Source organism: Scyliorhinus torazame, chromosome 6 (assembly GCF_047496885.1).
Source record: "Scyliorhinus torazame isolate Kashiwa2021f chromosome 6, sScyTor2.1, whole genome shotgun sequence".
NCBI lineage: Eukaryota > Metazoa > Chordata > Chondrichthyes > Carcharhiniformes > Scyliorhinidae > Scyliorhinus > Scyliorhinus torazame.
In genome coordinates this window covers 248,548,364-248,836,721 of record NC_092712.1, presented here as the reverse complement: position 1 = coordinate 248,836,721, position 288,358 = coordinate 248,548,364, and the positions used below count along the sequence as shown (strand labels likewise).

Below are 288,358 nucleotides of genomic sequence, written 5' to 3'. Positions count from 1 at the left end.
ACGCTCGGGTACCACATACGGCATTGATCACCGTCCTACCCGGGGATTCCACCCATTTCTTACCCGCCGCGGCCCATTTTGGCTCGTTACGTTCAAAATTCTTTTGTTTGGTTTAGGCAACCCTTAGGCTGCTTCCCTATGCTATTTACATCCTCAAACATTGGGATGGTAAATCACACAGCATGCAAGACGGCTCGCAGCACGGCAGTATTTTCTTAGATGTCTTGTCCAAATATTCGGTTAAATTTTTAAAAATGAGGGAGTCACAGATGGTGACCAATTATAAAGGGAAATTGGCAGTAAAGGACAGACAGACATATGAGATCTTAAGCAAGATAAGAACAGAAATTATGCTTGTGTTCACAGAACTCCAGAAACCCAGGAACCCCAGAGGAAGACAAAGAAGAAGTCCGACAAAGATGAAGACAGCCTTCGTGTTCACATGGATCTTAGCGGGATGCCTTCAGTTGCGCGTGGATGCTTACCCCCCTGACCCCTACCACACGAACCGTAAATGACTCCCACCCCTGTAATACACGGAACCCCGAGCTAACTAGCCCAGCGATAGCTAGCAATACCCCGACCTGGTGTGATAAGTTTATCACCTGGTACTCGCTCTTATATGTAGTCGAAGCACTCTTAGTGCTGGTGATACTTTGCAGTGTCGTGCAAACGTTTAGAGTCAGGAAATGGCGAAACAGAACATATCGCTCTCGCACCCGGGTATACAGATTTAGGTCCCCCATTTTCGGATTTCACCAGACCCCCGAACCCATTGGGACGGATTAAAGAGCATCCATTTTGTTTAATGTATTCTATGGAATAAAGAGATGTAAACCTCTGTGTCTGAATGGCAGGCCAGAGAAATTTGTGTGCTGCTATTTTGTACAGTTTAAGATGTATAGATTATTTTTGGATTGTTTCTATTTTTGGATTGTTTGAATGAGGATAGCTTATTGAGAATAGTTAGAGGTTCCAGTTTTTTTATTTTTCTGTAATGCATGTATTAATGTCATAGCGCCCCGTAGAATTTTATGATAACGAATGTATTTAAAATGGTTTATGTAAAATTGTGTTGCATAGGATAGGACAGTGTAGAGCCTAAGCATGGGTGCCCCGGGGATCAGAGGATGAAGATGCCATGGTAATGTTATCCTTCATGCTTCGTGTTGAGGATCACAAGGAGGTAGTGTAGCCATCTGGGATGGCCACGTCCCGATTACAAAATGGACACTTGCAAAGACTGCAGGGAAAATTGGACAATGCTAAGAAACAAGCAGGTGCAAACGCTGTCTGTTTATTAGAACCTTAAACGCTCAGACTGGACAGAAACTACCAAACGATTTACATACTAATGAGCCTTCTCCGGGGACAAAAGGGAAACATTTAGATACACAATGTTAGGACAGACTCCCCGGCGCCAGAAGAAGCTAAGACAAAGCTGACTGATAGTCACCAGGACTCGCCCAGCGATCAGGGAACCACCCCTCAATTGGAGGTAAACCGATACCGATGATTGGGAAAGACCCAATTAGTTGAGGCCAAGTTCAAGGCCCGCCCAAAAGAGCGCGAAGCCCTTTGCAGTATAAGAGGTATCACCCATGGGAGAATCATTCTCCTTTGGCTTTGGCTCTCAGCGAAGAGAGAGACCAGCCTAACAGCTACAGCAGACCAAGTAAGTTCCAAGTCAACGCACGCTACGAGATAGACGCTCCTATTTGCTACCCTGTAAACAGCTCAACACAGCAGCCTCAGAACCGAGCAACAGCCATTGTTCCTCTGACTGAGTGGGCGCCCGAAGCTAAGTATAGGTCTTAGTAATAGTGGTAGATTAGTTTGTAGAGTTTATGCATGAGTAGATTTGACTGTGTGAAAATAAATGAGCATTGCTTTTGAACTTACTAACTGGTGTATCGAGTCATTGATCAGTATTCGGTTCTGAGCCTTGTGGCGGTGTCGAAAGATACCTGGCAACCCTTGAGCAAACGTGATTAAATAGAGCCAAATTAAGAGCCAACCAAAAGTTAGCAACACTACTCACTGTGCTACTGTGCCGCCCTATCACCAGTATCTGTGCAATTTCCACTCCCCTTCCTCAGTACCCTTGAATGCATCCCATCCAGTCTTGGCATATTGTCAATTTTAAGAAAAGATAGATTTACCAACACCTTCTCAATTGTAAATTCCTTGAGTGTGCAAGTTACCTCCTCTCTCACTCGGCCTTTGTAAGGACACATGCAAAGTACGCATATAATACCTCTGCTATTTCTCCTGGCTCCAGATGCAAGTCTCCTTTTTTGAATTCCTAATCGGTCCTACTCTCTTTTCATAGAATCATAGAATCATAGAACTTACAGTGCAGAAGGAGGCCATTCGGCCCATCGAGTCTGCGCTGGCCCTTGGAAAGAGCACCCTACTTAAACCCACACCTCCACCCTATCCCCGCAATCCAGTAACCCTACCTAACCGTCTTGGACACTAAGGGCAATTTAGCATGGCCAATCCACCTAACCTGCACATCTTTGGACTGTGGGAGGAAATGCACAAGGAGGAAACCCATGTAGATATGGGGAGAATGTGCAGATTCCGCACAGATAGTGACCCAAGCCGAGAATCGAACCTGGGACCCTGGAGCTGTGAAGCAACAGTGCTAACCCACTGTGTTAATGTGCCCCTCTTTTATTATTTTACCAACCTTTTATTATTTACATGCTAATAGAAGACCTTGGGATTCCCTTTTAGTCTCTTTTCATGCTCCCTCTTTGCTTTTTTTATTAGTTTTTTTCACTTTCTCTCTGGTCCACAGAAGCCTTACAGTGCAGAAGGAGGCCACTGACCCTCCGAAAGAAGATTCCACCTTACCTATCCATCCCCATAACCCCGCGCATTGATAGTGGCAATCCACCCAATTTGCACTTCTTTGGACTGTGGGAGGAAACCGGAGCACCCAGAGGAAACCTGCACAGACAGGGGGGAACTCCATACAGATATCCAAGACTGGAATCAAACCCAGGTCCCTGGCACTGTGAGACAGCAGTGGTAACCACTGTGCCACACTTCTATACTCAATCTGATTCTCCATTGCATTTTCTACCTGACATCTGTCATACATGTACTTCTTGCTTTTTATTTTCACCTCTAATTCTCTCGCCATTCAGGGTACTCTAGATTTATTTGCCCTACCTTTCCCTTTGACATTGCCTTCAATACTATCCCTTTGAAGGTACCACATTTTTCAGCCACCACCTTTTCTGGCAACTTTTTATTCCAACTCACTCGACTCGGATGCATTCTCATCATATCAAAGTTGTCTTTCCCCCAATTACTTATGCCTGCTCTTGATTGTTCCTTGTCCTTTTCCATGACCAACATAAACCTTACGATACACTGATTACTGTCCGCTAAATGCTCTTCCACTGATGTTTGATCCACTTGGGCCAACTCATCTCCCAGAACCAGGTCTCTCTTGTTGGGCCGGAAGCATACTGCTAAACACTCCAGGAACTCTCACCCTATAATTCTTGGACCCGTCTGTAATTTCTTCGCAAATTTGATCCTCGACATCTCTTCCACTAGCTGCTGATCTATATACTACAATGATCAGTGTTATTGCACCGCTTTCATTACTTATCTCTAACCAGGAGATGCTGTCCTTGAGTGCTCGTGAACATCCTCTCTCTACCGTAATACCATCATTGATCAATACTGTTACTTATCCCCATCCCCCCATGACACCTCGCACCCCTGACTCCTGACGAGCCCTCTTCCCCAGATTCCTGACCACCCCTTCTCGAAATTGGCTTAGTTTTTATACTGATCAAATCTTTTACATTACAGTTAATTTATAATAAATGAAACGCCTACCCAGTGTACTCTCCCCAAATGACTCATCATGTGATGTCACTTATGATTACTTTTCTTTTTACTCCTCTCAGTTCAGACTCACAGATCACAGCACAATCTTCTCTAGACTTGCTTCATATCACTCCGAGTCTTTTTCTGCATCACAATTATCCTGGTTTATGTCACACCACTTTCTGGTTGGCTTTCCTTTTATTCATTCATGACATGTGTGTGTTGCTGGCTAGGCCAGCATTTATTACCCATCAACAATCGTCCTCGAGTAATGGGTGGTCAGCTTCCGCAGTGAACTGACACGCCCACAGGACTACTAGGGAGGGAGGGAGTTCCAGGATCTTGATTCAGTGACACTGAAGGAACAAAGATACGTTTCCAAGTCAGGATGGTGAGTGACTTGGGAGGGAAACTCCCAGGTGTTGGTGTTCCATTGTCTGCTGCCCTTGTCCAACAAGGTTTCCCTTTCACAAAATCATGTTTACTACACCGAATTATATTTTGATTTTCCAAATACATCCTTAATAATAGATTCCAGCATTTTCCCTAACAGGTCAAAATGCCCTCTTTTCTGTCTCTCCTCTTTTTTGATTAATGATGTTATATTTACCATTTCCCAATCGTACCTTTGCAAATTCTAGGGAATTTTGGAAGATTACAACCAACACATCAGCTATCTCTGTAACCACCTCTTTTAGGACCTGTGGATGCAGGCTAACAGGTCCAGGGGACCCTTCAGCCTTTAGCCCCACTAGTTTTCCTCAAGTCCTTTTTCTCCAGTAATTGAGATTGTTAAGCTCCTCCCTTCTTTTTGCCTCTTGATTTTCTATTATTCTTGGAATGCTTATGTCCTCCACTTTGAAGATAGATGTTATATACTTGCTCAAAGTCTCTGCCATTTCTTGGTTTCCCTTTGTTAATTCTCCAGTCTCACCCTCTAAAGGAACCAATGTTCACTTTAGCTAACCTTTTCATTTTTATAGACTTTTTTTTTTAAGAACATAGAACATACAGTGCAGAAGGAGGCCATTCGGCCCTTCGAGTCCGCACTGACCCACTTAAGCCCTATCCCCGTAACCCAATAACCCCTCCTAACCTTTTTTGGTCACTAAGGGCAATTTATCATGGCCAATTCACCTAGCCTGCACGTCTTTGGACTGTGGGAGGAAACCGGAGCACCCGGAGGAAACTCACGCAGACACGGGGAGAACGTGCAGACTCCGCACAGACAGTGACCCAGCAGGGAATCGAACCTGGGACCCTGGCGCTGTGAAGCCACAGTGCTAATCACCTGTGCTACCGTGCTGCCCACACTTGTGCTACCGTGCTGCCCGTGTTGTCAAGCTTTTACTCCGTTTCTGTATTTCTTGCTAATTTTCTCTCAGACTCAATTAAGTTATCCTCTGTTGGTTTGCAAAGTTTTTCCAATCTGATGGGCTTCCACTAATCTTTGCAGCATTGTTCGTCTTTTCTTTCAATTTGATATCATCCTTAATCTCCTTAGTAGCCACAGATAGTGAATCTTTCTTGTAGAGTCTTCTTTCACAATGGAATATATTTTTGTTGAGAGTTATGAATATCTCTTTAAATATCTGTCACTGCTTCTTGTTGCTAACTTTTGGTTGGCTCTTAAATGTTGCCCGTTGTATCTTTACTTAATTTGCTCTGTTTCTATAACCTTTGCTCGAGAGTCGCCAGGTATCTTTATGATACCGCCACGAGGTTCAAGTTCAAGTATTGATCAATAACTCGACACACCAATTAGTAACATTCAAATCCAAACTAATTTATTATACACAGTCAATCACTACTCATGCATAAAACTCTACTTACTAGGCTATCTCTATCACTAAAAGGCCTATACTTAGCTTGGAACTGGCCCACCAGGTCAGGGGAACAAATGGCCTTTCATTCGATTCTGAGCCTGCAGGATTCAAAAGCTGGTATGGACTGGTAGCTAGGAGCGTCTAACTCAGCATGCATTGACTGGAGACTTACTTGGTTGATGCGGCAGCTTAGGCAGTTCACTGTCAAGGGTTGGTTCGCTGCTGAGTGACCCTGCCAAGAAGGACGATTTGAACTTGGGGACTCTACTTTATAGTCCCCAGGGGCTTCACGCCCTTTTGGGCAGACCCCGTATCTGGTTCCAAGTGGTTGGACTGCATTCCGATCACTTGGATCGATTTCTCCAATGCTGGAGCCGTTCCCTGATCGCTGGGCAGTCCCTAGGTGTCCGTTGGTCTTTCTTTGTCTTGGCTCCTGCTGGCGCCAAGGAGTCTGGCTTGGCCTTATTCACCTTAAATGTTTTGATTGTTCCCGGGGATCGCTTATTAGTATGCAGATGGCTGTGAGTTTCAGTGCTGTCTGGGCTTTTGCAAGTTCTAATACACAGGATTTTTGCACTTGCTAGTTTTTGCCTGTGTTGGCTGAATTTCCCTGTAGTCTTTGCGGATCTCCATTTTAAGTCTGGAAGTGGCCAACCCAGGTGGCTACATTCTCTACTGTCTTACCTTTTAACTTATTTTTGAGTTCAATTTAGCCAACTCTGTCATCATACCCTTGTTATTGCCTTCGTTTAAGTTTAAGGCGCTAATTTCCAGAACCACATTTTTCACCCTCAAACGAGCGTCCAGATAACATTTCCCCTCATTGATGCATCGCAATATCCAAAGCTCGGATTCCAGCTCACCAACTCTGAGTCGAAGTTCCTCAAGCTGCAGACACTTGATGCAGATGAGGTTGCCGTGGATCACAGATTTCCAGCAACTCCCACATACTATGGCTGCAATTCATCACCTACCCTGCCATCTCTGTTTGTGGTTGATTTAATTGCTTAACTTCCTAGTTTAAAAATATCAATGATTATCCATACTATTAACAAATTATGCTCTATATTTATTACAATTCTTAGACTAGAATTGGTGAACACAGTTTAAAAATAAGGGTTTTTAGACGGAGATTAAGATAATTTTATCTCTCTCCGAGGGTTGCTAATCCATGGAATTCTCCACAATACCGGTTTAAACTATTGACCAGGATTTTACGGCCCTGTCACAGCGTGTCTCCCACCAGTGAACGCGATGGGTCATTTACTTAGGCATCATTATAATATCCTGCCGGGCAACGGTGGACTTACACTTTTGTGGGCCCCACACTCTCCCTCTTTGCAGGGGCTCCACGTCACACCCCTCCCCTTTGTGACATGGTGGCCTCTCCCAACCGCGTTGAGCCCTGGTCCCAATGACGACAAGCCACCCCCCCAAGGCATTGAGCTCCATCCACAAGGCAAGGCAAACCAGGTATCATAAAAGACACCGCAATCGATCAGTTAGAGAAATTACAGGAAATTGAACATGCAAAAACGACAAGAAGAAGATATGAGTTGCTGCCCAGCCCTTTCACACTCAACCCTACCTGGCTGGCCTCTGGCTCTGGTCGAGTCGCTCTGCTGCCGCTGGCCGTTGTTCCCCAATTCCCCAAGACACGACGCCGGCGCTTGCTTGGCCTTCTTCACACCTCCCATTTGCTGCTCTGCTCACCTCTCAGCTCTCGTTCAGGTGGCCGGGTCTCGAGCTGCAAGCCCCGAGAACCGTGTGTACTTCTGGCTAGCTGTTGCTGCTGACTCTCTAGCTTGGTGGCCTCTGTTATTTTTGGTTGATTGCCCATCCGCCATCCTCAGCCCTAGTCTGGAGGTCGAGAGTTGACCCGCTACCCCCCTTGACAGCTGTTGGTCAGCCACTCCTCACCTCGCTGAAGGTTTCACAGGCTTGCAACCCGATGTTAGTTCGGTGACTTTACTTTTGCCTCAAGCTGTCCACCAGACCGAATGCCTGAAATCTGGCTGCTACTTTGCAACTTTACTCAATGGAAGTTCAGAAACTTTCCACCAATTCAGGAGATCCGTGTCTGAACTTCTCTAAGTCTCCACCACCTCTCAACTCTTTTCCCACTCTAAAGGGGAGTCCACCAATCAGAGCCTGATGTTGGTCTGCACTGCTTGCTGATAGGCTCTGCAGATTTAGTAACATTTACGCCACGCAAGTGGCAGGCAATAAGAGAGAATCAAACCATGGTCCCTTGACATTCAATGGCATTACCATCACTGAATCCCCCACTGTCTACATCCTGGAGGTTGCCATTGACCAGAAACTGAATTGGACGAGCCATATAAAGACTGTAGGCACAAGAGCAGGTCAGAGATTAGGATTTCTGGGGCGAGTTACTCACCTCCTCACTCCCCAAAGCCTGTCCACCACTTACAAAACACAAGTCAGGGGTGTGATGTAATACTCCCCACTCGCCTGGATGAGTGCAGCTCCAACACACTCAAGAAGCTCAATACCATCCAGAACAAAGCACACTGCTTTATCGGCACCCCTCCCACAAACATTCACCACTGATACACAGTAGCAGCAGTGTGTGATGTACTGCAGGAACTCACCAAGTCTCTTTCGGCAGAACATAGAACATAGAACAGTACAGCACAGTACAGGCCCTTCGGCCCATGATGTTATGCCGACCATTTAGCCTAATCTAAGGTCAACCTAATCTACACCCCTTCGATTTACTGCTGCCCATGTGCCTGTCCAAGAGTCGCTTAAATGTCCCTAATGACTCAGATTCCAACACATCCGCTGGCAGTGCATTCCACGCACCCACCACTCTGTGTAAAGAACCTACCTCTGACATCTCCCCTATACCTTCCTCCAATCACCATAAAATGATGTCCCCCTCATGACAGCCATTTCCACCCTGGGGAAAAGTCTCTGGCTATCCACTCTATCCATGCCTCTCATCACCTTGTACACCTCTATCAAGTGACCTCCCTTCCTTCTTTGCTCCAGTGAGAAAAGCCCTAGCTCACCCAATCATTCTTCATAAGACATGCCCTCCATTCTGGGCAGCATCCTGGTAAATCGCCTCTGTACCCTCTCCAAAGCATCCACATCCTTTCTATAATGAGGCAACCAGAACTGGACACAATATTCCAAGTGTGGTCTAACTAGGGTTTTATAAAGCTGCAGCAAAACCTATTGGCTCTTAAACTCAATCCCCCTGTTAATGAAAGCCAACACACCATCCGCCTTCTTAACAACCCAATCTACCTGTGTGGCAACTTTGAGGGATCTATGTACATGGACCCCAAGATCCCTCTGTTCCTCCACACTTCCAAGAATCCTGCCGTTAACCCTGTATTCAGCATTCATTTTCGACCTTCCAAAATGAATCACTTCACATTTATCTTGGTTGAACTCCATCTGCCACTTCTCAGCCCAGCTCTGCATCCTGTCAATGTCCTGTTGTAACCTGCAACAGCACTCAACACTATCTACAACTCCCCCAACCATTGTTTCATCGGCAAACTTACTAAACCATCCTTCCACTTCCTCATCCAAGTCATTTATAAAACCACACAGAGCAGAGGTCCCAGAACAGATCCCTGTGGGACACCACTGGTCATCGACCTCCAGGCAGAATACTTTCCATCCACTACTACTCGCTGTCTTCTTTTGGCCAGCCAATTCTGTATCCAGACAGCCAAATTTCCCTGTATCCCATGCCCCCTAACTTTCTGAATGAGCCTACCATGGGGAACCTTATCAAATGCCTTACTGAAATCCATATACACCACTTCCACTGCCCAACCTTCATAAATGTGTCTCGTCGCATCCTCAAAGAATTTAATGAGGCTTGTGAAGCATGACCTGCCCTCACAAAGCCATGCTGACGATCTTTAATCAAACTATGTTTTTCTAAATAATCATAAATCGTATCTCTCAGAATTGTTTCCAATATTTTTCTTACCACAGACGTTAGACTGATGAGTCTGTAATTCCCAGGGATTTCCCTATTCCCTTTCTTGAACAGGGGAACAACACTCGCCTCCCTCCAATCATCTGGTACTACTCCAGTGGAGAGTGAGGACACAAAGATCATCGCCAACGGTGCAGCAATCTCCTCTCTCGCTTCCCGTAGTAACCTTGGGTATATCCCATCAGGCCCAGGGGACTTATCTATCCTGATGCTTTTCAAAATTTCCAGCACATCCTCCTTCTTAATATCAACCTGTTTGAGTCTATTAACCTGGTTCACACTATTCTCATGAGCAACAAGGTCCCTCTCTCTAGTGAATACTGAAGCAAAATATTCATTTAGGGCCTCACCCATCTCTTCAGACTCTGGGCACAAGTTCCCTCCACTGTCCCTGATCAGCCCTACTCTCACTCTGATCATCCTCTTATTTCTCACATAAGTGTAGAATGGCTTGGGGTTTTCCCTAATACTTCCCGCCAGGGCTTTTCATGTCCCCTTCTAGCTCTCCTGAGTCCATTTTTGAGTTCCTTCCTGTCTACCTGTTAACCGTCTGGAATCGTGCCAGATCCTTGCTTCCTCAACCTTACGCAAGCTTCCTTCTTCCTCTTGACTAGAAGCTCCACTTCTCTTATCATCCAAGACTCCTTCACATTACCATTCCTTCCTCGTCTCAGTGGGACAAAACTATCCAGCACTCGCAGCAAGTGCTCCTTAAACAACCCCCACATTACTGTTGTGCATTTCCCCAAGAACAATTGTTCCCACTTTATGCTCCTCAGCTCCTGTCTAATAGCAGCATAATTTCCCCTCCCCCAATTAAATACCTTTCCATACAGTCTGTTCCTATCCGCCTCCATGTCTATGGTAAAGGGCAAGGAATGTGGTCACTGTCACCAAAATGCTCTCCCACCTCGACATCTGACACCTGGCCTGGTTCGCTGCCGAGCATCAAGTCCAATATGGCCTCCCCCTAGTCGGCCTATCTACATCTTGAGTCAGGAATCCTTCCTGTACACACCTGACAAAACCTGCACCATTCAAACCATTTGCAGTTAGGAGGTTACAGTCAATATTAGGGAAGTTGAAGTCACCCATGACAACAACTCTGTTTTCTGCACCTTTCCAAGATCTGCCGCCCAATCTGTTCCTTCATCTCTCTGCTGCTATTGGGAGGTCTATAGAAACCCCCCAATAAAGTGACTGCTCCTTTCTTGTTTCTGACTTCCACCCATACTGACTGTTGCGCGTTTTAGCCTTAGTTTACTTTATTCTTATTCTGTCATCTTTGCTCATGAGTCGCCAGGTATCTTTCTGATACCGCCACGTGGTTCAAGTCCAAGTAATGATTAATAATGCAACACACCGCTTAGTAAGAGTTAAATCAACGCTCATTTATTATATACAGCAATTAATACTTATACAATAATTCTACTTCTAGTCTACGACCTACCACTAAAGGCCAATACTTAACTTTGGAAATGGCCCACCAGGTCAGGGAAACAAATGGTCTTTCAAATTGGTTCTGAGCCTGCGGTATTCAAAAGCTGGTACAAGTCGATAGTCAGGAGCGCCTATCTGGTAGCGATCGCTGGAGTAAATCTTACAGTTTCTTGTAGAAGGGTCTTGAAGGTTGCGAGCAGGAAGAGAAGGGTCGATTTGAACTTGGCCCCTATTCTTATAGTCCCCGGGGCTTCCCGCCTCTTGGGGCGGACCTTGTACCTGGTTCCAAGTGATTGGACTTGGTCCCAATCACTTGGTTCGATATGCTCCAATACTGGAGCGATTCCTTGATCGAGGGGTGGTCGTTTACCTTTCTTTGTGTCAGCCCCTGCTGGCGCCGAAAGGTCTGGGTCGGCTTTGAGTTGCTAATTTGTAGCAATTGTTCCCGGGGATGGCTGCTTAATATGCAGATGGCTGGGTTGTTGTGATGTTGATGGCTGCAGGTATCGGTCTGGACTGACTTCCCCAGAGGCGAACACTGTTTTACCTGCAGCTGTCCGTTTGAGTCCTGTTGGCTGATTTTTCCCATCAGCCTCTTCCGTTCGCCATTTTAAATCGGGGTTTGACCATTCTAATCGGGAGTCAGCCATTTTACATGGCTACATGACTGAGTAGACAAACCCTCCTCAACTACCTCCTTTTCTGTAGCTGTGATGCACTCCCTAATTAACAGTGCCATTCCCCCCTCCTCTTTTCCCTCCCTCCTTATTCTTCTGACAACATCTAAACCCTGGAACATCTAACAACCATTCCAGCCCCTGTGAAATCCATGTCTCCGTAATGGCCACAACATCGTAGTTCCAAGTACTGATCCATGCTCTAAGTTCATCTCCCTCATTCTTGACACTCCTTGCATTGAAACAGACAGTTTAACCCATTCCACTGAGTGCAACTTTGCCCTATCAACTGTCTATCTTCCCTCACAGACTCGCTGCAATCTATTTCTACCTGTTCAACAGCTGCTCTGTCCTCTGCTCCATAGCTCTGGTTCCCATCCCCCTGCCAAACTTGTTTAAACCCTCCCAAAGAGCTCTAGCAAGCCTCCCACCCAGGATAATGGTGCCCCTCCAGTTTAGGTGAAATCCGTCCTTCATGTACAGGTCCCCAGAAGATATCCCAGTGATCTACATATCTGAAGCCTTCCCTCCTGCACCAGCCCTGTAGCCACATGTTCAGCTGCACTCGCTCTCTGTTCCTTGCCTCACTTGCACGTGGCACCGGTAGCAATCCTGAGATCACTACTCTGCTTGTCCTCTTTAGCTTCCAACCTAATTCCCTAAAATCACTTTATAGATCCTCATCCCTTTTCTTAGCTATGTCGTTGGTGCCTATGTGCACCACAGCTTCTGGTTGCTCTCCCTCCCCCTTAAGAATCCTGTAGACCCGATGCGAGACATCCCTGGTCCTGGCACCCGGGAGGCAACATACCTTCCGGGAGTCTCGTTCGCGACCACAGAATCTCCGATCTGTTCCCGTAACCATTGAGTCTCCTATCACTATTGCTTTTCTATTCTCCCCCTTCCCTTCTGAGCCACAGAGCCAGGCTCAGTGCCAGAGACCTGGCCGCTAGGGCCTTCTCCCGGTGGGTCATCCCTCCCAACAGCATCCAAAGCGGTATACTTGTTTTGAAGGGGAACAGCCACAAGGGATCCCTGCACTGTCTGCCCATTCCTTTTCCTTCCCCTGACTGTAACCCAGCTACTCTTGTCCTGCACCTTGGGTGTGGCTACCTCCTGTAACTCTTCTCTATCAACCCCTCTGCCTCCCGGATGATCCGAAGTTCATCCAGCTCCAGCTCCAGTTCCCCAACGCAGTCTCCGAGGAGCTGGAGTTGGGTGCACTTCCCGCAGGTGTATTCAGCGGGGACACCGGTGGTGTCCCTCACCACCCACATCCTACAGGAGGATCATGCAACTGCCCTAGCCTCCATCCCCTCTGATCAGAACTCCCGAAGAGATTTAAAAGGGTAAAAAAAAGAAACACTCGTTCGGCCGTTAAAAATATATATACTGCTACTACTCTCCCAAGTGAACCTTCTAAAATTGGTGATTCTGCTAAATGATACAAAGATAGCTTGCTGCCCCCAAAAAACAAAGCAAATACTAAAATAATTTTTAAAAAACAACAAAAAAAAACTTTTGCCTTCCAGAAAGTAGCTGCCCTGTGAACCAACTGGAACTCCGCCCTCCGACTCTACTCCCAGTCAGTTGCACTCTCTGTAAACTCCCGGCTCCCTTCACACTCTTTGAGGAAATGTAGGAAATGAAATGAAAGGAGCAGCTTGCTCCCTACTCACCTAACTCCCTCAGTCACCAAACTCTCACTTTAACACTCTAATGCACACAAATTCAGCTCTAAAGTGCAAATCTTCCAAACCTATGACCATTAACATCTCGAAGGACAAGGGTAGCAGATACATGGGAACACCGCCACCTGGAAGAAGTTCCCCTTCAAGTCACTCACCATCCTGACTTGGAAATATATCGCCGTTCCTTCACTGTCGCTGTGTCAAAACCTTGGAAGTTCAGAGACAGAGCAAAAACTTGAAGATTACCAACAAACATAATACTCATCAACTTAAAATTCACCGACCTTACACCCTTTCTTGAACCAAGGTGTCACATTTGTTACTCTCCAAATCTCTGGAACTGTCCCCCTTTTACGGAAGATTGCAAGAATATTGCAAGCCTCCATTCACTATCTCCACTCCCAATTCCTTTAGCAACTTGGGATGCAAGCCATCCGTCCAGGTGATCTATCTGCTCTCAACATAGCCAGCCTTTCTAGTATATCCTGCCTATCAATTTATATTTAATCCATGAGCTCTGTCATACTTTGTCAGCCTCCTCTTGCTAAGTAAATACTGATACAATGTATACAGAAGTATATCACCCTTTTTGTCCCTAATGTGTCCTACCTGCCCCTTGCTATACATTTATTATTCATTCATGTAGAAAATGTTTGGGTTCCATTTTATGTTAACACATAACTGTTCAACATATTCTCTCTTTTTGAATCTTACTTTCCCTCTTCACTGCACCTCTCAACTTATTTTATGTTGCCCAGTTCTTGCTTGAGAAGACATTTGACATGAACCATACTCATTTTGTTTCATCATATATTCTACCTCCATTGTCATGCAAGGAGTTGTGGTTTTGATTACCCTACCTTTCGCCCTTGTTGGAATCTACCTAGCTTGTACTGGAAGCATCCCTTCCTCAAGGATCATCTCTTGTTCTGTTACAGTTATCCAGTCTTAGATTCCATTTTATCCTGGCCAGATCTTGACTCATCCCACTGACATTAGTCTATTATTCAATTTAGAAGTTCTACTTTGAATTGCGTCTTGCTCTCCTCTGTTACTATTTTAAACCTTATAATATAATGACTATTCTTACCAGATTGCCCCACCACCCCATTCCTAAATCCAGCTACTCCTCCTTCCTAGTTGGTCTGAGAACACACTGGTCAAGGACGTTTTCTTGAACACGTTAAAGAAATTTCTCCCCGGCTTCCGGTGGTGGCTATGGAGTAAGTCACACATTTGGTGGCTCTCGCTCCAGTCGGACTTTTGGACCTTTTCCCCCGACTTTTTGGTTCTTTTGAGCGCTGGACCTGAAGGCATAGGCACTCAGGCACTGACTCCAGATATAGGTGTATGGAATTAAGAAGCAGAAAGAATCGTAAACAGTTGAAGAAGTGGGCAAACAAGGGCAGTTTAGAAGCTGCTGCTGAGGACAATATGGCCGATGCCCGGACCCCGGTGATGACAGCCCAGCCAACAACGGAGCATCTGCTGAAGGTCATCCTAGAGGGCTTCACCGCGTTGAAACGGGATAGTTTAGACCCGATCAAGAAATCAATCGAACGCCTGGAGCACAGGCTGGATGCCCAGGATCGGACGATCCAGAAGCTGGAGAAGGCACTGGAGGAGTAGGAGGATCACCAAATGGTGGTGGAGGTTGAGATGGGGAGGCTGAAAGACCAACAAAAAAGGCCTCTGAAAAAGGTGGAGGACCTCGAAAATAGGTCCCATCAGCAGAATTTGAGAATCGTTGGTCTCCCGGAGACGGCTGAGGGAGAGGATGCCGTGGCGTATGTGGCAGACATGTTCCAGAAGCTGTTAGGGGAATGATGTCTTCCCTCGCCCGTTGGAGGTGGACAGGGCGCACAGAGCGCTGGCGAGGCACCCGCGAGTGCCCCCCCCCCTCCCCCCTGCGAGCGATGGTGGTCAGGTTCCACAGGTTCCTGGGCAAGGAGCGGGTGCTACAGTGGGCCAAGCGCACGCAGAGTTGTAATTGGAACTATCGTGTCTTGTGCATCTACCAGGACCTGAGCGTGGAGGTGGCCAGAAGAAGGGCAGGCTACAGGCAAGTCAAAGAGATTTTGTTTAAGAAGCAGGTGAAGTTTGGGCTGCTATACCCGGCATGCCTCTGGGTCATGCATGAGGGATGGCACCATTACTTTGAGGAGCCCGAGGACGCGATGGACTTCGCCAAGAGAGAAGGGCTGGTGCCGAACTGAGGACCTTTGGACTGAAGTTAAAAAGTTACTAAGCGATGTTTACATGTTTTTCTTGTGTCTTGTTTTTTTCCTTCTGTATTCGAGTTTTCATTGGAAAAGAGGGCAGTTAAGGTATATGGTGCTGGGGGCTTTTTGTGTTCTGATCGGGGTGGTTGGATGTGCCTATTACGTATTTTGTATTACTTGATTTGCACTCATGTCGGGGTTTTCTTTGTTCCTTGTTTTTTTTTTCAGAGCAATTGCTCGAGGATGGCTGGTTTGGGGAAGTGGTGTCGATGGGTGGGGGGGATGGGTCAAGGGAACAATAGGTGGGAGACTTGTTGGCGCCGGAGTCAAGAGTCACCAGGCTAGCTGGGTGAGCTGGTCTACGGAAGCCAGGTGGGGGGGTGTGTACATAGCCACTTTATGGCAGGGGTTAGGTTACAGGGTGGTGTTGCGAGGGGGAGGGGGGAGGGGTGTAGTTGATCTGCTGACGAGGGAGGGACTTAGGTTTAGTAACATGGAGGAGGTCGGAGGTGGGGGCTGCCAGGAGGCGACACAGGGGCTAGGGGCGACCCCAAGAAAGGAGATGGCTGATCGACGAGGGGGGGGCATGGTGCCCCCCAACCAGGCTGATCACCTGGAACGTTAAGAGGGTTAAACGGGCCGGTAGAGAGGGCACGTGTGTTCGCGCATCTAAGGGCGCTGAACGCGGACATAATAATGCTTCAGGAGACTCATCTGAAAGTAGCTGACCAGGTCAGATTAAGGAAGGGCTGGATTAGCCAGGTCTTGCACTCGGGGCTGGACACTAAAACCAGGGGGGTCGCGATTTTGGTTAATAAACGGGTGCAATTCGAGGTGGGTTGCACAATTTCAGATGGGGGAGGCAGATTTGTCATGGTGAGTGGCAAGCTCGAGGGGATGAGGGTAGTTTTGGTCAATGTATATGCCCCAAATTGGGTGATGTGGATTTTGTTAAGAGGCTGCTGGGGAAGATACATGACCTGGACTCGCACAGGCTGATTATGGGAGGTGATTTTAACACAGTCCTTGACTCCGGCCTGGACATGTGGTGTTCAAAAACGGGTAAGGTGCAGGCAATGGCAAAGGAACTGAGGGGGTTCATGGGGCAAATGAGGGGGGGGGGGGCTGCCCCATGAAGGGCTAGTCGGCCGACGGGGAAGGAGTTTTCGTTCTATTCACATGTTCATAAGATGTATTCCCAAGTTGATTTTTTCATCATGAGCAGGGATTTGCTGGTGGGGGTGACAGACATAGAATATTCGGCGATCGCTATTTCGGACCATGCTCCACATTGGGTTGATCTGCAGGTCTGTAAGGAAAGCTTTCAGCGCCCTCAATGGAGGCTAGATGTCTGTCTGTTGGCGGATGAGGCGGTGTGTGAGAGGGTGAGGAAATGTATGCAAAACTACCTGCAGATCAATGACACAGGGGAAGTCTCAGTGCGGTGCTCTGGGAGGTGCTGAAGGCAGTGGTGAGAGGGGAGCTGATCTCGATTAGAGCGCATAGGTACAGGACAGACAGGGCAGAAACAGACCGACTGGTGAAGGAGATTATACAGACAGATAGGAAATATGCGGAGACCTCGAGGGTAGAGCTTTTAAGGGAATGATGAAGGCGACAGACTGAGTTCGAGGTGTTGTCCACAGGTAAGGCTGTGGAGCAGCTTAGGAAGGCGAGGGGCGCAATTTATGAGCATGGGGAGAAGGACAGTAGAATGCTGGCACAGCAACTGAGGAAGAGGGAGGTGATCAGGAAAATAGGGACGGTAATCGACGGGAGGGAAAACTTGGTAGGAGAACTGGCAGGGCTGAACAAGGTGCTCAGGGAGTTCGATAGTAAGCTTTACACCTCGGAACCCCCTCCGGGGCCCGAGGGGATGAGGCGCTTTCTGGATGGACTGACCTTCCCAAAAGTGGGTAGGGGGTTGGTAGACGGGCTGGGGGCCCCGATTAGGACCAAAGAAATATTGGTGGGCTTGAGGGTCATGCAATTGGGTAAAGCCCCAGGGCTGGATGGGTATCCGGTGGAGTTCTATAGAAAGTTCTCTGAGATAGTGGGGCCGGGGCTGGTTAGGGTTTTTAATGAGGCAAGAGACAGAGGGGTTCTACCCCCGACGATGTCACAGGCATGTGAGTCCTATAGGCCGATCTCTCTGCTCAATGTCGATGCAAAAATACTGGCCAAGCTCTTGGCTGCTGGGACTGAGGACTGTGTGCCGGACGTTATTATGGAAGAACAAAACCAGGTCCGTCAAGGGCACGCAGTTGGTGGCCAACGTAAGAAGGCTGCTGAATGTGATCATGATGTCCCTGGAGAGTAGGGAGATAGAGGTAGTTGTGGCAATGTATGCATGGAAGGCTTTCGACCGGGTTGAGTGGGACTGTCGATGGGAGGTGCTGGGACGATTTGGGTTCGGGGAGGGCTTTATCGACTGGGTCAGGCTGTTGTACCAGGCTCCGGAGGCTAGTGTAAGGACGAATAGGACGACGTCTGACTATTTTAAACTGTACCAAGGGACAAGGCAGGGGTGCCCCCTCTCCCCACTGCTGTTTGCGCTAGCAATAGACCTGCTGCCAATTGCCCTGAGAGCTTGTAGGGGTTGGAAGGGGCTGGTACGGGGGGGGGGAGGAGGGTGAAACACAGTTTTCTTGTATGCCGACGACCTGCTCTTATACATCACGGACTGGGATGGATGAAATCATGGGAATCCTGAGGGAATTCGGCTGGTTCTAGGGTATAAACTGAACATGGCAAAAAGTGAGTTGCTTGCAGTCCAGACGAGGGGCCAGGAGGGTCGGCTGAGGGGGCTGCCGTTTAGGTTAGTAGGGGACAATTTTAGATACTTTGAGATACAGGTGGCACGGGACTGGGGCCGGTTGCACAAGTTGAACTTATCTCAGTTGGTGGAGCAAATGAGGATCGAGTTCCGGAGGTGGGATGTGCTCCCACTGACACTAGCGGGGAGAGTGATGGTTAAAATGACGATCCTCCCGAGATTCCTGTTCGTATTCCAGTGTCTCCCCATTTTCATTCTGCGGTCCTTTTTTAAGAAGGTCAATAAAATGATTATGGGATTTGTGTGGGCGGAAAGGGTGAGGAGATTGATGCTTGAGAGGAACTGAGGGGAAGGGGGACTGGCGCTGCCAAACTTTGGTAACTACTACTGGGCGGCCAACATAGCTATGATAAGGAAATGGATGGAGTCGGTTTGGGGGCGGTTGGAGGCCGCTTCGTGCAGGGGCACTAGTCTGGCGACCCTGGTTAACCTGCCGCTCCCGCTGGCATGGTACTCCACCAGCCCTATAGTGGTGGCGACCTTGCGGATTTGGGGCCAATGGAGAAGGCATGTCGGGGATGTGAGAGCATCAGTTTGGTCCCCAATTTGCAACAATCATAGATTTGCCCCGGGGAATATGGACGGGGGTTCCGAACATGACGGAGGGCTGGGATTGAGAGGATGGGGGAGCTTCCCGAGCATGAGGGCGTTAGAGGAGAAATTTGGGCTGGCGAGAGGGAATGATTTCAGGTACTTGCAGGTACCTACGCAGTTTCCATCCTTCCCACGCCTGCCACTTAGGGGGATCCAGGACAGGGTAGTGTCCAGTGGATGGGTGGGGGAGAGGAGGGTCTCAGATATATACAAAGAACTCAAGAGGAGACGCAGACCAAGGAGCTGAAGCTTAAGTGGGAAGAGGAGCTCGGAGGCGAGATAGAAGAGAGCTTATGGGTGGAGGCATTGAGTCAGGTAAACGCGACCACAACATGCGCTAGGCCCAGCCTGATTCAATTCAATCTCGTCCACATGACAGTGGCCCGGATGAGTAAATTTTTTGGATTGGAGGACAGGTGCGCCAGATGTGCGGGTGGACCAGCGAACCATGTTCACATGTTCTGGGCATGTTCAAAACTCAGGGGGTACTGGCAGGGATTTGCGGACGTTATGTCCCGGGTACTGAAAACAAGGATGGTGATGAGTCCAGAGGTGGCAATTTTTGGGGTTTCGTGGGACCCGGGAGTCCAGGAGGAGAGAGAGGCTGGCATTTTGGCCTTTGCTTCCCTGGTAGCCCGGCGACGAATTCTGCTGGCATGGAACGACTCAAAGCCCCCGAAGACGTAGGCCTGGCTATCGGATATGGCGAGCTTTCTCGGTCTGGAGAAAATTAAATCCGCTCTGTCAGTGTTCGCCCTGAGCTGGCAACCATTTATCGACTTCTTCGCGGAAAATTAATTGTCAGCTGGGGGAGGGGGGGTAGGGCAACGTAGATTATGGGGTTAGTTAGGCGGGTCCTTGTAGGAGGGGAGCTGGTTTTTGCACTGTTGATTGTTCTTTGCACACTGTTTTGTATTGTTGTTGTTTACCAAGCCAAAATGCCTCAATAAAATTGTTTATCAAAAAAGAAATTTCTCCCCCCTTACTCTTTAATCTAATGATATCCCAATCAATATTTGAGAAATTAAAAGCCTCCAATATAGTTCTTGAACATCTCTGTAATTTTCCTGCACCTTTACTCCTCTTTCTTTCAACTATTTGGACTCTCTAGCTAGGGGAAACAACCCCTTAGATTATTTTAAGTTTCAATGAGATCACCTTGAAACTTCAATGAATATAGGCCCATTCTACTCAACCTTACAATTCAGGCCAATGATTTCTGGGTTGAACCTTCGCTGTACCATCCCCAGGACAAGAATATCTTTCCTGATATATGATGATCAAAGCAGTCCACGATTGTAACAAAACTTCTTCACTCTTGTATTCAAGCCCCTTGCAATAAAAGCCAATATGCCATTTGCCTTCCTGCTTGTTGTTCCAGCATGCTTACTTTGTGTGTTCCTTGTACCTCGACACCAAAGTCTCTTAAAGACTTGACTATTTCAATGCACCCCGCCAGCCTAACTGAAGCCTAACTTTGCAAAACTGAAGTCATCCAATATTCTGCTGCCCATGTCCTTAATCAGTTCAAGGTCCATATTGGCTGACCTGAGCTGGCTCCCTGTCAAGCAGTACCTTGATTTTAAAATTCTCATCCTTGTTCTCCAGTCCTTTCATGGCCTCATCATCCCCATCTCTACATTTTGATTTGATTTGATTTATTATTGTCACATGTATTAGTATACAGTAAAAAGTATTGTTTCTTGCATGCTATACAAACAATGCATACCGTACATAGGGAAGGAAGGAGAGACTGCAAGATATGTTACAGTTATAGCAAGGTGTAGAGAAAAGATCAACTTAATACGAGGTGGGTCCATTCAAAAGTTTGATGGCAGTAGGGAAGAAGCTGGTCTTGAGTTGGTACGTGACCTCAAACTTCGGTATTTTTTCCTGACGGAAGAAAGTGGAAGAGTGTATGTCCGGGGTGCGTGGGGTCCTTAATTATGCTGGCTGCCTTTCTGAGACAGCGGGAATTATAGACAGAGTCAATGGATGGGAGGCTGGTTTGAGTGATGGACTGTGCTACATTCACGACCTTTTGTAGTTTCCTGCGGTCTTGGAAAGAGCAGGCTCCATACCAAGCTGTGATACAACCAGAAAGAATGCTTTCTACGGTGCAGCTGTAGAAGTTGGTGAGGGTCGTAGCTGACATGCCAAATTTCCTTAGTCTTCTGAGAAAGTAGAGTCGTTGGTGGGCTTTCTTAACTATAGTGCCGGCATGGGGGGACCAGGACAGGCTGTTGGTGATCTGTACATCTAAAAACTTGAAGCTCTCGACCCTTTCTACTTCGTTCCCATTGATGTAGACAGGGGCATGTTCTCCACTACGCTTCCTTAAGTCGATGACAATCTCCTTCATTTTGTTGACATTGAGGGAGAGATTATTGTCGTCGCACCAGTTCACCAGATTCTCTAACTCATTCCTGTACTCTGTCTCGTCATTGTTTGAAATACGACCCACTACGGTGGTGTCATCAGCAAATTTGAAAATCAAGTTGGAGGAGAATTTGGCCACACATTCATAGGTGTATAAGGAATATAGGGGGGCTGAGGACACAGCCTTGTGGTGCACCGGTGTTGAGGATGATCATGGAGGAGGTGTTGTTGCCTATCTTTACTGATTGTGGCCTGACAGTTCTCTCCAGCCCCTCAATCCTCTGAGATATTTGTGTTTCACTAATTGTGGTCTCTCAACAGTTCCTGATTTTAACTTGTGGCAATGTCTTCACATGTCCAGGCTCTATAAATCCCTTCCCTGTGACTCTGTTTAGTATGTTGTATTATATATTGGGTTGTTAATGTGATGTTAATTCTGCACTGTAAATTCTATGTTAATCTATGTTAATTGTTGAATATGCTAATATGTACTGTGTACATCATTCAAGTCATACAAGATTGCATGGTTTGGATCTCTCATACCCCATCATGAAAGGTGTAAGCCACTGCAGATGTTTTCCAATAAAGCTCCTGTTTAATTTTTCTCTGCAGCCTAAGTATTTTGGTATTAGTCTGACACTACCAAGGATGGAGTCGTCTTCACCTCACTTTCCTCCTTGAGGATATCCTTTGGCCAAACCTTATGTTGGTTGGTGTCAAATTTTGCTTCATACCATTCCTCTGATGTTCTCTGGAATGTTTTAATGTGTGAAACGCAAGTAGTTGGCTGAATGGAACCAGGAGAGTGCAGTGCTCCCAGCTCGACAAAAATAAAGACATTAAAGGAGGATGCCATGCTGAACGATTTGAAATGCTGAAGGTAAGTCAAGAAAAGGCTAATTATGCATTTGGCATAATACAAGATATAAGAAACATACGAGATCCTGACGGGACTTGACAGGAAGTTTATCTTAATGGAAGACCAGAACTAGGGGACACAGTTTAAAAGTAGGGGTTTTTAGACAGAGATTAAAATATTTTTTAATGAGGGTTGTTAACCTGTGGAATGTTCCTCTCCAGAGAGCACTGGAGGGGGGATCATTGGATATTTTTCAGGCAGAGTTACATCAATTCTTGATCGACAAGTGAGTCATAGGATCTGGGGGGAGACAGGAAAGTAGACTTGAGGTGATAATCAGATGAGACATCATCAACTTTGTGGAAGTTGATTCTTGGGTAGGGTGTATGGACAGTCTGGATCATGTTAACATCGAAAAGGAGGAGGTATTGATCTTTTAAAAGATATTAAGGTAGATATGTCTCCTGAGCCGGATGGGATTTATTCCAGAATACTGAGGAAAGCAAGGGAGGAATTTGCTGGGGCCTTGACTGACATCTTTGTATGCTCATTAGCTACAGGTGAGATCCCAGAGGACTGGAGAATAGCTAATGTGGTATCGCTGTTTAAGAAAGGTAGCAGGGATAATCTTGGAAACTATAGGCCGGTGAGCCTCATGTCCGTAGTAGGTAAATTATTGGAGAGAATTCTCAGGGACAGGATTTATACCATTTGGAAACAAATGGACTCATAAGCGATAGACAGCATGATTTTGTGAAGGGGAGGTCGTGCCTCACTAACTTGATCAAGTTTTTTGAGGAGGTGACAAAGATGATTGATGAGGAGAGGGCAGTGGATGTTATTTACGTGGACTTCAGTAAAGCCTTTGACAAGGTGCCTCATGGCAGACTGGTACAAAAGGTGAAGTCACAGGGATCAGAGGTGAGGTGGTAAGATGGATACAGAACAGGCTCGGACACTGAAGGCAAAGGGTAGCAGTAGAAGGCTGTTTTTCTGAATGGAAGGTTGTGACTAGTGGTGTTCCACAGGGATCGATGCTTGGGCCTATGTTGATGTGGTGTACATAAACGATTTGGAGGAAAATGTAGCCCGTCTGATTAGTATGTTCGTTGATGACACTAACGTTGTTGGAGTGGCAGATAGTGGCGAGAATTGTCAGAAGATACAGCAGGACATAGATAGGTTGGAGACTTGGGCAGAGAAATGGCAAATGGAATTTAATCCAGACAAGTGTGAGGTAATGCATTTTGGTAGGTCTAACATAGAGGGGAAATATACCGTAAATGGTAAAACTCTGAGGAATATAGAAAGTCAGAGAGATCTGGGCGTGCAGGTCCACAGATCTTTGAAGGTGGCAACACAAGTGGACAAGGTAGTCAAGAAAGCATACGGAATACTTGCCCTCATTGGACAGGGCACAGAGTATTAAAAACTGGCAAGTCATGCTGCAGTTGTATGGAACCTTGGTAAGGTCGCACTTGGAATATTGCGCACAATTCTGGTCACCACACTACCAGAAGTATGTGGCAGCTTTGGAGAGGGTGCAAAGGAGGTTTACCAAGATGTTGCCTGGTCTGCAGGGTGTTAGCTATGTGGAGAGGCTGAATAGACTCGGACTGTTTTCATTAGAAAGACGGAGGTTGAGGGGTGACCTGATAGAGGTCGACAAGGTTATGAGGGGCATGGATAGAGTGGATGAGCAGGCACTCTTTCCCAGGGCGGAGGGGTCAGTCACCAGGGGGCATAGGTTTAAGGTCCGTGGGGCAAAGTGTAGAGGAGATGTGCGAGGCAGGTTTTTTTTACGCAGAGGGTGGTGAGTGCCTGGAACACGTTGTCAGGGGAGGTTGTGGAAGCAGATACATTAACGGCATTCAAAAGGCATCTTTTGGATGGGTATAGAGGGGATACGACACAAGGAAGTGCTGAGGGTTTTGGCCAAGGTTAGTATCATGACCGGTACAGGCTTGGAGGCCGAAGGGCCTGTTCCTGTGCTGTATTGTTCTTTATAATGTAATCAAATGGAGAAGCAGGCTGGAGGGGCTGAATGTCCTACTCCGGCTCCTATTCCTATGTATGTATGTATGTATTGACGCAGTCACATTTGCAACTTTGCGAGAGTAGTTTAAGTGTTGTGGCAAGAGAGGGACCTGGTTGGAAGGATACAAACATTATCCATTATTTAAATCTATTCAGACTTTAAATGGTATAAATTAGTAGACCAAGTTTGACTTTTCCAATTTTTTTCCAAAATGCTCATCAATGTATTAACACAATGTCATGATCACAGTGACTGGTCCTTGTAGTAACATACTTTGTGCAAGCCATTCAACACCTCTGATAGAGCTATAGCCGTGTTCTTTGTCTTTCTCAATGGTACAACTCTTTTTACCGCACAACACTGCACTGTCATAAATACACCGAAAAATGAAATGATCCAACATTTTCCTTAAACGTACCAACTGAATAAGACTTTTGCTGTTGCTCTGTTATTAGTCTTCATCATTAGGTTCTTGTCAGTTTGACTTTAGAAGAGAATTGTCCTTGCTGCGACAGGAAGTGCTCATTTGCATTCTGTTGCAATACAAGTCTCCCAGACCAACATCTCATCTTTTGCAGGTTTATACCTTGTCACTGTACTAGCCTAAATCGGGCTAGCAAACAGCTGGCACTCAAATACATCATCCTTTGAGGACAGACAGCCAAATCTCCTTATTGTGTCTGTCTTTAAACAAGCCGGAGCTATTTTGAAACCTTCCCCTGGAGAGTTCCACTGCGGACAAGATTTTGGCGATTGGTCACTGCTGTCACGTGACATGGCTCGGCAACATGTTTGCCTGCTGCAGAATAACCCGGAGTTGCACCGGTTGTCGGATAATGCTTTCTTTTGGAGCAGATTGTGCACCTGCAGTGAGGTACGCCTTTCAATTTTTCCATTCAGCAGCATCTAACAGTTATTAGACATTTCTCATTTTAAATTCGATTCCACAACTGATGGATTAATGTCCGCCAAATCATTTATTCCTAAAAGATGCAATCTTTACGCCGTCTGTCATTTTTTAAAAATCGACGTTGGTCCTTTACGGTTTTACAATACTCCACAAAACAAGGAAATATTCAAAGAAATAATTAACTTTTAGGGAGATTAATTATACGGTGTGGAATCATCCCTCTACCAGTTCATTCTGAGTAGCGCATCTCCAGACCTCTGAATCTGCCATCTGTTTGAAAGATTTGCCATTTTTCTTCGCCGGCAATGTGCGTTTGTAAAGCCATTTAGTGTTTGTGGTGGTGGAAAAACATGGTACGCTGTGTGATGAGTCATTCTCTGTGTCTGAAGTCGCATCCATCACAGTAAATGGGAAGAAAGAAAATATGTTGAGGTGAAAGCTGGTGACCTGTAAGGATGCAGGTACGTTTCAGGGATTATGTGCATCCCACATCAAGGTAAGATTTAGTTCTCTAGTCTATTAATTTACATGGTTACCAGTTATTGTTTCAGATGCAAAGAGAATAATAAATGATATGGAGGAGGGAGGAGAGGGGGGGGGGGGGTGCTTCTTTGAAGATCTGCACATTCAATATTAATAGAATTTGACTTTGTTCTGCTTGTGACTGTGCAGTTGGAACACTACAGTGGTATTTAGGGCACTGATAAAATAACAAGTAGGTTACATATTTCAGTGCATTGAATGAAGCAGGCCTGAAATAATTCACTTATCTCTACAATCAATAGTCTGAAGTGATATCTAATTTTATTTCCAAGTAAATAGAAATATCTATTAAATATACTGCATGTTGAATTTAATGTGATTATTTTGATTGTAAATTCAAAAGCTAATCAGGTGTGTTGAGTTATCCAGCTGTTTCCCCCCCTACCAAGAAACCCCACCTGTGTTTCAGAAATGGTGTCAGGATTCAAACATTTTGCCTATTTATTTCACATAGCCTCAAGGGGAAGAATCCTTTGGTCACTATGGGAAAACGATGGAGGGGCTGAATGTCCTACTCCGGCTCCTATTCCTATGTATGTATGTATGTATTGATACCTGCATGCCCAGATCTAACTGTGTCTCTCTATACTCCTGATGGTTCTGCCATTTACTTTATAGCTCCCACCTGAATTGGATCTATCAATCAGCCTCTGACTATTTCCACTAGCAGTTTACACTGGTAGAGTTATGTACGCTAACATAATGAGTAAAGGAAACCTTCTCAAACTCCCTTATAAGGTTCCCATTCATTGGTATAAACTTCATCATTGCCACTCAGTTTTTACAGGACAGGGGACTTTTACATAGGATCCACAGACTAGCGACACTGAATGAACTGATGAAGGAATGGGAATTGCCGACAGGACAGGAAATGAGAACACCTGCAAATAAAACACTTCCTCCGCAAAGAGACAGTCGGGTACACCTGGGCTCGGAGACCACACTTAGACGACCTGATGAACACGGACAGTAAAGGAGGGGGATTCTGTGGGGAAAATATATGGATAGCTGCTGGACTGAGCCCAAACACCACTGGATGAGACCAGATGGAAATGAGAGGACGAACTAGAGACAGAAGTGGGGTGGGGACTCTGGAGCCAAGCACTGAGCAGGGCCAACTCTACCTCCTCCTGCGCAAGGCTCCGCCTCATGCAGTTCAAAGTGGTGCACAGAGCACACCTGACCAGAACCCGAATGAGCAGGTTCTTCCTGGAGGTAGAAGACAAATGTGAATGGTACCAGAGGAGTCCGGCCAACCACACCCACATGTTCTGGGCATGATCCAAACTTGCATGGTTCTGGACAGCCTTTTCCAAGGCAACTCCCAAGGTTCTGGGGGTGAGGGTGAAGCCATGCCCAAATGTGGCCATCTTTGGGGTATCAGATGAGCTACACATGAGGAAGAGGGCCGACTCCTTAGCTTTCGCTTCCCTAATCGCACGCCGGAGAATCCTGCTCGGTTGGCGATCAGCAGCACCACCCACCACTGCAGACGGCTAGCTGACCTTTCGGAATTTCTCCACCTGGAGAAGATCAAATACGCCATCGAGGGTTGGAGGAAGGCTTCCTTACTGCATGGGGCAATTTGTCAGTCTGTTCCAAAACCTGTTTGAGGCCAACAACAGCCAATAGAGAGAGAAACTGGAAGGATTAGAAAAGGAAAAGAAAAGAAGACAAGGAGTAATGTCAGGGACGCACAACCCAGGGGTGGAGGGGGGTGGAGAAGAAGACTGAGAGCATGAGAGGGACAAAGAGCAACCCCCCCCCCCTCCAAACGGCAATGTACTTAACTTTGAAAATGGAAATTAAAAGATTTTTTAAAAATCATTACCACTCCGAATACAAAATGTTGCATGGCCAAATCACATTTAGAAAAAAAAACTCATGCTCAGGATGTGTGTTACTAGCAAGGCCAGCATTTACTGTTTATCCAGAGATTCCCTTGAGCAGGTGCTGGTGGGCCTTCTTGAACACTACTATCAGTACGTAGTAAATAGTGCACCAGTTGTGGAGACAATGGGCGTTTAAGGTTTCTGATGGGGTGCTGATGAAGTTAGTGGCTTATTGTGGATAATTCCAGTTTCATAGTATTGTTACAGCAATATCCATCCAGACAAACAGGTCACTGACATCACACTATTGACTTACATTTGTAGTTGGTGGAAACATTAAAGGGAGTAATGAGGTGAACCACCCATCATAGAACACCCAGAGCGGGATCCACCGATAGTATGGCAAAGTGTTGACGCCGGCGTAAACGCCGCAGCGTTTCACGCCGGCATCAACAGACCCCATAGCACAGCTATTCTGCAGCCCACAAGGGGCCAGCATGTATACAGCCCCAGACCGGCGTTGTATACATGCCGCGGAGCAATTAAATAACGCGACCCCCACACACAACCAACACTGGGAAGATGGTCACCTGTCGCGCAGCACCAAGGATCCGGGATGCCGACCTCGACACACTCCTGGACGCCGTGGAGCAGAGGAGGGGTCTCTGTACCCCGGACCTGCCCGCAGGATCCCACGCAACATCATTCTACGTATGTGGACGGAGGTGAGCGAGGCCGTGAGCGCCGTCGGGGCGACACCCAGAGCAGTGCTGTAAGAAGCTGAACGACCTACTCCGGGCAGCCAGGGTGAGTACCCAGCACTGTGCCCCTGGCACCAACCCCCCTACCCCCCACGGATGTGACGCGCCCCTCCCCAACAGATGTGACGTGCACCCCCCCCCAAGGGGGACGGTACAACCCCTGCCCTGACCCACATGGCCGCACCCACCCATGCCAGCCACATTGGCTCGGTGCTTTATGCACCTATGCCATCAAGGAACCAACCGATGGGTTGCATGCATCGGACCGCCTAACACTGATGGTGTTTGTGTGCCCCCCCCAGGATAAGAATAGTTATTCTATTTTATTTTTTATATTATATTTTATTATTGCTTTTTTTTCTGGTATGTTTGGGTGTGCCCTCCTCTTCTATATATCTATGTATGTATGATTTCTTATACTGTGTACATAACGGTAAATATACTTAGTTAAAAAATCCAAAAAAAAAAAAATTATTAAAAAAAAGAACGCCCATAACCGCAGGGAGCGGGAGAAAACCGCTAATTTTTAAAAAATTGAGTCAATTTCGGCGGGAGAAGAGTCGATTTTGGCGGGAGAACAGCTGGTGAGTCAGTTTCAGCAGGAGCAGTGCGGAAGTGGCTGCTGGCAGGTAAGTCTGTCCTTTAAAAGCACTTGTCTTTGCAGGGGCAGGCCAGTCGATTTCGGCGGGAGAATCAGCTGGTGAGTCAGTTTCAGCGGGAGCAGTGCGGAAGTGGTTGCTGGGAGGTAAGTCTGTCCTTTAAAAGCACTTGTCTTTGCAGGGGCAGGCCAGTCGATTTCGGCGGGAGAATCAGCTGGTGAGTCAGTTTCAGCGGGAGCAGTGCGGAAGTGGCTGCTGGGAGGTAAGTCTGTCCTTTAAAAGCACTTGTCTTTGCAGGGGCAGGCCAGTCGATTTCGGCGGGAGAATCAGCTGGTGAGTCAGTTTCAGCGGGAGCAGTGCGGAAGTGGTTGCTGGGAGGTAAGTCTGTCCTTTAAAAGCACTTGTCTTTGCAGGGGCAGGCCAGTCGATTTCGGCGGGAGAATCAGCTGGTGAGTCAGTTTCAGCGGGAGCAGTGCGGAAGTGGTTGCTGGGAGGTAAGTCTGTCCTTTAAAAGCACTTGTCTTTGCAGGGGCAGGCCAAGTCGATTTCGGCGGGAGAATCAGCTGGTGAGTCAGTTTCAGCGGGAGCAGTGCGGAAGTGGCTGCTGGGAGGTAAGTCTGTCCTTTAAAAGCACTTGTCTTTGCAGGGGCCGGCCAAGTCGATTTCGGCGGGAGAATCAGCTGGTGAGTCAGTTTCAGCGGGAGCAGTGCGGAAGTGGCTGCTGGGAGGTAAGTCTGTCCTTTAAAAGCACTTGTCTTTGCAGGGGCAGGCCAGTCGATTTTGGCGGGAGAATCAGCTGGTGAGTCAGTTTCAGCGGGAGCAGTGCGGAAGTGGCTGCCGGGAGGTAAGTCTGTCCTTTAAAAGCACTTGTCTTTGCAGGGGCAGGCCAGTCGATTTCGGCGGGAGAATCAGCTGGTGAGTCAGTTTCAGCGGGAGCAGTGCAGAAGTGGCTGCTGGGAGGTAAGTCTGTCCTTTAAAAGCACTTGTCTTTGCAGGGACAGGCCAGTCGATTTCGGCAGGAGTGGAGCTGGCTGGTTAGTCAATTTCAGCAGGAGCTGAGAATTTTTTTTGTTTAATTAGTGTTTTAGGCAGGAACAGGAAGTTGACCCGCGGACATCTGGGAAGACCCTCACCAATAAATTCTGGTGGAGAGGAAACCCGAGACACTACACGTGTAGTGTCTCCCACCCGCCCTCCTCCTCTAACCTAATAATAAAACCCATTGGTGTGAGGTAAGTGCCATATTATATTATATTATTATTATTTTTTATAAAAAATTTAATTTAGTTGTTAGCCAGATCTTGGTAGAAAGTTAGAGGAATGGCAGGGAAGGGAGTGCAATGTTCCTCCTGCAGGATGTTTGAGGTGAGGGATGCAGTTAGTGTCCCTGCTGATTTTACCTGCAGGAAGTGCTGCCATCTCCAGCTCCTCCAAGACTGAGTTAGGGAACTGGAGCTGGAGTTGGAAGAACTTCGGATCATTCGGGAGGCAGAAGGGGTCAAAGATAGCAGCTTCAGGGAATTAGTTACACCAAAGATTGGAGATAGGTGGGTAACTGTAAGAGGGACTGGGAAAAAGCAGTCAGTGCAGGGATCCCCTGCGGCCGTTCCCCTGAGAAACAAGTATACCGCTTTGGATACTTGTGGGGGGGGGACTTACCAGGGGTAAGCCATGGGGTACGGGCCTCTGGCACGGAGTCTGTCCCTGTTGCTCAGAAGGGAAGGGGGGAGAGGAGCAGAGCATTAGTAATTGGGGACTCTATAGTCAGGGGCACAGATAGGAGATTTTGTGGGAGCGTGAGAGACTCACGTTTGGTATGTTGCCTCCCAGGTGCAAGGGTACGTGATGTCTCGGATCGTGTTTTCTGGGTCCTTAAGGGAAGGGGGAGCAGCCCCAAGTCGTGGTCCACATTGGCACTAACGACATAGGTAGGAAAGGGGACAAGGATGTCAGGCAGGCTTTCAGGGAGCTAGGATGGAAGCTCAGAACTAGAACAAACAGAGTTGTTATCTCTGGGTTGTTGCCTGTGCCACGTGATAGTGAGATGAGGAATAGGGAGAGAGAGCATTTAAACACGTGGCTACAGGGATGGTGCAGGCGGGAGGGATTCAGATTTCTGGATAACTGGGGCTCTTTCTGGGGAAGGTGGGACCTCTACAGACAGGATGGTCTACATCTGAACCTGAGGGGCACAAATATCCTGGGGGGGAGATTTGTTAGTGCTCTTTGGGGGGGTTTAAACTAATGCAGCAGGGGCATGGGAACCTGGATTGTAGTTTTAGGGTAAGGGAGAATGAGAGTAGAGAGGTCAGGAGCACAGATTTGACGTCGCAGGAGGGGGCCAGTGTTCAGGTAGGTGGTTTGAAGTGTGTCTACTTCAATGCCAGGAGTATACGAAACAAGGTAGGGGAACTGGCAGCATGGGTTGGTACCTGGGACTTCGATGTTGTGGCCATTTCGGAGACATGGATAGAGCAGGGACAGGAATGGATGTTGCCGGTTCCGGGGTTTAGGTGTTTCAGTAAGCTCAGAGGAGGCAAAAGAGGGGGAGGTGTGGCGCTGCTAGTCAAGAGCAGTATTACGGTGGCGGAGAGGATGCTAGATGGGGACTCTTCTTCCGAGGTAGTATGGGCTGCAGTTAGAAACAGGAAAGGAGAGGTCACCCTGTTGGGAGTTTTTTATAGGCCTCCTAATAGTTCGAGGGATGTAGAGGAAAGGATGGCGAAGATGATTCTGGATAAGAGCGAAAGTAACAGGGTAGTTATTATGGGAGACTTTAACTTTCCAAATATTGACTGGAAAAGATATAGTTCGAGTACAATAGATGGGTCGTTTTTTGTACAGTGTGTGCAGGAGGGTTTCCTGACACAATATGTTGACAGGCCAACAAGAGGCGAGGCCACGTTGGATTTGGTTTTGGGTAATGAACCAGGCCAGGTGTTGGATTTGGAGGTAGGAGAGCACTTTGGGGACAGTGACCACAATTCGGTGACGTTTACGTGAATGATGGAAAGGGATAAGTATACACCGCAGGGCAAGAGTTATAGCTGGGGGAAGGGCAATTATGATGCCATTAGACGTGACTTGGGGGGGATAAGGTGGAGAGGTAGGCTGCAAGTGCTGGGCACACTGGAGAAGTGCGGCTTGTTCAAGATCAGCTACTGCGTGTTCTTGATAAGTATGTACCGGTCAGGCAGGGAGGAAGGCGTCGAGCGAGGGAACCGTGGTTTACCAAGGAAGTGGAATCTCTTGTTAAGAGGAAGAAGGAGGCCTATGTGAAGATGAGGTGTGAAGTTTCAGTTGGGGCGATGGATAGTTACAAGGTAGCGAGGAAGGATCTAAAGAGAGAGCTAAGACGAGCAAGGAGGGGACATGAGAAGTATTTGGCAGGAAGGATCAAGGAAAACCCAAAAGCTTTCTATAGGTATGTCAGGAATAAGCGAATGACTAGGGAAAGAGTAGGACCAGTCAAGGACAGGGATGGGAAATTGTGTGTGGAGTCTGAAGAGATAGGCGAGATACTAAATGAATATTTTTCGTCAGTATTCACTCAGGAAAAAGATAATGTTGTGGAGGAGAATGCTGAGCCGCAGGCTAATAGAATAGATGGCATTGAGGTACGTAGGGAAGAGGTGTTGGCAATTCTGGACAGGCTGAAAATAGATAAGTCCCCGGGACCTGATGGGATTTATCCTAGGATTCTCTGGGAGGCCAGGGAAGAGATTGCTGGACCTTTGGCTTTGATTTTTATGTCATCATTGGCTACAGGAATAGTGCCAGAGGACTGGAGGACAGCAAATGTGGTCCCTTTGTTCAAAAAGGGGAGCAGAGACAACCCCGGCAACTATAGACCGGTGAGCCTCACGTCTGTAGTGGGTAAAGTCTTGGAGGGGATTATAAGAGACAAGATTTATAATCATCTAGATAGGAATAATATGATCAGGGATAGTCAGCATGGCTTTGTGAAGGGTAGGTCATGCCTCACAAACCTTATTGTGTTCTTTGAGAAGGTGACTGAACAGGTAGATGAGGGTAGAGCAGTTGATGTGGTGTATATGGATTTCGGCAAAGCGTTTGATAAGGTTCCCCACGGTAGGCTATTGCAGAAAATACGGAGGCTAGGGATTGAGGGTGATTTAGAGATGTGGATCAGAAATTGGCTAGCTGAAAGAAGACAGAGGGTGGTGGTTGATGGGAAATGTTCAGAATGGAGTACAGTCACAAGTGGAGTACCACAAGGATCTGTTCTGGGGCCGTTGCTGTTTGTCATTTTTATCAATGACCTGGAGGAAGGCGCAGAAGGGTGGGTGAGTAAATTTGCAGACGATACTATAGTCGGTGGTGTTGTCGATAGTGTGGAAGGATGTAGCAGGTTACAGAGGGATATAGATAAGCTGCAGAGCTGGGCTGAGAGGTGGCAAATGGAGTTTAATGTAGAGAAGTGTGAGGTGATTCACTTTGGAAGGAATAACAGGAATGCGGAATATTTGGCTAATGGTAAAGTTCTTGGAAGTGTGGATGAGCAGAGGGATCTAGGTGTCCATGTACATAGATCCCTGAAAGTTGCCACCCAGGTTGATAGGGTTGTGAAGAAGGCCTATGGAGTGTTGGCCTTTATTGGTAGAGGGATTGAGTTCCGGAGTCGGGAGGTCATGTTGCAGCTGTACAGAACTCTGGTTCGGCCGCATTTGGAGTATTGCGTACAGTTCTGGTCACCGCATTATAGGAAGGACGTGGAGGCTTTGGAGCGGGTGCAGAGGAGATTTACCAGGATGTTGCCTGGTATGGAGGGAAAATCTTATGAGGAAAGGCTGATGGACTTGAGGTTGTTTTCGTTGGAGAGAAGAAGGTTAAGAGGAGACTTAATAGAGGCATACAAAATGATCAGAGGGTTAGATAGGGTGGACAGTGAGAGCCTTCTCCCGCGGATGGAAATGGCTGGCACGTGGGGACATAGCTTTAAACTGAGGGGTAATAGATATAGGACAGAGGTCAGAGGCAGGTTCTTTACGCAAAGAGTAGTGAGGCCGTGGAATGCCCTACCTGCTACAGTAGTGAACTCGCCAACATTGAGGGCATTTAAAAGTTTATTGGATAAACATATGGATGATGATGGCATAGTGCAGGTTAGATGGCTTTTGTTTCGGTGCAACATCGTGGGGGGCCGAAGGGCCTGTACTGCGCTGTATTGTTCTATGTTCTATGTTCTATGTTCTAAAACCAGAGGGGGTATTGCACCCCCTCATCATTCATGAGCAGATGGCACTGGACCTCACTGGCGGACCTGAGGACCGGGAGGTTGCCAATGCAGAGATCGGGGGCGCAGCAGCAAGTGAGACCACCCCTGCCTGGCGCCAGCCCCTTAACCCACCTCTTCACTATACCCCTGTCTGCATCTCTAACCATACATGCTGTCTTGTGACTTACAGGACCACCCGGCGGTGGTGCCGGCCCATCTAGCGCACCTCACCCCCAGCCAGTGCCAGGGCTGGCGTCCCCCAGGGACGCAGGCAACGGCGGGGAGTGCAGCTGTCAGAGCAGTCCTGCGCCCACCACGTAGTCCCAGGGCACAGGACCGCAGTTGACCGACACCCAGATATATAGAAGAGGAGGGCACACCCAAACATACCAGAAAAAAGAGCAATAATAAAATATAATATAAAAACTAAAATAGAATAACTATTCTTATCCTGGGGGGGGCACACAAACACCCAGGCAGACCACCTGGGCAGCAATCAGCTGCTGCCCAGACAGGTTCCAGGTTCCTGGAATTCTCACACCCACCTAGTGACCCGATGCACCCAGAGACCCAGGGACGAGAGAAGGGGATGACGGCCTGTTTCCAGGACCTGCAGATGCAGGTGGAGGAGTGCATCCGCGTGCAGGAGCAGGGAATGGTGCCGGTCATGAATGCCACCCAGGCCGACACGGCACGGATGGCGTCCGCGCTGGAGACAATGGGGGCGACGGTGTCGGACATGGTTCGGAGTATGCAAGGCATGGGGCTTTCTGTGCACGCGGCTTCCGTGGTCAAGGACAGAGCTGCCCTCTCACAGGCAGCCATGAGCCAGAGCCAGCTGCAGATCGGAGCGGCGCTCCTCAATGTGGCCCAGTCTCAGCCGGCCATTGCTGAGGGAATCTGCACCATTACCCAGGCACTGGCTGGCGTCGCACAGACTCCCTGAGCCCCATGGCTGCCAACTTACAGACCTGGTCGATACCAGATTGGGCCTCCAGGACGTCCACGCAATCCCGCCTCCAACTAAATGAACCATGCGATGCAGTGTCCAGCCCGCATACAGGGATCAACCAGGTGTAGGGTGTTAGTGTGGCCATGCGTCCGACATTGTCTAACGATGTGAAGCTCATAGCTCATCGCAGAGCAGGCTGTCATCATCTTCCATGCCATGGACCAGACCCGCTTTCACTGGAAACCGTGTGGGCACAGCTCGTTGTGCCGCAGGTGGATGTATACTGGAGGGGTGGTGTGCATGCGGGTTATGTGGTGCTATGGGAGGTACGGACGGGCGGCGGTGAGGGTGGTGGGTGCTGGTGGTGGAGGCGGGTCTCATGGGTGTTGTCGGAGGTGAGGGCGGTGGGTGGTGATGTGGTGCCGTACTGTGATGCCCATGCCCCTGGCCAGCCAAACCCCCCTTTCTCCTAGTTGGTGAAACGTGCGGCTATTAACTCAGTCCGTGCTCGCTGGCCCAGCTGGTGGCATTGGGCAGCCTCCCGTTCAGGTCCAGCCCCCATGTCCCGTACATTGCCCCCCCCCTCCCCATAGTCCTCATCTGGAGAGGCATGCCCTTCATCGTGATCCTCTCCTCCCCCTCCTCCGCCAGCACCTCGCCCCCTGCTGGGCTATATTGTGAAGGACGCAGCATACCACAACGATGCGGCTGACCCTTTCCGATGGGTACTGGAGGGCCCCTCCAGAGCGGTCAAGGGACCTGAAGCGTGCCTTCCACCACACCCCTGGTCGCACAATAGGCCTCATTGTAGCGGTGCTCTGCATCGGTCTGTGGCCTCAATATAGACATCATCAGCCACGACCGCAACGTGTAACCCCTGTCGCACAGCAACCAGCCCTACAGCCGGGCTGAGCGATTGGGATGAACGAGTCATGCACACTGCCCGGCTATCGGGCGCAGATGCGCAGGATCTTCATCTGTTGGTCACAGACCACCTGAACATTCATGGGGTAGGACCCCTTCCTGTTCATGAACATCTGCCTGTTATGCGATGGTGGTCATATGGCGATGTGTACCCCATCTGAACCATGGGTGTCCTGGCGATGGGTGTTGCAGGCCGTTTCAGCGTCAATGCCTATTCTTCGAGCCGGCGCGGGCTTGGAGAATCCCGTCCCCAGTTTCTGATCTGCTTTAGTAACCATGCCATTTATGGGATTAATCAGTTTTTGGTCAATGTTGACCCATCGGATGTTGATTTGTTGATTTTGAGTCATGGAGGGTATCAAGGGACAGAAGAGAGTCCATGACATTTCTCACTCCACCCTATCTTTGATGCATGGAGGGATGATCATGATTATATGGAATGTACAGCATAGAAACAGACCATTCAATTTAACTAGTTCATGTATATACACTATTTGAGTTGCTAACCTCCCTCCCTCATCTAGCTCTCATCATTATAACTCCCTTCTCCTTTCTTATATGATTTATTTATTTACCATACCTTTAAATCAGTGGTGGGTAACCTGCGGCCCATGGATTCTGAATTTATATCAGGGCTCTGAGTGCGGTCCACAAGACATTTTGTTGAGGTGTTGCCCACAGGCAGGGTTGTCAGATTCTACTGGTTCCTGTCCGTAATTTGGACATTCTGAATTCTCCCTCTGTATATCCGAACATGTGCCGGATGTGGCAACTAGGTGCTTTCCACAGTAACTTCATTGCAGTGTTAATGTAAGCGTACTTGTGACAATAAAGATTATTATTATTATGTGTAGTTTTTATCCTACCGGTATAACTCAAGTGCTAAGTAAATAAAACAAGGGCACAGTAAGTGAGGTGTGTGCTGATTGCACACAATGACTGTTAGAACTGTGCACTCCTATAGAACAGAATTTACAGTGCAGAAGGAGGCCCATCGAGTCCACACCGGCCCCTGAAAGAGCACCCTACCGAAGCCCACATCTCCACCCTATCCCGGCAACCCCACATAACCTTTGGACACTACGAGGCAATTTAGCATGACCGATCCACCTAACCTGCACATCTTTGGTCTGTGGGAAGAAACCGGAGCACCCGGAGGAAACTCACACAGATACTGGGAAAACATGCAGACCCCGCACAGACAGTGACCCAAGCCAGGAATCGAACCCGGGTCCCTGGCGCTGTGAAGCGACAGTGCTAACAACTGTGCTACGTGCCGCCCTCTGCTTCCAAAGCACTGCTACAGTTGAATCAGCACACCCTGCAAATTCTAGGTACACAAGCATAGTGAGCAGAATTACCCTTTCCTGGGAGACCCCTTGGTTATGATGCCGATGAATGTTGGAGGTTGAAGCCTTCCCTACTGCACCAGTTTTTAGCCATATATTCAACTGCACTATATCCCTGTTGCTAGCCTCGCTAGTACGTGTCATGGGGAGTCATCCTGAGATTACTACCCTAGAGGTCCTGCTTTTTAATCTTCTACCTAACTGCCCACGGGAAGTTGAAGAACAGATATGCAAGCAGATTCTGGATAGATATAGAAATAATAGGGTTGTTGCAGTGGAAAACTTTAATTTTCCTTATATTGACTGGAAATCCCTTCGGGCTAGGGGTCTGGCTGGTGAGGAATTTGTTAAGAGTTTCCAAGAAGGTGTTTTGGAATAATATGTGGATAGTCTGACTAGAGAGAGGGCTATACTGGACCTAGCACCAGGGAACGAGCCTGGCAAGGTCATTAAAGTTGCAGTAGGAGAATATGTGGCGAACAGTGACCACAATTCCGTAAGCTTTCGGATACTCATGGAAAAGGACGAGTGTTGTTGTAGGGTTAAGGTGCTATATTGGGGGGGAAGGCTAACACAGCCAGATTAGGCAGGATTTGGAGGCGGTTATTTGGGAGAGGCTGTTTGAGGGTAAATCCACATTTGGCATGTGGGAAGCTTTGAAGGAGCAGTTAATGGGAGTGCAGGACAGGCATGTGCCGGTAAAAAGGAAGGACAGGAAAGGAAGGATTCAGGAACCTGGATGACCAGGGAAATTGAAAATCTTGTCAAAAAAAAAAGATGCATGCGTGAGGTACAGGCAACTAAAAACAGATAATGTACTTGAGGAGTACAAGGAAAGTAGAAAAGAGCTCAAGCAGGGAGTTAGGAGGGCAAAAAGGGGTCACGAGGTGTCATTAGCAGACAGGATTAAGGAGAATCCCAAGGCATTTTATACGTACATTAGGAACAAGAGAATAGCCAGAGAAAGAGTCGGTACACTCAAGGACAAAGGAGGGCAATTATGTGTAAATCCAAAGGAAGTAGTGAGATCTTTAATGAGTATTTTGCATCGGCATTCACAAAGGAGAGGGACACATTGATTGGTGTCTCAGAGAGATGTGTAAACACTTTAGAACAGGTCATTATTACGAGGGAAGAAGTGTGTTAAAAAGCATTACGGTAGACAAATTCCTAGGGCCAGATGGAATCTTTCCCATATTATTGAGGGAGACAAGAGATGAAATCGCTGGGCCTCTATAACGGAAATCTTTGTGTCCTCGTTGGCCGTAGGTAAGATCCCAGAGGATTGGAGGTTAACCACTGTTGTACTATTAGTTAAAAAGGGTGGCAAGGATAACCGGGGTAACTATACGCCAGTGAGCTTGATGTCAGTGATAGTGAAATTGTTGGAAAAGATTTTCAGAGATAGGATCTATGCACATTTGGAAGTGAATGGTCTTATTAGCAACAAGCAGCATGGTTTTGTACGAAGGAGGTCATGTCTCACTAATTTAATTGAGTCTTTTGAGGAGGTGACAAAAATGATTGATGAGGGAAGGGCTGTGGATGTTGTCTACATGGACTTTAGTAAAGCATTTGCAAAGGTCCCTTATGGCAGGCTGGTGCAAAAGATTCAATCACATGGGGTCAGGGGTGAACTAGCTGGAGGGATTCAGAACTGACTTCGCCAGAGAAGACAGAGAGTAGCAATGGAAGGGTGTTTTTTCCGAATGGAGGTCTGTAACTAGTGGGGTTTCGCAGTGATCCGTACAGGGACCTCTGCTCTTTGCAATATATATATAAATGACTTGGAAGAAAAGGCAGTGGGTCTGATTGGCAAGTTTGCAGATGATACTAAGATTGCTGGAGTTGTGGATAGTGATGAAGATTGTCAGAGAATACAACAGGATATAGATAGGCTGCAACATTGGGCAGAGAAATGTCAGATGGAATTTAACCGGCCAAATGCGAAGTGAGGCATTTTGGTCGATCCAATTCAGGTGGGAGCTATAAAATAAATGGCAGAGCCATTAGGAGAATAGAGACACCGTGAGATCTGGGCATGCAGGTCCACAGATCTTTAAAAGTGGCAGCACAGGTGGAAATGGTGGTAAAGAAAGCACATGGCATGCTTGCCTTCATAGGATAGGGTATCGAGTATAAAAGCTCGAACATTCTGTTGCAGCTACATAGAACGTTGGTGTTTGGGCCAGGGTTTAGAGAACCCCAAAGTGTATCATGGAGTTCACCTGACCCACAACTTTTAATAGATTGTGGTATGGGGAGTGATCTCTATATGTGCATGTACACAAGGGGTTAATGTGTAATCAGTAGCACCACATGATCACTGGAGGCCGGACCAACACGGGTACAAAAGGCAACCACATTGGGTCTCTCTCTCTCTCTTGGGTGCACTGTGACCTAGGCAATAGCAGACTAGTTCAGATGGCTAGTGGAGTTACGTATAGTTACCGTAGTTAGACCTTGTTAACCTTATCACTAGTATCAAAGTTAAAGTAAAGAACTCATGCAATTATTGTTATAGTTACTCAGTAAACATTTTGTTACTACTGGACGAGTTCGAGTCTTCTTCATCGAGATTCAGAAGACCTCATCACTAACCAAGATTTGAGTAGCACATGTTACCTACCACACAGGTAACAAAACATGGTACCAAGCGTGCCACCCTGGAATAAGCAGCCTGCACCACCCAAAGTGAAGAGCACAATGACAAATCCAAAACCCAAGAAGATGATTTGTTCATTGAACATGAAGAGAACGATAACAATTCTGAAACAAAAAGAGATGATTTGTCTACCAAACAATACACACAATACTACTCATACATGGCTGAGTTATTCGGATATGCTGATCACAGCATCAGCAATATAATTGCAAAGCTCAATACGTAGATGATTCCAATACCATGGTAGATGATTCCAATACCATGACGCCATGGCAGATCGTCGATATGTTGGATGACTGCAACTTGTCAAATACCCAAGAAGAAGACGATGCCACACAGAGAGCACAGACCGACTCTACAGCGAGAACACTGCACGACTCCACAGAGAGAGCGATGACAGACTCCACAGAGAGAGCGATGACAGACTCCACAGAGAGAGCGATGACAGACTCCACAGAGAGAACGACGCAAGCCTCCACAGAGAGAGCGACGCAAGCCTCCACAGACAGCTCGGTGACAGACTCAAAAATGGAAGCAAGCAAACACTCCATAGCGAACGCCATGCATGAACAAGACTATGAAGGTCTATCCACCTTATCTGCGCAACCAGCAGCAGACTATGAAAGTCTGCCCAGCTTATTTGAGCCACTAGAAGAAGACTATGAAAGTCAACCAGCTCATTTAACCAACAAGAAGACACTGAATGTCTACCCGCTGTATGTGAGAATAGTGACAATGGGATCACAATTGACATACAGGATGTGCAGGATCACAGCGAGACTGACAGATCTCAGCTTGTCTATACAGAAGCACTCAACAATCAGAGGAGGGCTACTCATGAGTCCAGAAAGACCACGTCAATAGAAATCCTGAAGATTTTGACTCCAGAAGAGGAGCACCAAGAGTCCAGAGAGACCACGTCAATTGAAATCTTGGAAATTATGACTCCAGAAGAGAAGCACCAAGAGTCCAGAGAGACCACGTCAATAGAAATCTTGAAAATTTTGACTCCAGAAGAGGAGCACCAAGAAACCAAAGAAGATTCAAATGAACCTGAAATGACTCCAAAAGGAGCACCAAGAAATCAATGATGCTTCAAGTGAACCAGAAATGACTCTAAATGAGGAGTACCAAGGAAGCAAAGAAGAGGAATCAAATCCACCACAAATGACTGATGTCACCAACATCAATGCAACATCAGATCATTCTCACAATTCTCAAGAAGAAACGCTCAATGTAACAGATACCACAAAGGACACTGACACCAATAACTGTGACAATGACTCAAATCATCCACACGGAACACTCATTGAGCGCAACAAGAACAACCAAAAACCGGAAGAAGCACAGCAGAAACAAGAACAACAACAGCAACAACAAAAACAGCATGCAGCGCAACAAGAACAGAAACAACAAGCATGACAAGAAAAACAACAAGAACAACAGCGAAAACACCAAAAGCAGAAACAACAAGCACGACAAAAAGAACGAAGACGACCAAGACAGAAACGACAACAATGAAACAACGACCTGTACAACATGGTACAGCTCTGCACATGAAGGACAATGCCACAGCACACTGAAAAACAATGGCAAGAGTACAAACATGCCATGGCATGGCAACAAATCTCACAAATTCACATTTGCTCCACAACAAACAAGCAAACCAGCTTTCAAGAAAGGTGACATGCAGAATCAATACCACAAACACAAGAAAAAGTCCAGGTCAGACAACAAAGATGACATACAGAACCAATACCACAAACACAGAAAAAAATCCAGGTCAGCCAACAAAGATTTAAAAAAATATATTTTATTAAAGTTTTCAAACACAATTTTTTCCCTTACAAATCAACAAAAATGGTAACATGATAACTGCGATATAACATTGTTTAACTAACATAGTAAACTAACCAAATAACGCAAAGTAATGCTCCCCCCACCCCCTCTCCCCCTCCAAAAACACAAACAATTTATCCCCCCCCCCCCCCGGGTTGCTGCTGCTGGCCATCTATCTTCCCCCTAACGTTCCACTAGGTAGTCGAGGAACGGTTGCCACCGTCTGGTGAACCCTTGAGCCGATCCTCTCAGCGGAAACTTCATCCGCTCTAGTTTTATGAACCCCGCCATATCGTTTATCCAGGCCTCCAGTCCGGGGGGTTTCGCTTCCTTCCACATGAGTAAAATCCTACGTCGGGCTACTAGGGGTGCAAAGGCCACAACATCGGCATCTTTCGCCTCCTGCACTCACGGCTCATCCGCTACTCCAAATATAGCTAACCCCAGCCTGGCTTGACCCGGACCTTCACCACCTTCGAGATCATAGAATCATAGAATCATAGAAGTTTACAGCATGGAAACAGGCCCTTCGGCCCAACCAGTCCATGCCGCCCAGTTTTTTACCATTCAGCTAGTCCCAGTTGCCCGCACTTGGCCCATAACCCTCTATACCCATCTTACCCATGTAACCATCTAAATGCTTTTTGAAAGACACAATTGTACCCGCTTCTACTACTACCTCTGGCAGCCGATTCCAGACACTCACTACCCTCTGAGTGAAGAAATTGCCCCTCTGGGCCCTTCTGAATCTCTCCCCTCTCACCTTAAACCTATGCCCTCTAGTTTTAGACTCCCCTACCTTTGGGAAAAGATGTTGACTATCTACCTTATCTATGCCCCTCATTATTTTATAGACCTCTATAAGATCACCCCTAAGCCTCCTACGCTCCAGGGAAAAAAGTCCCAGTCTATCCAGCCTCTCCTTATAACTCAAACCATCAAGTCCCGGCAACATCCTAGTAAATCTTTTCTGCACTCTTTCTAGTTTAATAATATCCTTTCTACAATAGGGTGACCAGAACTGCACACAGTATTCCAAGTGTGGCCGTACCAATGTCTTGTACAACTTCAACAAGACGTCCCAACTCCTATATTCAATGTTCTGACCAATGAAACCAAGCATGCCGAATGCCTTCTTCACCACCCTGTCCACCTGCGACTCCACCTTCAAGGAGCTATGAACCTGTACTCCTAGATCTCTTTGTTCTATAACTCTCCCCAACGCCATACCATTAACTGAGTAGGTCCTGGCCTGATTCGATCTGCCAAAATGCATCACCTCACATTTATCTAAATTAAACTCCATCTGCCATTCGTCGGCCCACTGGCCTAATTGATCAAGATCCCGTTGCAATCCTAGATAACCTTCTTCACTATCCACTATGCCACCAATCTTGGTGTCATCTGCAAACTTACTAACCATGCCTCCTAAATTCTCATCCAAATCATTAATATAAATCACAAATAACAGTGGACCCAGCACCGATCCCTGAGGCACACCACTGGTCACAGGCCTCCAGTTTGAAAAACAACCCTCTACAACCACCCTCTGCCTTCTGTCGTCCAGCCAATTTTGAATCCAATTGGCAACCTCACCCTGGATCCCGTGAGCTTTAACCTTCTGCAACAACCTACCATGCGGTACCTTGTCAAAGGCTTTGCTAAAGTCCATGTAGACAACGTCTACTGCACTACCCTCATCTACCTTCTTGGTCACTCCCTCAAAAAACTCAATCAAATTTGTGAGACATGATTTTCCACGCACAAAGCCATGCTGACTGCCCCGAATCAGTCCTTGCCTCTCTAAATGCTTGTAGATCCTGTCTCTCAGAATACCTTCTAGCAACTTACCTACTACAGACGTTAGGCTCACCGGTCTGTAGTTCCCAGGCTTTTCCCTGCTGCCCTTCTTAAACAAGGGCACAACATTCGCCACTCTCCAATCTTCAGGCACCTCACCTGTGGCTGCCGATGATTCAAATATCTTGGTTAGGGGACCCGCAATTTCCTCCCTAGCCTCCCACAACATCCTGGGATACATTTCATCAGGTCCCGGGGATTTATCGACCTTGATGCGCTTTAAGACTTCCAGCACCTCCTCCTCTGTAATATGCACACTTCTCAAGACATCACTATTTATTTCCCTTAGTTTCCTAACATCCATGCCTTTCTCCACCGTGAATACCGATGAGAAATATTCATTCAGGATCTCACCCAACTCTTGTGGCTCTGCACATAAATGCCCTTGTTGATCCTTAAGAGGCCCTACTCTGTCCCTAGTTACTCTTTTCCCCTTTATGTATCTGTAGAATCTCTTTGGATTCTCCCTTGCATTATTTGCCAAAGCAATTTCATGTCCCCTTTTTGCCCTCCTGATTTCCCTCTTAACTCTATTTCGACAATCTCTATACTCTTCAAGGGATCTACTTGATCCCAGTTGCTTATGTACGTCATATGCCTCCTTCTTCTTTTTGACCAGAGTCTCAATATCTCGAGTCATCCAGGGTTCCCTACTTCTACCAGCCTTGCCCTTCACTCTAAAGGGAATGTGCTTACCCTGCACCCTGGTTAACACATTTTTAAAAGCCTCCCATTTACCAGCCGTCCCTTTGTCTGCCAATAGTCTCCCCCAATCTACCTCTGCAAGTTCCTGTCTGATACCATCAAAATTGGCCTTGCCCCAATTAAGAATTTTAACTCTTGGGCCAGACCTATCATTCTCCATAGCTATCTTAAAACTAATGGAATTATGGTCACTTGTCCCAAAGTGATCCCTCACTAGCACTTCTATCACTTGCCCTTCCTTATTTCCCAAGACGAGGTCAAGTTTTGCCCCCTCTCTAGTCGGTCCATCCACATACTGAATGAGAAATTCCTCCTGAATACACTCAACAAATTTCCCTCCATCCAAGCCCCTAATGCTATGACTGTCCCAGTCAATGTTGGGAAAGTTAAAGTCCCCTACTACTACCACCCTATTATTCTTGCAGCTATCTGTAATCTCCTTACATATTTGCTCCTCAATTTCCCGCTGACTATTTGGGGGCCTGTAGTACAGTCCTACCAAGGTGATCTCTCCCTTCTTATTTTTCAGTTCCACCCATATAGACTCAGTGGGCGAACCCTCGGATATATCCCCTCTAAGTACTGCCGTGATGTTCTCCCTAATCAAAAACGCCACTCCCCCTCCTCTCTTACCTCCTGTTCTATCCTTTCTATAGCATCTGTAGCCCGGAATATTGAGCTGCCAGTCCTGCCCCTCCCTTAGCCATGTTTCAGTCATAGCTATAATATCCCAGTCCCATGTGCCCGTCCATGCCCTGAGTTCATCCGCTTTGCCCGTCAGGCCCCTTGCATTGAAATAAATGCAGTTTAATGTAGACCTTCCTTGCTCTCTGCCCTGCTTTCTTTGGTCATGCTTTACACACTCTCCCTTCCTGCCTTTTGTTACTGTCCCCACTGACTTCCTACATCGGTTCCCATCCCCCTGGCACATTAGTTTAAACCCTCCCCAACTGCACTAGCAAACACCCCCCCGAGAACATTGGTTCCGGTCCCACCCAGATGCAGACCGTCCGATCACTCCCGTCACTCCCCTTCAATACCCCTCCAGTGCCGGACACAACCAAAACATATGTGTGTGGTTCGCCGGGCTTCCCCCGCACCTCCCACACTTGTCCTCCACTCCGAAGAACCTGCTCAACCTTGCTCCCATTATGTGTGCTCTATGCAGCACCTTAAATTGGATCAGGCTAAGCCTGGCACACGAGGAAGAGGAATTTACCCTGCTTAGGGCGTCAGCCCACAAACCCTCCTCAATCTCCTCCCCGAGCTCTTCTTCCCATTTTTCCTTCAGTTCGCCCACCAGCTCCTCCCCCTCTTCTCTCATCTCCCGGTATATCTCTGACACTTTGCCCTCCCCGATCCACACCCCCGAAAGCACCCTGTCCTGGATCCCTTGTGTCGGGAGCAGCGGAAATTCCCTCACCAGTTGTCTCGTGAACGCTCTCACCTGCATATATCTAAAGAAATTTCCCCGGGGCAGCTCATACTTTTCCTCAAGCGCTCCCAAGCTCGCAAACGTCCCATCTATAAATAAATCTCCCACTCTCCTGATTCCTGCCCGGTGCCAGCTCTGGAATCCTCCGTCCAGCCTCCCTGGGGCAAACCTATGGTTGTTCCTGATCGGGGACCACACCGAGGCTCCCAGCACACCCCTCTGTCGCCTCCATTGCCTCCAGATACTTAATGTTGCCGCCACCACTGGGTTCGTGGTAAAATTTTTGGGCGAGAGCGGTAACGGCGCCGTCACCAGCGCTTTTAAGCTCGTTCCTTTGCTGGACGCCATCTCCAGCCTTTTCCACGCCGCTCCCTCTCCCTCCATCATCCACCTACGAATCATCGCCACGTTGGCGGCCCAATAGTAATCGCCCAAATTCGGCAACGCCAGTCCCCCTCTGACTCTGCTACGTTGTAGGAACCCCCTCCTTACCCTAGGGGCCTTCCCTGCCCACACAAAGCTCGTGATGTTTCTATCTATTTTTTTTTAAAAAGGCCTTAGTGATCAGTATAGGAAGACACTGGAACACGAATAGGAACCTCGGGAGGACCATCATCTTAATCGCCTGCACTCTGCCCGCCAGCGGCTGCATGTCCCACCTTTTGAAATCCTCTTCCATTTGTTCCACCAGTCGAGTCAGATTGAGTCTGTGCAAGGTTCCCCAACTCCTGGCTATCTGAATCCCCAGGTATCGGAAGTTTCTTTCCACTCTCCTTAGCGGTAGGCCGTCTATCCCTCTACTCTGGTCCCCAGGGTGTATCACAAAAAGCTCACTCTTTCCCATGTTAAGCCTATATCCCGAGAAATCTCCAAACTCCCTCAATATCTGCATGACCTGTCATCCCCCCCACTGGGTCCGTCACATACAGCAGTAGGTCATCCGCGTAGAGTGACACTCGGTGTTCCTCTCCCCCTCTAATCACCCCTCTCCATTTTCAGGAGTCTCTCAGCGCTATGGCCAGTGGTTCAATTGCCAGCGCGAACAGTAATGGGGACAACGGGCATCCCTTCCTTGTTCCCCTGTGTAGTCGAAATTACGATTTGTGACCACACTTGCCGTTGGGGCCCCATATAGGAGTTTAACCCAGCTGATAAACCCCTCCCCGAACCTCCTCAGCACCTCCCATAGATACTCCCACTCCGCCCTATCAAATGCCTTCTCTGCATCCATTGCCGCCACTATCTCTGCCTCTCCCTCTGCTGGGGGCATCATTATCACCCCTAATAGCCGTTGCACGTTGACATTTAATTGTCTCCCCTTTACGAACCCTGTCTGGTCTTCGTGCACCACCCCCGGGACACAATCCTCTATCCTCGTTGCCAGCACCTTTGCCAGCAACTTGGCGTCCACATTTAGCAGTGAGATAGGCCTATAGGACCCGCACTGCAGTGGATCTTTATCTCGCTTCAAGATTAGCGATATCGTCGCCTCCGACATTGTCAGGGGTAGGGTCCCCCCTTCTCTGGCCTCGTTAAAGGTCCTTACCAGCAGCGGGGCCAACAAGTCCACATATTTTCTATAGAATTCCACCGGGAACCCATCTGGTCCCGGGGCCTTCCCTGCCTGCATGTTCCCCAGCCCCTTGGTAACCTCGTCCACCCCAATCGGCGTCCCCAGGCCTTTCCACCTCCTGCTCCTCCACCCTCGGGAACCTTAATTGGTCCAAAAACTGCTGCATCCCCTCTTTTCCCTCCGGGGGTTGGGACCTATACAGCCTCTCTTAAAAGGTCTTAAACACCTCGTTTATCTTCCCTGCTCTCCGCACCGTGGCTCCCATTTCATCCCTAATTCCCCCTATCTCCCTCGCCGCTGTCCGCTTCGCAGCTGGTGGGCCAACAGGCGACTCGCCTTTTCCCCAAATTCATAAATCATCCCCTGTGCCTTCCTCCACTGTGCCTCTGCCCTCCCTGTGGTCAACAGGTCAAACTCCGTCTGGAGTCGTCGCTTCTCCCTGTATAGTCCTTCATCCGGGGCCTCCGCATATTTTTTATGTACCCTCAAAATCTCCCCCAGTAGTCTTTCCCTTTCCTTGGCCTCTGTTTTCCCCTTGTGGGCCCTGATGGAGATCAGCTCTCCTCTGACCACTGCCTTTAGTGCTTCCCATACTACTCCCACTCGGACCTCCCCGTCGTCATTGGCCTCCAGGTACCTTCGATACATCCCCGCACCCTTCCGCAGACTCCCTCATCCGCCAATAATCCCACATCCAGTCGCCAGAGTAGACGCTGCTCCCTCTCCTCTCCTAATTCCAGGTCCACCCAGTGTGGGGCATGATCTGAAACAGCTGAATACTCAGTTGCTTCCGCCCTCAAAATCAGTGACCTCCCCAAAACAAAGAAATCTATCCGGGAGTACACCTTGTGGACATGGGAGAAGAAGGAGAACTCTTTGGCCATCGGCCTAACAAATCGCCACGGATCCACTCCCCCCATTTGGTCCATAAACCCCCTAAGCAACTTGGCCGCTGCCGGCCTTCTTCCGGTCCTAGATCTAGATCTATCTAACCCTGGGTCCAACACGGCGTTTATGTCCCCCCCCCCCATTATCAGGTTTCCTAGCTCCAGGTCCGGGATACGTCCCAGCATCCGCTTCATAAATCCCGCATCATCCCAATTCGGGGCATATACATTAACCAACACGACCTCCATTCCCTGCAGTCTGCCACTCACCATCACATATCTGCCTCCGCTGTCTGCTACAATGTTCCTAGCCTCGAATGACACCCGTTTCCCCACCAGTATGGCCACCCCTCTGTTCTTTGCATCCAGCCCTGAGTGGAACACCTGTCCCACCCATCCTTTCCTTAACCTAACTTGGTCCGCCACCTTCAGGTGCGTCTCCTGAAGCATGGCCACGTCTGACCTCAGTCCTTTCAAGTGTGCTAACACTCGGGCCCTCTTAATCGGCCTATTTAGGCCTCTCACGTTCCACGTGATCAGCCGAACTGGGGGGCTGTCTGCCCCCCCTCCCCTGTCGACTAGCCATCACCCTCTCTGGGCCAGTCCCACGTCCCGGTTCCGCGCACCCACCCGTTCCCCAGGCGGCGCATTCCCGCCCCGACCACCTTTTCTTTTACCAGTTCCTTTTCGATCTCTGCAGCAGCAACCCAGTTATCCCCCCCCCCCCCACCCCGCTAGATCCCCATCTAGCATGGTTACTCCCCCCATATTGCTTCCGAAAGTCAGCTGACTTCAATTGACCCCGGCTTCTCCCGCTCTCTCCTTGACCCTGATGGAGATCAGCTCTCCTCAGCGGTGGGGAACTCCCATCCGCCTTGCGCCTATCTTCCAGCCATCATCTTTCTGGCGCGGGAACAAGAAAACTAAGCCCCGTGTTCTCTAGAGCCGTCCCGCCCCTCGTGGCGCAGCTCCCTCTGCCGCCCCACTCCCATTCCCCATCCCCCGCCTATGTCTCTTCTTCCCCACCACCGGCGCCCACATTTCTCAGTGTCCCCCCCTCCCCAATTTACATCTTTATATACATCAGCATTGTCGTTTCCCCTCCAACATCAGTCCCTCAGTTCTGATCCAGTTTCTCGTTTTTAATGGAGGTCCATGCTTTTTCCGCCGTTTCGAAGTAGTGATGCCTCTCCTGGTGCGTGACCCACAGTCGCGCCGGCTGCAACATCCTGAACTTCACCTTCTTGTGTAGCATCTCCTTGGCTCGATTAAAACTCGCCCTCCTTCTCGCCACCTCCGCTCTCCAATCCTGGTACACTCGTACCACCGCATTCTACATTTTTGGCCTATCTCAGAACTACCTCTCTGTCATTGAAGCGGTGAAATCGCACGATCATCGCCCTTGGTGGTTCTCCCGCCTTTGGTCTCCTCGCAGGGACCCGATGGGCCCCTTCCATTTCCAAGGGGCCCGAGGGGGCCTCAGCTCCCATTAGCGAGCGTAGCATCGTGCTCACGTAAGCCCCGCCGTCCGCTCCTTCCACTCCCTCGGGGAGACCCAGGATCCGGAGGTTCTTTCTCCGTGATCTGTTTTCTCGGACTTCAATCCTTTCAATGCACTTTTTGTGGAGCGCCTCATGCGCCTGCATTTTGACCGCCAGGCCCAGGATCTCGTCCTCGTTGTCCGTCACCTTCTGCTCCACCACACGAAGCTCCATCTCCTGGGTCTTTTGTGTCTCCTTAAGCCCCTCAATTGCTTGTAGCATCGGGGCCAGCACCTTCTTTATAAGCAGCTCCACACACCATCTTAAAAATTCGTCTTGGTCCGGCCCCCATGTCGCCTGGGCTCCCTCCGTCGCCATCTTGCTCATTTTTTCCTTCTGCCCCTGTCCTTGAGGATTCTTCGCGATCTGGCCGCCGCCGCCGATATTTTTCTTTTTCGCTGGGGGGGGGGGGGGGGGGGGGGGGGGGGGGGGACTCCCTGTTGTCTCACCCCACACCGGGTTTCGTCCCAAAACAATTCCCCGTTGGGGCTCTTAAAAGAGCCCGAAGGTCCGTTCGAGCTGGAGCCGCCGAAACCTGCGGCTTAGCTGGTCATCGCCGCAACCGGAAGTCCCGTCAGACAACAAAGATGACATACAGAATCAATACCACAAACACAGGAAAAAGTCCAGGTCAGACAACAAAGATGTAACACAGAATCGCTACCGCAAGCATAGAAAAAAAAAGCATAAATCAGACAACAAAGTGACAACATTCACAAAGAAATAACAACATCAACATCACCACTTCAACGACAGAAGAAGAAAACAACTTGACCGAACAAACTCGCAAAGAATTTTTTTTTATTATTAAGATTGGACTCATAAATTTAAATTGGCTTTGTATCATCATCAAGATCTTCACAACTTGTACATAACATCATTTGTCTCCCTATTTCACACAAGACAAAAAACCTAAGAGGCTAAATATATTAATATTTGAGGGACTAACTCATTGATTTTATGTAATGCATTTGCAAACTGCATCCATTATGTTTGTTCAATTTTCTTTACAACATACAGAAAATATGTAACATGAAAAAAAGGGGGTGTAGTGATCTCTATATGTGCATGTACACAAGGGGTTAATGTGTAATCAGTAGCACCACATGATCACTGGAGGGCCGGACCAACAGGGGTATAAAAGGCAACCACATTGGGTCTCTCTCTCCTGGGTGCACTGTGACCAAGGCAATAGCAGACTAGTTCAGATGGCTAGTGGAGTTACGTATAGTTACCGTAGTTAGATCTTGTTAACCTTGTCACTAGTATCAAAGTTAAAGTAAAGAACTCATGCAATTATTGTTATAGCTACTCAATAAACCTTTTGTTACTACTGGACGAGTACGAGTCTTCTTCATTGAGATTCAGAAGACGTCATCACTAACCAGGGTTTGAGCAGCACATGTTACCTACCACACAGATAACAAAACAGGGAGCACACGGCACACTCTACAGGTGTGGTATAGCAGAAATGGAAAAGTATTTTTTAAAGCAAAACAATGTTTATTCTATGAACTCAAGTTCACCTTTTTAAAACATACAGTGAACATCTTAGCAATCATTAATTCAAATACAACCCCCAAAGAATACAACATTAAGTAATTCTTTAAGCTTTCCTTTTAACATCCATAAGACTTAAAACACCTTTTACCAGAAGCACTTCAGGTTAAAGTCACTACTGTTATTAGTTTTAAATCACCAGGATCGATTTACAGTCTTTAAGTTACAGAGAGAGATGCTCATACACCTTCTGGCTGTGACTGCAGCTATCCAGCTCTGAAAACGAAACTAAAACACACCCTGCAGCAAACAGCCTAAAGCGAAAGTAAAAGGCTGACAGACAGCCATGCTCCAGCCACTCTCTGACATCACTGCAGTAATACACACCCATTCTAGTAATTTAAGTAACTCCTCCACAATCTTTTTAGCTGTAATATTGCATACTGGATTGGCCTCTGAAAACCTAGTAGACACATCCATTATAGTCAAAAGATATTGATTCCCACTTCTTGTTTTAGGAAGCGGTCCTATGCAATCAATTAGGACCCTTGCAAAAGATTCCTCAAATACTGGAATGGGTATTAAGGGCGCTGGTTTTATCACTGCTTGAGGTTTCCCTATCACTTGATATATGTGACATGATTGACAAAATTTAACTGCATCTTTCATAGATTATCATAGAATTTACAGTGCAGAAGGAGGCCATTCGGCCCTTCGAGTCTGCACCGGCTCTTGGAAAGAGCACCCTACCCAAGGTCAACACCTCCACCCTATCTCCATACCCCAGTAACCCCACCCAACACGAAGGGCAATTTTGGACACTAAGGGCAATTTATCATGGCCAATCCACCTAACCGGCACATCTTTGGACTGTGGGAGGAAACCGGAGCACCCGGAGGAAACTCACGCACACACGGGGAGGATGTGCAGACTCCGCACAGACAGTGACCCAAGCCGGAATCGAACCTGGGACCCTGGAGCTGCTATCCACAATGCTACCGTGCTGCCCATGTAGTCCAGGCCAATCAAAATGTTTTAGATTTTAGCTTGAGTTTTCCTTATTCCCAAATGACCTCCCACTGGTACCTCATGTGCAACTCGTAACACCTCTTTTCTGTACCCTACCGGCAATACGACTTGATGAACTTCTGCCCACTTTTCATCTGCCTGCATATGTAAAGGTTTCCATTTTCTCATCAAGACATCACTTTTACGGTAAAAACACTCTGGGATACACTCAGGTTCCTCTTCCGTGTATGCTTTCTGATACATCCGTTTTATTTCTACATCTTTCTGTTGTAACTTCGCCAATTTTCCTGAACTAAAAATATCCACCTCATCCTCCACCTGTTCTTGTTCTTTTTTAACCATCTGTTCAAAAATCGTTTCTGATAAGTGCACTTCAACTTCATCTTCACTCTTTGATTTCTCCTCTTGTCTTAACCTGTGACTTTACAACCTTGTTACGACACAATCCGGAAAAATCCTAGGATATTCGTCCTTCAACACTTAAGTTGTCTGCTTCATACTTTTGGCCTATTTTCAAAGCCCTTATCCACCTATCAAAATTATTCTGTTTGAGCCTTTCAAACGCCATGTATGTTTGACCAAATTATTTCCTTAAATTTCTAAACCTTTGTCTGGAAGCTTCAGGCACTAGTTCATATGCACCTAAGATGGATTTTTTCACCTCCGCATACGTCCCAGATACCTCCTCCGGTAGTAATGCAAACACTTCACTAGCCCTACCTACCAGCTTTGTTTGAATCAATAATACCCACATGTCCTGTGGCCATTTCATTTATTTAGCCACCTTCTCAAATGAAATGAAAAAGGCTTCCACCACATTCTCGTCAATCCTTGGCAATGCTTGGACATATTTAAATAGATCCCCACCAAGCCTTCGACTATGACACACTTTCTCACTATTGTCATTACAAACTGGGCGGCATGGACTGGTTGGGCCGAAGGGCCTGTTTCCATGCTGTAAACTTCTATGATTCTATGATTCTATCAACCAACTGTCCGTTTCCCTTCACATCTGCCAATTTTAACTGACTGTCATGTTTCATGGCCATTTAGTTCAAACTCTCTCTCTTTTTATTTCTGTTTTCCTTTCTTCTCTCTCTTTTTCCTCTCTCTTTCTCTTTCTTTTTCCTCTCTCTCTCTTTCGTATTCAAGCTGCTTTAATTCTTTCTCATGCTCCATTTGTTTAATTTGTAACTGAATTTTTGCCATTTCCAATGAGTCAAACTGTATCTCAGGCAACTTTAAATGCTTAGCCACCGCCATAATGACCTCATCTTTTTGCATTTTGTCAGGTAATGTTAACTGCAATGTTTTTTTCCAAATTTAACAGTCTGCTTTTAGTCTCTGTCCGGAAGGTACTGCGTGTGACCGTCTCCACCCCAAAAACTTCAGAGCCTCTGAAAGAGCCATTGTCTACAACACACTCTCTACTTAAATATAATACCACACCTGAAAAGCACCCACAATATGCTCACTCCTCCTCACTGTCTTTAAGTTCACAAAGCCAATCCAATAGATAGACTTTTATCCCCCTCGAGCCCCCAATTTGTTATGGGCCAGGGTTTAGAGAACCCCAAAGTGCAGCATGGAGTTCACCTGACCCACAACTTTTAATAGATTGTGGCATGGGGAGCACACGGCCCACTCTCTAGGTGTGATACAGCAGAAATCGAAAAGTATTGTTTAAAGCAAAACAACGTTTATTCTATGAACTCAACTTAACCTTTTTAAAACATAAAGTAAACATCTTAGCAACCATTAATTAAAATACAACCCCAAAGAATACATCACTAAGTAATCCTTTAAGCTCTCCTTTTAACATCCATAAGACTTAAAACACCTTTTACCAGAAGCACATCAGGTTAAAGTCGCTACTGTTATTAGTTTTAAATCACCAGGATTGATTTACAGTCTTTAGGTTACAGAAGGGATTCTAATACACTTTATGGCTGTGACTGCAGCTATCCAGCTCCGAAAACGAAACAAAAATACACCCTGCAGCAAACAGTCTAAAACGTAAGTAAAAAGCTGACAGCCCAGCTCCACCCATTCTCCGACATCACTGCAGTAATAAACACCCATTTCTTAAAGGTACTCTCACTACAGATACTCCTATACACACCCATTTATAAACACCCATTTCTTAAAGGTACTCTTACATGACAGTTGGTTAGGCCACATTTGGAATATTGCGTCCAATTCTGGTCACCGCACTACCAGAAGGACGTGGAGGCTTTGGAGAGAGTACAGAAAAGGATACAGGCGGTTGGTCTAGATAGGACACGTGATCGACGCAGGCTCGGAGGGTCTGTTCCTGTGTTGCGCTTTTTAATGTTACTTTTGTACTATCAGGTAAGCATAACTATTTATTTTATCATTTGAAATTAATAGTCCAATAATGATTAAGCATTTTCTATAACTCATTCTGAAATATTCGACAAACTAGTCATAGAATTCCTACAGTGCAGAAGGAGGTCATTAGACCCATCAAGTCTGCACTCTCAAAGGGCACCCTACCTAGGGTCAGGCTCTCACCCTATCGTCATAACCCCACCTAACCTTTTGGACACTCAGGGGTAATTTAGCATGGCCAATCCAAAGCAGGAACTCACAGTGCAGACTTTGGAGTTGTCGAGTTGTTGCTGTCATGAAGAGTGGCTGTTGCTCTCTCTGTTGTTGCTGCTGCTCATCTGTTTGATTCCTGTTCCCAGTGCTTGTTTACTGCTGACCCGAAAGGAAGAAGAGAAGGAAAAGTGGGAGATTTTCAAGACCAGGATAGGAGCGGAAACCTCCGGACAGCTTATTTGCTGCGCCTCTCCCAGGTTGAGGGCCCTACCTGGCCTGGTCCTCCCACCCATCAACAACTGCCTTCCAGTGAGGACAAAGCCTTTTTTTTCTTATTCTATCAGGTGTGCTTGTCCCAGGCGATCTGGTAGACTGTCTGTTTGCTGAGCCCCTTCCAGGCTGAAGACCTCGCACACCAGCAACTTCTTTCAGCTGGGAGGACCCCTGCTCTCCATTTGTGTGGTCATCCTCGGGTGAAAGTGCCGACTCTGTATTTGCTGGGCCCCTTCCAGGCTGAAGACCTACTTTCGCTCCCCTATCCTCCCACCCACCAGCTGCAGTTGAGTCTCCTGTCACAGGCACCAGGCCATCTACGGTGCCCACCCTCCTGTGCTGCCATTCTCTTCCTCCTCCCATTGTGGCCCTTGCTCTCTCTCCCCTTACTTCCCTCGCCCCTCCGCTTACCTTTCTGGGGAGAGAGTACGTTATACCACCTCACTCTTTCTCCCCACCTTCCTGTCTATTTACAATTGCTGACACGACAGAGCCCACCTCGGGGTGGGTGTGCCCTAATGGCCTCTCCATCTATGCCGGCGGCGGGGTCAACAAAAGTCACATATGCGGGAGTGGTGGCATCCTTGGTCTCCACTGCTCCCACAGCCCTGCCACCATTCCGGTTGCTAACCCAGAAGCTGGGGGTCAAGTGTTATGCTCACCTCACCGTGATCATAGAGGCATCCATTCGCGCAATGGCCAGGGTCGTCGCCCCTCGGACAATGTGGCCGCCTCGTGCATGTTTTTACTGAGGGCCGAGCGGGTGTCCCACATCGCCTTTGAAAAGGGACTCGTGGTGGGCGGGACCTATATGGCGATGGACCCTCTTGAGGCCAACAACCTTCGATGCCGGGCATCCCAAACTCCATTCAGGAGCTTTGCCGAGAATTGTTATCAGATCTGTCCAGGGGCCCGGTGTCGCAGAAGGAGCAGGGGGTCTGAGCTGCTGCCTACCTCTGACCCGATAGCCCGCGAGGAACCCATCTGTTGACGATTTGAGGGGTAGGTTCGAGGCAGACTAGGGCTAGTTGGTGAGTCCATGCTGTCCGCCACACTCTGACACGGTCCCAGACATCTACTTGGTGGGGGGCAAGGGGGATGATTTTGAGTCTATCAGTGGCGGGACAGTGGACCCCTACGTGCGCAACGTCAAATTGCCCCTCATCTCCCCCTGCCCTCCCTGGTCCCCCCACCCCCCAAGGTGGTCTCCGGAAATTCCACGTGTAAACCCCGGTCACCAAGACCGAGTGCAGCCGGTCCTCGACCAGTGGTTGGATTGCTCATTAAGTCTTCCTACCCTAAAGAGGTGGGAGGCGCAGATGCAACTGAGCAGCACCGGGTTAACCTATTCCTCACCACACCCCAGAGGAGCATACGCTCCTCTGCTCCCTCCGAGCACTAAAAAGGTGACGGTGAAGATGGCACTTTACTGCTGACATGGAAGTGACCATAGCCAGCCTCAAAATCAACGGCAGCAGGGAATCACTCCGCAGGTTCCAGAACTTCTCAGTCCTCTGGGACAAGATGTATGCAGCATGCTTCCTGCAAGAAACCCACACCGCTCTGAGAGATGAAGCTCCTGGATTTGCCAGGGGGCAGAGGGGTTCTACGTGAGCCACCTGAAATGAAATGAAAATTGCTTATTGTCACAAGTAGGCTTCAATGAAGTTACTGTGAAAAGCCCCTAGTCGCCACATTCTGGCGCTTGTTCGGGGAGGCTGGTACGGGAATAGAACCGTGCTGCTGGCCTGCTTTGTACCTCTATCTCACGCTCGCTGTTGGGAGGTCTGTAGTACAGCGATTTAGCCCAGTGTGCTAAACCAGCCCCTGACTCATGTTTAGGCGGGGTGGCTATGTTTTTGGACCCATGTTTACAGCTGGAGATTTTGGGGGTCAAGGAACCAGTCCCAGGTCATTTGCTGCACCGTGACGGTCCGCAAGGCGCGGGGAGGGTGGGTGGGGGGGGGAGTACTTCACTTTGTGAATGCCTATGCTCCCCAAGCTGGCCAGCAGTCGACGACTTTCTTTGAGTAAGTGTCCACTCATCTTCGCACCATCGCCATGGACGAGTGCATCATCTTGGGAGGGGATTTTAATTGCACCCTCGGGACAAAGGACCTCCTAAATACCCAGTGCGACTCTCGTGCAGTGGTGAAGTTAAGGAAGTTGGCTGGGTTCTTCGACTTGCTGGATGTCTGGCCGACTCTCCGTCCTGACTCCAGCCTCACCTTTGTGAAGCCTGGGGTCGGAGTGTCCAGAATTGAACGCCTTTACGTTTCACGGGCGTACCTGCACAGTGTCCCGACGGCCCCTGTACAGCAGGTGGCATGCACGAACCACTGGTAGGCGGGGCTCGCCCTGTCTCGTGCTCAGTCGTGGTTCACATACTGGCACTTTAACAACCTGCTGCTGGAGGACGAGCAGTTCCTGGGCTTGTTTTTGACCAGTTGGAGAAGGAAACAATGAGACTTCCCGCCCTTGAGGCTATGGTGGGAGGTGAGCAAGACTCGCATGCATGCCTTCTGTCAGGAGTATGAGTGTGGGTCGACCAAAGAGGCGGAAATCCAGGGTCGAGAAGTTGGAGAAGCAGGTGCTTGATTTGGAGTCACATCACTGGTGTACAGAGAGAAGAAGGGTGCGCTACGGGACCTGCAACTTGTCGGGTCCCACAGCGCGTATGTGAGGTCGCAGATCCAGATCCTCACGGACACGGACCGTGCCCTTCTTCTACTCGCTGGAAAAAAGGCGCAGGGTTCACCAACAACTTGTGCTGCTGGGCGACGATGGGTCCCTCGTCTTGGGTGCAGTGGACATTGGGGCCCAAACTTGAAGCTTCTACAGCACCCTCTTCTCCCCGCATCCGTTTAGCGAGGATGTTTGCAGAGTTTTGTGGGAGGACCTACCACTGGTCATTCCGGAGGGCACCCGTGAACTCAAAGCCCCTATAAGCTTGGAGGAGCTGACCACCGCCGTTGATGGCCTTCCCAGGGACAAAACCCCAGGACTAGATGGGCTGACCATAGAGTTCCTAAGGGTGTTCTGGGACTTCCTGGGGAGCGACTACGCTGGGGTCATGGGGGAAAGTATTACGGCTGGGAAATGCCCCTCTCATAGTGCAGGGCCACCCATTACCCTACTGCCAAAGAGGGGAGTTCTCCGCCACCTTAACTGCAAATGGTCTCCCTCCTCAGCATGGACTACAAGATCTTTACCAAGGCAATATGTTAGCACCTTGGCACCGTGCTGGACCACATAACCACCCTGACCAGTCCTACACAGTTCTCAGGCCGCACAATCTGCAACAACGTCCATCTGGTGGATGGGAACCAAATGAGGAGGTTAGTGGACAGTAAGGAGGTAGTAACTAAAGCCTGTAAGGAACTAGATCATGAAGTCAGCATGACTAAGGGGAAGAGTAGGCAGGGAGCAGATGATGAACGCAAAGGGACTGTGGTCTGAGGTGCATTTGTTTTAATGCAACAAGAGTAGTAGGTAAGGCAGATGAACTATAAGGTACTCCCATTGGATTAGTGCCTGGGAGTATGATGTCATTGCTATTACTGAGACTTGGTTGAGGGAAAGGCATGATTGGCAACTAAATATCCCAGGAGATCGATGCTTCAGGCAGGCTAGAGAGGGAGGTAAAAGCGGTGGAGGAGTTGCATTACTGGTCAGAGAGGATATCACAGCTGTGCCGAAGGAGGGCACTATGGAGGAATGGAGCAGTGAGGCGATATGGGCAGAGCTCAGAAATAGGAAGGGTGCGGTAACAATGTTGAGGCTGTACTACAGACCTCCCAACAGCGAGCGTGAGATAGAGGTACAAATATGAAAACAGATTATGGAAAGATGTAGGAGCAACAGGGTAGTGGTGATAGGAGATTTTAATTTTCCCAACATTGACTTGGATACACTTAGTGTCAGAGGTCTAGATGGAGCAGAATTTGTAAGGAGCATCCAGGAGGGTTTTCTAGAGCAGTATGTAAATAGTCCAACTCGGGAAGGGGCCATACTGGACCTGCTGTTGGGGAATGAGCCCGGCCAGGTGGTTGAAGTTTCAGTTGGGGATTACTTCGGGAATAGTGATCACAATTCTGTAAGTTTTAGAATACTCAGACTTCCGGTTAGCACATTTCGGCAGCTCCCGCTATAACGGACTTTTGGGCTCTCCGGAGGAGCCCCAATGGAAATTTTTTGATTGAATCCCGTGTGGGAAGGTTACGTCGCATGGCGGGGATTAGCGGTGGAGCGACGGAGAAAGAGGCTTTGGAGCAGCGGCAAAAACGAGGGGGAAAAATCAAGATGGCGGAGGACGGAGATCAAGCAGCATGGGGGCCGCACCAGCAGGAGTTCCTCAGGCGCTGCGTGGAGGAGCTTAAAAAGGAGGTGCTGGCACCAATGCTGTTGGCGATCGAGGGGCTGAAGGAGACCCAGAAGGCCCAGGCGGTGGAGCTCCGTGAGGTGAGGGATAAAACTAATGAGAACGAGGACGAGATCCTGGGCCTGGCGGTAAAGATGGAAGCGCACGAGGCGGTGCACAAGAGGTGGGCCGAGAGACTCGAGGTCCTGGAGAACAGGTCGAGGAGGAAGAATCTCCAGATTCTGGGTCTCCCCGAAGGAGTGGAGGGGGCTGATGCCGGGGCATATGTGAGCACGATGCTCCATTCGCTGATGGGTGCGGAGGTTTCCCCGAGCCCCCTGGAGCTAGAAGGGGCTCACCGGGTCCTGGCGAGGAGACCCAAGGCTGTTGAGTCGCCAAGGACGATAATGGTGAGGTTCCATCGCTTCGCGGACAAAGAGAGTGTCCTGAGATGGGCCAAGAAGGTGCGGAGCAGTAGATGGGAGACTGGAGTGCGGAGGTGGCAAAGAGGAGAGCGGGCTTCAACCGGGCCAAGGCGGTGCTGCATAAAAAAAGATTGAGATTCGGAATGCTGCAACCTTCGCGACTGTGGGCCACTTATCAGGACCGACACCACTATTTCGAAACGCCAGAAGAGGCTTGGACCTTTATCCAAACCGAAAAATTGGACTTGAACTGAGGGGCTGTGGTTGTGGGGGAGATGTTGACTGTATACAGGGTTGTAAATATGGGTAAAGAATGTTTCACGGGTGGGATGATGGATGGGGATGGGGGAAGAGTTCTTTTTTCTTTTGATGAGATAGTGGGGAATGTGGGCGTCGGTGCTGGAGGGAGGTGAGACTCGGGGATGGGGGAACTGGGATAAGGCCGCAACAGGAGCTGCGCCACAGGGGGCGGGGCTGGCTTTTTCCCACGCTAGGGAGGGGGGGGATGGAGGAACGTAAGGAGGAGATTCCCACACGGGGGAGATCAACTGGAAGGCGGGGGAAGCCGGGGTCAGCAGAAGTCAACTGACTCACGGAAGTAGTATGGGGGGAGCAAAAGAGCTAGATGCGGATCTAGCGGGGAGGGAAGGGGAGAGAGGGGGGGACAATAGGGTTGCTGCTGCACTGGCCGAGGGGGAACTGAAAATGGAAGAGGTGGTCGGGGCGGGGGTTCCCCGTCTGGGGGACTGGAGGGTGCGGGAGACGCGGGCACGGGACTGGCCTAAGATAGGAGATGGCTAGTCGGCGGGGGTGGGGGGGGGGGGTGTTGTGGAGGGGGGGAGGGGGGTGGGGTGGGTGGGGTGGGGGGGAGGGTGGGGGGTAGCCCCCCAATCCGGCTGATCACGTGGAATGCGAGAGGCCTAAATGGGCCGGTTAAGAGGGCCCGAGTGTTCGTGCACTTAAAGGGACTGAAGGCAGACGTGGTCATGCTTCAGGACACACATCTGAAGGTGGCAGATCAGGTCAGGTTAAGGAAGGGATGGGAGGACAGGTGTTCCATTCGGGGCTGGATGCGAAGAATAGAGGGGTGGCAATACTGGTGGGGAAGCGGGTGTCGTTTGAGGCCAAGAACATAGTAGCGGACAATGGAGGCCGATGCGTGATGGTGAGCGGTAGGTTGCAGGGGACGGAGGTAGTATTGGTAAATGTATACGCCCCGAACTGGGACGATGCTGGATTCATGAAACGGATGTTGGGGCGCATTCCGGACTTGGAGGTAGGGAGCTTGAGAATGGGTGGGGATTTCAACACTGTGTTGGACCCAGCATTAGATCGTTCCAGATCTAGGACGTGGAAGAGGCCAGCTGCGGCAAAGGTGCTCAGGGGGTTTATGGATCAGGTGGGGGGAGTAGATCCATGGAGATTTGCCAGGCCCTTGGCCAGAGAATTTTCTTTTTTCTCCCATGTACATGAGGCCTATTCCCGGATAGATTTTTTTGTTCTGGGCAGGGCATTGATCCTGAAAGTGGAGGGAACGGAGTATTCGGCCATAGCTATTTCAGACAACGCCCCGCATTGGGTGGAGCTAGAGCTGGAGGAGGAGAGGGACCAACGCCCGTTGTGGCGGTTGGATGTGGGACTGCTGGCAGACGAGGAAGTGTGTGGGAGGGTGCGGGGGTGCATCGAAAGGTATATGGAGGCCAATGACAACGGGGAGGTGCAGGTGGGAGTAGTATGGGAGGCGCTGAAGGCGGTGGTCAGGGGAGAGTTAATCTCCATCAGGGCTCATAGGGAGAAGAGAGAGGGCAGGGAAAGGGAGAGGTTAGTGGGGGAGATTTTAAGGATGGACAGGAGATATGCAGAGGCCCCTGATGAGGGACTACTCGGGGAGAGACGAAGTCTCCAGACGGAGTTCGACCTGTTGACCACGGGGAAGGCAGAGGCACAGTGGAGAAAGGCACAGGGGGCGATGTATGAATATGATGCTGGCACATCAGCTCCGTAAGAGGATGGCAGCGAGGGAAATAGGTAGAGTCAAGGATGGCAGGGGAACTACGGTGCGGAGTGCGGTGAAAGTGAATGATACATTCAAGGCCTTTTACGAGGAGCTGTATAGGTCCCAGCCCCCAGGGGGAAAAGAGGGGATGCGACGATTCTTGGACCAACTGAGGTTCCCAAGGGTGGAGGAGCGGGAGGTGGCTGGTTTGGGGGCACCAATTGGGGTGGAGGAGCTGGTTAAAGGACTGGGGAGCATGCAGGCAGGGAAGGCCCCGGGGCCGGATGGGTTCCCGGTGGAGTTCTATAGGAAATATGTAGACCTGTTAGCCCCGCTGCTGGTAAGGACCTTCAATGAAGCAAGGGAGGGGGGGGACCCTGCCCCCGACAGTGTCGGAGGCGACGATCTCTTTGATCCTGAAGCGGGATAAGGACCCACTGCAATGCGGGTCGTATCGACCGATCTCGCTCCTCAACGTAGATGCTAAGTTGCTGGCAAAAATGTTGGCTACGAGGATTGAGGACTGTGTCCCGGGGGTGATTCACGAGGACCAGACGGGATTCGTAAAGGGTAGGCAGCTAAATACCAATGTGCGAAGGCTCCTAAATGTGATAATGATGCCATCGGTGGATGGAGAGGCGGAGATAGTGGCAGCTATGGACGCGGAGAAGGCCTTTGACCGAGTAGAGTGGAAATATCTATGGGAAGTGTTGCGGAGGTTTGGGTTTGGAGAGGGGTTTATCAGTTGGGTTAAACTCCAATATAGAGCCCCGGTGGCGAGTGTGGTCACGAATCGGCGGAGGTCCGACTATTTTCGGCTGTATCGAGGGACGAGGCAGGGGTGTCCCCTGTCCCCCTTGTTGTTTGCACTAGCAATTGAACCTTTGGCCATGGCATTAGGGGAGTCTGCAAAATGGAGGGGGGTGGTCCGAGGGGGAGAGGAGCATCGAGTGTCGCTGTATGCAGATGACCTGTTGCTGTATGTGGCGGACCCAGTGGAGGGGATGGTGGAGGTCATGCAGATCCTAAGGGAGTTTGGGGACTTCTCGGGCTATAAGCTCAATGTAGGGAAGAGCGAGCTCTTTGTGGTGCATCCGGGGGATCAGGGAAGAGGGATAGACGACCTACCGCTGAGGAGGGCGGATAGGAGCTTTCGATACTTGGGGATCCAGGTAGCTAGGAGCTGGGGGGCCCTGCACAAACTTAACTTGACGAGGCTGGTGGAGCAGATGGAGGAGGACTTTAAACGATGGGACATGTTGCTGCTCTCGCTGGCGGGCAGAGTATAGTCGATTAAAATGGTGGTCCTTCCGAGGTTTCTTTTTGTATTTCAATGCCTTCCAATTGTGATCACCAAGGGCTTTTTTAAGAGGGTAGGCATGAGCATTATGGGCTTTGTGTGAGCGAGTAAGACCCCGAGGGTAAGGAGGGGGTTCCTGGAGCAAAATAGGGGTAGAGGAGGGCTGGCGTTGCCGAATCTGGGTGGCTACTATTGGGCAGCCAACGTGGCGATGATCCGTAAGTGGGTGATGGAGGGAGAGGGGGCGGCTTGGAAGAGGTTGGAGATGGCGTCCTGCAAAGGAACGAACCTGGGGGCGCTGGTGACGGCACCACTGCCACTCTCGCCGACAAGGTACACCACGAGCCCGGTGGTGGCGGCAGCGCTAAAGATCTGGGGGCAGTGGAGACGGCACAGGGGTGCGATGGGAGCCTCGGTGTGGTCCCCAATTAGAGACAGCCATCGGTTTGTCCCGGGAAGGATGGACGGGGGGTTTCAGAGCTGGCATAGGGCAGGGATTAAAAGAATGGGGGACCTGTTCATTGATGGGACGTTTGCGAGCTTAGGGGCGCTGGAGGAGAAGTTTGGGCTACCCCCGGGAAACGCTTTCAGGTACATGCAAGTAAGGGCGTTTGTGAGGCGGCAGGTGAGGGAATTCCCGCTGCTCCCGGCACAGGGGATTCAAGACAGGGTGATTTTGGGCGTATGGGTCGGAGAGGGCAAGGTGTTGGCGATATATCAGGAGATGAAAGAAGAGGGGGAGGCTTTCGTAGAGGAGCTGAAGGGTAAATGGGAAGAGGAGCTGGGGGAGGAGATTGAGGAGGGGCTGTGGACTGATGCCCTAAGTAGGGTTAATTCCTCTTCCTCGTGTGCCAGGTTCAGCCTGATACAGTTTAAGGTAGTTCACAGAGCGCACATGACGGGGGCGAGGCTGAGTAGGTTCTTTGGGGTGGAGGACAGATGTGGGAAGTGCTCAGGAAGCCCGGCGAACCATGTCCATATGTTTTGGTCATGCACGGCACTGGACGGGTTCTGGAGGGGAGTTGCGAGAATAGTATCTAAGGTGGTGAACGTCCGGGTCAAGCCAAGCTGGGGGCTAGCACTATTTGGAGTAGCGGACGAGCCAGGAGTGCAGGAGGCGAAAGAGGCCGGTATTCTGGCCTTTGCGTCCCTAGTAGCCCGGCGAAGGATCATGTTAATGTGGAAAGGCAAAAGCCCCCCAGCGTGGAAGCCTGGATAAATGATATGGCTGGGCTTATCAAATTGGAGAGGATAAAGTTTGCCTTGAGAGGGTCTGCGCAGGGGTTCTACAGGCGGTGGCAACCGTTCCTAGACTATCTCGGATGAAGGTTGGACAGCAGCAGCAGCAACCCAGGGGGGGAGGAGGGGGGATATCTTTCCTGCCGGGGGGGTGGGGGGGGAGGAGGGAGGGAGGGGGAAGTTTTTTTTTCTGGGGGACATTTGAGCAAGAAAATACATGAATGATCCGGAAAACTGAAATGTACGGGAGGAATCCAATGTACAAAGTTCTGCGTCATATTGACTTGCCATGTTCATGTCTTGCTATGCGAGCTTTCTTTCTTTTGTGTTACGGGAAGGGGGGGGGGGGGCTTGTTTGTAAGGTTGAAAATTTTGTTTAAAAATTCTTAAGAAACATATTTTTAAAAAAAGTTTTAGAATACTCATGGACAAAGACGAGAGTGGTCCTAAAGGAAGAGTGCTAAATTGCGGGAAGGCCAACTCTACCAAAATTCGAAAAAGGAGCTGGGAAATGTGGATTGGGAACAGCTGTTTGAAGGTAAATCCACATTTGATATGTGGGAGGCTTTTAAAGAGAGGTTGATTAGAGTGCAGGACAGACATGTCACTGTGAAAATGAGGGATAGAAATGGCAAGATTAGGGAACCATTGATGACAGGTGAAATTGTGAGACTAGCTAAGAGGAAAAAGGAAGCAGACATAAGGTTTGGCGACTGAAGACAGACGAAGCTTTGGAAGAATATCGGGAATGTAGGACCAATCGGGAATGTAGGACCAATCTGAAATGAGGAATCGAGGGCTAAAAGGGGTCATGAAATAGCTTTAGCAAACAGGGTTAAGGAAATCCCAAAGCCTTTTATTCATATATAAGGAGCAAGAGGGTAACTAGAGAAAGGGTTGGCCCACTCAAGGACAAAGGAGGAAAGGTATGCGTGGAGTCAGAGAAAATGGGTGAGTACTTTGCATCGGTATTCACCGAGGAGAGGGACATGACGGATGTTGAGGTTAGGGATAGATGTTTAATTACTCTAGGTCAAGTCGGCATAAGGAGGGAGGATGTGTAGGGTATTCTAAAAGGCATTAAGGTAGACAAGTCCCCGGGTCTGGATGGGATCTATCCCAGGTTACTGAGGGAAGTGAGAGAGGAGATAGCTGGGGCCTTAACAGATATCTTTGCAGCATCCCTGAACACGGATGAGGTACCGGAGGACTGTTGAATTGCTAATGTTGTCCCCTTGTTTAAGAAGGGTAGCAGGGATAATCCAGGTAATTATAGACCGGTGAGCCTGACGTCAGTGGTAGGGAAGCTGCTGGAGAAGATACTGAAGGATAGGATCTATTCCCATTTGGAAGAAAATGGGCTTATCAGTGATAGGCAACACGGTTTTGTGCAGGGGAGGTCATGTCTTACCAACTTAATAGAATTCTTTGAGGAAGTGACAATGTTGATTAATGAGGGAAGAGCTGTGGATGTCAGATACATGGACTTCAGTGAGGCATTTGATAACGTTGCCCATGGTAGGCTGATGGAGAAAGTGAAGTCTCATGGGGTCCAGGGTGTACTAGCTAGATGGATAAAGAACTGGCTGGGCAACAGGAGACAGGGAGTAGTAGTGGAAGGGAGTTTCTCAAAAGGGAGAACTGTGACCAGTGGTGTTCCACAGGGATCCGTGCTGGGACCACTGTTGTTTGTGATATACATAAATCATCTGGAGGAAGGTATTAGCAAGTTTGCAGATTCCACTAAGATTGGTGGAGTAGCAGACAGTGAAGGGGACTGTCAATGAATACAGCAGAATATAGATAGATTGGAGAGTTGGGCGAAGAAATGGCAGATGGTGTTCAATCCAGGCAAATGCGAGGTGATGCATTTTGGAAGATCCAATTCAAGAGCGAACTATGTGGTAAATGAAAAAGCCCTGGGGAAAATTGATGTACAGAGAGATCTGGGTGTTCAGGTCCATTGTACCCTGAAGGTGGCTGCGCAGGTCGATAGAGTGGTAAAGAAGGCATATGGCATGCTTTCCTTCATCGGAAGGGGTATTGAGTACAAGAGTTGGCAGGTCATGTTACAGTTGTGTAAGACTTTGGTTTGGCCACATGTGGAATACTGCGTACAGTTCTGGTCGCCGCATTACCAAAAGGATGTGGATGCTTTGGAGAAGGTGCAGAGGAGGTACACCAGGATGTTTCCTGGTATGAAGGGTGCTAGCTATGAAGAGAGGTTGAGTAGATTAGGATTATTTTCATTAGAAAGACAGAGGTTGAGGGGGGACCTCATTGAGATCTACAAAATCATGAGAGGTAGAGACAGAGTGGATAGCAAGAAGCTTTTTCCCAGAGTGGGGGACTCAATTACTAGGGGTCACGAGTTCAAGGTGAGGGGAAAAGTTTCAACGGAAATACGCGTGGAAAGTTCTTTACGCAGAGGGTGGTGGGTGCCTGGAACGCATTGCCGGCGGAGGTGGTAGAGGCAGGCACGATAGCGTCATTTACGATGTATCTAGACAGATACATGAATGGCCAGGGAGCAGAGGGATACAGATCCTTAGAAAATAGGCAACAGTTTTAGATAGAGGATCTGGATTGGCGCAGGCTTAGAGGGCCGAAGGGCCTGTTCCTGTGCTGTAATTTTTCTTTGTTCTTTGGTCTGGGACCTGATCCACCATTCCCACAGAGCTTGTCTGTCGAGTGCCTTCTGTCCCTTGATCAGGAGAGAAGGTGTTTTGACAGGGTGGATCCCGAATATTTATTCCGGACTCTTCAAGAATTCGGGACGCATTTAATCGCTCAGATCCGACTTCTGTACACTGCCGCAGAGTGTCTCGTTAAGGTTAACGGGTCCCTGACGGCGCCCCTTCGCTTTGGGAGAGGAGTGTGTCAGGTCTGTCCCTTGTCTGGCCAACTCTACTCCATTTAATAATAATAATATTTATTGTCAAAAATAGGCTTACATTAACACTGCAATGAAGTTACTGTGAAAAGCCGCTAGTCGCCACCCTCCGGCGCCTGTTCGGGTACACGGAGGGAGATTTAGAATGTCAATTCACCTAACAAGAACGTGTTTCAGGACATGTGGGAGGAAACCGGACTATCCGGAGGAAACCCGTGCAGTCAAGGGGAGAACGTGCAGACTCTGCATGACAGTGACCCAAGCGGGAATCGAACCAAGGACCCTGGTACTGTGAAGCAACAGTGCGAGCCACCATGCTACAGTGCTACCACTGTGCATGGAGCCTTTCCTGCGCCTCCTGTGGAGGAGGTTGCCAGGACTGATTCTGCATGGGCCGGGCATTGGGGTGGTCCTCTCGGCTTATGCTGATACATAGAAGATAGGAGCAGGAAGAGGCGTTTTGGCCCTTCGAACCTGCTCCGCCATTCATCACGATCATCGCTGATCATCCAACTCAATAGCCTAAACCTGCTTTCTCCCCATAGCCTTTGATCCGCTTCTCCCCAAGTGCTATCTCTAGCCGCCTCTTGAATATATTCAAAGTTTTAGCATCAACTACTTCCTGTGGTAATAAACCCCACAGGCTCACTCTTTCTGTGAACAAATGCCTTTTCTCTGTCTGAAATGGTTTCCCTTGCATCCTCAGACTGTGACCCCTGGTTCTGTACACACCCATCATTGGTAACATCTTCCCTGCATCTACCTTGTCTAGTCCCGTTAACATTTTATAAGTCTCAATGAGATCCCCCCTTATTCTTCTGAACTCCAGCAAGAACAATCCCAATCTAGTCAATCTCTCCTCATATGACAGTCCCGCCATAAGACCATAGACCATAAGACCATAAGACATAGGAGTGGAAGTAAGGCCATTCGGCCCATCGAGTCCACTCCACCATTCAATCATGGCTGATTTCAACTCCATTTACCCGCTCTCTCTCCATAGCCCTTAATTCCTCGAGAAATCAAGAATTTATCAACTTCTGTCTTAAAGACACTCAACGTCCCGGCCTCCACCGCCCTCTGTGGCAATGAATCCCACCACTCTCTGGTATTCCTTGGAATCAGTCTGGTAAATCTTCGCTGCACTCCCTCGAGAGCAAGAACATCCTTCCTCAGAGAAGGAGACCAAAACTGCAGACAATAATCCAGGTGTGGCCTCACCAAGGCCTGTATAATTGCAGCAACACATCCCTGCTGCTATACTCTAAGCCTGTCGCAATGAAGGCCAACATGCCATTAGCCTTCTTTACCGCCTGCTGCACCTGCATGCTTACCTTCAACGACTGGTGCACAAGGACACCCAGGCTGCACACTCCCCTCTCCCAATTTATAACCATTCAGGTAGTAATCTGCCTTCCTGTTTTTGCTTCCAAAGTGAATAGCCACACACTTATCCAAATTATACTGCATCTGCCATTGATTTGCTTACTCGCCCAACCTGTCCAGATCATGCTGTAGGATCCCTGCATCCTCGTCACAATTCACTCTCCCACCTAACTTGGTATCATCTGCAAACTTTGATTTGTTACATTTTGTTCCCTCATCCAAATCATTAATATATATAGCTGGGGTCCCAGCACTGACCCCTGTGATACCCCACTAGTTACTGCCTGCCAATTTGAAAAGGACCCATTAATCCCTACTCTTTATTTCCTCTCTGCCACCTCAATACATTTCTCCCAATCCCATGCGCTTTAATTTTGCACAATAATCTCTGATGCGGGACTTTGTCAAAAGCCTTCTGAAGTCAAAATATACCACATCGACTGGCTCATCCTTGTCAACTGCACTGGTTACACCTTCAAAGAATTCCAACAGATTTGTAAAGCATGATTTTCCCTTCATAAATCCTTGCTGACTCTGATTGGTCCTGCTACTGCTTTCTAAATGTTCCCCACTACCGATGTTAGGCACACTGGTCTATAATTCCCTGCTTTCACTCTCCCTCCCTTTTTGAATATCGGAGAGACGTGAGCCACCCTCCAATCTGCAGGGACAGTTCCACAGTCCATAGAATCCCGGAAGATGACCAGCAATGCATCCACTATTTCCAGAGGCACCTCCTTAAGCACTCTGGGATGCAGATTCTCAGGCCCTGGGGATTTATCCGCCTTCAAACAAAGAACAAAGAAATGTACAGCACAGGAACAGGCCCTTCGGCCCTCCAAGCCCGTGCCGACCATGCTGCCCGACTAAACTACAATCTTCTACACTTCCTGGGTCCGTATCCCTCTATTCCCATCCTACTCATGTATTTGTCAAGATGCCCCTTAAATGTCACTATCGTCCCTGCTTCCACCACCTCCTCCGGTAGTGAGTTCCAGGCACCCACTACCCTCTGCGTAAAAAACTTGCCTCGTACATCTACTCTAAACCTTGCCCCTCTCACCTTAAACCTATGCCCCCTAGTAATTGACCCCTCTACCCCGGGGAAAAGCCTCTGACTATCCACTCTGTCTATGCCCCTCATAATTTTGTAGACCTCTATCAGGTCGCCCCTCAACCTCCTTCGTTCCAGTGAGAACAAACCAAGTTTATTCAACTGCTCCTCATAGCTAATGCCCTCCATACCAGGCAACATTCTGGTAAATCTCTTCTGCACCCTCTCTCAAGCCTCCACATCCTTCTGGTAGTGTGGCGACCAGAATTGAACACTACACTCCAAGTGTGGCCTCACCAAGGTTCTATACAGCTGCAACATGACTTGCCAATTCTTATACTCAATGCCCCGGCCAATGAAGGCAAGCATGCCGTATGCCTTCTTGACTACCTTCTCCACCTGTGTTGCCCCTTTCAGTGACCTGTGGACCTGTACTCCTAGATCTCTTGACTTTCAATACTCTTGAGGGTTCTACCATTCACTGTATATTCCCTACCTGCATTAGACCTTCCAAAATGCATTACCTCACATCAATCCCATCAATTTTCCCAGCACCATTTCTCTACTAATGTTGATCTCCCTCAGTTCTTCCCTTTCACTAAACCTTTCATTTCCCAGCATTTCTGGTATCTTCTTTGTGTCCTCTTTTGTGAAGTAAAACCAAAGTATGTATTCAATTGCTCAGCCAATTCTTTGTCCCTTGTTATGCATTCCCCTGTTTCTGTCTGTCGGGGGCCTACGTTTCTCTTTACCAATCTCTCTCTTTGCATTTCTATAGAAACTCTTGGTGTCAGTCTTGGATTGTCCGCACCTCACATCGAAATCGTGGCCGGTGTGGGGGCGGAGAATCCATGTTCCCCAAGGGCAGCATGGTAGCACAGAAGGGCAGCTCGGTAGCACAGTGGTTAGCACTGTTGCTTCACAGCTCCACGGTGCCAGGTTCAATATCCGGCTTGGGTCACTGTCTGTGCGGAGTCTGCACGTTCTCCCCGTGTCAGCGTGAGTTTCCTCCCACAGTCGAAAGATGTGCAGGTTAGGTGGATTGGACATGCTAAATTGCCCTTCGTGTCCAAAAAGTTTAGGTGTGGTTCCTGGGTTATGGGGATAGGTTGGAAGTGTGCGCTTAAATGGGGTGCTCTTTCCAAGGCCCGGTGCGGACTCGATGGGCCGAATGGCCTCCTGCACTGTAAATTCTTTGATTCTATCAAATCAGGACTGGCGGTTCCCCGCTTCTGCGGGCTTCGAAAAGTGGCGTACTCTGGGATTTGCGCTACCTGGGGCAATTGCGCTACCTGGGGCAATTGCCAGAGGCTCGCTCCGCCCTAGACCGGCCGAAGTCCCCGCGGCGTGGAACTAATGTGCTGCAGCCGGTCGGGATACTCGTGTGGGGGTTGCGGACTCAGCCCGCGGCCACCCTCGTCGGGGGTGGGCCAATCGGAGGGCGGGGGGGCCCTATAGGTTGCCGGTAAATGCGGGAGTTAAGGGTCGAGCGCCAGGCCGATCGGGGGATTCTGTTTTGGGTCCAGCTCCGCTGTCCGAGTCCGCCATGGAGCACGGCGCAGCCGCTGGATGTGCGGAGGCCCATATCTGCAGCAAAAGCTGCGAGATCTACTCCTGGTTCCTGCTAGTCCCCTGCAGGGCTAGGAATTTGTGCCCCTTTGTTGCCAGTTTTTCTGGCGTAAAGCTCTACCGTTTTGACGCTGACATAATGGAGAATCCAGACATGGAAAGAACATTGAAAACATCTGAGGGAGTTATTCAATCGACTTCAGGAGGCGGGTTTGGTGATAAACCTTGCCAAAAGTGAATTTGGAATAGCCCAAGTCACTTTCCTTGGCCATCCAATCGGACAGGGTCGACTGGTCCCACGGGATGTGAAAACGAAAGTTATTGGGGAGTTTCCGATACCCTCGACACGACGGGAAATAATGCGATTTCTTGGTTTGAGTGGATTTTACCGGAAATTTGGACCACATTTTAGCAGTGTGGTCGCTCCACTGACGGACTTGCTGAAGAAGCGTAACAAATTCCAGTGGACAGCGGAGTGTCAACAGGCATTTGACGGCCTGAAGGCTGTGTTAGTGCTCCTGTTAGTCATCCCAAATTATACCAAACCCTTCAAAGTGGCTGTTGATGCGAGCGATGTGGGCGTAGGTGCGGTGCTTCTACAAGACAACGACGAAGGGCTAGAGCGGCCTGTTGGTTATTTTTCAAAGAAATTGAATTCTCACCAGAAAAAGTATTCGACGATTGAGAAGACTTTGAGTTTGGTGCTGGCTTTGCAACATTTTCACATTTATGTGACCAGCAATCCATCTGACACCATTATATATACTGATCATAATCCTTTGACGTTTTTGGAGCGATTCCGGAATAACAATGCGCGGCTGTTTTGCTGGAGTTTATTGTTCCAGCCGTTTCATTTTAAAATAGTACATGTAGCAGGACGGGAAAATGTGATAGCCGGTGCTTTGTCACGAATGTGATCAATTGAGAAGGCTTTCAGTTGGAGGAAGTAGAATGAAGAAAAATGGACTATATTATTATACCTGTTTGAGTGTGTTGTTTTCTTTAAATGAAAATGTATATTTACTGTGTACATTTCTTAGTGGATGGTGCAAAAGTGAAAAATGAAACCATGTTGAAGTTGATGGTTTATTTTTTTTTCTTGGGGGGTGCTGTCATGTGAGAGTACCTTTAAGACATGGATGTTTACGCATTGTACCTTTAAGAAAATGCAGTGATGTCAGAGTGTGGGTGGAGCTGGGCTTTAGAACAGCCATTTTGCAGTTTTTAGTTGCAGTTTGGAGGAAAAGAGCTTGGGGAGTGTCTGTGTTTTGCAGTGAGCTGGATTTGCTGTGATCTCTGCCATGAAAGACTATCTCTGGATCATTTGGGTGATTTAAACTCATAATAGTAAAGCCTTTAACCTGATGTGATTCTGTTTAAAGGTGTTAAATCTCTTGGAAGTTTGAAGGAACATTTTGAGGAATTATTTACTGTTGTAATATTTTTGGAGTTATCTTTGAAGTAAGGGGTGTTAAGAGATCCAATGTTTATTGAAGACGTTAAGTTGAGTTCATGGAATAAACATTGTTTTGTGTTTAAAAACCCACGTATCCATAATTGTAATCCCACGCCCAGGGAACAAGACGTGTGCTTGGAAAAGCAACAAATACATTAAAGGGGGAGGTTGGTTGAACTCCATGATACATTTTGGGGTTCAGAAAACGCCTCGCCCATAACAGCCTTTTTGCACTGCGCGGAGGGGTCTCCTATACGGGCTGCTGCTGCACACGCCTTCACTTTTTTAAATATAAATTTAGAATACCCAATTCATTTTTTTTTCCAATTAAGGGGCAATTATGCATGGCCAATCCACCTACCCTGTGCATCGTTTTCGGTTGTGGGGGTGAGACCCACGCAGACATGGGAGAATGTATAAACTCCACATGGACAGTGACCAAGGGCCAGGATCGAAACTGAGTCCTCAGTGCCGTGAGGCAGCAGTACTAACGACTGCGCCACAGTTTTGCCCATCCTTCACCTCCTTAACGTCACCCGGACACCCCAAGACTTTTTGACCTCAGGCGGCAGAGGTCCACCGTGGAGGTCACTCTATGGAGGAGTCCTCCCCCCCTCAATATTGGGGACCTGTGTGGAGGGTGTCACATGCAACAGTGTTGTACAACCACCGATTCACGGACTCCCAAGAAGCCTGCCATGTTTGTGGCCTTGTGGGGTTCGTGGACCACATCTGTGTTATGTGTTAAAGGCTGCACTCCCTAGTTTTCTGACAAATCTTTTGTTGACGTTTTGTTTGCACTTCTTTTTTTTTAATAAATATTTTATTGACCATTTTTGGTCAACCAACACAGTACATTGTGCATCCTTTACACAATATTATAACAACACAAATAACAATGACCTATTTTATAAACAAAAAATGAATAAATAATAAACAACAAAAATGAAAACTAACCCTAATTGGCAACTGCCTTATCACAAGTAACACTCTCCAAAAATATAATTTAACAGTCCAATATATAATTATCTGTCGCAACGACCTATACATATTATACAGTATATATTAACAACCCTGAGAGTCCTTCTGGTTCCTCCTCCCTCCCCCCCCCCCCTCCCCCCACCCCCGATCCTGGGCTGCTGCTGCTGCCTTCTTTTTTCCATTCCATCTATCTTTCTGCGAGGTATTCGACGAACGGTTGCCACCGCCTGGTGAACCCTTGAGCCGACCCCCTTAGAACGAACTTAATCCGCTCTAGCTTTATAAACCCTGCCATGTCATTTATCCAGGTCTCCACCCCCGGGGGCTTGGCTTCTTTCCACATTAACAATATCCTGCGCCGGGCTACTAGGGACGCAAAGGCCAAAACATCGGCCTCTCTCGCCTCCTGCACTCCCGGCTCTTGTGCAACCCCAAATATAGCCAACCGCCAGCTTGGTTCGACCCGGACCCCCACTACTTTTGAAAGCACCTTTGTCACCCCCATCCAAAACCCCTGTAGTGCCGGGCATGACCAAAACATATGGGTATGATTCGCTGGGCTTCTCGAGCACCTCGCACACCTATCCTCCACCCCAAAAAATTTACTGAGCCGTGCTCCAGTCATATGCGCCCTGTGTAATACCTTAAACTGAATCAGGCTTAGCCTGGCACACGAGGACGACGGGTTTACCCTGCTCAGGGCATCTGCCCACAGCCCCTCCTCGATCTCCTCCCCCAGCTCTTCTTCCCATTTCCCTTTTAGTTCATCTACCATAGTCTCCCCTTCGTCCCTCATTTCCCTATATATATCTGACACCTTACCATCCCCCACCCATGTCTTTGAGATCACTCTGTCCTGCACCTCTTGTGTCGGGAGCTGCGGGAATTCCCTCACCTGTTGCCTCGCAAAAGCCCTCAGTTGCATATACCTGAATGCATTCCCTTGGGGCAACCCATATTTCTCGGTCAGTGCTCCCAGACTCGCGAACTTCCCATTCACAAACAGATCTTTCAGTTGCGTTATTCCTGCTCTTTGCCACATTCCATATCCCCCATCCATTCCCCCCGGGGCAAACCTATGGTTGTTTCTTATCGGGGACCCCCCAAGGCTCCAGTCTTTCCCCTATGCCGTCTCCACTGTCCCCAAATCTTCAGTGTAGCCACCACCACCGGGCTTGTGGTGTAGTTCCTCGGTGAGAACGGCAATGGGGCTGTCACCATAGCCTGTAGGCTAGTCCCCCTACAGGACGCCCTCTCTAATCTATTCCACTCTATCAAATGCTTTCTCGGCATCCATCGCCACTACTATCTCCGTTTCCCCCTCTGGTGGGGCCATCATCATTACCCCTAACAGCCTCCGTATATTCGTGTTCAGCTGTCTCCCCTTCACAAACCCAGTTTGGTCCTCGTGGACCACCCCCGGGACACATTCCTCTATTCTCATTGCCATTACCTTGGCCAGGATCTTGGCATCTACATTTAGGAGGGATATAGGTCTATAGGACCCGCATTGTAGCGGGTCCTTTTCCTTCTTTAAGAGAAGCGATATCGTTGCTTCAGACATAGTCGGGGGCAGTTGTCCCCTTTCCTTTGCCTCATTAAAGGTCCTCGTCAATACCGGGGCGAGCAAGTCCATATATTTTCTATAGAATTCGACTGGGAATCCATCCGGTCCCGGGGCCTTTCCCGCCTGCATGCTCCTAATTCCTTTCACCACTTCTTCTACCTCGATCTGTGCTCCCAGTCCCACCCTTTCCTGCTCTTCCACCTTGGGAAATTCCAGCCGATCCAAGAAGCCCATCATTCTCTCCCTCCCATCCGGGGGTTGAGCTTCATATAATTTTTTATAAAATGTCTTGAACACTCCATTCACTCTCTCTGCTCCCTGCTCCATCTCTCCTTCCTCATCCCTCACTCCCCCTATTTCCCTCGCTGCTCCCCTTTTCCTCAATTGGTGTGCCAGCAACCTGCTCGCCTTCTCCCCATATTCGTACTGTACACCCTGTGCCTTCCTCCATTGTGCCTCTGCAGTGCCCGTAGTCAGCAAGTCAAATTCTACATGCAGCCTTTGCCTTTCCCTGTACAGTCCCCCCTCCGGTGCTTCCGCATATTGTCTGTCCACCCTCAAAAGTTCTTGCAGCAACTGCTCCCGTTCCTTACTCTCCTGCTTCCCTTTATGTGCCCTTATTGATATCAGCTCCCCTCTAACCACCGCCTTCAATGCCTCCCAGACCACTCCCACCTAGACCTCCCCATTATCATTGAGTTCCAAGTACTTTTCAATGCACCCCCTCACCCTTAGACACCCCCCCTCATCTGCCATTAGTCCCATGTCCATTCTCCAGGGTGGGCGCCCTCCTGTTTCCTCCCCTATCTCCAAGTCTACCAAGTGTGGAGCGTGATCCGAAATGGCTATAGCCGTATACTCCGTTCCCCTCACCTTCGGGATCAACGCCCTTCCCAGCACAAAAAAGTCTATTCGCGAGTAGACTTTATGGACATCGGAGAAAAACGAGAACTCCTTACTCCTAGGTCTGCTAAATCTCCACGGGTCTACACCTCCCATCTGCTCCATAAAATCTTTAAGTACCTTGGCTGCTGCCGGCCTCCTTCTAGTCCTGGACTTCGACCTATCCAGCCCTGGTTCCAACACCGTATTAAAATCTCCCCCCATTATCAGCTTTCCCATCTCTTGGTCCGGAATGCGTCCTAGCATCCGCCTCATAAAATTGGCATCATCCCAGTTCGGGGCATATACGTTTACCAAAACCACCGTCTCCCCCTGTAGTTTGCCACTCACCATCACGTATCTGCCCCCGTTATCCGCCACTATTGTCTTTGCCTCGAACATTACCCGCTTCCCCACTAATATAGCCACCCCCCTGTTTTTCGCATCTAGCCCCGAATGGAACACCTGCCCCACCCATCCTTTGCGTAGCCTAACCTGGTCTATCAGTTTCAGGTGCGTTTCCTGTAACATAACCACATCTGCCTTAAGTTTCTTAAGGTGTGCGAGTACCCGTGCCCTCTTTATCGGCCCGTTCAGCCCTCTCACGTTCCACGTGATCAGCCGGGTTGGGGGGCTTCCTACCCCCCCCCCCCCCTTGTCGATTAGCCATCCCCTTTTTCCAGCTCCTCACCCGGTTCCCACGCAGCTGTATCTCCCCCAGGCGGTGCCCCCCCGCCCATCCCCTCCCATACCAGCTCCTCCCTCTCCCCAGCAGCAGCAACCCAGTAATTCCCCCCTCCCACCCCCCCCGCTAGATCCCCCGCTAGCGTAATTACTCCCCCCATGTTGCTCCCAGAAGTCAGCAAACTCTGGCCGACCTCGGCTTCCCCCCGTGACCTCGGCTCTCACCGTGCGACGCCCCCTCCTTCCTGCTTCTCTATTCCCGCCATGATTATCATAGCGCGGGAACCAAGCCCGCGCTTCTCCCTTGGCCCCGCCCCCAATGGCCAACGCCCCATCTCCTCCACCTCCCCTCCTCCCCCCATCACCACCTGTGGAAGAGAGATAAGTTACCACATCGCAGGATTAGTACATAAAACTCCTCTTTCCCCCTTTTTAATCCCCCTCTTCGCCCCCCCCACATTCGCCCCACCACTTTGTTCAAACGTTCTTTTTAATAACCCGCTCATTCCAGTTTTTCTTCCACAATAAAAGTCCACGCTTCATCCGCCGTCTCAAAGTAGTGGTGCCTCCCTCGATATGTGACCCACAGTCTTGCCGGTTGCAGCATTCCAAATTTTATCTTCTTTTTATGAAGCACCGCCTTGGCCCGATTAAAGCTCGCCCTCCTTCTCGCCACTTCCGCACTCCAGTCTTGATAAACGCGGATCACCGCGTTCTCCCATTTACTGCTCCGAGTTTTCTTTGCCCATCTAAGGACCATTTCTCTATCCTTAAAACGGAGGAATCTCACCACTATGGCTCTGGGAATTTCTCCTGCTCTCGGTCCTCGCGCCATCACTCGGTATGTTCCCTCCACCTCCAACGGACCCGCCGGTGCCTCCGCTCCCATTAACGAGTGCAGCATCGTGCTCACATATGCCCCGACGTCCGCTCCCTCCGCACCTTCAGGAAGACCAAGAATCCTCAGGTTGTTCCTCCTTGCGTTGTTCTCCAGTGCCTCCAACCTTTCCACACATCGTTTCTGATGTGCCTCATGCGTCTCCGTCTTCACCACCAGGCCCTGTATGTCGTCCTCATTCTTGGCTGCCTTTGCCTTCACGACCCGAAGCTCCCGCTCCTGGGTCTTTTGTTCCTCCTTTAGCCCTTCGATCGCCTGTTGTATCGGGGCCAACAGCTCTTTCTTCATTTCCTTTTTGAGCTCTTCCACACAGCATTTCAAGAACTCTTGTTGTTCAGGGCCCCATGTTAAACTGCCACCTTCCGACGCCATCTTGGTTTTTGCTTGCCTTCCTTGCCGCTGTTCTCCAGGATCCACTGCAATCCGGCCACTTTCCCCTTTTTTCATCCGTATCCAGGGGGGATTCCCTTCTGGTTTACCGCACAGTGTTTTTAGCCGTCAAAATTGCCGTTGGGGCTCCTATCAAGAGCCCAAAAGTCCGTTTCACCGGGAGCTGCCGAAACGTGCGACTCAGCTGGTCATCGCCGCACCCGGAAGTCTTGTTTGCACTTATAATAATAATCTTTATTATTGTCACAAATAGGCTTACATTAACACTGCAATTAAGTTACTGTGAAAATCTCCTCGTCACCACACTCTGGCGCCTGTTCGGAGACACAGAGGGAGAATTCAGAATGTCCAATTCACCGAACAAGCGCGTCTTTCGGAACTTGTGGGAGGAAACTGGAGCACCCGGAGGAAACCCACACAGACATAGAGTCATAGAATTTACAGTGCAGAAGGAGGCCATTCGGCCCATCGAGTCTGCACAAGCTCTTGGAAAGAGCACCCTACCCAAGGTCAACACCTCCACCCTATCCCCATAACCCAGTATCCCCACCCAACACTAAGGGCAATTTTGGACACTATGGGCAATTTAGCATGGCCAATCCACCTAACCTGCACATCTTTGGGCTGTGGGAGGAAACCGGAGCACCCGGAGGAAACCCACGCACACACTGGGAGGATGTGCAGACTCCGCACAGACAGTGACCCAAGCCGGAATCGAACCTGGGACCCTGGAGCTGTGAAGCATTTGTGCTATCCACAATGTTACCGTGCTGCCCATCTTGCACATAACCTGCACATCTTTCAACTGTGGGAGGAAACCGTGGCACCTGAAGGAAATCCACGCAGACACGGGGAGAAAGTGCAAGCTCCACAAGACAGTCACCCAAGGCCGGTATTGAACCCTGGACCTCGGTGCTGTGAGGGAGCAGTGCTAACCACTGTGCCATCGTGCTGACATGTATTTAATCCTATCCATGGAGTCATTGTTAGTGCAAATTCCTGATTTCAATTTTGTGACCCCCAGACATAGGAGGGCCATTAATGCTTACACTCATTGATGTTGCCTCTCACTGCTATGCTGTTTTCCTCAACTATTCTCTGTGGTAGCGTGTTCAACATTCTAGCTTCTCTGGCTAAAGAGATTTCTGAATTTCATTGTTGACTCCTTGGTGACTAAATTTTTGGGCTTTATTTTTGTTCTTATTTCTTACTCACAGTGGAAACACTCCATCATGGCCATTAATGCAGCAGTTGAGTATAGTTGCGGAGTGATTGATTTTAGTGGAAAAACAGCAGGCTGACTGCCATGCCTAGTTTCTGCTGCCATCACATGAAGCTTTTATTCATTCTCAGCCTCTCTTAAATTAGGATCTGATTTATGAAATGAAGTACTGTGGTGATCTCCCACCATTATGGAGTGAAAATGAACAGGTACACCAGGGCAGCAAAGGAGGAAATGAGGAGAAAAACTGATTCTGTGGATTTCTTAGAAGAATGCAAATATTCTATTTGTAGCAGAGCAGGATAGTAGTGGTTTATGTAAAATAGTTGGAGTGTATTTTGCCTGCGGAACTGTATTGGGTTCTTAGATAGATGGTATTCGCGGATTTTAAAATGTCATCGGAAGGTGTCAAATACGTCAGTGAGAAATGTTTGGTTTGGTGCAAGTTTGATTACAGGTGTAATAAAATTTGAGAATATTAAAGCAAAGAAATGTCATTTTTAACTTGGATTTACATTTATGCTGATTTCTACATGGACCATCTAGTTGGTTCTCATTTTCCTCCTCTCTCCTTAATGGACTTCAAGAATTGTTTTCAGAGGAAAATTCTACTTTTTTGTGTGCTTTGCTGACTGGGCCACCATTTATTGCCCATCCCTAATTGGTCTTGCGAAAGTGGTGGTGAGCTATCTTCTTGAACCGCTGCAGTATCTTTGGTGTAAATACACTCTGCTGTTAAGGAGGGAGTTCCAGGATTTTGACCCAGCATCAGTGAAGCATCAGCGCTATATATTATCAGGTCAGGATGGTGAGTGGCTTGGAGGGAATTTCCAGATGATGCTATTCCCATGCACCTGCTGCTCTCTACCATCTACCATCTAGATGGTAGTGGCTGTGGGTTTGGAAGGTGCTGTCTCAGGAAACTTGGTGAGTTTCTGCAGTGCGTCTTGTAGATGGTACACATGGCTGTCGCTATTCGGCGGTAGAGGATGCGAATGTTGGTTGAATGGGTTGCCAATGAAATAAGTTGCTTTGTCCTGGATCATGTCAAGCTTTTCGAGTGTTGGAGCTGCACTCATCCAGGCAAGGGGAGTGTATACCATCACCATTGTAGATAGTGGACAGACATTGGGGTGTCAGGAGGTGAGATACTTGCTGCAGGATTGCTAGCCTGTGACCTGCTCTTGTATCCACAGTATTTATATGGCTAGTCCAATTCAGTTTCTAGTTAATGGTATCCCCCAGGATACTGATAGTGGGGGATTCAGCGATGGTAATGCTATTGAATGTCAAGTGCAATGGCTAGATTCTCTTGTTGGAAATGGTCATTTCCTGGCACTTGTATGGTGCGATTGTTACGTGCCACTTGTCAGCCCAAAACTGCATACTGTCCAAATCCTGCTGCATTTGGACATGGGCTGCTTCAATATCTGAGGAGTTGCAAATGGTGCTGAGCATTGTGCAGTCATCAGCGAATATCCCCACTTCTGACCCTATAATAGAGGGAAGACCATTGTGAGCAGTTGAAGATGGTTGAGCCTAAGACCCTACCCTGAGGAACTCCTGCAGTGATGTCTTGGAGTATGATTCCAACTAGCGGAGAGTTTCCCCCACCCTGATTAACATTGACTCAGTTTTGCTCGAGCTCCTGTCATGTGAGAGTACATTTAAGAAATGGATGTTAAAGCAATGTACCTTTACGAAATGGAGCTGATCATATTACTGAAGTGATGTCAGAGGGTGGGGGGAGCTGAGCTCACTTCTGGGGCAAAACTCTCCGTTATCGGCGCAAAGTCCGCCGATCGGCGCAAAAAACGGCGCAAATCTGACTTGCGTCACGCCGGAAAAATGGTTCAAAAGTCTCCGGCCCGAAATGGGCTAGCAGCGACATGACGGGATCCGCGCTTGCGCACGTGGTTCACGCCGTGCAGCGTCATACACGCCGCACGGCGTGATGGCTCATAAGGCCGCGCTGCTCCCCCCCCCACCCGACCGGAACACCCGACCGGAACACCCGACTGGATGGCTGGCCGCCGCTCAGCCACGAGGTTCCAGTCACGGGATGTGGAGGCACTCCTGGACGCAGAGGAGGGACGCCCTGTATCCCGGGCACGGCCACAGAGCTGCCCCACGCCACAGCCGGCGTCTGTGGAGGGAGGTGGCAGAGGCCATCACCGCTGCGGCCCTGACACCACGGACAGGCACCCAGTGCCACAAGAAGGTGAACAACCTCGTCAGAGCAGGCAGGGTGAGCCTACCCCATATCCCCCCTCCCCCATATCCCCCCTCCCCATATCCCCCCTCCCCATATCCCCCCTCCCCCATATCCCCCCTCCCCCATATCCCCCCTCCCCCATATCCCCCCTCCCCCATATCCCCCCTCCCCATATCCCCCTCCCCCATATCCCCCCTCCCCCATATCCCCCATATCCCCCATATCCCCCCTCCCCCATATCACCCCTCCCCCATATCCCCCCCTCCCCCATATTCCCCCTCCCCCATATCCCCCCTCCCCCATATCCCCCCTCCCCCATATCCCCCCTCCCCCATATCCCCCCTCCCCCATATCCCCCCTCCCCCATATCCCCCCTCCCCCATATCCCCCCTCCCCCATATCCCCCCTCCCCCATATCCCCCTCCCCATATCCCCCCTCCCCCATAATCCCACCCTCCCCCATATCCCCCTCCCCATATCCCCCCCTCTACCATATCCCCCCTCCCCATATCCCCCCCTCCCCCATATCCCCCCTCCCCCATACCCCCCTCCCCCATATCCCCCCTCCCCCATATCCCCCCTCCCCCATATCCCCCCTCCCCATATCCCCCCTCCCCCATACCCCCCTCCCCATATCCCCCCTCCCCCATATCCCCCCTCCCCCATATCCCCCATATCTCCAAGTGAATCCAGCCCTAACCTTAACCTCTGCAATGCACGCGCAACCGATGGCGTGCATTCATATACCTGCCTAACACTGTTGCCTTTTACCCCTGCCACTACCCCCACCCACCCCCCCGCCACAGGAGAAGTGCGCACACAACAATAGGGAGCATGTGAGGACTGGATGAGGCCCCGCTGATGAGAGGCCACTGACCGAATACGAGGAAAGGGCCCTGGAACTGGCTGGCGGACCTGACGACCGGGTGGTTGCTGATGCAGAGGTCGGGGGCATACTAGCAAGTGAGCCACCGACAGCCCGTCCCCATATCCCCCCTCCCCCATATCCCCCCCTCCCCCATATCCCCCCTCCCCCATATCACCTGATCACTGCCTGCGTGTCTAACCATGCATGCTTCATTGTGTATCGCAGGAGCAAACGTCGAGGCACCCATCCCCGCAGGTGCAGACCGCCTGCAGGATGCCCCTCGGAGGCCACGGGAGACGGAGAGACCCGGACCCTCCAGCATGCGACGCCCGCAGGATGCTCCTCTCACACCACGGGAGACGGAGAGACCCGGACCCTCCGGCATGCGACGCCCGCAGGATGCCCCTCGCACACCACGGGAGACGGAGAGACCTGGAGCAACAGGGAGACGACACCCCCCGTCACGTGCGGGAGCGACGACGCAGGCGTGTGCCACCCAGCGACGAGGGCGGCAGCCACAGGCCCCCGTCACATCCGAGCCAGGACACCACTACTCAGGTCACCACTACTCAGGTCACCACTACCCAGGACACCACTACCCAGGACACCACTACCCAGGACACCACTACCCAGGACACCACTACCCAGGACACCCCTACCCGGGACAGCACTACCCAGGACACCCCTACCCGGGACAGCACTACCCAGGAAGACGAAATACCGGACAGTGACACAGAGTGGATGGGTGGAGACGAACCCCCACCCCAAAGTGCCACGGACTCAGAGTGGGACGAAGAGCACGACACAACGCCACTGCTGTCACCAACACCCTCCACCATCGCAGAAACACTCACCTCGGTTGGGCACTTTAGTGATGAGGCATCTGGTACACTCACTGGTGCGCACAACACAGCCGGTGGAGGTAGGAGCAGCAGAGGGGCCGGGCGGGCGGAGGGCAGCCCAGCCCAAGCGAACATCTGCCGCCCAGATGGATCCCGGGTTCCTGGAGTTTCCACACCCACATATAGATCCGATGCAACCACCGACCCGGAGACGAGCGAAGAGGGTGACGGCCGGCTTGCGGCGGCTGCAGTCGCAGGTGGAGGAGTCCACCTGCGTCCAGGAGCTGGAAGTGGTGCCGGTCATGCGTGTCACCCAGGCCGACACCACACGGGTGGCGTCCGCGGTGGAGGCAATGGGTGCGACGGTGTCAGACATGGGGAACGGCTTGCGAGGCCTGGGGCTTTGCGTGCAGGCGGCGTCTGTGGCCCAGGACATGGTTGCCCTCTCACAGGAAGCCATGAGCCAGTGCCAGCGCCAGATGGCAGAGACGCTCAACATCATAGCCCAGTCTCAGCAGGCCATGGCCCAGTTTCAGCAGGCCATAGCCCAGTCTCAGCAGGCCATAGCCCAGTCTCAGCAGGCCATGGCCCAGTCTCTGCAGGCCATCGCTGAGGGCATCGGCGCCAGTGGCCATGTGCGAGCCGGCGTCGCACTGTCACAGACAGGGTTTGCCAACCCCCTGGGCTCCATGGCTGCAAACCTGCAGACCCCTGTCGATACCAGCACGGGCCTCCAGGACTGGCAGCGCCAGATGCTGGGGGGGCGTCGGATGGCCAGTCCGTTCGCATCCCCCACCCATGTAGAGGCCTGGGGGCCATCGGGCACCCCGAGGGAGGAGGAGGTGGTGTGGTCCGTCCCGGGTCCCCCTGTAGGGGAGGTCCGGGAACACCGCGACACCTCGGACTTCTCCCCCCCCCTCCCCCTTCCGTCCCAGGTGCATCGGGTGGGCAACGGGCAGGACAGGCTGGCAGCTCGCCATCCCAGTCGCCCGGGCCGCAGCCTGGCCCATCTAGGCCAGGACGCCCAGGAAAGGGATCCAGTGTCAGAGGGCAGGAATCACAGGAGTCCACCTCCAGTTCTGCTGTACCGTCTGGGGAACCACGTAGACGTAGTCAAAGGGCCAGTAAGGCCAAACAATTAGACACTGAGTAAGTTGGCACGGGTGCAGGGCACAGATGAGTTTTAGGGGCTAGGGCACGTGCATGAACTCGTTTGGTTATTAAAGTCAATGTTACACCTACAGAGCTGCCTTTGTGCTCTGTCCAAAGCGTGCGGGGGTGTCATGTACGTTGAGCGCAAGTGTGTGTGTGAGGGGTGGTCTTCCCTCAGCCCCAAGTGAGTCTGCCCCCTTCCCCCTGGGCCGCCATCAACATCCCCCCGGGCAGAGGACGGGACCGTGCGCTGCAGTGTCACAGCCGCATGCAGGGATGGTCCGGGTGGATGGTGGTACTGTGGTCATGGGTCAGACATAGTCCAACGATGTGGAGCCAGAAGCTCACCGCAGGGCGGGTTGTCATCATCCTCCATGGCCTGCAATAGACACGCGTCCACCCGCAACTGTGTGAGCCCGGCCGTTGTGCCGCAGGTGGATCGGCAATGGGGGGGTGGTGTGCATGCGGGTGGGTGGGGTTGGGGAGGGGGGTGAGGGTGAGGGTGCTGGGTGGTTGGATGGGTGGGGGGTGTGGGTGGTCGGCTGTTGCCATGGCGTGCGGCCTGTGGCCATACTACCCGATTCCCACGCCCATCTAGTCAGTGAAGCGGGCGGCTATCAGTCTGTCCTGTGCCCGCTGGGCCAGCCGGTAACGGTGGGCAGCCACCCGCCTGTGTCTAGCCCGTCTGCCCTGACCATTGCCCCCATCCCCCTCATCTGGGGAGGACTGCGCCTCTTCCTGCTGCTCCTCCACTCCGCCCTCCTCTGCCTGCGGCACATCGCCCCTCTGTTGGGCTATGTTGTGCAGGACGCAGCACACAATGATGCGGCCGACCCTATCTGACCGATACTGGAGGGCGCCCCCAGAGAGGTCCAGGCACCTGAAACGCATCTTCAGCACGCCAAAGCACCTCTCTATCACTCCCCTTGTCGCTACATGGGCATCATTGTAGCGGTTCTCCGCCTCATTGCGTGGCCTCCGTACAGGCGTCATCAGCCACGATCGCAATGTGTAGCCCCTGTCGCCCAGCAACCAGCCCCTCAGCCGGGGATGGCGTCCCTCGTGCATGCCGGGGATGGATGACCGCGACAACACTCATGAGTCGTGTACACTGCCTGGGTAACGGGCGCAGACGTGCAGGATCATCATGCGGTCGCAGATGGTCGCAGACCACCTGTATGTTCATCGAATAGGTCCCCTTCCTATTGGTGAACACGGCCCTGTTATCTGCAGGTGGCCGCACGGCGACATGCATCCCATCGATCGCGCCCTGGACCATGGGGAACCCGGCCACGGCAGAGAAGCCCACGGCCCGGGTATCTTGGCTGGCCCGGTCCACAGGGAAGCGGATGTCGCGGTGCGCCATGGCATATAGGGCATCTGTCACTGCCCGGATGCACCGATGCACGCGATATGCTGGACAGGTCCCCACTAGGTGCCTGGAATGACCCCGTTGCATAAAGGTTCAGGGCCACCGTAACCTTGATGGACACGGGGAGAGGGTGTCCCCCGCCAGTGCCACGCGGTGACAGGTGTGCCAGCAGGTGGCAGATGTGTGCCACGGTTTCCCACCTCATCCGGAGTCTCCTCCTGCATTCCCGGTCTGTGAGGTCCTGGTATGACTGCCGGGGCCGGTACACACGGGGCGCCCTCGGGTGCCTCCGTTGCCGTGGGGCCGCGACGTCCTCCTCCCCCTCCTCGTCCTGTCGGTCAGGTGTCCCTCCAGCCTGGGCGGCTGCCGCCTGCCCCTCTGCGGCAGCCTGCGCCGCCTCTCTGGCACGCTCCTCCTCCTCATCCAGGGCAACATGGACATTAGCGGCTGCCGCCACGGCGGCCAACATCGCTGGATGATCGGAAAACATGACGGCCTGGTGGGGGGGTGGGGGGGGGGGGAAACGACGACATGTCATCATTGACCATATCCCCTCCTTCCCCCCCCAGCCAGGTGGCATGGACCGCATGGGTCCAACTGTTGGAGGCTGGCACCTGGCCAGGTGGACCAACTCACTTGCCCTCCCATCCCCCTCCCCGGCACGGACCCCCTATCCCCCTCCCCGGCACGGACCCCCCCATCCCCCTCCCCGGCACGGACCCCCCCCCCCCCCATCCCCCTCCCCGGCACGGGCCCCCCCCCCCATCATCCTCCCCGGCACGGACCCCCCCCATCCTCCCCGGCACCGACCTCCCCATCTTCCTCCCCGGCACGGACCCCAACCTCATCCCCGGCACGGACCCCCCATCCCCCTCCCCGGCACGGACCCCCCCATCCTCCTCCCCGGCACGGACCCCAACCTCCTCCCTGGCACGGACCCCCACCCCCCCATCCCCCTCCCCGGCACGGACCCCCCCCCCATCCTCCTCCGCGGCACGGACCCCCCATCCCCCTCCCTGGCACGGACCCGCCATCCCCCTCCCCGGCACGGACCACAACCTCCTCCCCGGCACGGACCCCCCATCCTCCTCCCCGGCACGGACCCCCCTCCCGGCACTCCCCCGGAGCCCAGCCCACTCTAACCACCCCCCCCCCCCCCGCCGCACACACACACACAACCCGAGACACACCTCTCCCCACACATTCAGACTGCGGCCACGCCATCGCCTGCCCAGCGGCCAACCCCCCAGGTCGTCACTCACCTCCACGCTGGTCGGCGTGAACCTGGAGCACAGGTTCACGCCGATGAAAAGGAGGTTTGATTTACGTCGACGTGAACGGTCATCACGTCGACGGGACTTCGGCCCATCCGGAAGGGAGAATATCGGCAGGGTCAAAATCGGCTGCCTTGCGCAGACCCGTGCCATTCTCCGACGTCAGCGGCGCCATTAACGCCCTGCCGACTTTTCTCCCTTCGGAGACTTCGGCAACCGGCGGGGGCGGGATTCACGGCGGCCAACGGGCATTCTCCGACCCTCTGGGGGGTCGGAGAATGACGCCCCTGCTTTTTGAGTTTCAGTTTGAGAAGGCAGCTGGGAGTGTCTGTGTGTTTTGCTGTGAGCCGCATGAAGAAACACAGAGATGGTCTGCTGATTTCTGCAATCCAAAGACTATAAATATATTGAATGTAACCTTATGTGCTCCTACGTTTGAAGGTTTGAAGTCTTTTGGATGTTTTTTAAAAATATATATTTTATTAAAGTTTTTCGATCAAACAAAAATTTCCCATTTTACAACTTTGTAATAATATATACATTCATCATTTTTTAAATAAATAATATGCTGACTAACGGCAACTGCCAATAACAAAATAAGAAACAACAGAAATAATAACTAAAATAGCAACTTTGTGAAATCAAATATAAATAACTAATATATAAACACACACACAGAACCCCTGAAGACCCAAATGAGCCCTCCCTCCCCCTGGGCTGCTGCTGCTGCCTGTCCTATTTTCCCTTATCGCTCTGCGAGATAGTCGAGGAACGGTTGCCACCGCCCGGTGAACCCCTGAGCCGAACCTCTTAATGCATATTTTATCCGCTCCAGTTTTATAAACCCTGCCGTGTCGTTGATCCAGGCCTCCACACCCGGGGGCTTAGCTTCTTTCCACATAAGTAGAATCCTTCGCCGGGCTACTAGGGACGCAACGGCCAACACATCGGCCTCTCTCGCCTCCTGCACTCCCGGCTCATCTGCAACCCCAAATATAGCCAACCCCCAGCTTGGTTTGACCCGGACCCCCACCACCTTCGAGATCACTTTTGCCACACCCACCCAGAACCCATGCAATACCGACATGACCAAAACATGTGGGTGTGGTTCGCCGGGCTTCCCGCGCATCTTCCGCACCTATCTTCCACTCCAAAAAACCTACTCAGCCTTGCTCCCGTCATATGCGCCCTGTGTAGAACCTTGAATTGGATCAGGCTGAGCCTGGCACACGAGGACGAAGAGTTTACCCTATTTAGGGCATCTGCCCACAGCCCCTCCTCAATCTCTTCCCCCAGCTCCTCCTCCCATTTTCCTGCAATTTCGCAATTCCTGCTCGCTGCCAAGATTTAAATCCCCCATCTATCCTTCCTGGGACGAACCTATGGTTGTTCCTTATCGGGGGCCACACTGAGGCACCCGTCACTCCCTTATGTCGTCTCCGCTGCCCCCAGATTTTCAGAGTTGCCACCACCACTGGGTTTGTGGTGTATTTTTTCTGGGAGAATGGCAACGGCGCCGTCGCCAGTGCTTTTAAGCTAGTTCCCCTACAGGATGCCATCTCCAATCTTTTCCACGCCGCTCCCTCCCCTTCCCTCATCCACTTACATATCAGTGGCACGTTGGCGGCCCAATAATAATCACTTAGACTCGGCAGTGCCAGTCCCCCCCTGTCCCTACTGCGCTGCAGGAACCCCCTCTTTACTCTTGGGGTCTTTCCAGCCCACACAAAGCTCATGATACTCTTGTCCACCTTCTTAAAAAAGGCCTTTGTAATCAGTACAGGGAGGCACTGGAACACAAAAAGAAACCTCGGAAGGACCACCATTTTAACCGCCTGCACCCTGCCCGCCAATGACAGGGGCGCCATGTCCCACCTCCTAAAGTCCTCTTCCATCTGCTCTACCAGTCGTGCCAAGTTAAGCTTATGCAAGGTTCCCCAGTTCCTGGCCACCTGGATCCCTAAATACTGGAAATCTCTTCTTACCCTCCTCAACGGTAAATCGTCCATTCCCCTGCACTGTTCCCCCGGGTGCATCACAAACAGTTCACTCTTCCCCATATTCAATTTATATCCTGAAAATTCTCCAAACTCCCTGAGTGTCTGCATTATCTCAGGCATCCCCTCCACTGGGTCCGCGACATATAACAACAAATCATCCGCGTATAATGACATCCGATGCTCTTCTCCTCCTCTAAGTACCCCCCTCCACTTCCTAGAGCCCCTCAGCGCTATGGCCAATGGCTCAATTGGCAACGCAAACAGTAACGGGGACAGGGGACATCCCTGTCTTGTACCCCTATATAGTCAGAAGTGGTCAGATCGTTGCCTATTTGTAATCACACTTGCCACCGGGGTCCTGTACAGGAGCTGAACCCATCTAATGAACCCCCCTCCAAATCCAAATCTCCTCAGTACTTCCCACAGGTAGTCCCACTCCACTCTATCAAATGCTTTCTCTGCATCCATCGCCACCACTATCTCCGCCCCCCTCTCCGGTGGGGGCATCATCATCGCCCCCAACAGCCTTCGTATGTTAGCATTCAATTGCCTCCCTTTAACAAACCCCGTTTGATCATCATGCACCACCCCAGGGACACAGTCCTCTATCCTCGTCGCCATCACCTTGGCCAAAAGCTTGGCATCTACGTTCAAGAGGGAAATAGGCCTGTATGACCCGCACTGCAGCGGGTCTTTGTCTCTTTTCAGGATCAGCGATATCGTCGCCTCCGACATCGTCGGGGGTAGTGTCCCCCTTTCCCTTGCCTCATTAAAGGTTCTCGTCAGAAGTGGGGCCAGCAGGTCCACGTATTTCCTATAGAACTCCACCGGGAACCCATCCGGTCCTGGGGCCTTCCCTGCCTGCATGTTTCCAATTCCTTTTACCACCTCCTCCACCTCAATCTGCGCTCCCAGTCCAGTCATCTCCTGTTCCTCAACCTTCGGGAACTCCAGCTGGTCTAGGAAACGCATCATTCCCTCTTTCCCTTCCGGGGGTTGAGCCTTATATAGCCTCTCGTAAAATGCCGAAAACACCCCATTCACCCTGTCCGCTCCCCGTTCCATCTTTCCCTCCTCGTCTCTAACCCCTCCGATCTCTCTCGCCGCCCCCTCTTCCTAAGTTGTTGGGCCAGCAGCCGGCTCGCCTTCTCTCCATATTCATACTGCACTCCCTGTGCCTTCCTCCATTGTGCCTCCGCTTTACCCGTGGTCAACATGTCAAAGTCCGTGTGCAATCTCCGTCTTTCCCTGTATAGCCCTTCATCTGGAGCCTCCGCATATTGCCTATCCACCCTCAAAATCTCCCCTAACAATCTCTCCCTTTCTTTACCCTCTTGTTTCTCCTTATGTGCCCTGATGGAGATCAGCTCCCCTCTAACCACCGCCTTCAGCGCCTCCCAGACCACTCCCACCTGGACCTCTCCGTCATCATTGATCTCTAGGTACCTTTCAATACAACCCCTCACCCTTACACATACCCCCTCGTCCGTCAACAGTCCCATATCTAATCTCCAGAGTGGGCGCTGCTCCTTTTCCTCTCCTACTTCCAGATCTACCCAATGTGGGGCATGATCTGAAATGGCTATAGCCGAATACTCCGTTCCAGCCACCTTTGGGATCAGCGCCCTTCCCAGGACAAAGAAGTCTATCCGGGAGTACACTTTGTGGACATGGGAGAAGAAGGAAAACTCTTTACTCCTTGGTCTAGTAAATCTCCAGGGATCCACTCCTCCCAACTGCTCCATAAAGCCCTTAAGCACCTTGGCCGCTGCCGGCCTCCTCCCGGTCCTAGATCTGGACCGGTCCAGCCCTGGCTCCAGCAGCGTGCTGAAGTTCCCCCCCCATTACCAACTTTCCCATCTCCAGGTCCGGGATGCGCCCCAACATACGCTTCATAAAGTTCGCATTACCCCAGTTCGCGGCATATACGTTCACCAGCACCACCGCCTCACCTTGCAATCTGCCACTCACCATCACGTATCTACCCCCACTGTTGTCTTCGCCTCAAACAATACCCGTTTCCCCACCAGTATTGCCACCCCTCTATTTTTCGCATCCAAGCCCGAGTGGAATACCTGTCCCACCCATCCTTTTCTTAATCTGACCTGATCCGCCAGTTTCAGGTGCGTCTCCTGAAGCATGACCACATCTGCCTTTAGGTGTGCAAATACCCTTGCCCTCTTAATCGGCCCATTCAACCCTCTCACGTTCCACGTGATCAACCGGGTTGGGGGGCTCTTTACCCCCCCCCCCCTCGTCGACTAGCCATCCCCTTTTTTAGACCAGCTCCTGACCCGGTTCCCACGCACCCGCTTATTCCCCGGACGGTGCCCTCCCATCCTGACCATCCCATCCCGTAACAGCTCCCCCTTCCCCTTAGCAGCAGCATCCCAGTTACCCCCCCCCCCCCCGCTAGATCCCTCTCTAGCTTAGTTGCTCCCCCCATATTGCTCCCGGAAGTCAGCAAACCCCGGCTGACCTCGGCTTCCCCCGTTTATCCTTAGCCTCCCATTATGTGAGGCCCCCTCCTTCCTGCGCCCTCTTTTCCCGCCACAATTTGCATAGCGCGGGAACAAAGCCCGCGCTTCCCTCTCGGCCCCGCCCCTGATGGCGCAGCTCCCTCTCTCCTTCCCCCTCCCCTTCCCCACCGGCGCCCACATTTCTTCGTGTCCCCCCCCCCTTCGAGGGGAAAGGAAATTTTCCCCCATCTGATTCACAGTCCCTTGCCACCACCTCGCTACTTCATTTCAAACACTCTTTCTCAAATCTAGTCCAACTTCTCCTCTTCAATAAATGTCCACGCCTCCTCTGCCGTCTCGAAGTAGTGGTGTTTACCCTGGTGTGTAACCCACAGTCTTGCCGGCTGTAACATTCCGAATTTCACTTTTCTCTTGTGGAGCACCGCCTTGGCCCGATTGAAACTCGCCCTCCTCTCGCCACCTCCGCACTCCAATCCTGATACACGCGGATCACCGCGTTCTCCCACCTGCTGCTCCGTGTCTTTTTCGCCCATCTCAGGACCATCTCCCTGTCCTTGTAGCGGTGGAACCTCACTACTATTGCTCGAGGTATTTCTCCTGCCTTTGCTCTTCTCACGAGGACTCAGTACACTCCCTCCACTTCCAGGGGTCCCGTCGGGGCCTCAGCTCCCATTAAGGTATGGAGCATCGTGCTCACATACGCCCCAACGTCCGCTCCCTCTGCCCCTTCGGGAAGACCCACGATTTGTAAGTTCTTCCTCCTCGTGCTATTTTCCAGGGCTTCCAGTCTCTCCATACACCTCTTATGCAGTGCCTCGTGCGTCTCCGTCTTCGCCACCAAGCCCTGTATCTCGTCCTCATTTTTGGCAGCTTTTGCCTTCACTCCACGGAGCTCCATCTCTTGGGTCTTCTGCGCCTCCTTTAACCCCTCAATCGCCTGCAGCATCGGCGCCAGCACCTCCTTCTTGAGCTCCTCCACACATCGCCGGAGGAACTCCTGTTGTTCCAGGCCCCATACCAACTGGCCTCCCTTCGCCGCCATCTTGCTTCTCACTTCCCTTCTTTGCCGCTGCTCCAGAGGATCCTCCACAATCTGGCCACTATTATCTCTTCTATCCATTCACATCCGGGGGGACTCCCTTCTATGTCGTCTCACAGTGGGTTTAGCCTTCGAAAATTGCCGTTGGGGCTCCCCATAAGAGCCCAAAAGTCCGTTAAAACGGGAGGTGCCGAAACGTGCGACTTAGCTGGCCATCGCCGCACCCGGAAGTCCGTCTTTTGGATGTTTAAAGGATTATTTAGTGTTGTAGTCTTTTGGGGTTTCTTTGAAGTAATGGGTGTTAAGATATTCAATGTTTGTTTTAAAAGGGTTAACTTGAGTTCATAGAATAAACATTGTTTTGTTTTAAAAAACACTTGTCCATTTCTGCAGTATCACACCTGGAGAGTACGCCGTGAGCTTCCCACACCACAATCTATTAAAAGTTGTGGGTCGGTTGAACTCCATGAAACATTTTGAGGTTCTGTAAACCCGGACCTATAACACTCCTTAAAGCTGCACTGGGTCAAATGTGGCCTTGCTGTCAAGGGCAGCACTCTCACCTCACCTCCGAAGTTCAACTCCTTTTTTTTCCATGTTTAAACCAAGGCTGTAATGAGGTCAGGAGCTGAGTGACCCTGATGGAATGAAAACTGAACATTAGTGAACCGATTATTGATAATCAAATGCCGCTTGATCACATTGTTGATGAACCATTCCATCACTTAACTGATGATAGAGATTTAATTGATGGGGCAATAATTGAGTTGGATTTGTCCTGCTTTTTGTGTAAAGGACATTGCTGGGTAAATGCCAGTGTTATAGCTGTACTTGAAAAGCTTGGCTAGGGACATACTAAGTTCTGGAGCACGAGTCTTCAGTACTATTGCCAGAATATTATCCAGGCCCAGAGTCTTTGCAGTATCCAATGCCTTCAGCCATTTTTGATATCACATGAGCGAATCAAATTGGCTGCACCATCTGTGATGTTGAGGACCTCTGGAGGAGGCCGAGATGGATAATCCACTCAACACCTCTAGCTGAAGATTGTTGCAAATGCCTCAACCTTGCTTTTGAGATGATGTGCTGGGCTCCCCCATCATCTAGGATGGGCCCCAACACCAAGTCCACAAAGTGTAGAGCATGATCGGAAATAGCTATTGCCTCATCCCAGAAAGGAGAGACCTACCCACCACAAAGAAAGTCAATTTGAGAGTAGACCTGATGGACGTGAGAGATAAAAGAAACGTCCTTCTCACTCAGATGTAAAAATCTCCACGGTTTTGGGCCTTAAGTTTTTATCTTGTTTGCTAGTAAGGAATTTTCCCAGGAATCCTGGAGAGTTATTGGACAGTAAAACTGATAAGATTTTTCTGTAATGTTTCTTGAATATTTCTTTATCGGATATGAAACAATTAAAAATAGAAGAAAAATGGTTGTGTGGATGACAGTTGAGCATTATCCAATTGTAATAAGTTTTTTTGCTTTCCAATTGACATAGGAAGCAGTATTGTTGTGTTGACTGATGAATCTCTGCAGGGTCATGAATTATAGAATTTACAGTGCAGAAGGATGCCATTCAGCCCATCGAGTCTGCACCGGCCCTTGGAAAGAGCACCCTGCCCAAGCCTACACCTCCATTCTATCCCTGTAACCCAGGAAACTCACCCAACCTTTTTTATTGGACACAAAGGGCAATTTGGCATGAGCACTCCACCTGACCTGCGCATCTTTGGACTGTGTGAGGAAACCCTCGCAGACACAGAGGAACATGCAGACTCTGCACAGACAGTGACCCAAGCCGGGAATCGAACCCGGGTCCCTGGAGCTGTGAAGCAACAGTGCTAACCACTGTGCTAACGTGTGGGCAAGCATGTGAAAAGGCTCCAGGAATACACAAACACCTTGCGTTTATGTGGGGCCTTGAGTGAGGAGAGAGAGAGAGGTAGCAAGGCTTAAGAGGTTTAAAAAGGAAATTGAAAATCTTAGAGCCTAGGCAACTGAAAGCATGGCCACTGACCTTGCTGGGGCAATGGAAATCAAGGGTGCATTCGAGACCAGAATTGGAGAACAGTGGGAATTTAGAAAAGATGTTGGGATGAAGCGATAGGAAAGAGGATGACCATGGGAGAATTTTAACACAAGAATGCGAATTAGCTTGCTAGATTCTTTGTACAGAATTCAGTAAGTTTCCTTTCAGACTTTATAATATTCTCCAAATTGTAAACCCTAGGATCTGAAATGTTACTATGTTCATGGTAGAGATTTTCAATGTGTCATAGAATTTGGTTACATAATTTCTATATACTGTTTAACACAAGTGTTTTATTTTAATTTCTAGAGTGCATCATGAATAAAGTGGAGGGCAAGCTTGAGCAGATGATACCATGAAGAAAAGCTCACAGGTCCTCTATCACCAACTATCGAGTAAGAATTATGTACATTATTGACTTTGCATGAAGCACAGGAATTGTTTGCAATGTAGATGACTTATATACCAAATCAAAATTTTGGTTATTAGATGTAGAAACAAGTTAACAGGATAAAAAGAAATTGAAAAAGAATTTGCTTTTAAAAAAAAGCAAGAAGGTAAGAGCCCATGGGATTCAGGACAATTTGGCAAATTAAATCCAAAAGTGGCTCAATAACGGGAGGCAGAGGGTGATGGTTGAAGGTTGGTTTTGTGACTAGAAGCTTGTGCCCAATAATGTCTTGCATGGAATGGTGCTGGGTCCCTTTCTGTTTGTGGTGTACATTAATGATCTAGACTTGAATGTAGGGGCTATGATCAATAGGTTTGCAGATAACATGAAAATTGGTGATGTAGTAAATAGTGAGGAGGAAAGCCTTAGATTACAGGGCAATATAGTCGAGCTGGTCAGAGAGGCAAAACAGTGGTAAATGGAAGTTAGTGTGAGGTATTGCATTTTGGGATGACTAACCAAAGCAGGGGGGTTATGATGGGGTTGTATAAAGCACTTGTTAGGCCATAGTTCAAGTACTGTGCAGTTCTGGTCGTCGCACTACAGAAAGAATGTAATTGCAGTTGAGAGGATGCAGAGGAGATATCGTCTGGGTTGGAGCGTTTCGGCTATGAAGAGAGTCTGGTTCGGCTGAGGTTGTTTTCCTTCGAGCGGACTTGAGTGAGGTGTACAAAATTGAGGGACATAGATAGGGTAGATGGGAAGAAACCTTTCCCTTTAGTAGAGGTGTCAACAACCAGACAGCATAGATTTAAGGTAAGGGGCAAGAGACTTGGACGGGAAAAAAAACTTTTTGACCCAGAGGGTGGTGGGAATCTGGAACTCTCTACCTTAAAGGGTGGTAGAGGTGGAACACTCACAACGTTTAAGAAGCATTTAGATAAGCATTTGAAATGCCATAGCATGCAAGCCTATGGACCACGTGCTGGAAAATGCAATTAGAATAGATAGGTGCTTGATGACTTGCTTGATAACCGTAAGACATAGGGGCAGAATTAGGCCACTCGGCCCATCGAGTCTGCTCCACCATTCAATCCTGGCTGATATTTATCTCATTCCATTCTCATGCCTTCTCCCCATAACCCCTGATCCTCTTAATAATCAAGAACCTATCTACCTCTGTCCGAAAGACTCTCAGTGATTTGGCCTCCACAGACCTCTGCGGCAAAGTGTTTCACAGATTCACCACCTCTGGCTGAAGAAATTCCTCCTCAACTCTGTTTTAAAGGATTGTCCCTTTAGTCTGAAATTGTGTCCTCTGCTTCTAGTTTTTCCTACAAGTGGAAACATTCTCTCCACGTCCACTCTATCCAGGCTCGCAGTATCTTCCAAATCATTAATGTATATTGTGAAAAGTTGTGGTCCCAGCACCGACCCTTGAGGCACACTACTAGTCACTTGCTGCCATCCTGAAAAAGACCCCTTTATCCCCACTCTCTGTCCTCTGCCAGCCAGCCAATCCTCTATCCATGCTGGGATCTTACCCTTAACACCATGGGCTCTTAACTTATTTAACAGTCTTCTATGCGGCACCTTGTCAAAAGCCTTCTGGAAATCTAAATAAATCACGTCCACTGGTTCTCCTGTCTAACGTCCTTGTTACTTCCTCAAAGAACTATAACAGATTTGTCAGACATGACCTCCCTTTGACAAAGCCGTGCTGACTCAGTCCTATTTTAACATGCACTTCCAAGTACTCTGCGATTTCATCTTTAATAATGGACTCTAAAATCTTACCAATGACTGAAGTCAGGCTAACTGGCCTATAATTTCCCTTCTTCTGCCTTGCTCCCTTCTTAACTCGCAGTGTTACATTTGCCACTTTCCAGTCCTCTGGGCCCTTCCTACCTCCACTGATTCCTGAAAGATCACCACCAATGCCTCCACAATCTCCTCAACGTATCTCTTTTAGAACCCTGCGGTGTAGTTCATCCGGTCCAGATGATCTATCTACCTGCAGGCCTTTCAGTTTCCCCAGAACCTTCTCCTTAGTGATGGTCACTGCACTCACCTCTGCCCCCCTGATTCTCCTGGTGCTCTGGCATCCCACTGGTGTCTTCCACCGTGACGATTGACGTAAAGTAACTATTCCAGTTCCTCTGCTATTTCTTTGTTACCTATTGTTACTTCTCCAATCACATTGTCCAGTGGTCCAATGTCTATTTTTGCCTCTCTCTTCCTTTTATACATTGAAAAAAATGCTTCCTATCTTCCTTTATATTATTAGCTAGCTTGTACTCCTATTTCATTTTCTCCCCCTTGTTGCTTTTTTAGTTGTCCTCTGATCGCTTTAAAAGACTTCCCAATTCTCTAGCTTCCCAATAATTCTCGCCACTTTGTATGCTTTTTCTTTTGCTTTTATGCTGTCCTTGATTTCCTTCATCAGCCATAGATACCTTGTCCTGCCCTTAGCATGTTTCCGCCTCCTTGGGGTGAATTTCTGCTGTGCCTCCCAACCCCCAAAAATTCCTGCCATTGCTATTCCACTGTCTTCCCTGCTAGGCTCCTTTTCCAATCAACTCTGGCAAGCTCCTCCCTCATGTCTTTGTAGTTAGCCAAATTTAAATGTAATACCGTTACACCTGATTGCAACTTCTCCCTCTAAAATTGCAAGGTAAATTCTATCATATTGTGGTCACTGCTCCCGAAGGGTTCCTTCACCTTAAGCTCCCTAATCAAGTCTGCCTCATTACACATCACCAAATCCTGAATTGCCTGTTCCCTAGTAAGCTCTGTCTCAAGCTGCTCCAAAAAAAATCTTGGACATTCCACAAATTATTTTTCTTGGGATCCACGACCAACCTGATTTTCCCAGTCCACCTGCATAGTGAAGTCCCCCATGATTATTGTAATATTGCCTTTTTTACATGCCTTTCGATCTTCTGATTTATTTTCTGCCCCACATCCTGACTACTGCTAGGGAGCCTGTACATAACTCCCATCAGGGTCTTTTTACCTTTGTGATTCCTCAACTCTACCCACAGAGATTCAATGTCTTCTGATCATTTCTCGCTCCTTGCTATCAATTTAACTAGATTCCTTACTAACAATGCAACCCCGCCCCCTTTGCTCATCTGCCTGTCCTTTTGATAGGACACATATCCTTGAATAGTTAGATCCCAGCCGTTATCCACTTGCAGCCACGTCTCTGTGACGTCCACAACATTGTACCGGCCAATTTCAATGTGCGCAACAAGCTCATTTACCTTGTTCCGTATACTGCGCGCATTTAGGTACAACACCCTCAATCCTGCATTGATCCTTCTCACACTTGTCACCTTTTTTGCTCTGCCTGAGGGTGATGTTGTTTTATTTTGGTTCTATATTTCTCCTTCAAGTTATTACACCTTCTGAGCGAACATTCTGGTTCCCACCCTCCTGCCATACTAGTTTAAATCCTCCCGAGTGACTAGCAAACCTCCAAGCCAGGATACCGGTGCCCCTCCAGTTTAGATGCAACCCGTCCTTCTTGTACAGGTCCCACTTGTCCCGGAAGAGATCCCAATGGTCCAAAAATCTGAAACCCTTCCTCCTACACCACCATTTAGCCACGTGTTTAGCTGCTCTATTCTCCTATTTCTAGCCTCACTGGCACATGGCACAGGGAGTAATCCTGAGATTAAAACCCTCGAGGCCCTGCTTTTTAGCTTACTGCCTAACTCCCTGAACTCCTTCTGCAGAAGGATCTCATGACTCTTCCTACCTATGTCGTTAGCACCTATGTGTACTACGACCTCTGGCTGTTCACCCTCCCCCTTCATAGAACATAGAACATTACAGCGCAGTATAGGCCGAAGGGCCCTCGATGTTGCGCCGACCTGTGAAACCACTCTAAAGCCCATCAACACTATTCCCTTATCGTCCATATGTCTATCCAATGACCATTTGAATACCCTTAGTGTTGGCGAGTCCACTACTGTTGCAGGCAGGGCATTCCACACCCTTACTACTCTCTCAGTAAAGAACCTACCTCTGACCTCTGTCTTATATCTATCTCCCCTCAATTTAAAGCTATTTCCCCTCGTGCTAGACATCACCATCCGAGGAAAAAGGCTCTCACTGTCCACCCTATCCAATCCTCTGATCATCTTGTACGCCTCAATTAAGTCACCTCTTAACCTTCTTCTCTCTAATGAAAACAGCCTCAAGTCCCTCAGCCTTTCCTCATAAGATCTTCCCTCCATACCAGGCAACATTCTGGTAAATCTCCTCTGCACCCTTTCCAATGCTTCCACATCCTTCCTATAATGCGGTGACCAGAATTGCACGCAATACTCCAAATGCGGCCGCACTAGAGTTTTGTACAGCTGCAACATGACCTCATGGCTCCGAAACTCAATCCCTCTACCAATAAAAGCTAACACACCGTACGCCTTCTTAACAACCCTCTCAACCTGAGTGGCAACTTTCAGGGATCTATGTACGTGGACACCGAGATCTCTCTGCTCATCCACATTGCCAAGAATCTTACCATTAGCCCAGTACTCTGTCTTCCTGTTATTCCTTCCAAAATGAATCACCTCACACTTTTCTGCATTCAACTCCATTTGCCACCTCTCAGCCCAGCACTGCAGCTTATCTCTGTCCCTCTGTAACTTGTAACATCCTTACGCACTGTCCACAACTCCACCGACTTTAGTGTCATCTGCAAATTTACTCACCCATCCTTCTACGCCCTCCTCCAGGTCATTTATAAAAATGACAAACAGCAGTGGCCCCAAAACAGATCCTTGTGGTACACCACTAGTAACTGGACTCCAGTCTGAACACTTCCCATCAATCACCACCTTTTGTCTTCTTCCAGCTAGCCAATTTCTGATCCAAACTGCTAAATCTCCCTGAATCCCATGCTTCCGTATTTTCTGCAGTAGCCTACCATGGGGAACCTTATCAAACGCTTTACTGAAATCCATATACACCACATCAACTGCTTTACCCTCATCCACCTGTTCGGTCACCTTCTCAAAGAACTCAATAAGGTTTGTGAGGCACGACCTACCCTTCACGAAACCGTGTTGACTATGTCTAATCAAATTATTCCTTTCCAGATGATTATACACCCTTTCTCTTATAAACCTTTCCAAGATTTTTCCCACAACAGAAGTAAGGCTCACTGGTCTATAGTTACCGGGGTTGTCTCTACTCCCCTTCTTGAACAAGGGGACAACATTTGTTATCCTCCAGTCTTCTGGCACTATTCCTGTTAACAAAGATGACTTAAAGATCAAAGCCAAAGGCTCAGCAATCTCCTCCCTAGCTTCCCAAAGAATCCTAGGATAAATCCCATCCGGCCCAGGGGACTTTTCTATTTTCACCCTTTCCAGAATTGTTAACACCTCCTCCTTATGAACCTCAAGCCCTTCTAGTCTAGTAGCGTGAATCTCAGTATTCTCCTCGACAACATTGTCTTTTTCCTGTGTGAATACTGACGAAAAATATTCATTTAGCACCTCTCCTATCTCCTCGGACTCCAAGCACAACTTCCCACTACTGTCCTTGACTGGCCCTACTCTTATCCGAGTCATTCTTTTATTCCTGACATATCTATAGAAAGCTTTCGGGTTATCCTTGATCCTACCTGCCAAAGACTTCTCATGTCCCCTCCTGGCTCTTCTTAGCTCTCTCTTAAGGTCCTTCCTAGCTAACTTGTAACTCTCGAGCGCCCTTACTGAACCTTCATGTCTCATCTTTACATACGCCTCCTTCTTCCTCTTGACAAGTGTTTCAACTGCCTTAGTAAACCACGGTTCCCTTGCTCGACCACTTCCTCCCTGCCTGACAGGCACATACTTATCAAGGACACGCAGTAGCTGTTCCTTGAACAAGCTCCACATTTCCATTGTGCCCATCCCCTGCAGTTTTCCTCTCCATCTGATGCATCCTAAGTCTTGCCTTATCGCATCATAATTGCCTTTCCACCAGATATAATTCTTGCCCTGCGGTATATACCTATCCCTTTCCATCACTAAAGTAAACGTAATCGAATTGTGGTCACTATCACCAAAGTGCTCACCTACCTCCAAATTTAACACCTGTCCTGGCTCATTACCCAGTACCAAATCCAATATGGCCTCGCCTCTTGCTGGCCTCGATCAGAGACTTCCTTTTTATATAAATGTTTTTTATTGGGTTTTTGAACATATTTGCCATTATGTACACAGGATATGATATATATATATATATATTTAGAAGAAGAGAAGGGCACACCCACACAAATCACAAAGGGAAAGAAAGAAAAAGAAAAAAAGGAAACAACACGAGAGAAATACAAAATCAATTATTTACACACTTAAGTAGGCATCTGTTTGTGGAGGGAAGGGGTGCGGAGACTGGAGGGGGGGGGCCAGATATACATTTGGGTGCCGGAGAGACAATTACAGAGGGCAATACTCGAATGGGTCTGGTGCTGGTGTTGTCCCTTGCTTCTCCCGGACGGCTTTCGCTGCCGTTGTCGTCTCGTGCTCACTTCCGCTTATATTCTCCTTTTTCTCTGTTCCTGTGGATGCCAAGTTTGTTAACGTTTCCCTGCCTCTCGCCCCCCCCCCCCCACCTCCCTGGCTCTCCTCTAGTGTTCCCTCTCTCTTCCCTCCCCCCCCCCCCCCCCCCCTGGTCTATCTCTCCCTCTCAAGCTTTGGCTACTGTCCCCTGTTTCTTGGCTACCTGGCTATTCTTCTGCTTGTTTGTTGGCCACAAACAGGTCCCGGAACAATTGCGTGAACCCTCCCACGTTCTGTGGAAGCCATCGTCTGACCCTCGGATGGCGAATTTGATTTTCTCCATTTGTGAGATTCCGAGAGATCGGACAGCCAGTCTGCAGCTTTGGTTGGTGCTACTGACCGCCAGCCAAACAGGATTATACAGCGGGCGATCAGGGAGGCAATGGCAAGGGCGTCTGCCCTCCTCCCAGGAATAGATCTGGCTGGTCCGAAACCCCAAAGACCGCCACCTTCGGGCATGACTCCACCCTCACCCCCACCACTTTGGACATTGCCTTGAAGAAGGCTGTCCAGCACTCCACAAGTCTGGGGCAAGACCAGAAAATGTGGGCGTGGTTGTCCGGGCTTCCTTGGCACTGTTCACATCTATCCTCCACCTCTGGGAAGAACCTACTCATATGGGTTCTTGTTAATTGGGCTCTATATACCACTTTCAGTTGCGTCAGGCTGAGCCTTGCACACGTGGAGGTGGAGTTGACTCTATGCAGTGCTTCGCTCCAGAGTCCCCACCCTATTTCGATCCCAAGGTCCTCCTCCCATTTCATTCTTGTTATGTCCCGTACGGTGTTGCCCCCTTCTACCAGTCGGTCATACATGTCGCTACAGTTTCCTTTCTCTAGAATGCTTGCGTCCAGTAACTCTTCCAGTAATGTCTGTCGTGGCGGTTGTGGGTATGTCCTTGTCTCCTTTCGTATGAAGTTTTTGAGTTGCAGGTACGTTAGCTCGTTCCCTCTGGCTAGCTGGAGTTTCTCTGTCAGTTCATCCATTGTTGCGATCCTGCCGTCCGTGTATAAGTCCCTGACTGTCAGTGTCCCTCCGTCCTGTCCCCATCTTTTGAAGGTGACGTCAGTCAGCGCTGGTGTAAACCTATGGTTGTTGCAGATGGGAGCTTTGTCCCACATTTTGGTCAGGCCAAATTGCTGCCGTAGTTGGTTCCAGGACTGGAGGGTGGCTATCACCACTGGGCGTGATTTTTGGGTGGGGATGTTAGTGCCACCGTGGTGAGGGCCCGAAAGGAGGTCCCCCTGCAGGAGGCCTCCTCCGCGCGCACCCATTCGGCGGGAACTGAAGAACATAGATTGGGGGCGGATGTTTGAGGGCAAATCAACATCTGACATGTGGGAGGCTTTCAAGTGTCAGTTGAAAGGAATACAGGACAGGCATGTTCCTGTGAGGAAGAAAGATAAATACGGCAATTTTCGGGAACCTTGGATGACGAGTGATATTGTAGGCCTCGTCAAAAAGAAAAAGGAGGCATTTGTCAGGGCTAAAAGGCTGGGAACAGACGAAGCCTGTGTGGCATATAAGGAAAGTAGGAAGGAACTTAAGCAAGGAGTCAGGAGGGCTAGAAGGGGTCATGAAAAGTCATTGGCAAATAGGGTTAAGGAAAATCCCAAGGCTTTTTACACGTAGAGGGTAGCCAGGGAAAGGGTTGGCCCACTGAAGGATAGGCAAGGGAATCTATGTGTGGAGCCAGAGGAAATGGGCGAGGTACTAAATGAATACTTTGCATCAGTATTCACCAAAGAGAAGGAATTGGTAGATGTTGAGTCTGGAGAAGGGGGTGTAGATAGCCTGGGTCACATTGTGATCCAAAAAGACGAGGTGTTGGGTGTCTTAAAAAATATTAAGGTAGATAAGTCCCCAGGGCCGGATGGGATCTACCCCAGAATACTGAAGGAGGCTGGAGAGGAAATTGCTGAGGCCTTGACAGAAATCTTTGGATCCTCGCTGTCTTCAGGGGATGTCCCGGAGGACTGGAGAATAGCCAATGTTGTTCCTCTGTTTAAGAAGGGTGGCAGGGATAATCCCGGGAACTACAGGCCGGTGAGCCTTACTTCAGTGGTAGGGAAATTACTGGAGAGAATTCTTCGAGACAGGATCTACTCCCATTTGGAAGCAAATGGACGTATTAGTGAGAGGCAGCACGGTTTTGTGAAGGGGAGGTCGTGTCTCACTAACTTGATAGAGTTTTTCGAGGAGGTCACTAAGATGATTGATGCAGGTAGGGCAGTAGATGTTGTCTATATGGACTTCAGTAAGGCCTTCGACAAGGTCCCTCATGGTAGACTAGTACAAAAGGTGAAGTCACACGGGATCAGGGGTGAACTGGCAAGGTGGATACAGAACTGGCTAGGCCATAGAAGGCAGAGGGTAGCAATGGAGGGATGCTTTTCTAATTGGAGGGCTGTGACCAGTGGTGTTCCACAGGGATCAGTGCTGGGACCTTTGCTCTTTGTAGTATATATAAATGATTTGGAGGAAAATGTAACTGGTCTGATTAGTAAGTTTGCAGACGACACAAAGGTTGGTGGAATTGCGGATAGCGATGAGGACTGTCTGAGGATACATAGGATTTAGATTGTCTGGAGACTTGGGCGGAGAGATGGCAGATGGAGTTTAACCTGGACAAATGTGAGGTAATGCATTTTGGAAGGGCTAATGCAGGTAGGGAATATACAGTGAATGGTAGAACCCTCAAGAGTATTGAAAGTCAAAGAGATCTAGGAGTACAGGTCCACAGATCACTGAAAGGGGCTACACAGGTGGAGAAGGTAGTCAAGAAGGCATACGGCATGCTTGCCTTCATTGGCCGGGGCATTGAGTATAAGAATTGGCAAGTCATGTTGCAGCTGTATAGAACCTTAGTTAGGCCACACTTGGAGTATAGTGTTCAATTCTGGTCGCCACACTACCAGAAGGATGTGGAGGCTTTAGAGAGGGTGCAGAAGAGATTTACCAGAATGTTGCCTGGTATGGAGGGCATAAGCTATGAGGAGCGATTGAATAAACTCGGTTTGTTCTCACTGGAACGAAGGAGGTTGAGGGGCGACCTGATAGAGGTATACAAAATTATGAGGGGCATAGACAGAGTGGATAGTCAGAGGCTTTTCCCCAGGGTAGAGGGGTCAATTACTAGGGGGCATAGGTTTAAGGTGAGAGGGGCAAAGTTTAGAGTAGATGTACGAGGCAAGTTTTTTACGCAGAGGGTAGTGGGTGCCTGGAACTCACTACCGGAGGAGGTAGTGGAAGCAGGGACGATAGGGACATTTAAGGGGCATCTTGACAAATATATGAATAGGATGGGAATAGAAGGATACGGACCCAGGAAGTGTAGAAGATTGTAGTTTAGTCGGGCAGTATGGTCGGCACGGGCTTGGAGGGCCGAAGGGCCTGTTCCTGTGCTGTACATTTCTTTGTTCTTTGTTCTGGCTCCTTGATCCATCCCCTGATTCGCTCGGCCGTCACCACCCAGTGATAGAGTTGTAGGTTTGGGAGGGCTAGCCCCCCCCCCCTGGATTTTGTTTTTTGTAAGACCTTCTTTGGGATCCGAGCATTCCTCCCCCCCCCCCCCCTTTTTTTTTTTTTACTTCCTCTGTCAGACTGGCGAGGTTCCATTTGTGAATCCCTTTCCAGTCATGGGCTAATTGGATCCCCAGATAGTGGAATTTGTGTTGGGCTTGTTTAAACGGCAGTCCCGTTAGTGCTGCCCCACCTACTTGTGGGTGTACCAGGTAGATCTCGCTTTTGCTCATGTTGAGTTTGTAGCTCGAGAAGGCGCCAAATTATTTCAGGAGCGCGATGATTCCGTCCATGTTGCTTTGTGGGTCTGAAATGTAGAGGAGCATATCTGCATAGAGTGAGACTTTGTGCTCTCTGCCGTCCCTTTGGATCCCCCTCCAGCTTTTTGCTGCTCTGAGCGCAATTGCTAGTGGCTCAATTGCGAGAGCGAACAGCAGTCGGGACAGTGAGCATGCTTGTCTGGTGCCCCTGTGCAGCTGGAAGTATCGGGAGTTGGTGTTGTTGGTCCGTACGCTCACCATGGGAGCATTGTATAGGAGTTTTACCCAGGAGGTGAACCCTGTTCCAAGCCCGAACCGCCAGTACCTCGATGAGGTATTTCCATTCGACTCTGTCGGCGGCCTTTTCTGCGTCTAGAGAGACGATCACCTCTGGTGTTCTCTCCCCGGATGGGGTCATTATCACATTCAGCAGGCGCCTAATGTTCAAAGTAAGCTATCTACCTTTGACAAAGCCCACCTGGTCCTCTGCGACCACCTCTGGTACACAGTCTTCTAGCCTTTTGGCTCGAATCTTGGCCAGATTTTGGCATCTGCGTTCAGCAGTGAGATGGGTCTGTATGACCCACATTCCGTTGGGTCTTTATCTTTCTTGGGTATCAGCGAGACTGAGGCCTGTGCTTACGTGGGTGGCAGTGTGCCCTTAGCCAGCGAGTCTGTGAACATCTCCCGCAGGTGCGGGGCCAGTGCTGCCACACATTTTTTGTACAAGTCCGCCGGGAACCCATCTGGTCCCGACGCCTTTCCCGCCTGCAGTGAGCTAATGCTGCCCATGATCTCTCCCAGTGCTAGTGGTGCTTCCAGGCCCCGTTTTCTGCCCTCCCCCACGACTGGTATGTCCAGTCCATCAAGGAACCATTTCATCCTGGCCTCCCCCATTGGGGGCTGTGAGGTGTACAGCCCGTGGTAAAAGGCCCTAAAGGCTTTGTTGATCTTTTCTGGTTCTGTTTCTAATGTGCCTCTACTATCCCTGACTTGTGCAATTTCTTTGTGTGGTAAACCACGTTATTGTATTACATGCATTGTACTGTATCATACATGCCTGGGCTTGTCCAGGCTGGCTCCGCCTGTGGCTCCTCCCTCGGGCTTCTGTATAAAAGTGGCAAGTCTCCGCCTCCGGAACCAGTTCCGGTCCAGAGGCAGGAGGCTTGCTGTTTAGTGTATTCAAGCCTCAGTTACGTTTATCAACTCGTCGTGTAATATTGAGGGTGTATTAATTCAATGCACTAAACTTCTAAAGATGGACTCTTCACTCAAGATGAACTCCTCACTCAAGCCTGATCGTTTGGAACTGGACCCACAAGCAGTCGACGCGACCGATACATTTGAACACTGGCTAAGCTGCTTCGAGGCAATGAAGACTTCACAGACCTCCAGAAGAAGCAGGTCCTACACGCACGGGTGAACTCAAGAGTCTTTGACCTCATCAGGGACGCCCCCTCGTATGTGGAGGCAATAACGCTGCTAAAAATCCGTCAACCAGGTATATGCGAGGCAACTCCTCGCCACGAGACGGCAACGCCCGGGGGAATCGCTCGCAGATTTCCTGCATGCCTTGCGCATCGTCTGTCGGAACTGTGACTGCCGGGCGATATTGGCTACCCAGCACGCGGAGCTGCTGATCAGGGACACCTATGTCGCGGGCATGCACTCTAACTATATCCGCCAGCGACTATTAGAAGGGGGGACACTCGGCCTCCCAGAGAAAGTACAACTCTCCAACTCACTGGAGGTGGCCTCCCAGAACATGGGGGCCTACACCTCCGACCGCGCGGCACCCTCGTGAGCCTCGTGGGCTCAGCCCTCAACCGACGCGGGTGTGACGCAAGCCTGTGCCGCGCAGTGGCCCGCCAACGCCGGAGGCCCGAAGTGCTACTTCTGTGGCCAGAATAATCACCCCCGACTGCATTGCCCGGCACGGAACTCAACCTGTAACGGCTGTGGGAAGAAGGGCCACTTCGCGAAAGCCTGCCAGGCTCGACCCCCCCCCCAAAAAATCTTCTAGGCCCATCAGCGCTGCCTGCTGCCTGTTGGGGCCACCCCCAGCTGCCGCGCCACCCGCCACGTGCGACTCATGGGGGCCGCCACCTTGGGACCGCCCCGCTGCCTCCCGGGAGCCCTGCTCACCCGACCGCACGCTGGCCGCCGCTACCTCTGACCAGCCCACCGACCGCCTTCCGACAATCGCCTCCGTCACACTCGACCTGTCCCGGCCTCAGCACCTCGCAAAGTCCACGATGACCGTCAATGGGCAAGAGACGGCGTGCCTTTTCGACTCCGGGAGCACAGACAGCTTCATACACCCAGACACGGTAAGGCGCTGCCCCCTCCCCATCCTACCCGCGACCCAGAAAATCTACCTGGCCTCCGGATCCCACACAGTAGAAATCCAGGGGTACTGTGTCGCGACCCTCACTGTGCAATCCGTAGAGTACACCAACTTTAGGCTCTACATCCTACCCCATCTCTGCGCTGCCCTATTACTGGGGCTTGACATCCAGTGCCATCTCCAGAGCCTTACCCTAAAGTTCAACGGACCCTACCCCGCCTCACCATCTGTAGCCTCGCGACCCTTAAGGTCGCCCCACCCTCCCAATTCGCAAACCTCACGCCCGTTGCTACCAGAAGCAGACGCTACAGTGCCCAGGACAGGGCCTTCATCAGGTCGGAGGTCCAGCGACTCCTGCGAGAGGGGATCATTGAGGCGTACCCCCCTCCCCCGCACATCTGACATAGTCAATCAGATTGCGCAGTATCGAGTCTTCTCTCCAGTCGACTTGACTTCCATCCTGGCTGACAGTCCCATGGCCCGTCCTTCTCCGGCAGCATGCGAGCAGCCATAAAACCGACTCCCTCGTCGAGAAGGTCCTGCTGCTCCATGCAAACCACCAATATGCCTACGTGGCTGTGGTGAATGTATTACTGCTACCATTCACCATTGTATTACATTACATTACATTGTATTATGTTGGTGCCCTTGTGGGCTCCGCCTATGGCTCTACCCCCTCGGGGGAGGTATATAGATCTGCATCCTGTAGGCGGCACTCGGTATAGAGCAGTCGCAGGTAGGCACAGTTCTAGCTGATTAAAACCACTGTTCACTTCAACTCTCCGTCTCGTGTGAATTGATGGTCGCATCAATTTAATCAGCTACAATATCGCGATGGAAGCAGCCCTCAAACCTGATCGACTGGAACTCGACTCTCAGGCAGCAGAAGCCAAAGGAATTTTTTCACACTGGCTCCGCTGTTTTGAGGCCTACCTCGCCGCCTCATCCTCGCCCGCCGTCACCAAGGGACAGAAACTGAGTCTCCTCCACGCCCGGGTGAGCCACAGAATCTCAATGCAGATCGAGGAAGCGACCACGTACGCAGATGTGGTCGCGATCCTGAAAAGACAGTACGTGAGGCCGGTGAATGAAGTGTTCGCGCGCCATCTCCTCACCACTCGTCAACACCCTGGGGAATTGCTGGAGGAATACCAACGCGACCTGAAGGTACTCGCTCGAAACTTCAATTATAAGGACGTCACGGAGCATATGGAACTTGCCATCCGGGACACCTTTGTGGCTGGAGTCCGGTCCAACTATGTCAGACAGCGCTTGCTTGAAAAGGGCGCCCTCGACCTAGAAGAGATGGTAAAACTATCCACCTCCTTAGAAGTAGCGTTTCAGAGCCTCAATGCTTTCCCCTCCGACCACGCGATCCCCTCGTGGACACCCGACCAGAGGGTGCCTCAGGCCTGCGCCGCGCCCAACCCGGGGGGCTGCCCTGCTATTTCTGCGGCCAGAACCAGCACATCAAGCAGGTTGCACGGCTCGGAAGGCGACCTGTAGCGACTGCGGCACGAAAGGACACTTTGCCAAAGTCTGCCTGGCCTGTTCCAAATCTTCTAAATCACAGGCCCGACTTTCAGACTCACAGGCCCGCAGATCCCGCAGCGTGGCGGCGTGCCTGCTGGTACCGCCCCCTTCGGACGCGTCATCAGCCTCGTGCTGTCTGTGGGGGCAGCCATCTTTAACCCTACCCAACACGTACGACTCATGGGGGCCGCCATCTTCAACGCCGCCCAACACGTGCGACCGACATCTTGGCCGCCATCTCCAAAGCTGCCCGACACGTGTGACCGACGGGGGTAGCTATCTTGGGACCACCCCATCACCTCCGACCACGCCAGCTACCCGCAGCTCAGCGCTGTCACCCTCGACCAGTCACGACTCAAGCATCTCAGGAACGCGACGATGACCGTCTGGGTCAATGGGCATGAAACGCCCTGCCTGTTTGACTCTGAGAGGACCGAGAGATTTGTCCATCCAGACAAGGTAAGGCGCTGTTCTCTCCAAATTTCCACCCCATTCCAAACAATCTCCCTCAATTCTGGTTCACACTTGGTGCAGATTCGGGGGTACTGTGTCGCGAACCTCGCGATACAGGGCGCCAAGCACACCAATTTCAAACTATATGCCCTCCCCGACCTCTGGCTCCTCTCCTGTTAGGACTGGACTTCCAGTGCAACCTCAGGAGGCTGACCCTGAAGTTCGGTGGGCCCCACCTCCTCTCACCATATGTAGCCTCGCGACTCTTAAGGTCGCTCCTACCCCGCTCTTCGCGAACATCACTGCCGACTGTAAACCCGTTGCCACCAGGAGCAGGCGGTACAGTGCCCAGGACAGGACTTTTATCAAGTCAGAGGTCCAACGGCTCTTGAGGGAGGGGGTTATCGAAGCCAGTAATAGCCCCTGGAGAGCCCAAGTGGTGGTCGTCAGGACCGGGGAAAAGAACCGGATGGTTGTAGACTACAGCCAAACCATGAACCGGTACACCAAATTCGATGCATACCCCTTTCCCCGGATAGCGGACATGATGAATCAGATTGCACACTACCGGGTGTTCTCCACAGTAGATCTGAAGTCCGCATACCACCAGCTCCCAATCCGCCCGGAAGATCGCCACTACATGGCCTTTGAGGCAGACGGCCGCCTCTTCCACTTCCTCCGGGTCCCCTTCGGCGTCACCAACGGGGTCTCGGTCTTCCAAAGAATGGTGGACTGAATGGTGGACCAGTATGGGCTGCGGGCAACATTTCCGTACTTGGACAACGTCACCATCTGCAGCCATGATCAGCAGGACCACGACGCCAACCTTCAGAAGTTTCTCCAAACCGCCCAAGCCCTCAATCTCACCTATAACAAGGAGAAATACATTACATTGTATTATGTTGGTGCCCTTGTGGCCTCCGCATATGGCTCCGCCCCCTCGGGGGAGGTATATAGATCTGCAGCCTGTAGGTGGCACTCAGTACAGAACAGTCGCAGGCAGGCACAGTTCTAGCTGAATAAATCCACTGTTCACTTCAACTATCCGTCTCGTGTGAATTGATGGTCGCATCAGTGGCACGCCAGAACGGGTGGCAAGACACGGTCTCCCTTCGGGATTTGGCTCCTGCAGGGTCCCCGGAGACCACCACCACTACCCCCCATCCTACACCGTCTTCCCCCACCCCTGCCCACCTCCCTCATGAACTGACACCCGCAGGCCCGCCGGCGACAAGCACCACCACCTCCGCCCGTACACCGCCCCCCCCCCTTTGCCGACTCAACATCTGGGTGAAGAGGCAGATGACAACACGCTCCCGGACGCGCAGGTCTCGTCGCCGGCGCCCACATCACAGCCGGGACTGAGGCAATCACAGCGGAAGGTCAAGGCACCTGACAGACTTTACCTTTAAGACCACTTCACCCCCCCCACCGGACTCTTTTTTTTAAACAGGGGGTGAATGTGGTAACCCACGTTATTGTGTTATATGCATTGTACTGTAACATACATGCCTGGGCTTGTCCAGGCTGGCTAAGTCTGCTTTCTCAGCTGGTGTGCCAGCAGGCAGCTGGCTTTGTCTCCGTGTTTGTATAGGGTACCATGTGTCTGGCGGAGTTGATGGAGAGCAGATCAAAGTTCCTTTGTAACTCTTTCCCCTCCGCCAGGAGCTCTACGGTCGGGGCCTCGGAGTATTTACGGTCTACCTCCAATATGGAGTCGACCAGCTGCTGCCTAGCCACCCTTTCCTCCCTATCTCTTTGCGCTTTGAAAGCGATGATTTCCCCTCTTAGCACGGCTTTTAGCGCTTCCCAGAACGTGGAGGGTGAGACCTCCCCGTCCTGGTTGTTCTCCTTGTACTCTGCTATGGCCCGCAATATCTTTTCGTTGAAGGCCTTGTCAGCTAGTATGGTAACGTCCAACCTCCATGTGGGGCATTGGGCCCTGCCCGTCTCCAGCCTCATGTCCATGTAGTGTGGAGCGTGGTCTGATATCACAATTGCGGAGTATTCCACTTTGTCTATCCCCGGAAGCACCGTTTTCCCCACCACAAAGAAGTCAATTCAGGTGTATATGTTGTGTACTGGGGAGAAGAAGGAAAACACCTTCTTCCCTGGGTGGGTGAGCCTCCAGGGGTCCACCGCTCCCATCTGTTCCATAAAGTGACCGAGTTCTCTTGCCATGCTTGAGGTTTTCCCCGTTTTGGGGTTTGATCTGTCTGTCGTTGGATCCTGTACACAGTTGAAGTCTCCCCCCCCACCCCATGATTAGCTGGTGCGTCACTATGTCAGGGATTTCTGCCATGGTCTTCTTGATGAAGCTCGTTTCGTCCTAGATGGGCGCGTACACGTTAACTAGTACTACCGGTGCCCCATCCAGGGAGGGCCCCGCTGACCATGACGTACTGCCCCCCTGGGTCCGTAACCGTCTTTGTCGCCCTAAACATCATCCTCTTGCTGATCAATATCGCCACCCCCCTGGCCCTCGTCCACTAACAGGAATGGTAGGTCTGTCCCACCCAGCCCTTTCTTACCCGCACAGTCGATCCTGCTCTCTCAGGTGCGTCTCTTGGAGGAAGATTATGTCTATCTTCATGTTTCTTAGGTGGGTAAGGACTCCTTCTGCACTGTAAACTCTATGATAATCCCTCCTTTGTCCCTCTTTCCCCTGTTCCTATCCCCGTTTGCTCTCCCGCCTCTGTTAAGTGGTTCCCCCCCCCCCCGGCTGCCTGGCACCTTCCCCCCTGTTGGGGGTGCGCTGCGGCCCTGCTTTGTTGCATGACCCCGGTGCTAGCATTCTTGCTGGTGCAGTGACCCCCCTCTCGGGAGTTACTGTCTCGCTTCTCCCTTGCCCAGCCTCTGCGTTTTTCTGCCCGCTCTTCCCCCATCCTATCCTGCGCTCCCCTCACTTGCTCTCCCTTCTCCGGTGCACTAGTTCCCTCGTGCTGGGGCCTGGTCTCCCACCTGTGGCAGTCCCTCGGGTAGTGGTTTACTTTTTGTTCAGGGTGCACGCGCCATGGTGGGGGTGGGGGCGGGGGGGCCTGTCGTTGCCTCACCCCTCCCCACTCCTCCGTCGGCGTGTTGTTGCCCCTCACCAGGGGCCCCGTATTTCTACCCTCGCTGTTGGTTTTCCAGCCCGTGTTCCTCTATAAACTTGTTTGTTTTGGCGGGGACTGTGAAGAAATACTCTCTTCCTTGGTATGTGACCCAGAGTTTCGCTGGGTGCAGCATACCAAAACACACATTGTTCTTGTGAAGAGCTGCTTTCGCTCTATTGAATTTGGCCGGTCTCCTGGCGAGGTCTGCCCCAATGTCCTCGTAAACTCTAATGAGGTGTCCTTCCCATTTGCAAGTTCTGTTTTGCCTGGCCCAGTGCAGGATTGTCTCCTTGTCTTGGTACCGGTACAGTTTAGCTATAACTGCCCTCGGGTGGTCCCCTGCCCTGGGCTTCGGGCGCAGCGACCGGCATGCTCTGTCCATTTCTGGTGGGTTGGGGAAAGTTTCCCTCCCCATTAAGTTGCCCAGCATCTCGGCCATGTAGGCCATGGGGTTTCAACCCTCGATCCCCTCTGGTAGGTCCACTATCCTGACATTTTGTCTTCTTGAGTGATTTTCCTGATCGTCCACCCTGCCATTCAGTCTCCCCTGCGTTGTGCTCAGTCTCGCCACCTCTTTCTCTAGGGCCGTGATCCTGTCGCTCATGTCAGTCGCGGCTTTTTACAGCTCCTTAATGGTCGCCCCTTGGGTTTCCAGTTTCTCCTCTTGGGCTTCCAGTTTCTTCTCTGCTCTGTCCAAGGCGAGCTGCACCTCCGCCAGGGCCTTGGCCATTGCTGCCTGTACTGCGGCCTCTATGTCTGCTCTGGTCCCTGCCTTGTTTTCCTGCTGATGTTCCCTCAGCACCTCGGCAAAGGCTGCCTTGCAGTTCCAGTTCCACTCTGGCCTGGGGGGGAAATACTCCTGTCTGACCAGTTCTTTTTATTGCGGCAAGGCTCCTGTTCCCCAGCTTCGTGTGCCGATTAGCTCGTCTGAACGGGCTCGCGTATTGCCCAGTTTGCTTTTGGTGCCCTTTCTCCCTCTGCTTTGGCTCCCTTCTGGCAATTTTCCCCCCCCTTTTCTTTTCGTCCCCCCCCCCTTCTAAAAAGACCCTTTACAGGTAAGTGTTTTTTTTTTTCAAAAAGTGGAAAAAAACAACGAAATTTTCTCTCCCTTTAAAAGTTTTCTTTTCAAAGTTTTTTTTTTTTTGGAAACAGGGGAAGTTCTTCTTTTCTTTTTCTCCTCCTCACTCACCCAGGGTCCAGAGAGGGAGAGAGAGAGGCTTCTGGTCGGGCCGGGAGTCCCCCTTTGTTCCGCCGCCTGTCTCGTGGTGGTTTCCGCCGGGGGGAGGAGGGTGTGTGTTTGCAGGTCGTTCCTGCTGGCTCGGTCCCCGCTTCTCCTTGGCCGCCCACGTTCTGCTGTGTGGGAGAGGGGGGGTGGCTCGGTCGGGCCGGCTCAGTGGCTCGGTCGGGCCGGCTCGCAGTGGCTCAGTCCCCGCTTCGTGCCGCCTCTCCCCAGCCGTCCATGTTCTGCTGTGCGGGGGTGGGGGGTGGCTCAGTCGGGCCGGCTCGTGGGCCCGCGCTCTGATGCGCTTGCTCCGTGCTCTGATGCGCTAGCTCCGTGCTCCGATGCGCTAGCTCCGCGCTCCGATGCGCTAGCTCCGTGCTCCAATGCACTAGCTCCGCACTCCGATGCGCTAGCTCCGCACTCCGATGCGCTCGCTCCGATGCGCTAGCTCCATGCTCCGATGCGCGAGCTCCGTTCGGGGGGGGGGGGGGGGCGCGGCTCTCCCGGCCGCTTCCAAGTCTCCGGCTCCTTTCGCACACCTTTCCCTCCTTTCCTCCCACGGGGCACAGCTTACCGGTCCGGTCCCTCGCGGCCTCTTCTCTTTTTTTCCCCCCCTGCTCGTACCTCCGGGTGAGCGTTGCATGGGTCCTTTCTTTTCTTGTCTCCTCTCTGTTTTTAAAAAAAAAACAGGATTAAGAAGAGGGAAAAAACCCCGGACAAAACAAGCAAAAAGGACAGAAAGAAGAAAAGCAAGAGAAAAAAAACCCTGAGAACCTAGTTCTTTAACGGGAGCTGCCCCGTGCACGTCTTCCCCCTACAGAGCCCTCTGAATGCTGTTCCGGGCCATTTTTCGACTGGCGGTGATTTCATTCAGAGACATCCTTGACCGTGGCACCAGGGAGACCATCCTAGAGTCTTTCACGTCTACAGAAGAGCCTATCTATGCCCCTTACTATAGCCTCCCCTATAACTATTGCTCTCCTGTACTTTGCCCACCCCTGCTGAGCAACAGAGCCAGTTGTGATGCTGTTGTGACTGGCTGCTGTTTTTTTCGCCTGATGGGCTATCCCCCTCAACAGTATCCAAAACGGTATACCTGTTAGAGAGGGGACAGCCACAGGGGATTCCTGCACTGACTGCCTGCCATTTCTCGCGGTTACCCATCTTATCTGCCTGCACCTTGGGTGTGACCACATCTCTAAAAAATTCCTATCTATGACGCTTTCCCCCACTGCATCCAACTAAGTGCATCCAAATGCTGCTCCAACTGAACCACACGGTCTGTAAGGAACTGCCATTGGTTACACTTGCTGCAGACGTAGTTGACCCAAACGCTAGAAGCGCCATGGATCTGCCACATCTCACGGCACAGACACGATGGGCCAATCATTAATTTTTTTACCAATTCACTAAACATTTACCATATGTAGCACGGGAGCACAGTGGTTACAGCACCAGGATCCCAGGTTCGATTCCCAGCTTGGGTCACTGTCTATGCGGAGTCTGTGCATTCTCCCTGTGTATGCATGGGTTTCCTCTGGGTGCTCCGGTTTCCTCCCACAGTGCAAAGATGTGCAGGTTAGGTGGATTGGCCATGCTAAATTGCCCTTTGTGTCCAAAAAGGTTAGATTGGGTTATGGGGATAGGGTGGAGGTGTGGGGCTTAAGTGGGGTGCTCTTTCCAGGGGCTGATGCAGACTCAATGGGCTGAATGGCCTCCTTCTGCACTGTAAATTCTAATGTTCTAACTTTGTACCGATGGTTTCATCCGAGTGGTCTCTCATCATGCCATGTTATCGGTTGGTAGTTCTGCTGAATAGTTATTCTAATTATTATAAGACCATGAGACATAGGAGCAGAAGTGGGCCATTCAGCCCATAACACCTGCTCCACTGTTCAATGAAATCATGGCTGATCTGATATAATCCTCAACTCCACTTTCCCATCTTATTCTCATTGTGATGAATGTAGGAATTTCAGATATGTTGTAGTAAATGTATTTGGTGCAGTAAGGGTTAAAACTCTGAGTTAATGTGTGTATGACTGTAAGACAGCTGGACTTTTTGGGAGCCGAAGGTGCAATTAAAGCATTGTGAAAGCTTGGGCTAAAAATCCTGGCTTGCAAGACAGATGGACTTTTTGGGAGCCAAAGGTGCAATTAAATCATTGTGAAAGCTTGGGATAATGGATTTTTGTTTGGACTAAGAGGGTTGCCTGGGGAGTAGATAGTTGGAGACATTGTTTCAGCTTGGTAAGATGATGTAACTGATGGGAGGAGCTAGACTACCAGGCATTTTGCAGAAAAACAGGCAGTGCAGTTGATTCCTGGAAGTCAAACCATGAAGACAGTTTCTGAAGACTTCATTTAGAGATCCTTAATTTTTCTGACAGGATTCAGATCTATCTCTTAAAACAGTGTCAAAGAACATCTCTTAAACAAGTATTCCTCGATCTGCTAGTCGTATTTAAAAGTGGATGTTGACCTGAGATGGGTTGGTTTAAGTGGAAATAGAGATAGCAATTAAGGATTATTGTGTCACTGCATTGAGTAGAGTTGTTTAAAGGGTATGTGTAAGCTATTTCCTTGTGTGATGTTAAAGATATTTTAACACTGTGTTAGTAATAAAGTTTGTTTTAATATATCATGTCCATATTTTGCGTGAAATCACTCCTGTATTCCTTTCTCACAGTCTTAGAATATTAAAGATAAAGTATTGGATCCTGTCCAGTATCCTAGCCACTGTTGGGGTCTGGTCTGGGATCATAATACCATAACCCTTGATTCCCTTACTGATTAAAAATCTGTCTATCTCAGCCTTGAACATACTTACGACCCAGCCTTTACAGCTTTCTGTGGTAAAGGGAGTCCGTATACCACCCTATTCATGTATGTGCCTAGATGCCCCTTAAATGCTGCTATCGTATCTGCTCCCACCACTTCCCCAGGCAGCACGTTCCATATATTTACCACCCTCAGTGTAAAACAAATTTGCCTCACACATCTGTTCTAAACTTTTCCCCATGCACTTTAAACCTATGTTCCCTAGTACTTCACTCTACTACCCTAAGAAAGAACATCTGACTATCTGCTCTGTCCATGCAACTCAACCTTGTAGACCTTTATCAGGTTGCCTCTGAACCTCCGTCGTTCCAGTGAGAACAGACCGAGTTTACCTAACCTCTCCTCATCGCTAATGTCCTCCATACCAGGCAACATCCTAGTAAACCGTTTCTGTACCCTCTCCAAAGCATTCACATCCTTCTGGTAGCGTGGCGACCAGAATTGTACACAATATTCCAAATGAGGCCTAACTAAGGTCCTGTACAGCTGCAACATGACTTGACCAGCAAGATGAGGGAGGTGGGGCTGGTGAAGATGACGGACGTGTGCTGGTCAAGGTGAGGGATTTGTATTTGGAGAGAGGGTTGGCCAGTCTGGAGGAGCTAAGGGAGCGGGTAGAGCTGCCGAGCGGGAGTGAGTCCAGGTATCTGCAGGTTAGGGACTTTGCGCAAAAGGTCTGGAGGGGGTTCCCTAGGATGCCGGGATACACCCTGCTGGAGTGACTGCTGCTTCCGGATGTGGAAGGGGAGAGAAGAATTGGGGATATATACAAATGGCTGGGGGAGCAGAGAGGTGAGAGGGTGATGAAGATCAAGGAGAAATAGGAAGTGGAGTTTGGAGGGGAGATCAATTGGGGAGCATGGAGTGAGGCACTGCGTAGGGTAAACAGGACCTCCTCTTGTGCAAGGATGAGCTTGATACAGTTTAAAGTGGTGCACAGGGTGCATGTGACTCAGGCGAGAATGAGTGGGTTCTTTCAGGGGGTAGCAGATAAGTGTGAGGTGTGGGCAGGGACCAGCGAATCACACACACATGGTTTGGTGTTGCAAAAAATTGGAAAAATTCTGGGCGGGAGTGTTCGTGGTCTTAGCTAGGATAGTGGAGGAGGAGGTGGACCAGGACCCTTTGGTTGTGATATTTGGGGTTTCAGAGAAGCCGGAGATCATGGAGAGCACGAAGTCCAATGTCTTGGTCTACGCCTGTCTGATTGCACGTCGGCGCATTTTGCTGGAGTGGCGGTCGGCATCGCCACCGAGGGTAGCTTCTTGGTTGGGTGACCTGTACGACTTCCTGCGATTAGAGAAGATAAAGTATGAGTTAAGGGGCTGTTCAGGGGAGTTTTGGGAAAGGTGGGGGATGTTTGTGACCGTGTTTGAGGGGCTGTTCATCGCAGGGGGGGGGGGGGTGAAAAAGGGGGAAAATCTGTACAGACTGTTTGGTTGATTGTAGGGAAGGATGTTTCCCGGGGTGTTTATTCGATGCAACCAGTTTTGATACATGTTTGTAATAAAATGCATTTTTTTAAAAATGACTTGACAATTTTTATATTCAGCGCCCCAACTGATGAAGGCCAGCATGCTCCTTGACCACCTTATGTGTTGCCACTTTCAGTGATCGGTGGATATGCACACCCAGATCTCTCTGCCAGTCAGTACTCTCAAGAGTTCTACCATTTATTGTGTCATTCCTACATGCATTTAAAAGTGCATTACCTTGCATTTGTTCGGATGAACTCCATCTGCCATTTCTCCGCCCAAGACTCCAATTAGTTTATATCTTGCTGTATCCTCTGACAATCCTCTTCACTATCCGCAACTCCACCATTTTTGTATCATCTGCGAACTTACTAATCAGGCCAGCTACATTTTCTTCAAATCATTTATACACACCGCAAACAACAAAGGCCCTGGAACTTATCCCTGTGGATCGCCGCTAGCCACAGCCTTCCATTCAGAAAAGCACCCTTCTTCTGCCACCCTCTGTCTTCTGTGCCGGAACCAGTTCTGTATCCAATTGCCAGCTCTCCTCTGATCCCATGTGACTTCACCTTTTGTACCAGTCTATCATGAGCTACCTTGTCAAAGGCTTTACTGAAGTCCATGTATACAACATCTACTGCCTTTCTCTCCTCGATCATCTTTGTCACTTCCTCGAAAAACTCGATAAAATTAGTGAGGCATGACCTCCCCGTTAATAAACCATGCTGTCCATCACTCATAAGTCCATTTCTTTTTAAATGTGAGTAAATCCTATCTCTAAGAATCTTTTCCAATAATTTCCCTACCACTGACGTAAGGCTCACCGGCCTATAATTTCCTGGATTATCCCTGCTGCCCTTCTTAAACAATGGAACAACATTGGCTACTCTCCAGTCCTCTGGAACTTCACCTGTAGCCAATGAGGATACCAAGATTACTGTCAAGGCCCCAGCAAATTCCTCCCTTGCCTCCCTCCGTATTCTTGGGTAGATCCCATCAGACCCTGGGGACTTACCTACTTTAGTGCTTTTTAAGATGCGCAACACCTCCTCTTTATTAATATTAACATGACTCAGCATATCTACACACTCTACCCTATACCCCTCATCCACCAAGTTCTTCCCTTTGGTGAATACTGAGGCAAAGTATTCATTTAGTTTCTCGCCCATTTCCTCTGGTTCCATACATAGATTCCCTCCAATATCCTTGAATGGACCAACTGTTTCTCTGGCTACCCTCTTGCTCTTTACATATGTATAAAACACTTTAGGATTTTCCTTAATCCTATTTGCCAACGACATTTCATGACCTCTTTTAGCCTTCCTAACTCCTACCTTGGGTTCTTTCCTACTTGCTTTATATTCTTCAAGGGCTTCATCTGTCCGAAGCCTTTTAGACCTTTTTCTTTTTAACAAGGTTCATAATGTCCCTCGTTATCCAGGGTTCCCTATATTTACCATCCTTATCTTTCGTCCTCACAGGTACATGCCGGTCCTGAATTCTAATCAGCTGACATTTAAAAGCCTCCCACAAGCTGGATGTTGATTTTCCCTCAAACAGCCTCGCCCAGTCAACACTCTCCAGACCCTGCCTAATACTGTTGTAATTAGCCTTCCTCCAGTATAACACCTTCACCTGAGGACCACTCTTGTCCTTATCCATAAGCAGCTTAAAACTTACAGAATTATCATCACTGTTCTTGAAATGATCTCCAACTGAAACTTTGATCACCAGTCAGGGCTCATTCCCCAGCACCAGATCTAATATGGCCACTTCCTGAGTTGGGCTATTTACAAGTTGTTTCAAGAAACTCTCCTGGACACGCCTTACATATTTTGCTGCATCCATGCCCCTAGTAGTAAGCTTGTCCCAGTCAATATAGGGAAAGTTAAAATCACCCACCACAACAACCCTATAATTTACGCATCTTTCCAAGATCTGCTCCTCTATCTCCTGCTGGCTGTAAAAAGCTCTGTCTGCATATCTGGGGCGAAATTCTCCCGAAACGGCGCGATGTCCGCCGACTGGCGCCCAAAACGGCGCCAATCAGACGGGCATCGCGCCGCCCCAAAGGTGCGGAATGCTCCGCATCTTTGGGGGCCGAGCCCCAACATTGAGGGGCTAGGCCGACGCTGGAGGAATTTCTGCCCCGCCAGCTGGCGGAAACGGCCTTTGTTGCCCCACCAGCTGGCGCGGAAATGACATCTCGGGGCGGCGCATGCACGGGAGCGTCAGCGGCCGCTGACAGTTTCCCACGCATGCGCAGTGGCGGGAGTCTCTTCTGCCTCCGCCATGGTGGAGACCGTGGCGGAGGTGGAAGGGAAAGAGTGCCCCCACGGCACAGGCCCGCCCATGGATCGGTGGGCCCCAATCACGGGCCAGGCCACCGTGGGGGCACCCCCCGGGATCAGATCGCCCCGTGCCCCCCCCAGGACCCCGGAGCCCGCCCACGCCGCCTTGTCCCGCCGTTCAAAAGGTGGTTTAATCCACGCCGGCGGGACAGGCAATTTATCGGCGGGACTTCGGGCCAGAGAATCGAGCGGGGGGGGCCCGCCAACCGGCGCGGCCCGATTCCCGCCCCCGCCGAATATCCGGTACCGGAGACTTTGGCAACCGGCGGGGGCGGGATTCACGGCAGCCCCCAGCGATTCTCCAACCCGGCGGGGGGGTCGGAGAATGACGCCCCTGATCTTCTATCTCCCTCTGGGTGGAAAGAACAAAAGATTTAGGGCGGAAAACAGGAGAGATTAAATAATAGAAAGAAAATAGTCCAAGGCAAAAAAAGTTGTAAAGGGATAAGCAAAGAAACAAAAGGTGTGTTTCAAGGAGGTGTAAATATGAAAAGCGGAATCTTTGCCAAAAGCTGCAGTCGGGATATCTCGGACCTTTGCAAATGCCAAGATCAACAAAGTATCATCTTAAACAAAGAGGTTAAAGATTGAGAGTTAAACAGATGAAGGATTAGAAAGAAGAATGAATTAGAAAGGAAAGACTTGCTTTTATGTGGTGCCTTTCATGACCAGGAGCGTCCAGCCAATGATGTACATTTGAAGTGTCATCAAAAAAAGTGTCAAAAAAAGTGTGGAGTCATGGAGTGGAACTTTCCAGGCTGCCACACCCACCACTGGTATTTTCCAGGCTTGGTGAAGTCCATGGACTTTTGGCTGCCTGACGGCAGTGGGACCCATCATTTCAGTGCCAGAAAATCCTGGCCATAGTCATTAGGAAACACAAGGAGGTCAATCAACATGTCAGCAAATTCAATCAGTCACTTTCCCCTGTATATTGCGATAACACTGCAAGTTTATTTCTCTTTAGTGTCAATCCATACCTTTTTTGAAATCATTAATCAGGGTGGCCTGGTGGCACAGTGGTTAGCACTGCTGCCTCACAGTGCCAGGGACCCGGGATCAATTCCGGCCTCGGGTGACTGTGTGGTGTTTGCACGTTCTCCACGTGTCTGGGTGGGTTTTTCTCAGGTTTCCTCCTACAGTCCTAAGATGTACAGGTTAGGTGGATTGGCCATGCTAAATTGTCCATGGTGTCCAAAAGGTTAGGTGGGGTTACTGGGCTATGGGGATAAGGTGGGGGCTCTTTCAGAGGGTCGGTGCAGACTCGATGGACGAATGGTCTCCTTCTGCACTGCAGTGATTGTATGGTTTTATTTCTGCTTCTGCCACTTTTATAGACAATGAGTTCCAGGTCCGGGAGCCAGTGGCCCTGGCAAACCGGAACTGAGCAAGTTATAAGCGCTTCTTGACAACAATGTCATGGACACATTCCGTCACTTTGCTGATGATAGAGCAGATTAATTGCATGGTAATTAGCTGGATTGAACTTGTTCTGCTTTTTTGTGTTCAGGACCGCCCTGGGCAATTTTCCACATGTCCAGTGTTTAGATGTACTGAAACAGCTTAACGAGGGACGTAACTAGTCTTGGAGTATAGGTTTTTAGTGCTATCAGGGCCTATAACCTTTGTTTTATTCCGTGTCCTCAGCCATTTCATGATTTCATTGGGGCAGCACTGTGGCCTAGTGGTTAGCACGGAACTGAGGTCCCAGGTTCGATCCCGGCTCTGGGTTACTGTCCATGTGGAGTTTGCACATTCTCCCCATGTCTGTGTGGGTTTCGCCCCCACAACCCAAAAATGTGCAGAGTAGGTGGATTGGCCACACTAAAATTGCCCCTTAATTGGAAAAAATAATTGGGTAATCTAAATTTATTTTTAAAAAATTAAAACATTTCATGTGGAGTAAGACAGGCATCTGTTATGCTGTGATAGATCATCGACTTGGCACTTACGGCTGAAGATGGTTGAAAATGCTTCAGGCTTGTCTTTTGCACTGATGTTCTAGGATCCATTACATTGAGGATAGCATATTTGTGGAGTCACCTCCTCCAAGTTGTTAATTGTAAATCTCAATTCACAAATGAATGTGTCATGACTACAAAGCTTTTATCTTATCCGTTGGCTGCAGGATGCTTAGCGTGGTCTATTGCTTGCAGCTATCACTATGTGGCATGCAAGTAGTCCTGTGTTCCAGCATCACCAGGTTGGCTACTTAATTTTCAGTATGCCTGTTGTTTTTCCTGGTATGCCGTGCACACTCACTGAACCAGGATTGATCCCTGGGCTTGATAGAAATGGTAGTGTTGGGTCCCTATGATGTGAGAAGAAATCCAACTTTTCAAGACATTATTCATTTTGCTATTTTTAATATTGACTTTCTGCTGAACTAAAAAAACATAGATGCTACAAGTCACATGACCATAGGATTGGCCCTTTGTTCTGGAAGTCACCAAAAGCAGTTACAAAAAAAAATAATTTCTCTCAACCTATGGAATCTCACACCTCATTGTACAAACCCCTTGTAATCATGAAACCAGGTAAATCACAGATCAAAACTAGTTATGCCTGAATGAAGAGCTATCAACAGGCTTCTCTCACGACTGGAGCTATCCAAGTTTATTTCAGAAGGGAACCATTAAAGGACCGTCTTTTTCGTCTTGATTATTTTAACCTTCATAGCGAAGTGATGGTCTGCCTAGCTAATGGCTTCCTAACCTAAAAACCTCAGTATGGATGGTAACTCTTTTAATAGCTAATGGCTGGGACATTATCAGTCTTGAAACCAAAGCCAGTTCCAGACACTGGACAAACCAAGCTTTTCAAATTATTATGGGTCAGGGACTGACCATTTGAAATCCCAGTATTCCTTTAAGAACTGGGAAATCCTGAGACTGCTGTTTAAACACTAACTGAAAAGGCCTCGAGCAGACCAGCTGAGCAAAAGGCTGGTTACCATCTCTCAGGTTCTTGAAGCCCCAGGTCCAGTGGGTAATTAATGGCATGCATGACACCTTGCACGCACTGGGGCATCGGAGTGCTCTTCATTAAGGGGTTCCATCCCCTGAATCTTCAACTCATGTTTGACCACCACCTCTGGATCATGCATGTGTGTGTACACTTCCCAAGGAACATGCTTGACAGCTACATCCTGGGACACTCTGAGATCCCCGGGGTATTTCAAGACCACCCAAGGATGACAGGTTGGCTCTCGAAAGTTAAGGAGTACCCGCTGAGGTTCTGGCTGATGACCAGTGTGGATGTCGGAGACCCGATATAATGAGGGCCATGTTTCCACCCGTGTTGTCATTGAGTGGTGTACTGCTCAAAATACATTTCTGATTCCTGGACTGCTCTTGTGGTGCACTGCAGTACATCCCCATCCCCGCCCCACCAGAGGGTCTCCCGCTTTGTGGTGGTTTGCTGTGCCCTCCACAACCTGGCACAAAAGCGGAGTGACATGCTGGTAGAGGAGGAGGAACATGCGGACTCACCTGAGGAGGAAGAGGAGGCAGACCATGAGGAGATGGAGGATGAGCCCAGGAAATAATCACAGGAGGAGCCAGAGGATGCAGGACATGCGGTGGCAAGGGTCCAGCATGCCTGGAGGACCAGGGAGGTCCTCAACCTCACCTGATTCGCACAGGGTGAATTGTCCATCCCTTCCCCCCACCTCCGACTATCCTGTTCCACCCTCCAAGTGTCTGTGTAACATCACCCTAGGGTGATGGGCCTGTGTTGGCACAGTCAGCAGGTCAATATGCAAGGCAGGAGAGTGATGGTAACTCAAGATGAGGAAAGCTCTGGTGCTCCTCCATTTATTCCAATATCTGACTCCTGTCTTTCTGCTGACAGCGCACTGACACCCATTCTCTGAATACCGTCTGCATCGGGAATGTTTAATCTTGGACTACTGTGTCTTGGTGGCGGGAATGAGCAGCGCAGAGGGCAACAGTGTGGGGGTGCAGGCAGGCCCGCTGTGAAGATTAACGTGATCAAGGCTTCACGTGTACCAGATATAACATGTTTTACCATTCCTCCTAGCTACAGATAGTGCCCCCCCTCCCGTCCCCCAGTGGCCACTATGATCATCTCTCTTCTTGATGTCTCATGGTCTACTGCTACGTCTAGGTGTGTCCCTTGATGCACATTAGAGGTGGAGGCAGCCTGGTACCCTTGCCGAATGTCCTCTGGAGGGCCAGGAGCCAGGGGGCCCTGGCCGACTTACCAGTGTCACTGGCATCGCGTGGCACATTTCTGCCCACTGTGCCAGTGTCAGGTGGGGGGGATTCGGAAGAACTAGGACTGCCATCGTCTCCTTGGTGGCAGGACCCAGGTTTGCCTCCAGTGCTTGCTCCTCCCTGATGATGCCCCGGGGTCTCCATGGGATGGAGGGGCAGCTGGAGTGAGCTCCAGAGGCCTCTGCGTCATCTGACTCTACCAATCCTTGTGGCTCCCCATTGTCTGCACCCTCAGTGATGGTCCTCAGTGATTGGGCCACGCTCTGCCATGCCTCGGCAATGTCAAACTGCGCCTGTGACCTGTCCCTCATTGACTTGGGCATGATCTGTGGTCATCACAGAATGAGCCGGACCCACTAAAGACACTGACCTCGTACTCCAGTCTTTCCACTGTTGTAGCCACCCTAGTAGTGTTGGCCTCAGTGACACGCATTGTTGGCATCATCTCCTACACCCGTAGCCTATGGGACTCCTCCAATCGGCTATGCACTTGATGGAATGTCACTGACATACTCTCATGAATCTCACGGCTGTGTCTTATCATCTGCAGCAGCTCTAGGAGAACCTTATCCAGAGGCTCGGCATCTGACTGTGACTCAGCAGAGACCTGGGATCCAGAAGGCCTCCGACTGCTGAGTCCTTTGGATGTTCTTGCCTCCAGGTGATGTGACTCAGCAACTGTGTGGTGTTCACCAGACTGTTCCCCAGAATCCTGTCCACTAAAGTCACCCACCGAGGTATGTGTCCCTGCGTTGGTGGAGGGTGGGGATGATAGCTGCGACAGTCAATGATTGTCTCCTCGGAGCTCTCTTCTAAGGTGGTCTCTTGGGTGGCAGAGAGGACGACAACTCCGGATGGCCCAGCCCCATCAGAAGGAGATCCTGCATGACAATGGGCATGTGGTCAGTAAGAGGCAAGGATCATTTAGTCTGACATGAACAAATAACTTGCGACAGGTCATCATAGTGAAGCGACAGTGAATCCTCACCCCCTGCAGCGCAGGCCAACCTCGCTCTTGGTGATTGTTCTCCCCTTGGGCAATCCTGCAATTTCCATGGCCCGTTCCTCAAAGCAGGTGAGGACTCAAATCTCTGGTACTACTCTCCCCATCTGGGACCTTTCCCGTTATTATGGGATATCTTCTCCTGTGGGGACAAAGAGAGGGCATTGTGAGCTGCACACTTTGGATTGGGGGGCTGGTCTATTGCAGTTGATATGTGTGGGAACCGCACCCGGACATAAAAGGGGTTGTGCCGGTGGGTGCCAATGGGGTCTGAGGAACAAGCATGAAGATCAGATATGGGGAGGATGTGAGGTGTTAGTCAGTGATTGTGGGGCGGGGGGGTTAGAAATTTGAAGGGTGGCAGGCGGAACTGGTAGAACATAGAACAAAGAACATACAGTGCAAAAGGAGGCCATTCGGCCCATTGAGTCTGCACCGACCCACTTAAGCCCTCACTTCCACCCTATCCCCGTAACAATAACCTTCCCGAACCTTTTTGGTCACTAAGGGCACGGCCAAGCCACCTAACCTGCATGTCTTTGGACTGTGGGAGGAAACCGGAGCACCTGGAGGAAACCCACGCAGACACGGGGAGAACATGCAGACTCTGCACAGACAGTGACCCAGCGGAAAATCGAACCTGGGACCCTGGCGCTGTGAAGCCACAGTGCTATCCACTTGTGCTACCGTGTTGCCGTGATGCCAGGGGGCAGGTGGTAACTTACGCTTGCAGCTCGGTGGAGGTCATTGGACTTCTTCCTGCATTGGATGGTGGTCCTCCTTGTCATGCTGTCTGGTCTGACAGCTGCTGCCACTGCCTCCCAGGCGGTATTGGTGACTGCTGCTGGCTCTCTGACCCACTCAGGGGAACAGGTTGTCCGGTCTCTCATCGACAGCATCGAGACGTCTGGTCAGGTCGGCATTCCGAAAGTGATGAGCAGGTCTGCATGTTGCCATGCTTGTCTGTTGACTTGAAGTGAGTGGTGAGGGAGCATTAAAAGCAGTTATCCTGGGTGGCATGGTGGCGCTGCCTCACTGCGCCGAGGACCCGGGTTCGATTTCAGCAACAGGTCACTGTCCGTGTGGAGATTGCACATTCTCCCCGTGCCTGCATGGGTCTCACCCCCACAACCCAAAAAGATGTGCAGAGAAGGTGGATTGACCATACTAAATTGTCCCTTAATTGGAAAAAAAGAATTGGGTGCTCTAAATCTATTTAAGAAAATAAAAGCAGCTCCCCCTTAGCAGCGAGACGCTGAGTTGTGACTCGGGTGAATGAGACTGCAAGACAGCCAGTCATGGCGAGAAGCTCATTGGTGCTTATTTCCGCCACTACCTGCCGTTAAATGTGGGCTGCGATCTCAGCAACGCAGCCATCAACAAACACCCCACCAGGGTAGTGGGGGAGGGGTCGGTATGGGAGCAGGTAGAGGTGGCATCATGTAGGGGCACAAGTTTAGGAGCACTGGTAATGGCACCTCTGCCATTCTCGCTGGCCCGGTTACTCGACAAGCCTGGTGGTAATGGTGGCTCGGAGACTTTGGGGACAGTGGCGGAAACATATGGGAGTGGAGGGAGCATCGGTGTGAGCTTAAATTTGTGGCAATCACCGGTTTGTCCCAAGGAGGTTGGATGGGGGGTTTTGGAGGTGGCAGAGAGCAGGTAGTGAGAGGCATGGGGATCTGTTTATCGATGGGAGCTTTTCTTGTTTGGAGGATTTGGAGGAGGAATTCAAATTGCCGGGTGGTAATGGGTTTCGCTAACTGCAGGTGAGGGACTTTGTGCGAAGGCAGGTTTCTACCTTTCCGCTTCTATCGCCACAGGGGATACAGGATAAGATAGTTTCTAAAATGGAGGTAGGGGAGGGGAAGGTCTCGGAAATGTATAAAGAGCCTATGGAGTGGGAGGGAACCCAGATAGGGGAGGTAAAGTGCAAATGGGACGATGAGTTGCGTAAGGAGCTAGAGGCAGGTCTGTGGGAGGATGCTCTGAGTAGAGTCAACATGTCCTCATCATGTGCCAGGCTCAACCTGATACAATTCAAGGTGGTTCACCGGGCACACATGATGGGGGCCCTGATGAGCAGGCTTTTTGGAGTGGAGGACAGGTGTGTGAGGTGTGCAGGAGGGCCCACAAATCATATCCACATGTTTTGGACATGTCCGAAGCTTAGAGGATTCTGGCAGGGGTCTGCCGATGTCATGTCCACTGTGCTAAAAGCGAGGGTGGCGCCGAGTCCAAAGGTGGCGATCTTTGGAGTGTCGGAAGACCCGAGAGTAAAGAGGGGAGAGAGGCTGACGTTTTTGCCTTTGCTTTCTTGGTAGCCCGGAGACAGATCCTGTTAGCGTGGAAGGACTCGGAGCCCCCGGATTCGGGGGTATGGGTTAGTGACATAGCCGGGTTTCTCAGTGTCATGTGAGAGTACCTTTAAGAAATGGGTGTTTAAGAAATGTACCTTTAAGAAATGGGTGTTTAGTACTGCAGTGATGTCAGAGAGCGGGTGGAGCTGGGCTGTCTGTCAGCTTTTTACTTTAGTTTTAGGCTGTTTGCTGCAGGGTGTGTTTTAGTTTTGTTTTCAGTGTTAGAGCTGAAGCCAGACAGAGCAGGTGTATTGTTGATCTCTCTGCCTTGAAAAGACTATCTCTTGATCATTTGGTGATTCAGAATTATAAATGTTCTCAGTAGTGAATTAAACCTAATGTGCTTCTGTTAAAAGGTGTTTCTTTTGTCTTCTGAATGTTGTTTGGGACGATATTAAGGATTACTTAGTGTTGTATTCATTGGGGGTTGTATTTAAATTGATGGTTGCTAAGATATTCACTTTATGTTTTAAAAAGGTTAACTTGAGTTCATAGAATAAACATTGTTTTGTTTTAAACAATACTTTTCGATTTCTGCTGTGCCACACCTGTAGAGTTGGCCGTGTGCTCCCCATACCACAATCTATTAAAAGTTGTGGGTCAGGTGAACTCCCTGCTACACTTTGGGGTTTTCTAAACCCTGATTCATAACAAATTGGGGGCTCGTCCGGGATAAAAGTCTATCTATTGGATTGGCTTAGTGAACTTAAAGACGGTGAGGGGGGGGCATATTCTGGTTGCTTTTCAGGTGTGGTATTTTAGTTTAAGTAGGGAGTGAGTTGTGGACAATGGCTCTTTCAGAGGCTCTGAAGTTTTTGGGGGTGGAGACGGTCACATGCAGTACCTTACGGACAGAGACTAAAAGCAGACTTAGATTTGGCAAAAGCATTGCAATTAACATTGCCTGACAAAATTCGCAAAGATGAGGTAATTATGGCGGTGGCTAAGCATTTAAAGTTGCCTGAGATACAGTTTGACTCATTGGAAATGGCAAAAATTCAGTTTCAAATTAAACAAATGGAATATGAGAAAGAATTAAAGAAGCTTGAATACGAAAGAGAGGAAAAAGAAAGAGAGAGAGGAGAACGAGATAGAGAGGAAAAAGAAAAGGAGAGAGAAGAAAGGAGAAAAGAAAGAATAGCCCTAGCAGAACAAAAAGAAAGAGAAAGGGTTATACAGATCAGGGAAAAAGATAAAGAGAGAGAATTTGAACTTCGGAAAATGGCCATGAAACATGAGTCAGTTAAAATTGGCAGACGTAAAGGGAAACGTACAGTTGGATGATAGTGATGAGGATAGTGAGAAGGAGCGTCAAAGTCGAAGGCTTGGTGGGAATCTATTTAACTATTTCCAAGCATTGCCAAGGTTTGATGAGAAGGAAGTGGAAGCCTTTTTCATTTCATTTGAGAAGGTCGCTAAACATAGAAATGGCCACAGGGCATGTGGGTATTACTGATTCAAACAAAGCTGATAGGTAGGGCTAGTGAAGAGTTTGCATCATGACCGGCGGAGGTATCTGGGATGTATGAGGAGGTGAAAAAAATCCATCGTAGGTGCATATGAACTAGTGCCTGAAGCTTACAGACAAATGTTTAGAAATTTAAGGAAAGAATTTGGTCAAACATAAATGGAGTTTAAAAGGCTCAAACAGAGTAATTTTGATAGGTGGATAAAGGCTTTGAAAGTAAACCAAACATATGAAGCTCTCAGAGAAATTATGCTTTTGGAGGACTTTATAAATTCAATTCCTGATGTAGTGAGAACTCATGTGGAAGAGCAGAGGGTTAAAACTGCAAGGATAGCAGCAGAAATGGCAGATGATTATGAATTAGTTCATAAATCAAAGCTTGGTTTCCGACATCAGTTTCAGCCTGTGAGGGATAGAAACTGGGGACATGAGAAATACTCACGTGGTCGAGGCAAAGGTGATCTGATGGGAGATAATAAGGAGAGTGTGCCTCAGACTAAAAACGAAATCCAGGAGGGTGAAAAAGAAATGAAAAGTTTCAAATGTTTTCACTGTAATAAACTAGGCCATGTAAAGTCACAGTGTTGGTAGTTGAAGAAAAGCACTGGGAAAGCTGATGTGGTAAAACAGGATAAGACAGTGGGGTTTGTTAAAGTGGTAAAGAAAAGCCCAAGTGAAGCGAAGGAGGTGCAAAAGATTGTACAGCCTGATCAAGAAGTGATTGATAAGGAGGTGCCAGATCTCTTTGAAGAATTTACTTGTGTGGGTAAAGTTTACTCATGTAGAAATAAAACGGATGTATCAGAAAGCATACACGGAAGAGGAATCTGAGTGTATACCAGAGTGTTATTACCGTAAAAGTGATGTCTTGATCAGAAAATGGAGACCTTTACATATGCATGCGGATGAAAAGTGGGCAGAAGTTCATCAAGTAGTATTGCCGGTCGGGTATAGAAAGGAGGTGTTGCAAGTTGCACATGAGTTACCAGTGGGAGGCCATTTGGGAATAAGGAAAACTCAAGCTAAAATCCAGAAACATTTTTATTGGCCTGGACTACATAAAGATGTAGTTGCATTTTGTCAATCATGTGACACATGTCAAGTGATAGGGAAATCTCAAGTAGTGAAAAAACCAGTGCCCATAATACCCAATCCAGCATTTGAAAAACCTTTTACAAGGGTCCTAATTGATTGCGTAAGACCGCTTCCTAAAACGAAAAGTGGGAATCAATATCTTTTGACTATAATGGATGTGTCTACTAGGTTTCTAGAGGCCATTCCAGTATGTAATATTACAGCTAAAAAGATTGTGGAGGAGTTACTTAAATTTTTAACTAGATATGGACTACCCACAGAAATACAATCAGATCAAGGATCAAATTTTACCTCAAGGTTATTCAAAGAAGTTATGGATAGCTTAGGAATAAAACAATTTAAATCACATCCAAAGATGTGCAGGTTAGGTGGATTGGCCATGCTAAATTGCCCTTCGTGTCCAAAATTGCCCTTAGTGTTGGGTGGAGTTACTGGGTTATGGGGATAGGGTGGAGCTGTTGACCTTGGGTAGGGTGCTCCAGACAACATTTGAAAGTTGCACAAAATGTGATGAAACGGGTCGTGGACAAGAAACCAAAGTTCGTAGTTTTGCCAGTAGAGATAAAGATTTAGTGTTGTTACCAGTGTTAGGTGAGCCTTTAAAAGCTAGGGTTTGTGGACCTTTTCAGATTGGAAGGAAATTAAGTGAGGTGAATTATGTGGTTAAAAACACCAGATAGAAGGAAGACTCACCGAGTGTGTTATGTGAATATGCTTAAAAGGTACTTTGAAAGGGAAGGGGAGAAAAAGGAGGCGGTTTTAGTGATTCTAACTCAAAAGTGACGAACCAAATCCAGATGACTGTGAATTTGACGTACCTCAAATTAAATTGGAAAACGAGGATGTTCTTAAAAATTGGGATAAATTGTTGAGTTACCTTTCACAGGAAAAACAGACTGACCTGAAAGAGTTATCGATATCACATGGGCAAGTTTGTACTCAAAACAGATCGCAATGAAGGTGAACATACCATTAGCCTTCTTTACCGCCTGCTGCACCTGCATGTTTACCTTCAGTGATTGGTGCACAAGGACACCCAGGTCCCGCATCACACTCTCCTCTCCCAATTTACAACCGTTGAGGTAGTAATCTACCTTCCTGTTTTTGCTTCCAAAGTGAATAACTTCACACTTATCCAAATTATACTGCATCTGCCATTGATTTGCCCACTCGCCCAACCAGTCCAGATCATGCTGTAGGATCTCTGAATCCTCATCACAGTTCACCCTCCCACCCAACTTAGTATCATCTGCAAACTTTGAGATGTTACATTTTGTTCCCTCATCCAAATCATTAATATATATTGTTAATAGCTGGGGTCCCAGCACTGATGCCTGTGGCACCCCACTAGTTACTGCCTGCCAATTTGAAAAGGGCCCAATAATTCCTACTCTTCGTTTCCTCTCTGCCAACCAGTTTTCTATCCACTTCAATATACTTCCCCCAATCTGACACGCTTTAATCTTGCACAATAATCTCTTGTAAGAACATAAGAACATAAGAACTAGGAGCAGGAGTAGGCCATCTGGCCCCTCGAGCCTGCTCCACCATTCAATGAGATCATGGCTGATCTTTTGTGGACTCAGCTTATGAGTGACTTTGTCAAACGCCTTCTGAAAATATACCACATCGACTCATTCCCCCTTGTCAACTGTACGAGTTACATCTTCAAAGAATTCCAACAGATTTGCCAAGCATGATTTTCCCTTCATAAATCCATGCTGACGCTGACTGATCCTGCCACTGCTTTCTAAACGTTCCACATGGGCAACATGGTAGCACAATGGGTAGTACTGTTGCTTCACAGCTCCAGGGTCCCAGGTTCAATTCCCGGCGTGGGTCACTTTCTGTGTGGAATCCTCCCCGTGTCTGAGTGGGTTTCCTCTGTGTGCTCCGGTTTCCTCCACGTAAGTCGTGCTGCTAGATAATTTGGACATTCTGAATTCTCCCTCTGTGTACCCGAACAGGTGGCGGAATGTAGCGACTTGGGGCTTTTCACAGTAACTTCATTGCAGTGTTAATGAAAGCCTACTTGTGACAATAATAAAGATTATTATTATTAATAATTCCTAAACACATCAACCACCTGTCGATCACTCTGCTCCTGTACAAGTTGTGCACACACTTTCACCACTATTGTTTGGTCTTCTCTGTGTATAAACCCTATCGGCTTCTCTTGTTCCCTGTCTCAGATTTCGTAAGATCTGTAACTCCAACTTGCTTCTGTGTAACTCCCAGCCTGATGATTTGGCCCAGTTTATTATAATTACAACAAGGGTAGTGCAGAGATCTGTGTTAGGACCCCAACTGGTCTCATTATATATTAATGATTTGAATGAGGGAAATAAATGTAGTATTTCCAAATTTGCAGATGATACAAAGTGGGTGGGAGGGTGAGCTCTGAGGAGAATGCAGAGATTCTTCAGCAGGATTTGGACAGGCTGAGTGAGTGATCACATGCATGGCAGATGCAGTATAATGTGGATAAATATGCAGTTATCCACTTTGGTAGCAAACCTAGCAAGGCAGATTATTATTTGAATGGGTGTAAATTGAGAGAGGTGGATACTCAGTGAGACTTTGGTGTCCTCGTGCATCAGTCTCTGAAAGTAAGCGCGCAGGTACAGCAGGTGGTAAAGAAAGCAAATGGTATATTGGACTTCACAGCGAGAGAATTTGAGTATAGGAATAAAGATGTTTTACTGCAATAGTATAGGGCATTGGTGAGGCCATATCTGGAGTATTGTGTGCAGTTTTGCTAACCTTATCGGAGAAGGATGTTCTTGCTTCACATCTCCAGGGTCCCAGGTTCGATTCCCGGCTTGGGTCACTGTCTGTGTGGAGTCTGCATGTTCTCTCTGTGCCTGCGTGGATATCATCCGGGTGCTCCGGTTTTCTCCCACAGTCCAAAGACGTGCAGGTTAGGTGAATTGGCCGTGCTAAATTGACCTTAGTGTCCAAAAAGGATAGGTGGGGTTACAGGGATAGGGTGGAGGTGTGGGCTTAAGTGGGGTGCTCTTACCAAGGGCCGGTGCAGACTCAATGGGGCAAATAGCCTCCTTTGGCACTGCAAATTGTATGATTCTATGATTACATTGAATGACGGAGAAGGCTCAAAGGGCCGAATAGCCTCCCCCCTCTATTTTCTATGCATGTTTCTAAAGCATCCCTCAGATCTTTAATTTCCTCAGCACCAACTTTTTTGTTTTGCGGTGAAGTCTTCTTGGAATTTTCAATCACTCTCTCTTTAGTTTGACTGTCTTTTCTCCCATTTTCCCATTTTCTATCTTTCTCTGATTTAAAAGTGAGTTAGGAGAACATAGAACGTAGAACAATACAGCACAGTACAGGCCCTACGGCCCACGATGTTCTGCCGACCATTTATCCTAATCTAAGATCAACCTAACCTACACCCTTTCAATTTACTGCTGTCCAAGAGTCGCTTAAATGTCCTGAATGACTCTGACTCCATCATCTCCACTGGCAGTGCATTCCACGCACCCACCACTCTCTGTGTAAAGAACCTACCTCTGACATCAAGGTCACTGAGGTGTGCCCTTGTTGTTTTTGTTTTGGACATCCTTCCTGGGATTTCCTCCCCTCTTCGGCACCCTTGATGCCCCTCTGCCCTGTTTCCCTTGTGTTCTGGGTTGCGCCTTCCTCTCCCTCTTCCTTTGATCCCTCCCATAAGACCATAAGACATAGGAGCAGAATTAGGCCACTCAGCCCAGTGAGTCTGCTCCACCATTCAATCATGGCTAATATTTTTCTCATCCCCATTCTCATGCCTTCTCCCCATAACCCCTGACCCCCTGATTAATCAAGAACCTATCGATCTCTGTCTTAAAGACACTCAGTGATTTGGCCTCCATAGGCTTCTGCGGCAAAGTGTTCCACAGATTCACCACCCTTTGGCTGAAGAAATTACTCCTCATCTCTGTTTTAAAGGATTGTTCTAGTTTTTCCTACAAGTGGAAACATCCTCTCCATGTCCACCCTATCCAGGCCCTGCAGTATCCTGTAAGTTTCAATAAGATCCCCCCTCAGCCCTCTAAACTCCAACGAGTACAGACCCAGAGTCCTCAACCGTTCCTAATACGACATGCTCTTCATTCCAGGGATGATTTTTGTAAACCTCCTCTGGACCCTTTCGAAGGCCAGCACATCCTTCCTTAGATATGGGGCCCAAAGCTGCTCACAATACTCCAAATGGGGTTTGACCAGAGCCTTATACAGCCTCAGAAGTACATCCCTGGTCAATGTTCTTGCCCTCTTGACATGAATGCTAACATTGCATTTGCCTTCCTAACTGCCAACTGAACCTGCACGTTAACCTTAAGAGAATCGTGAATAAGGATTCCCAAGTCCCTTTGTGCTTCGGATTTCCCAGGCATTACCTCATTTAGAAAATAGTCTGTGCCTAAATTCCTCCTTCCAAAGTGCATAACCTCACTCTTTTCCACATTGTAATTCATTTGCCACTTCATTGCCCACTCTCCTAGCTTTTCCAATTCCTTCTGCATCCCCCTTGCTTCCTCAATACTACCTGTCCCTCGACAGATCTTTGTATCATTTGCAAACTTAGCAACAGTGCCTTCAGTTCCTTCTTCCAGATCATTAATGTATATTGTGAAAAGTTGTGGTCCCAGCACAGACCCCTGAGGCACACCGCTAGTCACTGGCTGCCATCCTGAAAAAAAACCTTTTATCCTCACTCTCTTCCTTCTGCCAGTCAGCCAATCCTCTATCCATGCCAGGATCTTACCCTTAACACCATGGGCTCTTAACATATTTAACAATCTCCTTTGCGACACCTTGTCAAAGGCCTTCTGTAAATCTAAATAAATCTAATTGACTAGATCTCTTTTGTCTAACTTCCTTGTTACCTCCTCAAAGAACTCTAACAGATTTGTCGGACATGACCTCCCTTTCACAAAGCAAAGTCCTATTTTATCTCATCTTTAATAACGGAATCTAAAATCTTACCAAAGACCGAAATCAGGCTAACCGGCCTCTAATTTCCCGTCTTCTGCCTTCCTCCCTTCTTAAACAGTGGTGTTACATTAGCCACTTTCCAGTCCTCTGGGACCTTCCTGCCTCCAGTAATTCCTGAAACATCACCACCAATACCTCCACAATCTCCTCAGCTATCTCTTTTAGGATCCTGGGATGTAGTCCATACAGTCCAGGTGACGTATCCACCTTCAGACCTTTCAGTTTCCCCAGAACCTTCCCCTTATTGATGGCCCCTGCACTCAGCTCTGCCCCCTGATTCTCCTGGCGCTCTGGCATCCCACTGGTGTCTTCCACCGTGAAAACTGATGCAAAGTAACTATTCAGTTCATCTGCCATTTCTTTGTTTCCTATTATTACTTCTCTAGCCATTTTTCCAGTGGTCCAAAGTCTATTTTTGCCTCTCGCTTACCTTTTATATATGTTAAGAAACTCTTCCTATCTTCTTCCCTCTCTCCATTTCCTTCTTTGTCTATTTCGGTCCCTCCTCACTCTTCCCTTATTGGTTGGTAGGCTGGTTACGGACAGGCCCTCAAACAAGTTAGTAAATACTGCCATGTATTGTGGAAACTTTCTTTCGATCGTCTGATGGTGAATTTTATTTTTTCCAATTTGAGGATTTCGGCAAGGTCAAACAGCCAGTCCTTAGGTGGCGCTGCTGATATCCAGATAAGTAGGAGTTTCCAGCAGGTGATCAAGGAGGCAAAGACTAGGGCATCTGCCCTCTCCCCATAAAGAGTTCTGGCTGTTCTGATACCCGAAGACCGCCACTTTTGGGCATGGCTCCACCCTCACCCCCACAACCTTGGAAATGGCCTCGAAAGAGGCGGTCCAATACCCGACAAGTTTGGGACATGACCAGAACATGTGGGCATGATTGGCTTGGCCTCCCCGGCACCATTCACATTTGTCCTTAACCTCTGGGAAGGACCCGCTCATGCGTATTCTGGTCAAATACGCCATGTGCACTACTTTTAGCTGTGTTAGGCTCAGCCCTGCATATGAGTAGGTGAAGTTCGCCCTGTACAATGCCTCTCCCTCTTTTCATGCATAGTTCTTCCCCCTATTTTTCCTTTGTCTCCTCCAGTGTTGACCTTATCTCCTTCAGTAGTCGTCCGTACATGACAGTATAGTTGCCGTCCCCTAGTTCGCCTGTAGAGATCTGGCCAGTAGGGAGTGTCCTGGTCGTTGGGGGGAGGGACGTTGCCATCTCCTTGTGGACGAAGTTCCTCAATTGCATCTGTCGCATCCCTTTCCCTTTTAGGAACTGTAGCTTGTCCGCCAGTTCCCCCAGGATTGCTATCCTGTCATCTGTGCATAGGTCCCCTAGTGCCATTGTCCCCTCATCCTGTCTCCAGGTTTTGAAGGAGACCTCTAATGTTGCCGGGATGAATTTATGGTTCTTGCAGATGGTGGCCATGGCGAACATTGCTACTAGTCTGCAGTGTTGTTTGAGTTGGTTCCATGCTCTGAGTATAGCCACTACCACTGGCTTTTTCAAATACTTGGCTGGGGTAAATGGGAGTGCTGCCATGGCCAGTGCCTGGAGGGATGTCCCCGTGCAGGAGCTTTCCTCACTTTTTAGCCATTTTTTACCTGGGTCTTTGACCCAGCAGCACACTATCTCTGTGGTGGTTGCCCAATGGCGGAGCAGGAAGTTCGGAAGGGCCAGCCTCTCCACGTTTCTCCTTCTTTGAAGGACGCTCTTGCGGATCCTACGATTCTTTCTCCCCCCACACAAACACCATGATTGATTTGTCTAGGTTGGTGAAGAAGGCCTTGGGGCTGAAAATCGGGTGCCCCCCCCCCCCCACACACACAAAAGGAGGAGATGGTCATCTGCACCGAATGATACTCTGTGCTCTCTGTCTCCCCTCTGGATGCTTCTCCACACGTTCGTTGATCCGAGGGTGATGGCCAGTGGCTTGGTGGCCAGGACAAATAGCAGCGGGGATAAGGGGCATCACAGCAGTTTCATCCATGAGATGAATCCTTGCCCAAACCGAAACCATTCTAGTACCTCCAAGGAGGTACTTCCATTTGACTCTGTCGAAGCCTTCTCTGCAATAAGGGAGATGGTCACTTCTGGTGCCTCTTCCCCTAGTGGGTCATGATCACTTTCAGCAGGAGGCTGATGTTCGTTGTTAGTTGCCTAGACTTTGGAATCAGTGTTTAGGAATGAGATAGATCTATATGACCTGCACACCATCGACTCTTTGACCCCTATTTCTGGTTGCAGGTTGTGTATCCCTTGATGGCTTGTGACATTTTCTCGCAAAACGTCTTGTCGGCGAGGAGGGCTGTGTCCAACCTCCATAGGAGGCACTGGCCCCCCCTGACAGAAATGTTTGAACACTGGCTAGGCTGCTTCGAAGCATACCTCGCATCCTTCACCGAAGATGTCACATACCTCCAGAAGAAGCAGATCCTCCACGCACGGGTGAGCCCAAGAGTCTTTCTCCTCATCAGGGACGCCCCCTCGTATTTGGAGGCAATAACGCTGCTAAAAGGACAATACGTGAAATCCGTTAACGAGGTGTATGCTAGGCACCTCCTTGCCATGAGACGGCAATGCTCTGGGGAATTACTTGCAGAATTCCTGCGTGCCTTGCGCATACTCTGCCGGAACTGTGACTGCCGGGCGATATCAGCTACCCAGCACGCGGAGCTGCTGATCAGGGACGCTTATGTCGCGGGCATGAACTCTAAATATATCCGCCAGCGATTACTAGAAGGGGCGACACTCGGCCTCCCAGGGACAGTACAACTCTCCAACTCGCTGGAGGTGGCCTCCCAGAACATGGGGACCTACACCTCCGACCACGCGGCACTCTCGTGGGCCTCTTGGGCGTAACCATCAACGGACGCGAGTGGGACGCAAGCCTGTGCCGCGCAGCGGCCCGCCAACGCCGGAAGCCCGAGGTGCTACTTCTGTGGCCAGAGTAATCACCCCAAACAACGCTGCTCGGCATGGAACGCAACTTGTAACTGCTGTGGGAAGAATGGCCACTTTACAAAAGCCTGCCATGCCCGATCTCCCCCTAAATCTTCTAGGCCCAGCAGCGCTGCCTGCTACCTGTCGGGGCAGCCCCCTGCTGCCGCGCCATCCGCCACGCGCGACCCGTCGGCACCGCCATCTTCAATTTCGGCCGCCACATGCGACCCGTGGGGGCCGCCATCTTTAACGCATACTTCAACCGCCACGCGTGACCCACGGGGGCCGCCATCTTGGACGCCATTGCCGCTGACACCCGCGACTCATGGGGGCCGCCATCTTGGACGCCATCCACCACGCGCGACTCATGGGGGCCGCCATCTTGGGACCACTCCGCAGCCTCCCGGGAGCCCAGCTCACCCAACCGTACGCTGGCCGCCGCTACCTCCGACCGGCCTACCAACTGCCTTCCGAAGCTCGCCTCCATCACGCTCGACCAGTCCCGGCCGTACCACCTCGCAAAGTCCACGATGACCGCCCGGATCAACGGGCACGAGACGGCCTGCCTTTTCGACTCCGGGAGCACAGACAGCTTCACACACCCAGATACGGTAAGGCGCTGCTCCCTCCCAATCCTACCCACGACCCAGAAAACCTCCATGACTTCCGGATCCCACGCAGTAGAAATCCAGGGGTACTGTGTCGCGACCCTTACTGTACAAGGCGTAGAGTACACTAACTTTAAGCTCTATGTCCTTCCCCATCTCTGCGCTGCCCTATTACTGGGGCTCGACTTCCATGCCATCTCCAGAGCCTTACCTGGGCTGAGAGGTGGCAAATGGAGTTTAATGCAGAAAATTGTGAGGTGATTCATTCTGGAAGGAATAACAGGAAGACAGAGTACTGGACGAACGGTAAGATTCTTGGCAGTGTGGATGAGCAGAGAGATCTCGGTGTCCATGTACATAGATCCCTGAAAGTTGCCACTCAGGTTGAGAGGGTTGTTAAGAAGGCTTTTATTGGTAGAGGGATTGAGTGTGTTAGCTTTTATTGGTAGAGGGATTGAGTTTCGGAGCCATGAGGTCATGTTGCAGCTGTACAAAACTCTGGTGCAGCCGCATTTAGAGTATTGCGTGCAATTCTGATCACCGCATTATAGGAATGCTGTGGAAGCATTGGAAAGGGTGCAGAGGAGATTTACCAGAATGTTGCCTGGTATGGAGGGAAGATCTTATGAGGAAAGGCTGAGGGACTTGAGGCTGTTTTCGTTAGAGAGAAGAAGGTTAAGAGGTGACTTAATTGAGGCATACAAGATGATCAGAGGATTGGATAGGGTGGACAGTGAGAGCCTTTTTCCTCGGATGGTGATGTCCAGCACGAGGGGACATAGCTTTAAATTGAGGGGAGATAGATATAAGACAGACGTCAGAGGTAGGTTCTTTACTCAGAGAGTAGTAAGGGTGTGGAATGCCCTGCCTGCAACAGTAGTGGACTCGCCAACACTAAGGGCATTCAAATGGTCATTGGATAGACATATGGACGATAAGGGAATAGTATAAATGGGCTTTAGAGTGGTTTCACAGGTCGGCGCAACATCGAGGGCTGAAGGGCCTGTACTGCGCTGTAATGTTCTATGTTCTGTTACCTTAAAGTTCAGCGGACCCCTGCCCCGCCTCACCGTCTGTAGCCTCGCGACCCTTAAGGTCGTCCCACCCTCCCTCTTCGCAAATCTCACCCCGGAGTGTAAGCGCGTCGCTACCAGAAGCATAGAACATAGAACGATACAGCGCAGTACAGGCCCTTCGGCCCACGATGTTGCACCGAAACAAAAGCCATCTAACCTACGCTATGCAATTATCATCCATATGCTTATCCAATAAACTTTTAAATGCCCTCAATGTTGGCGAGTTCACTACTGTTGCGGGTAGGTCATTCCACGGCCACACCACTCTTTGCGTAAAGAACCTACCTCTGACCTCTGTCCTATATCTATTACCCCTCAGTTTAAAGCTATGTCCCCTCGTGCCAGCCATTTCCATCCGCGGGAGAAGGCTCTCACTGTCCACCCTATCTAACCCCCTGATCATTTTGTATGCCTCTATTAATTCTCCTCTTAACCTGCTTCTCTCCAACGAAAACAACCTCAAGTCCATCAGCCTTTCCTCATAAGATTTTCCCTCCATACCAGGCAACATCCTGGTAAATCTCCTCTGCACCCGCTCCAAAGCCTCCACGTCCTTCCTATAATGCGGTGACCAGAACTGTACGCAATACTCCAAATGCGGCCGTACCAGAGTTTTGTACAGCTGCAACATGACCTTCTGACTCCGGAACTCAATCCCTCTACCAACAAAGGCCAATACTCCTAGGCCTTCTTCACAACCCTATCAACCTGGGTGGCAACTTTCAGGGATCTATGTACAGGGACACCTAGATCCCTCTGCTCATCCACACTTCCAAGAACTTTACCATTAGCCAAATATTCCGCATTCCTGTTATTCCTTCCAAAGTGAATCACCTCACACTTCTCTACATTAAACTCCATTTGCCACCTCTCAGCCCAGCTCTGCAGCTTATCTAGGTCCCTCTGTAACCTGCTACATCCTTCCACACTGTCGACAACACCACCGACTTTAGTGTCGTCTACAAATTTACTCACCCATCCTTCTGCGCCTTCCTCTAGGTCATTGATAAAAATGACAAACAGCAACGGCCCCAGAACAGATCCTTGTGGTACCCCACTTGTAACTGAACTCCATTCTGAACATTTCCCATCAACCACCACCCTCTGTCTTCTTTCAGCTAGCCAATTTCTGATCCACATCTCTAAATCACCCTCAATCCCCAGCCTCCGTATTTTCTGCAATAGCCTACCGTGGGGAACCTTATCAAACGCTTTACTGAAATCCATATACACCACATCAACTGCTTTACCCTCGTCTACCTGTTCAATCACCTTCTCAAAGAACTCGATAAGGTTTGTGAGGCATGACCTACCCTTTACAAAGCCATGCTGACTATCCCTGATCATATTATTCCTATCTAGATGATTATAAATCTTGTCTCTTATAATCCCCTCCAAGACTTTTCCCACTACAGACATGAGGCTCACCGGTCTATAGTTGCCGGGGTTGTCTCTGCTCCCCTTTTTGAACAAAGGGACCACATTTGCTATCCTCCAGTCCTCTGGCACTATTCCTATAGCCAATGATGACATAAAAATCAAAGCCAAAGGTCCAGCAATCTCTTCCCTGGCCTCCCAGAGAATCCTAGGATAAATCCCATCAGGCCCCGGGGACTTATCTATTTTCAGCCTGTCCAGAATTGCCAACACCTCTTCCCTACGTACCTCAATGCCATCTATTCTAATAGCCTGGGTCTCAGCATTCTCCTCCACAACATTATCTTTTTCCTGAGTGAATACTGACGAAAAATATTCATTTAGTATCTCGCCTATCTCTTCAGACTCCACATACAACTTCCCATCCCTGTCCTTGACTGGTCCTACTCTTACCCTAGTCATTCGCTTATTCCTGACATACCTATAGAAAGCTTTTGGGTTTTCCTTGATCCTACCTGCCAAATACTTCTCATGTCCCCTCCTTGCTCGTCTTAGCTCTCTCTTTAGATCCTTCCTCGTTACCTTGTAACTATCCATCGCCCCAACTGAAACTTCACACCTCACCTTCACATAGGCCTCCTTCTTCCTCTTAACAAGAGATTCCACTTCTTTGGTAAACCACGGTTCCCTCGCTCTAAGCCTTCCTCCCTGCCTGACCGGTACGTACTTATCAAGAACACGCAGTAGCTGATCCTTGAACATGCTCCACTTATCCAGTGTGCCCAACACTTGCAGCCTACTTCTCCAACCTATCCCCCCCAAGTCACGTCTAATAGCATCATAATTGCCCTTCCCCCAGCTATAACTCTTGCCCTGCGGTGTATACTTATCCCTTTCCATCACTAACATAAACGTCACCGAATTGTGGTCACTGTCCCCAAAGTGCTCTCCTGCCTCCAAATCCAACACCTGGCCAGGTTCATTACCCAAAACCAAATCCAACGTGGCCTCGCCTCTTGTTGGCCTGTCAACATATTGTGTCAGGAAACCCTCCTGCACACACTGTACAAAAAACGACCCATCTAATGTACTCGAACTATATCTTTTCCAGTCAATATTTGGAAAGTTAAAGTCTCCAATAATAACTACCCTGTTACTTTCAGGATCATCCAGGATCATCCTCGCCATCCTTTCCTCTACATCCCTAGAACTATTTGGAGGCCTATAGAAAACTCCCAACAGGGTGACCTCTCCTTTCCTGTTTCTAACCTCAGCCCATACTACCTCGGAAGATGAGTCCCCATCTAGCATCCTCTCCGCCACCGTAATACTGCTCTTGACTAGCAGCGCCACACCTCCCCCTCTTTTGCCTCCTTCTCTGAGCTTACTAAAACACCTAAACCCCGGAACCTGCAACATCCATTCCTGTCCCTGCTCTATCCATGTCTCCGAAATGGCCACAACATCGAAGTCCCAGGTACCAACCCATGCTGCCAGTTCCCCTACCTTATTTCCTGTACTCCTGGCATTGAAGTAGACACACTTCAAACCACCTACCTGAACACTGGCCCCCTCCTGCGACATCAAATCTGTGCTCCTGACCTCTATATCTCATTCTCCCGTACCCTAAAACTACAATCCAGGTTCCCATGCCCCTGCTGCATTAGTTTAAACCCCCCCAGAGAGCACTAACAAATCTCCCCCCCCAGGATATTTGTGCCCCTCAGGTTCAGATGTAGACCATCCTGTCTGTAGAGGTCCCACCTTCCCCAGAAAGAGCCCCAGTTATCCAGAAATCTGAATCCCTCCTACCTGTAGCCACGTGTTTAATTGCTCTCTCTCCCTATTCCTCATCTCATTATCACGTGGCAAGGGCAACAACCCAGAGATAACAACTCTGTTTGTTCTAGTTCTGAGCTTCCATCCTAGCTCCCTGAAAGCCTGCCTTGTCCCCTTTCCTACCTATGTCGTTAGTGCCAATGTGGACCATGACTTGGGGCTGCTTCCCCTCCCCCTTAAGGACCCGGAAAACACGATCTGAGACATCACGTACCCTTGCACCTGGGAGGCAACATACCAAACGTGAGTCTCTCACGCTCCCACAAAATCTCCTCTCTGTGCCCCTGACTATCGAGTCCCCAATAACTAATGTTCTGCTCCTCTCCCCCCTACCCTTCTGAGCAACAGGGACAGACTCGGTGCCAGAGGCCCGTACCCCATGGCTTACCCCTGGTAAGTCCCCCCCCCCCCCCATATGTATTCAAAGCGTTATACTTGTTTCTCAGGGGAACGACCGCAGGGGATCCCTGCACTGACTGCTTCTTCCCAGTCCCTCTTACAGTTACCCATCTATCTTCAATCTTTGGTGTAACTAATTCCCTGATGCTGCTATCTATAACCCCCTCTGCCTCCCGAATGATCCGAAGTTAGAACATAGAACATAGAACAATACAGCGTAGTACAGGCCCTTCGGCCCACGATGTTGCACCGAAACAAAAGCCATCTAACCTACACTATGCCATTATCATCCATATGTTTATCCAATAAACTTTTAAATGCCCTCAATGTTGGCGAGTTCACTACTGTAGCAGGTAGGGCATTCCACGGCCTCACTACTCTTTGCGTAAAGAACCTACCTCTGACCTCTGTCCTATATCTATTACCCCTCAGTTTAAAGTTATGTCCCCTCGTGCCAGCCATATCCATCCGCGGGAGAAGGCTCTCACTGTCCACCCTATCCAACCCCCTGATCATTTTGTATGCCTCTATTAAGTCTCCTCTTAACCTTCTTCTCTCCAACGAAAACAACCTCAAGTCCATCAGCCTTTCCTCATAAGATTTTCCCTCCATACCAGGCAACATCCTGGTAAATCTCCTCTGCACCCGCTCCAAAGCCTCCACGTCCTTCCTATAATGCGGTGACCAGAACTGTACGCAATACTCCAAATGCGGCCGTACCAGAGTTCTGTACAGCTGCAACATGACCTCCCGACTCCGGAACTCAATCCCTCTACCAATAAAGGCCAACACTCCATAGGCCTTCTTCACAACCCTATCAACCTGGGTGGCAACTTTCAGGGATCTATGTACATGGACACCTAGATCCCTCTGCTCATACACACTTTCAAGAACTTTACCATTAGCCAAATATTCCGCATTCCTGTTATTCCTTCCAAAGTGAATCACCTCACACTTCTCTACATTAAACTCCATTTGCCACCTCTCAGCCCAGCTCTGCAGCTTATCTATATCCCTCTGTAACCTGCTACATCCTTCCACACTATCGACAACACCACCGACTTTAGTATCGTCTGCAAATTTACTCACCCACCCTTCTGCGCCTTCCTCCAGGTCATTGATAAAAATGACAAACAAAAACGGCCCCAGAACAGAACCTTGTGGTACTCTTGTGACTGTACTCCATTCTGAACATTTCCCATCAACCACCACCCTCTGTCTTCTTTCAGCTAGCCAATTTCTGATCCACCTCTCTAAATCACCCTCAATCCCCAGCCTCCGTATTTTTTGCAATAGCCTACCGTGGGGAACCTTATCAAACGCTTTGCTGAAATCCATATACACCACATCAACTGCTCTACCCTCGTCTACCTGTTCAGTCACCTTCTCAAAGAACTCAATAAGGTTTGTGAGGCATGACCTACCCTTCACAAAGCCATGCTGACTATCCCTGATCATATTATTCCTATCTAGATGATTATAAATCTTGTCTCTCATAATCCCCTCCAAGACTTTACCCACTACAGACGTGAGGCTCACCGGTCTATAGTTGCCGGGGTTGTCTCTGCTCCCCTTTTTGAACAAAGGGACCACATTTGCTGTCCTCCAGTCCTCTGGCACTATTCCTGTAGCCAATGATGACATAAAAATCAAAGCCAAAGGTCCAGCTATCTCTTCCCTGGCCTCCCATAGAATCCTAGGATAAATTCCATCAGGTCCCGGGACTTATCTATTTTCAGCCTGTCCAGAATTGCCAACACCTCTTCCCTCCGTACCTCAATGCCATCTATTCTATTAGCCTGGGGCTCAGCATTCTCCTCCACAACATTATCTTTTTCCTGAGTGAATACTGACGAAAAATATTCATTTAGTATCTCGCCTATCTCTTCAGACTCCACACACAATTTCCCATCCCTGTCCTTGACTGGTCCTACTCTTTCCCTAGTCATTCGCTTATTCCTGACATACCTATAGAAAGCTTTTGGGTTTTCCTTGATCCTTCCTGCCAAATACTTCTCATGTCCCCTCCTTGCTCGTCTTAGCTCTCTCTTTAGATCCTTCCTCGCTACCTTGTAACTATCCATCGCCCCAACCGAAACTTCACACTTCATCTTCACATAGGCCTCCTTCTTCCTCTTAACAAGAGATTCCACTTCCTTGGTAAACCACGGTTCCCTCGCTCGACGCCTTCCTCCCTGTCTGACCGGTACATACTTATCAAGAACACGCAGTAGCTGATCCTTGAACAAGCCCCACTTATCCAGTGTGCCCAACACTTGCAGCCTACTTCTCCACCTTATCCCCCCCAAGTCACGTCTAATGGCATCATAATTGCCCTTCCCCCAGCTATAACTCTTGCCCTGCGGTGTATACTTATCCCTTTCCATCATTAACGTAAACGTCACCGAATTGTGGTCACTGTCCCCAAAGTGCTCTCCTACCTCCAAATCCAACACCTGGCCTGGTTCATTACCCAAAACAAAATCCAACGTGGCCTCGCCTCTTGTTGGCCTGTCAACATATTGTTTCAGGAAACCCTCCTGCACACACTGTACAAAAAACGACCCATCTATTGTACTCGAACTATATCTTTTCCAGTCAATATTTGGAAAGTTAAAGTCTCCCATAATAACTACCCTGTTACTTTCGCTCATATCCAGAATCATCTTCGCCATCCTTTCCTCTACATCCCTAGAACTATTAGGAGGCCTATAAAAAAGTCCCAACAGGGTGACCTCTCCTTTCCTGTTCTTCCAACTCCAGCTCCAGTTCCCTAACTCGGCCTTGGAGGAGCTGGAGATGGCAGCACTTCCTGCAGGTAAAATCAGCAGGGACACTAACGGCATCCCTCACCTCAAACATCCTGCAGGAGGAACATTGCACTCCCTTCCCTGCCATCTCTCTAACTTTCAACCAAGATCTGGCTAACAACTAAATTTTTAAAAAAATAATAATAATCATACAATATGGTACTTACCTCACACCAATGGGTTTTATTATTCGGTTAGAGGAGGAGGGCAGGTGGGAGACACTACACGTGTAGTGTCTCGGGTTTCCTCTCCACCAGAATTTATTGTTGAGGGACTTCCCAGAAGTCCGCGGGTCGAACTTCCTGTTCCCGCCTTAAAAAATATAAAATTAAAAAAAAAAATACAACAGCAGCAAAGAGGAACAGAAACGGGACCAGGTAAGTGTTTACTTAAATACTCACCCACCAGCAGCCCCCGCACTCCGCTCCCGCTGAAACTCCAAGAGATGCTCCTGTAAGGTAAGTTAATTTAAACTTCAATACTCACCCAGCAGCAGACACTACAGTGCCCAGGACAGGACCTTTATCAGGTTGGAGGTCCAGCGACTCCTGCGAGAGGGGATCATTGAGGCTAGTAACAGCCCCTGGAGAGCCCAAGTGGTGGACGTCATGACTGGGGAGAAGCACCGGATGGTCATCGATTACAGCCAGACCATCAACCGGTACACGCAGCTCGATGTGTCCCCCCTCCCCCGCATACCTGACATGGTCAATCAGATTGCGCAGTATCGAGTCTTCTCCACACTCGACTTGAAGTCCGCGTACCACCAGCTCCCTATCTGCCCGGTGGACCGTCAATACATTGCCTTCGAGGCAGATGGCTGCCTCTACCCCTTCCTCAGGGTCCCCTTCAGCGTTACCAACAGGGTCTCGGTCTTCCAAAGAGAAATGGACCGAATGGTTGACCAGTACAGGCTGCGGGCCACGTTCCCGTACTTGCACAATGTCACCATCTGCGGCCATGACCAGCAGGATCATGACGAGAACCTCCGGCACTTCTTCCACACCGCTAAACTCCTGAACCTCCCCTATAATAGAGAAAAATGCGTCTTCCACATAACCCGCCTAGCCATCCTCGGTTACGTCGTGGAACACGGAGTCCTAGGGCCCGACCCCGACCGCATGTGCCCCCTCCTGAAGAGATGCCTAGGGTTCTTCTCCTACTATGCCCAGTGGGTCCCCAACTATGCGGACAAGGCCCGTCCACTGATCAAATCCACCATTTTTCCCCTGACGCCTGAGGCCCGACTGGCCTTCAATCGCACCAAGGCAGATATTGCCAAATCCGCGATGCATGCTGTGGACGAGTCCATCCCATTCCAAGTGGAGAGTGTTGCGTCAGACTTTGCTCTGACTGCTACACTCAACCAGGCGGGCAGGCCCGTGGCTTTCTTCTCCCGTACCTTCCATGCCTCTGAAATTCGACACTCCTCCGTTGAAAAGGAAGCCCAATCCATCGTAGAAGCTGTGAGACATTGGAGGCATTACCTGGCCGGCAGGCGATTGACTCTCCTCACTGACCAACATGCTTCATGTTGCCTTCATGTTCAATAACACACAGCGGGGCAAGATTAAGAATGACAAGATTCTGAGATGGAGGATCGAGCTCTCCACCGACAGCTATGATATCTTGTATCGACCCGGGAAGCTCAATGAGCCCCCAGATGCCCTATCCCGCGGTACATGTGCCAGCGCACAGGTAGACCGACTCCGGGCCCTCCACAACGACCACTGACACCCGGGGGTCACCCGTTTTTTTCACTTCATCAAGGCTCGCAACCTGCCTTACTCCATCGAGGAGATCAGGACCGTGACCAGGGACTGCCAGATCTGCGCGGAGTGCAAGCTGCACTTCTATCGGCCAGACAGAGCACACCTGGTAAAGGCCTCTCGCCCCTTTGAGCGCCTTAGCATCGACTTCAAAGGGCCCCTCCCCTCCACTGACTGTAACGTGTACTTCCTCAACATCATTGACGAGTACTCAAGATTCCCCTTTGCCATCCCGTGCTCTGACATGACCTCTGCCTTTGTCATCAAGGCTCTGCACAGACTTTTCACCCTGTTCGGGTTCCCCGCCTACATCCACAGTGATCGGGGCTCCTCCTTTATGAGCGACGAGTTGCGTCAGTTCCTGCTCAGCAAAGGCATCGCCTCCAACATGACGACCAGCTATAAACCCCGGGGAAACGGACAGGTGGAGAGGGAGAACGCGATGGTCTCGAAGGCCGTCCTTCTGGCCCTACGGTCTAGAAGTCTTCCAGTCTCCCGCTGGCAGGAGGTCCTCTCCGACACGCTCCACTCCATCCGCTCGCTCCTGTGTACAGCCACCAACGAGACTCCTCATGAACATATGTTTGCCTTCCCCAGGAAATCCACCTCCGGGGTCTCGCTCCCATCCTGGCTGACAGTTCCAGGGCCCGTCCTCCTATGGAAGCATGCGAGGAGACATAAAACCGAACCCCTCGTCGAGAAGGTCCTGCTCCTCCATGCAAACCCACAATATGCCTACGTGACACACCAGGACGGGCGGCAGGACACGGTCTCCCTTCGGGATTTGGCACCTGCAGATTCCCCAGCGACCATCACCACCACCCCCCACCCTACACCGTCTCCCCCCACCTCTACCCATCTACCTCATGAACTAGCACCCACAGGCCCACCAGCGACAATCACCACCACCTCCGCCCATACACCCTCGCCCCCCCCCCCCCCTCGCCGACTCAACATCTGAGTGAAGAAGAAGAAAACAACACGATCCCGAACACGCAGGTCTGGACACCGGTGCCCACACCGCAGCCGGGACTGAGGCGATCACGGCGGAAGGTCAAGGCCCCTGATAGACTTGACCTTTAAGACCACTTCACCCCCGCCGGACTCTTTTTTTTAAACAGGGGGTGAATGTGTTAAACCACGGTGTTGCATTGTATGGCATTGTATTTGTGGTGAACGTATTGTACCAATCATTCGCCACTGTATCACATTGTGTATCACATTGTATCAAGCTGTTGCCCATGTGGGCTCCACCTATGGTTCATTGTACTGTACTACACGGAATGTATCATGTTGGTGCCCTTGTGGGCTCCGCCCCTGGCTCCGACCCCTTGAGGGGAGGTATTAAGAGTAGCTGCCCTGTAGGCGGCTCTCACGAGCTGAGAAGTCGTAGGCAGGCACTGTTCGAGTCGATTAAAGCCACTCGCGTGAATTGATGGTCGCATCAATTTAATCGACTATAGCACCACAATGAAATCAGCCCTCAAACCTGACCGACTGGAACTCGACCCACAGGCCGCGGAAGCCCAAGGGATTTTTTCACACTAGCTCCGATGTTTCGAGGCCTAACTGGCCGCCTCCTCCTCGCCCTCCATCACTGACGATCAGAAGCTGAGCCTCCTCCACGCCTGGGTGAGCCATTGAATCTCTGTACAACTCGAGGAAGTCTCCACATACGCGGACGCCCTCGTGATGCTGAAGGGCCTATACGTGAGACCGGTGAACAAAGTGTACGTGCGGCATCTCCTCACCGCCAACGCCCCGGGGAATCGCTGGAGGAGTACCTACGCGACCTCAAAGTCCTCGCGCGAAGCTGCAACTACCAGGCCGTCACGGCCTCTCAACATATGGACCTCGCCGCCCGGGACGCCTACGTGGCTGGAGTCAGGTCCAACTACGTCAGCCAGCGCCTGCTCTAGAAAGACGCCCACGACCTAGAAGCGACGGTAAAACTAGCCACCTCCCTAGAAGTAGCGTTCCAAAGCCTCAACGCGTTCTCATCTGATCATGCGACCGCCTCGTGGACCCCCGACCAGAGAGTACCCCAGGCCTGTGCCGCGCGGCTGCCCGCCCAACCCGGGAGGCTACCCTGCTATTTCTGCGGCCAGCTCCAGCACCCCAGGATGCGTTGCCCGGCACGGAACGCGGACTGCAGCGACTGCGGCAAAAAGGGACACTTTGCCAAAGTTTGCCTGGCCAGGTCCAAATCCTCCAAATCGCAGGCCTGACTCTCGGACTCACAGGCCCGCAGACCCCGCAGTGTGGCTGCGTGCCTGCCGGCTCCGCCCCCTCTGGACGCATCATCTGCCTCGTGTTGTCTGTGGGGGCAGCCATCTTCAACTCGGCACACCATGTGTGACTCACGGGGGCCGCCATCTTGGCCGCCGTCTCCCACGCGGCCTGTAACGTGCGACTCATGGGGGCCGCCATTTTGGATGCCATTTTCCTCACCGCCCGACACGTACGACCGACGGGGACCGCCATCGGCAACGCCGCTCGACACGTACGACCGACGGGGGCAGCCATCTTGGGACCACCCCACCACCTCCGACCACGCCAGCTACCCGCAACTCGGCGCAGTCACCCTCGACCAGTCACGACCAAAGCACCTTCGGAACTCCATGATGACCGTCCGGGTCAAAGGACACGAAACGCCTTGCCTGTTTGACTCCGGGAGCACGGAGAGCTTCATTCACCCCGACACGGTAAGGCCCTGTTTGCTCCAAATCCTCCCCGCACTTCAAACAACCTCCCTCGCTTCCGGGTTGCACTCAGTACAGATCCGGGGGTACACTGTCACGAACCTCGCAATACAGGGCGCCGAGTACGCCAACTTCAAACTATATGTACTCCCCGATCTCTGCGCTCCTCTCCTGTTGGGACTGGACTTCCAGTGCAACCTCAGGAGCCTAACCCTGAAGTTCGGTAGGCCCCTACCCCCACTCACCGTATGTAGCCTCGCGACCCTGAAGGTCGATCCTCCCCCGCTCTTCACAAATCTCACTGCCGACTGTAAGCCAGTCCCCACCAGAAGCAGGCGGTACAGCATCCAGGACAGGACTTTTATCAGGTCCGAGGTCCAGCGACTCTTGCGGGAAGGGATCATCGAGGCCAGTAACAGCCCCTGGAGAGCTCAGGTGGTGGTCGTCAGGACCGGGTAAAAGAACCGTATAATTGTAGACTACAGCCAAACCATAAACCGGTACACGCACCTTGATGCGTACTCCCTCCCCCGGATAGCGGACATGGTTAATCAGATCGCACACTACCTGGTCTTCTCCATGGTGGATCTGAAGTCCGCATAGCACCAGCTCCCAATCCGCCCGGAGGACCGCCACTACATGGCCTTTGAGGCAGACGGTCGCCTCTTCCACTTCATCCGGGTCCCCTTCGCCATCACAAACGGGGTCTCGGTCTTCCAAAGAATGATGGACCGAATGATGGACCAGTACGGGCTGCGGGCCACATTTCCGTACATGGACAATGTCACCATCTGCGGCCACGACCAGCAGGACCATGACATCAACCTCCAGAAATTTCTCCAAACCGCCCAAGCCCTCAAACTCACTTATAACAAGGAGAAATGCGTTTTCTGCACAAACAAACTAGCCATCCCGGCTACGTCGTGGAAAACGGAGTTCTAGGGCACGACCCCGACCGTATGCGTCCCCTCCTGCAACTCCCTCTTCCCCACTGCCCCAAGGCCCTGAAACGGTGCTACGGGTTCTTTTCCTATTACGCCCAGTGGGTCCCCAACTACGTGGACAAAGCCCGCCCAATAATCAATGCTGCCATCTTCCCACTGGCGGCTGAGGCCCGCCAGGCCTCCAGCCGCATCAAGGCATATATTGCCAAAGCCGCGATGCACGCGGTGGACGAGTCCGTCCCTTTCCAGGTGGAGAGCGACGCGTCAGAGGTCGCCCTCGCCGCCACCCTCAATCAGGCTGGCAGGCCAGTAGCATTTTTCTCCCGTACCCTCAACGCCTCAGAAATTCGACACTCTTCAGTCGAGAAAGAAGCCCAAGCCATCGTGGAAGCTGTGCGGCATTGGAGGGACTACTCCCCGGGAGGAGGTTCACCCTTGTCACCGACCAATGGTTGGTAGCCTTCATGTTCGATAATACACAGTGGGGCAAGATCAAGAACGATAAGATCTTGAGGTGGAGGATCGAATTCTCCACCTATAATTACGATACAGTGTATCGTCCTGGGAAGCTCAATGAGCCCCCAGATGCCCTGTCCAGCGGCACGTGCGCCAGCGCGCAAGATGACCGACTCCGGGCCATCCACGATGACCTCTGCCACCCGGGGGTCACCTGGCTTTTCCACGACATCAAGGCCCGCAATCTGCCCAACTCCACTGAGGAGGTCAGGGCCATGACCAGGGACTGCCAAATCTGTGCGGAGTGTAAACCGCACTTCTATCGACCAGATAAGGCTGACCTGGTGCCCCTCTACTAACGGCAACACGTATTTCCTCAACGTCGTTGACGAGTTCTCCCGCTTCCCCTTTGCAATCCCCTGTGCCGACATGACCGCTGCCACCGTCATCAAGGGCCTACATAGTATCTTTACCTTGTTCGGTTTCCCCACTTACGTCGACAGTGGCCGGGGTTCCTCGTTTATGAGCTACGAACTGCGTCAGTACCTGCTCAGTAAGGGCATCGCCTCAAGCAGGACTACCAGTTACAACCTCCGGGGAAACGGACAGGTGGAGAGGGAGTACGCGACGGTATAGAAGGTCGTCCTCCTGGCCTTACGGTTTATGAATCTCCCAGTTTCCCACTGGCAGGAGGACCTCCCCGACGCGCTCCACTCCATTAGGTTCCTCCTTTGCACAGCCACAAACGAGACCCCTCATGACAGTCTCTTTGTTTTCCCTAGGAAATCCACCTCCGGGGTCTCGCTTCCGTTCTGGCTGAAGACACCAGGGACGCTCCTACTCTGCAAACACGTAAGGAGCCATTAAGTCCGACCCCCTGGTCGAGAGGGTCCAGCTCCTTCACGCAAACTCCCAGTACGCATACATAGAACACCCTGACGGCCGATAGGATACGATTTCCCTCCGGGACCTGTCACCCACAGGCTCCCCTACCACCACCCCAACCTGCCCCCCTCAACCTACACCGACCAATGCCCCCGCCCCTACATGGCCTCCACACCCCCTCCTATACTTCCTCCTGAAGACACGCTCCCAGAGTCCACGCCTGTGCCCGCACCGACGGGTTTACCACCCGTGCCGCACTGACGTGTTCGACACCCGGGCCCGCTGCGGTACCAGAGCTCCGGCGATCACAGCGCACGATCAGGGCGCCAGACTGACTGAACCTGTGAGCCCTTCACCCCCGCCGGACTTCAATTTTTTTAACAGGTGGTGAATGTATTGTACCAACCATTCACCACTGTATCACATTGTGTATCACGTTGTATCATGCTGTTGCCCATGTGGGCTCCACCTATGGACCATTGTACTGTACTACACGGAATGTATCATGTTGGTGCCCTTGTGGGCTCCGCCCCTGACTCCGACCCCTTGAGGGGAGGTATAAAGAGCAGCTGCCCTGTAGGCGGCTCTCACTAGCAGAGAAGCAGGCACTGTTCTAGTCGATTGAGGCCACAGTTCACTTCCACTCACTGTCTCGCGTGAATTGATGGTTGCATCAGTACTGTATTGTGCATGCCTGGGCTTGTCCAGGCTGGCTCCGCCTGTGGCTCCTCCCCTCAGGCTTATGTATAAAGGTGGAAAGTCTCCGCCTCCGACCTAGTTCGGGATCAGAGGCCAGGATGCTTGCTGTTTAGTGTATTTAAGCCTCAGTTACGTTCATCACTCGTCGTGTGTTTATTGGTGGCTTATCAGGCAACTAGGATGTTAGCCTAACCATCGACGCCCACATCCAGTAAATGAATAAAAATAAATCTTTGGACGTTGCCTCGAAGAAGGCTGTCCAGAACCCCAAATGTCTGAGGCATGCCCAGAACATGTGGATGTGGTTGGCCGGGCCTACCTGGCACCATTCAAATTTGTCCTCCACCTCCGGCAGAACCTCATTCGGGTTCTGCTTGGATGCACTCTACACCACTCTCAGCTGCATTAGGCACATTTGGAAGTGGAATTTACGCTATTCAGTGCTTCGCTCTAGAACCCCCACCCTATTTCTATCCCTAGTTCTTCCTTCCATTTTTCCCTTGCCTCATCCAGCGGGTAATGTGCCTCTTCTAATAGTTGGCTTTACAGGTCTTTGCAGTTCCCCCGCCCCTAAAGTCGCCCGTGTCCAACAGCTCATCTATCAGTGAGTGTCCTGGTGTCCGTGGGTATTTTGTTTCTTTACGGAGGAAGATTTTGATTTGTAAGTGTCGTAGTTCATTCCCATTGGGCAGTTGAAACCTCTCCGTCAGCTTCTCGAGCGTTGATAATCTGTCATCCGTGTAGAAGTCCCTAACTGTGTTCCCGCCCCCCCACCCCCACCCCCCCCCCCCCCCACCCCGTCTCCACCTTTTAAAGGTAGCATCCATTGTTGCTAGTGCGAACCTGTGATTGTTGCAGATGGAGGTCATGATATAATGGCAGCAACTTTTACTTTTCAATTGCATCCTGTGCTCTCAGCTCAAACGCAAGCATTAGCTGAACCTGCACTGCCAGGCTGAGCAGTTTGCTTGGAGCATGAAGGTTAATATTCATAGCCTATAACTCTAATGCTGGTTTTTCGGAATGCCACCCTCAGTGAATACCCACCTGGGGCAGCACGGTAGCATTGTGGATAGCACAAATGCTTCACAGCTCCAGGGTCCCAGGTTCGATTCCGGCTTGGGTCACTGTCTGTGCGGAGTCTGCACATCCTCCCCGTGTGTGCGTGGGTTTCCTCCGGGTGCTCCGGTTTCCTCCCACAGTCCAAAGATGTGCGGGTTAGGTGGATTGGCTATGCTAAATTGCCCATAGTGGCCAAAATTGCCCTTAGTGTTGGGTGGGGTTACTGGGTTATGGGGATAGGGTGGAGGTGTGGACCTTGGGTAGGGTGCTCTTTCCAAGAGCCGGTGCAGACTCGATGGGCCCAATGGCCTCCTTCTGCACTGTAAATTCTATGATTCTATGACCTGTCGCAATAGGATTCTCAAACTTGCCCAGTCGCCCGATAGTTCAGCAGCCCCATAACACTGGGTTGATTCGAAAGTGTGTGTATTAGGGGTTAATGCAGCAGGAACAATGATCGTCACTCTCCGGAATTAGTGTTGCTTGAATGGCCACAATTGCTTGAGAAGCCAGACTCTAAGCATGGCAATGGAGCTGAAATTGAACTGTCACAGCTGCGGAAAAATGCTCAATCTTTAAATGCTTTTCCAATTGCGCAGCTCTGATGTTCAGTGGCATTGATGGGGGGGCGGGGGAGGAGAGGACAATCCTTTCCTGCATTTACACTGTCAGGAAACATGCCTAGGGCTCTCTCATGATTTTTTCCAGTCGTGCCACCAAACACACCCTCACTGATCTGGTGCGGAAAATCCTGGCCACAGATTTCAGGTGATTGGCAAAAGAATCAAAGGAGACAAGGGGAAGCATGTTTATTTTACAGAGTGGGTTTTTAATGACCTGAATGTACTACCTGAAGGTTGCCAAAACCAAATGCATTGGTAACTTGTGACGATTGGAAAATATTGTGACGATTGGAAGCTGTTAGGAAAATTGTGTTATAAATGTAGTGGGCAATTTTAAGGGTTAAGAGCTGGGGTTAGAATGTGTTTGTTTCAAAATAATTCTGTTCTGCAGGGCCTGAGTGGTTTTTGCAGCCAGCAGGTGAAATTGATGAAGGAATGCATTTTTCAGGCTGGGCTAATAATGCACAGTGGTTTGCCTAGGGAAGTCCCGGGGAAGTTGATGTGCTTTGCAGCCTGCAGAGATCATTTGGTTTTTTTAGATTGGGGAGATGAGGCTATTGCTAGGTGGAGCCAAGGAAGGCAGAGAGACATTTTCAGAAACTGTGCAGAGAGGTCGTTTTGGAGAAAGCCGTCAGAGAGAGAGAGTTTTGGAGAAATGTTTTTTGAGAAATGTTTTTGGATTTGAAGTCTGATCTGGCAACTCTTGACTTTTTAGACCACAAGAAAAAGCAATTTTCTTTACCAGTAAGATATTTTTAAAAAACGTAATAACATTTTAAAGGAGAGCAGTATTGTCTGAAGACAAGGTAGAGGTTGAAACAACCAGATTCTTAAAGGGTTCCAACACGAGTCAGAATCTGTTCTGTAACGCAAGTATTACTTTATGCCATGCTGGTTTAAGCTGGATTGAGAGCTGTATGTTTATTTTCTTATTGTTTAATGGAAAATTGAGTAGTGGTATTAAGGGTTAATTGTAAGCTGCTCTTTTTTGGGTGTGAAGTTAAAAAGTTGAACAGTGTATTTATAATAAAGTTTTGTTTTAAAAATACCAAAGCCCTAATTTTCTCATGCAATCAATCATTGAGCGAATCATTCTTTCCGCACAGTTTTAAAATAAACTAAAATATTGGGGTTTCAGTCGAGTATCCTAGCCACTGGTGGGGTCTAGCCTGGGATCACAATAAACTTTAAAAGGGAATTGAGTCAGTGCTTACAGAAGGCCAGTTTGCAGAGCTACAGAAATGATGCTCCCAGAGCAGGTGAGTGGGATTTGTTTGATATTCATCCTCTGAGCCAGTACAGGGATGATCGGCAAATAGCCATATTATTCTATGATTACATGATGTATTGTTGTACAGGGCTGCTTGATTTCAAGTAACATCTCATTCTTATTTGCATTTAGTTCTACTGATCCTGGCATTGACAGAAGAACTAATATCCACTGCACAAGAATTGCCTCTTAACTCAAGTTCTCAAAATCATCTAATAGACTTAACTACTGTAAGCACAGTGCTTTCCAAACCTAGTGCTAATTCCAAAATTATGGATCATACTAACTGGCACAGGACCTCAGATTCTCATGGAGGTATCTTAAAATATCTTCAAATAGTCGATAACATCAAGATGATGGATACCAGCTTAATAGAACCTACGCCTACTGTCATCCAGTTACCACCATCAGTCTCACCACAGGACATTGCCCATAATTATCTCAGAACAATGGAGGTCTCTGTTTCCATGTATAATCGAAGCACTTTGTATCCAGAGCCGACATCTTTAAAGAAAAGACCGTCTCTACTTCATAAAAATGAATTGGTGCAGCCTGTACAACTTCATGGAAATGTAATATTGCATTCTTCATTTATGACTAGAATGTACCACAATGAATTTGAGACAATTTCTTCATCGGTTAACCTTCAGCCCGAACTAGTTTTAAGATCCTCTGATATTCATAAATTTACTATGCTTAAATTTTCAAATGAGACCGACAACCTGCACAACCTTAAAAATCTCTGGCAAGTTACAGAAGAAAAGATTTTACAGACATCATTTCTTCCTGCCTTACCAACTAATCTGATACTTAGTTCCATTTCTCAGGTCACTTCTATTTTTGATAGCTTGTCATTAAAATCACAACCAGGTTTAAACCTGGATTTGTCTACCGTAACGAGTGACTATACCCCATATGTAGATAGACTTGAGGGTTTATTGAAAGTTGGTGATCAACACCTGCCAGCCATGCTTGAATCTTATATTTCAACCTCTGTGATAACACTCAGCACGATGGAAAGTGATTCTTCTTCTAATGGCATTCTGACCACTACATCTACACCTGGGATCTCTTCAACCTTCTCTGAGTCTGATTCAACAGCAGCAGGAAACTTCCTGAACAGAGTAGTCCCTGCAGGAACGAGGCCCCCTGAAATGTCCAGCAACATTTCTCATGTAACTGAAGTAGATAAGCCTCCACAAAAAGCACTTATCTGTCTCAGCAAAATTGACATAGCCTGGATTATTTTGGCTATCAGTGTGCCTGTTGCATCATGCTGTAAGTAAGGAATTTAATTTCACTATGATATGGGTATATTAATTTATATATTCAGACTATATGTGACTACAATAATGATGAACAATTCAACACAGGCTTCAATGTCCAGTAAAACTGAAAACAAACCTCAGAAATCTTTATCCACAATGAAGAGCTTCTAAGACACCTTACTCTGAAATGTGTGTAGAAAGGTTAATTTATAAAGTTTAATGCCACATCAGCTTAACTAGAACATTACTTCAGATTTAATCTAAGTATATCCAGAAAAAGGGCCACAACAGGGAGGATGCTTTAATGTGGTAAAGTCTAAGTGTGATGTCTCTAATTCTGAAAATATAATGTTGGAAAATATTACCACTTCCAGATATAAGGGAGTGATCATGATATAGAATGCTCTGAATTTGAGTAAGTCTGCATTTAGCAGAGCATGGTTGGGCTGAGATAGGTCAGTGTGAAACTATCCATCAAAAATCAGAAATTAATACATGCCTTTGGTTGTGGGGGGGGAAGCCATGATTGAGTGGCGGAGCAGACTCGACGGGTGGGCCGGGTAGCCTAATGCTGCTCCGATATCTTATAAGACCACTGGAAGGTCAAAGTATTTCCAGATTGAATATTGTGCTTAATTTCATCAAGAATATATAAAAAGGAAGAGAGAGGTGAAAGTAAACATAGGCCTCTTAGAAAAATGAATCTTGGAGATAGTTATCATAGAATCCCTACAGTGCAGAAGGAGGCCATTCGACTCAAATCTGCACGAACCCTTCAATGAACACTCAACACATGTCCACTCCCCCGTGCACCCTGCCCTGTCCCTGTAAACCCATAATCTAACCTGCACATCCCTGGACACGAAGGGTCAATTTATCAGGCCAATCAAACTATACCATACATCTTTAGACTGTGGGAGGAAACCAGAACACCCAGGGAAAACCCATGCAGACACGAGGAGAACATGCAAACTCCAAACAGATAGGGTTCCAAGGCCCGTATTGAACCCCGGTTCCTGGCGCTGTAAGGCAGCAATGCCAATCACTGTGCCACCGTGCCACATGTTATGGGGAACAAGGAAATGGCAGAGGAGTTAAACAGATATTTTGCATCAGTCGTTACGGTGGAAGATACTTCGAAAATCCCATTACTACTGAAGAACACAGGGAGGAAGTAAATACCATCACCATCACTCAAAGAACAAAGAAATGTACAGCACAGGAACAGGCCCTTCGGCCCTCCAAGCCCGTGCCGACCATGCTGCCCAACTAAACTACAATCTTCTACACTTCCTGGGTCCGTTTCCCTCTATTCCCATCCTATTCATGTATTTGTCAAGATGCCCCTTAAATGTCACTATCGTCCCTGCTTCCACCACCTCCTCCGGTAGTGAGTTCCAGGCACCCACTACCCTCTGCGTAAAAAACTTGCCTCGTACATCTACTCTAAACCTTGCCCCTCTCACCTTAAACCTATGCCCCCTAGTAATTGACCCCTCTACCCCGGGGAAAAGCCTCTGACTATCCACTCTGCCTCTTATAATCAGGTCGCCCCTCAACCTCCTTCGTTCCAGTGAGAACAAACCATGTTTATTCAACCGCTCCTCATAGCTAATGCCCTCCATACCAGGCAACATTCTGGTAAATCTCTTCTGCACCCTTGGCTGCAACATGACTTGCCAATTCTTATACTCAATGCCCCGGCCAATGAAGGCAAGCATGCCGTATGCCTTCTTGACTACCTTCTCCACCTGTGTTGCCCCTTTCAGTGACCTGTGGACCCGTACTCCTAGATCTCTTTGACTTTCAATACACTTGAGGGTACTACCATTCACTGTATATTCACTACCTGCATTAGACCTTCCAAAATGCATTACCTCACATTTGTCCGGATTAAACTCCATCTGCCATCTCTCCGCCCAAGTCTCCAAACTATCTAAATCCTGCTGTATCCTCTGACAGTCCTCATCACTATCCGCAATTCCACCAACCTTTGTGTCGTCTGCAAACTTACTAATCAGACCAGTTACATTTTCCTCCAAATCATTTATATATACCACAAACAGCAAAGGTCCCAGCACTGATCCCTGTGGAACACCACTGGTCACAGCCCTCCAATTAGAAAAGCATCCTCCCATTGCTACTCTCTGCCTTCTATGACCTAGCCAGTTCTGTATCCACCTTGCCAGCTCATCCCTGATCCCGTGTGACTTCACCTTTTGTACTAGTCTACCATGAGGGACCTTGCCAAAGGCCTTACTAAAGTCCATATAGACAACATCCGCTGCCCTACCTGCATCAATCATCTTAGTGACCTCCTCGAAAAACTCTATCAAGTTAGTGAGACACGACCTCCCCTTCACAAAACCATGCTGCCTCTCACTAATACGTCCATTTGCTTCCAAATGGGAGTAGATCCTGTCTCGAAGAATTCTCTCCAGTAATTTCCCTACCACTGAAGTAAGGCTCACCGGCCTGTAGTTCCCTGGATTATCAAAGAACAAAGAACAAAGAAATGTACAGCACAGGAACAGGCCCTTCGGCCCTCCAAGCCCGTGCCGACCATACTGCCCGACTAAACTACAATCTTCTACACTTCCTGGGTCCGTATCCTTCTATTCCCATCCTATTCATATATTTGTCAAGATGCCCCTTAAATGTCCCTATCGTCCCTGCCTCCACTACCTCCTCCGGTAGTGAGTTCCAGGCACCCACTACCCTCTGCGTAAAAAACTTGCCTCGTACATCTACTCTAAACTTTGCCCCTCTCACCTTAAACCTATGCCCCCTAGTAATTGACCCCTCTACCCTGGGGAAAAGCCTCTGACTATCCACTCTGTCTATGCCCCTCATAATTTTGTATACCTCTATCAGGTCGCCCCTCAACCTCCAAGGGTATCCTTGCTACCCTTCTTAAACAGAGGAACAACATTGGCTATTCTCCAGTCCTCCGGTACATCACCTGAAGACAGTGAGGATCCAAAGATTTCTGTAAAGGCCTCAGCAATTTCCTCTCCAGCCTCCTTCAGTATTCTGGGGTAGATCCCATCAGGCCCTGGGGACTTATCTACCTTAATATTTTTTAAGACACCCAACACCTCGTCTTTTTGGATCTCAATGTGACCCAGGCTATCTACACCCCCTTCTCCAGACTCAACATCTACCAATTTCTTCTCTTTGGTGAATACTGAAGCAAAGTATTCATTTAGTACCTTGCCCATTTCCTCTGGCTCCACACATAGATTCCCTTGCCTATCCTTCAGTGGGCCAACCCTTTCCCTGGCTACCCTCTTGCTTTTTATGTATGTGTAAAAAGCCTTGGGATTTTCCTTAACCCTATTTGCCAATGACTTTTCGTGACCCCTTCTAGCCCTCCTGACTCCTTGCTTAAGTTCCTTCCTACTTTCCTTATATTCAACACAGGCTTTGTCTGTTCCCAGCCTTTTAGCCCTGACAAATGCCTCCTTTTTCTTTTTGACGAGGCCTACAATATCTCTCGTTATCCAAGGTTCCCGAAAATTGCCGTATTTGTCCTTCTTTCTCACAGGAACATGCCGGTCCTGAATTCCTTTCAACTGACACTTGAAAGCCTCCCACATGTCAGATGTTGATTTGCCCTCAAACATCCGCCCCCAATTTATGTTCTTCAGTTCCCGCCTAATATTGTTATCATTAGCCTTCCCCCAATTTAGCACATTCATCCTAGGACCACTCTTATCCTTGTCCACCAGCACTTTAAAACTTACTGAATTGTGGTCACTGTTCCCAAAATGCTCCCCTACTGAAACATCTACCACCTGGCCGGGCTCATTCCCCAATACCAGGTCCAGTACCGCCCCTTCCCTAGTTGGACTGTCTACATATTGTTTTAAGAAGCCCTCCTGGATGCTCCTTACAAACTCCGCCCCGTCTAAGCCCCTGGCACTAAGTGAGTCCCAGTCAATATTGGGGAAGTTGAAGTCTCCCATCACCACAACCCTGTTGTTTTTACTCTTTTCCAAAATCTGTCTACCTCTCTGCTCCTCTATCTCCCGCTGGCTGTTGGGAGGCCTGTAGTAAACCCCCAACATTGTGACTGCACCCTTCTTATTCCTGATCTCCATGCATATAGCCTCGCTGCCCTCTGAGGGGTCCTACCACAGTACAGCTGTGATATTCTCCCTAACCAGTAGCGCAACTCCGCCACCCCTTTTACATCCCCCTCTATCCCGCCTGAAACATCTAAATCCTGGAATGTTTAGCTGCCAATCCTGCCCTTCCCTCAACCAGGTCTCTGTAATGGCAACAACATCATAGTTCCAAGTACTAATCCAAGCTCTAAGTTCATCTGCCTTACCCGCAATACGTCTTGCATTAAAACATATGCACTTCAGGCCACCAGACCCGCTGTGTTCAGCAACTTCTCCCTGTCTGCTCTGCCTCAGAGCCCCACTGACCCTATTCCCTAGTTCTCCCTCAATGCTCTCACCTTCTGACCTATTGCTCCCGTGCACACCCCCCTGCCATACTAGTTTAAACCCTCCCGTGTGACACTAGCAAACCTCGCGGCCAGGATATTTATGCCTCTCCAGTTTAGATGCAACCTGTCCTTATATAGGTCACACCTGCCCCGGAAGAGCTCCCAGTGGTCCAGATAACGGAAACCCTCCCTCCTACACCAGCTGTTTAGCCACGTGTTTAGCTACTCTATCTTCCTATTTCTAGCCTCACTGGCACGTGGCACAGGGAGTAATCCCGAGATTACAACCTTAGAGGTCCTGTCTTTTAACTTTCTGCCTAGCTCCCTGAACGCCTGCTGCAGGACCTCATGCCCCTTCCTGCCTATGTCGTTAGTACCAATATGTACAACGACCTCTGCCTGTTTGCCCTCCCCCTTCAGGATGCCCTCTACCCGTTCGGAGACATCCTGGACCCTGGCACCAGGGAGGCAACATACCATCCTGGAGTCTCTTTCACGTCCACAGAAGCTCCTATCTGTGCCCCTGACTATAGAGTCCCCTATTACTATTGCTCTTCTGCGCTTTGACCCTCCCTTCTGAACATCAGAGCCAGCCGTGGTGCCACTGCTCTGGCTGCTGCTGTTGCTTTCCCCTGATAGGCTACCCCCCGACAGTATCCAAAGGGGTATACCTGTTCGAGAGGGGGACAACCACAGGGGATTCCTGCACTGACTGCCTGCCCTTTCTGGTGGTCACCCATTTCTCTGCCTGCACCTTGGGTGTGACCACATTTATATAACTGCGATCTATGACGCTTTCCGCCACCTGCATGCTCCTAAGTGCATCCAATTACTGCTCCAACCGAACCATGCGGTCTGTGAGGAGCTCCAGTTGGGTGCACTTTCTGCAGATGAAGCCATCCGGGACGCTGGAAGCCTCCCGGACCTGCCACATCTCACAGTCAGAGCACAGCACCCCTCTAACTGACATTGCGTCAATTAATTAAAATTAAAAGTTTTTTTTTAATTTAAATATATTTTTTAAAAAAAATTTAAGTTACTGTTAACTATCTGTTTCCTAGCACTAAATTTCTAATATAAATGCGAAAGTTAAATATAATACTCTCCGATCTCTGGCTTAGATACCCCTCTAAATTATAATTAAGTAATTATATTTAATTCGTTACCAATGCTTAATTTTTAAAATTTAGTGTAGATTCCCAACCAGCCACTCAGGTCACAGCTTTTCTGTGATGTCACTTCAATTTCCCCCCCCGACACACACAATTTGAAAAAGGCATAAAAGTAAAATGAGTAAAAATCACTTATTTACCTTCTTACCTTCTGAGTGTCTTAGATGTTCTCAGGTTCTCTCCCTGACAGAGACTGCTCCTCCTCCTCTGAACGGCTCCCGAAACTAGGCCGCGATCTTTTTAAATCTCCGCTCTGACTCGCAGCTCCTGCGCTTTTTAAATCTCCCGCGCTTTTTAAATCTCCCGGCTCTCCTCTCGCGCTGTTTTCAATGTCCCGGCTCACTCTCCACTCACGCTGTTTTCAATGTCCCGGCTCACTCTCCACTCGCGCTGTTTTCAATGTCCCGGCTCTCTTTCCTCTCGCGCTGTTTTCAATGTCCCAGCTCACTCTCCACTCGCGCTGTTTTCAACGTCCCGGCTTTCTCTCCTCTCGCGCTGTTTTCAAAGTCCCGGCTTTCTCTGCACTCGCGCTGTTTTCAATGTCCCGGCTCTCTCTCCTCCTGCGCTTTTTAAATCTCCCGCTCTCTCTCCACTCGCGCTGTTTTCAATGTACCGGCTCAGTCTCCACTCGCGCTGTTTTCAATGTCCCGGCTCTCTCTCCTCTCGCGCTGTTTTCAATGTCCCGGCTCTCTCTCCTCTCGCGCTGTTTTCAATGTCCCAGCTCACTCTCCACTCGCGCTGTTTTCAATGTCCCGGCTTTCTCTCCTCTTGCGCTGTTTTCAATGTCCCGGCTTTCTCTCCTCTCGCGCTGTTTTCAATGTCCCGGCTCACTCTCCACTCGCGCTGTTTTCAATGTCCCGGCTCACTCTCCACTCGCGCTGTTTTCAATGAAGTAGTATTAGACAAACAAATGGGGCTAAAGGCAGACAAGTCACCTGGCCCTGGTGGCATGCATCCTAAGATCCTAAACGGAGTAGCTACAGAGATAGTTGATATATTGGTTGTAATTTTCCCAGAATTCTTCAGAAGTACCGGAAGTACTGGAGCAGCAATTGGATGCACTTAGGAGCATGCAGGTGGCGGAAAGTGTCATAGATCGCAGTTATATAAATGTGGTCACACCCAAGGTGCAGGCAGAGAAATGGGTGACCACCAGAAAGGGCAGGCAGTCAGTGCAGGCCACGGACCTGGCAATTCTCCGGGGCATACCGGCAGCTAGAGCCGGGTGCTCTCCGCTGCTGTCCTGCTAGCCCCCAGCAAAACGGGGAATCGGTGGCCGTTTTGCGCCATTTTCTCCACCGTTCCCACACCGACGTGGGGACATAGCCCCAGAATCAGAGAATCCAGTCCAAGAGCTCATGGTGTTTGAGGTAGTATATTGGCATATGTGGGCAGCACGGTAGCACAGTGGTTAGCACTGTTGCTTCACGGCGCAAGGCTCCCAGGTTCGACTCCCGCTTGGGTCACTGTCTATGCGGAGTCTTCACGTTTTCTCAGTGTCTGCGTGGGTCTCCTCTGGATGCCCCGGTTTCCTCCCACAAGTCCCAAAAGACGTGCTTGTCAGGTGAATTCGACATTCTGAATTCTCCCTCAGTGTACCCGAACAGGCGCCGGAGTGTGGCGACTGGGGGATTTTCACAGCAACTTCATTGCAGTGTTAATGTAAGTCTACTTATGACAATAATAAGGATGATTATTATTATTATTAGATAGAGAATTGGCTATTGGGCAGGAAATAAAGAGTGGGGATAAGGGGTTATTTTTCAGACTGGCAACCTGTAACCAGTGGGGTTCCGCACGGCTCAGTGCTGGGACCACAACTGTTCACAATATATATTAGTGACTTGGAGGAAGGAAGCAAATGTACTGTAGCCAAATTTGCAGATGGTACAAAAAAAAGTTGTTCATTATGGAAGGGAGAACAAAAGAAAAGGGTATTATTTAAATTGAGAAAAACTGCAGAAAGCTGCAACACAAAGGGACTTGGAGGTACTTGTGCACGAAAGACAGAAAGCTAGCACAGAGGAACAGCAGGAAACCAGGCAGGTGAATGGAATGTTGGCCCTTATTTCAAGGAGGTTGGAGTATGAGCAGGCAATTTTTGCTGCGACTGTACACAGTACTGGTAAGACCTCATCTGGAGTACAGTAAGAAAATATATTATTTAATTGGAAACTGTTCAGAGAAGGTTCACTGGGATGATTCCCGGTTAATCTCTCAAGTTTAGCAATTAAATAAAAAATACTTTTTATAGAATTTACAGTGCAGAAGGAGGCCATTCAGCCCATCAAGTCAGCATGGCCCTTGGAAAGAGCACCCCACTTAAGGCCACACCTCCATTCTATCCCAGTAACCCCACCCAACCTTTTTGGACACTTAAGGGCAATTTATCATGGTCAATCCACCTAACCTGCACATCTTTGAACTGTGGGAGGAAACCCACGCAAACACGGGGAGAACGTGCAGACTCCGCACAGAAAGTGACCCAAGCCGGGAATCGAACCTGGGGCCCTGGAGCTGTGAAGCAACTGTGCTAACCACTGTGCTACCGTGCTGCCCCTTTACATACTGTTAACATACTGTTTTATGTTAAGAGCTAAGTTAAGTTTCTTCCAGTCTTAAACAGGGATACACACACTTTCTGAAAGCAGCTGTAACTAGTTAATTGGGAAGCTAGCTTAAACTGGTTTCTGAGCTTTAGCAGAACTGATTCATCGTTTTTCACAGAGCTTATAAGTATTGTTTGAGTGCACAAGGCGTTTGGTGAGTGAGGTAGTTCAGTAAAGAGGAGAACTAAAATTAAGAAAGTGGGAGTTCTTGTGGCACAGTGGGCTGCACCCCTGCCTCTCAGCCACAAGCTCTGGATTCAAGTCCCACCCCAAGACTGGATAGCCAAACAGGTTGAGTGTCAATGTTATAACCTGCCTGCTTACCATTGGCTGGGGACTAATGACAATCCCACAATCCTGTGGGAGTATGAGCTTCCCCAATGAGGGGGGCGGAGAAACCATTAGTAAACTCCAAGTATAAATAAAGCTGGCCAGTTTGGAAACAGCAGGAAGGAGTGTGCAGCAAGGGAATTGCTGCTGCTGTTATAGAACATAGAACATAGAACAATACAGCGCAGTACAGGCCCTTCGGCCCACGATGTTGCACCGAAACAAAAGCCATCTAACCTACACTATACCATTATCATCCATATGTTTATCCAATAAACTTTTAAATGCCCTTAATGTTGGCGAGTTCACTACTGTAGCAGGTAGGGCATTCCACGGCCTCACTACTCTTTGCGTAAAGAACCTACCCCTGACCTCTGTCCTATATCTATTACCCCTCAGTTTAAGGCTATGTCCCCTCGTGCTAGCCATTTCCATCCGCGGGAGAAGGCTCTCACTGTCCACCCTATCTAACCCTCTGATCATTTTGTATGCCTCTATTAAGTCTCCTCTTAACCTTCTTCTCTCTAACGAAAACAACCTCAAGTCCATCAGCCTTTCCTCATAAGATTTTCCCTCCATACCAGGCAACATCCTGGTAAATCTCCTCTGCACCCGTTCCAAAGCCTCCACGTCCTTCCTATAATGCGGTGACCAGAACTGTACGCAATACTCCAAATGCGGCCGTACCAGAGTTCTGTACAGCTGCAACATGACCTCCTGACTCCGGAACTCAATCCCTCTACCAATAAAGGCCAACACTCCATAGGCCTTCTTCACCACCCTATCAACCTGGGTGGCAACTTTCAGGGATCTATGTACATGGACACCTAGATCCCTCTGCTCATCCACACTTCCAAGAACTTTTCCATTAGCCACATATTCCACATTCCTGTTTTTCCTTCCAAAGTGAATCACCTCACACTTCTCTACATTAAACTCCATTTGCCACCTCTCAGCCCAGCACTGCAGCTTATCTATATCCCTCTGTAACCTGCTACTTCCTTCCTCACTATCGACAACACCACCGACTTTAGTATCGTCTGCAAATTTACTCACCCACCCTTCTGCGCCTTCCTCTAGGTCATTGATAAAAATGACAAACAGCAACGGCCCCAGAACAGATCCTTGTGGTACTCCACTTGTGACAGAACTCCATTCTGAACATTTCCCATCAACCACCACCCTCTGTCTTCTTTCAGCTAGCCAATTTCTGATCCACATCTCTAAATCACCCTCAATCCCCAGCCTCCGTATTTTCTGCAATAGCCTACCGTGGGGAACCTTATCAAACGCTTTGCTGAAATCCATATACACCACATCAACTGCTCTACCCTCGTCTACCTGTTCAGTCACCTTCTCAAAGAACTCGATAAGGTTTGTGAGGCATGACCTACCCTTCACAAAGCCATGCTGACTATCCCTGATCATATTATTCCTATCTAGATGATTATAAATCTTGTCTCTTATAATGCCCTCCAAGACTTTACCCACTACAGACGTGAGGCTCACCGGTCTATAGTTGCCGGGGTTGTCTCTGCTCCCCTTTTTGAACAAAGGGACCACATTTGCTATCCTCCAGTCCTCTGGCACTATTCCTGTATCCAATGATGACATAAAAATCAAAGCCAATGGTCCAGCAATCTCTTCCCTGGCCTCCCAGAGAATCCTAGGATAAATCCCATCAGGCCCCGGGGACTTATCTATTTTCAGCCTGTCCAGAATTGCCAACACCTCTTCCCTACTTACCTCAATGCCATCTAATCTATTTACCTGGAGCTCAGCATTCTCCTCCACAACATTATCTTTTTCCTGAGTGAATACTGACGAAAAATATTCATTTAGTATCTCGCCTATCTCTTCAGACTCTACACACAACTTCCCATCCCTGTCCTTGACTGGTCCTACTCTGTCCCTAGTCATTCGCTTATTCCTGACATACCTATAGAAAGCTTTTGGGTTTTCCTTGATCCTTCCTGCCAAATACTTCTCATGTCCCCTCCTTGCTCGTCTTAGCTCTCTCTTTAGATCCTTCCTCGCTACCTTGTAACTATCCATCGCCCCAACTGAAACTTCACACCTCATCTTCACATAGGCCTCCTTCTTCCTCTTAACAAGAGATTCCACTTCTTTGGTAAACCACGGTTCCCTCGCTCGGCACCTTCCTCCCTGCCTGACCGGTACATACTTATCAAGAACACGCAATAGCTGATCCTTGAACAAGCTCCACTTATCCAGTGTGTCCAATACTTGCAGCCTACTTCTCCACCTTATCCCCCCCAAGTCACGTCTAATGGCATCATAATTTCCCTTCCCCCAGCTATAACTCTTGCCCTGCGGTGTATACTTATCCCTTTCCATCCTTAACGTAAACGTCACCGAATTGTGGTCACTGTCCCCAAAGTGCTCACCTACCTCCAAATCCAACACCTGGCCTGGTTCATTACCCAAAACCAAATCCAATGTGGCCTCACCTCTTGTTGGCCTGTCAACAAACTGTGTCAGGAAACCCTCCTGCACACACTGAACAAAAAACGACCCATCTAATGTACTCGAACTATATCTTTTCCAGTCAATATTTGGAAAGTTAAAGTCTCCCATAATAACTACCCTGTTACTTTCGCTCATATCCAGGATCATCTTCGCCATCCTTTCCTCTACATCCCTAGAACTATTTGGAGGCCTATAGAAAACTCCCAACAGGGTGACCTCTCCTTTCCTGTTTCTAACCTCAGCCCATACTACCTCGGAAGATGAGTCCCCATATATATATGTTATTGTAAATAAATGTTATTACTTTGTATCCTTAAAACTCGTGCTGGATTCTTCGTGGCCCTCACAAAACTGGCGACGAGGGTTAAAGTGAATAGCTGTCTACACTGCTGAAGCCACCTCCCTGGATTTTTGTTGGATACAGGTTGGAAGTTATTTTCTATTATACAATGCCTCTGTACGGACGTTTGGATGTTTTTGATGCTGCGCTGGAAAGCTGGAACCAGTACACACAACGGATGCGTCATTATTTCCGGGCAAACAATATCACCGAAAACGAGCGGCAGGTGGTCATATTGCTCACCGCCTGCGGCCCGCATACGTTTGGGGTGATTAGGAGCCTTACGTACCCAGCTGCGCCGGACACCAAAACGTTTGATGAACTTGTGAATATAGTGGGGCAACATTTTAACCCAACCCGTCCACGATAGTCCAGCGTTACCAGTTTACTACCGCTGAGAGGACCCCTGGAGAATCCCTTGCCGATTTTCTATCCAGGCTACGCAGGATTGTGGAGTACGGTGACTATGGTGAGACTTTGTCAGAAATGTTACGCGACCGTTTGGTTTGCGGTATTAACAATGCGGCCACCCAGAGAAAGTTGTTAGCTGAGCCAACATTGACTTTTCAACAGGCCATTCAAATAGTATTGTCCCGAGAGAGCGCAGAACGAGAAGTGCAGGAGCTACAGGGAATGGAAGTGCATGCCTTGGGGCGCAACCCCTTCCGTCCGAAAACGTCCCACCGCACTCCTGCGATACCTTGGGCGAGGCAACGTCCGGACCGACGCCAGTGGCCGTCAGACATTCCTCCCCGAAGGGAGCCTTCTCCAGAACCAATGGATGAGGAGCCATGTCCGTGTCAGACTTGTAGGCGTCGACCCCGTCGCGGACGGCGGTCTTGGGGGCGCCAGAGGCGCCGTCGTTCCGACCGAAACTGGGACCAGCCCAGGGGCCGTAACTGGGACCAGCCCAGGGGCCGTACCTTCCATGTGGATGAACCTGCGGCGACTACTCCTGAGGACGTGGAGACGGAGGACGACTGCCTGCAGCTGCATTGTGTGGTGTTGATCTCCAAATTTCTTTCTCTGTCAGTCTGGCCTCAATAAAAGTTGAGACGGATTCGCACGTAAACAGAAGTTATTTATTTAGCTTGCAAGCTTAATCATCTTACAGAAATGTAAGAGACATCCAGCCTCTTTCATTCCAGAAAACGACTGAACTAACAGACAAAGGGATCTCTGCAAAATCAGTTCAAATGGTATCAAGTTTCACATACTCGACGGACATAGGTCAGCCTATGTCCCTCCTGACCTGTTCGATCTATTCTGATTGGCTCACTTCCAATCCCTTTCTCTGGCCCCTATCAATGAAGCATCACCCTCATAGACACACCTCTTCCTGCTTTTTCCATGCGGTCTCAAATTCCTTTGTCCCTAACTGCAAAAATCAAAGTGGCTTATTTCTACATTACATTAACTAGTAACTCTAAAGTAACTATTTTATATCACATTCGTCATTCCCTCCTTTTATCATTCCATGATAACCGAACTATCCAATCTATAGCTACGGTTCCTCATCTAAAAAGATTCGTCGCTGCATTTCCAATTCCTGTCTTAGCCCCCCTTCATCTGCTTCACCCTCATGGATTTTAACAGTTAAATTTTTTTCTCGGTGATTGGGGCGGTGATCTGATCCAGTGCACCCAGCATTCTACCCATCACACATTTAAGGATGGCCAGGCCCACAAAGATGCAGCCGATAGCTACCACTAGATACATGGCCATATTTATCAACCAGTCCTTCCATCCTCCAAATCCCGAGTTACCCCAAGAGTCAGGATCCTGCATCCCGTCCAAGTGATCCCGTATGCGATCCATAAATTTAGTAATGTTAGCAGTCAAGTCCTGAATCCCCATAATACACTTGCCCTGTACTATGGCGCATACCCCACCCTCACGGGCCAGAAGATAGTCAAGAGCATACCGGTTGCGTAAGGACCTCCCAGTAGCCCAGTTTATCCAATTTTGAAATGCCCATTCGGGCCGCCCAGCAATGCAGAAAGCCCTATTCCCAACAGTGATATGAGAGACATTCGCCCAGCCACAAAGGAGCTGGAGGCCAGCGTTCAATGGAACGCAAGTGGTGCTATAACAAACGCATTGGCCAGACGCCTGGGTGATATGGCACCTCCTGTCCGTACAGGTGGGGAACAGACATGTTATATTTGTGTCCACCTCTACCAGCAAACAGCCATATCCTTCACTGCTGAAGCAATTCTCGTATGACCGGGAATCCCTATTGGGAGTGAAGTGGCTAGGTATGTACGCCCTCCACCGTCGCAGCCTATCGTACTGTGAATGGGAATTATCCCGAGGGAGGGGAAGGCAAATAGCCGGTGGTGCTGAATCCGGATCGTAAGGAAGAGTGACTTGCTCGGGCAATGGCTCGGAACGCTGACAATGAACCACCGTTTGGGGAGTGCCCCAAAGCGGTGAAACAGAAAATAACCTAGACACCGCTGCGGGGTTTGGGTAGCAGACAACCCGTCCCTGGCCATACAGACGGTGGTAAATCTGGTAGATGAGATTCATACTACCCGGGTTTTCCTCAGTTTGGCCTTTAATTAACTTAAGTGCATCTCCCGGTAACCTACGTTCTAGCTGTACTTCCCTTCTCACACGCCCCGTCCTCTCTCTAGTCCCTTTCTCTTTCTCATGGTCTCTTCCTACACTCTTCTGACAGCCTGATGTTACCTTTATTGTACCACTTTTAACACATCCAAAATCAAATTTACATGTATTCCAAAAACAAGGCAATGTCCATATAATGTTCCCTTCCCATCGCCGGGGCCGGTGCAGCTGCTTCATGACTCCCGCATTCTCCTTAACTTTGATGACCTTCCATGAATCGATACCATGTCCTCGTATATGGGGGCAGTGAAGAACATCACCTGTGCATAGGTGATGTATCCTTGTAGATTGGTTGGGGCTACACAGATACATAATATTCCCCTTTTCCATGTCCATCGCCAATAACACGCCAAGCGAAGTGAGGCCAAATATCAGACAGACGATGCGTAGCCACTCCATCATGCTCCACACCTGTAAAATAGCACTGGAGAAGGGAGGCAGGTTAGTATCCGACCTTTTACAGTAGTGGAGATGGGCTCAATTTACAGTGATGTAGGTGGACCCAAGCACTTCGCCCCTCCACTTTAACTGCTGTGGGGGTGGTAAGGAGAACTTGGAAGGGCCCGTCCCATCGCGGCTCCGACCCCTTCCTAGTCCAATTTTTGACCATTACATAACTACCGGGCTGGACTGAAAGTGAGCTAGGTACTGGGCAATGGCTCGTGAGCCGCGCGGACTTGGCCATGGAGTTCCTTGAGCACTTGCGTAAGGGCTAGAACATAGGTGGTCATTTCCTCAGTCATCTGATGAAACTGAACCCGTCTGGGAACTTGCAGGCTCCAGGGAGTTCTAAGGGGCCTGCCATAGAGAATCTCGGCGGGAGAGAGCCGGGCCGGTCCCGCAGGTGTAACCCGCAGCTGGAAGAGGGCAACGGGGAGCAACTTAAGCCATGTCAGTCCCGTGTCTGCTCTTAATTTAGCCAATTTAGTTTTGAGGGTCTGATTGTGTCTTTCAACCACCCCGGCTGCCTGTGGTCTGTAAGCACAGTGTAACTGCTGGCGTATGCCCAACTGGGAGCAAAACTCCTTGTTAATTTGTCCAATAAAATGAGGCCCATTATCAGAACTTAACTGAGCTGGTATACCGTACCGGGGAATGATTTCCCTCATCAAGACTTTAACCACAGTAGCAGCTTTACTATAGATAGTCGGATACGCCTCAACCCATCTGCTGAACACATCCACAATGACCAAAACATATTTATAACATTGACACCTTTCCAACTCAATGTAATCCATTTGGAGCGTCTCAAAGGGACCACTGGGCAACGGGGTTTGCCCCTTCCCACAAGGGATACCTTTTCCGGTGTTATATTGCTGACAAATCAAACACCGATTACTGATACTTTGGGCCAACCCCTGCATTTTAGGGTGCCACCAAGTGTCCAGCAACAAATCACTAGTCCCCCGAGCCCCACAATGAGTTGCAAAGTGTACACATTCGATGACCCATAAAGCCAGTACATCAGACATACAAGTCTGATGTGCAGGCGTGGTCCATAAAGAGGAAACAGAATCATATGTACAACCTAACCGTTTCCACATTTGTTTATCACTCTCAGGAGCGTCCTCCTGTAACCTTATGACGTCTTGGATGGTTGGCATTGGCTTGTCAGAAGCAGACACATTCATAGTAGATCGTTTAGTCTGACTTAACATTTTAGGCACCATCACTTGCTGAATTTGTGCGGCTGTGCGCGCTGCACAATCTGCTCGTTCATTACCAACGTCAACTGGGGTTGTACCATTCGTGTGGGCAGCACATTTAATAACGGAAATCTGCGCTGGCAGAAGGAGGGCCTGCAGTAGGTCATTAACTAAACCCCGGTGGGATATTTGACCACACATAATCATGTCAGGTTGTTCTGACGAAATGTCACTCAAATCGCCCCTTATTGTGGTAGTTTCCTGAATCAAGGCTAAACAGTCGTGGCCAGGTGCGTCTTCATGGACAGGGGGACCACTAAGAAAACAGGCTGGATTGATAGTGGTACAGTATTTAAATGTCAGACGTGGATTGTTCAAAAGGTATATCTCATACCTATTCTGACGAGCTACGGTAAGATGCTGACCATTCGCCCCATATCCCTGGCATGGTACTGGTCATGGACCTGACGTGTAATATGAGGGCTTACCGAAGCTGACTGTGGCCATAAATGTGGTGATATTGTAACAAAATCGGCTGTACCTTCTTTTCCCGTGACTGTGGCTGTAACCTTGACTGGCCATTCGGTCTCAAGTAATGGCCAGTATTTGTCCTCCAACTCCCTGTTTCGTCCAGTTCTGTCATAGGCCAGGGTAACGTGATGCAGTGATAGTGGCTGTTCAATGTCTAACGTCCACCACTGGGGGGTGATAGAAATATAGCACTGTTGTCTCATCCTCCTCTTCGCTGATCCACCCACCCAAAGTCACTATATTGGAGCTCCTGCTGGTAAACTACCATTTCTGCCGCTTGTTGGGATCGCAGATCATCCTTTTTCATTACATACTCAGTCTTAACCTTTGTAACTGAGCCTCCTTCTTGGCCTACACCCTCCTTCCAGTAAAATCTGACTGCCCTTGCCATCTGGGAAGGGTCGTTCTCTGTCCAATTCATGTTATTACATTTCACAGCAGTAACCACAGAAGGTGGTAGGCAATGCATTAACATAGCACAGTATTGAGGGGAATTCTGACCATTTTGATACAGCAAATCGCCTGACTGCCCCCGGTAGATTTCATTAAAACGCCCCAGACATTCCTATGGCTCATCAATCTTCCTAGGTTTTAGGTCTAAGATAACAGAAAGATTTATGGGCCTTTGAAATGTGCTATTCAACGCATTCAAGATCTGTGTCCTTCTTTTCTCTATTTGCTCTCTTTTTTTTTTAAACTTAAAAATGTTTGAAAATTCAAATTGAATTACTGCAACTTGCAAGCTTAGCTCTGATCTCAACTCAGAACTAAATTTACAATTTGCTTAACACAAACTTGTATAACATTTACAACTTAATTATTTCTTTATCTTAACAATTTTTTCTTTTAACAAGTTTTTTTTCTGTTACATACACATAAGTATTAGCAAAATCAACTATCATAAGTATTAGCAAAATCAATTATCATCTTCAGATTGACACTTTTTAAAATGGTGTCCATGATCTTCTTTAAGTTTCTATTAATCTCCAGATAAAATGAGATAAACCTTATTTCAAGTAAGTAAAATTTAAGATTCTGGCAATTTCAATCAATTGCTTTCGAAAATAATAACTTTTATCAAAGAGGTGGAGAAACCCACTGGTTTCCTTTAATTAATTCAAAACGTAACTTTGCTGGTGTTCACTGACTCAAAGGAAAGGTATCCGATTACACTGCAGACTGTTATCTCAAGGCCTGAGTGAGAAGCACTGTCTGTTTTCAACTCCGCCTGCTGCTGTTAACCCTTTGAGAGACTTCTGCTTCAACCTCACAATCTCAACTGGACCTCGGAACTTTACAGTCCAAGGAGACAATTGTAGCTTAATCAACTATATATTTAAAACACTCACACATAGAGTTGAACCATCTTCAGATTTAAAAACAGTTATACTGGACTGAACCCCCATCTATTGAAGTCCCATCAGCCCTGAACCCATATAATAGACTGAACCTTTATTATTTAAAGTCCCATCAGCCTCTGAACCCTAATAATAGACTGAACCTTTATTATTTAAGTCACATCAGCCTCTGAACCCCGATAATAGACTGAACCTTTATTATTTAAAGTCACATCAGCCTCTGAACCCCGATAATAGACTGAACCTTTATTATTTAAAGTCACATCAGCCTCTGAACCCCGATAATAGACTGAACCTTTATTATTTAAAGTCACATCAGCCTCTGAACCCCGATAATAGACTGAACCTTTATTATTTAAAGTCCCATCAGCCCAAAACCCTAACCCAAGCCGAAACAACAATATGAAATCCCATCAATTAAAGTGCTAATCCCCAGACTGACCTGTGATTTCGTCGAGGCGGTCTTTCTGTGCCAACCGCGAGTGACCAGACTAATCAGACGATAAGAAGAGGGGAACAATCAATGCTGGTCGTTTTCCATTTCTACATTGAGGGCCCTTTGTTCCCGTCCTCCTGTTCATAATCAGTCTAATTCTGATTTCGCAGTTGGAACAGGATCGCCCAGAGAAATCCCGGTTTTCGGCACCAAATGTTGATCTCCAAATTTCTTTCTCTGTCAGTCTGGCCTCAATAAAAGTTGAGACGGATTCGCACGTAAACAGAAGTTATTTATTTAGCTTGCAAGCTTAATCATCTTACAGAAATGTAAGAGACATCCAGCCTCTTTCATTCCAGAAAACGACTGAACTAACAGACAAAGGGATCTCTGCAAAATCAGATCAAATGGTATCAAGTTTCACATACTCGACGGACATAGGTCAGCCTATGTCCCTCCTGACCTGTTCGATCTATTCTGATTGGCTCACTTCCAATCCCTTTCTCTGGCCCCTATCAATGAAGCATCACCCTCATAGACACACCTCTTCCTGCTTTTTCCATGCGGTCTCAAATTCCTTTGTCCCTAACTGCAAAAATCAAAGTGGCTTATTTCTACATTACATTAACTAGTAACTCTAAAGTAACTATTTTATATCACATTCGTCAGTGGCAGCTCCCCGTGTGGCCCCCATTAAGGTGACAGTACGGGTCAATGGCCACCCATTTGAGATGGAGTTGGACACTGGCGCAGCGGTCTCCTTGATCGCCCAGAGGACATTCGACCGCATCAAGCAGGGTATACAGACCCTTACATTAACTGACTCACAAGCCAGGTTGGCCACCGACACGGGGGAACCACTGGACATTGCAGGAACCAGGAGGGGCGTTTCCCACTTACCGTGGTGCGCGGCCATGGGCCCAGCCTGTTGGGTTGGGACTGGTTGCGCCATTTGCGGTTGCAATGGAAGCACATCCTCCAAACAGTTTCTGATGGGTTGACTGAGGTGCTAGGACGATACCCAGATGTATTCCAGCCTGGTTTGGGGAAAATAAAAGAGGCCGTAGCCCATATCCAAGTCGAAACAGGAGCCACACTGCGCTATTTCCGGGCGCACCCGGTGCATTACGCCTTGCTCGAGAAGGTAGAAGGGAAGCTCACTCGTTTGGGTATTATCAGGCCTGTCCGTTTTGCTGACTGGGCAGCACCAATTGTACCTGTAATGAAGCCAAATGCCACAGTTCGCTTGTGTGGCGACTGTAAACCTACAGTGAATACGGCTGCCCGACTCAACCGATATCCAATGCCTCGCATAGAGGATCTCTACGCGAAGCTTGCAGGTGGACTCTCGTTCACAAAATTAGATATGAATCACACCTACCTGCAGTTGGAGCTGGACCCTGCCTCCCGACCATATGTAATGATTAATACACACCGTTACACGGTTGCCCTTTGGAGTATCCTCTGCCTGCGCAATTTTTCAACGTGTTATGGAGGGCATTTTGAGAAGTTTACCACGTGTTGCTGTCTACTTAGATGATGTTTTGATTACAGGGACGTCGGAGCAGGAACATTTGGAAAATCTGGAGGCTGTCCTTAGACGCTTTTCGGAGGCTGGAGTCCATTTACGTCGCACAAAGTGCGTATTTCAGGCAAAAGAAGTAGTCTACCTAGGTTATCGGGTGGACCGCGAAGGTTTGCACCCCGTCGCAGAGAAGGTGCGTGCAATTCAACAGGCCCCCGCCCCGACTGACACTTCGCATCTTCGTTCTTTTCTCGGTCTCGTAAAGTATTACGGGAAGTTCCTCCCCAATCTGGCAACTACGCTGGCCCCTTTGCACCTTCTGCTAAAGAAATATCACACCTGGGTTTGGGGTCAGCCGCAAGAAACCGCTTTCCGGCGGGTAAAGGAACAATTGCCGTCGTCTGGGTTACTAACCCAGTATGATCCTGGAAAGCCTTTGCTCGTCACATGTGATGCGTCCCCGTATGGTATTGGGGCCGTCCTGTCCCACAAGATGGAGAACGGGGCCGAGCGACCGATAGCTTTCGCCTCCCGTACATTGACTGCAGCGGAGAGAAAGTACGTGCAGATCGCGGAGGGGGGCCTGGCAGTGGTTTTTGCGGTGAAACGCTTCCGTGTATGGCTGCCATTTCACTATCGTGACTGATCATAAGCCTCTGCTGGGACTTTTCAGAGAGGATAAGCCAATACCGCCCATTGCTTCCGCACGGATCCAGCGCTGGGCTTTGTTGCTTGCTGCATACGAGTATTCTCTGGAGCACAAACCAGGTACGCAGATAGCAAATGCCGACGCCTGAGCCGATTGCCTTTATCGACAGGCCCCATGTCGACCCCCGACGACCGGTGAGGTGGTTGCAACCCTAAATTTTATGGACACCTTGCCTGTCACGGCATCACAGATCCGTGAGAAGACCCAGACGGAGCCAGTCCTGTCAATGGTTCGGCACATAGTCCTGTATGGTGGGCAGCATAGACAGCTCCCAGGCGAGTTGCGGGCATTTTCCTCCAAGCTGTCAGAATTCAGCGTGGAAGACGGCATCCTCTTATGGGGGACGCGTGTGATTGTCCCGGAAAAAGGCCAGGTGCTGATACTAACAGACTTGCACAATGGGCATCCAGGTGTGACCAAAATAAAAATGTTGGCCCGGAGTTATGTCTGGTGGCCAGGCCTCAACACCGACATTGAGAAGGTGGCCCAAAACTGCTCCATATGCCAGTAGCATCAGAAGCTTCCGCCGGCCGCGCCCCTACATCACTGGGAATGGCCAGGGGCCTTGGGCACGCTTGCATGCAGATTTTGCAGGCCCTTTTCAAGGATCCATGTTCCTTCTATTAATTGACGCCTAGTCTAAATGGCTAGAGGTGCATAAGATGCAGAGGACAACGTCCTGCGCAACAATTGAAAAGATGCGTTTGTCGTTTAGTACGCATGGCCTCCCTGAGGTGCTGGTCACGGATAATGGCACTCCATTCACGAGTGAGGAGTTTGCGAGGTTCAAAGAACAAAGAAATGTACAGCACAGGAACAGGCCCTTCAGCCCTCCAAGACCGTGCCGACCATGCTGCCCGACTAAACTACAATCTTCTACACTTCCTGGGTCCGTATCCTTCTATTCCCATCCTATTCATGTATTTGTCAAGATGCCCCTTAAATGTCACTACCGTCCCTGCTTCCACCACCTCCTCCGGTAGCGAGTTCCAGGCACCCACTACCCTCTGCGTAAAAAACTTGCCTCGTACATCTACTCTAAACCTTGCCCCTCTCACCTTAAACCTATGCCCCCTAGTAATTGACCCCTCTATCCTGGGGAAAAGCCTCTGACTATCCACTCTGTCTATGCCCCTCATAATTTTGTATACCTCTAACAGGCCTCCCCTCAACCTCCTTCGTTCCAGTGAGAACAAACCGAGTTTATTCAACCGCTCCTCATGGCTAATGCCCTCCATACCAGGCAACATTCTGGTAAATCTCTTCTGCACCCTCTCTAAAGCCTCCACATCCTTCTGGTAGTGTGGCGACCAGAATTGAACACTATACTCCAAGTGTGGCCTAACTAAGGTTCTATACAGCTGCAACATGACTTGCCAATTCTTATACTCAATGCCCCGACCAATGAACGCAAGCATGCCGTATGCCTTCTTGACTACCTTCTCCACCTGTGTTGCCCCTTTCAATGACCTGTGGACCTGTACTCCTAGAACTCTTTGACTTTCAATACTCTTGAGGGTTCTACCATTCACTGTATATTCCCTACCTGCATTAGACCTTCCAAAATGCATTACCTCACATTTGTCCGGATTAAACTCCATCTGCCATCTCTCCGCCCAAGTCTCCAAACAATCTAAATCCTGCTGTATCCTCCGACAGTCCTCATCGCTATCCGCAATTCCACCAACCTTTGTGTCGTCTGCAAACTTACTAATCAGACCAGTTACATTTTCCTCCAAATCATTTATATGTACTACAAAGAGCAAAGGTCCCAGCACTGATCCCTGTGGAACACCACTGGTCACAGCCCTCCAATGAGAAAAGCATCCTTCCATTGCTACTCTCTGCCTTCTATGGCCTAGCCAGTTCTGTATCCACCTTGCCAGCTCACCCCTGATCCCGTGTGACTTCACCTTTTGTACTAGTCTACCATGAGGGACCTTGTCAAAGGCCTTACTGAAGTCCAAATAGACAACATCCACTGCCCTACCTGCATCAATCATCTTAGTGACCTCCTCGAAAAATTCTATCAAGTTAGTGAGACACGACCTCCCCTTCACAAAACCGTGCTGCCTCTCACTAATACGTCCATTTGCTTCCAAATGGGAGTAGATCCTGTCTCGAAGAATTCTCTCCAGTAATTTCCCTACCACTGAAGTAAGGCTCACCGGCCTGTAGTTCCCTGGATTATCCTTGCTACCCTTCTTAAACAGAGGAACAACATTGGCTATTCTCCAGTCCTCCGGGACATCACCTGAAGACAGTGAGGATCCAAAGATTTCTGTAAAGGCCCCAGCAATTTCCTCTCCAGCCTCCTTCAGTATTCTGGGGTAGATCCCATCAGGCCCTGGGGACTTATCTACCTTAATATTTTTTAAGACACCCAACACCTCGTCTTTTTGGATCACAATGTGACCCAGGCTATCTACACCCCCTTCTCCAGACTCAACATCTACCAATTCCTTCTCTTTGGTGAATACTGATGCAAAGTATTCATTTAGTGCCTTCACGAAGATGAACGGCATACGCCATATCCGCACTGCCCCTTACCACCCGGCTTCAAATGGGTTGGCAGAGCGCGCAGTGCAAACATTCAAAAGAGGCCTAAAGAAGCACTCTTCCGGATCAATGGACACGAGACTGGCTCGCTTTTTGTTTACGGACAGGACCACCCCCCATGTGGTGACTGGGGTAGCTCCCGCAGAACTCCTAATGGGCCGGAGACTTCGCACCCGCCTTAGTATGGTTTTCCCGGACATTGGCGCAAAAGTACGTCGCACACAAGAACGGCAGGGACAGGGATTTTCTCGGCATCGGCCGATTCGGCAGTTTGCGCCCGGTGACCCAGTGTTCGTTCGGAATTTTGCTGGTGGTGCCCAGTGGGTTCCTGGTGTAATCTTTCGCCAAACGGGCCCTATATCTTACCAGGTGCAAGCCCAGGGTCGTCTCCAGCGCAAACATGTAGACCACGTTCGGTCCAGAAGACGATCCCCTCAAAAGATTCCCCGCCCCCGGATCTCATTTCTACAGCCGCAGAGACCAGAGACAAGGGAAGGTAGTCCTCACAATCTTCCACTGGTGCCTCACTCGAAGCCTGCGCAGGTCGTTACAGAACCGAATGGAGATAGAGACGCTGACATGACGGAGGCAGCAGACTCTGACTCCGTGATGGAGACACAGGATGCATCAGAGGGGGAATCCTCGGGTCCACGGGCCGTGGATGTACAACCGTTGCGTCGTTCATCACGGAAGCGTCGGTCTCCATCTCGTTACACGCCGCCTGATCCAGCGCCGCGTGCAAATGGTGCCCGGCCTGCAGCAAAACGAGTCCGATGCCCTCCTTCGCCAGGGTCTTCGGTGGATTCCTTGGACTTTGGTGGGGAGGGATGTTACAACCTGCCTGCTTACCATTGGCTGGGGGCTAATGACAATCCCACAATCCTGTGGGAGTATGAGCTTCCCCAATGAGGGGGGCGGAGAAACCATTAGTAAACTCCAAGTATAAATAAAGCTGGCCAGTTTGGAAACAGCAGGAAGGAGTGTGCAGCAAGGGAATTTGCTGCTGCTGTTATATATATATATATATATGTTATTGTAAATAAATGTTATTACTTTGTATCCTTAAAACTCGTGCTGGATTCTTCGTGGCCCTCACAAAAGTCAACCTGCAAATCCTTCCAACACATCAACGGCTGGCTGTAGGAGCAGGAGAACTCCTGGTTAGTCATGCTTGATGCAGAGTGGTGCCTCTTAAGCTATAAACCTCTGGTGACAGACTAAAAAGTATTCCTGGTCCAGGAATAACCAGCTATGGAAACAGATAAAAGTCTGCCTTAGTGCATCATTAGGTGTGGAAGAGAATTGTAATAATTAAGAAAAATCTATTTAATTAATGCAATAAAGGTGGCATATTATTATTATAACAGATAATGTGTCATGACCACAGCATGTGGGAGCTGAAGTGTTTGTGGCTTGAGGAGCTTCAGCTCAGAGATATTGAGCTGGAAGCCAAGCTGCAGATACTGCAACACATCAAGGAGGGGGAAAGTTATCTGGATCCTTTTTTCCAAAAGGCAGTGCCACCCCTTAGGCTAGTGTCATCCGATTTGGTCAGTGGTCTGGGACTAGAGGATGTGATTGCACATCAAGCAGGGAAGGGGATCAAGAAGGTGGTATTGGAGGAGCCTCAGCCCTTGTAATTGGCCAACGGGTTCAAGGTTCTTGCAGCATGTATGGATAAAAGTGAGGCCTGAAGTGTAGATGAGCAAACCGACCATGGTACAGTGAGCGATTCTAGTGGTCTGAAAAGGAATGTAATCGTAGTAGGGAACAGTATAGTCAAGGGAATAGTCAGTGCTCTATGTGGCCGAGGGTGAGAATCCAGAAGTCTGTGTTGCCTGCCCAGTGCCAGGGTCTGAGATATTTGCCCAGGGCTGGAGAGGAATTTCAAATGAGAGGGGGAGGATCTATTTGTCATGGTCCATGCAGTATCAATGATGTAGGTAAAAGCCTCAAAGATATAATCATTCGACTATTGACAGAGGGTAAATAAGAGAGATAATGTGTAGCTGAAAGACTGGTGAGGGTTCCAGTTCCTGGGGCATTGGCACCAGCACTGGGGAAAATTGGGGCTGCACCATTGCGACTGGCTTTAACTGAACTCTGCTGATACCGGTGTTGTTGGAAGTAGTATAACTGGCGAACTGGAGGGCTTTAAACTAAATAAACTAAATGCCCACTGCATTCACAATAAAATCGATGAATTGTCATCTCAAATCGAAATTCATACTTATGGACTTCCGGTTGGGCGATGTGACTGGTCCCACGTGGGTAAAAACAGCTCCTGATTTATTTTAATTTTACATTGTAAACAGCAGTTAGAACATAGAACATACAGTGCAGAAGGAGGACATTCGGTCCATTGAGTCTGCACATACCCACTTAAGCCCTCACTTCCACCCTAGCCCCGTAACCCAGTAACCCCTCCTAACTTTTTTTTGGACACTAAGGGCAATTTAGCATGGCCAATCCACCTAACCTGCACGTCTTTGGACTGTGGGAGGAAACCGGAGCACCCTGAGGAAACCCACACAGACACTGGGAGAATGTGCAGACGATGCACAGGCAGTGACCCAGTGGGGAATCAAACCTGGAACTCTGGTGCTGTGAAGCCACAGTGATAACTACTGTGCTACCATGCTGCCCACGTTAGGTGAATAGCTTTTGAGCCTCTTATTAGTCTAAGTACCTTTGTGTCTGTAAGGATATGGTGGAATGTCCAAATCCAAGCTGAAATGTGGGCAGACCTTGGATGCTGCTTGCCTGGATGTTCAGTGCTCAGACCGCTGAATCCTCAACAATGGTGGCCACATAGTCTGAGCAACTCTCCATTTCAACACTTTTGGCTGACAAGTATCATAGCAACCTCGCAGCAGAACATATAGCGAAATGTTTGCACACACTGCTTCAGTCCTCTCTAGCTGCAATTTATCTGACTGTTGATTCATAATGCCTGTTCAACATGGAGCACTGATTAATAGACCACAGTGACAGGGGGCGAGATTCTCCGACCCCCCGCCGGGTCGGAGAATCGCCAGGGACTGGCGTGAATCCCGCCCCCGCCGGTTGCCGAATTCTCCGGCACCGGAGATTCGGCGGGGGCGGGAATCGCGCCGGTTGTCGGGCCCCCACCGCGATTCTCCGGCCCGGATGGGCCGAAGTCCCGCTGCTAGGATGCCTGTCCCGCCGGCGTGGATTAAACCACCTACCTTACCGGCGGGACAAGGCGGTGCAGGCGGGCTCCGGGGTCTTGGGGGGTGCCCCCACGGTGGCCTGGCCCGCGATCGGGGCCCACCGATCCGCGGGCGGGCCTGTGCCGTGGGGGCACTCTTTTCCTTCCGCCTTCGCCACGGTCTCCACCATGGTGGAGGCGGAAGAGACTCCCTCCACAGCGCATGCGCGGGGATGCCGTGAGCGGCCGCTAACACTCCCGCGCATGCGCCGCCCGGCAATGTCATTTCCGCGCCAACTGGCGGGGCACCAAAGGCCTTTTCCACCAGCTGGCGGGGCGTAAATCAGTCCGGCGCGAGCCTAGCTCCTCAAGGTTAGGGCTGGGCCCCCCAAGATGCGGCGCGATGCCCGATTGATTTGCGCCGTTTTTGGCGCCGGTCGGCGGACATCGCGCCGATACCGGAGAATTTCGCCCAGGGTCTCTGCACTGGAAGCAGCTTGCACAGCTCTGGGCGCAGAAAACAAAAAGGGTAAAAGCCAAACTAGATGACCCTGAGAATCGCTTGAGGCGCAAATATTTGTTGATCATTGATCTGGTTGAGTCAGCTGAAGGTCAACAATCAACACTGTTTATGTTCAGTTTTTTTGTGGAGGACCTTAATTCACCACCGGAACTAGACAGCGCACCGTTCTTTAGTCCCGGAACCGGGTGAGGATGAACGTCTCAGGACAATGATCATCCGATTCCACTGCTAACAGACCAAGGACCTGATTCCCAAACTGGCGAGGGAATGTGGTCAATTCGACTGAGATAAGAAAATCTTCATTTTCACTGACCTAAGTGCAAATCTTGCAAAGAAATGGGCGTCATTTAAAAGTAGAACCATAGAATCCCTACAGTGCAGATGGAGGTCATTTGGCCCATCAGGTTCGCACCGACCCTCTGAAAGCATCCTAACCTCGGCCCAATACCCCACCCTATCCCTGTAACCCCACGTAGGGGCAATTTAGCGCAGCCAATCCACCTAACCGGCACATCTTTGGACTGTGGGAGGAAAAACGGAGCACCCGGAGGAAACCCACACACGGGAAGAATGTGCAAACTCTACACAATCACTTGAGGTTGGAATCAAACCTCAGGATCCTGGTGCTGTGAGGCAGCAGTGCTAATCACCATGTCTCACTGCCTTGCTTTTTTTATTATCACTTTCTATAATGTCTGTAACTTATGCGACTATGCTTTAATGGTACATGGTTTTATGCATCAGGGATACACGTTTTTTTGTAATACACAAGGGGTTGAAAAAGAGAACAGAGGTATGCATTTATTTCTGAGGTTCGGTGTACCGCAAATAAGATTCTAAATGATTAAGTATTGTTCTTTGTAATGTAAATAAACTAAATCTAATCTTCATTTTCAGCTCCATGGTTGGCATTTCCAAGGCCTGCTGAACCTACGACCTCCCACGCATGCGCTGACTGGGAATGGGCCGCACACGTGCGGCTCAGAAGGTTTCAATATTGATTAGGCCCACGCGCATGCGCGGAACTAATGTGCTTTTAATTCAGACATGCGCATGCGTGGCCCTTTCTCGCCTGACGCATGCGCAGGAGATCGCAGGTGCTTTGCGAATTGGAAATGCTGACCATGGAGTTGAAGACAGCCACAGAGCAAAAGCACAAAAAGGGCAGCAGAAGCCAAGGAGACAGGGGGAGGTTGAAAAGAACAACAGGAGAGAAGACAGAGAGAAGTAAAAAAAACAAAGTTCCCAGTAAGGGTAGAAGACAGGTAAGAAACAGTACACAGAGGGTAAATTCAGAATGTCCAATTCACCTAATTGAAAAGTCATCATTCATTCTCAAATATCAACAGATTCCTTAATATAATACATTCTCCAGGAAGGAAGGGTCCCAGAGGACTGGAAAGTGGCTAATGTAACACCACTGTTTAAGAAGGGAGTGTGAGATTTGAATGTGTGCTCACAATCACTGACACTGAGGACAAAAATACTAGAAGCAAGTTAGTTTTATTTATCCTTCTACAAGTCTGCAGAGTTTGGTGCCTCCTAGACAGGAGCACACCAAATAGCTTGTTTTGTCTGTTTATATATACTTTATTCGTTTATCATTCTCCTGCCCTCTCCTCCTGATTGGATCAGGTTTCACTGAGGTTCACATTCTTCCTTGTACGCCTTCATCATACATTATATGTCAGTATTCACGCTTCATCATACATTAAATGTTCACGTTAACGTACTTTTTCTGTCCAGTGGGTGGTTCCCTTGGACATTTGCGCAGCCTCAGTGACTTGTTTATGTCTTTAAGACTGTCCACTCATCTATTTTGCCTTCCCCAATCTATCTTGCTCAACGTTCAGACCTATTATTATTTCTTCTGTTAATGCTGTTCCTACTTCTTCATTTTCTCCACTTCCTCATGTGCATCTGTTTCCTTGTCCAAGCAGTGGTTTTCCACAAGCCTGTGTTAGTTTTTTTAGTCGGTTATTCATTTAATACATTTAATAATCCAAATATTCTCTTTCTCTCAATCCAACCTTTTTCTTTTTATCATGTGTTAAATAAATAACCTCAAGTACCGCGGTCAAGGCGCTGTAACATCAATTTAATCTGCCTCTTCTCGGTGAGAGCCGGGCACAGGAGCATGACCTGAGATGTTTGGTCTGATCCCGGTGCTGGGACTGCAACCATCCGGCTGACCACACTCGTGATAAGTCGCTGGAAGCAGGGTATCAGGCAAGGTAGGACCATAAGACCCAACATGACACAGACTACAATAAATGCTAAGGTCTTCCACCAAGTACCGTCAAAAATGTTGTTCCACCATGCCCCACCGAGAGGAGTCCAGCGTTGGACCGGGACATGAGCAATCTTTCTTAAATCTTTGGCTATCGCCTGCACCGCCTCTCCATTATTGTCAATATTTAAACCGCAATTCGAGAGATTAAACTTCCCGCAGACCCCTCCTTCCTCCGCGAGGAGATAATCGAGAGGCTGGGACACTGGGGTACCAGGCAGTGTTACCATCCTGGTCGAAAGTTTTAGTATACTCGCAGGGGCTTGTGCCTACAGGCCGTACCGTTGGTCCGGTTGGATTATTAGAGACACAATGTCGTGCATAGGGCGTGTCCGTGAGCACCCAGGTCTGTGGTCGGCGGACCATGCCGGTGGTTATATTCCAGTCAAATAAATCAGGGGCATCGACGGTAGCCCCTCGCCAGGGCCAACATTCACTAGTGAGGGGTCCGCCGCAGACCCAGCAATTGGTAACCTTAAGGGTCTGTGTAATACGGAGCGCAAGGTCTACAAATAAGTTCCCCCCAGCCTTTGGCAACTGTATCTCCCCCTTGAGCTGCTCATAGAGTGAGGAGTTTGGGGGTTGTTTTCCCTTCTTCTTCTGCCCTTTCTTTTTCCTCCTTTTTACTATTCTCTCTCGCACCCTGTCTGCCTTAGATCCCCCTGTACCTGGCTGGCTTTTAACACAGAGCCAATCTTGTTGTGGACAGCCTGTCACCCTAGTATTTTTAAACATTACATATTGCACGCCGCCTTCTGTGCAGGTAGTACCCTTCTGTGTGTGGCACTTCTGTGGTACGACTGTATGCGAGGTGAAGAGCTCATTGGTGAAGTATTGGGGCAGGCAGCAGGTGCCTGAGCGGAGTTCCATGTAGCACTTAGTGCATGGAGGCACAGTGGCTGTGCAAATGCTGAGGAGGGTACATACGAGAGTGATGATCATTGTGTCTTTCGGGTAAAAGTCAATGTCAGCGGGCGGTCTCCGGGTTGGACAGCCCACTCGGCTGGTAGTTCGTCCGGCGTAGGTTCGATGGAACCTTTGGTTCGAGTGGCGTGAGTCCAGCCTCTTTCCTTTGTACGGACGGAGGTCTCAGTGGTTAACAAAACCAAGAATGGTCCTTCCCAGACAGGTTTAAGTTTCTCGTCTCGCCATGACTTAATCAGTGTCCAGTCTCCTGGTCGGAGCTTATGGATGTAAAAGTCCAGAGGAGGTGTTTGAGACAGCAAACCCCTCTCTTTTAATTCTGTAAGTGAACGAGACATCGCCAGTAAATAGTTCCTCATAAAAATATCATTACATTCTATAGTGGGTGTACCCTCAGTTCGTCCCAGATAGGGTAATCCGAATAACATCTCGTAAGGTGTCTTTCCGCGGCGCCGTCCTAATACGTAACAGTGCCAGCGGTAAGCACTTAGTCCAGGGCAGATTTGTCTCAGCCATCAGTTTTGTCAGCTGGGCCTTTAGGGTGCTATTCATTCTCTCCACCATCCCGGAGCTTTGAGGGTGCCAGGGGGTGTGCAAATCCCACCGGATACCTAGGGTCTCACAAATGAGCTGATGGCTCATGACTTCACTTTAGAAGTGAAGTGCGTTCCGCGGTCGGAGTCAATGGACTCAATGACCCCATATCGTGGAGTTATTTGTTCAAGAAGGATTTTGCCGACCGCCTGTGCCGTAGCAGTGGCGGTTGGAAAAGCCTCCACCCATCATGTATAGTAATCAACTATAACCGGAACGTACCGCCACCGTTGCACGAGGGGAAGCTCGGTGAAATCAATCTGAATACGTTGGAATGGTCTGACTGCCAACGGGCGGCCCCCTACAACGGGTCGCCGCATATTCTTCTTGCTAACTTTCTGACAGATTATGCACCGGTCGCTCACCTGTTTGGCGAGAGTATGGATCCCGGTACAGGCATACACAGCAGGCATACACAGCAGGAAAGCATCACACAGGGCCTGCGTGCCCCAGTGAGATTGTGAGTGTAACTGACCCACTAGTTCTCTCGAGATTTCTTTATTTAACACCTGTCAGCCATCTTGCAGCCTCCATTCCCCCTTTTCATTTTTGGTAGCCCCTTGCCCCTGGAGCTGTGTCTGCTCCGCCAAAGTAAAAATCGGATTTTTGGTGAGGTGTAGTGGCTGTGGGATAAGACTCATCATGCGGGTCGGGCCAGTCACTGCGGCCTGTCTGGCTTCCTCGTCAGCTAACCTATTACCGCAAGGAGTAGTTCTATCGTTCCTTTTGTTACCGCCGCCTTCTCTTGCCCTGATACTAGTAAATCATCCACATATTGTAATAACTGCGTCTCTTGTCCTCCGTTATATTCCTCCAGTACTTGCTCCAATATTTGTCCAAATAAGTTTGGTGATTCCGTAAACCCCTGCGGTAAAACTGCCCACCTATACTGTTGTTTTCGCCTAGTATATGGGTTCTCCCACTCAAATGCAAAAATGTCTTGACTGCTCTGGTCTATTGGACAACTCCAAAATGCATCCTTAAGGTCTATGACGCTAAACCACTTACTACAATGGGGTATCTGTCCCATTATAGTGTATGGGTTGGGCACCACTGGGTGGCGCTTCCGCACAATCTTATTTAATTCCCTTAAATCCTGGACCATTCTATACGTTCCATTAGGCTTCTTAACTGGTAGAATTGGAGTGTTAAAGGGGGACATACAGGGTTCTATTACACCGTCCGTTTCTAGTAGGTCCATGACAGGCTGGAGTCCTTTTCGTCCTTCCATTGATATCGGGCATTGTCTTACTCGCACGGGTTCACAGCCTGTCTTTAGGCTGATTTTCAATGGGGGTATAAGTAACCCTCCCCTATTTCCTTGGCTTGCCCATACCGTGGGGTCTATTTCTTTTTCGTTTTCTTTCGTAATGTTATACATCTTTATTTTCGCTTTTCCATCCACTGGTGCGGTCCCTAACCTCAATTGGACCTGTAGATCCCTTCCCATAAGATTTATTCCTGCCTGCGGGATTAATATTAAGGTTTCCACAGCCTCTCTGGTCTGATACTTGACCAGTACGTCTTCTATTTCAGGGACTGTTATCGTTTTTCCTCCCACCCCTGCCACTTTTATTTCTTTCTTTCCCAGTTTTCTTCCCTTTGGTACCTCAGTCACACTTGATCTTTCCGCTCCTGAGTCTACCATAAATACCACTTCCTCTCCCCGGGGTCCCACTTTCAAGTTTACCAAGGGCTCCCTTCTATATCCTTCTATCCCCAGGGAGTGGAGCCCCTGACTCTCCTATTCGTCTCCTTGCAACAAGGAGTACACTTTTGTTTCCTTCTGTCTTTTCGGGCAATCCCTCTTAAAATGTCCTTCCTCATCACAGTAATAACATTTCAAGGGTCCTGTTTCCCAGTTTCCCATCCCAGCACCTCCTTGTCCTCGGCCTCTTCCTTGTCCCCTTCCTCTTCCTCTGTTCCCACTCCACTGGTTCATTTGTCCCCAGCCTCTTCTACCTCTCCCGTCTCTACTTTCACTATTCCACTTCTTTTCCACAACTTGCTCTACCGCCTGCATCATTATTTTAGCTTTTCCCTTTGTCTTTTCGTCCTCCCTTCTCACATACACCTTCTGTGCCTCCTTGAGTAACTCATTTATGGATTTGTCATTCCAGTCTTCTAATTTTTCCAGTTTCTTTTTAATGTCTGGCCATGATTTGGTGACAAAATTTGCCCGTAATACTTGTTGACTGGCATCTGATTCTGGATCCATGCCAGAATACTGTTGTATATTTCTCCTTAGCCTCTGCAAAAATATGGCAGGCGCCTCATCCTTCTCTTGTCTGTTTTCAAATGCTTTCTCAAAGTTCTGCCCCTTGGGTACCGATTCCCTTATTCCCTTGACTAATAATAGCAATATCTAATCATTTTCTCTTTTGATTTTCCTTTTGTACAGGAGGTATTCTCCCAATTTTCCAACATCCGCCCTAATGGACTATCTGGCGGGATTTCAGGACTGCCTTTTCCACTCTTTCCTCCGGGTGTTCCACCCCTCTCTTTACTTAGATTTCCCCCCATCTCTCAATCCTTTATCCTTTTGTTGGTTCTTCCTATTTTTCCCGTAAGCGTCTTTCACCTGTCACCTACCTTCTCCCCCGTCGCCTGAGTATTACCTAATAGTCATTTTTCTTACCCGGGTCTTGTGCACAAGAATTGCTCGACGGTCTGGTACCTCCTTATTTCTTCCTCCTTGCTTCTAGAGTCCTCTGGTCCGGGTCACGTCACGCTGTCAGTTCCAGGAGCAGTGATTCTTAGGACTACCGAAATCGGTAGGACGCGTCATCCCAGTGTTTCTCTTGCCCCTTCTGCTGGCAGGGTGGCGCACAATCCCGGACGAGCCCCCAAGTTTGTGAGATTTGAATGTGTGCTCACAATCACTGACACTGAGGACAAAAATACTAGAAGCAAGTTAGTTTTATTTATCCTTATACAAGTCTGCAGAGTCGGGTGCCTCCTAGACAGGAGCACACCAAATAGCTTGTTTCGTCTGTTTATATATACTTTATTCGTTTATCATTCTCCTGCCCTCTCCTCCTGATTGGATCAGGTTTCACTGAGGTTCACATTCTTCCTTGTACGCCTTCATCATACATTATATGTCAGTATTCACGCTTCATCATACATTATATGTTCACGTTAACGTACTTTTTCTGTCCAGTGGATGGTTCCCTTGGACATTTGCGCAGCCTCAGTGACTTGTTTATGTCTTTAAGACTGTCCACTCATCTATTTTGCTAAGCCTTCCCCAATCTATCTTGCTCAACGTTCAGACCTATTATTATTTCTTCTGTTAATGCTATTCCTACTTCTTCATTTTCTCCACTTCCTCATGTGCATCTGTTTCCTTGTCCAAGCAGTACTTTTCCACAAGCCTGTGTTAGTTTTTTTAGTCGGTTATTCATTTAATACATTTAATAATCCAAATATTCTCTTTCTCTCAGGAGGGAGGCAGAAGACGGGAAATTATAAGCTGGTTAGCCTGACTTCGGTCATTGGTAAGATTTTAGAGTCCATTATTAAAGATGAGATCGCGGAACTTAACGAAACTGGTGGAGGAGGTTTGGGTGGATCTTAAGAGGTGGGATACACTGCACTTAAAGCTGTCTGGGAGGGTCCAAGTGGTGAAAATGAATATTCTGCCAGGTTCCTCCTCTAACCTAATAATAAAACCCTCCTCCTCTAACCTAATAATAAAACCCATTGGTGTGAGGTAAGTGCCATATTATATTATTTTTTTCTTTTTTAAAAAATTTATTAGCCAGATCTTGGTTGAAAGTTAGAGGGATGGCAGGGAAGGGAGTGCAATGTTCCTCCTGCAGGATGTTTGAGGTGTGGGATGCCGTTAGTGTCCCTGCTGATTTTACCTGCAGGAAGTGCTGCCATCTCCAGCTCCTCCAAGACCGAGTTAGGGAACTGGAGCTGGAGTTGGAAGAACTTCGGATCATTCGGGAGGCAGAAGGGGTCATAGATAGCAGCTTCAGGGAATTAGTTACACCAAAGATTGGAGATAGGTGGGTAACTGTAAGAGGGACTGGGAAAAAGCAGTCAGTGCAGGGATCCCCTGCGGCCGTTCCCCTGAGAAACAAGTATACCGCTTTGGATACTTGTGGGGGAGGGACTTACCAGGGGTAAGCCATGGGGTACGGGCCTCTGGCACGGAGTCTGTCCCTGTTGCTCAGAAGGGAAGGGGGGAGAGGAGCAGAGCATTAGTAACTCGAGCATTAGTAATTAGAGAGTCGCGTTTGGTATGTTGCCTCCCAGGTGCAAGGGTACGTGATGTCTCGGATCGTGTTTTCCGGGTCCTTAGGGGGAGGGGGAGCAGCCCCAAGTCGTGGTCCTCATTGGCACTAACGACATAGGTAGGAAAGGGGACAAAGATGTCAGGCAGGCTTTCAGGGAGCTAGGATGGAAGCTCAGAACTAGAACAAACAGAGTTGTTATCTCTGGGTTGTTGCCCGTGCCACGTGATAGTGAGATGAGGAATAGGGAGAGAGAGCATTTAAACACGTGGCTACAGGGATGGTGCAGGCGGGAGGGATTCAGATTTTTGGATAACTGGGGCTCTTTCTGGGGAAGGTGGGACCTCTACAGACAGGATGGTCTACATCTGAACCTGAGGGGCACAAATATCCTGGGGGGGAGATTTGTTAGTGCTCTTTGGGGGGGTTTAAACTAATGCAGCAGGGGCATGGGAACCTGGATTGTAGTTTTAGGGTAAGGGAGAATGAGAGTATAGAGGTCAGGAGCACAGATTTGACGTCGCAGGAGGGGGCCAGTGTTCAGGTAGGTGGTTTGAAGTGTGTCTACTTCAATGCCAGGAGTATACGAAACAAGGTAGGGGAACTGGCAGCATGGGTTGGTACCTGGGACTTCGATGTTGTGGCCATTTCGGAGACATGGATAGAGCAGGGACAGGAATGGATGTTGCAGGTTCCGGGGTTTAGGTGTTTTAGTAAGCTCAGAGAAGGAGGCAAAAGAGGGGGAGGTGTGGCGCTGCTAGTCAAGAGCAGTATTACGGTGGCGGAGAGGATGCTAGATGGGGACTCTTCTTCCGAGGTAGTATGGGCTGAAGTTAGAAACAGGAAAGGAGAGGTCACCCTGTTGGGAGTTTTTTATAGGCCTCCTAATAGTTCTAGGGATGTAGAGGAAAGGATGGCGAGGATGATCCTGGATAAGAGCGATAGTAACAGGGTAGTTATTATGGGAGACTTTAACTTTCCAAATATTGACTGGAAAAGATATAGTTCGAGTACAATAGATGGGTCGTTTTTGGTACAGTGTGTGCAGGAGGGTTTCCTGAAACAATATGTTGACAGGCCAACAAGAGGCGAGGCCACGTTGGATTTTGTTTTGGGTAATGAACCAGGCCAGGTGTTGGATTTGGAGGTAGGAGAGCACTTTGGGGACAGTGACCACAATTCGGTGACGTTTACGTTAATGATGGAAAGGGATAAGTATACACCGCAGGGCAAGAGTTATAGCTGGGGGAAGGGCAATTATGATGCCATTAGACGTGACTTGGGGGGGTAAGGTGGAGAAGTAGGCTGCAAGTGTTGGGCACACTGGATAAGTGGGGCTTGTTCAAGGATCAGCTACTGCGTGTTCTTGATAAGTATGTACCGGTCAGACAGGGAGGAAGGCGTCGAGCGAGGGAACCGTGGTTTACCAAGGAAGTGGAATCTCTTGTTAAGAGGAAGAAGGAGGCCTATGTGAAGATGAAGTGTGAAGTTTCGGTTGGGGCGATGGATAGTTACAAGGTAGCGAGGAAGGATCTAAAGAGAGAGCTAAGACAAGCAAGGAGGGGACATGAGAAGTATTTGGCAGGAAGGATCAAGGAAAACCCAAAAGCTTTCTATAGGTATGTCAGGAATAAGCGAATGACTAGGGAAAGAGTAGGACCAGTCAAGGACAGGGATGGGAAATTGTGTGTGGAGTCTGAAGAGATAGGCGAGATACTAAATGAATATTTTTCGTCAGTATTCACTCAGGAAAAAGATAATGTTGTGGAGGAGAATGCTGAGCCCCAGGCTAATAGAATAGATGGCATTGAGGTACGTAGGGAAGAGGTGTTGGCAATTCTGGACAGGCTGAAAATAGATAAGTCCCCGGGACCTGATGGGATTTATCCAAGGATTCTCTGGGAGGCCAGGGAAGAGATTGCTGGACCTTTGGCTTTGATTTTTATGTCATCATTGGCTACAGGAATAGTGCCAGAGGACTGGAGGACAGCAAATGTGGTCCCTTTGTTCAAAAAGGGGAGCAGAGACAACCCCGGCAACTATAGACCGGTGAGCCTCACGTCTGTAGTGGGTAAAGTCTTGGAGGGGATTATAAGAGACAAGATTTATAATCATCTAGATAGGAATAATATGATCAGGGATAGTCAGCATGGCTTTGTGAAGGGTAGGTCATGCCTCACAATCCTTATTGAGTTCTTTGAAAAGGTGACTGAACACGTAGACGAGGGTAGAGCAGTTGATGTGGTGTATATGGATTTCAGCAAAGCGTTTGATAAGGTTCCCCACGGTAGGCTATTGCAAAAAATATGGAGGCTGGGGATTGAGGGTGATTTAGAGATGTGGATCAGAAATTGGCTAGCTGAAAGAAGACAGAGGGTGGTGGTTGATGGGATATGTTCAGAATGGAGTACAGTCACAAGTGGAGTACCACAAGGATCTGTTCTGGGGCCGTTGCTGTTTGTCATTTTTATCAATGACCTAGAGGAAGGCGCAGAAGTGTGGGTGAGTAAATTTGCAGACGATACTAAAGTCGGTGATGTTGTCGATAGTGTGGAAGGATGTAGCAGGTTACAGAGGGATATAGATAAGCTGCAGAGCTGGGCTGAGAGGTGGCAAATGGAGTTTAATGTAGAGAAGTGTGAGGTGATTCACTTTGGAAGGAATAACAGGAATGCGGAATATTTGGCTAATGGTAAAGTTCTTGAAAGTGTGGATGAGCAGAGGGATCTAGGTGTCCATGTACATAGATCCCTGAAAGTTGCCACCCAGGTTGATAGGGTTGTGAAGAAGGCCTATGGAGTGTTGGCCTTTATTGGTAGAGGGATTGAGTTCCGGAGTCGGGGGGTCATGTTGCAGCTGTACAGAACTCTGGTACGGCCGCATTTGGAGTATTGCGTACAGTTCTGGTCACCGCATTATAGGAAGGACGTGGAGGCTTTGGAGCGAGTGCAGAGGAGATTTACCAGAATGTTGCCTGGTATGGAGGGAAAATCTTATGAGGAAAGGCTGATGGACTTGAGGTTGTTTTCGTTGGAGAGAAGAAGGTTAAGAGGAGACTTAATAGAGGCATACAAAATGATCAGGGGGTTAGATAGGGTGGACAGTGAGAGCCTTCTCCCGAGGATGGAAATGGCTGGCACGAGGGGGCATAGCTTTAAACTGAGGGGTAATAGATATAGGACAGAGGTCAGAGGTAGATTCTTTACGCAAAGAATGGTGAGGCCGTGGAATGCCCTACCTGCAACAATAGTGAATTCGCCAACAATGAGGGCATTTAAAAGTTTATTGGATAAGCATATGGATGATAATGGCATAGTGTAGGTTAGATGGCTTTTGTTTCGGTGCAACATCGTGGGCCGAAGGGCCTGTACTGCGCTGTATCGTTCTATGTTCTATGTTCTTGTTTATCTTTCAAGCTCTCCCGATCTTTATAGCAAAGGCCTTTTTTTCGGAAACTGCACACGATCATTTCTGACTTTGTATGGGCGGGGAAGGTGCCGAGCGGGGAGGACCCTGCTACAGAGGCAGCAGGGGAGGTTGGCGTTGCCGAACTTGCTTCATTATTATTGGGCGGCGAATGTGGACAAAGTGCGGCGGTGGTGGGAAGGAGAAGGGGTACAGTGGGTTAGGATGGAGGAGGAACCTTGTAAGGGGTCTAGTTTGAGTGCTATGGTGACGGCAGCGTTGCCAATGGCTCTGAGTAGGTATTCAAGGAGCCCGGTGGTGCAGTCCACAGTGAAAGTATGGAATCAGTTGAGGAGGCATTTGAAAATGAAATGAAAATCGCTTATTGTCATAAGTAGGCTTCAAATTAAGTTACTGTGAAAAGCATTTTAGTGTGGAAGGGATGTCGGTGCTAACGCTGTAGTGCGAGAATCATGAGTTTGAGCTTGGGGGGATGGATAATGTATACAGAAGGTGGAGAGAAGGGGGCTGGTCAAGGAGGGATCTGTATTTGGAGGAAGGGTTGGCCTGTCTGGAGGAGCTAAGGGAGAGGGTAGAGCTGCTGATAGGGAGTGAGTTCCGGTATCTGTAGGTTAGGGACTTTGCACAAAAGGTCTGAAGGGGGTTCCCTATGTTGCCGGGATACACCCTGCTGGAGTGACTGCTGCTTCCAGATGTGGAAGGGGAGGGAAGAATTGAGGATATATACAAGTGGCTGGGGAAGCAGGGAGGTGAGCGGGTGGTGAAGATCAAGGAGAAATGGGAAGCGGACTTGGGAGGGGAGATCAATTGGGGTGCATGGAATGAGGCATTGCGTAGGGTAAACGGGACCTCGTGCAAAGATGAGCCTATTGCAGTTTAAGATGCTGCACAGGGTGCATATGACTTGGGCGAGAATGAGTGGATTCTTTAAAGGGGTGGCAGATGAGTGTGAGGTGTGTGCGGTGGCCAGCAAATCACATACACATGTTTTGGGGTTGCAAAAAATTGGGAAGATTCTGGGCGGGAGTGTTCACAGTCTTAGCCAGGATAGTGGAGGAGGAGGTGGAACCTGACCCTTTAGTGGCGATATTTGGGGTCTCAGAGAAGCCGGAGCTCATGGCGAGGAGGAAGGCCAAGAGGCCTTCGCCTCTCTGATTGCACGGCGGCGAATTTTGCTGGAGTGGCAGTCGTCATCGCCACCGGGGGTAGTGGCTTGGTTGGGTGATCGGTATGACTTCCTGTGATTAGAGAAGATAAAGTATGAGTTAAGGGGCTCTTCAGGGGGGTTTGAGGAAAGTTGGGGGTTTTTTGTGACCGTGTTTGAGGAGCAGTTCATCGCGAGGGAGGGTGTGTGTGAAAAAGGGGATAAATCTGTATAGACTGTATAGTTGATTGTTGGGAAGCATGTTTCCCGTGGTGTTTGTTCGCTGTAACCTGTTTTGATACATGTCTGTAATAAAATATATATATTTTTTAAAAGATGAGATCGCGGAGTACTTAAATCTATGCCCTCTAGTTCTAGACTTCTCTTCCTTTGGGAAAAAATGTTGATTATTTACCTTATCTATGCCCCTCATTATTTTATAGACCTCTGTAAAATCACCCCTAAGCCTCCTACGCTCCACGGAAAAAAGACCCAGCCTATCCAGCCTCTCCTTGTAGCTCAGACCATCAAGTCCTGGTCGCATGCTCGTGAATCTCTTCTGCACTCTTTCTAGTTTAACAATATCCTTCCTATAATAGGGTGACCAGAACTGAACACAGTATTCCATGTGTGGTCTTACTAATGTCTTGTACAACTTCAACAGGATGTCCCAACTCCTGTATTCAATATTCTGACTAATAAAACCTAGCATGCTGAATGCCTTCTTTACCACCCTGTCCACCAGAAACTCCACCTTCAAGGAGCAGATACTATTTTCTAAATGGGGAAATGCTTAGGAAATCAGAAGCACGAAGGGACTTGCGAGTCCTTGTTCACGATTCTCTTAAGGTTAATGTGCAGGTTCAGTCGGCAGTTAGGAAGGCAAATGCAGTGTTAGCATTCACATCTGGAGGGCTACAATACAAGACCAAGGATGTACTTCTGAGGCTGTATAAGGCTCTGGTCAGGCCCCATTTGGAGTATTGTGAGCAGTTTTGGACACCATATCTAAGGAAGGATGTGCTGGCCTTGGAAAGGGTCCAGAGGAGATTCACAAGAATGATCTCTGGAATGAAGAGTTTGTCGTATGAGGAACGGTTGAGGACTCTGGGTCTGTACTCGTTGGAGTTTAGAGGGATGAGGGGGTATCTTATTGAAACTTACAGGATACTGCGAGGCCTGGATAGAGTGGACATGGAGAGGATGTTTCAATTTGTAGGAAAAATTAGAAGCAGAGGACACAATCTCAGACTAAAGGGACGATCCTTTAAAGCAGATGAGGAGGAATTTCTTCAGCCACAGGGTGGTGAATCTGTGGAATTCTTTGCCGCAGAAGGCTGTGGAGGCCAAATCACTGAGTGTCTTGAAGGCAGAGATAGATAGGTTCTTGATTCATTTTTTAAAAAAATGTATTACATACATGTATCAAAACAGGTGACAGCGAATAAACACCCCGGGAAACAAACTTCCCAACAATCGACTGAACAGTCTCTACAGATTTTTCCCCATTTTCACCTCCCCCCCCCCGACCCCCGGCGACGATCAGCCCCTCAAACACTGCTGCAACCTAAACCAAAATCAGGGGGCTTTCCTCAAACCTCCCTAAAGAGTCCCTTAACTCATATTTTATCTTCTCTAATCGCAGGAAGTCGTACAGGCCACCCAACGAAGCCGCTACCCCAAGTGGTGATGCCGAATGTTCTTGATTAATAAGGGATATGGGGTTATGGGGAGAAGGCAGGAGAATGGGGATGAGAAAAATATCAGCCATTATTGAATGGCGGAGCAGACACGATGGGCCGAGTGGCCTAATTCTGCTCCTATGTCTTATGGTCTTATGGTCCATCAATCATGACCGTTTCAAAGATGATTATTTCCCTGCGCCCTGAAAAAACACTTGATGGTGTAAAGTGGGATTACTTATTTGACTAGATTTGGATTTGGCGCTGAATTTATATCTTGGGTTCGCCTCCTATGCCTCTCCCCAAGCATTTGTATGCATTAATGCAATTAAACCAGCAGGGGCTGGTTTAGCACAGGGCTAAATAGCTGGCTTTTGAAGCAGACCAAGGCAGGCCAGCAGCGCAAGTTCAATTCCCATACCAGCCTCCCCGAACAGGCGACAATAAGCGATTTTCATTTCTTTTCATTTTTCATTTTCATTCGAGGAACTCGTCAAGGCTGCCTTCCTTCCCTGCCCTGCACTTTGTGCTTACGATTGAACCTCTACCGTTGCCCTGATCTTCCCCATGTCTGCAGGGTGTGCACCATGGTGGTGTAGAGCTTCCGGCCTCTATGTGCTGATGATCTTCTGTTATTTATTTAAATAAAAGTGAGTGCTTTCTGATTAATGATAGTGCTTTGTAGTTCTCACAGGCTATTCTCCTTTCCATCTAACTAAAATCAGGGTTCACTTATCAAAGTCACTCATTCTCTTTCCTCTCTCTTTACCTCGAACTTTATATTTCTGATTGCCCAAACAAAACTGGATTTTCAGAGACGGTTTACCTTTCTCTAACGGCAGAGTACAATCAGTGAAAATGATTATTCTACCAAACTGTTTCCATTTGTTTCAGTATCTTCCCATTCTTATTATTAAATTATTTTTTCGCTCACTTTATCAGTTCATTACTTCCTTCATTAGAAGGCCTGAAGGGGCCTGTAAACAGTTGCTACAGAGGATCAGGCTGACTGACGGGCTGACTTTGTTTTATTACTGGGCTGCTAATATTCATAAAATTTATTCACCCGGATGTCATCAGGTGTCACCGAGAGGCGATTCCTGACATTCATCATCTCTCCCTGCCCTAGTTGGTCCCCGTCTTCCTCTGAGCTCCCACTGTACTTCTAATCCCATTGAACTTTCAACTCTTACAATTTGGTTTCAGTTTTGATTACACTTTCAATTGAAAGCCTCTTCAGTTCTCGGACCAATTTCTGGGAATCATCTATTTCCCCCAGCTTGAAATTGAATAGGATCAAGGAAAACCCTAAAGCTTTCTATAAGTATGTCAGGAATGAAAAATGACTAGCGTAAGAGTAGGGCCAGTCAAGGACAGGATTGGGAAGTTGTGCGTGGAGCCCGAGGAGATAGGAGAGGCGCTAAATAAATGTTTTTCGTCAGTATTCACACAGGAAAAAGACAATGTTGTCGAGGAGAATACTGAGATACAGGCTACTAGACGAGATGGGATTGAGGTTCATAAGAAGGCGGTGTTAGCACTTCTGGAAAGTCCCCTGGGCCGGATGGGATTTATCCTAGGATTCTCTGGGAAGCTAGGGAGGAGATTGCAGAGCCTTTGGCTTTTATCTTTATGTCGTCATTGTCTACAGGAACAGTGCCAGAAGACTGGAGGATAGCAAATGTTGTCCCCTTGTTCAAGAAGGGGAGTAGAGACAACCCCGGTAACTATAGACCAGTGAGCCTTACTTCTGTTGTGGGCAAAGTCTTCGAAACGATTACAAGAGATAGGATTTATAATCATCTAGAAAGGAATAATTTGATTCGGGATAGTCAACACGGTTTTGTGAAGGGTAGGTCGTGCCTCACAAACCTTATTGAGTTCTTTGAGACGGTGACCAAACAGGTGGACGAGGGTAAAGCAGTTGATGTGGTATATATGGATTTCAGAAAAGCGTTTGATAAGGTTCCCCATGGTGTTGCTAACTTTTGGTTTGTTAAATTGGCTCTGTTTTATAATCTTTGCTCTCGAGTCGCCAGGTATCTTTATGGTACCGCCACGAGATTCAAGTTCAAGTAATGATCAATAACTCAATACACCGATTAGAAAGATTCAAATCAGAGCACATTTATTATACACAGTAAATCGCTACTCATGCATAAATTCTACTTCTAAGCTACTTCTACAACTAACAGGCCTATACTTAGCTTCGGACTGGCCCACCAGGTCAGGGGAACAAATGGCCTTTCGTTCGGGTTCTGAGTCTGCGGGTTTCGAAGTTGGTACGGAGTGGTAGCTAGGAGAGCCTATCTCGTAGCGAGCATTGACTTAGACTTACTGGATATCGGCGGCAGTTGAACCCGTCACGGTCAAGGGTTGGTTCGCGTTGCTGAGTGACCCGGTCAAGAAGGACGATTTGAACTTGGGGCTTAACTTTTATAGTCCCCAGGGGCTTGCCGCCTTTCGGGGCGGACCCTGTACCTGGTTCTAGGTGATTGGACTTCGTTCCAATCGCTTGGGCGATTTCTCCAATACTGGAGCGGTTCTCTGAGCGATGGGCGGTCTGGAGGTGTCTGTTAACTTCTTTTGTGTTGGCTCCTGCTGACGCCGGGGAGTCTGGCTTTGTTTGTCCCAAATGTTGTGATTGTTCCCGGGGATCGCACATTAGTATGTAGATGGCTGCTACATTATTATGCAGATGGCTGCTGGTATCGATGCTGTCTGGGCTTTTTGCAGACTTTAATACACAGTAACTTGCACCTGCTGATTTCTGCCTGTGTTGGCTGAATTTCCCTTCAGCCTTTGCTGTTCTTCATTTTAAATCGGGACTTGGCCAACTCAGGTGGCTACATGCCCTCCTTGTGATCCTAACGCGAAGCGTGAAGGATCATAACTGCGTTGTTTTTCATTCCCTGACCCAGCGAGCACATCTTCTATGGCCCCTACACTGACCATGACTATGCAAAAAATTTTAACTGACAATTCTAAGGGTCAAAACAGGGACACGCATTACAAAACAAGAAAATCGGAACCTCTAACTATCCTTAATAAACTACACTCACTTAAACATTTCATCACACTATCTTCCTAAACCATACAAACAAAATCATAGCAGTATTATACACATTTTTCTGGCTTGGCAGTCAAGCTCAGGATTGTACAATTGCTCATGAACATTTCTTTATTTACAACAAATCGCAAACGAATGCTCTTTATTTTAGATTGCGGGGGTCGGGGGTCTGGTTATATCCGAAAATAAGGGATCTGATCCTATATACCGGGGTGCGAGAGCGGTAGGCTCTCCTTCTCCATTTTCTCAGACGAATAGTCTGCACGATGCAGCAGAGTATCGCCAATTCCAATAGGGATTCTATCACATAGGACAGGGAGTACCAGGTTATAAACTTGCCACACCAAGATGGTGTGGTGTCGCTTGTGACTGGGCTCTGGGTACTGTGGGGAAGTGAATCATTAACGGCTGGGGGGGGGGGGGGGGGTTGAGGCCCCCAAATGTCCATTATAACGATGAGCAACAGGGAGGATGTCCTCATGGTTCTTAAGACCATAAGACCATAAGACATAGGAGCGGAAGTAAGGCCATTCGGCCCATCGAGTCCACTCCACCATTCAATCATGGCTGATTTCAACTCCATTTACCCGCTCTCTCTCCATAGCCCTTAATTCCTCGTGAAATCAAGAATTTATCAACTTCTGTCTTAAAGACACTCAACGTCCCGGCCTCCACCGCCCTCTGTGGCAATGAATTCCACAGACCCACCACTCTCTGGCTGAAGAAATTTCTCCTCATCTCTGTTCTAAAGTGACTCCCTTTTATTCTAAGGCTGTGCCCCGGGTCCTAGTCTCCCCTGCTAATGGAAACAACTTCCCTACATCCACCCTATCTAAGCCATTCATTATCTTGTAAGTTTCTATTAGATCTCCCCTCAACCTCCTAAACTCCAATGAATATAATCCCAGGATCCTCAGACGTTCATCGTATGTTCGGCCTACCATTCCTGGGATCATCCATGTGAATCTCCGCTGGACCCGCTCCAGTGCCAGTATGTCCTTCCTGAGGTGTGGGGCCCAAAATTGCTCACAGTATTCTAAATGGGGCCTAACTAATGTTTTATAAAGCTTCAGAAGTACATCCCTGCTTTTATATTCCAAGCCTCTTGAGATAAATGACAACATTGCATTTGCTTTCTTAATTACGGACTCAACCTGCAAGTTTACCTTTAGAGAATCCTGGACTCGGACTCCCAAGTCCCTTTGCACTTCAGCATTATGAATTTTGTCACCGTTTAGAAAATAGTCCATGCCTCTATTCTTTTTTCCAAAGTGCAATACCTCGCACTTGCCCACGTTGAATTTCATCAGCCATTTCTTGGACCACTCTCCTAAACTGTCTAAATCTTTCTGCAGCCTCCCCACCTCCTCCATACTACCTGCCCCTCCACGTATCTTTGTATCATCGGCAAACTTAGCCAGAATGCCCCCAGTCCCGTCATCTAGATCGTTAATATATAAAGAGAACAGCTGTGGCCCCAACACTGAACCCTGCGGGACGCCACTCGTCACCGGTTGCCATTCCGAAAAAGAACCTTTTATCCCAACTCTCTGCCTTCTGCCTGACAGCCAATCGTCAATCCATGTTAGTACCTTGCCTCGAATACCATGGGCCCTTAATTTACTCAGCAGTCTCCCGTGAGGCACCTTATCAAAGGCCTTTTGGAAGTCAAGATAGATAACATCCATTGGCTCTCCTTGGTCTAACCTATTTGTTATCTCTTCAAAGAACTCTAACAGGTTTGTCAGGCACGACCTCCCCTTACTAAATCCATGCTGACTTGTCCTAATCTGACCCTGCACTTCCAAGAATTTAGAAATCTCATCCTTAACAATGGATTCTAGAATCTTGCCAACAACCGAGGTTAGGCTAATTGGCCTATAATTTTCCATCTTTTTCCTTGTTCCCTTCTTGAACAGGGGGGTTACAACAGCGATTTTCCAATACTCTGGGACTTTCCCTGACTCCAGTGACTTTTGAAAGATCATAACTAACGCCTCCACTATTTCTTCAGCTATCTCCTTTAGAACTCTAGAATGTAGTCCATCTGGGCCCAGAAATTTATCAATTTTTAGACCTCTTAGTTTCTCTAGCACTTTCTCCTTTGTGATGGCTACCATATTCAACTCTGCCCCCTGACTCTCCGGACTCTTCTCCTTTCACTTCTCTTCTCTTCTCTTCTCTGGTCCTGGAGCTTCTGGAGTTCTGTGGAATCAAGCATAGTGCCTCTTACTATCTTGGTTTAATATCTCGTATGATAGCCTGTCTGTCCTTTAGTGCCAAATACTCCCTTTATAATTGGTCACTATGTATGACTCCCTCATTTAAAAAAAAAAATGAATTTCAGGACAAGACACACTTACAAATACTGAACCAGTGCGAGCCGTCTCGCAGACTGTGCGGTTTACCATCCAAATGTTTGAGGATGTAAATAGCAGAGGGTTGGCAACCTAAGGGTTACCTGAAACAAAACAAAACTTTTTGAACAAAACTTGCCAAAATGAGGTGCGTACGGGCCGTGACGGGTACTATATGAGTTTGTGGAACCCACCTCTTCACTCACCTGATGAAGAAGCTGCGCTCCAAAAGCTAGTGACTTCAAACAAACCTGTTGGTCTTTAACCTTGGTGGTATGGTAGCGTAGTGGTTAGCACAGTTGCTTCACAGCTCCAGGGTCCCAGGTTCAATTCCCGGCTTGGGCCACTGTCTGTACAGAGTCTGCACGTTCTCCCCGTGTCTGCGTCGGTTTCCTCCGGGTGCTCCGGTTTCCTCCCACAGTCCAAAGATGTGCAGGTTACGTGGATTGGCCACGATAAATTGCCCTTAGTGTCCAAAAAGGTTAAATGGGGGTTACTGGATTACGGGGATAGGGTAGAGATGTGGGCTTGAGTAGGGTGCTCTTTGTAAGGGCCAGTGCAGGCTCGATGGGCTGAATGGCCTCCACCTGCGCTGTAAATTCTATGAACCTGGTGTTGTAAGACCAGGGCATTCAGCCTCTGCATTCAGCCTCTGATCTTCGGGTAAGCATTCTCCAAGGCGGCCTTCAGGATGTGTGACATGCAAAGTTGCCAGCAGAAACTGATAGCCAAATTCCGCATGAAATTGTAAAATGAAAATCACTTATTGTCACAAGTAGGCCTCAAATGAAGTTACTGTGAAAAGCCCCTAGTCGCCACATTCCGGCGCCTGTTCGGGGAGGCTGTCACAGCAAGAGTACATAAGAACATAAGAATTAGGAACAGGAGTAGGCCATCTGGCCCCTCGAGCCTGCTCCGCCATTTAATGAGATCATGGCTGATCTTTGTGGACTCAGCTCCACTCTCCGGCCCGTACACCATATCCCCGAATCCCTTTATTCTTTAGAAAGGCATCTATCTTTTTCTTAAAAACGTTTAAAGAAGGAGCCTCAACTGCTTCACTGGGCAAGGAATTCCAGAGATTCACAACACTTTGGGTGAAGAAGTTCCTCCTACACTCCGTCCTAAATCTACCTCCCCTTATTTTGAGGCTATGCCCCCTAGTTCTGCTTTCCCCGACCAGTGGAAACAACCTGCCCGCATCTATCCTATCTATTCCCTTCATAATTTTATATGTCTCAATAAGATCCCCCCGCATCCTTCTAAACCCCAATGAGTACAGACGCAGTCTACTCAACCTCTCGTCATAATCTAATCCCCTCAACTCTGGGATCGACCTAGTGAATCTCCTCTGCACTCCCTCCAGTGCCAATATGTCCTTTCTCAGGTAAGGAGACCAAAACTGAACACAATACTCCAGATGCGGCCTCACCAACACCCTATACAATTGCAGCATAACCTCACTAGTCTTGAACTCCATCCCTCTAGCAATGAAAGAAAAAACTCGATTAGACTTCTTAATCACCTGTTGCACCTGTACAACCTCAACCGAGACCTTGGATTCATGTCTCATGCCATTCACCCCCCCACCATCCGGCCTGGGCTTGCGAAATCCTACCAACTATTCTGGCTTGAGACAATTCACACAATTTTTAACCTGTGATCATCCCTCTCTGCAGTCACACTGTCTGGGCCTGTAAAGACTTAATTACTTGCAAAGATTTGTATTCAAAGTATCATCTTGCATTATTGACTTTATCTATATATGAGTTTCTGGAACACATCTCTTCACTCACCTGATGAAAGAGCTGCACTCTGAAAGCTAGTGACTCCAAACAAACCTGTTGGACTTTAACCTGGTGTTGTAATCTTTTTACTGTGCCCACCCCAGTCCAACACCGGCACCTCCACATCATTGTTATTTATAACTGTGTACAATTCGTCCATGCCTTCTTCACTTGCCTGGGGTGGGATGTAGACTGCTGTGATGATGGCTGAAGTGAACTCCCGTGGAAGGTAGTACGTACGGCACTTCACATTAGATATTCCAAGTCTCGGGAGCAGTAGGTCGCCAGGACTGGCACGGGGTCATCATTGAAGCACCTCCATTTTACTTGACAGCTGTGAGTGGTAATGAAGGTTTGAAAGAGATGCTGCCAGAAATGTTTAGGTTGTCCTTTAGACTTGTGAAGAATTATAAAGTAAAATTGTTCTCTGGATACTTCTGATTTCAAAGAGAAATGGGACAGGTGTGCTCAGATGCTTTTTCTTCCATGGTAAGGGTCCTGAATGAGACAGTGCTGGCACAATAGTCACCAGAATGAACAAAACATTATCTCGCCTGTGGCTTCCTCATTGCTTCAGTGTCTCCTCTGGAGATTGATTTCAGTCAATATGGATCACCACACGTGGATTTCTCCTGAAGCTGCCACCATCCTGATCGTAATATGACTTTAAATAGGTACTGTGATTGAGGGTAAAGATATGGAGAGGACCCCGTACAACATCCTTGCATGTTACTGCCCATCATTAGGCTGACTAATCTCCAGATCATGTGTCTATCCATGACTGGTGGACTATACCCATGATTATGACATGATTATACTCAGTCCCATGTTAACCTTTTAGGTACCAAGTCGTTCTACTACAGGAGAGGCCCTGGCATTGGGATCAATAAATTGTGTAGAGGTACCTCAATAGCAGGAAGAATCTACAAATCACACGCTGTACTGATCTCTGCAGCTGAATCTATCATTGAGATTTGTCTAACCCCTTTGGGGTAAAACCGAGAGTATGCTGAACTGGCCTTGACAGTCTCCACATCTCTGCTCCCCTGATTTGAGGGTGGTACTATGGTTGCTAACTTTAGTTAGTAGGATTGAGCTGAATGGATGTTGTTTAATTGGAATAGCATTTCCTACATCTACATCATGCCTAATTACTTTTGTTCTTCCCAATTTATTCCAACATACAGCTCTATGTGGCTGTAAAAACTTTGTCATTTTGATTTGCCTTTGGAAGGTATCTCAGTAATTTATCCCAATTTGTTAATACATCCTCATTTTCCAATCTAATTTAAGGAATGTCAAATTTAGAATCATCTGGATTTATCTCTTCTCCGAGTTACAGCAACTAACACCTCCTTTCCTTCTCTATCAAAATACCCTTTGAGCATATTACCATGAGAAACATTGTGAGATTTCCTTCTGCGTTCTTATCAAATAATTCGCCTCACTCAATTTTCTATCAATTTGATAAGACCCACTAAATCTTGCTTTGATTAATTCACCGACCATCGGCAACAATACTGGCACTTTCTCCCCACTACCAAAACTACCCTTTATCCACTTTTTTCATCACATGTTGTGACAATTTTAAATGTTTCCTAGCCAACTCATCAGCCGTGTTTAATCTCTCTCTAAAGTTTAACACATAGTCCACCAACACGGTCTCACCAATTTCTCTTTGATCAATTTAAGTGGTCCTCTTACCTCATGATCAAAAATCAATTCAAAATAACTGAATTTAATTGATTCAATAGGTGCATCCAAAATTGCAAATAGTACAAATGGAATTCCTTTATCAATCCTCTGGATAATCCTGACTGCAGGCCTTTAAAGTTTGCCATCTTTCTAATGCACCCTGCATGCACCTGCATGATATGCACTTGTGTTAAAGTGCTTTATTCCTAAGCTATCCATAACTTCCTTGAATAACTTCGACATAAAATTGGATCCCTGATCTGATTGAATTTCTTTTGGCAAACTATACATAGTAAAGAATTTGGTGAACTCCTCGACAACCCTCTTAGCTGTAATGTTTCTTAATTGAATGTCCTCCAGAAATCTAGTAGACACATCCATTGTGGTCAAGAAATACTGATTTTCACTTTTTGTTTTAAAGTTAGGGTCCCACGCAATCAGTAAGGACCCTAACAATGGTGGAACTGGAAACAAAACTGAAAACGTGATATCACAAAAAAGCTGTGACCTGATTGGTTGTTAGGGAATCTGCACTGAAATTTTAAATAAAACATTGATAAACTAATTAGACAGAAAACAGAGCGGCAAAAACAGGGTGACACAGTGGCAGAGAGATTAACACTGTTGCCTCACAGCGCCAGGGACCTGGGTTAGGTGACTGAGTGGAGTTTGCACGTTCTCCCTGTGGCTGCGTGGGTTTCCTCTGGGTGCTCCGGTTTCCTCCCACAGTCCAAAATTCTGCAGGTTAGGTGGATTGGCCATGCTAAATTGTCCCTTAGTGTCCAAACTTTGGGTGGGGTTACAGGGATAGGGCAGGGAATTGGACAAGGTAAGATGCTCTTTTGGGGGAATCAGTGCAGGCTCAATGGGCCTAATGGCCTCCTTTCTGCACTGTAGAGATTCCATAATTCTATGACAATCAGGGACCTAGAAAAAGCAGTGAAAGAGTTGTGAAGAGAGTGAACCTGGTGAAAGAGTGACCAAATCACCTCCCTGGAAACAGAAGTGGCAAGTTTGGGGGCGACGCAAGGGACACTGAAGGGGAAGGTGGAGGACCAGGTGAATCGGTCACACCGCCAGAACCTCCGTACCGTGAACCAACTGTTCAAGCGATTAACTTCTCAGAAAATATATGTTAAATACGTATCCTACCAGTCCATTTGTGACAGACTTTGTTACATTGTTGGAGATTTGAATTCTGCTGATAATTCAAAAACCATACCATCATTTTATTTCTTTTTAGAAAATATTTTATTGAGGCATGTATAATTTTAACAATTTTACACATCAAATTTCAACAAAAAGAAAAACACAACAATATGACCAACAAACCCCCACTCCCCGGACACAGTCCCCAGCCAACATGGCTTACACACACAATATCACCTTCTCCAATCACCCCTCCATTGGTTCTCCGATCTTTACTCATCTCTCACTTGCTGACAGCTTAATTCTTCTCGAAGAAGTCGATGAACGGCTGCCACCTCCGAGCAAACCCCTGCAACGAACCCCTCAGGGCGAATTTAATTTAAGGCATCAAGGGTAGTAACCCCACGGAATATGTGGCCCAGATGCTGGGTAACCTGGCCGGAACGGAGAGTTATCCCAAACCCCGAGAGAGTGTCAGAGCCCACAGGTCAATCCAGCCAAAACCTAAAGTGGGAGAGCAGCCAGGAGCCGTACCAGCAACACCACACCGATACCAGGATCGGGAGAAGATCCTGAACTGGGCAAGGCACACTCGATTCCGGCAGTGGGAAGACCAGTCAATTCAGGTCTACCAGGACATTGGGGCAGACTTGGCCAAGCGCGTGCTGAATTTAATTTCACAAAGGTGGCCCTGTTCAAGAGCTGGGTGTGGTTTGGTATGCTGTACCCGGCCAAACTGTGGGTAACCTTCCACAGGAACGAATTCTACTTCACCGCACCAGCTGAAGTGGACGGGTTTGTTTCGTGGACACTGGGTGGGAAAGCAACATCAACAGTAAGGACACGCGTTTTAAAGAAAAAGACATTTGCATGGAACAGATACCAGAAAACTTGTTGGTAGAAGAACTGCTGTACGCAGGCGATCTAGGGAGGGGAACTGTGCGGACATGTACAGGCGACTACTGGGGGAGGTACGCACCACCCTTGGACGAGACAGAAAAATGGGAGGAGAAACTAGGCATAGAGTTAGGGGGAGGACTCTGGATCAAAGCACTGCACAGGATGAACTTCGCCTCCTGGTGCTGAGGGCTGAGCCTAATGCAGCTAAAGGTGGTGCAGTGCGCACCTAACCAGAACGCAAATGAGTGGGTTCTTCCCGGAGATGGAGGACAAATACGAACGGTGCCAGGGAGGCCCAGCCAACCATGCCCACATGCTCTGGGATTGCCCCAGACTTGTTGGGTATTCGATGTCCAAGTCTGAGAGATCACAGATGTAAAGTGATTTGCAAAAGAAACAAATGTGATGTGAGAAAAACCTTTCACATAAAAAGTGGTTCTGGTCTGGAATGTCCTGTCTGAAGTTGGTGGAGGCAGGTTCAATTGTGGCATTCAAGAGGGCATTAAATGATGACTTGAATAGAAACCATGTGCAGGGGATGGAGAAAAGGCAGGGCCGAGGCTGAGGGGTTTCTGGCCGGGGTTTGCTGACGTCATATCAAGAGGTCTTAAAAGTGAGGGTGGTTCCGAGTCCAGAGGTGTGTCGGAAGATCCGGGACACCAGGAGGTGAGAGAGGCCGACGTCCAGGCCTTTGCCTCCCTGGTGGGCCGGAGTTGGATCTTACCAGGATGAACGGACTCAGAGTCCCCGAATTCGGGGGGGGGTTAGCGACATGTCGGGGTTTCTCAGACATGAGAAAATTAAATTTGCCCTGAGGGGTTCGTTGCAGGGGTTTGCTCGGTGGTGGCAGCCGTTCATCGACTTCTTCGAGAAGAATTAAGCTGTCAGCAAGTGAGAGATGAGTAAAGATCGGAGAACCAATGGAGGGGTGATTGGAGAAGGTGATATTGTGTGTGTAAGCCATGTTGGCTGGGGACTGTGTCCGGGGAGTGGGGGTTTGTTGGTCATATTGTTGTGTTTTTCTTTTTGTTGAAATCTGATGCGTAAAATTGTTAAAATTATACATGCCTCAATAAAATATTTTCTAAAAAGAAATAAAATGATGGTATGGTTTTTGAATTATCAGCAGAATTCAAATCTCCAACAATGTAACAAAGTCTGTCACAAATGGACTGGTAGGATACGTATTTAAGACATATTTTCTGAGAAGTTAATTGCTTGAACAGTTGGTTCATTGGATTTATAGACTCCATCGACAGTGAATAGCAGGACTTGTGTTCTCTTGGGTCACAACTGCCTGCTGCAAAATGGTATCATTAACACAAGGTGCTTTCTTATATAAAATTAACTTTCTTCTCTGTTGTTAGCAGTTATACTTACAGTGTGCTGTATGCAGAAAAAGAGGAAGCCGTCAAACCTTGAAAACAATTCAAGTTATTGGAACAATACAATCACTATGGATTATTTCAACAGACATGCTGTGGAACTTCCAAGAGAAATCCAGTCTTTTGAAACATCAGAGGTAATTATTTTAAATTCAAAATATCTGAAATTATAGATTAAGTAAAAAATGTGATGTGGTGGCCTAACCAACATCTACTGCCCCAACCTGATGGTCATGTATCTGCCACATGAGATTAATATAGTTATTTGATTTCTGTTAAGAACCCCGCTGATGTTGCCTGTGAGAGGGTCTCAAAATGTCAAATGATAACTTGATACGCTGGTTCTTCGTGGTGTATAATTGTTTGGAATTACTGTGAGGAACAATGTACAACCCAGTGAGGAACCAGTCCAGTCATTGTGTAAAACAATTATTAAAGAACATTTATTCAAGTAAAAGAAAAGAAAACGAACGCACCACAAAAGGTTAGTCTACACTATGACACTCAGAGAGTTGTGATCAAAAGAGGACACAAATCAGATACCAGAAATGTTGGAGAATGAAAGGCTTAGTGAGAGCGAAGAATTGAGGGAGATCAATATTAGTAGAGAAATGGTGCTGGGAAAATTGATGGGATTGGAAGGCCTGATAATCTGCATCCCGGAGCGCTTAAGGAGGAGGCTTTGGAAATAGTGGATGCATTGCTGGTCATCTTCCGGGATTCTATAGCCTCTGGAACAATCCCTGCAGATTGGCGGGTAGTTAATGTCACTCCAATATTCAAAAAGGGAGGTAGAGAGAAAGCAGGGAATTATAGACCGGTAAGCCTAACATCGGTAGTGGGGAAAATTCTTGAAACCATTATCAAGGACTTATAGCGGAACATTTAGAAAGCAGTGGCAGGATCAGTCAGTGTCAGCATGGATTTATGAAGGGTAAATCATGCTATACAAACCTGTTGGAATTCTTTGAAGATGTCACCAATACAGTTGACAAGGGGGAGCCAGTCGATGTATATTTGAATTTTCAGAAAGCGTTTGACAAAGTCCCGCATAAGAGAGTATTGTGCAAAAGTAAGGCGCATGGAATTGGGGGAAGTGTATTGAGGTGGATGGAGAACTGGTTAGCAGAGAAGAAACAAAGAGTAGGAATTAATGGGTCCTTTTCAAATCGGCAGGCAGTAACTAGTGGGGTGCCACACAGATCGGTGCTGGGACCCCAGCTATTAACAATATATATTAATGATTTGGATGAGGGAACAAAATGTAACTTCTCAAAGTTTGCAGATGATACAAAGTTGGGTGGGAGTGTGAACTGTGACGAGGATGCAGGGATCCTACAGCATGATCTGAACAGGTTAGGCGAGTGGGCAAATCAATGACAGATACAGTATAATTTGGATAAGTGTGAGGTTATTCACTTTGGAAGCAAAAACAGGACGGCAGATTACTACCTGAATGGTTGCAAATTGGGAGAGGGGAGTGTGCAGCGGGACCTGTGTAGCCACCTAAGTTGGCCAACTCCCGATTTAAAATGGAGAACAGCAAAGGCTGAAGGGAAATTCAGCCAACACAGGCAGAAACCAGCAGGTGCAGGTTTGCTGTGTATTTAACTGTGCAAAAGCCCACACAGCATCGATACCAGTGACCATCAGCATAATAATGTGGCAGCCATCTACATTCTAATAAGCAATCCCCGGGAACAACCGCAACATTTAGGACAAACAAAGCTAAGCCCGACTCCCCCGGCGCCAGCAGGAGCCAACACAAAAGAGGTTAACGAACACCTCAAGACTGCCCATCAATCAGGGAACCGCTCCAGTATTGGAGAAATCGAACCAAGCGATTGGAATGAAGTCCAATCACCTAGAACCAGGTACAGGGTCCTCCCTGAAAGGCGGGAAGCCCCTGGGGACTATAAAAGTTAAGCCCCAAGTTCAGATCGTTCTTCTTGACCAGGTCACTCAGCAACGTGAACCAACCTTGACCGTGACTGGTGCAGCTGCCGCCGAGAGACCGTAAGTCTTAAGTCAATGCTCGCTACGAGATAGGCGCTCCTAGCTACCAATCCGTACCACCTTCGAATCCCGCAGACTCAGAACCCGAACGAAAGGCCATTTGTTCCCCTGACCTGGTGGGCCAGTCCGAAGCTAAGTATAGGCCTGTTAGTTGTAGAAGTAGCTTAGACGTAGAATTTGTGCATGAGTAGCGATTACTGTGTATAATAAATGTGCTTTGATTTGAATCTTACTAATCGGTGTATTGAGTTATTGATCATTACTTGAACTTGAACCTCGTGGCGGTATCATAACGATACCTGGCGACTCGAGAGCAAAGGTTATAAAACAGAGCCAATTGAACCAACCAAAAGTTAGCAACACCTGGGTGTCCTTGTGCACCATTCGCTGAAGGTAAGCATGCAGGTGCAGCAGGCGATAAAGAAGGTTAATGGTATGTTGGTTTTCATTGCGAAAGGTTTCGAATACAGAAGCAGGGATGTGTTGCTGCAATTATACAGGGCCTTGGTGAGACCACACCTAAAATATTGTGTGCAGTTTTAGTCTCCTTTTCTGAGGAAGGATGTTTTTGCTCTCGAGGGAGTGCAGTGAAGGTTTAATAGACTGATTCCATGGTTGGCGGGACTGTCATATGAGGAGAGATTGACTAGGTTAGGATTGTTCTCACTGGAGTTCAAAAGAATGAGGGGGGATCTCATAGAGATTTATAACATTGTAACATGACTAGACAGGGTAGATGCAGGAAAGATGTTCCCAATGGTGCATGTGTCCAGAACTAGAGGCCACAGTCTGAGGATTCAGGGTAAACCATTTCGGACAGAGATGAGGAGACATTTCTTCACCCAAAGAGTGATGAGCCTGTGGAATTCATTTCAACAGGAAATAATTGATGCTCAAACATTGAATATATTCAAGAGACGGCTAGATATAGCACTTGGGAAGAATGGGATCATTGGCTATGGGAAGAAAGCAGGGTTCGGCTATTGAGTTGGATGATCAGCCATAATCGCAATAAATAGTGGAGCAGGCTTGAAGGGCCAAAAGGCCTCCTCCTGCTCCTATCTTCTATGTATCTATGTATGTATCTATGAACTTGTGGAATTCTCTACCACCAGAAAGCTGTTGGGGCCAGTTTGTTGGATATATTCAAGAGGGAGCTGGACGTGGCCCTTGCATATTGAATGGTGGTGCAGGCTCAAAGGGCCAAATCGCCTAATCCTGCACCTATTTTCTATGTTTCTACGTTACGTATATTAATAACTAAATACACCACATTATCTGAAGTTACCTCTTGTTCCCAAAATATACCCACATTTTCTGAGCTCAGTGAGACACTCCTTTCCCAATAAACATCCAAATTTTATACTCGGAGTCAAAGAATTATACGGTACAGAAGGAGCCCTTCGGCCCACCAAGTCTGCAAGTAAATGTACACTCATCTCAATTTACAGTACTTGGCCCATACCCTTGAATGTTACGACATTTCAATTACTCACCACGTACTTTTTAAAGGTTATGAGGTTTCCGATGTCTGTTACCCTCCCAGGCAGTGCATCCCAGGCTCCCACCACCTCTGCATGAAATTCCTTTCCACAGGTCCTGTCCCTCATCTTAAAATTATGCCCCCTCATTATTGACCCTTCAACTGAGGGGAGCAGCTCCTTCCTATCCACCCTTTCCATACTGTGATAACCGTGTACACCTCAATCAAGTCCCCCTCAGCCTTCTCTGCTTAAGAAGAACAACCAAGCCTATCCTGTATCGATTCATAGTTCAAATGTAACTCTATAGTCAAATTCAGCTCATATTTACCACACAATACTGCTTAGGTGACTAAGTCTGAGAGAACGTCTCTTCCTGGTTCAGGGAAGGCACAGAACTGTCTCTCGTAGAGGGGAGTTTCTGCGATCTGCCGTGGCTCGAAAAGCTAGATGGAACAGTGTTATGGGCCAGGGTTTAGAGAATCCCAAAGTGTATCATGTTGTTCACCTGACCCACAATGTTTAATCGATTGTGGTATGGGGAACACACGGCCCACTCTACAGGTGTAGTACAGCAGAAATGGAGAAGTATTTTTTAAAGCAAAACAATGTTTATTCCATGAACTCAAGTTAACCTTTTTAAAACAGACAGTGACCATCTTAACAACCATTAATTCAAATGCAACCCCCCAAAGAATACAGCCCTAAGTAATCCTTAATAAATTCCCAAACAACATTCAGAAGACAAAAGAAACACCTTTTAACAAAAGATCAGGTTTAAATTCACTATTGACATTTATAATTCTGAATTCACCAAATTATTAAGAGATAGTTTTTTCATGGCAGAGAGAAGAACAGTACACTTGCTTTGTCTGGTTTCAGCTCCAACACTAAAACGAAACCAAAAAAAACCACAGACACACCCAAGCTTTTCTCGAAGTGAAACTAAAAGCTGATAGACAGTCCAGCTCCACCCATACTCTGAAATTACTGCAGTAATAAACACCAATTTCTTAAAGGTACACCCACTACAGTTATTGTATAAAAACACCCATTTCTTAAAAGTAAATCCCGTTTGGAAATAAAAGCTTATTGTCGCACTTTCTCAATGCAATCCTCCAAACGTGCGATAGGAGAAGACTCCGTTCTTGTAACTGCATTGAACTTTCTATAGTCCACACACAACCGTTGGGTATCGTCATGTTTTGGTACCATCACTATGGGTGAGCTCCATTGGCTGCAACCCACTTCAATTATGCCATTTTTAAGGATACTCTCAATCTCTTTGTTAAACTGTGCCAATTGTAAAGGGTTAAGTCTGTATGGATGTTGTTTGATTGGAACAGCATTTCCCACATGTACATCATGTATAGCCATTTTAATACTTCCCAATTTATCTCTTCAAACTTGCTCACGGGATATCAATAATTCTTTCAGGTCAGTCCGTTTTTCCTCTGGAAGGTAACTCAACAATTTATCCCAATTTTTAAGAACATCCTCGTTTTCCAATTTAATTTGAAGTATGTCAAATTCACAGTCAACTGGATTTGGTTCGTCACTTTGAGTTAGAATCACTAAAACCTCCTCCTTTTCTCACCTTCCCTTTCAAAGTACCTTTTAAGCATATTCACATGACACACTTGGTGAGTCTTCCTTCTATCTGGTGTTTTTACCACATAATTCACCTCACTTAATTTCCTTTCAATATGATAGGGTCCACAAAACCTTGCTCTTAAAGGTTCACCTATCACTGGTAACAACACTAAAGCTCTATCTCCACTGGCAAAACTACGAACTTTGGATTTCCTGTCCGCTACCCGTTTCATCACATTTCATGCAACTTTTAGATGTTGTCCAGCCAATTCACCTGCTCTATTTAATCGTTCCCTAAAATTTGACACGTAATCCAATAATGTAATTTCCGATTTCTCACTCATCAATTTTTCCTTCATCAATTTAAGTGGTCCTCTTACCTCATGACCAAAAATTAGTTCAAAAGGACTGAATTTGGTTGACTCATTAGGTGCATCCCTAATTGCAAATAATACAAATGGAATTCCTTTATCCCAATCCTCTGGGTAATCGTGAGAATACGCCCTCAACATTGTCTTTAATGTCTGAAAACACCTGTCTAGCGCTGCTGCGATTCTGGATGATACGCAGTTGATTTAAATTGTTTTATTCCTAAGCTTTCCATAACTTCTTTGACTAAACTTCAGGTACCATTTGATCCTTGATCCGATTGTATTTCAGTGGGTAGTCCATATCCAGTAAAGAATTTAAGTAACTCCTCCATAATCTTTTTAGCTGTAATATTACGTACTGGAATAAAGAACAAAGAAGAACAAAGAAATGTACAGCACAGGAACAGGCCCTTCGGCCCTCCAAGCCCGTGCCGACCATGCTGCCCGACTAAACTACAATCTTCTACACTTCCTGGGTCCGTATCCCTCTATTCCCATCCTATTCATGTCTTTGTCAAGATGCCCCTTAAATGTCACTATCGTCCCTGCTTCCACCACCTCCTCCGGTAGCGAGTTCCAGGCACCCACTACCCTCTGCGTAAAAAACTTGCCTCGTACATGTAGCGGGTACCATTCTTGCTTTACTCCACTACTGGGCCGATATCTGGGGTTTGTATATCTGTGTGTGTCTCTCTCCAGCTGGCACTGAAACTTCAGAGACCAGGGGATGCCGCACTGGGACACCTCCGCGGGAGAGAGCACTGAATCGAGCCTGCCGTTATCCCTAACCGGAAGCCTGAGGCTTATATCGCACAGATATCCAGACCCCCACCAATGCCCAGGTGATTCTCTCTCTTGCCGGTGGTAAAACACCCACCCGGTTCCTACTTCGCTGGAGTAGCTTTCCCAAGAGAGAGAATAGGACACTGCTGTTTATCACCGAACCAGCAGCCTGTCCTGAGTGAACGGGTTCGAATCGTTCCAAGATTACCCGAGGTTCTCGACCCCGGAATTAGGGTGAGGAGTATTTTAAATGTGACTTGGTCAGAGATCGCTGGTGAGAGATCGAAGAATTGAAACGGACTCCAATTACAAACAAATCGAGGTTTATTGAAAAACCCAGGTCAAAATCACCAAAACAGAAGAAAATACAATAAAAACCTTAAACTCTACCAAAACTATGTCTATCAAGAAATTGCTATAACGGACACATTATAAAAGCTTACTGTTACACAGTTTCTTAGCAATGTTTCAAAACAATTAATAAATAAGTCAAACCCCCTTTCCCCAGATTCTCAACACCTATGAATCTCTTGGGAAACTTTGCAAGCTGCTTGAGGTACTCACAGTTTAAAAGGTCCGATTTCTCAGCAGACTGTAGACACAAAAACGGCAGGAGCGTAGAATCAGGAGCATTTAGAACTGAACTGTTAGCTCAACTGAACTTAAGTTACTTAGCTGAACTGCTGAACTTGAGTCCCTGGAACCACTTGATTGGACTGAAAAATGGCTGTCCTGGCCCCTTACTTTATAATATGATTTCAAAGCTCCCGCAGTCTCCGCCCACTCTCCAACAGGCAAAGTTCCTATGACAAAAGCCACTATCTCTTTATCTGCAAGATAAAAGGACTTCTTAACAGCCGTTCCTTGTTTCTCCGGAGATTCTGAACTTATTCCCCATCATGGTAATGGGTATCTCCTTACCCTGAGATAAGGCCGTTAGCACCTGTATTGAAGTCCAGTTTCTGTGCTCTGACCTCCTGCTGGTTGGGTCCAGGGCCATTATCACCTGTATTGAAGTCCAGTTTCTGTGCTCTGACCTCCTGCTGGTTGAGTCTGGTGACATCATTCACTCCATTGTTCTGTTGGTTGAACTAATCAGTGGCTGTCCGGCATCTTGCAGTTTGTCAATTCAAAGGCTGGGGTTTCTCACACACACACACACCGGCATGCTGAGCCTACTGGGAGATTTGGTCAGGTTTTGCAGCCAAACGTGGCCAACTTTCACAGTTCCTTGATTTCAATCCTCTCCCAGCTCAGAGACATGCCTGAGTTGCCCGAAAAACTTACATACATCTACTCTAAACCTTGCCCCTCTCACCTTAAACCTATGCCCCCTAGTAATTGACCCCTCTACCCCGGGGAAAAGCCTCTGACTATCCACTCTGTCTATGCCCCTCATAATTTTGTAGACCTCGATCAGATCGCCCCTCAACCTCCTTCGTTGCAGTGAGAACAAACCAAGTTTATTCAACCGCTCCTCATAGCTAATGCCCTCCATACCAGGCAACATTCTGGTAAATCTCTTCTGCACCCTCTCTAAAGCCTCCACATCCTTCTGGTAGTGTGGCGACCAGAATTGAACACTATACTCAAAGTGTGGCCTAACTAAGGTTCTATACAGTTGCAACATGACTTGTCAATTCTTATACTCAATGCCCCGGCCAATGAAGGCAAGCATGCCGTATGCCTTCTTGACTACCTTCTCCACCTGTGTTGCCCCTTTCAGTGACCTGTGGACCTGTACTCCTAGATCTCTTTGACTTTCAATACTCTTGAGGGTTCTACCATTCACTGTATATTCCCTACCTGCATTAGACCTTCCAAAATGCATTACCTCACATTTGTCCGGATTAAACTCCATCTGCCATCTCTCCGCCCAAGTCTCCAAACAATCTAAATCCTGCTGTATCCTCTGACAGTCCTCATCGCTATCCGCAATCCCACCAACCTTTGTGTCGTCTGCAAACTTACTAATCAGACCAGTTACATTTTCCGCCAAATCATTTATATATACTACAAACAGCAAAGGTCCCAGCACTGATCCCTGTGGCACACCACTGGTCACAGCCCTCCAATGAGAAAAGCATCCTTCCATTGCTACTCTCTGCCTTCTATGACCTAGCCAGTTCTGTATCCACCTTGCCAGCTCACCCCTGATCCCATGTGACTTCACCTTTTGTACTAGTCTACCATGAGTGACCTTGTCAAAGGCCTTACTGAAGTCCATATAGACAACATCCTGCCTGCATCAATCATCTTAATGACCTCCTCGAAAAACTCTATCAAGTTAGTGAGACACAACCTCCCCTTCACAAAACCATGCTGCCTCTCACTAATACGTCCATTTGCTTCCAAATGGGAGTAGATCCTGTCTCGAAGAATTCTCTCCAGTAATTTCCCTACCACTGAAGTAAGGCTCACCGGCCTGTAGTTGCCTGGATTATCCTTGCTACCCTTCTTAAACAGAGGAACAACATTGGCTATTCTCCAGTCCTCCGGGACATCCCCTGAAGACAGTGAGGATCCAAAGATTTCTGTCAAGGCCTCAGCAATTTCCTCTCCAGCCTCCTTCAGTATTCTGGGGTAGATCCATCAGGCCCTGGGGACTTAGCTACCTTAATATTTTTTAAGACACCCAACACCTCGTCTTTTTGGATCTCAATGTGACCCAGGCTATCTACACTCCCTTCTACAGACTCAACATCTACCAATTTCTTCTCTTTGGTAAATACTGATGCAAAGTATTCATTTGTACCTCGCCCATTTCCTCTGGCTCCACACATAGATTCCCTTGCCTATCCTTCAGTGGGCCAACCCTTTCCTTGGCTACCCTCTTGCTTTTTATGTATGTGTAAAAAGCCTTGGGATTTTCCTGAAACCTATTTGCCAATGACTTTTCGTGACCCCTTCTAGCCCTCCTGACTCCTTGCTTAAGTTCCTTCCTACTTTCCTTATATTCCACACAGGCTTCGCCTGTTCCCAGCCTTTTAACCCTGACAAATGCCTCCTTTTTCTTTTTGACGAGGCCTACAATATCTCTCGTTATCCAAGGTTCCCGACAATTGCGGTATTTATCCTTCTTCCTCACAGGAACATGCCGGTCCTGAATTCCTTTCAACTGACACTTGAAAGCCTCCCACATGTCAGATGTTGATTTGGCCTCAAACATCCGCCCCCAATCTATGTTCTTCAGTTCCCACCTAATATTGTTATAATTAGCCTTCCCCCAATTTAGCACATTAATCCTAGGACCACTCTTATCTTTGTCCACCAGTACTTTAAAACTTACTGAATTGTGGTCACTGTTACCGAAATGCTCCCCTACTGAAACATCTACCACCTGGCCGGGCTCATTCCCCAATACCAGGTCCAGTACTGCCCCTTCCCTAGTTGGACTGTCTACATATTGTTTTAAGAAGCCCAACTGGATGCTCCTTACAAACTCCGCCCCGTCTAAGCCCCTGGCACTAAGTGAGTCCCAATCAATATTGGGGAAGTTGAAGTCTCCCATCACCACAACCCTGTTGTTTTCACTCTTTTCCAAAATCTGTCTACCTATCTGCTCCTCTATCTCCCGCTGGCTGTTGGGAGGCCTGTAGTAAACCCCCAACATTGTGACTGCACCCTTCTTATTCCTGATCTCTACCCATATAGCCTCACTGCCCTCTGAGGTGTCCTCCCGCAGTACAGCTGTGATATTCTCCCTAACCAGTAGCGCAACTCCGCCTCCCCTTTTACATCCCCCTCTATCCCGCCTGAAACATCTAAATCCTGGAACGTTTAGCTGCCAATCCTGCCCTTCCCTCAACCAGGTCTCTGTAATGGCAACAACATCATAGTTCCAAGTACTAATCCAAGCTCTGAGTTCATCTGCCTTCCCCGTAATACTTCTTGCATTAAAACATATGCACTTCAGGCCACCAGACCCGCTGTGTTCAGCAACTTGTCCCTGTCTGCTCTGCCTCAGAGCCACACTGTCCCTATTCCCTAGTTCTCCCTCAATGCTCTCACCTTCTGACCTATTGCTCCCGTGCCCACCCCTTTGCCATCCTAGTTTAAACTCTCCCCTGTGACACTGGCAAACCTCACGGCTAGGATATTTATGCCTCTCCGGTTTAGATGCAACCCGTCCTTCTTATATAGGTCACACCTGCCCCGGAAGAGCTCCCAGTGGTCCAGATAACGGAAACCCTCCCTCCTACACCAGCTGTTTAGCCACGTGTGTAGCTGCTCTATCTTCCTATTTCTAGCCTCACTGGCACGTGGCACAGGAAGTAATCCCGAGATTACAACCCTAGAGGTCCTGTCTTTTAACGTTCTGCCTAGCTCCCTGAACTCCTGCTGCAAGACCTCATGCCCCTTCCTGCCTCTGTAGTTAGTACCAATATGTACAACGACCTCTGCCTGTTTGCCCTCCCCCTTCAGGATGCCCTTTACCCGTTCGGAGACATCCCTGGCACCAGGGAGGCAAGATACCATCCTGGAGTCGCTTTCACGTCCACAGAAGCGCCTATCTGTGCCCCTGACTATAGAGTCCCCTATTACTATTGCTCTTCGGCGCTTTGACCCTCCCTTCTGAACATCAGAGCCAGCCGTGGTGCCACTGCTCTGGCTGCTGCTGTTGTTTTCCCCTGATAGTCTATCCCCCCCCCGACAGTATCCAAAGGGGTATACCTGTTCGAGAGGGGGACAACCACAGGGGATTCCTGCACTGACTGCCTGCCCTTTCTGGTGGTCACCCATTTCTCTGCCTGCACCTTGGGTGTGACCACATTTATATAACTGCGATCTATGACGCTTTCTGCCACCTGCATGCTCCTAAGTGCATCCAATTGCTGCTCCAACCGAACCATGCGGTCTGTGAGGAGCTCCAGTTGGGTGCACTTTCTGCAGATGAAGCCATCCGGGACGCTGGAAGCCTCCCGGACCTGCCACATCTCACAGTCAGAGCACTGCACCCCTCTAACTGACACTGCGTCAATTAATTAAAATTAAAAGTTTTTTAAAAAATTTTTAAATATATATTTTTTTTAATTTCAAAGTTACTGTTAACTATCTGTTTCCTAGCACTAGATTTCTAATATAAATGCGAAAGCTAAATATAGTACTCTCCGATCTCTGGCTTAGATACCCCTCTAAATTATAATTAAGTAATTATGTTTAATTAGTTACCAATGCTTAATTTCTTTAATTTTGTGTAGATTCCCAACCAGCCACTCAGGTCACAACTTTTCTGTGATGTCACTTCAGTTTCCCCCCGACACACACAATTTGAAAAAGGTATAAAAGTAAAAATGAGTAAAAATCACTTACTTACCTTCTTACCTTCTGAGTGTCTTAGATGTTCTCAGGTTCTCTCCCTGACAGAGACTGCTCCTCCTCCTCCGAACGGCTCCCGAAACTAGGCCGCGATCTTTTAAAATCTCTGCTCTGACTCGCAGCTCCAACTGGAGCTGGAATGGCCCCTGGAAACAAACAAATCATCAAAAGGTATTGATTCCCACTTTTTGTTTTAGGATGCGGTCCTACGCAATCAATTAGGACACTTGTAAAAGCTTCTTCAAATGCTGGGTATTAAGCAGTTTTATCACTGCTTGTGGTTTCCCTATCACTTGACATGTGTGACATGATTCACAAAATGTAATGACATCTTTATGTAGTCCAGGCCAATAAAAATGATTTTGGATTTTAGCTTGAGTTTTCCTTGTTCCGAAATGACCTCCCACTGGTACCTCATGTGCAACTCGCAACACCTCCTTTCTACGCGCTACCGGCAATACTACTTGATAAACTTCTGCCCACTTTGCATCTGCCTGCATATGTAAAGGTCTCCATTTTCTCATCAAGATATCACTTTTACGGTAATAACACTCTGGTATTCACGAGATTCCTCTTCTGTGTATGCTTTCTGATACATCCATTTTATTTCTATCTCTTTTTGTTGTAACTCTGCCAATTTTCCTGAACTAAAAATATCCGCCTCATCCTCCACCTGTTCTTGTTCTTTTTCAACCATCTGTTCAAAAATCGTTTCTGACAATTGCACTTCAACGTCATCTTCACTCTTTGATTTCTCCTCTTGTCTTAACCTGTGACTTTGCGACCTTGTCACTACACAATGCGGAAAAATCCCAGGATATTCGGCCTTCAACACTTCAGTTGTCTGATTTTCCACTGGCTTATCCACCACAGTAGGCATCACTCCCACCTGCGATTCATTACCCAAGATAAACTGTATTCCTGGCAGATGGAACACAATGTTGACAAATTTCAGGTTATCCATTTTGGTAGGAATAATAGCGAAAGGGATGATTATTTAAATGATAAAACATTAAAACATGCTGTTGTGCAGAGAGACCTGGGTGTGATAGTGCATCAGTCGCAAAAAGTTGGTTTACAGTTGCAACAGGTGATGAAGAAGGCAAATGGAATTTTGCCCTTCATTGCTAGAGGGATGGAGTTTAAGACTAGGGAGGTTATGCTGCAATTGTATAAGGTGTTAGTGAGGCCACACCTGGGGCGAAATTCTCCGTTATCGGCGGAAAGTCCGGCGTCTGTGGAGGGAAGTGGCAGAGGCCGTCACCGCTGTGGCCCTGACACCACGGACGGGCACCCAGTGCCACAAGAAGGTGAACGACCTCGTCAGAGCAGGCAGGGTGAGCCTCCCCATATCCCCCCCTCCCCCAGATCCCCCCTCCCCCATATCCCCCATATCCCCCCTCCCCCATATCCCCCCTCCCCCATATCCCCCCTCCCCCATATCCCCCTCCCCATATCCCCCCTCCCCATATCCCCCATATCCCCCCTCCCCATATCCCCCATATCCCCCCTCCCCCATATCCCCCCTCCGCCATATCCCCCCTCCCCCATATCCCCCATATCCCCCTCCCCATATCCCTCATATCCCCCCTCCCCATATCCCCCCTCCCCCATATCCCCCCTCCCCCATATCCCCCCTCCCCCATATCCCCCCTCCCCATATCCCCCCTCCCCCATATCCCCCCCATATCCCCCCTCCCCCATATCCCCCTCCCCCATATCCCCCCTCCCCCATATCGCCCCCTCCCCATATCCCCCCTCCCCATATCCCCCCTCCCCATATCCCCCATATCCCCCCTCCCGATATCCCCCATAACCCCCCTCCCCATATCCCCCTACCCCATATCCCCCCTCCCCATATCCCCCCTCCCCATATCCCCCCTCCCCCATATCCCCCTCCCCCATATCCCCCTCCCCCATATCCCCCTCCCCCATATCCCCCCTCCCCCATATCCCCCCTCCCCCATATCCCCCATGTCCCCCCTCCCCATATCCCCCCTCCCCCATATCCCCCCTCCCCCATATCCCCGCTCCCCCATATCCCCCATATCCCCCCTCCCCCATATCCCCCCTCCCCCATATCCCCCTCCCCCATATCCCCCCATATTCCCCATATCCCCCCTCCCCCCATATCCCCCCTCCCCCATAACCCCCTCCCCCATAACCCCCCTCCCCCATATCCCCCCTCCCCCATATCCCCAAGTGAATCCAGCCCTAACCTTAACCTCTGCAATGCACGCGCAACCGATGGCGTGCATTCATATACCTGCCTAACACTGTTGCCTTTTACCCCTGCACCCCCCTCCCCAACAGGAGAAGCGCGCACACAACAATAGGGAGCATGTGAGGACTGGAGGAGGGCCCGCTGATGAGAGGCCGCTGACCGTACACGAGGAAAGGGCCCTGGAACTGGCTGGCGGACCTGAGGACCGGGAGGTTGCTGATGCAGAGGTCGGGGGCATACTAGCGAGTGAGCCACCGACAGCCCGTCCCCATATCCCCCCTCCCCTATATCCCCTCCCCCGTATCACCTGATCCCTGCCTGATGTCTAACCATGCATGCTTCATTGTGTATCGCAGGACCAAACGTCGAGGCACCCATCCCCGCAGATGCAGACCGCCCGCAGGATGCCCCTCGGAGACCACACGATACGGAGAGACCCGCACCCTTCAGCATGCGACGCCCGCAGGATGCCCCTCGGAGACCACAGGAGACGGAGAGACCCGCACCCTCCAGCATGCGACGCCCGCAGGATGCCCCTCGGAGACCACGGGAGACGGAGAGACCCGGACCCTCCAGCATGCGACACCCGCAGGATGCCCCTCGGAGACCACGGGAGACGGAGAGACCCGGACCCTTCAGCATGCGACGCCTGCAGGATGCCCCTCGCAGAGACCACGGGACATGGAGAGACCCGGACCCTCCAGCATGCGACGCCCGCAGAATGCCCCTCGGAGACCACGGGAGACGGAGCAACAGGGAGACGACACCCCCGTCACGTGCGGGAGCGACCACCCAGCGACGAGGGGGGCAGCCACAGGCCCCCGTCACATCCAAGCCAGGACACCACTACCCAGGACACCACTACCCAGGACACCACTACCCAGGACACCACTACCCAGGACACCCGTACCCGGGACAGCACTACCCAGGAAGACGAAATACCGGACAGTGACTCAGAGTGGATGGGTGGAGACGAACCCCCACCCCAAAGTGCCATGGACTCAGAGTGGGACGAAGAGCACGACACAACGCCACTGCTGTCACCAACACCCTCCACCATCGCAGAAACACTCACCACGGTTGGGCACTTTAGTGATGAGGCGTCTGGTACACTCACTGGTGCGCACAACACAGCCGTCCCGGTACAGCAGGTGGAGGTAGGAGCAGCAGAGGGACCGGGCGGTCGGAGGGCAGCCCAGCCCAAGCGAACATCTGCCGCCCAGATGGATCCCTGGTTCCTGCAGTTACCACACCCGCACATAGATCCGATGCAACCACCGACCCGGAGACGAGCGAAGAGGGTGACGGGCGGCTTGCGGCGGCTGCGGTCGCAGGTGGAGGAGCCCACCCGCGTCCAGGAGCTGGGAGTGGTGCCGGTCATGCGTGCCACCCAGGCCGACACCGCACGGGTGGCGTCCGCGGTGGAGGCAATGGGTGCGACGGTGTCAGACATGGGGAACGGTTTGCGAGGCCTGGGGCCTTCCGTGCAGGCGGCGTCTGTGGCCCAGGAAATGGCTGCCCTCTCACAGGAGGCCATGAGCCAGTGCCAGCGCCAGATGGCAGAGGCGCTCAACACCATAGCCCAGTCTCTGCAGGCCATCGCTGAGGGCATCGGCGCCAGTGGCCATGTGCGAGCCGGCGTCACACTGTCACAGACAGGGTTTGCCAACCCCCTGGGCTCCATGGCTGCAAACCTGCAGACCCCTGTCGATACCAGCACGGGCCTCCAGGACTGGCAGCGCCAGATGTCGGGGGGGCGTCGGATGGCCAGTCCGTTCGCATCCCCCACCCATGTAGAGGCCTGGGGGCCATCGGGCACCCCGAGGGAGGAGGAGGTGGTGTGGTCCGTTCCGGCTCCCTCTGTAGGGGAGGTCCCGGTACACCGCGACACCTCGGACTCCCCCCCTTCCGTCCCAGGTGCATCGGGGGGGGCAACGGGCAGGACAGGCTGGCAGCTCGCCATCCCAGTTGCCCGGGCCGCAGCCTGGCCCATCCAGGCCAGGACGCCCCAGGAAATGGCCGCCAAAGGGATCCAGTGTCAGAGGGCAGGAATCACAGGAGGGTGCAGAACCTCCAGTTCTGCTGTACCGTCTGGGGAACCACGTAGACGTAGTCAAAGGGCCCGTAAGGCCAAACAATTAGACACTGAGTAAGTTGGCACGGGTGCAGGGCACAGATGAGTTTTAGGGGCTAGGGCACGTGCATGAACTCCTTTGGTTATTAAAGTCAATGTTACACCTACCGAAGCTGCCTTTGTGCTCTGTCCAAAGAGTGCGGGGGTGTCATGTACGTTGAGCGCAAGTGTGTGTGTGAGGGGTGGTCTTACCTCAGCCCCAGGTGAGTCTGCCCCCTTCCCCCTGGGCCGCCATCAACATCCCCCGGGCAGAGGACGGGACCGTGCGCTGCAGTGTCACAGCCGCATGCAGGGATGGTCCGGGTGGGTGGTGGTACTGTGGCCATGGGTCAGACATAGTCCAACGATGTAGAGCCAGGAGCTCATCGCAGGGCGGGTTGTCATCATCCTCCATGGCCTGCGATAGACACGCGTCCACCCGCAACTGTGTGAGCCCGGCCCGTTGTGCCGCAGGTGGATCGGCAATGGGGGGGGGTGGTGTGCATGCGGGTGGGGTGGGTGGGGTTGGGGAGGGGGGTGAGGGTGCTGGGTGGGTGGATGGGTGGGGGGTGTGGGTGGTCGGCTGTTGCCATGGTGTGCGGTCTGTGGCCATACTACCCGATTCCCACGCCCATCTAGTCAGTGAAGCGGGCGTCTATCAGTCTGTCCCGTGCCCGCTGGGCCAGCCGGTAACGGTGGACAGCCACCCGCCTGTGTCTACCCCGTCTGCCCTGACCATTGCCCCCATCCCCCTCATCTGGAGAGGACTGGGCCTCTTCCTGCTGCTCCTCCACTCCGCCCTCCTCTGCCTGCGGCACATCGCCCCTCTGCTGGGCTATGTTGTGCAGGACGCAGCACACCACAATGATGCGGCCGACCCTATCTGACCGATACTGGAGGGCGCCCCCAGAGAGGTCCAGGCACCTGAAACGCATCTTCAGCACACCAAAGCACCTCTTGATCACTCCCCTTGTCGCTACATGGGCATCATTGTAGCTGTTCTCCGCCTCATTGCGTGGCCTCCGTATAGGCGTCATCCAGCCACGATCGCAATGGGTAGCCCCTGTCGCCCAGCAACCAGCCCCTCAGCCGGGATGGCGTCCCTCGTACATGCCGGGGATGGATGACCGCGACAACACAAATGAGTCGTGTACACTGCCTGGGTGACGGGCGCAGACGTGCAGGATCATCATGCGGTGGTCGCAGACCACCTGTACGTTCATCGAATAGGTCCCCTTCCTATTAGTGAACACAGCCCTGTTATCTGCAGGTGGCCGCACGGCGACGTGCATCCCATCGATCGCGCCCTGGACCATGGGGAACCCAGCCACGGCAGAGAAGCCCATGGCCCGGGCATCTTGGCTGGCCCGGTCCACGGGGAAGCGGATGTCGCGGTGCGCCATGGCATATAGGGCATCTGTCACTGCCCGGATGCACCGGTGCACCGATGTCTGCGATATGCCGGACAGGTCCCCACTCGGTGCCTGGAATGACCCCGTTGCATAAACGTTCAGGGCCATCGTAACCTTGACGGACACGGGGAGAGGGTGTCCCCCTCCAGTGCCACGCGGTGAAAGGTGTGCCAGCAGGTGACAGATGTGTGCCACGGTTTCCCGGCTCATCCGGAGTCTCCTCCTGCATTCCCGGTCCGTGAGGTCCTGGTATGACTGCCGGGGCCGGTACACACGGGGCGCCCTCGGGTGCCTCCGTTGCCATGGGGCCGCGACGTCCTCCTCCCCCTCCAGCCTGGGCGGCTGCCGCCTGCCCCTCTGCGGCAGCCTGCGCTGCCTCTCTGGCATGCTCCTCCTCCTCCTCCTCATCCAGGGCAACATAGACATGAGCGGCTGCCACCACGCGGGCCAACATCGCTGGATGATCTGAAAACATGACGGCCTGGTGGGGGGGAGGGGAACGACGACATGTCATCATTGCCCATATCCCCTCCTCCCCCCAGCCTGGTGGCATGGACCGCATGGGTCCAACTGTTGGAGGCTGGCACCTGGCCAGGTGGACCAACTCAGTTGCCCTCCCATCCCCCTCCTCGGCACGGACCCCCCCCCCCAACCTCCACCCCAGCACGGACCCTCCCCCCCCAACCTCCACCCCGGCCCGGAACCCCCCCCCAACCTCCACCCCGGCACGGACCCCCCCCCCCAACCTCACCCCGGCACGGACCCCCCCCCCAACCTCCACCCCGGCACGGACCACCCCCCCAACCTCCACCCCGGCACGGACCCCCCCCCAAACTCACCACGGCACGGACCCCCCCCCAACCTCACCCCGGCACGGCACGGACCCCCCCAACCTCCACCCCGGCACGGAAACCCCCCCCAACCTCCACCCCAGCACGGACCCCCCCCAACCCCCAACCTCCACCCCGGCACGGCACGGACCCCCCTAACCTCCACCCCGGCACGGACCCCCCCCAACCTCCACCCCAGCACAGACCCCCCCAACCCCCAACCTCCACCCCGGCACGGCACGGACCCCCCCCCAACCGCCACCCCAGCACGGACCCCCCCCCCAACCTCCACCCCGGCACGGCACGGACCCCCCCCCCAACCTCCACCCCAGCACGGACCCCCCCAACCTCCACCCCGGCACGGACCCCCCCCCCAAGCTCCACCCCGGCACGGACAACCCCCCCAACCTCCACCCCAGCACGGACCCCCCCCAACCTCCACCCCGGCACGGACCCCCCCCCAACCTCGCCCCGGCACGGCGCGGACACCCCCCCCAACCTCCACCCCGGCACGGACCCCCCCCAACATCCACCCCGGCACGGACCCCCCCCCCAACCTCCACCCCAGCACGGACCCCCCCCAACCTCCACCCCAGCACGGAACCCCCCAACCCCCATCCTCCACCCCGGCACGGACCCTCCCCCAACATCCACCCCAGCACGGACCCCCCCAACCTCCACCCCGGCACGGCACGGACCCCCCCCCAACCTCCACCCCATCACGACACGGACCCCCCCCCAACCTCCACCCCGGCACGGACCCCCCCAACCTCCACCCCGGCACGGCACGGACCCCCCCCCAACCTCCACTCCAGCACGGACCCCCCCCAACCTCCACCCCGTCACGACACGACCCCCCCCCAACCTCCACCCCGGCACGGACCCCCCCCAACCTCCACCCCAGCACGGACCCCCCCCCCAACCTCCACCCCAGCACGGAACCCCCCAACCCCCAACCTCCACCCCGGCACGGACCCCCCCCCAACCTCCACCCCGGCACGGACCCCCCCCCAACCTCCACCCCGGCACGGACCCCCCCCAACCTCCACCCCAGCACGGACCCCCCCCAACCTCCACCCCGGCACGGACCCCCCCAACCTCCACCCCGGCACGGCACGGACCCCCCCCCAACCTCCACTCCAGCACGGACCCCCCCCAACCTCCACCCCGTCACGACACGGACCCCCCCCCAACCTCCACCCCGGCACGGACCCCCCCCAACCTCCACCCCAGCACGGACCCCCCACCCAACCTCCACCCCAGCACGGAACCCCCCAACCCCCATCCTCCACCCCGGCACGGACCCTCCCCCAACATCCACCCCAGCACGGACCCCCCAACCTCCACCCCGGCACGGCACGGACCCCCCCCAACCTCCACCCCATCACGACACGGACCCCCCCCCAACCTCCACCCCGGCACGGACCCCCCCAACCTCCACCCCGGCACGGCACGGACCCCCCCCCAACCTCCACTCCAGCACGGACCCCCCCCCAACCTCCACCCCGTCACGACACGGACCCCCCCCCAACCTCCACCCCGGCACGGACCCCCCCCCAACCTCCACCCCAGCACGGACCCCCCCCCCAACCTCCACCCCAGCACGGAACCCCCCAACCCCCAACCTCCACCCCGGCACGGACCCCCCCCCAACCTCCACCCCGGCACGGACCCCCCCCAACCTCCACCCCGGCACGGACCCCCCCCAACCTCCACCCCAGCACGGACCCCCCCCAACCTCCACCCCGGCACGGACCCCCCCCCAACCTCCACCCCGGCACGGACCCCCCCCAACCTCCACCCCGGCACGGACCCCACCCCCCAACCTCCACCCCAGCACGGACCCCCTCCCGACACTCCCCCGGAGCCCAGCCTACTCTAACCACCCCCCTCCCCCGCCGCACACACACACACACAACCCGAGACACACCTCTCCTCACGCATTCAGACTGCCCATCTGAAAATGGGGCCCAGTATGTGGATGGACCGACTAGAGCGGGGGCAAAACTTGACCTCGTCTTGGGAAATAAGGAAGGGCAAGTGACAGAAGTGTTAGAGAGGGATCACTTTGGGACAAGTGACCATAACTCCATTAGTTTTAAGATAGCTATGGAGAATGATAGGTCCAAGAGTTGGGGTTGGGGGGGGGGTCCGTGCCGTGCCGGGGTGGAGGTTGGGGGGGGGGGGTCCGTGCTGGGGTGGCGGTTGGGGGGGGGGGTCCGTGCCGGGGTGGAGGTTGGGGGTGGTCCGTGCTGGGGTGGAGGTTGGGGGGGGGGTCCGTGCCGGGGTGGAGGTTGGGGGGGGGGTCCGTGCCGGGGTGGAGGTTGGGGGGGGGTCCGTGCCGGGGTGGAGGTTGGGGGTTGGTCCAAGACCCAAGAGTTAAAATTCTTAATTGGGGCAAGGCCAATTTTGATGGTATCAGACAGGAACTTTCAGAGGTAGATTGGGGGAGACTGTTGGCAGGCAAAGGGACGGCTGGTAAATGGGAGGCTTTTAAAAATGTGTTAACCAGGGTTCAGGGTAAGCACATTCCCTTTAGAGTGAAGGGCAAGGCTGGTAGAAGTAGGGAACCCTGGATGACTCGAGATATTGAGACTCTGGTCAAAAAGAAGAAGGAGGCATATGACGAACAGAAACAACTGGGATCAAGTGGATCCCTTGAAGAGTATAGAGATTGTCGAAATAGAGTTAAGAGGGAAATCAGGAGGGCAAAAAGGGGACATGAAATTGCTTTGTCGAATAATGCAAAGGAGAATCCAAAGAGCTTCTACAGATACATAAAGGGAAAAAGAGTAACTAGGGACAGAGTAGGGCCTCTTAAGGATCAACAAGGACATCTATGTGCAGAGCCATAAGAGTTGGGTGAGATCCTGAATGAATATTTCTCATCGGTATTCATGGTGGAGAAAGGCATGGATGTTAGGAAACTAAGGGAAATAAATAGTGATGTCTTGAGAAGTGTGCATATTACAGAGGAGGAGGTGCTGGAAGTCTTAAAGCGCATCAAGGTAGATAAATCCCCAGGACCTGATAAAATGTATCCCAGGATGTTGTGGGAGGCTAGGGAGGAAATTGCGGGTCCCCTAACAGAGATATTTGAATCATCGGCAGCCACAGGTGAGGTGCCTGAAGATTGGAGAGTGGCGAATGCTGTGCCCTTGTTTAAGAAGGGCAGCAGGGAAAAGCCTGGGAACTACAGACCGGTGAGCCTAATGTCTGTAGTAGGTAAGTTGCTAGAAGGTATTCTGAGAGACAGGATCTACAAGCATTTAGAGAGGCAAGGACTGATTCGGGGCAGTCAGCATGGCTTTGTGCGTGGAAAATCATGTCTCACAAATTTGATTGAGTTTTTTGAGGGGTGACCAAGAAGGTAGATGAGGGCAGTGCAGTAGACGTTGTCTACATGGACTTTAGCAAAGCCTTTGACAAGGTACCGCATGGTAGGTTGTTGCAGAAGGTTAAAGCTCACGGGATCCAGGGTGAGGTTGCCAATTAGATTCAAAATTGGCTGGACGACAGAAGACAGAGGGTGGTTGTAGCGGGTTGTTTTTCAAACTGGAGGCCTGTGACCAGTGGTGTGCCTCAGGGATCGGTGCTGGGTCCACTGTTATTTGTGATTTTTATTAATGATTTGGATGAGAATTTAGGAGGCATGGTTAGTAAGTTTGCAGATGACACCAAGATTGGTGGCACAGTGGATAGTGAAGAAGGTTATCTAGGATTGCAACGGGATCTTGATCAATTAGGCCAGTGGGCCGACGAATGGCAGATGGAGTTTAATTTAGATAAATGTGAGGTGATGCATTTTGGCAGATCAAATCAGGCCAGGACCTACTCAGTTAATGGTATGGCGTTGGGGAGAGTTATAGAACAAAGAGATCTAGGAGTACAGGTTCATAGCTCCTTGAAGGTGGAGTCACAGGTGGACAGGGTGGTGAAGAAGGCATTCGGCATGCTTGGTTTCATTGGTCAGAACATTGAATACAGGAGTTGGGACGCCTTGTTGAAGTTGTACAAGACATTGGTACGACCACACTTGGAATACTGTGTGCAATTCTGGTCACCCTATTGTAGAAAGGATATTATTAAACTAGAAAGAGTGCAGAAAAGATTTACTAGGATGTTACCGGGACTTGATGGTTTGAGTTATAAGGAGAGGCTGGATAGACTGGGACTTTTTTCCCTGGAGCGTAGGAGGCTTAGGGGTGATCTTATAGAGGTCTATAAAATAATGAGGGGCATAGATAAGGTGATAGTCAACATCTTTTCCCAAAGGTAGGGGAGTCTAAAACTAGAGGGCATAGGTTTAAGGTGAGAGGGGAGAGATTCAGAAGGGCCCAGAGGGGCAATTTCTTCACTCAGAGGGTAGTGAGTGTCTGGAATGTGCTGCCAGAGGTAGTAGAGGCGGGTACAATTGTGTCTTTTAAAAAGCATTTAGATAGTTACATGGGTAAGATGGGTATAGAGGGTTATGGGCCAAGTGCGGGCAACTGGGACTAGCTAAATGGTAAAAACTGGGCGGCATGGACTGGTTGGGCCGAAGGGCCTGTTTCCATGCTGTAAACTTCTATGATTCTATGATTCTATAATGCTTGAAATAATTAAATAGATTCCCACCAAGCCTTCGACTATGACGCTCTTTCTCACTATCCTCATGTTTCATGGCCATTATCTGAAGTTCAAACTCTCTCTCTTTATCTTTTCCCTGATCTGGATCTCCCTTGCTCTTTCTTTTTGTTCTGTTCGGACTATTCTTTCTTTTCCCCTTTCTTCTCTGTCCTTTTCTTTGTCCTATCTATCTTTCTCTCTTTCTTTTTCCTCTCTCTCTCTATCTCTCTTTCTTTTTCCTTACTCTCTCTTTCTTTTTCCTATCTCTCTCTCTTTCTTTTTCCTCTCTCTTTTGCTTTTTCCTCTCTCTTTTTCCTCTCTTTCTCTTTCATATTCAAGCTGCTTTAATTCTTTCTCGTGTTCCATTTGTTTAATTTGTATGTGAATTTTTGCCATTTCCAATGAGTCAAACTGTATCTCAGGCAACTTGAAATGCTTAGCCGCCCCTGTTCGCAATGACCTCACCTTTTCGCATTTTGTCAGGCAATATTAGCTGCAATGTTTTTGCCAAATCTAACAGTCTGCTCTTAGTCTATGTCCGTAAGGTACTGCATGTGACCGTCTCCAGCCCCAAAAACCTCAGAGCCTCTTAAAGTGCCAGTGTCCACAACACACTCCCTACTTAAACTAAAATACCACACCTGAAAAGCAACCACAATATGCTCACCCCTCACTATCTTTAAGTTCACTAAGCCAATCCAATAGATAGACTTTCATCACCTTCGAGCCCCCAATTTGTTATGGGCCAGTGTTTAGAGAACCCCAAAGTCTATCATGGAGTTCACCTGACCCACAACTATTACTAGATTGTGGTATGGTGAGCACACGGCCCACTCTACAGTTGAGGTACAGCAGAAATGGAAAAGAAGTTTTTAAAGCAAAACAATGTTTATTCTATGAACTCAAGTTAACCTTTTAAAAACATACAGTGACCATCTTAGCAACCATTAATTCAAATACACCCCCCCCCCCAAAGAATACAACACTAAGTAATCCTTAATAAACTCCCAAACAACATTCAGAAGACAAAAGATCCTTTTAACACAGAGATCAGGTTTAAATTCATTATTGAGAACATTTATAATTCTGAATTCACCAAATGATCAAGAGATAGTATTTTCATGGCAGAGAGAACAACAGCACACCTGCTTTGTCTGGCTTCAGCTCCAACACTAAAACAAAACCCAAAAAACACAGACACACCCAAGCTTTTCGCAAAGTGCAACTAAAAGCTGACAGACAGCCCAGCTCCACCCACACTCTGACATCACTGCAGTAACAAACACCCATTTCTTAAAGGTACACCCACTACATTTATTCTATAAAAACACCCATTTCTTAAAGGTACTCTCACATGCCAACAGGCCTCCATGCTTCGAATCACTGATGGAACTTGCCTGTCTGGATGTTCAAAATCATTCTTGCGCTATATTGGACTGCCCCACCAGAGAGGTTCAGGATCAGAAATGTATCTTTAAGAGGCCGATGCACCATTCAATGGTGCTCCTGGTTGCTGCATGGGCATCGTTATAGCAGTTTGCCATATCGGTCTGCAGTCTCCGGGCAGGCATCATTAGCCAAGACCTCAGCAGGCACTCTTGTCACCCAAAAGCAAACACCTCACCCGAAGGAGCATCTCAAAGCTTCCGAGAACTGATGAGTGCGCCACGACGTATGCACTGTGCACGCTGCCTGAGTATCAAGCGCATATGTGCGTGATATGTAGCTGGTGGTCACACACCAACTGTACATTCAGAGTGTGGAAGCCCTTCCGATTGATGAAGGGCATTGCCTGATGAGCCGGTGCTCGTAGGAGGGCATGTGTTGCATCAATCACACCCTGGACATAGAACATAGAACTGTACAGCACAGTACAGGCCCTGGGCCCACGATATTGTGCCGAACTAGTCTGAAACTAAGATCAAATCAACCTACTCCCAATCATTCTATTGCACTCCATATGCGTATCCAATGACCTAAGTGAAAGTTCCTAAAGTGTCCAACTACACTACAATAGCTGGGAGTGCGTTCCACGCCCCTACCACTCTCTGAGTAAAGAACCTACCTCTGGCATCCCTCCTATATCTTCCACCATGAACCTTATAGTTATGCCCTCTTGTAACAGCTACATCCACCCGAGGCAAAAGTCGCTCAACATTCACTCTCATCATCTTATACATCTCAATTAAGTCACCTCTCATCCTCCTTCGCTCCAATGAGAAAAGCCCTAGCTCCCGCAATCTTTCCTCCATAAGACCTACCCTCCAATCCAGGCAGCATCCTGGTAAATGTCCTTTGCACCCATTCCAATGCTTCCACATCTTTCCCATAATGAGGTGACCAGAACTGCACACAATACTCCAAATGTGGTCTAGCCAAGGTTGCAGCATAACTTCACGGCTCTTCAACTCAATCCCTCTGTTAATAAATGCTAACATACTATAGGTTTTCTTCACGGCTCTATCCACTTGGGTGGCAACTTTCAGAGATCTATGAACATGAACTCCGGGATCTATGCTCCCCAACATTCTTCAGAACCCTGCCGTTAACCCTGTAATTTGCATTCAAATTTGTCCTACCAAAATGAATCACCTCACACTTATCAGGGTTAAACTCCATCTGCCACTTTTCAGCTCAGCTCTGCATCCTATCAATGTCTCTTTGCAGCCTACAACAGCCCTCCACATTATCCACGACTCCACCAATCTTGGTGTTATCAGCAAATTTACTAACCCAACCTTCAACTCCATTATCCAAGCCATTGATAAAAATCACAAATAGCAGAGGACACAGCACTGATCCCTGTGGTACACCGCTGGTGATTGGCATCCAGGATGAAAATTTACCATCTACCATCACCCTCTGTCTTCTATGTGATAGCCAGTTACTGATTCAATCAGCCAAATTTCCCTCTATGCCATGCTTCCTTACTTTCTGCATGTGCCGACCATGGGGCACCTTATCAAACGCGTTATAGAGAACCCCAAAGTGTATCATGGAGTTCATCTGACCCACAACTTTTAATAGAGTGTGGTATGGGGAGCACACGGCCCACTCTACAGGTGTGGTAGAGCAGAAATAGAAAAGTATTTTTTCAAGCAAAACAATGTTCATTCTATGAACTTAAGTTCACCTTTTTAAAACATACAGTGAACATCTTAGCAACCATCAATTCAAATACAACTCCCAAAATATACAACACTAAGTAATCCTTAATAACTTCCCAAACAACATCCAGAAGACCGAAGAAACACCTTTTAACAGAAGCACATGAGATTTATATTCACTCCTGAGAACATTTATAATTCTGAATTCACCAAATGATCAAGAGATAGTATTTTCATGGCAGACAGAACAAGAGTACACCTACTCTGTCTGGCTTCAGCTCCAACACTGAAAACAAAACTAAACCACACCCTGCAGCAAACAGCCTAAAACAAAAGTGGAAAGCTGACAGACAGCCCAGCTCCACCCACTCTCTGACATCACTGCAGTAGTAAACACCCATTTCTTAAAGGAACTCTCACTATAGATATTTATATACACACCCATTTATAAACACCCATTTCTTAAAGGTACTCTCACATGACACCTCCCCCCTAGAAAAAAAAGTAAACCATCAACTTCAAGATGGTTTCATTTTTCATCTTTTCACTATCTTTTAAGAAATGCACACAGAAACATACATTTTTGTTTCAAAAAACAACACACGCAAACAGTTATAATAATATAGTCCATTTTTTCCCCTTCTTCCTCCAACTGGAATCCCTCTCGATTGACAGTCTCTTTGAACAAGAAAATCTCTGCACGATCCATCCATTTCTCTATGCCTCGGCATTTCTCTTTAAAGTCTGATACTTTAGTTCAATCTGATCATAGAGTCCCTTGTAATTTTCCAACACAGGAGCATTGGTTATCACAGCTTTCAGGCAGTCAAATGCCTGTTGAAAGTCCGCTGTCCACTGAAACTTTAAATGTTTCTTCAGTAAGTCCACCAGTGGAGCAACCACACTATGAAAGTTTTTCACAAATGTTCAATTTCAAAATGTTCAAAATGTTCATGCCGAGAAATCACATTATTTCCGTTTGTAATGAGGGTATTGGAAACTCCTCAATAACTGTTGTCTTCACATCCCGTGTGACCATTCAACCCTGTCCGATTGCATGGCTAAGCAAAGTGACTTGGGCTTTTCCAAATTCACTTTTGGCGAGGTTTATCACCAAACCCGTCTCCTGAAGTCGATCGAATAACTCCATCAGATGTTTTAAATGTTCTTTCCATGTCTGGCTGAAAATTACCAGATCATCGATGTGCACCGCACAATTGGGTAATCCTGAAACAACGTTGTTAGTTAACATTTGAAATGTGGCTGGGGCGTTTTTCATGCAAAATGGCATAACTTTGAATTGGTATATACCATCTGGTGTCACAAAAGCTGAAATCTCCTTCGCCTTTCGGATAAAGGTACCTGCCAGTAACCTTTAAGTCAATCTAGTTTCGAAATAAAAGCTGATTGTCCCATTTTCTCAATGCAATCCTCCAAACGTGGGATAGGATAAGAGTCCATTCTTGTAACTGCATTCACCTTTCTATAGTCCACACAGAACCATTGGGTAATCTGGTTTTCGTATCATCACTATGGGTGAGCTCCATTGGCTGCAACCCACTTCAATTATGTCATTTTTAAGCATACTCTCAATCACTTTGTGAACGTGTGCCAATTTTAAGTCTACAAGGATGTTGCTTGATTGGAACAGCATTTCCCACATCATGTATAGCCATTTTAGTACTTCCCAATTTATCTCTACAAAGTTGCCCACGTGATATCAATAACTCTTTCAGGTCAGTTCGTTTTTCCTCTGGAAGGTACATCAACAATTTATCCCAAATTTTAAGAACATCCTCGTTTTCCAATTTAATTTGAGGTATGTCAAATTCCAAGTCATCTGGATTTGGTTCGTCACTTTGAGTTAGAATCATTAAAACCTCCTCCTTTTTCTCTCCTTCCCTTTCAAAGTACCTTTTAAGCATATTCACATGACACACTCGGTGAATCTTCCTTCTATCTGGTGTTTTACCACTAATTCACCTCACTTAATTTCCTTTCAATCTGATAAGGTCCACAAAACCTTGCTTTTAAAGGTTCACCTACCACTGGTAACAATACTAAAACTTTATCTCCACAGGCAAAACTACGAACTTTGGATTTCTTGTGCGCTACCCATTTCATCACATTTGGTGCAACCTTTAATGTTGTCTCGCCAATTTACGTGCTCTATTTACTCGTTCCCTAAAATTTGACACGTAATCCAATAATGTAATTTCCGATTTCTCACTCACCAATTTTTCCTTAATCAATTTAAGTGGTCCTCTTACCACATGACCAAAAATTAGTTCAAAAGGACTAAATTTGTTTGATTCATTCGGTGCATCCCTAATTGCAAACAGTACGAATGGATTTCCTTTATCCCAATCCTCTGGATAAATGTGATAATAAGCCCTCAACATTGTCTTTAATGTCTGATGCCACCTTTCTATTGCTCACTGCGATTCTGGATGGTACGCAGTTGATTTAAATTGTTTTATTCCTGAGCTACCCATAACTTCTTTGAATAACCTTGAGGTAAAATTTGATCCTTGATCTGATTGTATTTCTGTGGGTAGTCCATATGTAGCAAACAATTTAAGTAACTCCTCCACAATCTTTTTAGCTGTAATATTACATACTGGAATGGCCTCTGGAAACCTAGTAGACACATCCATTGTCGTCAAAAGATATTGATTCCCACTTTTTGTTTTCGGAAGCGGTGTTAAGCAATCAATTAGGACCCGTGTAAAAGGTTCCTCAAATGCTGAAATGGGCATTAAGGGCACTGGTTTTATCACTGCTTGAGGTTTCCCTATCACTTGACATGTGTGACATGATCGACAAAATGTAACTACATCTTTATGTAGTCCAGGCCAATAAAAATGTTTTTGGATTTTAGCTTGTGTTTTCCTTATTCCCAAATGACCTCCCACTGGTACCTCATGTGCAACTCACAACACCTCCTTTCCATACGCTAACGGCAATACTACTCGATGAATTTCTGCTTACTTTTCATCCGCCTGCATATGTAAAGGTCTCCATTTTCTCATCAAGACATCACTTTTACGGTAATAATACTCTGGTGTACACTCAGATTCCTCTTCCGTGTATGCTTTCTGATACATCCGTTTTATTTCTATATCTTTTTGTTGTAACTCCGCCAATTTTCCTGAACTAAAATTATCCGCCTGATCCTCCACCTGTTCTTATTCTTTTTCAACCACCTGATCAAAAATCGTTTCTGACAATTGCACTTCAGCGTCATCTTCACTCTTTGATTTCTCCTCTTGTTTTAATCTGTGACTTTGCGACCTTGTCACTACACAATCCGGAAAAATCCCAGGATATTCGTCCTTCAACACTTCAGTTGTCTGATTTTCCACTGGCTTATCAACCACAGTAGGCATCACTCCCACCTGCGATCCAGCTATATCATTACCCAAGATAAACTGTATTCCTGGACAAGATAGTTTCTTTATTACTCCTACTACCACTTCACCACTCTTCACTGGACTTTCCAACCTTACCTTATATAATGGAACACTACTCTTCTCACCCTGAATTCCACATATTACCACCTTTTCTGGCAACATTCTTCCCAAACTACATTACTCCTCATATCTTACCATTAAAGATTGACAATCTCTTAAAATTGTGACTTCTTTACCTGCTCCTCCTGATACACATGAGTAAACGTTACCTACATAAGTAAATTCTTTAAACAGATCTGGCACCCTCTTATCAATCACCTCTCGATCAGGCTGTACAGTCTTTTGCACCTCATTCGCTTCACTTGGGCTTTCCTTTACCACTTTAACAAACCCCACTGTCTTATCCTGTTTTACCGCATCAGCCTTCCCAGTGCTTTTCTTCAACCACCAACACTGTGACTTTACATGGCCTAGTTTATTACAGTGACAACATTTGATATTTTTCATTTCTTTTCCACCGTCCTGGATTTACTTTTTAGTCTGAGGTACACCCTCCTTATTATCTCCCATCAGATCACCTTTACTTTTAGCACTTGAGTATTTCTCACAGGCTGAAACAGATGGCGGAAACCAAGCTTTGATTTATGAACTAATTCATAATCATCTGCCATTTCTGCTGCTAATCTCGCAGTTTCAACCCTCTGTTCTTCCACATGAGTTCTCACTACATCAGGAATTGAATTTTTAAACTCCTCCAAAAGTATAATTTCTCAGAGCTTCATACATTTGGTCTATTTTCAAAGCCCTTACCACCTATCAAAATTACTCTGTTTGATTCTTTCAACCTCCATGTATGTTTGACATGTATGTCTTTCCTTAAATTTCTAAAACGTTGTCTGTAGGCTTCAGGCAGTAGTTCATATGCACCTAAGATGGATATTTTCACCTTCTCATACGACCCAGATGCCTCCTCCGGTAGTGATGCAAACACTTCACTAGCTCTACCAATCAGCTTTGTTTGAATCAGTAATACCCACATGTCCTGTGGCCATTTCATTTTTTAGCAACCTTCTCAAATGAAATGAAAAAGGCTTCTGCCTCCTTCTCGTCAAACCTTGGCAATGCTTGGACATATTTAAATAGATCCCCACCAAGCCTTCGGCTATGACGCTCATTCTCACTGTCCTCATCACTATCATGCAACTGTACGTTTCCCTTTACGCCTGCCAATTTTAACTGACTGTCATGTTTCATGGCCGTTTTCTGAAGTTCAAACTCTCTCACTTTATCTTTTACCCTGATCTGTATCTCCCTTTCTCTTTCTTTTTGTTCTGCTAGGGCTATTATTTCTGTTTTCCTTTCTTCTCACTCTTTTTCCTCTCTCTCTCTTTCGTATTCAAGCTGCTTTCATTCTTTCTCATGTTCCATTTGTTTAATTTGTAATTGAATTTTTGCCATTTCCAATGAGTCAACCTGTATCTCAGGCAACTTTAAATGCATAGCCACCGCCATAACTACCTCACCATTTTGCATTTTATCAGGTAATGTTAACTGCAATGTTTTTGCCAAATCTAACAGTCTGAACATAGAACATAGAACATAGAAAAATACAGCACAGAACAGGCCCTTTGGTCCACAATGTTGTGCCGAACTTTTGTCCGAGATTAAGAACAAATTAATCTACACCCCATCATTTTACCGTAATCCATGTACCTATACAATAGCCACTTGAAGGTCCCTAATGTTTCCGACTCAACTACTTCCACAGGCAGTGCATTCCATGTCCCCACTAATCTCGGGATAAAGAACCTACCTCTGACATCCCCCCTATATCTTTCACCATTCACCTTAAATTTATGTCCCCTTCTAATGGTTATTTCCACCCAGGGAAAAAGTCTCTGACTGTCTACTCTATCTATTCCCCATATCATCTGATGAACCTCTATCAAGTCGCCCCTCATCCTTCTCCATTCAAATGAGAAAAGGCCTAGCACCCTCAACCTTTCTGCTTTTAGCCTCTGTCCGTCTCTACCACCAAAAACTTCAGAGCCTCTGAAAGAGCCATTGTCCACAACACACTCCCTACTTAAACTAAAATACCACACCTGAAAAGCAACCACAATATGCTCACCCCTCACATACCGGCCTATAATTCCAGGGTTATACTTATTCCCTTTCTTGAACAAGGGGACAACATTCGCCTCTCTCCAGTCTTCTGGCACTATTCCTGTCGATAGTGAGGACATAAAGATCAAAGCCAAAGGCTCAGCAGTCTCATCCCCCATCTCCCAAAGAATCCTAGGATATATCCCATCAGGCCCGGGGACTTATCTATCCTCAGGCTTCTCAAAATTTCTAACACATCTTCCTTCCGAATATCTACCTCCTCCAGCCTACCAGCCTGTATCGCACTATCCTCCTCAACAACATGGCCCCTCGCCTTTGTGAACACTGAAGAAAAGTATTCATTTAGAGCCTCTCCTATATCTTCAGACTCCATGCACACGTTCCCACTACAGTCCTTGACCGGCCCTAACTTCACCTTGGTCATTCTTTTATTCCTCACATAAAAAGCCTTGGGGTTTTCCTTGATCCTACCCGCCAATGACTTCTCATGCCCCCTCCTAGTTCCCCTAAGCCCTTTCTTGAGCTCCTTCCTAGCTATCTTGTATCCCTCAAGTGCTCTAACTGAACCTTGTTTTCTCATCCTTTCATAAGCCCCATTCTTCCTCTTGACAAGACATTCAACCTCTTTTGTAAACCATGGTTCCCTCACTCGACCATTTCCTCCCTGCCTGACAGGGACATACATATCAAGGGCATGCAGCATTTGCTCCTTGAACAAGCACCACATCTCAATTGTGCCTATCCCTGACAGTTCCTGTTTCCATCTTATGCTCCCCAATCCTTGCCTAATCGCATCGTAATTACCCTTCCCCCAGTTATAAACCTTGCCCTGCCGTATCTTTAAGTTCACAAAGCCAATCCAATAGATAGACTTTTATCCCCCTCGAGCCCCCAATTTGTTATGGGCCAGGATTTAGAGAACCCTAAAGTGTATCATGGAGTTCACCTGACCCAAACTTTTAATAGATTGTGGTATGGAGAGCCCATGGCCCCCTCTACAGGTGTGTTAGAGCAGAAATGGAAAAGTATTTTTAAAGCAATACAATGTTTATTCTATGAACTCAAGTTAACCTTTTTAAAACACACAGTGAACATCTTAGCATCCACCAATTTAAATACAACCCCCAAAGAACACAACACTAAGTAATTCTTAATAACTTCCCAAACAACATCCATAAGACAGAAGAAACACCTTTTAACAGAACGACATTAAGTTTACATTCACTACTGAGAGCATTCATAATTCTGAATTCACCAAATGATCAAGAGATAGTATTTTCATGACAGAGAGAACAACATTACACCTGCTCTGCCTGGCGTCAGCTCCAACACTGAAAACGAAACTAAAACACACCCTGCAGCAAACAGCCTAAAACAAAAGTAAAAAGCTGACAGACAGCCCAGCTCTGCCCACTCTCTGACATCACTACAGATATTTATATACACCCCCATTTATAAACATCCATTTCTTAAAGGAACTCTCACATGACAAACGCCTTACTAAAATCCATGTATACGACATCAACTGCTCTATCTTCATCTATGTACTTAGTTACCTCCTCAAACAATAAAATCAAACTTGTGAGGCAAGACTTACCCCTCATAAATCCGTGCTGACTATCCTGGATTAAGCTATATCTTTCCAAATGATCATAAATCCTATCCCTCAGGACCCTTTGAATAATTTACCTATGACCGAAATGGGACTAACCGGCCTATAATTCCAGGGTTATACTTATTCCCTTTCTTGAACAAGGGGACAACATTCGCCTCTCTCCAGTCTTCTGGCACTATTCCTGTCGATAGTGAGGACATAAAGATCAAAGCCAAAGGCTCAGCAGTCTCATCCCCCATCTCCCAAAGAATCCTAGGATATATCCCATCAGGCCCGGGGACTTATCTATCCTCAGGCTTCTCAAAATTTCTAACACATCTTCCTTCCGAATATCTACCTCCTCCAGCCTACCAGCCTGTATCGCACTATCCTCCTCAACAACATGGCCCCTCGCCTTTGTGAACACTGAAGAAAAGTATTCATTTAGAGCCTCTCCTATATCTTCAGACTCCATGCACACGTTCCCACTACAGTCCTTGACCGGCCCTAACTTCACCTTGGTCATTCTTTTATTCCTCACATAAAAAGCCTTGGGGTTTTCCTTGATCCTACCCGCCAATGACTTCTCATGCCCCCTCCTAGTTCCCCTAAGCCCTTTCTTGAGCTCCTTCCTAGCTATCTTGTATCCCTCAAGTGCCCTAACTGAACCTTGTTTTCTCATCCTTTCATAAGCCCCATTCTTCCTCTTGACAAGACATTCAACCTCTTTTGTAAACCATGGTTCCCTCACTCGACCATTTCCTCCCTGCCTGACAGGGACATACATATCAAGGGCATGCAGCATTTGCTCCTTGAACAAGCACCACATCTCAATTGTGCCTATCCCTGACAGTTCCTGTTTCCATCTTATGCTCCCCAATCCTTGCCTAATCGCATCGTAATTACCCTTCCCCCAGTTATAAACCTTGCCCTGACGTATGTTCCTTTCCCTCTCCATTGCTATAGTGAAAGTCACCGGCTTGTGCTCACTATCTCCAAAGTGCTCTCCCACAACCAAATCTAACACTTGGGGCATGCAGTGATGGCGGTGAATCCTGATGCCCGGGCATCCTGGTGCGCTTGGTCCAGATTGACATTTATACTGTGTGTTACCTGGGTGCACAGGACATCTGTCACAGTGTGGAGATCCCAGACATGTCCTCGATGGGCCGCTGGAAATACCCAGAGGCATAAAAGTGCAGGGCGACCATCACCTTGACGGCCAAAGGGAGCGGGTATCCGCATCCATACCCCATGCCAGTTGCGCTATCATCTGACACAAATGGCACATGGTCTCCCCGGTTAGTCAAAATCTTTGGTGGCACAGGTGGTCCGGTATCTCCTTGAATGACAAGTGCTGACGGTATACACGTGGCCTGACGTGGAGCTTCCTTCGCATCCCTGCTCGGCCTGTTGGAGGGCTGGCACTTGAGCCTCACCGGCTGGCCCTTGCTCTTATGCAGGGTCTTCCCCGAGTAGGCCCTGTGCCTCCAGCCTCATTGCATCCAGGAAGATAGCAATCTTTCCTGCTCTATTAATTCTCTGCAGGGGTTGGGAAAGGGAAGACATGTTAGCAAGATGAGTAATCGGGGCTGTTTAGCACAGGGCTAAATCGCTGACTTTGAAAGCAGACCGAGGCAGGCCAGCAGCACGGTTCGATTCCCGTAACAGCCTCCCCGAACAGGCGCCGGAATGTGGCGACTAGGGGCTTTTCACAGTAGCTTCATTTGAAGCCTACTTGTGACAATAAGCAAATTTCATTTTCATTTCATTTCATTTTCAATCGCTTGCCCACCCAGATCCAACAGGCTACATGGTGACCCTCAGTTGCACTTCAGCTCCACTCCACCCCCACACCTCAGCTGTGCCCCAATATGTTGCCTTCCACGCTGCATCCCTGTCCCCATCAGTGAGTGGCACTGGGCCTATGATGTGGGGAGCCTCTATCCTCACCACCTATCCCTGTCAACAGAGGTACTGGTGGCTGCCGAAACCCGTGTCGGCGATAGGCTCTGTGACCCTTTTCCTGTCTCCCCAGTGGTAAATACTGTGGGTATCCTCATTGGGTGGGCCGTATTTTATCCCGCCAGCAGGGTTGCATTTGGCTGTGTGGTGGAAAGGGTCTGGTTTATTTAGACTTTCAGAAGGCTTTCGACATGGTCTCACATAGTAGATTACTATGTAAAGTTAAAGCGCATGGGATTGCGGGTAGTGTCTTGAGATGGATTGAAAGCTGGTTAGCAGATAGGAAACAAAAAGTGGCAGAAACGGGTCTATTTCCAATTGGCAGGCAGTGACTAGTGGGGTACCGCAGGGATATGTGCTCGGACCCCAACTGTTCACATTGTATATTAATGATTTGAACAAGGGAACTAAGTGTATTATCTCCAAATTTGCAGATGATACAAAGTTGGATGGGAGGGTGAGCTGTGAGGAGGATGCAGAGATGCTTCAGCGGGATTTGGACAGGCTGAGTGAGTGGGCATATGCATTGCAGATGCAATATACGTGGATAAATGTGAAGTTATCCATTTCGGTGGCAAAAATAAGATTATTATTTGAATAGGTGTAAAATGAGAGAGGTCGATACTCAGTGAGACCTTAGCGTCCTCGTGCACCAGTCACTGAAAGTAAGTGCGTAGGTACAGCAGGCAGTAAAGAAGACAAATGGTATGTTGACATTCAAAGCGAGAGGACTTGAGTATAGGAATAGGAATGTTTTAACTTCAATTGTATAGGTTTTTCGAGGAGGTCACTAAGATGATTGATGCAGGTAGGGCAGTAGATGTTGTCTATATGGACTTCAGTAAGGCCTTTGACAAGGTCCCTCATGGTAGACTAGCACAAAAGGTGAAGTCACACGGGATCAGGGGTGAGCTAGCAAGGTGGATACAGAACTGGCTAGGCCATAGAAGGCAGAGAGTAGCAATGGAGGGATGCTTTTCTAATTGGAGGGCTGTGACCAGTGGTGTTCCACAGGGATCAGTGCTGGGACCTTTGCTCTTTGTAGTATATATAAATGATTTGGAGGAAAATGTAACTGGTCTGATTAGTAAGTTTGCAGACGACACAAAGGTTGGTGGAATTGCGGATAGCGATGAGGACTGTCTGAGGATACAGCAGGATTTAGATTGTCTGGGGACTTGGGCGGAGAGATGGCAGATGGAGCTTAATCCGGACAAATGTGAGGTAATGCATTTTGGAAGGTCTAATGCAGGTAGGGAATATACAGTGAATGGTAGAACCCTCAAGAGTATTGAAAGTCAAAGAGATCTAGGAGTACAGGTCCACAGGTCATTGAAAGGGGCAACACAGGTGGAGAAGGTAGTCAAGAAGGCATACGGCATGCTTGCCTTCATTGGCCGGGGCATTGAGTATAAGAATTGGCAAGTCATGTTGCAGCTGTATAGAACCTTAGTTAGGCCACACTTGGAGTATAGTGTTCAATTCTGGTCGCCACACTACCAGAAGGATGTGGAGGCTTTAGAGAGGGTGCAGAAGAGATTTACCAGAATGTTGCCTGGTATGGAGGGCATTAGCTATGAGGAGCGATTGAATAAACTCGGTTTGTTCTCACTGGAACGAAGGAGGTTGAGGGGAGACCTGATAGAGGTATACAAAATTATGAGGGGCATAGACAGAGGGGTAGTCAGTGGCTTTTCCCCAGGGTAGAGGGGTCAATTACTAGGGGGCATAGGTTTAAGGTGAGAGGGGCAAGGTTTAGAGTAGATGTACGAGGCAAGTTTTTTACGCAGAGGGTAGTGGGTGCCTGGAACTCGCTACTGGAGGAGGTAGTGGAAGCAGGGACGATAGGGACATTTAAGGGGCATCTTGACAAATATATGAATAGGATGGGAATAGAAGGATACGGACCCAGGAAATGTAGAAGATTGTAGTTTAGTCGGGCAGCATGGTCGGCACGGGCTTGGAGGGCCGAAGGGTTCCTGTGCTGTACATTTCTTTGTTCTTTGTTCTTTGTTCTTTGACATTGGTGAGGCCACACCTGGAGTATTGTGTGCAGTTTTGGTGTCCTTATCTGATGAAGAATATTCTTGCTATGGAGGGAGTGCGAGTGCAGCGAAGATTTACCAGGCTGATCCCTGGGCTGGTGGGACTAAATCGGTTAGGATTATATTCATTGGAATTTAGAAAAGTGATAGATCTCATAGAAACGTAGAAAATTCTAACAGAATTTGACAGGGTAGATTCAGAAAGAATATTCCAGATGTAGGGGAATCCAGAACGAGGGGTCATAGCTTGATGATAAGGGGTAAACCTTTTAGGACTGAGGTGAGGAGAAATTTCTTCACCTAGAGTGTGGTGAATCTGTGGAGTCCGCTACTACAAAAAGTAGTTGAGGCGAAAACGTGTAATTTCAAGAAGGAATTAGATACAGCGCTTCGGTCTAAAGGTATCACGGGCTTTGGGGGCAAGGCAGGATCAGAGTATTGAATCTGATGATCAACCATGATCATAATGAATGGCGGAGCAGGCTTGAAGGGCCAAAAGGCCTCCTCTTGCTTCTATTTTCTATGTGTATGTTCCTATGTACGTCATGGTGTGCCTCCATGCTGTGTGATGTGCAGGCCATACAGATGGGGGTGAGGCCGAGAAGTGTGTATCTGCTGGGAGCGTAGATGTAGTATGATATGGGTCCTGAGTGTGAAACACTGGTTGTGACAACCTGATCAGAGGTAGGATGGATAGCATCAGGGGTGCAGTGGGCAAGCAGGGTTTGGAAACTGATGGTGGTCTGGCGGAGTGTCCTAACTGATAGTGTGACTGGTGAGGCCTAGCCCTGAGAGGGGCAGTGTACCAGGGAGGGTGCCAAAGGCCAAGGTGCATGTGTCCTTTCTTTGGGGTGACTGCTGCTATTCTCCTGCTTCCAGTGCAATGTTGAGTGCACTGAGGAGTGCCAGGTACTGGTGTGCAATTGATTGAACCTGGCCACGCCCATCCTGTTGATGGGTCAGGTGGGGTCTGAGGTGTGGCCTGGATGCGCTCCCAAATTACCAGAGGCTCTGTGAACATTGACAAGACACAGTGAGCAGTTAGCCGAGTGAGCAGCCAGGGCCCTGTAACTTGTAACGATTGAGTGCATTTAAGTCAAATGCTGCAGCAATGGCGGTCTGAGCCAGGCCACCCGATCTTGAAGGGGACACCCAGAATCCATGGAGCTGTCAGCAAGTTGTTCCCTGTTACTCCTTCTGGCCCAGGCAGCCAGCCCTCAGCAAGCGATACAATTTTTAACATTTTTCAAACTTTGCTTACCTTCTCTCTCCTCAGCAGCTATGCGACCAGTCCACGCTCGTAAATACCTGTAATAAATCGTGCCCGAGTGGCTTCTGCCTAAGAGTGGCAGAGCATCACGGAGGCCTGAAGCATAGTGGATCAAAAGTGCTAATCACAATTAAATGAATGTAAATGTCAGATTTGCATGCCGGTGTTGGTGCGGGACGTGATCTTCATTATCACCCCAGCGAGGGACTGGAGCATGGCGCCTGATTCGGCGTTGGGCACAGACCTCAATTTTTAGCCGGACGCCCGATTCTCTGCCCAATCATGGTTCACGTTTGCGGCGTCGACAGGCAGACAATTTGGTCCAGTATTATTTAAGCTGGAGCTGGATGAACTTCGGATCATCCGGGAGGCAGAGGGGGGAATAGAGAAGGGTTACAGGGAGGTAGCCACACCCAAGGTACAGGACAAGAGTAGCTGGGTTACAGTCAGGGGAAGGAAAACGAACGGGCAGACATTGCAGGGATCCATCGTGGCCGTTCCCCTTCAAAACAAGAATACCATTTTGGATGCTGTTGGGAGGGTGACCCACCGGGAGAAGACCCTAGCGGCCAGGTCTCTGGCACTGAGTCTGGCTCTATGACTCAGAAGGGAAGGGGGGAGAATAGAAAAGCAATAGTGATAGGAGACTCAATGGTTAGGGGAATGGATAGGAGATTCTGTGGTCGCGATCAAGACATCCGGAAGGGATGTTGCCTCCCGAGTGCCAGGGCCAGGGAAGTCTCGGATCGAGTCTACAGGATTCTAAAGTGGGAAGGGGAGCAACCAGAATTCGTTGTGCACATAGCTAAGACAAGGGATGAGGATCTAAATGTGATTTTACGGAGTTAGGTTGGAAGCTAAAGAGCAGGACAAGCAGAGTAGTGATCTCAGGATTGCTACCGGTGCCACGTGCAAGTGAGACAAGGAACAGACAGCGAGTGCAGCTGAACACGTGGCTGCAGGGCTGGGGCAGGTGGGAAGGCTTCAGATATGTGGATCATTGGGATATCTTCTGGGGAAGGTGGGATCTGTACAGGAAGGGCGAATTGCACCTAAACTTTAGAGGCACCAATATCCTGGGTGGGAGGTTTGCTCGAGCTCTTCGGGATGGTTTAAACTAGTTTGGCAGGGGGGTGGGAACCAGAGCTATGGATCAGAGGATAGGGTAGCTGTTGAACAGGCAGAAATATTATGCAGCAAGTCTGTGAGGAAGGATAGGCAGTTGATGAGGCAAAGTTGCACTCAGTGGAATGGGTTAATGTTTGTCTGTTTCAATGCAAGGAGTGTCAAGAATAAGGGAGATGAACTTAGAGCATGGATCAGTACTTGGACCTACGATGTTGTGGCCATTACGGAGACATAGATTTCACAGGGGCAGGAATGGTTGTTAGGTGTTCCAAGGGGTTAAATGTTTTCAGACGAATAGGGAGGAAGGTAAAAGAGGAGGGGGCGTGGTACTGTTAAATTAGGGAGTGCACCACAGCTGCAGGAAAGGAGTTAGTTGAGGAGGGTTTGTCTACTGAGTCAGTATGGGTGGAAGTCAGAAACAAGAAAGGAGCAGCCATTTTATTTTTCTATAGACCCCCCAATAGCAGCAGAGAGATGGAGGAACAGATTGGGCGGCAGATCTTGCAAAAGTGCAGAAGTAACAGAGTTGTTGCCATGGGTGACTTGAACTTCCCTAATATTGACTGGAACCTCCTTAGTGCAAATGGTTTGGATGAAGCAGATTTTGTCAGGTGTGTATAGGAAGGACTCCTGACTCAATATGTAGATAGGCCGACTAGGGGGGAGGCCATATTGGACTTGGTGCTCGGCAATGAACCAGGCCGGGTGTCAGATGTCTCGGTAGGAGAGCATTTCGGTGACAGTTACCACAACTCCTTGATCTTTACCATAGTCATGGAGAGGGATAGGAACACACAGTATGAGAAGGTATTTAATTGGGGGAGGGGAAATTATACTGCTATTATACAGGAGCATAAAGTGGGAACAATTGTTCTTGGAGAAATGCACAACAGTAATGTGGGGATTGTTTAAGGAGCACTTGCTGCGAGTGCTGAATAGTTTTGCCCCACTAAGACGAGGAAGGACTGGTAAGGTGAAGGAGCATTGGATGACAAGAGAAGTGGAGCGTCTAGTCAAGAGGAAGAAGGAATCTTATGTAAGGTTGAGGAAGCAAGGATCTTACCCGGCTCTAGAGGGTTACAAGGTAGCCAGGAAGGAACTCAAAAATGGACTGAGGAAAACTAAAAGGCGGCATGAAAAAGCCCTGGCGGGAAGGATTAGGGAAAACCCCAAAGCGTTTACAGACCCATCAGTCTTACATCTGTGGTGAGCAAAACATTGGAAAGGATTCTGAGAGATAGGGTTTATGATTATTTAGAAAAACATAGTTTGATTAAAGATAGTCAGCATGGCTTTGTGAGGGGCAGGTCATGCCTCACAAGCCTCATTAAATTATTTGAGGATGTGACATTGATGAAGGTTTGGTAGTGGATGTGGTGTATATGGATTTCAGTAAGGCATTTGATAAGGTCCCCGTGGTAGGCTCATTCAGAACGTGAGGGGGCATGGGATACAGGGAAACTTGGCTGTCTGGATACAGAATTGGCTGGCGAAAAGAAGACAGCGAGTGGTAGTGGATGGAAAGAATTCCGCCTGGAGGTCGGTGACCAATGGTGTCCCGCAAGGATCTGTACTGGGACCTCTGCTCTTTGTGGTTTTTATAAATGACTTGGATGAGGAAGTGAAAGGGTGGGTTAATAAGTTTGCCGATGAACAAAGGTTGGAGGAGTTGTTGATAGTGTTGAGTGCTGTTGCAGGTTACAACAGGACATTGACAGGATGCAGAGCTGGGCCTAGAAGTGGCAGATGGAGTTCAACCTTGACAAATGTGAAGTGATTCATTTTGGAAGGTCGAATTTGAATGCTGAATACAGGGTTAAAGGCAGGATTCTTGGAAGTGTGGAGGAACAGAGGGATCTTGGGGTCCACGTACATAGATCCCTCAAAGTTGCCACCCAGGTTGAAAGGGTTGTTAAGAAGGCGTATGGTGTGTTGGCTTTCATTAACAGGGGGATTGAGTATAACAGCTGCGAGGTTTTGCTGCAGCTTTATAAAACTTTAGTTAGACCACACTTGGAATATTGTGTCCAGTTCTGGTCGCCTCATTATAGGAAGGATGTGGATGCTTTGGAGAGGGTACAGAGGAGATTTACCAGGGTGCCGCCTGGACTGGAGGGCACGATTTATGAAGAAAGGTTGAGGGAGCTAGGGCTTTTCTCACTGGAACGAAGAGATGACTTGATAGCGGTGTACAAGGTGATAGAGTGGATAGCCAGAGACTTTTCCTCAGGGTAGAAATGGCTGTCACAAGGGGACATCATTTTAAGGTGATTGGAGGAAGGTCTAGGGGAGATGTCAGAGGTAGGTTCTTTACACAGAGAGTGGTGGGTGTGTGGAATGCACTTCCAGCAGAGGTGGTGGAGTCAGAGTCATTCCGGACATTTAAGCAACTCTTGGACAGGCACATGGACAGCAGTAAATTGAAGGGGTGTAGGTTAGGTTGATCTTAGATTAGGATAAATGGTTGGCACAACATCAAGGGCTAAAGGGTCAGCACTGTGCTGTCCTGTTTTATGTTCTATATTGGGAAGTGCTGATGTACTAAGGGATCTAGTTGTCCTTGTACATCAGTCAATATAAATGGAGAGGCAAGTATAGCAAGCAATTAGAAAGGCAAATTGGATGTTGACCTTCATTGCAAGAGGATTTGAGTTCAGACGTAAGACTCTCGTACTGCAGTTATCATAGATTATCATAGAATTTACAGTGCAGAAGGAGGCCATTCGGCCCATCAAGTCTGCACCGGCTCTTTGAAAGAGCACCCTACCTAAGTCCCTCCACCCTATCCCCATAACCCAGTAACCCCACCCAACACTAAGGGCAATTTAGCATGGCCAATCCACCTAACCTGCACATCTTTGGACTGTGGGAGGAAACCTGAGCCCCCGGAGGAAACCCACGCACACACGTGGAGAACGTGCAGACTCCACACAGACAGTGACCCAAGCTGGGAATCGAACCTGGGACCCTGGAGCTGTGAAGCAATTGTGCTAACCACCATGCTACCGTGCTGCCCAAATATATAGGGCCTTGAACTATTGCATGCAGCTTTGGTCTCCCTACCAAAGAAAGATGTACTTGTCATAGAGGGAGTTCAGCGGTGGTTCACTCAGCGTTGACGGGACTGTCGTAAGATTCACTAGAGTTTAGAAGGATAGGAGATGTCATAACCCACACGGGACGTAGAAGTAGCAATGATTAAACTCCCCATGAGCTTGTTGAATATGCTCTCATGTTAAAGGGGTGAGGAACCCTAAACCGTGTACAGCTAAACTTCTGTATAAAGTCGGCCAGTTTGGGTACCGACAGAGGAAAGAGCCGGCTGAAATCTTTTATGCCATGTACGTAATAGTTATTTCAATAAAACCTTAGTTTCTTCCTTCAACTCCATGTGGACTCCCTTTGTGGTCTACTAAACTGGCGACGAGGATGGGATTATTCATCCACGATGTTCAAATTTAGTGTGGAGGATGGTGTCCTGCTTTGGATTATGCGTGTCGTCGTCCAAAAGATGGAGGCGACCACACCAAAGCCACAATCAAAAAGCTGCATTTGTCTTTTCACCCATGGCATCCTCGGGTTGTTAGTCACAGACAATGGCACACCTTTTGCGAGCAAAGAGTCCTCGGGGTTTCTACAGACCAACAGGGTATGACAAATTCAGACTGCCCCGTATCTCCCAGCTTCGAATAGGCTAGCAGAGATGAGGTCTAGACTTTCAAAGGCAGATTACGAAAACAGTCTTTGGGATCTGGCCCGGTTCCTGTGTTTTTACAAGACCACCCAGCACACCATGACTGGGGTGACCCCGGCTGAGATGATGATGGGACAGACTTTGGCCCCGCCTTGGCATGGTCTTCCCTGACATCGGTGGGAAGGTGCACCACAACCAATACCTGCAAGGGCGTTGGCCCGTTTACCGTCGACCACCCAGGCTCTTTCTAACAGGTGACACAGTGTGTGTCTGAAATGTTGCAGATGGCCCCCAGTGGATCTCTTGGACTGTAATCGGCCAGACAGGGCCAGTTTCCTTCCAAGTACAAGTCCGGGGTAAAGTAATGCAAAAGCACGTGGATTACATTAGGTCCAGGCGACCAATTATTCGTAAAATTCCTCCCAAAAGGAAAAGTTTTTGTGCAGACAAACCTGATTCTTGAGCAAGCCAGATCAGAACCCCAAGAGGGTCAAGACACCGACATAAGAGCGGTCGTCGGCACAGATTCAGAGATAAGACCCAACTGTTGGTGGTCTCTGATGCAGAGTCCACAGTGCAACAGCCTGCGGCAAAGATTCCGATTCAGCGTTCTAATCAGAAGCGGTGTCCGCCTTCCCGGTACACACCACCCAATCCTGCACCGCAGGTGCACGACGTACAGCTGGAGGTGAAGCGAGTCCAGCACCCTCCATCGCCACAGTCATCGGTGAATTCTTCGGATTTTGGGGTGGGAGGGGTGTCATTACTCGCATGTGGACTTACGAAATGGCAGTGATTAAACTCCCCGTGAGCCTCGCTGAATACGAGCACGCCCCTTAAAGGGGCAGGGAGTCCTAAACCATGTATAGCTAACCTCTGTATAAAGTCGCCAGTTTGGGTACCAACTGGAGGGATACCAATAGAGGGAGAGATCCGGCTGGGATCATTCGTGCCATGTACATAATATTTATTGGAATAAAACTTTGTTTCTTTCTTCAACTCGGTGTGGTCTACTAGGGAGATCTAATTGAAATTTATAGTCAGCATGGGGGCAGATTATGCCTCAGAAACCTCATTGAATTCTTTGAGTATGTGACGAACCACATTGCTGAAGGTCGGGCAGTGGATGTGGTGTATGTGGATTTCAGTAAGGCATTTGATAAAGTCCCCCATGGTAGGCTCATTCAGAAAGTTAAGGATACAGAGAAATCTGGCTGTCTGGATACAGAATTGGCTGGCCAAAGACGACAGTGAGAGGTAGTGGATGGAAAGTATTCCGCCTGGATGTCGGTGACCAGTGGTGTCCCGCAGGGATCTGTTCTGGGACCTCTGCTCTTTGTGACTTTTATAAGTGACTTCGATGAGGAAGTGGAAGGGTGGGTTAGTAAGTTTGCCGATGACACGAAGGTTGGTGGAGTTGTAGATAGTGTCGAGGGCTGCTGCAGGTTACAACACATTGACAGGATGCAGAGCTGGGCTGAGAAGTGGCAGATGGTCGAATTTGAATGCTGAGTACAGGGTTAAAGGCAGGATTCTTGGAAGTGTGGAGGAACAGATGGATCTTGGGGTCCACGTACATAGATCCCTCAAAGTTGCCACTGTCATGTGAGAGTACCTTTAAGGAATGGGTGTTTAAGAATGTACCTTTAAGAAATAGGTGTTTATCAGTGACGTCAGAGTGTGGGTGGAGCTGTTCTGCCTGTCAGCTTTTTACTTTCGTTTTAGGGTGTTTGCTGCAGGGTGCGTTTTAGTTTTGTTTTCAGTGTTTGAGCTGAAGCCAGACAGCGCAGGTGTACTGTTGATCTCTCTGCCATGAAAAGACTATCTCTTGATCAGTTGGTGAATTCAGAATTATAAATGTTCTCAGTAGTGAATGTAAACCTAATGTGCTTCTGTTAAAAGGTGTTTCTTTTGTCTTCTGTTTGGGAAGTTATTAAGGATTACTTAGTGTTGTATTCTTTGGGGGTTGTATTTGAATTAATGGTTGCCATTAATGTACACTATATGTTTTAAAAGGTTAACTTGAGTTCATAGAATAAACATTGTTTTGCTTTAAACAAATACTTTTCCATTTCTGTTCTACCACACCTATACAGTGGGCTGTGTGCTCCCACAATCTATTAAAAGTTGGGGGTCACTTTGTGATACACTTTGGGGTTCTCTAAATCCTGGCCCTTAACACCACCCAGGTTGATAGGGTTGTTAAGAAGGCGTATGGTGTTTTGGCTTTCATTAACAAGTTTATGAGCCACAAGGTTTTGCTGCAGCTTTATAAAACCCGGGTTCGACCACACTTGGAATATTGTGTCCAGTTCTGGTCGCCTCATTACAGGAAGGATGTGGATGCTTTGGAGTGGGTGCAGAGGAGATTTACCAGGATGCTGCCTGGACTGGAGGGCATGTTTTATGAAGAAAGTTTGAGGGAGATGGGGCTTTTCTCACTGGAACGAAGAAGGAAAAGAGGTGACTTAATAGAGGTGTATAAGGTGATGAGAGGCATGAATAGAGTGGATATCCAGAGACTTTTCCCCAGGGTGGAAATGGTTGTCATGAGGAGACATAATTTTAAGGTGATTGGAGGAAGGTGTAGGGGAGATGTAAGAGGTCGGTTCTTTACACAGAGAGTGGTGGGTGCGTGGAATGCACTGCCAGCGGAGGTGGTAGAGTCAGAGTCATTAGGGACATTTACACAACTCTTCAACAGGCAGTAAATTGAAGGGGTGTAGATTAAATCATAGAATCATAGAATCTACAGTGCAGAAGGAGGACACTCGGCACATCGAGGCTGCACCGGCTCCTGGAAAGAGCACCCCTCCCAAGGACCCCACAACCCAGCAATCCCACCCAACACTGAAAGCAATTTTGGACACTCAGGACAATTTAGCATGGCCAATCCACCTAACCTGCACATCTTTGGACTGTGGGAGGAAACTAGAGCACCCGGAGGAAACCCACACACACAAGGGGAGAACGTGCAGACTCCGCATAGACAGTGACCCAAGCCAGGAATCGAACCTGGGACCCTGGAGCTTTGAAGCAATTGTGCTAACCACAATGCTACCATGCTGCCCTTGATTAGGTTGATCTTAGATTAGGATAAATGGTCAGCACAATATCGTGGGTCGATAGGCCTGTACTATGCTGTACTGTTCTATGTTTTATGTTCTAAATGTATAAAATTCTAATAGGGCTGAACAGACTAGATTCAGGGAGAATCTTTTCCTAGTTGGGAAATCTAGAACCGGGGACACAGTCTCAGGATACAGGCGAGACCATTTAGGACTGAGATACGCTCAAGAGGATGGTGAACCTGTGGAATTTTCTACCACATACGACTGTGGAGGCCGAGTCAGTGAATGTATTCAAGAAAGTGATAGATCATTTAAAAAAATTTAATGACATCAAGGGATAAGAGGAGAAAGAGGGACTATTGGATTACAGATCAGCCACGATCAAATTGAATGGTGGAGCAGGCTCATAGGGTCAAATGGGCTATTCCTGCTCCTAGTTTCTATGTGTGTTTCTTTCTATACAGACACAGAAAATGTTTGCACTTATGGGGAAGAGAAAAACTATCAATATAAGATAGTCATCAAGAAATCACAGAATTCAAAAGGAATTTATTTACCCATATTGGTGAGCGTGTGCACATTACTACATTTCTCCCAATCACAAATTCAGGCAAATAGCATTTTAAGGAGAGGTTAGAATAGATTAGTTCATGCTGACTAATTTAAGTGAACAAGGATTGGGGGAGATTCATTTGCAGCATTAACACCAGCATGGACTGGTTGGGTGGAATACCTATATTTGTGCTTTATGAAATGTAATTCTATGAATTCTTTGAGGAGGTCATGAAATTTATCAGAGAATATCTTTCTTGTCTATATAGAATGGGGAAAATTATTTTGCACATGCCTAAATATCACAATATTTAAAAGCTGGCATTGTTTCGAATAATGCATCGGGATATCCTATTTGATAATACTTATTCTTATTTTTCAGGACCATATATCTGAACCTCAATCCCCTCTGAATGGCATAAATGTAGACACTGGAATGGTTCTTATCAATCCTTTTTGCCAAGAAACAATTTTTTCAGCGAACACAGATTTTTAGAGTTGTGGTCATATGCTAAAAAAACCTGAGTAAATCTATGTGCACCAATAATAAGGTATATACCTCGATGTTTATCTGAAAAGAACAAGCTGGACTTCTTTTCCAAAACTTCACAGGTCCTTTTTACATGGGTGAAGAAGACTTTGCAACACTAATTTATCAAATTAGTCCACAGGCAATTTCTGGTCTATTCGTCTACATTTTTAAAATGTTCCTGGTTTTCACGTATATGTTTTCTGACTGATATCATATTCAGTGTTTATTTGTAAAACAAACTTGTAATTTTATGGACACCTGTAATTAAACTTGGTGCATTAGACCAGAACAATAAATGTTTTTATACACAACTGTACCAACCTGAAGTTTAATTACCGATCAATATGATTTTCATTGATTGAAACACAGTGACATAAAGTGACATGCACTTTATATGCCACTTTACAGCAGTTTAGCAGGTATAATGCACAAAATATTACAGAATCTGGACTTGAAGGTCAGTCTGTTTCCTGTAATGTTGTGTTCATGTTATCGTTGATAATTGCTGATTCAGCAAGGAACAAAATAAAGTAAAGACATTATTACTGACCCAGATTATGATGTAGTAGGCCATGATATCTGGCATTAGTTACATATGCTCTTACACAATTATACATTTTTAGGAAAAGGGCAAAGAGATGAATTTTCAGCAAGAAGAGACACCTGGATGAATAGTTTATCTCCTTAATCAATCAGAATGAAATATTGTAAAATTAACAGTGCAAGGGCACAAGGGCTGTGAAGGAAGTGTAGTTTAGAGTAAATGAATTCAATGTCAACTGACGTCTAGCAAGAGAGAAAAGAAAGGTTGAATTAAGAAAAATTAAAACACAAGTATAAACATAAAATTACATTTTAAAATCTTGAACATTCTTTGAAGAAACAGGATTCCACATTTGTAGTTCATTGTCAGAGCCCACGTCTTTTAAAGGTTGCTTACACTTGAAATTACAATTTTCCATTGTGCAATTACCTCATATTTGAAGCATCTTCCTGCCATTCAATACATTTCAACACAGCAGTGCGAGATGTTTTTCAAAGCTGAAGATGAAGCTGCACAACTCAGCAACTTTTGGAAATATTCATTTAATTCATAATCTGCACCTGAATTTGTTGTACAATCAACTGAAATAAGTGTTCACCATTAGCTTTACTGGTATTTTTGAGATCCTGTGGGGTATTTACAGAGTGGATGTGGAGAAGATATTTCCTCTTGTTGGAGAAACGAATGAGAGGTCACGGTTTAGAAAGGCAGTGGAAGCAGAATGTTTGAATATTTTTAAGGCAGAGCTCAATATTTTCTTGGTTAACAAGGAGGTGTAAGGTTAACGGGGGTAGGCAGGAATGTGGGGTTGAGTTTACAATCAGATCAGCCATGATTATATTAAATGGTGGAGAAGGCTTGAAGGGCCGAGTGGCCTATTTCTGCTGCCGATTCATATGTTTGCATGACAATTTCTGGCGCTACGTATTTCTCAATTTGTCCCAAAAGTACATTTTGTTACAACTACTTGAATGTGTGCGCAGACAATAAAAATATTGTGATTTACAGCATACGTATGCCCATGGTCTCCAGAAGATGTCTTTGTATAAATATGTCCCTTCTTCCTTATTTGCTAATTCTTTATGTTCTGTTTTTATGTTTGACTTGCACTCTTGATATCTGTCTCTGAATCTCTAGACAGATACGAATGTGAGATATCCTACTTTCAAAGACATATTTGGAAACCGGATCAAATGCCTACGCCTATAGACTTCTGGAATATGGAGTGGGATCTAATGCTTACCATGCAGGTGGTAGTGGATTGTAGGAGTTAATTGGCAAGTTACAGAGGGACATAGATATGCTACAGCGCTGGGCTTAGAGGTGGCAAATGGAGTTTAATGCAGAAAAGTGTGAGGTGATTAATTTTGGAAGGAATAACAGGAAGACAGAGTACTGGGCTAATGGTAGCATTCTTGGCAGTGTGGATGAGCAGAGAGGTGTCGGTGTCCATGTACATAGATCCCTGAAAGTTGCCACCCAGGTTGAGAGGGTTGTTAAGAAGGCATAAGGTGTGTTACCTTTTATTGGTAGAGGGATAGAGTTTCGGAGCCATGGGGTCATGGTGCAGCTGTACAAAACTCTGGTGCGGCCGCATTTGGAGTATTGCATGCAATTCTGGTCGCTGCATTATAGGGAGGATGTGGAAGCATTGGAAAGAGTTCAGTGGAGATTTACCAGAATGTTGCCTGGTATGGAGGGAAGATCTTATGAGGAAAGGCTGAGGGACTTGAGGCTGTTTTCGTTAGAGAGAAGAAGGTTAAGAGGTGACTTAATTGAGGCATACAAGATGATCAGAGGATTGGATAGGGTGGACAGTGAGAGTATTTTTCCTCCGATGGTGATGTCTAGCACCAACAAATCTAGCTTTAAATTGAGGGGAGATAGACCCCTGGTTGCTGCATGGGCCTCATTATAGCGGGTCTCTGCGTTGGTCTGTGGCCTCCGTATAGGCATCATCAGTCACAACCGGAACGGGTAACCCCTGTCGCCCAGCAACCAGCCCCTCAGCCGGGGAGGGGTGTCCCTCGAAAATAGCGGGGATGAAAGCATAAGCCAGTATGAAAGCATCATGCACGCTGCCAGGGTACTTCATGCAATGGTTGCTGACCACCTGAATGTTCAACGAATAGTTCCCCTTCCTGTTCAGGAAAACGTCCTTGTTATCCGAGGGTGGACGCATGCAAGCTCCCTCCCGGCTCCTCTTGCTCTTTCAAACGTCCGGCGCCTGTCGATCTTTAAAACTCCCGGCTCCTCTCGCTCTTTCAATCTCTCGGCTGCTCTCGTTCTTTCAAACTCCCGACTCCTCTCGATCTTTCAAACTCCCGACTCCTCTCGATCTTTCAAACTCCCGACTCCTCTCGATCTTTCAAACTCCCGGCCGGTCTCGTTCTTTCAATCTCCCGGCTGCTCTCGTTGTTTCAAACTCCCGACTCCTCTCGATCTTTCAAACTCCCGACTCCTCTCGATCTTTCAAACTCCCGACTCCTCTCGATCTTTCAAACTCCCGGCTGGTCTCGTTCTTTCAATCTCCCGGCTGCTCTCGTTGTTTCAAACTCCCGACTCCTCACGATCTTTCAAACTCCCGACTCCACTCGCTCTTTAAATCTCCCGGCTGCTCTCGTTCTTTCAAACTCCAACTCCTCTCGATCTTTCAAACTCCCGGCTGGTCTCGCTCTTTCAAACTCCCGACACCTTTCGCTCTTTGAAACTCCAGGCATCACTCGCTCTTTCAAACCACGGGCTCCTCTCGATCTTTCAATCTCCCGGCAACTCTCGCTCTTTCAAACTCCTAGCTCCTGTTTCAAACTCCCGGCTCCTCTCGCTCTTTCAAACACCCAGCTCCTGTTTAAAAAACCCAGCTCCTCTCGCTCTTTCAAACTCGCGGCTCCTGTCGCTCTTTCAAACTCCCGGCTCGTCTCGCTCTTTCAAACTCTCGACTGCTCTTTGAAACTCCTGGCACCTCTTTCAAACTCCCTGCTGCTCTCGCTCTTTCAAACTCCCGGCTCCGCTTTCAAAATCCAGTTACCTCTAGCTGTTTCAAACTCCCGGCGCTTCTCGTTTTTTCAAACTCCTGGTTTCTCTCGCTCTTTCAAACTCCCGGCTCCTCTCGCTCTTTCAAACTCCCGGCTCCTCTCGCTCTTTCAAACTCCCGGCTCCTCTCGCTCTTTCAAACTCCCGGCTCCCCTCACTCTTTCAATCTCCCGGCTCGTATTGCTTTTTCACAGACCCGGCTCTCCTCGCCATTACAAACTCCCGGCTCCGCTCGCTCTTTAATATCCCGGCTCCTCACGCCCTTTCAAACTACCGGCTCCTCTTTCAATCTCCCGGCTCCACTCGCTCTTTAAAACCCCCAGCTCCTGTTTCAAACTTCCGGCTCCTCTCGCGCTTTCAAACTCCCGACTCCTCTTTTAAACTCTCGGCTCCTCTTACAAACTCCCTGCTCCTCACGCTCTTTCCAACTCCCGGCTCCTCTCGCTCTTTCACATTCTTTCAAACTCCCGGCTCTTCTTACTCTTTAAAACTTCCGGCACCTCTCGCTCTTTCAAACTCCCGGCTCCTCTCGCTCTTTCACACTCTTTCAAACTCCCGACTCCTCTCGCTCTTTTAAACACCACACTCCTCTCACTCATTCAAACTCCCGGCTCCTCGCGCGCTTTCAAACTCCCGGCTCCTCTCGCTCTTTCAAACACCCGGCTCGTCTCGCTCTTTCAAACTCTCGACTGCTCTTTGAAACTCCTGGCACCTCTTTCAAACTCTCGGCTCCTGTCGCTCTTTCAAACTCGCTGCTACTCTCGCTCTTACAAGCTCCCGGCTCCTCTCGCTCTTTCAAACTCCCGGCTCCTCTCGCCCTTTCAAACTCCTGGTTGCTCTAGCTCTTGCAAACTCTCGAGTCCTCTCGCTCTTTCAAACTCCCGGCTCCTCTCGCGCTTTCAAACTCCCGACTCCTCTTTTAAACTCTCGGCTCCTCTTACAAACTCCCTGCTCCTCACGCCCTTTCAAACTCCCGGCTCCTCTCGCTCTTTCAAACCTCAGGCTCCTCTCGCTCTTTCACACTCTTTCAAACTCCCGACTCATCTCGCTCTTTCAAACTCCCGACTCCTCTCGCTCTTTCAAACTCCTGGCACCTCTTTCAAACTCGCTGCTCCTCTCGCTCTTTCAAGCTCCCGGCTCCTCTCGCTCTTTCAAAATCCCGGCTCCTCTCGCTCTTTCAAACTCCTGGTTGCTCTAGCTCTTGCAAAATCTCGAGTCCTCTCGCTCTTTCAAACTCCCGGCTTCTCTCGCGCTTTCAAACTCCCGACTCCTCTTTCAAACTCCCGCCTCCTCTTACAAACTCCCTGCTCCTCACGCTCTTTCAAACTCCCGGCTCCTCTCGCTCTTTCACACTCTTTCAAACTCCCGGCTCTTCTTACTCTTTAAAACTCCCGGCACCTCTCGCTCTTTAAACCTTTGGCTCTTTCACACTCTTTCAAACTCCCGACTCATCTCGCTCTTTCAAACACCCGACTCCTCTCGCTCTTTCAAACTCCTGGCACCTCTTTCAAACTCCCGGCTCCTCTCGTTCTTTCAAACTCCCGGCTCCTCACGCTCTTTCAAACTCCCGGCTCCTCTCGCTCTTTCACATTCTTTCAAACTCCCGGCTCTTCTTACTCTTTAAAACTCCCGGCACCTCTCGCTCTTTCAAACTCCCGGCTCCTCTCGCTCTTTCACACTCTTTCAAACTCCCGACTCCTCTCGCTCTTTTAAACACCATACTCCTCTCACTCATTCAAACTCCCGGCTCCTCGCGCGCTTTCAAACTCCCGGCTCCTCTCGCTCTTTCAAACACCCGGCTCGTCTCGCTCTTTCAAACTCTCGACTGCACTTTGAAACTCCTGGCACCTCTTTCAAACTCTCTGCTCCTGTCGCTCTTTCAAACTCGCTGCTCCTCTCGCTCTTACAAGCTCCCGGCTCCTCTCGCTCTTTCAAACTCCCGGCTCCTCTCGCCCTTTCAAACTCCTGGTTGCTCTAGCTCTTGCAAACTCTCGAGTCCTCTCGATCTTTCAAACTCCCGGCTCCTCTCGCGCTTTCAAACTCCCGACTCCTCTTTCAAACTCCCGCCTCCTCTTACAAACTCCCTGCTCCTCACGCTCTTTCAAACTTCCGGCTCCTCTCGCTCTTTCACACTCTTTCAAACTCCCGGCTCTTCTTACTCTTTAAAACTCCCGGCACCTCTCGCTCTTTCAAACCTCTGGCTCCTCTCGCTCTTTCACACTCTTTCAAACTCCCGACTCATCTCGCTCTTTCAAACACCCGACTCCTCTCACTCTTTCAAACTCCTGGCACCTCTTTCAAACTCCCGGCTCCTCTCGTTCTTTCAAACTCGCTGCTCCTCTCGCTCTTTCAAACTCCCGGCTCGTCTCGCTCTTTCACACACCCGGCTCCTCACGCCCTTTCAAACTCCCGTCTCCTCTTTCAAACTCCCGGCTCCTCTCGCTCTTTTAAACACCCGGCTCATCTCGCTCTTTCGAAACCCCAGCTCCTGTTTAAAACTCCCGGCTCCTCATGCTCCTTCAAACTCCCGGCACCTCGCGCTCTGACAATCTCCCTGGTCCTCACACTCTTTCAAACTCGCGGCTCCTGTCGCTCTTTCAAACTCTCGGCTTCTCTTTCAAACTCTCGGCTCCTCTCGATCTTTCAAACTGCCGGCTCCGCTCGCTCTTTCAAACTCTCGGCTCCTCTTTCAAACTCTCGGCACCTCTCGATCTTTCAACCCCCCGGCTCCTCTCGCTCTTTCAAACTCCCGACACATTTCGCTCTTTCAAACTCCAGGCATCTCTCGCTCTTTGAAACCACGGGCTCCTCTCGATCTTTCAATCTCCCGGCAACTCTCCCTCTTTCAAACCCACAGCTCCTGTTTCAAACTCCCGGCTCCTCTCGCTCTTTCAAACCCCCCAGCTCCTGTTGAAAACTCCCGGCTCCTCTCGCTCTTTTAAACTCCCGACTCCTCTTGCTCCTTCAAACTCCCGGCACCTCGCGCTCTTACAATCTCCCTGGTCCTCACATTCTTTTAAACTCGCTGCTCCTCTCGCTCTTTCAAACTCCCGGCTCCTCTGTCAAACTCCAGTTTCCTCTCGCTCTTTCAAACTCCCGGCTCCTCTCGCTCTTTCAAACTCCCGGCTCCTCTCGCACTTTCAAACTCCCGGCTCCTTTCGCTCTTTCAGTCTCCCGGCTCAGATTGCTTTTTCACAGACCCGGCTCCCCTCGCCATTACAAACTCCCGGCTCCGCTCGCTCTTTAATATCCCGGCTCCTCACGCCCTTTCAAACTCCCGGCTCCTCTCGCTCTTTCAAACTCCCGGCTCTTCTTACTCTTTAAAATTCCCGGCACCTCTCGCTCTTTCAAACTCCCGGCTCCTCTCGCTCTTTCACATTCTTTCAAACTCCCGGCTCTTCTTACTCTTTAAAACTGCCGGCACCTCTCGCTCTTTCAAACTCCCGGCTCCTCTCGCTCTTTCTCACTCTTTCAAACTCCCGACTCCTCTCGCTCTTTTAAACACCATACTCCTGTCACTCATTCAAACTCCCGGCTCCTCGCGCGCTTTCAAACTCCCGGCTCCTCTCGCTCGTTCAAACACCCGGCTCGTCTCGCTCTTTCAAACTCTCGACTGCTCTTTGAAACTCCTGGCACCTCTTTCAAACTCTCGGCTCCTGTCGCTCTTTCAAACTCGCTGCTCCTCTCGCTCTTTCAAGCTCCCGGCTCCTCTCGCTCTTTCAAACTCCCGGCTCCTCTCGCCCTTTCAAACTCCTGGTTGCTCTAGCTCTTGCAAACTCTCGAGTCCTCTCGCTCTTCCGAACCCCCGGCTCCTCTCGCGCTTTCAAACTCCCGACTCCTCTTTCAAACTCCCGCCGCCTCTTACAAACTCCCTGCTCCTCACGCTCTTTCAAACTCCCGGCTCCTCTCGCTCTTTCACACTCTTTCAAACTCCCGGCTCTTCTTACTCTTTAAAACTCCCGGCACCTCTCGCTCTTTCAAACCTCTGGCTCCTCTCGCTCTTTCACACTCTTTCAAACTCCCGACTCATCTCGCTCTTTCAAACTCCCGACTCCTCTCGCTCTTTCAAACTCCTGGCACCTCTTTCAAACTCGTTGCTCCTCTCGCTCTTTCAAGCTCCCGGCTTCCTTCGCTCTTTCAAATTCCCGGCTCCTCTCGCTCTTTCAAACTCCTGGTTGCTCTAGCTCTTGCAAACTCTCGAGTCCTCTCGCTCTTTCAAACTCCCGGCTCCTCTCGCGCTTTCAAACCCCCAGCTCCTGTTTCAAACTCCCGGCTCCTCTCGCTCTTTCAAACCCCCCAGCTCCTGTTGAAAACTCCCGGCTCCTCTCGCTCTTTTAAACTCCCGACTCCTCTTGCTCCTTCAAACTCCCGGCACCTCGCGCTCTTACAATCTCCCTGGTCCTCACACTCTTTTAAACTCGCTGCTCCTCTCGCTCTTTCAAACTCCCGGCTCCTCTGTCAAACTCCAGTTTCCTCTCGCTCTTTCAAACTCCCGGCTCCTCTCGCTCTTTCAAACTCCCGGCTCCTCTCGCACTTTCAAACTCCCGGCTCCTTTCGCTCTTTCAGTCTCCCGGCTCAGATTGCTTTTTCACAGACCCGGCTCCCCTCGCCATTACAAACTCCCGGCTCCGCTCGCTCTTTAATATCCCGGCTCCTCACGCCCTTTCAAACTCCCGGCTCCTCTTTCAATCTCCCGGCTCCACTCGCTCTTTAAAAACCCCAGCTCCTGTTTCAAACTTCCGGCTCATCTCGCTCTTTCAAACTCCCGGCTCCTCTCGCGCTTTCAAACTGCCGACTCCTCTTTTAAACTCTCGGCTCCTCTTACAAACTCCCTGCTCCTCACGCCCTTTCAAACTCCCGGCTCCTCTCGCTCTTTCAAACTCCCGGCTCTTCTTACTCTTTAAAATTCCCGGCACCTCTCGCTCTTTCAAACTCCCGGCTCCTCTCGCTCTTTCACATTCTTTCAAACTCCCGGCTCTTCTTACTCTTTAAAACTGCCGGCACCTCTCGCTCTTTCAAACTCCCGGCTCCTCTCGCTCTTTCTCACTCTTTCAAACTCCCGACTCCTCTCGCTCTTTTAAACACCATACTCCTGTCACTCATTCAAACTCCCGGCTCCTCGCGCGCTTTCAAACTCCCGGCTCCTCTCGCTCGTTCAAACACCCGGCTCGTCTCGCTCTTTCAAACTCTCGACTGCTCTTTGAAACTCCTGGCACCTCTTTCAAACTCTCGGCTCCTGTCGCTCTTTCAAACTCGCTGCTCCTCTCGCTCTTTCAAGCTCCCGGCTCCTCTCGCTCTTTCAAACTCCCGGCTCCTCTCGCCCTTTCAAACTCCTGGTTGCTCTAGCTCTTGCAAACTCTCGAGTCCTCTCGCTCTTCCGAACTCCCGGCTCCTCTCGCGCTTTCAAACTCCCGACTCCTCTTTCAAACTCCCGCCTCCTCTTACAAACTCCCTGCTCCTCACGCTCTTTCAAACTCCCGGCTCCTCTCGCTCTTTCACACTCTTTCAAACTCCCGGCTCTTCTTACTCTTTAAAACTCCCGGCACCTCTCGCTCTTTCAAACCTCTGGCTCCTCTCGCTCTTTCACACTCTTTCAAACTCCCGACTCATCTCGCTCTTTCAAACTCCCGACTCCTCTCGCTCTTTCAAACTCCTGGCACCTCTTTCAAACTCGTTGCTCCTCTCGCTCTTTCAAGCTCCCGGCTTCCTTCGCTCTTTCAAATTCCCGGCTCCTCTCGCTCTTTAAAACTCCTGGTTGCTCTAGCTCTTGCAAACTCTCGAGTCCTCTCGCTCTTTCAAACTCCCGGCTCCTCTCGCGCTTTCAAACCCCCAGCTCCTGTTTCAAACTCCCGGCTCCTCTCGCTCTTTCAAACCCCCCAGCTCCTGTTGAAAACTCCCGGCTCCTCTCGCTCTTTTAAACTCCCGACTCCTCTTGCTCCTTCAAACTCCCGGCACCTCGCGCTCTTACAATCTCCCTGGTCCTCACACTCTTTTAAACTCGCTGCTCCTCTCGCTCTTTCAAACTCCCGGCTCCTCTGTCAAACTCCAGTTTCCTCTCGCTCTTTCAAACTCCCGGCTCCTCTCGCTCTTTCAAACTCCCGGCTCCTCTCGCACTTTCAAACTCCCGGCTCCTTTCGCTCTTTCAGTCTCCCGGCTCAGATTGCTTTTTCACAGACCCGGCTCCCCTCGCCATTACAAACTCCCGGCTCCGCTCGCTCTTTAATATCCCGGCTCCTCACGCCCTTTCAAACTCCCGGCTCCTCTTTCAGTCTCCCGGCTCCACTCGCCCTTTAAAAGAGCGAAAGACATAGAAATTCCCGGCTCCTCTCGATCTTTCAAACTCTCGGCTCCTCTCGATCTTTCAACCCCCGGCTCCTCACGCTCTTTCAAACTCCCGACATCTTTCGCTCTTTCGAACTCCAGACATCTCTCGCTCTTTCAAACCACGGACTCCTCTGGATCATTCAATCTCTTGGCTCCTCTCGCTCTTTCAAAAACCCGGCTCCTCTCGCTCTTTCAAACTCTCGGCTCGTCTCGATCTTTCAATCTCCCGGCTCCTCTCGCTCTTTCAAACTCCCGGCTCCTCTTTCAAACTCCCGGCTCCACTCGGTCTTTAAAACACACAGCTCTTCTCGCTCTTTCAAACCCGCAGCTCCTGTTTCAAACTCCCGGCTCGTCTCGCTCTTTCAAACTCTCGGCTCCTCTCGCTCTTTCAATCTCCCGGCTCGTCTCGCTCTTTCAAACCCCCAGCTCCTGTTTCAAACTCCCGGCTCATCTCGCTCTTTCAATCTCCAGGCTCGTCTCGCTCTTTCAAACTCCCGGCTCGTCTCGCTCTTTCAAACTCTCGGCTCCCCTCGCTCTTTCAATCTCCCGGCTCGTCTCGCTCTTTCACACACCCGGCTCCTGACGCTCTTTCAAACTCCCGGCTCCTGTTTAAAACTCCTGGCTCCTCTCGGTCTTTCAAACTCGCGGCTCCTGTCGCTCTTTCAAACTCCCGGCTCCTCTGTCAAACTCCAGTTTCCTCTCGCTCTTTCAAACTCCCGGCTCCTCTCGCTCTTTCAAACTCCCGGCTCCTCTCGCACTTTCAAACTCCCGGCTCCTTTCGCTCTTTCAGTCTCCCGGCTCAGATTGCTTTTTCACAGACCCGGCTCCCCTCGCCATTACAAACTCCCGGCTCCGCTCGCTCTTTAATATCCCGGCTCCTCACGCCCTTTCAAACTCCCGGCTCCTCTTTCAATCTCCCGGCTCCACTCGCTCTTTAAAAACCCCAGCTCCTGTTTCAAACTTCCGGCTCATCTCGCTCTTTCAAACTCCCGGCTCCTCTCGCGCTTTCAAACTGCCGACTCCTCTTTTAAACTCTCGGCTCCTCTTACAAACTCCCTGCTCCTCACGCCCTTTCAAACTCCCGGCTCCTCTCGCTCTTTCAAACTCCCGGCTCTTCTTACTCTTTAAAATTCCCGGCACCTCTCGCTCTTTCAAACTCCCGGCTCCTCTCGCTCTTTCACATTCTTTCAAACTCCCGGCTCTTCTTACTCTTTAAAACTGCCGGCACCTCTCGCTCTTTCAAACTCCCGGCTCCTCTCGCTCTTTCTCACTCTTTCAAACTCCCGACTCCTCTCGCTCTTTTAAACACCATACTCCTGTCACTCATTCAAACTCCCGGCTCCTCGCGCGCTTTCAAACTCCCGGCTCCTCTCGCTCGTTCAAACACCCGGCTCGTCTCGCTCTTTCAAACTCTCGACTGCTCTTTGAAACTCCTGGCACCTCTTTCAAACTCTCGGCTCCTGTCGCTCTTTCAAACTCGCTGCTCCTCTCGCTCTTTCAAGCTCCCGGCTCCTCTCGCTCTTTCAAACTCCCGGCTCCTCTCGCCCTTTCAAACTCCTGGTTGCTCTAGCTCTTGCAAACTCTCGAGTCCTCTCGCTCTTCTGAACTCCCGGCTCCTCTCGCGCTTTCAAACTCCCGACTCCTCTTTCAAACTCCCGCCTCCTCTTACAAACTCCCTGCTCCTCACGCTCTTTCAAACTCCCGGCTCCTCTCGCTCTTTCACGCTCTTTCAAACTCCCGGCTCTTCTTACTCTTTAAAACTCCCGGCACCTCTCGCTCTTTCAAACCTCTGGCTCCTCTCGCTCTTTCACACTCTTTCAAACTCCCGACTCATCTCGCTCTTTCAAACTCCCGACTCCTCTCGCTCTTTCAAACTCCTGGCACCTCTTTCAAACTCGTTGCTCCTCTCGCTCTTTCAAGCTCCCGGCTTCCTTCGCTCTTTCAAATTCCCGGCTCCTCTCGCTCTTTAAAACTCCTGGTTGCTCTAGCTCTTGCAAACTCTCGAGTCCTCTCGCTCTTTCAAACTCCCGGCTCCTCTCGCGCTTTCAAACCCCCAGCTCCTGTTTCAAACTCCCGGCTCCTCTCGCTCTTTCAAACCCCCCAGCTCCTGTTGAAAACTCCCGGCTCCTCTCGCTCTTTTAAACTCCCGACTCCTCTTGCTCCTTCAAACTCCCGGCACCTCGCGCTCTTACAATCTCCCTGGTCCTCACACTCTTTTAAACTCGCTGCTCCTCTCGCTCTTTCAAACTCCCGGCTCCTCTGTCAAACTCCAGTTTCCTCTCGCTCTTTCAAACTCCCGGCTCCTCTCGCTCTTTCAAACTCCCGGCTCCTCTCGCACTTTCAAACTCCCGGCTCCTTTCGCTCTTTCAGTCTCCCGGCTCAGATTGCTTTTTCACAGACCCGGCTCCCCTCGCCATTACAAACTCCCGGCTCCGCTCGCTCTTTAATATCCCGGCTCCTCACGCCCTTTCAAACTCCCGGCTCCTCTTTCAGTCTCCCGGCTCCACTCGCCCTTTAAAAGAGCGAAAGACATAGAAATTCCCGGCTCCTCTCGATCTTTCAAACTCTCGGCTCCTCTCGATCTTTCAACCCCCGGCTCCTCACGCTCTTTCAAACTCCCGACATCTTTCGCTCTTTCGAACTCCAGACATCTCTCGCTCTTTCAAACCACGGACTCCTCTGGATCATTCAATCTCTTGGCTCCTCTCGCTCTTTCAAAAACCCGGCTCCTCTCGCTCTTTCAAACTCTCGGCTCGTCTCGATCTTTCAATCTCCCGGCTCCTCTCGCTCTTTCAAACTCCCGGCTCCTCTTTCAAACTCCCGGCTCCACTCGGTCTTTAAAACACACAGCTCTTCTCGCTCTTTCAAACCCGCAGCTCCTGTTTCAAACTCCCGGCTCGTCTCGCTCTTTCAAACTCTCGGCTCCTCTCGCTCTTTCAATCTCCCGGCTCGTCTCGCTCTTTCAAACCCCCAGCTCCTGTTTCAAACTCCCGGCTCATCTCGCTCTTTCAATCTCCAGGCTCGTCTCGCTCTTTCAAACTCCCGGCTCGTCTCGCTCTTTCAAACTCTCGGCTCCCCTCGCTCTTTCAATCTCCCGGCTCGTCTCGCTCTTTCACACACCCGGCTCCTGACGCTCTTTCAAACTCCCGGCTCCTGTTTAAAACTCCTGGCTCCTCTCGGTCTTTCAAACTCGCGGCTCCTGTCGCTCTTTCAAACTCCCGGCACCTCGTTCAAACTCCCGGCTCCTCTCGCTCTTTCAATCTCCCGGCACCTCTCGATAATTCAAACTCCTGGCTCCTCTCGGTCTTTCAAACTCTCGGCAGCTCTCGCTCTTTCTATGTCCCGGCTCCTCACGGTCATTCAAACACCTGGCTCCTCTCGACCTTTCAAACTCCCAGCTCCTCTTTCAAACTCCCGGCTCCTCTCGATCTTTAAAACTCCCGGCTGCTCTCGATCTTTCAAATTACCGGCTCCTCTCGCTCTTTCAACCTCCCGGCTCCTCTCGATCTTTCAAACTCCCGGCTCCTCTCGCTCTTTCAAACTCCCGGCTCCTCTCTATCTTTGAAACTCCCGGCTCCTCTTCCAATCTCCCGGCTCCACTCGGTCTTTAAAACTCCCGGCTCTTCTCGCTCTTACAAAACCCCAGCTCCTGTTTCAAACTCCTGGCTCCTCTCGGTCTTTCAACCTCTCGGCAGCTCTCGCTCTTTCTATGTCCCGGCTCCTCACGGTCATTCAAACACCTGGCTCCTCTCGACCTTTCAAACTCCCAGCTCCTCTTTCAAACTCCCGGCTCCTCTCGATCTTTAAAACTCCCGGCTGCTCTCGATCTTTCAAATTACCGGCTCCTCTCGCTCTTTCAACCTCCCGGCTCCTCTCGATCTTTCAACCCCCGGCTCCTCTCGCTCTTTCAAACTCCCGGCTCCTCTCTATCTTTGAAACTCCCGGCTCCTCTTCCAATCTCCCGGCTCCACTCGGTCTTTAAAACTCCCGGCTCTTCTCGCTCTTACAAAACCCCAGCTCCTGTTTCAAACTCCCGGCTCATCTCGCTCTTTCAAAGTCGCGGCTCCAGTCGCACTTTCAAACTCACGGCTCCTCTCGCTCTTTCAAACTCTCAGCTCCTGTCTCTCTTTCAAACTCTCGGCTCTTCTCGCTCTTTCAAACCCCGAGCTCCTGTTTCAAACGCCCGTGTAATCTCGCGCTTTCAAACTCTCGGCTCCTGTCGCTCTTTCGAACTCCCGGCTCCACTCGATCTTTCAAACTCTCGGTTCCTCTTGCAATCTCGCGGCTCCACTCGGTCTTTAAAACTCCCGGCTCATCTCGCTCTTTGCAACCCCCAGCTCCTGTTTCAAACTCTCGGCTCCTCTCGCTCTTTCAAACTTTCGGCTCCTCTCGTTCCTTCAAAATCCCGGCTCCTCTCGATCTTTCAAACTCCCGGCTCCTCTCGCTCTTTGAAACTCGCGACTCCTGTCGGTCTTTCAAACTCGCGGCTCCTCCCACTATTTCAAACTCTCGGCTCCTCTCGCTCTTTCAAACTCTCGGCATCTCTCGCTCTTTCAATCTCCTGGTTGCTCTTGCTCTTTCAAATTCTCGAGGCCTCTTGCTCTTTCAAATTTCCTCTCGATCTTTAAAACTCCCGGCTCCACTCGCTCTTTCAATCGCCGGGCTGCTCTCATTCTTTCAAACTCCCGACTCCTCTCGATCTTTGAAACTCCCGGCTCATCTCGATCTTTGAAACTCCCGTCTCCTCTCGATCTTTCAATCGCCCGGCTCCTCTCGCTAGTTCAAATTCCCGGCTCCTCTCGCTCGTTCAAACTCCCGACTCCACTCGATCTTTGAAACTCCCGGCTCCTCTCGATCTTTCAATCGCCCGACTCCTCTCGATCTTTGAAACTCCCGGCTCCTCTCGCTCTTTCAAATCCCAGCTCCTCTTTGAAACTCCCGGCTCCTCTCGCTCTTTCAAGCTCCCGGCTCCTCTCGTTCTTTCAACTCCCAGCTCCTCTTTGAAACTCCCGGCTCCTCTCGATCTTTGAAACTCCCGTCTCCTCTCGATCTTTCAATCGCCCGGCTCCTCTCGCTCGTTCAAATTCCCGGCTCCTCTCACTCATTCAAACTCCCGGCTCCTCTCGCTCTTTGAAACTCCCGGCTCCTCTCACTCTTTGAAACTCCCGGCTCCTCTCGCTCTTTCAAACTCCCGGCTCCTCTCGCTCTTTGAAACTCCCGGCATCTCGCGATCTTTCAAATTCCCGGCTCCTCTCGCTCGTTCAAACTCCCGACTCCACTCGATCTTTGAAACTCCCGGCTCCTCTCGATCTTTCAATCGCCCGACTCCTCTCGATCTTTGAAACTCCCGGCTCCTCTCGCTCTTTCAAATCCCAGCTCCTCTTTGAAACTCCCGGCTCCTCTCGCTCTTTCAAGCTCCCGGCTCCTCTCGTTCTTTCAACTCCCAGCTCCTCTTTGAAACTCCCGGCTCCTCTCGATCTTTGAAACTCCCGTCTCCTCTCGATCTTTCAATCGCCCGGCTCCTCTCGCTCGTTCAAATTCCCGGCTCCTCTCACTCATTCAAACTCCCGGCTCCTCTCGCTCTTTGAAACTCCCGGCTCCTCTCACTCTTTCAAACTCCCTGCTCCTCTCGCTCTTTGAAACTCCCGGCTCCTCTCGCTCTTTGAAACTCCCGGCTCCTCTCGCTCTTTGAAACTCCCGGCATCTCGCGATCTTTCAAATTCCCGGCTCCTCTCGATCTTTCAAACTCTCGGCTCCTCTCGATCTTTCAAACTCCCGACACCTTTCGCTCTTTCGAACTCCAGGCATCTCTCGCTCTTTCAAACCACGGGCTCCTCTGGATCATTCAATCTCTTGGCTCCTCTCGCTCTTTCAAACACCCGGCTCCTCTCGCTCTTTCAAACTCTCGGCTCCTCTCGATCTTTAATCTCCCGGCTCGTCTCGCTCTTTCAAACTCCCAGCTCCTCTTTCAAACTCCCGGCTCCACTCGGTCTTTAAAACTCCCGGCGCTTCTCGCTCTTTTAAACCCCCAGCTCATGTTTCACACTCCCGGCTCGTCTCGCTCTTTCAAGCTCTCGGCTCCTCTCGATCTTTCAATCTCCCGGCTCGTCTCGCTCTTTCAAACTCCCGGCTCCTCTTTCAAACTCCCGGCTCCACTCGGTCTTTAAAACTCCCGGCTCTTTTCGCTCTTTCAAACCCCCAGCTCCTGTTTCAAACTCCCGGCTCGTCTCGCTCTTTCAAACTCTCGGCTCCTCTCGCTCTTTCAATCTCCCGGCTCGCCTCGCTCTTTCAAACCCCCAGCTCCTGTTTCAAACGCCCGGCTCATCTCGCTCTTTCACTCTCCCGGCTCGTCTCGCTCTTTCAAACTCCCGGCTCGTCTCGCTCTTTCAAACTCCAGGCTCGTCTCGCTCTTTCACACACCCGGCTCCTCACGCTCTTTCAAACTCACGGCTCCTGTTTAAAACTCCCGGCTCCTCTCGGTCTTTCAAACTCGCGGCTCCTGTCGCTCTTTCAAACTCCCGGCACCTCGTTCAAACTCCCGGCTCCTCTCGCTCTTTCAATCTCCCGGCACCTCTCGATAATTCAAACTCTTGGCTCCTCTCGGTCTTTCAAACTCTCGGCAGCTCTCGCTCTTTCTATGTCCCGGCTCCTCTCGGTCATTCAAACACCTGGCTCCTCTCGATCTTTCAAACTCCCAGCTCCTCTTTCAAACTCCTGGCTCCTCTCGATCTTTAAAACTCCCGGCTACTCTCGATCTTTCAAATTACCGGCTCCTCTCGCTCTTTCAAACTCCCGGCTCCTCGCGACCTTTCAAACTCCCGGCTCCTCTCGCTCTTTCAAACTCCCGGCTCCTCTCGATCTTTCAACCCCCGGCTCTCCTCGCTCTTTCAAACTCCCTGCTCCTCTCGCTCTTTGAAACTCCCGGCTCCTCTCGCTCATCAAACTTCCCGCTCCTCTCGATCTTTCTACCCCCCGCTCCTCACGCTCTTTCAAACTCCCGACACCTTTCACTCTTTCAAACTCCAGGCATCTCTCGTTCTTTCAACTCCCAGCTCCTCTTTGAAACTCCCGGCTCCTCTCGCTCTTTCAAACTCCCGGCTCTTCTCGCTCTTTCAAACGCCCAGCTCCTGTTTCAAACGCCCGGCTCATCTCGCTCTTTCAAACTCTCGGCTCCTCTCACTCGTTCAATCTCCCGGCTCGTCTCGCTCTTTCAAACTCACAGCTCCTCTTTCAAACTCCTCGCTCCTCTCGCTCTTTCAAACTCCCGGCTGCTCTCGATCTTTAAACCTCCCGGCTCCTCTCGTTCTTTCAAACTGCCGGCTCCTCTCGACCTTTCAACCCCCGGCTCCTCTCGCTCTTTCAAACTCCCGGCTCCTCTCGATCTTATAAACTCCCGGCTCCGCTCGCTCTTTCAAACTGCCGGCTCCTCTCGATCTTTCAACCCCCGGCTCCTCTCGCTCTTTCAAACTCCCGGCTCCTCTCGATCTTTGAAACTCCCGGCTCCTCTCGATCTTTCAACCCCCGGCTCCTCTCGCTCTTTCAAACTCCCGGCTCCCCTCGCTCTTTGAAACTCCCGGCTCCTCTCGCTCATCAAACTTCCCGCTCCTCTCGATCTTTCTACCCCCCGCTCCTCACGCTCTTTCAAACTCCCGACACCTTTCACTCTTTCAAACTCCAGGCATCTCTCGTTCTTTCAACTCCCAGCTCCTCTTTGAAACTCCCGGCTCCTCTCGCTCTTTCAAACTCCCGGCTCTTCTCGCTCTTTCAAACGCCCAGCTCCTGTTTCAAACGCCCGGCTCATCTCGCTCTTTCAAACTCTCGGCTCCTCTCACTCGTTCAATCTCCCGGCTCGTCTCGCTCTTTCAAACTCACAGCTCCTCTTTCAAACTCCTCGCTCCTCTCGCTCTTTCAAACTCCCGGCTGCTCTCGATCTTTAAACCTCCCGGCTCCTCTCGTTCTTTCAAACTGCCGGCTCCTCTCGACCTTTCAACCCCCGGCTCCTCTCGCTCTTTCAAACTCCCGGCTCCTCTCGATCTTATAAACTCCCGGCTCCGCTCGCTCTTTCAAACTGCCGGCTCCTCTCGATCTTTCAACCCCCGGCTCCTCTCGCTCTTTCAAACTCCCGGCTCCTCTCGATCTTTGAAACTCCCGGCTCCTCTCGATCTTTCAACCCCCGGCTCCTCTCGCTCTTTCAAACTCCCGGCTCCCCTCGCTCTTTCAAACTCCCGGCTCCTCTCGCTCTTTCAAACTCCCGGCTCCACTCGATCTTTCAAAGTTTCGGCTCCACTTGCAATCTCCCGGCTACACTCGGTCTTTAAAACTCCCGGCTCTTCTCGCTCTTTCAAACCCCAGCTCCTGTTTCAAACTCTCGGCTCCTCTCGCTCTTTCAAACTCTCGGCTCCTCTCGCTCCTTCAAACTCCCGGCTCCTCCGCTCTTTCAAACTCCCGGCTCCTCTCGCTCTTTCAAACTCGCGGCACGTGTCGCTCTTTGAAACTCGCGGCTCCTCCCACTATTTCAAACTCTCGGCTCCTGTCGCTCTTTCAAACTCTGGGCTTCTCGACCTCTTTCAATCTCCTGGTTGCTCTTGCTCTTTCAAACTCTCGAGTCATCTTGCTCTTTCAAATTCCAGCGCCTCTTGATCTTTAAAACTCTCGACTCCTCTCACTCGTTCAATCTCCCGGCTCGTCTCGCTCTTTCAAACTCACAGCTCCTCTTTCAAACTCCTCGCTCCTCTCGCTCTTTCAAACTCCCGGCTGCTCTCGATCTTTAAACCTCCCGGCTCCTCTCGTTCTTTCAAACTGCCGGCTCCTCTCGACCTTTCAACCCCCGGCTCCTCTCGCTCTTTCAAACTCCCGGCTACTCTCGATCTTTCAAACTCCCGGCTCCTCTCGCTCTTTCAAACTGCCGGCTCCTCTCGATCTTTCAACCCCCGGCTCCTCTCGATCTTTCAAACTCCCGGCTCCTCTCAATCTTTCAAACTCCCGGCTCCTCTCGATCTTTCAACCCCCGGCTCCTATCGCTCTTTCAAACTCCCGGCTCCTCTCGATCTTTCAAACCCCCGGCTCCTCTCGCTCTTTCAAACTCCCGGCTCCTCTCGCTCTTTCAAACTCCCGGCTCCTCTCGATCTTTCAACCCCCGGCTCCTCTCGCTCTTTCAAACTCCCGGCTCCCCTCGCTCTTTCAAACTCCCGGCTCCTCTCGCTCTTTCAAACTCCCGGCTCCACTCGATCTTTCAAACTCTCGGCTCCACTTGCAATCTCCCGGCTCCACTCGGTCTTTAAAACTCCCGGCTCTTCTCGCTCTTTCAAACCCCAGCTCCTGTTTCAAACTCTCGGCTCCTCTCGCTCTTTCAAACTCTCGGCTCCTCTCGCTCCTTCAAACTCCCGGCACCTGTCGCTCTTTGAAACTCGCGGCTCCTCCCACTATTTCAAACTCTCGGCTCCTGTCGCTCTTGCAAACTCTGGGCTTCTCGACCTCTTTCAATCTCCTGGTTGCTCTTGCTCTTTCAAACTCTCGAGTCATCTTGCTCTTTCAAATTCCAGCGCCTCTCGATCTTTAAAACTCCCTGCTCCACTCGCTCTTTCAATCGCCCGGCTGCTCTCGTTCTTTCAAACTCCCGACTCCACTCGATCTTTCAAACTCCCGGCTCCTCTCGATTTTTGAAACTCCTGGCTCCTCTCGCTCTTTCAACTCCTAGCTCCTCTTTGAAACTCCCGGCTCCTCTGGATCTTTAAAACTCCCGGCTCCACTCGCTCGTCCAAATTCCCGGCTCCTCTCGCTCGTTCAAACTCCCAACTCCTCTCGATCTTTGAAACTCCCGGCTCCTCTCGATCTTTCAATCGCCCGGCTCCTCTCGATCTTTGAAAAACCTGGCTCCTCTCGCTCTTTCAACTCCCAGCTCCTCTTTGAAACTCCAGGCTCCTCTCGATTTTTCAATCGCCCGGCTCCTCCCGATCTTTGAAACTCCCGGCTCCTCTCGATCTTTCAATCGCCCGGCTCCTCTCGATCTTTGAAACTCCCGGCTCCCATCACTCTTTCAACTCCCAGCTCCTCTTTGAAACTCCCGGCTCCACTCGGTCTTTACAACTCCCGGCTCTTCTCGCTCTTTCAAACCCCCAGCTCCTGTTTCAAACTCCCGGCTCGTCTCGCTCTTTCAAACTCTCGGCTCTCTCCCTCTTTCAATCTCCCGGCTCGTCTCGCTCTTTCAAACCCCCAGCTCCTGTTTCAAACTCCCGGCTCATCTCGCTCTTTCAATCTCCAGGCTCGTCTCGCTCTTTCAAACTCCCGGCTCGTCTCGCTCTTTCAAACTCTCGGCTCCTCTCGCTCTTTCAATCTCCCGGCTCGTCTCGCTCTTTCACACACCCGGCTCCTCACGCTCTTTCAAACTCACGGCTCCTGTTTAAAACTCCCGGCTCCTCTCGGTCTTTCAAACTCGCGGCTCCTGTCGCTCTTTCAAACTCCCGGTACCTCGTTCAAACTCCCGGCTCCTCTCGCTCTTTCAATGTCCCGGCACCTCTCGATAATTCAAACTCTTGGCTCCTCTCGGTCTTTCAAACTCTCGGCAGCTCTCGCTCTTTCTATGTCCCGGCTCCTCTCGGTCATTCAAACACCTGGCTCCTCTCGATCTTTCAAACTCCCAGCTCCTCTTTCAAACTCCTGGATCCTCTCGATCTTTAAAACTCCCCGCTGCTCTCGTTCTTTCAAATTACCGGCTCCTCTCGCTCTTTCAAACTCCCGGCTCCTCTCGATCTTTCAAACTCCCGGCTCCTCTCGCTCTTTCAAACTCCCGGCTCCTCTCGATCTTTCAACCCCAGGCTCCTCTCGCTCTTTCAAACTCCCGGCTCCTCTCGATCTTTAAAACTCCCGGCTCCTCTTGCAATCTCCCGGCTCCACTCGGTCTTTAAAACTCCCGGCTCTTCTCGCTCTTTCAAACTCCCTGCTCCTCTCGCTCTTTGAAACTCCCGGCTCCTCTCGCTCGTTCAAACTTCCCGCTCCTCTCGATCTTTCTACCCCCCGGCTCCTCACGCTCTTTCAAACTCCGGACACCTTTCGCTCTTTCAAACTCCAGGCATCTCTCGTTCTTTCAACTCCCAGCTCCTCTTTGAAACTCCCGGCTCCTCTCGCTCTTTCAAACTCCCGGCTCTTCTCGCTCTTTCAAACGCCCAGCTCCTGTTTCAAACGCCCGGCTCATCTCGCTCTTTCAAACTCTCGGCTCCTCTCACTCGTTCAATCTCCCGGCTCGTCTCGCTCTTTCAAACTCACAGCTCCTCTTTCAAACTCCTCGCTCCTCTCGCTCTTTCAAACTCCCGGCTACTCTCGATCTTTAAACCTCCCGGCTCCTCTCGCTCTTTCAAACTGCCGGCTCCTCTCGACCTTTCAACCCCCGGCTCCTCTCGCTCTTTCAAACTCCCGGCTCCTCTCGATCTTTCAAACTCCCGGCTCCTCTCGCACTTTGAAACTGGCGGCTCCTCTCGATCTTTCAACCCCCGGCTCCTCTCGATCTTTCAAACTCCCGGCTCCTCTCGATCTTTCAAACTCCCGGCTGCTCTCGATCTTTCAAACTACCGGCTCCTCTCGATCTTTCAACCCCCGGCTCTTCTCGCTCTTTCAAACTCCCGGCTCCTCTCGATCTTTCAAACTCCCGGCTCCTCTCGATCTTTCAATTCCCGGCTCCTCTCCCTCTTTCAAACTTCCGGCTCCCCTCGCTCTTTCAAACTCCCGGCTCCTCTCGCTCTTTCAAACTCCCGGCTCCACTCGATCTTTCAAACTCTCGGCTCCACTTGCAATCTCCCGGCTCCACTCGGTCTTTAAAACTCCCGGCTCTTCTCTCTCTTTCAAACCCCAGCTCCTGTTTCAAACTCTCGGCTCCTCTCGCTCTTTGAAACTCCCTGCTCCTCTCGCTCATTCAAACTCCCGGCTCCTCTTGCTCTTTGAAACTCCCGGCTCCTCTCGCTCTTTCAAACTCCCTGCTCCTCTCGCTCTTTGAAACACCCGGCTGCTCTCGCTCTTTGAAACTCCCGGCTCCTCTCGCTCTTTCAAACTCCCGGCTCCTCTCGCTCTTTCAAACTCCCTGCTCCTCTCGCTCTTTGAAACTCCCGGCTCCTCTCGATCTTTAAAACTCTCGGCTCCTCTCGATCTTTCAAATTCCCGGCTCCTCTCGATCTTTCAAACTCTCTGCTCCTCTCGATCTTTCAACCCCCGGCTCCTCACGCTCTTTCAAACTCCCGACACCTTTCGCTCTTTCGAACTCCAGGCATCTCTCGCTCTTTCAAACCACGGGCTCCTCTGGATCATTCAATCTCTTGGCTCCTCTCGCTCTTTCAAACACCCGGCTCCTCTCGCTCTTACAAACTCTCGGCTCCTCTCGATCTTTCAATCTTCCGGCTCGTCTCGCTCTTTCAAACTCCCGTCTCCTCTTTCAAACTCCCGGCTCCACTCGGTCTTTACAACGCCCGGCTCTTCTCGCTCTTTCAAACCCCCAGCTCCTGTTTCAAACTCCCGGCTCATCTCGCTCTTTCAATCTCCAGGCTCGTCTCGCTCTTTCAAACTCCCGGCTCGTCTCGCTCTTTCAAACTCTCGGCTCCTCTCGCTCTTTCAATCTCCCGGCTCGTCTCGTTCTTTCACACACCCGTCTCCTCACGTTCTTTCAAACTCACGGCTCCTGTTTAAAACTCCCCGCTCCTCTCGGTCTTTCAAACTCGCGGCTCCTGTCGCTCTTTCAAACTCCCGGTACCTCGTTCAAACTCCCGGCTCCTCTCGCTCTTTCAATCTCCCGGCACCTCTCGATAATTCAAACTCTTGGCTCCTCTCGGTCTTTCAAACTCTCGGCAGCTCTCGCTCTTTCTATGTCCCGGCTCCTCTCGGTCATTCAAACACCTGGCTCATCTCGATCTTTCAAACTCCCAGCTCCTCTTTCAAACTCCTGGATCCTCTCGATCTTTAAAACTCCCCGCTGCTCTCGATCTTTCAAATTACCGGCTCCTCTCGCTCTTTCAAACTCCCGGCTCCTCTCGATCTTTCAAACTCCCGGCTCCTCTCGCTCTTTCAAACTCCCGGCTCCTCTCGATCTTTCAACCCCCGGCTCCTCTCGCTCTTTCAAACTCCCGGCTCCTCTCGATCTTTAAAACTCCCGGCTCCTCTTGCAATCTCCCGGCTCCACTCGGTCTTTAAAACTCCCGGCTCTTCTCGCTCTTTCAAACTCCCTGCTCCTCTCGCTCTTTGAAACTCCCGGCTCCTCTCGCTCGTTCAAACTTCCCGCTCCTCTCGATCTTTCTACCCCCCGGCTCCTCACGCTCTTTCAAACTCCGGACACCTTTCGCTCTTTCAAACTCCAGGCATCTCTCGTTCTTTCAACTCCCAGCTCCTCTTTGAAACTCCCGGCTCCTCTCGCTCTTTCAAACTCCCGGCTCTTCTCGCTCTTTCAAACGCCCAGCTCCTGTTTCAAACGCCCGGCTCATCTCGCTCTTTCAAACTCTCGGCTCCTCTCACTCGTTCAATCTCCCGGCTCGTCTCGCTCTTTCAAACTCACAGCTCCTCTTTCAAACTCCTCGCTCCTTTCGCTCTTTCAAACTCCCGGCTACTCTCGATCTTTAAACCTCCCGGCTCCTCTCGCTCTTTCAAACTGCCGGCTCCTCTCGACCTTTCAACCCCCGGCTCCTCTCGCTTTTTCAAACTCCCGGCTCCTCTCGATCTTTCAAACTCCCGGCTCCTCTCGCTCTTTGAAACTGCCGGCTCCTCTCGATCTTTCAACCCCCGGCTCCTCTCGATCTTTCAAACTCCCGGCTCCTCTCGATCTTTCAAACTCCCGGCTCCTCTCCATCTTTCAAACTCCCGGCTCCTCTCGATCTTTCAACCCCCGGCTCCACTCGCTCTTTCAAACTCCCGGCTCCTCTCGATCTTTCAAACTCCCGGCTCCTCTCGATCTTTCAATTCCCGGCTCCTCTCGCTCTTTCAAACTGCCGGCTCCCCTCGCTCTTTCAAACTCCCGGCTCCTCTCGCTCTTTCAAACTCCCGGCTCCACTCGATCTTTCAAACTCTCGGCTCCACTTGCAATCTCCCGGCTCCACTCGGTCTTTAAAACTCCCGGCTCTTCTCTCTCTTTCAAACCCCAGCTCCTGTTTCAAACTCTCGGCTCCTCTCGCTCTTTCAAACTCTCGGCTCCTCTCGCTCCTTCAAACTCCCGGCTCCTCTCGATCTTTCAAACTCGCGGCTCCTGTCGCTCTTTGAAACTCGCGGCTCCTCCCACTATTTCAAACTCTCGGCTCCTGTCGCTCTTTCAAACTCTGGGCTTCTCGACCTCTTTCAATCTCCTGGTTGCTCTTGCTCTTTCAAACTCTCGAGTCATCTTGCTCTTTCAAATTCCGGCGCCTCTCGATCTTTAAAACTCCCGGCGCCACTCGCTCTTTCAATCGCCCGGCTGCTCTCGTTCTTTCAAACTCCCGACTCCTCTCGATCTTTCAAACTCCCGGCTCCTCTCGATCTTTCAATCGCCCGGCTCCTCTCGATCTTTAAAACTCTCGGCTCCTCTCGATCTTTCAAATTCCCGGCTCCTCTCGATCTTTCAAACTCTCTGCTCCTCTCGATCTTTCAACCCCCGGCTCCTCACGCTCTTTCAAACTCCCGACACCATTCGCTCTTTCGAACTCCAGGCATCTCTCGCTCTTTCAAACCACGGGCTCCTCTGGATCATTCAATCTCTTGGCTCCTCTCGCTCTTTCAAACACCCGGCTCCTCTCGCTCTTTCAAACTCTCGGCTCCTCTCGATCTTTCAATCTTCCGGCTCGTCTCGCTCTTTCAAACTCCCGGCTCCTCTTTCAAACTCCCGGCTCCACTCGGTCTTTACAACTCCCGGCTCTTCTCGCTCTTTCAAACCCCCAGCTCCTGTTTCAAACTCCCGGCTCGTCTCGCTCTTTCAAACTCTCGGCTCCTCTCCCTCTTTCAATCTCCCGGCTCGTCTCGCTCTTTCAAACCCCCAGCTCCTGTTTCAAACTCCCGGCTCATCTCGCTCTTTCAATCTCCAGGCTCGTCTCGCTCTTTCAAACTCCCGGCTCGTCTCGCTCTTTCAAACTCTCGGCTCCTCTCGCTCTTTCAATCTCCCGGCTCGTCTCGCTCTTTCACACACCCGGCTCCTCACGCTCTTTCAAACTCACGGCTCCTGTTTAAAACTCCCGGCTCCTCTCGGTCTTTCAAACTCGCGGCTCCTGTCGCTCTTTCAAACTCCCGGTACCTCGTTGAAACTCCCGGCTCCTCTCGCTCTTTCAATCTCCCGGCACCTCTCGATAATTCAAACTCTTGGCTCCTCTCGGTATTTCAAACTCTCGGCAGCTCTCGCTCTTTCTATGTCCCGGCTCCTCTCGGTCATTCAAACACCTGGCTCCTCTCGATCTTTCAAACTCCCAGCTCCTCTTTCAAACTCCTGGATCCTCTCGATCTTTAAAACTCCCCGCTGCTCTCGATCTTTCAAATTACCGGCTCCTCTCGCTCTTTCAAACTCCCGGCTCCTCTCGATCTTTCAAACTCCCGGCTCCTCTCGCTCTTTCAAACTCCCGGCTCCTCTCGATCTTTCAACCCCCGGCTCCTCTCGCTCTTTCAAACTCCCGGCTCCTCTCGATCTTTAAAACTCCCGGCTCCTCTTGCAATCTCCCGGCTCCACTCGGTCTTTAAAACTCCCGGCTCTTCTCGCTCTTTCAAACTCCCTGCTCCTCTCGCTCTTTGAAACTCCCGGCTCCTCTCGCTCGTTCAAACTTCCCGCTCCTCTCGATCTTTCTACCCCCCGGCTCCTCACGCTCTTTCAAACTCCGGACACCTTTCGCTCTTTCAAACTCCAGGCATCTCTCGTTCTTTCAACTCCCAGCTCCTCTTTGAAACTCCCGGCTCCTCTCGCTCTTTCAAACTCCCGGCTCTTCTCGCTCTTTCAAACGCCCAGCTCTAGTTTCAAACGCCCGGCTCATCTCGCTCTTTCAAACTCTCGGCTCCTCTCACTCGTTCAATCTCCCGGCTCGTCTCGCTCTTTCAAACTCACAGCTCCTCTTTCAAACTCCTCGCTCCTTTCGCTCTTTCAAACTCCCGGCTACTCTCGATCTTAAACCTCCCGGCTCCTCTCGCTCTTTCAAACTGCCGGCTCCTCTCGACCCTTCAACCCCCGGCTCCTCTCGCTCTTTCAAACTCCCGGCTCCTCTCGATCTTTCAAACTCCCGGCTCCTCTCGCTCTTTGAAACTGCCGGCTCCTCTCGATCTTTCAACCCCCGGCTCCTCTCGATCTTTCAAACTCCCGGCTCCTCTCGATCTTTCAAACTCCCGGCTCCTCTCCATCTTTCAAACTACCGGCTCCTCTCGATCTTTCAACCCCCGGCTCCTCTCGCTCTTTCAAACTCCCGGCTCCTCTCGATCTTTCAAACTCCCGGCTCCTCTCGATCTTTCAATTCCCGGCTCCTCTCGCTCTTTCAAACTCCCGGCTCCCCTCGCTCTTTCAAACTCCCGGCTCCTCTCGCTCTTTCAAACTCCCGGCTCCACTCGATCTTTCAAACTCTCGGCTCCACTTGCAATCTCCCGGCTCCACTCGGTCTTTAAAACTCCCGGCTCTTCTCTCTCTTTCAAACCCCAGCTCCTGTTTCAAACTCTCGGCTCCTCTCGCTCTTTCAAACTCTCGGCTCCTCTCGCTCCTTCAAACTCCCGGCTCCTCTCGATCTTTCAAACTCGCGGCTCCTGTCGCTCTTTGAAACTCGCAGCTCCTCCCACTATTTCAAACTCTCGGCTCCTGTCGCTCTTTCAAACTCTGGGCTTCTCGACCTCTTTCAATCTCCTGGTTGCTCTTGCTCTTTCAAACTCTCGAGTCATCTTGCTCTTTCAAATTCCGGCGCCTCTCGATCTTTAAAACTCCCGGCGCCACTCGCTCTTTCAATCGCCCGGCTGCTCTCGTTCTTTCAAACTCCCGACTCCTCTCGATCTTTCAAACTCCCGGCTCCTCTCGATCTTTCAATCGCCCGGCTCCTCTCGATCTTTAAAACTCTCGGCTCCTCTCGATCTTTCAAATTCCCGGCTCCTCTCGATCTTTCAAACTCTCTGCTCCTCTCGATCTTTCAACCCCCGGCTCCTCACGCTCTTTCAAACTCCCGACACCATTCGCTCTTTCGAACTCCAGGCATCTCTCGCTCTTTCAAACCACGGGCTCCTCTGGATCATTCAATCTCTTGGCTCCTCTCGCTCTTTCAAACACCCGGCTCCTCTCGCTCTTTCAAACTCTCGGCTCCTCTCGATCTTTCAATCTTCCGGCTCGTCTCGCTCTTTCAAACTCCCGGCTCCTCTTTCAAACTCCCGGCTCCACTCGGTCTTTACAACTCCCGGCTCTTCTCGTTCTTTCAAACCCCCAGCTCCTGTTTCAAACTCCCGGCTCCTCTCGCTCTTTCAAACTGCCGGCTCCTCTCGACCTTTCAACCCCCGGCTCCTCTCGCTCTTTCAAACTCCCGGCTCCTCTCGATCTTTCAAACTCCCGGCTCCTCTCGCTCTTTGAAACTGCCGGCTCCTCTCGATCTTTCAACCCCCGGCTCCTCTCGATCTTTCAAACTCCCGGCTCCTCTCGATCTTTCAAACTCCCGGCTCCTCTCCATCTTTCAAACTACCGGCTCCTCTCGATCTTCCAACCCCCGGCTCCTCTCGCTCTTTCAAACTCCCGGCTCCTCTCGATCTTTCAAACTCCCGGCTCCTCTCGATCTTTCAATTCCCGGCTCCTCTCGCTCTTTCAAACTCCCGGCTCCCCTCGCTCTTTCAAACTCCCGGCTCCTCTCGCTCTTTCAAACTCCCGGCTCCACTCGATCTTTCAAACTCTCGGCTCCACTTGCAATCTCCCCGCTCCACTCGGTCTTTAAAACTCCAGGCTCTTCTCTCTCTTTCAAACCCCAGCTCCTGTTTCAAACTCTCGGCTCCTCTCGCTCTTTCAAACTCTCGGCTCCTCTCGCTCCTTCAAACTCCCGGCTCCTCTCGATCTTTCAAACTCGCGGCTCCTGTCGCTCTTTGAAACTCGCGGCTCCTCCCACTATTTCAACCTCTCGGCTCCTGTCGCCCTTTCAAACTCTGGGCTTCTCGACCTCTTTCAATCTCCTGGTTGCTCTTGCTCTTTCAAACTCTCGAGTCATCTTGCTCTTTCAAATTCCGGCGCCTCTCGATCTTTAAAACTCCCGGCGCCACTCGCTCTTTCAATCGCCCGGCTGCTCTCGTTCTTTCAAACTCCCGACTCCTCTCGATCTTTCAAACTCCCGGCTCCTCTCGATCTTTCAATCGCCCGGCTCCTCTCGATCTTTGAAACTCCTGGCTCCTCTCGCTCTTTCAAGTCCCAGCTCCTCTTTGAAACTCCCGGCTCCTCTCGATCTTTAAAACTCCCGGCTCCACTCGCTCGTCCAAATTCCCGGCTCCTCTCGCTCGTTCAAACTCCCAACTCCTCTCGATCTTTGAAACTCCCGGCTCCTCTCGATGTTTCAAACTCCGGACACCTTTCGCTCTTTCAAACTCCAGGCATCTCTCGTTCTTTCAACTCCCAGCTCCTCTTTGAAACTCCCGGCTCCTCTCGCTCTTTCAAACTCTCGGCTCCTCTCGATCTTTCAATCTTCCGGCTCGTCTCGCTCTTTCAAACTCCCGGCTCCTCTTTCAAACTCCCGGCTCCACTCGGTCTTTACAACTCCCGGCTCTTCTCGCTCTTTCAAACCCCCAGCTCCTGTTTCAAACTCCCGGCTCGTCTCGCTCTTTCAAACTCTCGGCTCCTCTCCCTCTTTCAATCTCCCGGCTCGTCTCGCTCTTTCAAACCCCCAGCTCCTGTTTCAAACTCCCGGCTCATCTCGCTCTTTCAATCTCCAGGCTCGTCTCGCTCTTTCAAACTCCCGGCTCGTCTCGCTCTTTGAAACTCTCGGCTCCTCTCGCTCTTTCAATCTCGCGGCTCGTCTCGCTCTTTCACACACCCGGCTCCTCACGCTCTTTCAAACTCACGGCTCCTGTTTAAAACTCCCGGCTCCTCTCGGTCTTTCAAACTCGCGGCTCCTGTCGCTCTTTCAAACTCCCGGTACCTCGTTGAAACTCCCGGCTCCTCTCGCTCTTTCAATCTCCCGGCACCTCTCGATAATTCAAACTCTTGGCTCCTCTCGGTCTTTCAAACTCTCGGCAGCTCTCGCTCTT

The 288,358-nt window shown here is 49.3% G+C and overlaps 1 protein-coding gene across 4 annotated transcripts; it reads left to right on the top strand.

Moving 5' to 3' along the window:
• Positions 1-138,466: 138,466 nt before the first annotated feature.
• Positions 138,467-260,842, top strand: LOC140425369 (uncharacterized). Of its 4 annotated transcripts, none has more exons than XR_011947843.1 (4): positions 138,467-139,735; positions 157,776-158,921; positions 192,656-192,709; positions 212,031-212,185. XR_011947843.1 is itself a non-coding variant. In XM_072509566.1 (4 exons), exons 1-4 carry the CDS (start codon positions 139,450-139,452, stop codon positions 259,258-259,260), a joined length of 1,698 nt encoding a protein of 565 aa, XP_072365667.1. In that variant the 5' UTR covers positions 138,467-139,449; the 3' UTR covers positions 259,261-260,842. The 4 variants fall into 4 exon arrangements, 2 of the variants coding, with proteins under 2 accessions (XP_072365667.1, XP_072365666.1); XR_011947844.1 differs by having other exon boundaries at positions 212,034-212,158; XM_072509566.1 differs by lacking the exon at positions 192,656-192,709 and adding an exon at positions 259,147-260,842 and having other exon boundaries at positions 212,034-212,185.
• Positions 260,843-288,358: the final 27,516 nt, after the last annotated feature.

Coding starts and splice junctions, on each gene's coding strand:
- LOC140425369 (XM_072509565.1), top strand. CDS start 139,450: ATGGGGGCCGCCATCTTGGACGCCATCCACCACGCGCGACTCATGGGG. Junction 139,736..157,775: donor GCTTCACACACCCAGATACG/GTAAGGCGCTGC, acceptor ATTTGCATTTAG/TTCTACTGATCCTGGCATTG. Junction 158,922..212,030: donor TGTGCCTGTTGCATCATGCT/GTAAGTAAGGAA, acceptor CTCTGTTGTTAG/CAGTTATACTTACAGTGTGC.